The 275,093-nt window shown below is 42.8% G+C and overlaps 7 protein-coding genes across 19 annotated transcripts; 2 read left to right on the top strand and 5 right to left on the bottom strand.

Moving 5' to 3' along the window:
* Positions 1-4,111: 4,111 nt before the first annotated feature.
* Positions 4,112-42,288, bottom strand: MMP2 (matrix metallopeptidase 2). Its single transcript, XM_072117651.1, has 13 exons — positions 41,986-42,288; positions 37,677-37,900; positions 36,328-36,476; positions 36,121-36,249; positions 35,456-35,629; positions 29,761-29,934; positions 26,290-26,463; positions 26,047-26,202; positions 25,585-25,738; positions 21,839-21,975; positions 7,138-7,297; positions 6,496-6,605; positions 4,112-4,988 (listed from the first exon to the last, which is right to left on the bottom strand). Exons 1-13 carry the CDS (start codon positions 42,124-42,126, stop codon positions 4,885-4,887), a joined length of 1,986 nt encoding a protein of 661 aa, XP_071973752.1. The 5' UTR covers positions 42,127-42,288; the 3' UTR covers positions 4,112-4,884.
* Positions 42,289-59,469: 17,181 nt separating this feature from the next.
* On the bottom strand, positions 59,470-84,166 carry NUTF2 (nuclear transport factor 2). 4 transcript variants are annotated; one of them, XM_072117645.1, is made up of 6 exons: positions 84,020-84,166; positions 79,140-79,262; positions 77,160-77,231; positions 74,714-74,812; positions 64,291-64,424; positions 59,470-59,930 (listed from the first exon to the last, which is right to left on the bottom strand). In XM_072117645.1, exons 2-5 carry the CDS (start codon positions 79,236-79,238, stop codon positions 64,314-64,316), a joined length of 381 nt encoding a protein of 126 aa, XP_071973746.1. In that variant the 5' UTR covers positions 79,239-79,262; positions 84,020-84,166; the 3' UTR covers positions 59,470-59,930; positions 64,291-64,313. The 4 variants fall into 4 exon arrangements, with proteins under 4 accessions (XP_071973746.1, XP_071973744.1, XP_071973742.1 ...); XM_072117643.1 differs by lacking the exon at positions 64,291-64,424 and adding an exon at positions 82,659-82,728 and having other exon boundaries at positions 84,020-84,129; XM_072117641.1 differs by lacking the exon at positions 64,291-64,424 and having other exon boundaries at positions 84,020-84,165.
* Positions 84,167-98,146: 13,980 nt separating this feature from the next.
* Positions 98,147-100,769, bottom strand: THAP11 (THAP domain containing 11). The gene has a single exon (XM_072117637.1). It carries the CDS (start codon positions 100,607-100,609, stop codon positions 99,704-99,706), a length of 906 nt encoding a protein of 301 aa, XP_071973738.1. The 5' UTR covers positions 100,610-100,769; the 3' UTR covers positions 98,147-99,703.
* CENPT (centromere protein T) lies at positions 100,585-142,815 on the top strand. Of its 2 annotated transcripts, none has more exons than XM_072117630.1 (13): positions 100,585-100,846; positions 109,803-109,910; positions 114,219-114,333; positions 114,415-114,559; positions 127,651-127,744; positions 128,277-128,416; positions 128,695-128,761; positions 131,754-131,890; positions 133,444-134,409; positions 135,210-135,294; positions 136,907-137,074; positions 139,869-139,973; positions 142,578-142,815. In XM_072117630.1, exons 2-13 carry the CDS (start codon positions 109,807-109,809, stop codon positions 142,699-142,701), a joined length of 2,250 nt encoding a protein of 749 aa, XP_071973731.1. In that variant the 5' UTR covers positions 100,585-100,846; positions 109,803-109,806; the 3' UTR covers positions 142,702-142,815. The 2 variants fall into 2 exon arrangements, with proteins under 2 accessions (XP_071973731.1, XP_071973730.1); XM_072117629.1 differs by having other exon boundaries at positions 128,692-128,761.
* Positions 142,816-146,555: 3,740 nt separating this feature from the next.
* TSNAXIP1 (translin associated factor X interacting protein 1) lies at positions 146,556-180,581 on the bottom strand. 5 transcript variants are annotated; one of them, XM_072117634.1, is made up of 17 exons: positions 176,787-176,845; positions 174,991-175,060; positions 166,972-167,062; positions 163,500-163,612; positions 161,140-161,260; positions 160,099-160,192; positions 156,612-156,808; positions 154,678-154,813; positions 154,339-154,512; positions 154,086-154,241; positions 152,875-153,005; positions 152,423-152,551; positions 150,869-151,027; positions 148,173-148,282; positions 147,445-147,568; positions 147,202-147,305; positions 146,556-146,921 (listed from the first exon to the last, which is right to left on the bottom strand). In XM_072117634.1, exons 3-17 carry the CDS (start codon positions 166,978-166,980, stop codon positions 146,717-146,719), a joined length of 1,962 nt encoding a protein of 653 aa, XP_071973735.1. In that variant the 5' UTR covers positions 166,981-167,062; positions 174,991-175,060; positions 176,787-176,845; the 3' UTR covers positions 146,556-146,716. The 5 variants fall into 5 exon arrangements, with proteins under 5 accessions (XP_071973735.1, XP_071973734.1, XP_071973736.1 ...); XM_072117633.1 differs by lacking the exons at positions 174,991-175,060; positions 176,787-176,845 and adding an exon at positions 180,425-180,581; XM_072117635.1 differs by lacking the exons at positions 174,991-175,060; positions 176,787-176,845 and adding an exon at positions 179,257-179,276.
* Positions 176,892-231,584, top strand: NRN1L (neuritin 1 like). Of its 3 annotated transcripts, none has more exons than XM_072117638.1 (3): positions 176,892-177,027; positions 204,568-204,733; positions 226,437-231,584. In XM_072117638.1, exons 1-3 carry the CDS (start codon positions 176,907-176,909, stop codon positions 226,714-226,716), a joined length of 567 nt encoding a protein of 188 aa, XP_071973739.1. In that variant the 5' UTR covers positions 176,892-176,906; the 3' UTR covers positions 226,717-231,584. The 3 variants fall into 3 exon arrangements, with proteins under 3 accessions (XP_071973739.1, XP_071973740.1, XP_071973741.1); XM_072117639.1 differs by having other exon boundaries at positions 177,003-177,140; XM_072117640.1 differs by lacking the exon at positions 176,892-177,027 and adding an exon at positions 182,302-182,561.
* A 12,948-nt stretch (positions 231,585-244,532) lies between these two features.
* On the bottom strand, positions 244,533-265,144 carry LOC140070759 (receptor-interacting serine/threonine-protein kinase 2-like). Of its 3 annotated transcripts, none has more exons than XM_072117626.1 (12): positions 265,057-265,144; positions 260,569-260,801; positions 259,953-260,106; positions 258,467-258,622; positions 258,180-258,313; positions 257,565-257,614; positions 257,206-257,376; positions 254,801-254,886; positions 253,009-253,068; positions 251,254-251,359; positions 247,494-247,598; positions 244,533-245,145 (listed from the first exon to the last, which is right to left on the bottom strand). In XM_072117626.1, exons 2-12 carry the CDS (start codon positions 260,712-260,714, stop codon positions 244,841-244,843), a joined length of 1,473 nt encoding a protein of 490 aa, XP_071973727.1. In that variant the 5' UTR covers positions 260,715-260,801; positions 265,057-265,144; the 3' UTR covers positions 244,533-244,840. The 3 variants fall into 3 exon arrangements, with proteins under 3 accessions (XP_071973727.1, XP_071973729.1, XP_071973728.1); XM_072117628.1 differs by having other exon boundaries at positions 260,569-260,803; positions 265,060-265,143; XM_072117627.1 differs by lacking the exon at positions 265,057-265,144 and adding an exon at positions 264,070-264,141.
* Between the last annotated feature and the right edge of the window lie 9,949 nt (positions 265,145-275,093).

Below are 275,093 nucleotides of genomic sequence, written 5' to 3'. Positions count from 1 at the left end.
TAGATTCATTAACTGTAACTCACATAATGTGATTCACATCATTAAATGTACTTCGTGCAATCTCATGTATGTGGAGCAAACACAAGGAAATTCAGAACCCGGTTTGCAGAATACCTTTACGATATCGCACACCCAGAGTGTCGTAATTTGTCTGAAGCGTCCAAACATTTTGTGAGGGAACATGAGGGAAATACGTATTCTCTAAGTTCCTGTATTATTGAGCAAATATCCAAGCCTACCCTAGTAATTGGGAAGTTTTCTGTATTTTAATCTAGAAACTCGCTTCCCTCATTGTCTGAAAATGAGGAAAGAGATGATGTACCATTATTGCAAAAATCTCTGAAATTGTTAGCTATGGTCTCTAACCCGTCTGCAGCAACCCTTAGAGGAGGATATCATTATCCTCATGATTACAATGCTCTGTTCTTTCTACCTCTGTTTATATACATGCATTTTGTTTTTACATGTTTTTCCTTTAATTAACCACATATTTTGTTGTTTGTGTTTGCTGTTTTTAATGCACGTGTTTACATCCAGCCATGAAGGCTTGGGGTCCTTACCGCGAGGTTGTCTTCTTTGTGACAACACTTCACAGACTTTTTATGTTATAATTATTTGAAGTTGTCTTAGTTTAAACATATGTAATGTGATCGAAGACTGATACTTACCCGAGATGACAAAGATCACACCTCCTTATGAATATTCATCAATATACCGGATATTTTGACATTTTTTTTATATTGACATTTTTTTTACTTCTATGGATTATTGATGATGATGTAACCCAAATAAAGATATTCAGTGTGGGGAACCTGGCTGGACCGTTATCCTATTTTGTACAGCAAAAAAGACTTACCTCAAAGTCTCAATTATACACCAAAGAAAAAAAAGATACATGTCCCCCTAAGTGTCTAAAATTGGCATAGTTTAAGACAGTCTAGTCTAACTATACATCTCCTATATGATTGATTACTTTACAGCACAGAATGTTGCCACTTGCATCATTCTTTTCTACAATTAAGCAACACCCCGATTTTCTTCTTTTCCACATTTCTTCTCCACATTTTCTTCTTCTCCACATATGTAAAAGTTATACAAGGGATTACATTTTGTGCATGTGGCACAAGTTTTTCTTCCTTTTTATAAAACATTTTAGGCCTCTTAATACTGCATTAGCCAGTGCATCTTAGCCATTATGAGGCTCATGCCTATGTAGAAACCCATCGGTTTAACTCCTTCCTCTGTTTAACCACTTTATCCACTCTGTTTAACCACTTGGTTGCTATGATTAGAAATTGCATGAACAGACCTGAAGAGCCTATTCCATCACTACAACATAATAATACTGCAAGAAGAGGTTAAACTCTTGATACCATCACTTAAGTGCAACTTAATAAAAACTTCACATATTTTACAACTATTAAAATCAATAAGAAGCAATTAATGGATTATTTCTAGAGATGAGCGAGCACTAAAATGCTCGGGTGCTCGTTACTCGAGCCGAACATTTCCAGATGCTCGAGTGCTCGTTTCGAGTAACGAGCCCCATTGAAGTCAATGGGAGACCCGAGCATTTTTCAAAGGGACCATGGTTCAGGAATAAAATGTGTTATTTAATTGAAAAATAATGTCTTCTGATAATTTGCAAACATCTGCGATCTATTCTTCACTGTTCCGCGCGTATATTATCTCCCGACAAGTTAGCAGATGTAAAGAACAGTGAAGAATAGAATAAAAACAGTGAACACAGTGAACACAGTGAACACAGGATCATTTAAGATAAAAACACAGTGCAGAACACAGTGCAGAATAGATTACAGATGTTCGGCACATCTGCTTACTTGTCGGGAGATACGCGCGGAACGGCGCGAACAAAATAGCATGTGAAGAACAATATATATGTGTGTGAAGAACACATTGCAGATGTTTAAATACATCTGCAATGTGTTCTTCACACATATATATTGTTCTTCACATGCTATTTTGTTCGAGCCGTTCCGCGCGTATCTCCCGACAAGTAAGCAGATGTGCCGAACATCTGTAATCTATTCTGCACTGTGTTCTGCACTGTGTTTTTATCTTAAATGATCCTGTGTTCACTGTTTTTATTCTATTCTTCATTGTTCTTCACTGTGTTTTTTTTAATTAAATGCTCGATCTCGAGCAGGGGAAATACTCGTCCGAGCAACGAGCCGTCTCGAGTACCCTAATGCTCGACCGAGCATCAAGCTCGGACGAGCATGTTCGCTCATCTCTAATTATTTCCATAAGCATTTATGTTATAACCCCAAGATGAAACCTAAATGTACAATTCCCCAAACTCCAATTTGGGGAATGGACTCAATATCAAAAACAAAGAAAACCTTGGTTATGGTGCTGATTGTTGTCATTCAAAACTAGCTTAGTTTACTGATCTATGGTTGATGAAAATATACTATGTATATATATATATATATATATATATATATATATATATATAATTTGTGTGTAGTTTACTAGTAATAACAATGGTACACACCAAGGATGTATCTCCTGTCTCCAAAGGCCTATATGATTTATGATATATGATTATGATAGCTCCTTTTCTTTAACCCCTCACCTGTAATGTCCCCCTGTTAGTAGCCTCTCCCCATGTATGTCAACTCTATTGAAGAAAAAGAAAAAACAAACATATACTAACCTTTTCCCGCACCCTCTGTTCGGCTGCCATACGCAAGGCTGAAGCCGGCAAATGTTATGTTTGCGCCAGTTGGCTTCAGATCCACCCACAGCCAGTGACTCCACAGAAGAGGAGAGAAAAATACTGCTGTTTCTTTGTGAAAGTGGGAAAGATGAATCAGAATACAGCAGGCTAGTGCATCAGGCAGGGAGATGTGCTAGTAACTCAAGGCCACAAGCCTTGTGGGCCCTGTGTTTTACTCCTGTTCATTAATAGAATAAAAGTAAAGTGTGAGGTTTTTAATTTTCTTGGGGTTTTTTTGCGATCCACTTTGATTTTAACTGAGATATAAGCAAAAGATCAATCAAAAGATTAAGACTGCCCACATCTTGGTCCTCTATTGTAAGGGTACGTCGGGAATCAAACCTAATGTGAATGCAGCCTTATAATGCACCAGATGTATCACTGTGTCTGATATTGGATGATAAATTTTGTGTAGTAAAGGATAAATTTGGTGTATATAATATATGTATCTAGTTTACACCAGAAAATGTTCCAAAATTCTGATGTATTTGCATATTTTCTTATGTAAACTTTTCGTGCTAAACAACACCCACTTTTTTCATTACATTAATAAATGTATCTTAAAACTGTCTAAAAACCCCTGTTAAATGTGGCACAAGGCATCACAGACTTTCTTTGCCATAAATTACAACAGAATTCTGTCATAAATTGCTAAAACTTGCCCAATTTGCCAGTATTTCAATACTTTACAACCATATTTTCTACATAGAGCAGACATTATGTGATGACATCATTACATCTGCTGTCTTCAGATCCAAGTACAAACACTTCAAAGAGGTGGACACGAGGACTGCAGCTTTGAGGAAATGAGGACAGGTGAGTATAATTGTTTTTTCTCTCTACTGCTTAAATAAAGATTGAGGCGAACCAGTGGCTACCAACAGGGGCCATTATAAGTGAGGGAACTAATACCCACTCCTTATAATGCTCCCTTTTTTGTGGCTACAGAAAAGTTTGCATAGTAAGTAGTGGGCTTCAGAAAAGTATAATAATAAAATAATACTATATTTGGTTACCATTACCACTCAGCAACTGTTTTGTTTGGATATATATATATATATATATATATATATATATATATATATACCTAGGTATTTATTTTTTCTAAGCAATTATTACATAGTTTTGAGTGAATTAATGGTGAAACGTGGAATGCTCTTTTACAAGTAGGGTCGATGTTAGTGGGGAAATTCCCGATGACCCCATCTCCAGGAAGTAAGAAAAGTATAGAAATTTAAACCCAAGATGAGCTGACATCAAGTGTATGGAAAAGAACAAGTGTATTAATAATCACTTGTCTCTTTCTAAATATGCATAGTATTAGTAAGCTATGCCTATGTTTATATGCATAAAAAACAAGCTACTAAATATCTTTGTTGTGACCTTTATTTTTATATTGCACTTTCTGCATTGGTTGTCCTGCAAATTGTAAATGGAGGAAAGGTTATTTGATACATTTAGAAACATATAGAAATTGTCAAATAGAACAAATATCAAATAATAGGTAAATAATTACACGAAAATAGAACAAATTTTTTTTTTTAAATCTCCACTCCAGTACACAGGTCATGTCTGGTTTTGCAGCACAGCTCCATATACTTAAATGGGGTTGAAATGCAATGCCAAGCACAAAAATTGGAGTGGTGCTGTTCTGGAAAATTTTCTGTTTTCTAATCGTAGACCTCGGTTATTACTGATGATGAATTTCATAATCGATTACTTATATTGGGCTACAGTATAGTGTTACTGTTTCAACATTTACAGGAATCTTCACAAGTTTGTAGGCAACCTGTGCCTCAATGGATATATGGACCTATCATCAATATGTAAATGGCACAGTGATCATTTATGTTGTTTACATGAATTCATTTACCATCATGATGATTGGCTGGTAGAAAAAATAGAAATGATTCTTACAGATGTTAACTAGGATGAAATGTTTTTACTGCCATGTTTCCTATTCATCCTCCACAACACATTAAATATTTGATGATAAAAATGAGGTGCAGTTGCACATACTGTCATGGTACCAGTGCCAGACTGGTCATTCAGTACAATTCTGTAACCAAAAATAAAAACCATATACTGGAGGCTGGAATACATACAAATGACAATATATGGTTAATGCAACATTGTATAACTCAGCAACCAAGCCAGTCACTTTTTATATTTCCAATTTTAACAATCTTCAATATCTTATCTTCCATCTCATGGTAATACTGGTCTTTGAAGAAATAACTGTAGCCTAAAATATGAGAAGAGAAACAATAGAAGGTTATATATGGGCTAAATGATCTTAGAATATAGGGTAGGGTAGGTATACATATTTCTACTTACTTATCCATTAAAACTTCTAATAAAAATAAATCTCTATTTATACAGACCCATCTATTCCACAGTGCTTTACAAATTGTTGGGTACATATATATATATACACAAAATGAGACATAGCACAGTAATATAATAGTCAGCAGAATAATGAGGGTCTGGCTCACAAGAGCTTACAATATATGAGATTGCCACCCTTTCACCTTCTTCGCTACATGTTTTGGGTTTTCAGACATGGTTTTCCTGTTTCCAAGCAATCTGTCAATTTTGAGTAAAGTAAAAAAATTTCTGTCTTCCGCTGTCAGAGCTGTGTCTGCCTTTGTGCTCGTTGCTACCCAGAATCAACTTTTAACATAATTATTGACATCTCCCATAGAAATAAAGTGTAGAAAGAAGAGAATTGGTGCACCAGCAGGCACAAAACCAGTGCTCCATGTTTCTCATGTGCATAAAGATAAAAATGGAACTGTATTAGAAATTACAGATCACTGGGAAATGGGAAAGTTATGCCTGGAAAGCTTAAAAAGTGTTATGCGTCATTCTGGTTTTACGTATAGGGTGATTTTGGAGCTGGAAGACTCTATTTAAAGGGTTTGTACAGGAATAGAATATGTGTTTCAGGCTGAAACACAAATTGTTGTCCCATAAATGGAACACCCGACTGGAGAATTGAAGAGATTTGTCATATGAACATTTAGAGGCACATTTAGTAAGAACACTGGGTCTCATTTACTAAGGGCCCCTCGGACTGCACTTTTGTTGGACATCCTGAAGATTTCCGGCTTTTTGGCGCACACAATCGGATTTTGGGGCAATCGCGCCGGCTTTCATGTGACATAAGTCGGGGGGCGGGTCGCCGGACGATCCGACGGATTCGGACAAACCACGAGATTTAACTTCAAAATTGTGTTGCAAGCCAAGCACTTACATGCACCAGGAAGAAGAAGGTGAATTCCGGCGGACCTGATCAGGGAAGCGACAGATGCAAGATATTGGGCGCACAATCTTCATGAATCGCGGCAGAGTTCATCCTCGTCGGACAGTCCGGATCGGGGATCATGCAGGGACTGGGTAAGTAAATGTGCCCCATTGTGTTCTGCATGAATCTGGCTCCCCCTGCACTGCCCCCGAGTGCACCACTTTTTTTTTTACATAGGGCCATGCAGCACATTTCTCTCTGACTTTGCATGATAAATCTGGTGCACAGTTCAACTGAGCACCGGAAAGTCCCCTTAGTTCAGTATGTGGACACTTCTTAAATACCTTGCAAGCAGTGTGCACTAGAAAGAATGTGCAAAGTCCACCAGAAAATTGGCGCACAGAGATTAGTAAATGTGCCCTATAGTATTGTAATCCAAAACAACAATCTTTACAGTTCAAATGTGAATGACAACAATAGCCACCTAAAGCACAGGTCTTCTTACCATTGCCACTGAGGTCGAATACAGCATCTAGATTGTCATGTACACCATTCCATGAATCTGCAATTAACTTAGGGAAGCCAATATCCATTTTCTTCTTCACTTCATTATACCTGAATGAACAAGAAATATTACAATGATAAAAATAAATCATGTTTTTCCCCATAAATAAAGATGCACTGATCCAATGACCAGAAAATGACCATGCTGGTAGTTTTGCCCCTTTGGACCCTCAGGGTGATAACCATCATGGAAGTTGATCTCTGAAATACAATGTCCAGAGAGCTCATCTGTGACTGGAATTTCATTTCAGATAACAGTGGTTTAATGGTGATTATTACCAAAGGGACATGGTGCTCAGCTGAGGGCTTCTCCCCCTTCATTTCAGCCATAGGTGCACATCTTAGACCTAGATATCTTACAATCAATATTCCATAACTGTACCATGAACTGACTAAAAGCAGCAATTCTGAAAACTTTGTAGAATTTATACAAAACTTGTTCTTGAAAGTTTGGACACCTTCTCTAATAAAGTTGAAGCTAGAATACTGCATATGTATGTGACTGGTATCACTAGTCTTGATAGGACATCTTAAATCTAAGAATCATTTAGTTGTAAACATCAAACAGAAAAATGAACATTACCTCCAAAACTTGTCTCCTGCAAAAATGTAGGTTTTTTTGTTTTTGCTCCAGTTGAATGCAGCATCCACACGCTTAAGATCTGAGGGGAGTCCGAGGCTAGTTAACTTTTTGGGATATCCTCTTTCTAATTCTGATGAAGTATAAACCCAATATTCATCGCCTATTAGAAAGAACATATAAAAGATCACAAGTTTGTTAGTGTGTACAGATTTGATGAGACATACTTACAAATACAGACAACATTAATAGAGTTGTAGGAGAAGGAACAGGCTTGTCAAACCTGCATATAAGCTGTGGAAAACCAACTTACCATCTTCAGAGACTATGGGGTACAAGTATCATAGTTTTTCGCCTGCCACTTTTTCAAGTTTTCTGAAGTTGGCCTATTTATTCATTGCAATGCATCTTACGTTTTTCCCTTTTGTGATACATGTGATGAGCTGCCTGTTTAGTTTCACTTTTGAGACTTTTTGTGGTGTGCGACTTTTTTAGTCTCAAATAGTAGTTTACCAAAAGTATGTCTAGGCCTAGTTTGCTCTGTTTTGCAACTTAATAGGCACAAGAATATCAGGCAGCTAACTTTGGTATGCTGCTCCATTCTGCACCTAAAAAGTCGCAAACTGCAAAAAGTTGCACAAAAAGTTGCACAAAAAAAGAAAAAGGAAGTTAAACAAGTGACACGTGTCCCCCTATGTCCACTAAACATCAACAATCGGAGCTGGATTATTAGACCATATAGAGGACCCAAAAAATAGGTCATGTTGCATCAATTTAAGCATGGTGGGTGTTACAATACCGGTAAACACGTCTAGGACCCAGTGGCCTGATGGAGAAATCCAGGCACAAGGATGGACAGAGGTGTAGTAACAGCAGTACAGGAAGAGCTGTAAACCACAATAGGTATAATAGGTACACTTATTTAGGAACAGTCTGGATAAAACAGTTCAGGGTTCATAATAAAAGTATATCCTACCTCCTTAGCTAGCCAACATGTTAGATTTCAATTGGCTTATCCAGCTATTCTCCGCACACGCACATCTGATGGCATGCAATACTTGTTTCAAGATACACAAGAGTGAGTAGCACTCTCCTCACAAACGATTGAGAAAACTGCGACACCTCAAACATCTGCATGTTGATGCGTTGAAGTGGGGCTTTTGCAAGAAATGCATCTACCAGCTTGTGATTTCAACAGAATGCATAAACTCTGGGTGGGGCGTTCTATGGTTCTCCAGCAGTAGAAAGGAAGGCGTCCTTGTCACTGGCTCACCAGGTGCAACTGGTGGAATGTGACAGGAGGTGGGTGAAGGTAGGTCTACAATTTCCAACAGCAGTCATGAGCATATACTGTGTATATACCCCGTCTGACCAGAAACTGTTTTTGACTCATTGGGGCACATGTATCATAGTTTTTTGGATGCCAATTTTTCAAGTTTACTGAAGTTGCACTACTTAATCATTGGAAGAGTTGAAAAACTAAAGTTTCTTTTCAGCTCACCTCTCTGATGTTCCGCCAGACCGATACATGAAGTATCTGAATCGGAGTGAGTATTTGGTATCACAAAAGAAGAGGGTTGTCCAGCACTCAGCCAAATCCATTCGGTAAGTTGGTGAAGTTAAAATCACAATTTATACCATACTTTTAAAAAACATTTGCCATGACAAATAAAGAAAAACTGACACGTTTCAGATCTAAGCAATCCTTAAAGAGGTATTCCCATCTGGGCATTTACATTTAATTTAATTCATTTGCCATATGTAAACAATTCTTCACTTGGATGTTATTAAAAAAAATGTTCCTGTGTGAAGATGATTTCTCATAAGTGTAGCCATGCTGTCCCTTAGAAACGAGATGGCTTCCTCGCATTTCCAGGGCGTATGGGTGTATTTTCCATATAATGTTAGTATCTCACATGTCTTTGCATCACTACGATTAAGCATCGCTTAGATCTGAAACGCGTCAGTTTTTCATTATTTGTCATGGCAAATGTTTTTTAAAAGTATGGAATAAATGTGATTTTAACTTCACCAAATTACCATATGGATTTGGCTGAGTGCTGGACAACCACTCTTCTTTTGTGATACTTAATCATTGCAATGCATCTTAAGTTTTGTGATACCCCTTTGTGATACATGTGATGAGCTGCCTGTTTAGTCTCACTTCTGCGACTTTTTGTGATCTGCAACTTTTTAGTCCCAAATAGCAGCTGCAAAAGTAAGTCTGGGTCTAGCAGGCTCTGTTTTGGGACTTATTAGGTGCAAGAATGGGACAATTTCAGGGCCCAAAAGTCTCACAATTTGAACAAACATCTGGGCTACAAAGATAAATACGGAACACTGCATTAAATCCTTGAGGCAGCTAACTGGTACGCTGCTTGATTCTACACCTAAAGTCTCAAACAGTGAAAAGTCTCACAAAAAGTTGCACTAAAAAAGAAAAAGATAATAGGTGGGGATTTTAATTCGGTTATGCACACCTTTGAGGACAGAAGTTTCAGAGTGTGGTTCTAAGGACTGGTCACCTCTGTCAGAACTTGTTGACTCACTTAACCTTACAGACATAGGGAACTCACATACCTTCAAGCTAGAGACTATACCCACTACTCACACCCACATTTCGTATGTTTCAGAACTGATTGTATGTTCATACCGGGACTCTGGTTACTTAGGATGAGTTTTTATGCAAATTGGACACAAGTTCATATCAGACCACTCTCCAATCCTCCTAAAGATACAGAAAACCTTTGGAGATTTCTCTTTTATGTTAACTTTAAAATTCTTACTAGAGGGAAATTGCCAGCAACCCCATTACTTATCTTTTTCACTATGATGCTAGTAGTAAAGTTGAAGATGCACCCCCTAGCACCGGCCTTCCCAGATTAATTTTATTGTGCCTTCTCCAAAATTGGTAGGAACAGTGATCCCCAGATATCCAAAGTTACAGAGCGGAGTCATTTTAAGAAGTTGAAAGTGGAGAGATGTAAATATCAAGCGACTTTGCTCATCACTTCTCCCTGTAGTAATGTGTTGCTTTTATTAGTCCCTTTAATTACCGGTAGTACCCTGCATAATGGAACATGAGGGAGAATCTTAAAGATGCGTAGAGGCATTATAAGGTGCTAGGGCATTCCTTGAGGATAGTTAAGTAGTAACTTCAATGTGGGAGTAGAAAAGGCAAAGAGCTGCCCCTTCTTTTTGTTGTATTATATGTCCTTTGGATTATTATCAGTCATGTTTCTCTTCTGAACAGAAAATTGTATAGGCGTTTGTCTCTGTTTGATGGGCCTGTGTGTCCGACTTTTTGGTGAATTTTTTACTATTCAATTTAAAAAAAGAGCAAGTACTTTCAAAATAGTATAGTAGATCACTGTGACTAGGAGGTAAAACTAAAAATAGAGGTGGTTTCAAAAATAGTGATCCATGCTTCTGTCATTTATTGTTTAAGATTTCTCAAATATAACAAGGGGCAGCAGCCAAAAATATCCAACAAGTTCTATCAGGTTTTTGACTTAGCCTTGAACTGGCATCTAACTTTTTTGTGTCAGATTAAAGATGACGACTAACAGCCAATGATCAAAGCCTTTCTTTACAGATTGTGCCTAACTGCATGCAGAAGAGTTGGAGATTATAATATGAATGGAACAGATTTTATTCCCTGAAACCAAACAATAAGGGATCCCATCCCTGAAATTCTCAGAAAACAGATCTAAAAAGCAGTAAAAAAAATTTTGAAAAAAGGCTTTCAAAATAAATGAAATTGGAATATCCTTTTAACTCCTTATTTTAGTGCTGGCTAATGAGTCTTTACTGTACCATTTTATACTGTCTCTTTTATACTGCTGACCTCAGATTATTGAATGAGAGATCAAACAGTAGTAACACGTACATTCCTAAATAGTAATCCTCTGTACACTGTAGCACTTCAGAAGCAAGGATTAACTTGACACAAAATAAAGTGTTAAAATCGTTCCGTCATTTTAACAGTTGTATTTTATCAGTTATGTATACATATAAATTCAGGGAAGGTGGGAGGGCATCCTTGGTTCTGTGACATGACCTCCTGGTCCAATAGAAACAGGTCATTCTGTCTGCCCGATTGTATCCTTTTCTAGATCTCTGTCCTCTATCTGAGTCATAGGTCCTATTCTATCATTCCTACATATTGCCCCCCCTGGTCTAACCTTCACCACCATTTGGCTTTCAGCAACAGCTTTATGTTGATGATATACACTCACCGGCCACTTTATTAGGTACACCTGTCCAACTGCTCGTTAACACTTAATTTCTAATCAGCCAATCACATGGCGGCAACTCAGTGCATTTAGGCATGTAGACATGGTCAAGACAATCTCCTGCAGTTCAAACCGAGCATCAGTATGGGGAAGAAAGGTGATTTGAGTGCCTTTGAACGTGGCATGGTTGTTGGTGCCACAAGGGCTGGTCTGAGTATTTCAGAAACTGCTGATCTACTGGGATTTTCACGCACAACCATCTCTAGGGTTTACAGAGAATGGTCCGAAAAAGAAAAAACATCCAGTGAGCGGCAGTTCTGTGGGCGGAAATGCCTTGTTGATGCCAGAGGTAAGAGGAGAATGGGCAGACTGGTTCGAGCTGATAGAAAGGCGACAGTGACTCAAATCGCCACCCGTTACACCCAAGGTAGGCAGAAGAGCATCTCTGAACGCACAGTACATCGAACTTTGAGGCAGATGGGCTACAGCAGCAGAAGACCACACCGGGTGCCACTTCTTTCAGCTAAGAACAGGAAACTGAGGCTACAATTTGCACAAGCTCATTGAAATTGGACAGTAGAAGATTGGAAAAACGTTGCCTGGTCTGATGAGTCTCGATTTCTGCTGCGACATTCGGATGGTAGGGTCAGAATTTGGCGTCAACAACATGAAAGCATGGATCCATCCTGCCTTGTATCAACGGTTCAGGCTGGTGGTGGTGGTGTCATGGTGTGGGGAATATTTTCTTGGCACTCTTTGGGCCCCTTGGTACCAATTGAGCATCGTTGCAACGCCACAGCCTACCTGAGTATTGTTGCTGACCATGTCCATCCCTTTATGACCACAATATACCCAACATCTGATGGCTACTTTCAGCAGGATAATGCGCCATGTCATAAAGCTGGAATCATCTCAGACTGGTTTCTTGAACATGACAATGAGTTCACTGTACTCAAATGGCTTCCACAGTCACCAGATCTCAATCCAATAGAGCATCTTTGGGATGTGGTGGAATCGAGATTCGCATCATGGATGTGCAGCCGACAAATCTGTGGCAACTGTGTGATGCCATCATGTCAATATGGACCAAAATCTCTGAGGAATGCTTCCAGCACCTTGTTGAATCTATGCCACGAAGAATTGAGGCAGTTCTGAAGGCAAAAGGGGGTCCAACCCGTTACTAGCATGGTGTACCTAATAAAGTGGCCGGTGAGTGTACAACTGTATACTTCTGCATGAAACATCCCCCCTTTTAGGCACACATTTATGTACTCATATATACATTTACAGTATATATGAGTATATTTATATTTATATTCAAATACATTGAGTATATACAAACTCATAGTATATACACATCAAATTTGTACGCGTACTGTATAGTACACACATATAATATACATGTAGTATATATCATATACTTATACATACAGTATACACTCACCATATCTACACATATATGCAGTATAAACCCACCATATACATACACACAATAAACACACATACTGCCTTTACATACAGTATATACAGCATTTACACACATACATTCGGTATCTATAGCATACACACACATATATAGCATATACACACATATACTGCAAATAAACCCATACTCTCACATACATTCAGTACGTACAGTACGCACACATATACACACCATATACAAAAACATACACATACATATGCATAAGTATATATATATAAAATATATATATATATATATACACATATACATAAGCATATATACACACATATACATATGCATATATACACACATATACATATGCATATATACACACATATACATATGCATATATATACATACATATATATATTTGAGATGGGCGAATTTGTCAAATTCGACAAATTTTTTCAAAAAAATTTAATTCGACCCGATTCAAATCATGGCGAATCACATTAACCCCTTAAGGACGCAGCCATTTTACAGCTTAAGGCTCAGTCCCATTTTTTGGATTCTGACATGCGTCGCTTTATATGGTTATAACTTTTGAACACTGTTACTTATCAAAACGATTCTGAGATTGTTTTTTACCCACATGTTGTACTTCATTTTAGTGGTAAATTTTGGCTGATAAGTTTTGCGTTTATTTACAAAAAAAAAGAAAATATGATGAATTTTCTGAAAAATTTGCCATTTTTGAAATTTGAAATCATTGCGTTTTCAGGCAGATAGATGTACCACCTAAATAAATTGCTGAATAACATTTCCCATATGTCTACTTTACATTTTCACCATTTTTGAAATGTCTGGATAATTTATTTTGATGTCACGCGGCTTACAAATCGAATAGCGCTTTTCCGGATTTTCAGAATTGACTATTTTGGGGATAAATACAGTTTTGAATGAAAATTTACATATTTAGCATCAAAACCCCCCATATAACCAACCCAATTTCAAATCTGCACCCCTCAAGCTATCAGAAACAGATTTTACGAAGATTGTTAACCCCTTGAGATCTTCATAGTAATTACATCAAAATGGAGGCGAAATTTAGAATAGTCAAATTGTGCCGGTTATACGTTCATTTAGCCCTAAAATTTACACATTTCCAAAAGATATAAATACAAAACCCACCATACAATTTGTTCTACAATTTCTCCCGAGTGCAGAGACCCCCCACATGTGGCCGTGACTTGTTTTATGGGCACACAGTGAGGCGCAGAAGGGAAGGAGCGCCCTGCAGCTGCCAGGATTTTACTTTCCTCATTGGCCTCTTTTGAAGGCTGTAAAATTTTCGCTTTTGCGCTATTGGGGCCATGTGACGGGATGAGATGCTTTTTCCAATGTTACCATGAGATGCTTTTTCCAATGTTACCATTTTGGGGTTGGTATCACCTATTGTTGAAAATTTAGGAACTTCTTTTTGAGAGCAGGAGTAGAAAAGCATCAATTCTCTACTGGTTTTTTTACTTTTTTTTTTGTGGTGTTCACCGTATAGACTAATAATCATATTATCTTCATTTTATGGGTCGATACGATTACGGGGATACCCTAATGTGGGGAAAAATCTATCATTTTTGTATTGCCATCTTCCAAGTGGCATAACTTTGTTATGTTTTTGGCTACGGAGCTGGTTGATGGCTTGTTTTTTGCGGGACACGTTGTACTTTGCACCAGTAATTTTTGGAGGGTTTATAACAGTTTTCTTTTACGGCGTTCATCGTGCGGGTTCAATAATTATTTATTTTTATTCTACGGGTTGTTACGGACGCGGTGATACTATATATGTGGGGTTTGTGTTATGATTTAGACTTTTTTTTTAGTTATATGTATCTTTATATGTTTTGGGGCTTTTGGGCATTTTTGGTGATTTATTACTTTATTTTTTTATTGAATAATTTTTTTTTTTTTACTTTTTCACTTTTTCCACCATGGGAAATGAACAAGCAATCATCTGATTGCTTGTTCATAATAATACCCTGCAATACTTATGTATTGCAGGGCATTATCAGTGTCAGCCTATGCACTTGCATAGGGTGGCACTCTGCCAGTAAGATGACGTCACAGACGCCATCTTACCGGCAGTTCCTGCAGGTAACCCTGGGGTCCAGATCGGACCCCAGTGATACCGTAGCAATGATCGGTGCCCCCCGAAAATGATTCGGGGGGGCCGATCGTGGGGGAAAGACACCCCAGATGCATGTTAGATGCTGCGGTCGCAATGACCGCGGCATTTAACGGGTTAATCACCCGCGATCAGAGACTACTCCGATCGCGGGTGTTACACTGGGGTGCCGGCTATCAGTCACAGCCGGCACCCCGTGTTTCCCGATGCCGGTTCGGCTCAAATCTTGAGCTGAACCGGCATCGGCTCAGCGTCCGATATATCGGACGCTGAGCGCTAAGTCACTGAGGTTAAAGGTTAAGAGGTTAAAAAACAGGTATTTCCTGGCTGCAGAGAGCCTGTAGGGTGTTGTAGAACATTGTGCCATGCTCAAATATGCAATGGGAGCGTGGTTTGGTCCTAAAACAATGCAGTGTTTTAGTATGACACACACATGACAGCCGCCGTTTTTAGAATCGCTTCACTCATCAATTCCAAGGGCACTTACAGAGGCCAACTTCGCCAAATAAGCGAAGTGGGAACGCAGCCTGACAAGGTAACGTCTGTGCCAGCTCAAAAGGACATCAGTCAGTGTCTGCTTTCAATCAGTCAATAATCCATCATTAGTATTGCTAAAGCCAAAAACAAACAGGAGTGGATCCAAAACAGAAATGACCTCTGTGCATGTCCTCTGTGTTCTATATCCACTCCTGCTTTTGGCTATCAATCCTCAGGCTTTAAATTACATCTGACAGATGAAATGAAGGGGAAAACCAAACATAGTGGCAACGTCATAGAGTGCCGGAGGGTGAAAACAACATTATGGAAATCACACGGTGTTCCAGGGAGACAGCGGTCAGTTGGCAGCAGCATGAGTAGGCCGCAGAGTGACACAATGACAAATTATGGAGGTGGCGGAAACATGGTAGGCCACAGAGTGGCACACTGACAGAGCGTGGAGGTGGCTGTAACCTGGTAGGCCACAGAGTGGCACAACGAGTGTGGATGTGGCGGCAGTAGCATGAGGTTAGAGAGTGGCATGATGACAAATTCTATAGGTGACAGCAACATGGTAGGCCACAGAGTGGCACAATGACAAAGTTTGAAATGAATTTGAAGTTTGAAACGAATTCGAAGTATAAAATGAAATTTGAAGTTGAAATTTTCAATTTAAATTTGAATTTGAAGATTGCAGATGACACATGCATCCTTCATTCCAATATCATGTCTTTGCCAAAAAAGAACTGTAAATTCTTTAGCTGGCAGCAACATGGGAGGCCACATTGTGGCACAATGACAAAGTGTGGAGGTGGCAGCAGCCTGGTAGGCCACAGAGTGGCACAATGACAAAGTGTAGAGATGGCAGCAGCAGCATGAGGTCAGAGAGTGGCACGATGACAAATTCTTTAGGTGGTAGCAACATGGTAAACCACAGAGTGGCCTAATGATAGATTGTAGAGGTGGCGTCAGCAGCAGCAGGAGCCCACAGAGTGTCACAATGATAAATTGTGGAGGTGGCAGCAACCTGGTAGGCCACAGAGTGGCACAATGATAGAGTTTGTTGGTGGCGTCAGCAGCAGCAGGAGCCCACAGAGTGGCACAATGATAAAGTGTGGAGGTGGCAGCAACCTGGTAGGCCACAGAGTGGCACAATGACAGATTGTGGAGGTGGCGGACAATTCCAGTCCAAAGATGGTGGGAGGCAGATGGAGCAACTGGCAGTAGATGTGTGGCATTAAGCGGGTGGCAGCATCAGAATAGAGGCTGAGGCAGGTAGTTAGAATCCAGACTCATTTCTCAGCATTTGGGGGAGGCATCATAGCTGATCTAATCTGATGCATAGACGGGTGAAGGCAGCTGCTCATTATGGACTCCAGACATTTTAGAATGTCTTGCAGATGGGTAGAAGACTTGAGGAACCTGTTGACAACAAGATTGAACATGTGCACCATGCAGGGCGCATGAGCCATTACTCCTCGGTGCAGTGCGGACACCATGTTCCTCCCATTGTCTGTCTCCATGGTTCCGATTTTCAGTTGTCGCAGAAATCACTACATACAGATCCCCCAAAACAGACACCCTGGGATTGAAGCAGAAATCACTACAGAAAGTATGTGGATTTTACACAGATTTCTTCCTATTCACTTCAGCAACAAAAAAGAACTGCTACTTGGGGTATACAGATCCCACAAAACGGACACCCTGGGAAATCACTACAGCACAGTACAGTACAAGCAGCTGGACGCTACAGGCAGCACATGCAGTGTGAAATGCGATTGGAAATGGCTGCCTGTTTTCATAGGGCTGTGACATCACATAAGCCTGCCGGTCGCTGATTGGCTTACAGGTCTGCACATGTGATCGAGGGTTTTCCTTTCTTCTTCCCAGACTTCTCTGCCCCATGTAACACGTTGTACATGCGCCCATTTTGGTAATAAAGGAGGGAAAAAAACTTCGTTCCAACGAATCACCGTAAACTTCAGATTCGTGGCACATCAAATTCCGATTAGTTAGAATCTATTCCCCCATCTCTAATATACATATATATAATAAGCACATATACACACACACATATATATATATATATATATATATATACACACACACATATACATAAGCATATATATATATATATATATATATATATATATATATACACACACACACACATATACATAAGCATATACACACACAGATACATATTTATATATATATATATATGTATATATATATATATATATATATATATATATATGCAACTATATACATATATACACAGATACGTGTAAATAATGGTAGTTGCGGGAGGTTCAGTGTGTGTGGGGAGGAGGGCGGTGCGGAGTCTGGGTTGGCGGTTCGGTGTTTGGGCCGGCGGGCAGATGGTTCGGTGTTTGGGCCGGCGGGTGGACGGATCGGTGTTAGGGGAGGCGGCTTATTGTGAGATTCGGTGTTCGTGCCGGCGGGTTATTGGGAAGTCCGGGCTGGTTATTGGCAAGTTCGGGCCGGCACTCGGTTGGGTTATTGTAAAGTCCGGGCAGGGGATCTGGTTATTGGGAAGTGCGGGAGGGAGGGAGTGAGGGCAAGTGGGCGTTCTACTTTGTCAGTCATGCACTGGGGTGGGGGATGGGAGGCAGTGGGCGGGTCAGGCATATAAGCCTAGGACCGCAGCAGGGACACGGAAGGGGGTGCCCGGGAGCACAGTATCTTTAAATTATGACTCATCCGTGTGTCCCCGCACCCCTTAGCCTCACGGGCCCCATAGCAGTCGTAGCAGAAGTAGTTACCTCACTCATGTATCACCCCTTCCTCCTCATAGATTGTAAGCTCTTGCGAGCAGGGCCCTTTATTATTATTTGTTATTAAGTGCTGTGTCCACTATAAAACAGAAGATTACATTCCAGGATCTCAGGATTTCTCCACATGATTTAAGTGCATGGATGGTTTACCTCATTACAAATCCATATCTAGACACTAGTTGCTTATACACAATGATAGGGCTTTAGGCTTCATTGGTGAAGGTTAAATTGTCATAGAATATTAAGTCTAAGACCATTAAAAGTGTCTAGATAATAAAATAATTCCTAAACTTTAGAAAAAAGTACATAGAGACAAAGCACCTATGGAAGTTAGACAGCAATATCAGCAGAGAGCAATGTACTGTATACTATCTATTTCTGAAAGTGACCACAAGGGGGAGCATGGTGACCATATTTTCTTCTACAACGTTTACAAAGGAGGGCACCGTCAGTATTTGCTCATAAGTTTGCATTACATTGTAGAGGAGGTCCAAGTCACTCCATTATACATTCTCTGTAATTACCACTCCTGGTTTTGGCTAACAAATTAAAACTACTGACCAATCTCTTCTGCGAGAATGTTCCTTAAAGGGGTTGGCCCCATTTACTTTAGATTTTTTTTTTTAACCAATTTTTTTTAATTAACCAATATACATGTATTTCAAGGTCTGCACCGCTTTCTTGAAATGTAAAGTAAAAGCCCCCTGGTTCAAAACTCTATTATACAACATCAGCTGTCATTAAAGGGGTTGGCCCCATTTACACCAAGTTGTTTTGTTATGTGAAGGGGTTGCAGTTTATTAGGTAATTAACCAATATACATCTATTTCAAGCTCTGCGCTGCTTTCTTTCCCGCCCCCATAAATGAATACGCCTGACTGCTTCCAGCACGGTCTGGTGTCTCTATTGTACAGCGTGGCAGTTTTAGCTAGCGTTATAGGAGGGTTCCAATAAAGCTAGCACTACATCTGTGCCTGTTTATGGGTGACAGGTCCTCTTTAAGCTTGTCCAGTCTCTCCTGCAGATTAACTAATCCCCAAAATCCTCAAACTAATACACAAAATGCTTCTGCAGAAGAATTACCAATGTGGATATCCCATATGGATATCCACTGAAAAAAATGCTTGAAATAAGATGCCTTTGCAACACCCCTGCCAATGTATAGGCAAGGGGGTAGATGCGAATAGCACCCTCTCCCTCTCATGACCCATCTGGTAACCCAGGGCTGCAGCTTCCATAGTTTGGACACAGCTCCATCTCAATCATCCCAGCCTGCATCTACTATCAGACTTGTCCACCATTCATGTGGAACACTCACCACGACCACTCCAGTACCAGAATGCGAATCTGCTGTTTGAACGTTTTGGCCCGTTGCCTACTACCTGTTGTTCAATAAAGAACTGTGAGTTGATTTGCTCAATGTTGCCTCCGTCTGATCCCTGGATACGGCTGTTTACCACCATGGGCTCCCCCATCCATTACCCAGTGACTAATCATACAGACACTCAGGGGTTGGCCCAGGGATAAACCAGTACATCAACTTCTCCCTCCATATTTCTTGCACACCACCTATGGGACAGCCCTCCGGTCCCCATCCCAAGCACTGTGACAACAGCGTGACATAGGCCGCAATGACATCCATCATAAATCTGAACAAACACTATTTGATATGTCATCAAAGACATGTATTATAGAACCAAAGATAGAGGTGTCCAAATTCATTCTTCCCTCCAGCCTCTAAAAGTAACTAATCTCAAGCAAATATGGCTCATTTTCACGTGACTTTTTGAGGTAATTTTGTTATAGGTAATCAGGGGAAATTTCACATAGAAGAGGCAAATCTAGAAAGGATATTTCATAACCCTACCTAGTAAGTGTAAACTGGCCCTAACTTTCAGATTCAATGATACAACAATCTGGCCGCACAATGTGCCCCCATAGAGGACAAGCTAGGCGGCTGTGCCACAAAAGATACAGCAGGTGCTATTTTGGACCTGGATTCCTGCATAGCCACTCAGCTTCCTATGGAGAGGTGAAGGTGTGGAGCTTTCACCCCATTTCTTTTCCACCCAGCCACTTAATTTGTTCCAGGCTATGGCCCGGGTAAGGCACACAGTTGTGTGCACCAAGTCTAAGGGTGGACATACATGTCACAATAATGAAAAGCCGGGTTGCAGTTATTATTTGGCCGACCTCATCCAATCAACACATTGTTGATAATTTATTACAAAATTATTAGTGACTTTATTAAACAGTAACTAAATAATATTTTTGTAATGAAATATCAGTAAAATGGTTTCATTGGGACACAACACAACCACAGCTTAATAGCATCACTGCCACTTGATGACCAGACAACGTGTTTGGAGAAGTCTTAGTCTTGTTCACACAGACTCATCCGGTTTTGTTTTGCGGAGAGGACTGACTGTCTGGAAAAAGCTAATGAATCATGCTTGGGTAATTCTGAAATATATCTGATCTCATGGTCCATGTGGAAAACGTTAAAATGTAGCCATCTTGCAGACTTGTGGTTTTGAGATGGCCTAGAAACTGACAAAATGACACTACTCCACCACTACCGCAAGGAACATACAGTACAAATACTCACATAAAATCATTGCAACATAACCAATACTGAAAAAGGCAATGGTTGAAGTAAAAGGGTCAAGCTGATACAACATGGATTATGTCCAGATGTGCCCTGTAAGGTCTCCCTGAATGGCCTAAATTCACATCCAACAGTCACAGACCTCTACTTTGTGAGACATTACACACCTTCAAAGAGGCATACCCACAGGGTGTACCAAAGCCCAGAGCTTTTGTGACATATAGAGGAACTACAGTGTTATAAATAAACCTGATGGCTGTGGGCCACATAGATATTGGGCCAGGGGCATTACTAGGAGAGGCAGGGCCCCATAGCAGATGTTTGAATGGGGGGCCATACACCCTTAGAAAATATACACATTTGTATACTCAAACATTTATAACATTTAAACGCTCTTACACACACTTATGCACTAATAAATATGCTCTACAATGTGCAGCATAACATGTATATAATGGTGCACATCTTCCATTCTTTAATGTGTGAGATCAGATGCCGGGGCCCCCTGACACTGTGAGCCCCATGGCGGCTGCTATGGCTGCTACCGCTGTAGTTACGCCCCTGTATTGGGCCATAGAGGAGATAGTGGGCCATCCCAGAAATATTAGGTCACATTTATCAAAAGTAGTGCAAACTATATGCAGCTTGCCTGTGCAGTGTGCAGAGTGCGCTAGATTAATCATTAATCTAGGACACTGGAGCTAGGGAAGTGTGCATCAACTTTTTTTGGGTGCAACACAATTGTTTTGAGTCGCTATAATAAATGTGGTGCATGGTCCGATTCAGCACCGGAACGCCACTGTAGGTGCAGAATTTCATGGCATAGTGCAGACGCGACCACTTCATGTTAATTTTAAAAATGTTATTTGCAAGGCTACATGCGCATGAACATTGTCTAAAAAACTATCAAATCTCTCAGATAGCATATCACTGTACATACACTTATTCATATGGAGGGGTGAATAACCAAATATGGATGAAAAGTAAATTTATATTTACCTGCAAAGAAAATTGTCTTCTCATCTTGAGGATCTTCATAAACAGCATCAATTTTATCAGGTAACTCTGGCCAGAAAGTAGCAATAAGCAGGGGACCTGATGGCCTGCTCCTTCGGTTTACTGATCGCCATATGAATCTTGAAAAGAGCAGAAATTAAGATTTTTTTTTGAGGGTGTAACTTTATCTTATAGTCTAAGTTGTAGGTTTCCATAATGCATACCTCCCAACATTTGTGAAAGGGAAAGAGGGACAAAATGGCGGCATTATTATAATAATAAAAATCATCTCAATAAAAAAAAAAATTATCCTCATTGAGATTTGAACCCAGAACCTGCAGTGCCCATGTACAATAATGACAGAGCACCTCAACCCACTGAGCTATAATCTCTGTGATTATCTAGTTGTAGAATTTTGGTAACTAAGAACTATGACCTCTGTTACACTGTGACAGATTTACTGCCTTGGTATATAGGGAGGGATCTTCTCAGAAATTATTGTAATTATTGAGACTATTATTATTATTATGGAGATTATTATTATTATTATTATTATTATTATTATTGAGATGATTATTATTATTTTTACCATTATTAATAATCGTCTCCATTATAATAAAAAATAATAAAATTTATAATAATAATAATAATAGTTTCAATAATTAACATAAATAATCTCTGAGAAGATCCCTCTCTATATATCAGCAGTAAGTCTGTGTCACAGTGTAACAGCGGCAGATAACACTTCTTAGTTACCAGAAATTCTCAGCTCTGTATCACTGGGCTTATAGCTCAGTTAGTTAAGGCTCCTGTCTGCAGTGCAGAGGGTCCCAGGTCCGAATCTCAGCCTGAGCAAAACTTTATTTAATTTAATTAAATAAAGAGCTTGTGTCCGGGGAAGCCCTGGAGACCATATAAGGACAGATGCTGATCTGACCTGATGACGTGGTCCCTGCTCTCTCCGGTAAGCCGACACTTCTCTGAAAAGGATTCCCTGCCCGATGTCTGCTCTGGGGAACCCTAGGAGATGCAGTGACCATATATGGATAGAGATCTGAACCTGATGACGTGGTCCCTGCTCTCCGCTAAGCCCGACACTTCTCTGAAAAGGATTCCCTGCCCGATGTCTGCTCTGGGGAACCCTAGGAGATGCAGTGACCATATAAGGACAGATGCTGATCTGAAGCTGATGACGTGGTCCCTGCTCTCTCCGCTAAGCCTGACACTTCTCTGAAAAGGATTCCCTGCCCGATGTCTGCTCTGGGGAACCCTAGGAGATGCAGTGACCATATATGGACAGATGCTGATCTGAAGCTGATGACGTGGTCCCTGCTCTCTCCGCTAAGCCTGACACTTCTCTGAAAAGGATTCCCTTCCCGATGTCTGTAGAAGCCATTCTGTACTGTGAGTTCAGGCTTTCAAAGTATTTACTATGCGGACACAGCACCGGGACCCAGCGGGACCTGGGGGGAAAATCCGTGACAATCTCATAGCTGCCCGTGACGTGGGGCAGAGGTAAGAAAAACTGGATTTTCCCGGCAAAATCGGGACGGTTGGGAGCTATGATAACGACTAGTTTTGTAGCAGATGTATAGTACGTATGTGGTAATGTTTGGTTGTATGTCAATGTATGGTCCCTACAGAAATATCCCTACAGGCAAATAGGCAAATATTTCTATTATTTAGCATGCAGTTATCCATCAGTAGTGTGAACCTGGAAACCCCTTTAAGGGCCATGTATGAATGATGTTATTGGAATTCTGTTACAAATTCTGTAATAGGATTCACAAATATAGAAGAAATATCTTTCTATCTTGTATGACACATTCACACACTAAGCAAGATAAAGGTTCCAGGCAATTTCCACTATTAAAATGAATCCATGGCATAGTGTTAGTATACACCATGACCTTATCATCAGTGGAAACCCACCATTCGTTGTAACAGAATGGTTTTTGCAGTTTTTCCTACACAACTGTGCTCCTGTTCACTTTTACAACCAACTATGGTCCGATCCTGAAGTTTGACCTCCTAGCAATAAAACTGTAATGTAAGAAAGCAGTTTTAAAATCCAGTTGTATCTAAAATTAGATTGCACTAAAGTTAATAGGTTAAGAATAGAGATGAGCGAGCACTAAAATGCTCGGGTGCTCGTTACTCGAGCCGAACATTTCCAGATGCTCGAGTGCTCGTTTCGAGTAACGAGCCCCATTGAAGTCAATGGGAGACCCGAGCATTTTTCAAAGGGACCATGGTTCAGGAATAAAATGTGTTATTTAATTGAAAAATAATGTCTTCTGATAATTTGCAAACATCTGCGATCTATTCTTCACTGTTCCGCGCGTATATTATCTCCCGACAAGTTAGCAGATGTAAAGAACAGTGAAGAATAGAATAAAAACAGTGAACACAGTGAACACAGTGAACACAGGATCATTTAAGATAAAAACACAGTGCAGAACACAGTGCAGAATAGATTACAGATGTTCGGCACATCTGCTTACTTGTCGGGAGATACGCGCGGAACGGCGCGAACAAAATAGCATGTGAAGAACAATATATATGTGTGTGAAGAACACATTGCAGATGTTTAAATACATCTGCAATGTGTTCTTCACACATATATATTGTTCTTCACATGCTATTTTGTTCGCGCCGTTCCGCGCGTATCTCCCGACAAGTAAGCAGATGTGCCGAACATCTGTAATCTATTCTGCACTGTGTTCTGCACTGTGTTTTTATCTTAAATGATCCTGTGTTCACTGTTTTTATTCTATTCTTCATTGTTCTTCACTGTGTTTTTTTTAATTAAATGCTCGATCTAGAGCAGGGGAAATACTCGTCCGAGCAACGAGCCGTCTCGAGTACCCTAATGCTCGACCGAGCATCAAGCTCGGACGAGCATGTTCGCTCATCTCTAGTTAAGAATAAGTTTTATGAGCATCTACACTTTTAACCAATAACATTTATATATATTGGTGCACATTTACTAAGGGTCCTGCAGCCGCGATTCCGTTTTGCGCCAAATCGCCCGGTTTTTGGCGCACGTGATCGGATTGTGGTGCATCGGCCCCGGCTTTCACGCAATAGAAATCAGGGGGCATGGCCATCGGACAACCCGACGGATTTGGAAAACTGCGGAATTTAGGAAACGATTTGTGTCGCAAGACACGCAATCACAGGGCCCGGGAACAAGAAGGTGAACATTAATCCACCCACGGCTCTTTATGGACAAGTGGTTTATTTTCCTGAATCGCCCTTACTAAAAACTACACTCTTTTACTTACCTTGTTCCAGTGCTCCCCTCGCAGTACTACAGCCTGGCTGCACTGTACTTGCACAATGAGGTGTAGGGCTTCAGCTTCATTAAAGAAATGCACAAGTGCAGGGAGCACAAGAGTCGGGTCCGATGCATCTCATCAGACTCATCTCTCTATTTGGGACACAAAACCACCCGTCCATAAGGACCTGTGGGTGGTTTAGTGTTCCAAATCACCCTTAAAAAAATACATTTTGTTTATTAATTGTAAGGCTGTGTTCACATTGATGCCATATATTAGACTTATAAAGGAAGCCATGATGCTGGGGCCGAAAACATTGTAGGATAAATGGTGACTGAGTCCAATCTTTAGTGGATCCTCATGATACATGCTGTGTCAAGTATGATGGAAACTCTAAAAGCATGTCCAAGAGAACATGTGAACATAACTTTACTGAGATGTTAACTCAATATCACTTATTTTCCATACCTGTCTTTAAAGAAAAATATCTCTCCTCTGATTTGTGAAATGCCATCAAATACAATGTCACTTTTGCAGAGCTCTGGAGTAACAGGGCCTAATGTGGGGGAAGGTCCTGGTCCAGGGCCAGGACCAGGTCCAGGTTTACTTTCCGATCCTGCTCCTGGAAAAGACAAGTATGAATAAAAATCCATCAGGTACACACTACAAAATACATTTAGACTTAATACTAATACCAATTTTCAGATGCAGTTTTTGAAGGTGTGGATCACAATAGGTAAGAACATATAATTGAAAGAAGCTGTTTCTCTTCTTTTTTTCCTTCCCTAGTTTGGACATCAAAAACTGCATCTGAAAAACTGAGCATGTGAATGCACCCTCAATGTGATGGCAGGGAAGGACTTTTCAACATATTCAATATGATCATTTGTTTAGGTCCATGCTCAACAGTACATAGTAACAATAACTCACCATAAAGCTCTTGGATCCCATTGACATCATCTTGGGAAAGTCTGAAGTTCTTGACATAAGTGTATATTGGAGCCATAAGGGCACCCGGGTCATCAGAATGCTCGAGTCCAAGAGCATGTCCAAACTCATGGGCAGCAACAAGAAAGAGGCTATAACCTGCAGAAAAATCCATGTAGAATATTGTTGTTGATGGAAGGAAAGATTCATTTCTGCTTCATTATACACTCCCTTCCACTTGTGTACCTTGATCAGGACAGAATCCCCATTTACGGTCATCATCGTAGCTGCTGCTAGTGGCACACCATAGTTTGCCATCACTTCTTCCAGAACTGGTGCATGAGTTATATTTATTGCCAAGGAAAGTAAAAGGGAAGACGCATGGGGAGCCTTCTGCATTTCCTCCAACTGTGGACAGTGCTGTAATTATAAAGATTTATATAAAATCTACAGAATCCCTTGTCACAAGAGTACGGTCTATCGCTATTGAAGCTATAAAAATCAAACATTTTATTCTTGGCTACAGGAAAAAACTCCTCCTATTTCTCTTTTGAATCCCATCTAAACAAAATCTACCATCAGAGCCAAGCATGATAAACCAGGGGCACTTCCTCATAGATCCATACACTGTGACAGTGGTAATCTTCTTATATTTGTTATCCATGGCCTCCCCCTTTCTTCTTTTTGCTAATGAGCCTGAAGGACTCCTGGGAGTGTTACCAAAGCCCCTCCATACAGCAGATTCACAGTCTGTATCAGTTCTCCATGTGCTGAAACTTCCTCTACTTAGGGTGCAGAGGAGGAGCCCTTCAGGCTCATTAACATAATTTTAAAAGTTGATTTGAGAAGGAAGGAGGCCATGGATAACAAATCTAAGAGGATTACCACAGTCACTGTCCCTGGATCTATGAGTTAACTGTCCCTGGTTTATCATACTTGATTTTGATGGTAAATTTTCTTCAAGACTTCTTATAAATCTACCACAATGTGTTTAGTACTGGTAAAAAGAAATAGCATGTAATAGATTGTAAGCTCTTGTGAGCTCTGATATTGCTTTATCTGTCTTATTTTTGTATGTATATGTACCCAATGAATATGGTGGTGCTAGCTCACTGGCCTCACTGACCTCTATTGAGCACAACCGCAAAGCGGTGAAGCACCGTGTATGGAAGCACTGCAAATTATAGGGCAGATCCAATTCAGGGCATTTTTGCTGTATATCGGGCGGGTGAGCAGAGCTACCCTGCCAAGAGGGCAGTGATCATTTACAAAAAGCAAGTTGCTATAGGAGGAAGACAAGGGTCAGCTCCAAGTTTCCATAGACCCCTGGGCAACAGAGCCTCAGTGGGCCCCTTTGAAGGGAATAAGACAGTCTCTTGTTTCCTAGTTTATCATACCAAACAGTCCTCTCATGGTTATTTTATATACCACCCCTCACACCCTATGGATTCATTAGCTACAGCCCCCTTCAGTCCCCTTGTGTACAGCCTTATACCCCCCTCCCAGCAGCTCTGTACCCCGCCTGTTGCCCAGGTATGCCCAGTGCTGGCGCCAGTCCTGAAGACCTTTCAAATGTCAAATTTTAAGGGATATTCCAGTGCATTGGAAAATTGAAGCAGTTGCCCAAAGCAACCATTCAGATTTTAGCTTTTAGTATTGGTGACCCTTCAAATATTAAAGCAGCAACTCAGTTTTATTGAAACCACCACTTTTATATTCACGTTTCCTCCAAAATGAATTTCCCTCAAGATGAATTTTTATTCCAGGATTGTAGCTGTACTTCTCCATCACCTCTGCTGTAATCTTTAACCAGAATACTGCTACTACACTTACACAGAGCATAGAAGAATTGCTGTGCAACAGCAATACAGTAAATAGAGTGAAGAAAACTCAGTAGTGCAGTATATACAGCTCTCCAGGGCTTCTTTCTAATACTCACTCCAGCTTTGTATGATCAGAACAGATTTTCTTCACGCCTGTGTGATCTAGTGGCTATATTTCATGACAGATTTTTGTATTCATAGTTTGGAGATCTGAAAAGAACACTTCAAAAACAAGAAAAGTTTCCCTTCTTATAAAAGCAAGTTATGTTCCTTTAGAAAAAATAAAAGAAAACTAATCTTCCAACCCTTGTCAATAGTCACTGTTGATATAAATTAGGTCAGGAAACATTTCTTTGGCGCGGTACAAAGCAGCAGCCTTATTCCTATTTACTGACACATGAAGTCAGTTGACCTCCCAAGAAATCCTAACAGTGGCTCTCTGTTACGTTCTCAGCCAGCTTAGCCCAACATGCCCTATGTTATTGGCTGTGCACACAGTGCTTTCCGGTAAGTCATACTGAGTCACCCTTCTGCTATTCTCTACTCTCTATGAACAGTATAATGAGTTTACTTATACCTCCAGTTTACAACCCAGCAACAGAAGTTCACAAAAAAAAACCCTTAAGACCCCTAGAGATGATTTGTCACCACTGGACAATATTTGCTTAAAGCAATTCTGCCTAAGATATTCCGTTTTAATACACTACGCAACCTTGAGAAGCAAGCCAACGAAAACATGAGTGTGGATTTTCTTTGGTAAATGGTTGCTACCGTGAAATCCAATGAATCATTTAAATTTTTCTGGTCACATGCTGAAGAAACAACTTGGCTTTCTGTGGTTGTCATATGTGTGTATGTTTATGTGCAATCATTAAATTAGAGAGTCCATTGTTTACAGGTAAATGCATGAACATCACTTCGCCACTGTATAAAAATGTAGTGATGATGAAGTAGCTATGAGACTTACCATTGGTTATGTAATTGTGTCTGTACATAGAGGGGCAAGGCTATGCCAAAGCTCTGGGTAGGAAACGTCAGACAAAGGGATGGCCTCCTATCACGTAATGCAGATGGACATGCACAGGGATAATTGCATGGCTAAATGTGAAATATATCTGAAGGGGTTGCTGTGAAAATGACCGTATATACTCGAGTAGAAGCCGACCCGAGTATAAACCGAGGCCCCTAATTTTACCACAAAAACCTGGGAAAAGCTATTTACTCGAGTATAAGCCAAGGGTGGGGAATGCATTGGTCACAGCCTCCCCATTATATAGCCTGCCAAACCCTTCCCCATAGTATATAGCCACCACCTGCTCCCCAGTATATAGCCTGCCAGCCCATATCCCCCAGTATATAGCCAGCTCCCTGCCCCAGTATATAGCCAGTAGCGGGGGAAGCTGGAAAGGTGAGTTTTGATACATTTTTTTAATCGAGTATAAGCCGAGTTTGGGTTTTCAGCACATTTTATGTGCTGAAAAACTAGGCTTATACTCGAGTATATATGGTAATTACAAAAGCAAAGAAACAAAAATACAAAAGGAGGGGGGAATTTAAAAATAATAAAGAGCATGTACTCGCTTCTCTCCTTACTCCCGTTCACCCGGGGCCTCGCCCGTCACTGCTGGCCTTTGCACAACATACATGCAGAAGTGGTCGGGGCAGCACTGCCAGCTGCTTTATACAAACAGATATCAGCAGTGACAGGCGATGCCGAGGATAGACAGGAATACCCCAGGAGGTAAGTAAATGCTCTTTATTAATATTTTTAAAGCTCCCTCAAGCAATATATATAAAAATGTATTCCTGGACTACCCATTTAAGATGCATACAAAATGAGGGCCATTGGCTATAATATCCATGTTTCACTGCAAGACAAATCTAAATAACACACCTGTTTCTGGGCAGAATCCATAAGATTTATCTTGGTCATAATCTTCTGTTGTCGCACACCACCTGTAGCCATCTGTCCGTCCCTCGGTGGTACAGCTCTCATAGCTTTTGCCTTGAAACTTAAAAGGAAACTTGCAAGGTTTTCCATCTGCGTTTCCAGCTAAAGTGAATAATACTGGAGGATAGAAAAAAGTATATGATCAGGGGGAGATTGTTACGCACTTGGTTTTAATCCTTATTTCAGATAAACTTAGATGCAAATTTGTGAACAGCAGTAAGTGTCCTAAACTAACTCTGTTGCCAAATCTATCACAATTTATATATAACATGCATAACTTGGACCCAAAGAAAATTGCTAAATATTCTTCAAATCATTATGAAAATGAGGATTTCTGTCACTCAAGGCATTGCCACATTTAAATAATCTCCCCATTCACTATGATCAGACACGAATGAGATATACTGAATGAAAGGCGCATGTACAAAATTTGCTTCACAAGCAGGAATGGGGCTGAGCTGGGCAATGAGGAAAGTGGCGCAGGACTTGAAGAGAGTGGCACTAAGATCAGGCACTGCGGAGTGTTGTAGATGGGTTTGACATGACAAGGCACTGGGACACTTCTTTGTTTGCAGACAGTAACTTTTTCACAGATAAAAACTTTTATAAAATAATACTAAAATAAATAATAAGAAGAAATAATCACAATTTGACACGTTAAATGAGTAATTTTTTCTTGACAAGAAGCTTCTCTCTAAGACAGTAGGAACTACTGGAGAGACAATTACCTCTCATCACTTGCGCTCCGTGCACATGAACGAGCATACAGCCAATGCACAAGGAAGAGGAGAGGTGAGCGCTGCACATCCCTCCCCTCTCTAAAGAGAAGCAAGCGGCCATCGCCGTAGTACAGAATAATACCGATGGGTGTTTCCGTTTTGCGCCGCTGGAACAGGGATTTAAAAGGGTTTTTTGGCGCACGCGATCGGATTTTGGAGCAATCGCACCAGCTTTAATGCGGCTCAAATCGGGGTGTGGGCCGTCGATGATCCGACGGATTCGGACAGACCGCAGGATTTAACTTCAAAATTGTGTCGCAAGCCAAGCACTTACATACACCGGGAAGAAGAAGGTAAACTCCGGCGGACCTGAGTGGGTAAGCGACACATGCAGGATATCGGCGCATGATCTTCATGAATCGTGGCAGAGTTCATCCCATACATCGTGTGCGCGATATCCTGCATGTGTCGCTGACCCGCTCAGGTCCGCTGGAGTTCACCATCTTCTTCCTGGTGTATGCGACACAATTTAAATGTTACATCCCGCGCTTAGTCCGAATCAGTCAGATCGTCCGGCCCCTCCCCAACACTCCCCCCCCCCCCCCATTTGTGTTGCATGAAAGCCGGCGCCGATGCTCCAATGTCCGATCGCATGCACCAAAATACCCTGCTAAATACTGCGCAAAATATGGGACGATAGTGCTGTCCGTGGACCTTAGTAAATGAGCCCCAGTGTGTTCACCAAACCAAGGCTGAATGCCAAAGGTGTCAATGAGGGCAGATATCGGTCCCTCACATGTTCGTGTACATGCTCCTGAGATGTAAAGGAAAATTTCTCCATTTAGCAGTGTTGCTGCTGCTTTAGAAGCCAGTAGTCTTGAGCTCAAGTTTCAAACATTATATTACACAAGTGTTTGTATGGCATAAAACTCTTGTTTGTAAATATTTTACAAACTGACAACCAATAAACAGTTAGAATATCAGAAAACAGCATGCGCAGAACGCCGGGGACTCGGACGTAGCTGCGCGCTGAAGATGAAATGGTAGGCAGAGAAAAGAGGCTACTGGGGCGTGGAATAGCCGCGATGTGTAGCCTCATGTCCGGCTACTCCACGCCCCAGTAGCCGCTTAAAAAAATGTATATATCCGTGGATTAAAGTTTTCTAAAAGATAGCCGGGATATGAGGATTAGCCCAAAAAGGGCTATCCTCACGTCCCATTCATCCACCTACAACCAGATCTCCCTTTATAGGGAGAATCGTGGTGGTAGGTTCCCTTTAAGTAGTTCTGCACATGAGTTGTGCACAGAAGTTGTTCATGCTGTGTTCAGCTTTGCAATGAACGTCATGCCCGGTCAGTTAGAAGAGTAGTAAATGTCCCACAGAGAAACTTGAGCTGCTTGTTGGCACCCATAGTCAGATTAGTCCTAATTACACAGAACTGAACGATGTATTCATTTCCATCTGCTGATGAGAACCAGAACGGTTTTCATGAAAAGTCTTAATTTATAGGAAAGTACCCTCTCGATCAAAGCGTACTTCTGATCTGTGTGGCGCAGCTTCTCTTGTCCTGGCAATCGGATATTACTGGCAGAAGAAGGCAAGTCTAGCCAAACATATGGCAAAGTAGCATAAGGCCAGGGATACATTGCTACTCTTTTTGCAGTGTTACTTATAGACGTTTGGTACAGATACAGACTGCTGAGTATACTAATGTGGGCTGCAGCTGTAACCCATCAGTAGCTCTATGAAAAGTCCCTGGTATCAGCCTTACTTCCTGGCAGAGAGTAACATCTAGGGTATGATCTACCCCTTTATAATGTTTATGTTCTTATACATTTTTACATAACATATACATAAAATTATCTTTAGTACATTTAACTGTATGGTGAACTGATGACCTTATGGTAATATCTGTGTCAGCATTATTCTCAGTCAACAAGTGTGACAGAGGATGCACTGATTTACACTGTTCTCTCTGAACACTGGTATGTTCCTTCCTAGCTGCATTGATTAATTATGCACCGAACCCAGAAGTCTTCTTTCTGGTTTACTAACAGCTAACCTGCTCTTTATCCTGTCAGCATTGGAAACAGGATTCTGACATCACATAAATCCAGGGAACTTATCCCCAGTGCTTGTTATAGTTCACCCTTGACTAAACTTGCTTTTATTTTGTCAGCTTTAGTCTGGTTTCTTCGGACCTCTTGGCTTGTCTTCCTGTTTATCCCTTTGTTCATTGATTTGGTACTTTGTTTTCCTCTAGGTTTTTGACTAGGCTCTGATGACCTTTCTTATTTGCTTGTTTGTTTGTCTTGTCCTCCTCTGTTGTTATCACTTAGAATAATACTGGGACTGTCGCTAGATTACTGTCCACTGCCCTGAGTGGTTTCGAGCACATAGGTAGGGAATGTCTGGTGGGATTAGTTTCAGGACTCGCCATTTTTGACTTTCTGTTTCCAGTCTGTCTCTAATACTTATATAATGATACAGCATAATAGAATAAAAGTAGCCTCCGTGGTCTAAGCAAGAGCAACATGGTGACATACAGTCATCAACATAGATTACAATGTTCCACTATTACACTGATATTAAATATGGTCATGAAGCAAACCTCAAGGAACAAAAACCTTGACACAAATGTACCACAAGAGTTCTAATATTTAATTCCAAGAAATTCCTTCAAAGGTGTAAACAGTGTACAGATTAAAAATAAATGGTTGCTTTTAACTAGACACAGTGCTACACCTGTCCCCTGTTTTGTGTGGTACTGCAGCTGAGCCCTGGTGGGCTGCGTTGCAATGCCAGGGACAGGCCACAGGCTGATGTACCCTGGTCTGTGGATGAAAGCATACATGTTCTTCTAATACTTAACAAGCCCTTTAAAAAAAAAAATGTCCCAGTGTCCTTTCACATTCAGGGCTTTTTATCTCCTGAAAGATCTCCATTTGACTGTGTGATTTTAACCAAATGGAATGCTTTTTTTCTGCTGACACCACTTCCAGGCCACTGTGGTCTAAATTGTTCTTGGATAAGTTAGAAAACAAAGAACATTTTTTTAGGGCACTGACTCATGCAGGCTGCCTTGTAACTACATAGGAGTGTAGCAAACCTTGGAAGGAAATGGTCCTTTTAATGAGAAACATATGTCCTAGCTGCCTACAGAAAAATCCCTTGCAAATGTTTGGAAAGATCAAAAACTGCCTGCAAATCAAATATACAATACACTCTTTACAAACCTTTAACCATTCACTGGAGATTCTTTGTAATCGCATTGTTAGTGCACCCTACCGGAGGTTGATGGACCTGGGCAACTTTACAGACTCAGCATTAAGGCCCCTTAACTCATAGTTATTTATTGTTCTGTTCTCCACATATTGGGCAGGAGAACTTATTGGGTTTACAGTATCCAGAGGAAGGTAAAACTAAAACCAATGGTAGCAAAGTTTGGTTCACTGGTAGCTTATGTCAGTGGCACACTAGGCAACTGCCCAGGGCAATTATTTATATAAAACCTTTTTCTCTGTTTTCATTCTCATTTAGGGTTCATTTACACAGCCGTTCATGGGGACATACATGCGGCCACAAATTTGCGGCTGCATATACGTCCCCATAGATGGCAATGTCTCCCCGGTGGTAGGTTGCCACACATGTGGCTCTATCTGCTCTATCTTTTTGAGAGTGTGCGGCCGCATGCCGCTGTTTCCTATGGAGGGAGGAGGGGTCACCTGCACGGCGGGCATACCGCCTGTGAATGTACCCTTACACTGTACGGCAGTATTGTTTAGGTGGTATTATTGAGATACTGGGAGGCAAGAAACCATTCAATAAGGCTCTGTAATAGCCACGCTCTATCATTACTGATTATGGCTCAGTAATACATAAGCATGAGCACTTACATATGTATCATCATTCAAGGTGCAATGGTAAGACCCCTTGGTACTCAGGCTACATAGATTTGAGCATTATAGCAAGAACTAAAGCAAAAAATTGAAGCTATACCAAACACTTGTGTATTATGTGGATTAAATTACAACATGTTAGACAATGGTAGTAACTTTGCTTTTTGTCCCTACAAATGTTCCTTCTTAAGTCACTAAAAATCCTAACAGAGCTACATACTGTATTTTAAAAAGAAATCTACAGGAAGAATGTATTTTCCTTAGCAGTATGGTGTCCTACTCTGGCCTTCTAATGTTTTTTTCAGTACGTATAAAGACTGCTCCGCACAGTTCCTTCCAATGTTTAAATTTGAGAGAGGGAGGTCACGTTTTTGCTGCACATAGATTTTTATGTGTTTTTATTTCTATTACAAGTGTTTTGCTGTGTTACCCTTACATCTGCAATGTATTTTTCATGTCGTACAGTGAGGCCTATAAAATATGCACAAAAATGAAAGTGAGAAACAAACTAATAGCACTTTTTCATTTCACATTTCACTACAACTATATTTTGCAGCAACATGAGCATTAAACACACTTAAAAAACACAATGGCTCACATTTATCAAAACTAATGCAAACTGCTTAAATTACTTCAATTTATAAAAGTAGATGTGAAAAGTAGAATTGGTAATGGGTGAAAATGGCATTTTTTGGGTTCCTTAAAAATAGGTTAACCTTGGTGCCGCCCTAATGCCCAGCTTCATAGGGTTTGGCAAAGCAGAGAGTCTATTGCTTTCTGTTCTGCCAAAGCTGTAAACTGTCCTTGTGTCTTGAGATCAAAGCACATTCAATGGATGCACTCAGTCCTGCATTTCACTAAAATTAGGTGATTGTAATCTCCTAGGCTAACATTGTTGCAGTTCCTATTCTGTTAAGACAAATTATCAACTAAGACATTTAAAAAATCTCACTCTGCTATAGAGGTAGCGTAGAAAATGAAACAATAGCACAGAACAAGTGTCACTGAAGGCACTTACATTCATGAGGACAAAACCCGTATTTCCCATCTTTATCAAAGTTGTAGGTGGTTGAACACCAAAGGAATCCATCACTTCGTCCGGAATCCGTGCAGCTGTTGTATTCCTTGTCATTGAAGAGGAAAGGAAATTTGCAGAACTCACCATCAGCATTTCCATATTTCACCTTCACAACTGTGGAGGGGAATAGAAATATATATATATACATAATAATGTAGCATCTGTGTAATGGGTTTTGTGAAACCAAATTTTACTCAATAGATATGAGCAAGTTTAAACCTGATTAGAAGAAATATGTAGCAGTATCTATCACTCCTCTATTTCTAGGCCTATGCTCAGCCAACAGGACTGGATATTTTGGAGTGTTTAGTGTGAATACATGTATTGTATGCATTGCAATTGCAACAATTCGTTATTTTCTTATTTTAGCTTCAGGAATCCAGATGAAATCTAGAAAACTGCATTAAGAAGTAAACTAAAAAATTAAGTTCCAATTACTAAAAAGATATTTTAATAAAATTATCTGCACAGAATCGTAGACGATATACTATATTCAAATTTTGGGAATTCATTTTAAAAATAACTGTACTGAAAATTTGAATATGCTACCATTGAGTCCTACAGACTATAATATGGAAAAAATGTAAGCCATAGTGCTGCAGTACCTTGTCCTTCTCCTAAAGTCCAAAGCTCATCATCATCAAAATGGGAATCTCCACCGATTCCTGATCCTGGCGCAAAAGCATGAGCCAAAAGTCCATCTTTACCATCAAATGGATAACCATCGCCATGCTCTGCAAATCAGATAAATTATATAGCTACAGGGGTCAAGGATAAAGGATTAGCATATCTAGTGACTAAAAATGAATTACCCCAGCGACCAAAATTGATCATAATATCAGCATCCCCATCCATGAGTCGTGTAAACTTTAAAGGGGTGACATCACTCCAGACTTGAAATGCCCGAGCAAAAGCATCATCCACAGTTTCAGAGTCCAGGTCTGTTGTGTACCCTAAGATCCTAAAGAAGACTATAAAATGTTTAGTGAAAAGTATATCATATGGTTCAATAACAATTTATTGTGGTGCATATATTACAAGATGATAATTACAAAGGATGGAAATGAAGCATTCCGAAATACAGGGCATTATTGAGCATGATGAGTCTATGATTTTACTGAGTTATTAACCCAGAAGTATTAAAAGTATTCTTCACTTTAGGGCTTTCCCCCTTAACAATAAACCGTTTACAAAGATGGCCCCAGATGCTGCCCCCAGCCATGATACATGGCTTTACTTCTACATCATCTCAAGGGACATTAAATTGACTCTCCACCCAGAAGACATCATTAACTATATACTGTGCAGGTAGGTGCACACATTGTGTGGTTCTGCCACCTTTTCAGGTCTGTTCTAATACATGTGATGTTAGTCACAGATATGCTCCATATACTGCTCAGGTCCAACACAGTGGTGACCAAAAAGCAGCTTGCTTGAAGAATTTTAGAATATGCATAATAAGGGAACATAACAATCAGTAAGGTCTGAAGCTAGGTCTGTTGACTATGCATGTCTATAGTCAAACTATGCCTGCTTGGTGGAGGGTCACTTAAGGATGTATTCTCATCTGGGCATTCACATTTAAATGAAGTCATGCTGTCTATTAGAAACAAGATAGTCATCTTTGGATTCGACCACCACTGCAATCTACCAGCAGTGGCCAAACATGCGCTACTGAGGCACTGGACCTCCTGGATTCAGAGATCCTTACCATAGGATGGCTGTGAGACATGCAGTTACTCCCAGAGATTTCATATGAGAAAACAATTTGTTTCTTTGCACAATCTCTCCAACAGCGGTTGTTGTATCCAAGGACACCTATCATATGTTTCTAAGAACCACAAAACTAAAGTTATGGGAAATTATCTTCACATGGGAACATTTCTTCATTTGAAGAAATGTACTGTATATATATGGCAAATGAATTACATTAAATGTGAATGCCCACATGAGAATTGCCATTTACCAATAGTTTCTCAGAGTAATTCAGGGCTGGTCAGGTCATCCAGAGCAAAAATGACTCCATATTGCCATTATTCACAAAGAAAAAAGGATCCTAAGCAGGAACATGCTTCAATAAAATTCCTAATATGGTTTATGACAATGGATGTGCTAAATTAGACAAACAGTAAACACCTTTAAGGACAGATCATGAATTCACCTGTATGTTATATCATTCTTTTCCCATTTTGGCTTCCTGGGGAAGAACTGATAGTTAGACACATCTGGGTTACCACATCGAGGCTTTTTCATTGTTTCAATTGTCTTTTGGTCCATCTCTCCTGTTTCTGGAATATGAAAGAACTTTTGCATTTTCTTCAATGTGTCCTTTAACACCATCAGGCATGTGTCTTTTGGGCAGCCATAGTATTTCAGTAGGTATTGCTGTATGATAACATTAAGATGATATAAGTATTATACTTTGATGTAGTAGAATTTAATATATAACCCTAGAGTACAGTATTACCAGCATACAGGGGCATACTATGAGATTGAATATCTCAATAAACCGCATACTGTACAACATTCTACAATTTTACATATATGGGTTGAGCACAACACATAGGTGTAGTGTGCAGGTTAGGCAATACAAAAATTGCAATACAAAATTCAGATGATCTGAGAACACACATTGGATTAACTCTTAAGAGTAATTGGGGACCCCACCTTTGGAACCCTTAGCACTGGGCCCATTAGCATTTAATAAAGACAAGGCACTGCACAGAGATTCCATCATTTCAATAAAAAAAATGATTTTAGAGTGAAGATGTTTGTGTGAAGATGATCTACTGGCCATAATGGTTCTACATGTCATTTTGTATAATATATTTTGTTTTTCCTTACAGCATATTTAATTCTGGAAATACATCTAGTCCCTGATGTTGATGCAGCGATGGGCATTCTGCCATTGTTTTGCTTGTTTCCGGATGTGTTGTGTAACTAGACTTAAAAGCGATCACATCAACTGCTTGTATGCAATATATATCATGTGACAACATTGTTTCAACACCATTGAATGTCTGATACCTTGTACCCTAGTTCCATAAAAACAAGCAAAAAAAAGAAAAAAAGTTTTCTTAAAAGGATGCTATCCAACGTTGTATTACATGGTGGTACATTTATCTGACTTGGTAAATACTATGACAATACTATGACAACTAGGCAGATCCTTGAAGAATTAGAGAAGCACAGATCTGAGCACTAGGAGTAACCAGCAAATTACACGTTTTATTGTACAAGTTTTTACAAAATACAAGTTTTATTGTACGTCAGATTTACATCAGGAGCTTCCACTGTTGGTTAATAGCAGTAATGTTTATTGTACAATTGTTTATGTGCTTTATTGTAAGCCAATACTAGGAGTGGAGATCTCACAGAACACACAAAAATCTTCCCAATATACCTTATCTCTCAATAGTCTAAACTTATGCAAAAACTGATATAATAACTGAGATGTCACCTGGCTCTGAGATTTTGTGACAAGGTGCCATCATTGGTTCAATGTAATTAATGCAGTTCTACTTAAAAAAACAGGCAGATCCTTCTACTGCTTTCCCTTTTGCAGATCACCTTGTCAGGTGTACAGTGACTTATAGGCCAAGCATGCTCTGTTCGGGATTCTGGGTAAGGAATATGAAAATAAGTTAAATAAGTTAAGAAGTTGCAAAGACAATCTTCATAAGAAATATTAATTTCCACCTATGCCTACAGCCTTTCTGCTACCTGAACAAGTTCTCTCTTTTGATGAGATGTAATGACATCAAAACAGAACTGTCTACAGTGTGTCGACTATTCCTTTAAGGTAGATCCTTCTACTGCTTTTCCTATTGGAGATCACTTTGTCAGGTGTATGGAGACTTATAGGCCAAGAGTGCTTTGTTGGGGATTCTAGGTAAGGACATGAAATTAATTATAAAATTTCAAACACAATGGGGCACATATACTAAAAGTACGCAGACCGCATTTCTGTCTGGTTTCACGGCAGCTTTCATGCAACACAAATTGGGGGGCGGGATGATTCGGACAAATCACGGGATTCAACTTTAAAATTGTGTCGCATATAATGCACTTACATACACCAGGAAGAAGATGGTGAACTCCGACGGACCTGATCGGGAAAGCGGCACATGCAGGAAATGGGGCGCACGCTGTAAGGGAATCTCGGCAGCTGTACATTCTCGTCAGGGAACACACCTCTGGGATCGCACAGGAAGGTGTAAGTAAATGTGCCCCAATGTTCTTAAGAAGTATTCATTTCTACCTGACCTACACCTAAGGACTTTCGCCTCAGAAGTTGCTGATTACAGTGTGGTGACTATTCCTTTTAAAAAAGACTAACTGGTTTCGTTATTATCCAACATCATTAAATTTAGCTTCTTGAAAGTCAGACAATAAAGGGATTGTACCAAGAATTATTGTTAAAGTCTGTCAGAGTCTTGAAAGTTGCCAAGCACAGCACTCGGTTATCTCTGTTGTTTAGGTCCATTAAAATCACTTGAGAAATGAAATTGCCCTTAAAGGAAACCTACCATTTGATTTGCTGCATTATGAAGCAAACATACCTTGAGAATGCTGTAGCTACACTGATGCAGGATAATATCTTGGTTAATCCCTGTGCTGAGTGGTTTTGCTGAAAAAACATATATAACATTATGATAATGAAGCTGTCTCGCTTCTGTGGCTCCTTCAGCGCTTGTCTAGCAAGGAGAGGATGATGTAATCTGGCTTGTGCCTGGAGGCAAATTAATCAATTGTGGCACCATCCCCCAGCTGCTGCGTATGAGTGACCATCCCCCAGTTCAGGTTGATTAGTCATGCTTGACTAACCTCCATTTGTAATTTCAAGCTCCTGTAATGTGTCAGCCAGTCTGTCCCAGCTTTCCCAAGGTCCTGAATGTTATAATTGTTTTATGAGCAAAAGCAATCAGCTCAGGGATTAACCAAGATATGATCCTGCATCAGTGTAGCTACAGCATTCTCAAGGTATGTTTGCTTCATAATGCATCAAATCAAATGGTAAGTTTCCTTTAATAAAATGAATTTCTTACATCCTACAGATACAAACATAAGCCAGGTTCTAATTTGGTGATTGTTATTTATTAAGTAATTTTTATAGTATGACTGTTCAAAAATTATAAGAAATTTAAGAACACATTTTTACAAATTTTAGCTATTTTTTAATTTTTTTCATAAATAAATTCAAAATATATAACTCAAATGTTTCAAGCAACATGAAGTACAATGTGTTACAAAAAACAATCTCAAAATCAACTTGGTATAATAAAGTATTCCAAAGTTATTACAATATAAATTTACATATGTAAGATTTGAAAAATGGGTCTGGGTCCAAAAGGTCAAAATAGGCTATGTCCTTAAGGGGTTAAGGTAGCACTATAGGCAGGGTATTTATTTTTCCAGCCTGGAAAACATATTTAGATTTTCATACAAAGAATCCTGAAAAGGGCATTGTAGACCTTAAAGGTGGCCTACATAAGCAATCTCCATAAGGAGAAAGAACCCCTTCCTGATCTACCTCTATGGCCTCTCACCATGCCAAACCAGTTGCCTGTACTCTGCCGACTAGACGTTATAACATTGAATAGGCACAATGTATAGTTAGTTATCTCTTCTCTTTGGAAGCAACTAACTGATTTGGCTATCATCCCATGTCACTGGGCTTCTTGAAAGTCAGACATTGATGTAAAAGGAGCTGTCTTACTTAAGGTAGCATTGGCGGCGTGGTTTCCCTTTTCTACCCTGGAAAGCTTATTTGCATATTCCTTACTCAAAGTAAGGCCTGCAAAGGAGAATTTCTTTTCTGACCTACCTTTGGTTCATAGTACTATAACAAATGCTTAAAAGGCTCTGCTATTCAATTGCGGAGCCAATTATTGGATTATAAAAGTTGAATTCTGAATTCACTCTTTTTTTGACAGACTTAAGGTTACATATGTGTTGACAATCCCAGTCAGTTTGCTTTGTTGTCAAGTAACATCTAAAGTTTCCAATAGTGTTAAGCCAACCCAACCTTAATTCATACCTGCATTACATGTGTAAGTTTAGTTTATATTATCGTAACTCCTTGGGATTAAATATGTGATGGCCCCCCTTGGCTCACAGATATCCCCCTTGGTGTCACAGTTGTTAATGCGGCCCTGGATTACTGTTGGTTAATAGCAGTATTATAAATCTATGTGAGTTTTGTACCTAAGGAGCACCTCGGATATACATGTTTGGTGTCCACCTTTGGATTACTACGTTATTAAATGTGTTTTTCTTTTTCTGGAAGGACAAACAGAACAATATTTTGCTATCATTTAGGAAAAAATATTTTCCTGTGTAGAGGAGAAAGAAGTTTCAGGATTTCCAATGAGTAAGAACTGTTTCTGAAATATATTCAGGAGTGAAATGCATGCTAGAGTCAGATATATACCTAAAAAAGAACAATGAAAAGTCATTATGCTACTTACAGTGACCATGTCTTTGTCTGACTTGGGCGAGCTGTCCCCTGGAAACTTAATGATGGGAGAAGGTGCAGCTGTATTCTGATCAAACTGAACAAAGAGCTGGTAATAAAAGGCACAAAGCTGAAGTATGTGAAGGGTCTTCATGTTTTCTGGGTCCTGCCACGTCTGTAGATATCTCAGGAGCTTCTGCCCGAAGCTCTGGGCACTGAAGAGGTAACAAATCCCTGTGTGTGGGTGCTGAGGTTTATGGTTAGGCTAAGTTCCTTTGTATGTGAAAGATCCAGATGTACTGTGCATTCTGCAAAGGAAACAGGAGAGGAGGAGGGAGGCCAGATGTGGTGGGTAGGATGTCCTTAGTAACCCTTACACTACCAATTTATGGTTGAACTGAAAAATTCTCTTTGTAGATGACCCGTGTGTGAAATTATATAGGCAGCTGTATAATAAACCTTGACTGATCAGTTTAGCATTACATTTCTAAAGCACATACTGTATGTAAATTTTGATGTACACAATTATCAGACATACCAGCCTATAATAACTTTGGTTTTCTTTGACCTAAAATTATAATTAATATACTAACAAAAACAACCCTGATAATTAAATACAATTATTCTTGACAGTACCAGCCAAATTACAGTGCCCCACTAAAAATAATAGCAGTGATGCCCCTCCACCACAGAGTTCTCATAAATGTTGCAAACGCTGTGCCCCATGATACCATGTTTCTCCAAAAATAAGACTGTGTCTTATATTAATTTTTGCTCCCAAAGAGGGACTAGGTCTTATTTTCAGGGGATGTCTTATTTTTCACATTTGTTGTTGAACAAAAATTCTATTTCTCTAATATCCTTTATGAATCTCTAAACTCTGAAAAGCTGAATTTGTTGTGACTCAATTTCAATTGGAATCATTGGCCCCAATCTCTCATGTTTAGAAATAGCACTTTTCTAAAATGACCCCTTCTTGTCTGTGTAGCTGCTTGTATTGCATTTGCAGCGCAACAGGGATTTTATCCCATGAATTCTTCCCCCATGTCACAAACTTTTGCAGCATCTAAAAGATCTACTAATGCTAACATATGACATGGGGGGAGCTGCTACAATGACTGCTGCTTATTTTCAGAAGAGGCCTTATATTTCTAAGCTTGAACAAAGTTGTCCTAGGTCTTATTTTCGGAGTATGTCCTATTATAGGGGAAACAGGGTATTTCCAGCCATAGTTCCCTTTCAATAGAGCAACCAACAACAGACCTGTAAGTCAGACAGGGCTATATTAGAAGGAGGGTGAAAGGGGAGTACCCCAGACAAAGTGGATACCTCCAATATTCAGTTTTATTCAGACTTTTCCAGCATTACTGATGGAGTTTGCCACATATAATGTCCACAATATTTTATCAAGGACCTGATGTTCAACTGATCAGTCTTCCTCCAGGCCAGTTGCTTGGCCCGCATGTTTTTTTCCAGAAAGAAGATACAGGCAGTCCCCAGGGTACATACAAGATAGGTTCCATAGGTTTGTTCTTAAGTTGAATTTGTATGTAACTCTAAAGTGTATATTTTATAATTGTAGATCTTGACAACTTTTTTTTTTTTGCCCCAGTGACAATTGGATTTTCAAAATTCATTGCTGTAAAGGACCAAGGATTATCAATAAAGCTTCATTACAGCTTATCATTTTACTAAAGTAAAATAGAGGTCACAGTGGGCATACATTTGTAGCCATTTTTTGTATTTCACAAAGGAATTGTATGGGAATAGTAAACTTTGTTTTCTCCCTGCTTTTATCACTGTCTCTAAATAAACTTTTCCCCCCATACTCATAGTCAGCTGATATGTAAGTCTTAGTCTGCATTCACACACATAGGTATGGGGGACGTATATATGGCCGACGTATATACGGCTGATATACGTCCCCCATACACTTCTATGGGCTGACGGCATCGTACCGCTCCGTAGCCAGGGAAAAGATAGGACATGTCCTATCTTTTCCCGTATTATGGTGCCGTGGCCCATATGTTACTATGGAGAGGGGTGGGGGTGAGCGGCGCTGTGTGCATGTAGCCTTAGAGTGACAGTTTACATACTTCTAGAGGGCTTGCAGATACATTGGCCATAACAGGGGTAAAGAGGAGGAAAAACTGTACAAAGAATAAACTTCAATAAAGTTTATTGCACATTTTATGATTATCATGCCCCCACTCTTTAACATTATGACACCATTGTGCCCCAACTTCTCTGTTCACACTCCTATACAGTATGACTTTCCTGTACCCCTACTTCTATACTTTATGAAATTCCTCTACCTTTACTCCTAAAGACCATTAAGCTCTGTGTTCCCTCCCTTACATACTAAACACCATTTTCCATACCATAACTCACTGTGCTCCCTAATTTTTAAAAATGAAAAACCTTTCTACTACTGAAGACAACTCCACCTTAATGGGACGCTCCAGGCACAGGTCCTTAATTGTCTAATGGAAAATGCAGGACAAAGTGCTGTGCCATTTCCATAACTTCAAGAGTTACAGAAACAGCGTGGCTTATGAAGTTATGTTGTATGCATAACACTTATGTTGTTTCCGTAACTATGACTGTCTCAGCATGGTGGTCACAACTTAACTGACCACACGGTGTCATCATATATAAATTACAGTAAATATTATACCCCTTGTATAAATTATATAGGTAAACAGAGGTTCTTCATTAATGGCATTATTGTCGGTTTGGGTTGTAGTTACCAATGGGGTGCCACAGGGGTCAGTATTGGGCCCCTTCTTTTTAATATTTTTATATACAATCTCATAGAGCAGTGATGGCGAACCTTTAAGAGACCGAGTGCCCAAACTGCAAACCAAAGCCGACGTTTCTATCGCAAGGTGCCAGCACAGCAATTTAGCCCAAAAGCGCCACAATACCACTATACAAGAGACAAATAACACTTTGACATCATGAGGCCACCATTATAACCACATAAATAGCATCATTCTGGTTATAAAGACCACTATAGAAAGGCCAACATTACCAATAATAACACTATACTAGAAGCTAATATAGTGATGAATACTGTATTACTGCCTGCGGCTGTAGCTCCGTGTATGGCTGTGTACTGCGGCTGTAGCTCCATGTATGGCTGTGTACTGCGGCTGTAGCTCCATGTATGGCTGTGTACTGCGGCTGTAGCTCCATGTATGGCTGTGTACTGCGGCTGTAGCTCCATGTATGGCTGTGTACTGCTCCTGTAGCTCCATGTATGGCTGTGTACTGCGGCTGTAGCTCCGTGTATGGCTGTGTACTGCGGCTGTAGCTCCGTGTATGGCTGTGTACTGCGGCTGTAGCTCCGTGTATGGCTGTGTACTGTGGCTGTAGCTCCGTGTATGGCTGTGTACTGCGGCTGTAGCTATGTGTATGGCTGTGTACTGCGGCTGTAGCTCCATGTATGGCTGTGTACTGCGGCTGTAGCTCCGTGTATAGCTGTGTACTGCGGCTGTAGCTCCATGTATGGCTGTGTACTGCGGCTGTAGCTCCATGTATGGCTGTGTACTGTGGCTGTAGCTCCGTGTATGGCTGTGTACTGCGGCTGTAGCTCCATGTATGGCTGTGTACTGTGGCTGTAGCTCCGTGTATGGCTGTGTACTGCTGCTGTAGCTCCATGTATGGCTGTGTACTGTGGCTGTAGCTCCGTGTATGGCTGTGTACTGCGGCTGTAGCTCCATGTATGGCTGTGTACTGCGGCTGTAGCTCCGTGTATGGCTGTGTACTGCGGCTGTAGCTCCGTGTATGGCTGTGTACTGCGGCTGTAGCTCCGTGTATGGCTGTGTACTGCGGCTGTAGCTCCATGTATGGCTGTGTACTGCGGCTGTAGCTCCATGTATGGCTGTGTACTGCGGCTGTAGCTCCATGTATGGCTGTGTACTGCGGCTGTAGCTCCGTGTATGGCTGTGTACTGCGGCTGTTGCTCTTTAAGTAAAAGTTTTATTTTCTCTGAAAATATCTTACACAACACAGGAGAAATGCTGCAGCATTGTGAGTTTAGAGGTAATACCCAGTCCCTCCAGTAGCCAGTATAGAGACAGGGCCTCACCCCCACCCCACTATAGAGACAGGGCCCCCCACCTCAGTATAGACACAGGGCCTCACCCCCCACCCCAGGATAGAAATAGGGCCTCATCCCCCACCCCAGGATAGAAATAGGGCCTCATCCCCCACTCCAGGATAGAAATAGGGCCTCATCCCCCACACAAGGATAGAAATAGGGCCTCATCCCCCACACAAGGATAGAAATAGGGCCTCATCCCCCACCCCAGGATAGAAATAGGGTCTCCCCCCCCCACCACCCCAGTATAGACAGACACACACAGAGGGGCTTACCAGGTGCAGCAGCCGAAACGCGCCATCTCAAGTGCAGGCGAGGATGCGGTGACGTCACCGCCGGAGCACAGGAGCCAGGCAGCAGGCATCGGGCGCCGGGACCCTGCGACCCCGCAGGCAGCGGGACGCCGGGGCCGCGCAGACGTCGGCGCGCCGCTAACAAGCAGGAAGCGGAATGCCGGGGCCGCGCATGAATCGGAGCGCCGGGGCCGCGCAGACAGTGGAGTGCCGCGCCGCGCAGGCATTAGAGCGCGCAGGTATCGCCGGGCTGCGCAGGTATCGCAGCGTGTCGGGCCCACTTTCATGAGACTGGGGAGATGGTACGCGTGCCTGCAGAGAGGGCACGCGTGCCATAGGTTCGCCATCACTGTCATAGAGGGTTTACACAGTGCAGATGACACTAAGGTCTGTAAAATAATTAATACAGAGGAGGATAGTATAGTTATTGGAAGAAAACATTTGTTTAATCTTCTAGGTTGGACTTGATGGACCTTCATTATTTTATTAATAGGGCCGCCATATTCCATTATAATATATTACAGTGTCCCCTCCAGAATAAATTATAATACACATCTAGGGCCTGCATACCATAATGTATTTTGCATACCTTTATGTCTTATCTTACTTTTATAAAAGTCTATGTAATACTGTATTTATGATTGTAAAATTATTATTAAAAAAAAATCCCTGGCTCTGTTCTGTATGAATATCTAAGTTTACCAAGAAGCTTGTTTCTTTGTCTGTGGTGAGATATACTGTGAAGTTTGTCTTTTTCTCTTGTATTCACTCACCACTTTCCTGTCTGTTCTCCTTTGTCTGTGTTTATTTTCTAGTGAGTGAATTTGGACCTGCTCTGGTTGTTACCCACTACTCCTGTCCTCCCTATTGCCCTTCTTCATCCATTCATTCTTGGCTGTGTGTTTGTGTGCATGCTGGGATTGCTTGTTTACTGGGGGGGGGGGGCAAAATTTAGTACACCAGAGTACCCTTTAGTCCTTTCCCCAACTATTTGGAAAGGTCTTGGTGGTCAAAGAGAGAGAAGTTGGAGTGTCGAGAAGTAACTGAGTTAAGCTGGCCATTACCCGCTGGCAGGGGCTGGCTTAGTCTTATGGTAAGGGCAGTTTTCACTTCCATGTTTCCTTAGTTCTTGATGCTCTTTTTATATGGTTTCCTGCTTCCTGGTAAACAGTGACACATAGGGAGGTGAACGGCCACATCACAAATATAGGCAGTAATATGCCCTGCCCTATCCTTTGACTTTTTTGTGACTGGCTAACAGTCGCCATTTGCGGAAGTGGGCATGGAGCCTTAGAATGTCAATGTTGCACAGCAAGATGACATTAATGAATTTCCTTTTTAGATCCCTATCAACTTTTCTTAAAGTGCAGCAATTATAGTGTGTCACACAAATAGCAATTTTGGGAAATATCTCAAGGCAGTCTTAAAAAGTAATGTTAATATCTGAGACAAAGAACGTCCATCCAACCTTCCATCCAGAATTATGCCTTCTTGTGGCCATTTCCCCTGTTCCACGTCCCTTGATACCCTTTTTACATAAAGCTGCACCCCTTGCTCATTGAAAATACAGTCTGCGGCTAATGATGCAGCACCTTGGTAACATTAGCCTTGTATTTCTCTTCTTGGTGTCTGTGAGGCCTCCCTTTTTACCAGGCAAGTTTGTATTAGATCCACTGGACATGGGTGTAGTGAGAGATGTCCTTAGATGGATGAGGTGTTGCTCATTGAGGGTTGTGTATTCGTATTCCTCCACACATCTTTACAAGGTGTATACATGAATATAAGTACATTAACAACACACGGGGCAAAAGCATAATCAGAAAGGGAAATCTTTTGTAGAATGTTTTAACTTTTCCATTTTTGTCTTACTAAGATGCAACATAAAAAGGCGCCACTGTGTGGCAGCAGAATCCTAGTCAGGATTCTGTTACTGGTATAAGTTATAGAAGAAGCTATATACATGTACCAATACATGAGGGGTTCATTCAGGTAAACTGTCAACATGATCCTTGTACTCCTTGCCAGGCTTGTATGTCTTATTCATATATGATGTCACTACCTAATGTATTGCTCCTTATTGTGTAGAATGAAATGTCTGCATTGTCCATAGACTGGCCTTCTCCCCTCTTCTATCTACCAGTATATATTTTTCAGCCTCATTTTTGGTCAGGTCAGGTCATGTCATGAGGGATGACTGTTACCCTAGTCTCCCCATGGTTCAGTATATCATTTTAAGTTTTTAACTTTCTTTCTCCCTTTGGGAGGACTGTCCTTTTGCACTTGTTTTCTGGGATATTTTGATATATTTAATAAAGTATTGTTGTTTTTTTCATGATTCAGTAATTGATTAATGTATATTCAATGTTGTGTCTTATAAAACAGACTTGTTGAGCTGGTTCAGTACCTGTTTATCTGTTCACATCATCACGGCATTACTGGGAAATCATTGCGGTGTGTGAGATGAGCATCGTCCTTTTCAAACATTTTAGTCAGTAGCCCCGTCATGAGAGGCAATAAATGAATTGTCAAGATGTCGGATTGTCCTTTGTGTCGCTACTAGGGCTGTACCTGATGGCTCCCCAGGTCATGGCACCTGCAGTTGGGGCACTGTGTCAGTGCTCACCACAAGGCTTCCATCACAGCCAAACATCAGAATCCAAACACAACTGGTTTCCAATCCATTGCTTTCTATCGTGGTATGTTTTAGTGTTTTTTTTTTACGTTCTTTGAAATAACATTTATGTGCATTTTTAGTACTTACAACTACTAACAAGTGGGTATTTCTAGTGGTGCTGTGTTTCTGCCCCTCCCCCTTATCATATTGTCCAATCAGCAATGACAGGCAGACAGACTCCTCCAAGGCGGCCATAACAGAGATAAAATGGACCAAGCATGTTCGTGGGATCTGGGCCTGAAGGTTGTCCGACATGTCAGAGGTTTCTGGAAAGGAAATTTACCACTGGACCAAACTGATGAAGAACCTCTGCAGCATATTTTTCTAGTGGAAAATTCAAGGTGTAAGTCATATTTGTAAGTAAATATTTTATACTTGTTTCCAGTAAGAGTGCTGCAGATATGGCTTCTCTCCTGGCCATTGTACGTTTATCACAAGACTACTTGGATCTAGCAGAGGTTTGGGTTGTGAAATACAGACCATGGGGGTTATTTATCATGCATCTGCGTATGATAGCCCCACCTCTGCCAGATACATCAAGAGGCTCCATGTGTCAGCTACATTTCCCAGACTGAACATTGTGCAGGTAACAGGACACCAGAGTTATTTATAATGTCCCCAGCCCCCCAGAAGACTACACTTCTAGGCAGGTTTATAGAATAGACAGTATCCCCCCTCTAAATGCTTACTGACAAACATAACCATCTGTATGAGGCATTCAGCTTTCCCAGTAGAGAAAATCTCCAACTTCATTCACTTGTACAAGAGTTCTTAAAATAACCAAGACTGCCTGCTGGTCTATTTTCAGATCCCTCACACTAGAGTGGCACGAGCACATCCATATCTACCATCACACCCCCCTGTTCATATATCCTCCACACAATGTTGTATCAGGGAGGGAAGCATTATGAGGAATAATGTAAATTCTTTTTATAATGTCAACAGTTTAACCCAGGAAGAGGTACGGCGCCGCCTCGCAACCACTAAGATAGATAAATCACCTGGGCCAGATGGCATACACCCCCGGGTTCTGCATGAATTATGTACGGTGATAGACAGACCGTTATTTTTAATATTTGAAGATTCCCTGAGGACTGGTTATGTTCCACAGGAATGGCGCATAGCAAATGTGGTACCAATATACAAAAAAGGATCAAATAGCGATCCTGGAAACTACAGACCCGTAAGTCTAACTGCTGTGGTGGGGAAAATATTTGAGGGGTTTATTAGAGATGCTATTGCTAAGGAGGTCGCACTGGTTTCGGACGCCATCTTGACTACTGTCCGCCATCTTAGATACAGCGGCCATGTTCCCTGACCATTGTCAAGTTAATGTCATGATTCAAACTTCATTTTATGTAACCTGTTTGCTCGCCTGTCAGCTAATACCCTTTGACATTTAATGAGAAGCCAGTCTGTCCTCGAAGCTGCATAATAATATGATTCAGGAGCCACTTATCATCTCCTTCTCAGCAAACTAGTATAAACAATATCTGTGTACAAGGTCTCTGAGAACTGAGCACAATTAATTCACTTTTTTTCCCAGAATATGCTGATGTCCAATAGCTTTGCAGTATACTATTCACACCCCTTTGATGACTCTTCTGTCTGATATATATTATGCATTTTGATTATTAAAGGGAGAGAAGATCTTGACTAAGAGATTGACGTATGTCTGGCTTAGTCTTTATGTTCAATCATGAAAGGGTTAATTAGGACTCACCTTACAAAAGTCAAGAGGGCTGTTGGGGCCCTGCATAAAAATCCCTAACAATATTGGCGTCCCTGGGTGGGCTTAGAAGTAAACAACAACAACACCGAGACAGCCTCCGTGAAGTGTCCCCGCCGGCTTGGTGAACAGAACTGACCAGAGCGCTCTCAGGGTAAGATATTAATTTTTCTTGTCTACCTTGATATGTCACTTCTGGTTCACTGGTTGGACGGACCGGGTAAGACTGTCTCTGTGTTATGTATTTGCCACTGTTGTTCACTGTAACCTAAGCTCAGAGTTTTTGGCAAAGAACCACTTTGTAAGGTGATGGACAGAGACTGGACAGAGACGGATGGTCAGACAGTCTGTGATGTTAGCTGAAACTGTGGGACAGGAGGGAGTAGCCCTTAGAGGTCCGCACTGCTAAAGTAGGAGATACTTTGTTGTGATTGTCAGATTATGATAATGTCTATAGTACTGTTTGACTAGTGTCAATAGGGTTACTCATAGAGGTAGAGAGCTCAATTTGTGCACGTGCAGCGGAGACCCACTCTGATCAAGTGTGCGTTTAGCTTCATTTTGGAGTCTGAACGACTTTGTGGATGACTGTAAGAACTAGTAGTGACTTGGTAAAGAGTCAGTAAGAGAGTAGTTCAGTAAAGAGAGTTGATTTGGTTAAGAGTCAATAAGGGAGACTTGGTAAAGAGTCCTCTGTGGAAGTCTGGTATCTAGTTTCTTTGGGGTCGGTCACACAAGGTGTCGGATTCGTTGTATCTGTGGGGGACAGGTTTGGCAGTGTTGCAGTTGTAGACATTTGTGATGGGAAGTAAGCAAAGTAAAGTAAGCCAAGGGTGCGGACCTAGAAAAGCTACTGAGATTGTGTCCCACATAGAGGGGAAAGATGCACAGAGACAGAAGGTTGTTGAGTAAGTAGGACTGATGGAAAAGTGTAAGTTGACATGATCAGACATAAGGGCTGGTAGTTTTGTGTTTGAAGTGAGAAGTAGTATTGAAGGTTTTGGGATGTGTCACATGATCTGATGATTGTACAAGTGAGAAAACTTGATCAGATTTGCAAAACAGACACTTAGAGCCTCTGACTGACGGACGGACCAGGACAGAGTGACAGGAATCCTTCAGAGTGCCCAATGAAGAAAGAGACAGGCGATAAGGGACATTTCAAAGTTTTTGATGTGGAAAGAATTTGAGAAAAAGAGATTTTATTATATTTTCCTTGGAGTGAAAAATGGCCCCTGTAATCCAGACTCCACCCCTGTATCTGGTGGTTAGAGAAGATGACACGCCCTACCATTTTTCAGTGGCGGCCATCTTAAGACAGTTTATTTCTCAGTGGTGGCCATTTTAAGTTATATTCCTTTCAAGTCCCTGAAAGTTGATTGCTGTTGGCAGCCATAAAAGCTGTTGTGGGGCTTTGTAGGAAAACAGCTGACCATGTTTCGGGCGTCTGCTAGGGGTCTTGGGAGTGAGGGATGTTGTTTGTTTGAGTATTATTCAAATTTATTGATCCCGACAATTAGAGAAAAATTACTATGAAAAAGTGTTACAATGTCTCCGGTACCTGCTTTCTGGCATTTAAGGGGTTAACAAAAGGGTGGGGGCTGTTGGAGCTGCGTTTTGTTTTGTGAAGAACTGACATGTAAGTCTAGGGCTTTGCCTGAATGCTGTGTCTTTCTTATCTACGAGAGAGACGATAGTGACCTTGATGTTCACGGAAAACTGAATTTCTCCATATTGAGTTGCTTGGAATCTGTGTTCTGTTATCTCGTGGTTTACAGGCTAGTGAGAACATTTACATTTGGGAGGGGCAGATCGCTGCGTTTAGACTTCTCCCTGACAATCTAAAAAAGACTTGAAGGAATTTATTTGGTTGTGGAACAGGGATACAGTGTGATGTCACCTCCTCCTGTGTACCCCATGAACAGACTAAGCAAGAACGAGCCCCCAACTGTATTACAGAGCCTATGACTGACTTTTGTTCCTTTTTGATTAAAAACCATCTTAAGTGTACCTGGATTTTATTGAGACGTTGGAGTCTGGCCAGAACTTTATAGGTAGCACAGAACACTGGGCTGGAGATGTGGTGGAAGACTCTGACACATTGACGTTCAGAGGGAATAGAGGATGTTTCACAGTCCACGCCAAAGTGAGATTGACAACATCTCCGGAAGTCTCAACCGACCAACCCAAGTGGGCGTTGCGGGGAGGAGACATTACTGTAGTGAGTGGCGGAGACGGCCCCGACAGGGCAAGACAAGGGGGGTGGTTATGGACAAGGATGTCAGCGAGAACAGCCCCCCCAAACAGAGTTATCGCCTTGCATTGTAGAACTCTCCCCTGCTAGTCCGATGATGATTTTAGACCATTCCCGGTCAAGAAAAGACTCAGAAAGAACAGCCGGATACATGTAGCATGGTTCATGACCTCCAAGCTGCCAATGAGTGTACTGAAGCCCAGTGGTCCCTAGCCCAAACTGGCAGCAGTCCCTGAGAGTGACATATTATTCACTGTTATTGATTTGGCAAATGTTTTCCTCTCTGTGCCCCTACATGAGGATTGCCAGTACCTATTTGCCTTTACCAGTTCAGTATTCCAGTACACCTGATGTAGATTCCCACAAGGGGGGGTAAAACTCACCCAGCCAGTACCCCACGGCCCAACAGGGAGTAGACTGGCAGACTAGTCCCTTGCTGGGTGTTCTCCTTTTCAGTATGCGGATGACCTACTGTTTTTGTTTGCCAGGATGCATTTATTGACCTTATGTGTTTTCTGTTCCAGAAGGTTACAAAGTTTCCAGAGATAAACTCCAGTACTGCCAGGAGAAGGTGGTCTTCCTAGGCCACTGCTTCTCAGCCACAGGCAGATACCTGACAGAGGAAAGAAAGCTGGCAGTCCAGAATATGCCCCTGCCCTGAGGCCCTAAGCCTCTTCACCTGTTTCTAGGACTGGCCAGCTCCTGCAGCCTGGGATAAGGTCTGCTGCCTCCAGCCTGATGTTGCCCCTTTCTGACTGCATTGCCTCTTCCCCATTTGCCCTTAGTCAGGAGGCAGTTGATGCATTCCATAGCCTTAAGCTGGCAAATCCTGTCTGCCCCCGGCCCTAGGCACATGCCACTGAACCAGACCTTTTATTTTATTTTGCACTGAGTATGTAGGCCACAGGTGTCTTAGCCCAGGAACGTGGTGGCCTCCCCAGTGGCCCAACTATTAGGCCCGGTTAGACTCAGTCGTGAGGGGAGCCCCTCATGTGTCAGTAGCTGCAGCCAGCAATCTGCTCAGCAAGGCCAGTGAGTTGATCCTAGTTCCTAGATCACTCAGTTACTGTGCAAACCCCATATACCTTGCACAGTGTCCTCACCCAAGTACAGCCCAAGCATGTGAGCCAAGGCCAGACAGCTCAGACTCCAGTGTGCACTCCTGATGCCCCAGGACACACTGATAAGGTGCACAGCTCTGAATCCTTCATTCTATCGCCAGTATTCCAGGATTCAGAGAGGGGGGGAGAGAAGGGTGATTAACCCAGATGTTGAGTTTTTTCTCATAGATGGCTGCAGGTCTGCAGGAGAAGACAGACGGTTCTACACTGGATATACAGTGGTCAGTGGCGCACATGAGGTAGTACAAGCAGAACCATTCCCTCCACACAGGTCAGTGCAGGAGGTGAAGTGACGGCACTCAGGGAAGTGCTACAGCTGGTGGAAGGTAAAAGGGCAAACATCTATACTCAAGGTATAGTTCTGGGGTCTAAACACGACTATGAACCCATATGGAAGGCTAGAGATTTCCTCACCTCTGCAGGGACACCCTCTAAGCATGGCACGCTGGTTAAAGAGCTCATGGATGCTCTCTTACTTCCATAAGAGGTGAGGATAGTAAAAAGTAAAAGCACACACAATTTGGTAACTCCACAAGCCAAGGGCAAGTATGTGGCTGACGGGATGGTGAAGGCAGCTGCACAGATGGAGCCCGGAGACTGTCCTGAAGTCTCAGCGGTGAGTTCTGAGCTAAAAAGTTTGATCCACAGGTGTTCCAGTCCCTGGTGGCCCGAGTGTCATCAGAAGTGAAGGAAGAGTGGAGGAAAGCTGGAGCCCAGATGCCAATGGGACCTGGATGCTGGTAGAGAGAGTGTGCCTGCCCGGAGCCCTGCACCCGACAGTAAGTCAAGTAGCCCACGGACACACACACATATACCAAATGGCCATGCTAGTGCTCATAAACCGCCAGTAGTTTGCCCCTAGTCACTAGACTAGTGAAAGCCTGTATAGTCTGTGCCCACCACAACCCGGGTAAGGTGGTAAAGACCCAACGGAAGGTGACACCTAAGCTGCTGTATCCCTTCCAGAGACTGCAGATGGATTTTATCCAGCTACCAAAAAAATGGTGCGTAGGAATACGTGCCTGTGTGCATTGATCTCTTTGACCAAGGCTACTGCCAGAGCTGAGGCAAAGAAGTTGGTGAGTGAGATTTTTCTGCAGGTTTGGACTTCCAGAGACCATAGAGTCCGGTCACAGAACCCACTTCATTGGACAGGTAAAGACCTGAAGCCTTGTCCCTCCTGGGTGTAGAACAGGCCCTGAACACCCCATAGCATCCCCAAGTTAGTGGTGGGATTGAAAGACTAAACGGCACTCTTAAGTTAGAGATCCGGGAGGCCATGGAAGTAACAGGGAAACCATGGTGTGAGTGCTTTCCTGCTGCCCACCATTCAGTTGGGACCACACCCAACAGAAAGATGGGATTGGTCCCCTTTTGAAGTACTTTTTGGCTGTGCACCCAGACAGGGCCCCTACTTCCCACAGATCCTATAATTGATGGCAGGAACCCAGGTGGAACATGCCACACAGTTGAGCCAGGCCTTGGAAAAGGTCAGCAAAAGTGTTTCTGATTCCTTTTTCAGATGCAGACAGAGACCTCAGGACGCATAACCTGAAGCCTGGAGACTACGTGGTGGTAAAGAGACCAGAGAGGGAGTCTCGAGCCTCGCAACGACGGTCCTTTCCACGTCCTGCTGACCAGTGCCACGTCTGTGCAGCTAGAGGGAAGTCAGCACGCTACCACGCTTTCTATTACAAACCTATTCTTCTTGCTAGCTGGTCTCTTCTGACTGACTGTATGCTCAGGGACACCCCAACCATGACTATCACTGTAACTATAGGATGCCCCCAGGGTAGGAGACTTTACCTACGGTTGGTGCAACACGACAATGACCTTCTTTAACATTGACAGCACAGGTAACCCTGTATTAGCAGTGTCTGATGTGTACTGGATTTGTGGGGATAGGAGAGTCAGGTCAGGCCTAGAGGCAGGGAAGGTGAGTGTACGGTGATAACACTTGTGCATTCCTTCCTCGTGATCCCCAGGGATAAGGTTGATCAGACACATAAGAAAAGGTAGAGAATCCCAAAGGATTCTGGAGGTCTGAGAGAGAAGCACCTAGATGACAACGTTTATATGATTACAGTGGGAGCACCAAGGGGGGTCCCAGATGAGTACAAGGCCCACAATCAGATATGGACAGGTATTCCCCATGACAGATCATTATTCCCCAGAGAGCTATGAGCAAAGATGTTGGTTGGGTAACTGTTTTTTTTATTGTAATCAACAGAGATTTGGGAATTATATCGGAGATGCTTCCCAGAACCGCATGGCTTTGGACATGACCCTTGCTGAGAAGGGAGGAGTCTGTAAGATGGTGGGAGTGGCTTGTCGCATATACATCCCAGATGACATCGCCCCCTATGGATTCATTACCCATGCTCGTGAAAAGATTGAAGGACTGTCCAGGGAACTCGAGAGAAACTCTGGGGTGGACACTTTGCCCTTCATTTTGTGGTTGGGGGATTGGAAGGGTTTCCTTTAAGTGGGGGTAATATTGGGGATTGTGATTTTGCTCTTGTCACGTATGGTGCGTTGTGTGGTCCCCCTCATCAAGTCCACCATGTCCCAGATGTCCGTCCAGGCGGTAGGAACCACGACAGGAGAAGTGCCCGGAGCGGAGGATGATGCTGCCTGTTTACAAACCTATGGACTATGGGGATTCAGTGATGTGATTTGAGTGTGCAGGCCTGTAACCCCTGAGTGACCAGCCTCCAGGGGATCTGGTGAAGATGTAACAAGTCCAGCAGGTACGGGCTTAGCCTACCTGTGGGTACCTGGAGCTTGAGGAGGTTGCTCAGGATGGAGTTACAGGCCAGCAAAGCTCAAAGGGGGGAATTGTTAAGGAGGTCGCACTGGTTTCGGACGCCATCTTGACTACTGTCCGCCATCTTAGATACAGCGGCCATGTTCCCTGACCATTGTCAAGTTAATGTCATGATTCAAACTTCATTTTATGTAACCTGTTTGCTCGCCTGTCAGCTAATACCCTTTGACATTTAATGAGAAGCCAGTCTGTCCTCGAAGCTGCATAATAATATGATTCAGGAGCCACTTATCATCTCCTTCTCAGCAAACTAGTATAAACAATATCTGTGTACAAGGTCTCTGAGAACTGAGCACAATTAATTCACTTTTTTTCCCAGAATATGCTGATGTCCAATAGCTTTGCAGTATACTATTCACACCCCTTTGATGACTCTTCTGTCTGATATATATTATGCATTTTGATTATTAAAGGGAGAGAAGATCTTGACTAAGAGATTGACGTATGTCTGGCTTAGTCTTTATGTTCAATCATGAAAGGGTTAATTAGGACTCACCTTACAAAAGTCAAGAGGGCTGTTGGGGCCCTGCATAAAAATCCCTAACACTATCCTGGAGTATCTCACTGTACATAACCTTATAACCCAGCGTCAGCATGGGTTTATGAGAGATCGGTCCTGTCAGACTAATCTGATTGGTTTCTACGAGGAGGTAAGTTCAAGACTGGATCTGGGGGACGCTGTGGGTGTTGTATATCTGGACTTTTCAAAGGCATTTGACACCGTTCCACATAAAAGGTTGGTATATAAAATGAGACTGCTGGGAATAGGAGAAAATCTGTGTATCTGGTAATTGGCTTAGTGATAGAAAACAGAGGGTGGTCATTAATGGCACATTCTCAGATTAGGTTGATGTTACCAGTGGAGTGCCACAGGGGTCAGTATTGGGGCCACTTCTTTTTAATATTTTTATTAATGACCTTGTAGTGGGTTTACACAGTCAAGTTTCAATATTTGCAGATGATACTAAGCTGTGTAAAGTAATAAATACTGAGGTCGATAGTTTAGCATTACAGAGGGATTTGTGGAAGCTTGAAGGATGGGCAGAGAAATGGTTGATGAGGTTTAATGTAGACAAATGTAAAGTTATGCACTTGGGCCATGGAAACAAAAAGTATAATTAATGTTCTAAACGGTCAATTACTTGGTAAAACTGAAGCTGAAAAGGACTTGGGCGTATTGGTGGATGGTAAACTTAATTTTAGTGACCAGAGCCAGGCGGCTGCTGCTAAAGCAAATAAAATAATGGGATGTATCAAGAGAGGAATAGATTCTCATGATAAAGACATAGTTCTGCCCTTATACAAATCCCTGGTCAGACCACACATGGAATATTGTGTACAGTTTTGGGTACCAGTGTATAAAAAGGATATAGTAGAGCTGGAACGGGTGCAGAGGAGAGCAACCAGGATTATTAGGGGAATGGGGAGACTAGAATACAATGACAGATTACAAAATTTGGGATTATTCAGTTTAGAAAAAAGACGACTGAGGGGAGACCTCATTACAATGTACAAATACCTGAACGGACAGTACAAGGATCTCTCCAAAGATCTTTTTATACCTAGGCCTGTGACCAGGACAAGGGGGCATCCTCTACGCCTAGAGGAGAGGCGATTCTACCATAGCCATAGACAAAGGTTCTTTACTGTAAGAGCAGTGAGACTATGGAACTCTCTGCCGCAGGAGGTTGTTATGGCGGACTCTATGTACATGTTCAAGAGAGGCCTGGATGACTTTCTGGAGAGCAAAAATATCACGGGTTATGGGGATAAAACATTTATTTAATTCTTGAAGGTTGGACTTGGGTCTCCTTCCAGCCTTATATACTATGACTATTATTACTTGCATTCTCAATGTAGCAACACAGTAAACGGCCTTAAAGTGATTTCAAGGAGGTGCGTTGTAGACTTAATAGGGGCTTCTATGCCAGGTGTGACCAGGGCATTTAAAAAGGAGTGCCAGCAGTTCTGGAGAGCTGTGTGACCATACCTCTGTGTGTGGTATTCATAGCAGCAGGCCTGTGAAAAATGGATATTCTAGGATTGGGAATATCTTCACTATGTTGTGTTCTTAAATATCTGCGTTCAAAATCAAGCATGATACAGACTTTTTTTTTTTTAGATCCAGGCATAGGGACTGTGGTATTCCTGTATTTGTTATCCATGGCCTCCATCCTCATAATATCAATTTATAAAATTATGATAATGAGCCTGAAGAACACCTAAGCACAATTATAAAAGTTGATTTTCAAAGGAAGACAGCCATGGATAAGAAATATAAGGTGGTTACCACCGTCACAGTTCTGCAATGGCCATTCCATTACTAGATATTTAGCACCGGTTACAAGAGGAGACCACTGGTAGCAACCCTTTTCTGTTATGCAAGAACTGCAGACACCTAGGACTGAAAGTAAACTTCAAACAGAACATACAAAACAAAAATACTTGGTTTGCAGAGACCAAAGCAACAAAAAAAAAAAAAAAACAAATACAATACAGGCCTTTTTTCTTTTAATTCCAATTTCTTTGGATCACCAGATAAATGAACGTACATAAAAAGCAATCCATTTCAAAAGCCAAATGCTTGGACACTGTTAAATGCAAAAACAACTCCAGAAGTCACACGTATATGGCTAGTATACAACCATTGGCCACTTCAATAACTAGGCTGCGTCAGGCTTAATACTTTCATGCCCAGCTGTTAGCGTTTTCAATTGTTAAACAGTGTAGAGAGTCTGTATTGTTCTGTGGATATGGAAAATCCTTCATAGACGCAAAAGAAAAAGGAAAAAAGAAAGTTGAAGGGCATATTAGTATTTTCCTGACTCCTCTTGAGGCAATTCAACCAAAGTTATGCAGTGCTAGCCGGAACATGTCATTCGTACAGACCCAGCCATCTTGCACATTCTTTAGTAGAAACATTTGATGGAATCCAATAACTGGGTCATCGTCCGCCTGAAAAAAAGAAAGGAGAATAAGCTATGAAATTCTGGAACATACAGATTCTGTAGCAAGTAAGAGCGGAGCAGAGGCATCAGTCTATTAAACACCGAATCATTTTTTTTTCAGTTGAACTGTCTAACCTCAAAATTTACCTGCACAAGAACTTGTGTGATATAGTGGTGTAAATAATGGCCGCTCACATGAGGGTGACGATCTTAAGAGAGCTGCAACTGCTCTATCATTTGGACCTTGGCCAGTCTGCTAATACACGGGGATGTGGAAACCACAGAACTAAACAGGGATGTGTGCTAGCCTTACAAAACTATGTCCCAAAACTACATTCTTGTGCACCTAGCTTTAGATGCAGGACCTTCTTAAAAATCACCTGAATATGTAATGTTTTCTCGTGACACAGTGATTGTTCTTGTTAGTCAAATTTGGGTGATATGTTTTGCAGTTATGAAAAAAAAAAAAAACCCACCTATGGCGACCATTTTGAAGACTATTTAAAAATGTTCTACTTTTCCGAAACAGTAATAAAACCAAAATAACCAAATAAGATTTACCAAATGTCTGCTGTATGTTCATATTGTTCTGTAGGATGTCATGAGGCTTAGAACTTAAGGTGTGATTTTTCACCAAAAAAAAAAAAAAAATCACTGTTGAAAGGCCTGCTCAGCTTTCAAGTCAGAAGAGAGGCCTAAATAGTAAAACCCTATTTTTTTTGTTCTCCACAGGTTGGCATGAACAAACAATCCTCTATTGAAGCTCTTATTCATCTCATACAGTGCAATACTGGGGCACCTATCAGACCACAATGCTGCCGTAGGAGGATAGTGCTTTATAGCAGCCTCTGAGGTGTTAACTCCCGCAATCGGCGATATCTCCGGTCACAGGTGTCAGCCGTAATATTCATCAAATAGGTCATCTCACCACACGTCGAGCCCTGTCCCTGTTTAGTGAAGAAGGAGGGAGGAAATGTATTGAAGCACAAAGGTGGGGGCTGAGAGCTGAGGAGAGAGCAGCACAGACAAGTTTTTTTTGGCAAGCTCTGTGTAGCGTAATCTGTGTGCACTGTATAAAAATAATTATTTTTCATTATTAATTATATTGCTGAACTGGCCTTAAATCTAGATGTAACACAAGCAGTTTTTTTTAAGGTATTGTCCACTTTAAAGAGGACCTTTCACCACCTCATTTATATGAAAAGATTAGCATACAGTTCTGTAGGGACACAGATTCCAGGACACTTTGCAACTTTTGGGACTATAAAGAAAATTCAAAGATATCAGTCACAGTATCTGACCATTGTAATCTATCTACTGTCAGAGGAGGAGCATTTACGTTTACGTGGCGTTTTTGTTGTATCTGCATTAGTAACACGCGGCTCCGATTACTGTCTGATGCTAATGGCTTGTGCACCTGAATGTCCCTCACAAGACGTGGACATAATCTATCCACTGGAAGTACACTTTATAGCAAGACAGCAAGTGGAGATCTAGAAAACTGATGAATTGATACAGAAAGCATATTGGAAAATTGCATAACTTTTCATTACACAAACTATATAAATTTGCTGAAAGTGATGTATAAACCAAAGAGGACAGCTAGAGGATCACTTGAACACAGCACATACGTTATTGTAAATGTTCTTTATGCAGATTCATACTTCCTGCATCCACAAAAGATTTCTGGAATCACGAAAATAACTACACGCATTTTGTATAGGTTTCCACAGGTCAATAGTTTGGGAAGCAATGTACAGGCAGTCCCCGGGTTACATACAAGATAGGGTCCAGAGGTTTGTTCTTAAGTTGAAATTGTATGTAAGTCGAAACTGTATATTTTATAATTGTAGATCCAGACAAAAAAAAAAAATTTGGCCCCAGTGATAATTGGAGTTTAAACATTTTTTTGCAGTAATGGGACCAAGGATCATCAATAAATCTTCATTACAGACACCTTACAGCCGATTATTGCAATCTGGGACTATAGTAAAGAAAGCTTCACCAGAGGTCAGAGGGGTCTGTCTAACTATGGGTTGTCTGTAAGTCGGGTATCCTTAAGTAGGGGACCGCCTGTATATAAGCAGTTACTGCCTCCACAACACACACTATAATATGCATACACAGAAACCCTTCTCATCTCATTCATACAAATAAACTACACTGTAAATGTCTGAAGGATCCACCCACTATGTATTATCAACCAGTAATTTATGTAGATTTCTACTAGTGGATAGAAGACTTTCATTTTAACAGATACATGTTGAAGGCTCATATTAACCTCTTAAAAGGGGTTTGCTGATGAAAGTTCTCAAATTTGTATCCCCCTGTAACGTTTACACAATAAAATTGCAAAGTAAAGTGTTAAAAATGATATTTAGTCAGTTTTAGCCCCTATCACTCCCTAGGCTGCTCAGTATAAACTTTGAGTGTGGGTGGGGCCTCTATAACCCATTCACTTCTATTTTTTTTTTAAAAATTGTCCATTCCTACCTATATTATGTAGAAAATTGGGTGGAGGAGGGAAACCCAACTTTAAAATATTCGCTTGCACAGTGCAACATCCTATGAAGTTGTAGGACGGAGGGGCTCTGAGAACAGTGCCTAGATTTATCCGGTTTATTCATGCTTGATTTTGTTGGCAAATGTCCTTTAACTCCCTTCTCAACTGCCATACAGCTATACAAGTCTTATTTGCACATGCCTGGTGCAACTTCAAATGCCTATAGCAGTGATGGCGAACCTTTTACAAACCGAGTGCCCAAACTACAACCAAAATCCACTTACTGCTTGAAATGCCATGTTGGCACTTCATGGTAAATAACTTATTGCTACCTGTTCTTCAACATTATTCAGTTGTATTGGCTCTCCTAAGGCCACCAATACAGTTGAAAGAAGGAGAGCAAATTCAGACCATCATTGTAGCTTCTCTCCAGGAGGAATGGTGGGTCCAGCAGGATGACCTCCAAAGACAATGCAGTTCAGTCGACACCTTCTCACTTCTCCTGCAGTTTCAAACAGCCAGTAAAGTGTCGCTTTAAAATAGCTCTGAGAGCAGCATCACTTAAGTTGCTTGGGACTGCAGGAAGATTTGATGGGATGTGGTCCTGTTTGGTGAAATTGTGGCAATGGCCTGAGTGCCCACAGAAAGGGCTCCGAGTGCCACCTCTGGCACCTGTGCCATAAGTGCGCCACCACTGGCCTATAGCTTCTGAAACTTGACACCTAGAAACACAGGTGGTATTAAACAGAAGAGTCTCCCAATTTATATGATATATGGATTGTGTATGGAAGCTTCACAGAACCAGAGACTTTGTACTAAGAAGCAATAGCTTCGGTTCTGTTAAGTATTCAAACACAATCCTTTAGCATATTAAAGCGGAGATACAATTCTGATGTTATATGAAACAAGATAGTCTGTTTCTAGGTGCAAGGGTTCAGGAGATAAAGACGTTTAAAGTGCCCCCTCCAGTAATTAATAAAACTATCCCATCAAGTTCGTTTTTTTAATGACATGTGAGAAGTAAAAATTGTAACATCTAAAGCCTTTCCATTTAGGTGGCTATTTCAAGAAGCGCACATCAGAACGTCAAACCTGGACATATGCAAATTACCTGCAGAAACTACTGGGGCACGTTAATGCCTGGCCGAGTGGCAGAAGCCAAGACTACTCCATGCCCCTGTAACCTTTGTAGTGGCGCCTCCGTGCACATGCTCAGCTCGCTCCTCTTCATGCTCACACCTGCATACTCTAAGATCCACAGAAGCCAGCGGCATGTCTGTCACCTGTGCGCAGGGGCGAGCATGAATAGGTGCAGGCCGAGGATGCACTTGGAGTGTGAGGATGTCCAGGCTGCAGTCCTTTGCGGTATTGCAAAGGTTATTGGGGCATGGAGTAGCCGTGGCCAGGCTAGTACACGCCCCAGTCACATCTGCAGATATTCACTACAGATTAGGGCTAAGGATGGGAGGAGGAATCCATCTAATTGGATGGTAGGTTTCCTCCAAAGCCAGAAATAAACAAGATGGGTAGGAGGAAAATCTGGGCCCTCAAAAAAGGGACAGTCTACCTATACATCTCTGCCTCTTTGGTAAAAGGCAACAAACCCCATTCTGTTGAAATTCTGTGAAATCTCTTACTTTATGCCAATTTGATATCTTAAGCAAGTAGGGGACACAAGGACATCAGGAACCAGCAGGGTTTGCTTTTGATCAGTTACAAAATATACTATTTTTTCTGTGGTTGACATGAAGGCCTATATATTGCTAAATTATATAAAATAATATGAGTTGCAACGGTGGTCAAACCTCTGAAGAGCAAAATGTTATAGCCACGTTAAGGAATGTCCCATGAATCAAGCACACACCTCTCATCCGGAACAGGCTTCAGTCATATGTTGTGCAGGGCTAGCCTGAAGACCTCATTGGTACACACCCAAGCACCATTAAAACATTTCAATAAAAAGATTTGCTGAAATCCCAGGATTTGGTCATCATCTGCCTGAGCAGAAGGTATACATGGAGGGGAATAAAAGTTGAGAAATGAGAGAAGCAACAGAAAAGAAGAATGAAAACTAAAATGTAAAGTTAGTGACTTCAACCAGCAGCTCACAAGTAGCCAAGACAGAATCAACCGCAGACATTAGATGTAATTCAGAGACATGCAGATATATCCACACTAGAGACAACTGCACACATGCTGTGTCATGACGGGAGCCTAGAGCGAGGTGTCATACAGGTAACAACATTTGGAATACAAAGTGTCCCATGAAGTTATGCTAAAACTCTTCCCATTATACACCAACCTATAGAGAGATTTCATAAAAAGGCCCCATCACTTTTAAATTAACACTAAAGCATTAAATTTCAGTCAGTTGTGCGTCCCCACAGTATAGCAAAACACTACTAGTGGTATAATAGTGGTTTCTCTGCATCACTGGAGATATGGGCACATATAGGGGTCATCGTGCTGCCAGCTATGGAAATCACAAATAGTTTCATAGTTTATACGGTTGAAAAAAGACACTTGTCCATCAAGTTCAACCAAGGAAGGGTAGGGATTGGATGAGGAAGGGATTTAGGGGAAACAATCCTATATAGCATAGCAATCAATGTTATTTAGGTGTAAAAAGGCATCTAGACCCTTCTTGAAGCTCTCTGCTGTCCCTGCTGTGACCAGCGCCTGAGGCAGGCTATTCCACAGATTGACTGTTCTCATAGTAAAGAAGCCCTGTCGCCTCCGGTGATTAAACCTTGATTTCTCTAAACGGAGACAGTGCCCCCCCCTCGTCTTTTGATTTGATTTAATCTGGAACAACTTACCACCATATTTTTTGTATGGACCATTCATATATTTATATAAATTAATCATGTCCCCTCGTAGTCGTCTCTTTTCCAGACTAAATAAATTTAGTTGTTTTAATCTTTCCTCATAACTAAGACTCTCCATACCCCTTATCAGTTTTGTGGCTCTAGGTTGAACCCTCTCCAGCTCCAGGGCATCCTTTTTATGGACCGGTGCCCAGAACTGAACAGCATATTCCAGGTGTGGCCGAACCAATGCCTTGTATAGTGGTTATATTACATCCCTATCACGAGAGTCCATTCCACTTTTGATACATGACATGATCCTACTAGCTTTAGAGGCAGCTGATTGACATTGCATGCTGTTATTCAATTTATGATCTACTAGTACCCCCAGGTCCTTCTCAACAAGGGACTCCCCAAGGACATATTTTGCCTTTGGATTATTGGCCCCCAGGTGCATAACATTACATTTATCCACATTAAACCTCATTTGCCAAGTGGATGACCAAACATTCAGTTTGTCCAAGTCACCCTGCAGCCTATGAACATCCTCCATAGACTGTATTACACTACAAAGTTTGGTGTCATCTGCAAAAATAGACACAGTGCTATTAATTCCTACCTCTATATCATTAATAAATATATTAAATAGTAGAGGGCCAAGCACAGAACCCTGAGGTACACCACTCATAACTGGTGACCATTCCGAGTAGGAATCATTGACCACAACTCTCTGGATACGATCCTTCAGCCAGTTTTCAATCCAATTGCAAATGATTTCTGCCAAACCAGTAGCCCTAATTTTACCCATCAGGCGTCTATGAGGGACAGTGCCAAATGCCTTTGCAAAGTCCAAGAACACAATATCCACAGCTGCTCCTCCATCCAGGCATCTGCTCACCTCTTCATAGAAGCAGATAAGGTTAGTTTGACAACTTCTATTCTTAGTAAACCCATGCTGGCTGTCACTTATTATTCTATTTGATGTCACATACTCCAGTATGTAGTCTTTTACTAACCCTTCCAACACTTTCCCCACAATGGAAGTTAAGCTTACAGGCCTGTAATTGCCTGGCGAAGTTCTAGAGCCCTTTTTATATATTGGCACCACATTTGCCTTGCGCCAGTCACTTGGCACCACACCAGACATTACGGAATCCCTGAAGATTTTAGACAGTGGTACAGCAATAACAGAACTGAGTTCTTTAAGAACTCTGGGGTGTAACCCATCTGGTCCAGGAGCTTTGTATACATCGATTTTATTTAGCTTAGATTGGATAATGCCTACATTCAGCCAGTCTAGTATATTACAGGGTGCATGACTCGCACTGGCACCACCCAAGTCAGAAGTTCTCTCTTCTATTGTATAAACGGAGCTAAAAAACCTATTAAGTATCTCCGCCTTCTCCTGGTCTCCAGTCACCGATGCCCCATTTTCAGAATAAAGGGGTCCAACCTGTTGTGACCCATTTTTTTTTGCATTGATATACCTAAAAAATTTCTTGGGATTTGTTTTGCTATCTTTAGCCACCTGTCTTTCATTTTGTATTTTGGCTGATTTGATTTCCTTTTTACAGATTTTGGTAAGTTTTTTGTAAGTATTGAAAGCCTCAGGTGACCCGTCAGATTTATATTTTTTAAATGCCCTCTTTTTCTCATTAATTGCCCTTTTAACTGTAGCTGTAAGCCACGAGGGGTGTAATCTAGCCCGTCTATACTTGTTACCTATTGGAATAAATTTAGAAGTATAAAAACCCAGGATAGATTTGAATTTCTCCCATTTAACATTAGTATCACCATGTGACAGTATCTGATCCCAGTCTATATCCTGTATTGCAGCCCTGAATTTTTGGAAATTAGCCCTCTTAAAATTCTAAGTTTTCGATTTTCCCACCTGTTTCTGCTTTTTACAGTTTAAGAGGAAAATAATTATATTATGATCGCTGTTCCCAAGGGGTTCCCGGATACTGACATTTTGGACAATCTCCGCATTGTTAGAAATCACAAGGTCCAACAATGCGTCACCTCTTGTGGGATCTTCTACAAGCTGCACCATAAAATTATCCTGAAGAATGTTCATAAAATGTCTCCCCTTCACAGATGAAGACGAACCCTGACCCCAATTTATATTTGGAAAGTTAAAGTCTCCCATTATCACTACGGTCCCCTCCTGTGTAGCCCGCTCCATCTGTTTATATAGGTGACCCTCTATTTCCTCAGAGATGTTAGGGGGTCTATAAATTACACCAAAAATAATTTTCTCAAAGCTCTCTTGGCTTTGAATTTCAACCCACAAAGTTTCAGCCTCCTCACACTCTTCTGAGACCACTGACTCATTCACAATCGCTTTTAAGTCTCTTCTGACATACAGACATACACCACCTCCCCTCCTATTTGCCCTGTCTTTCCGAAAGAGTGTAAAACCTTGAATATTAACACCCCAATCAAGCGATGCATCAAGCCATGTCTCTGCTGCACCAACAACATCTAACTGTTCCTCTAATATCAGAGCCTCAAGCTCACCCATTTTGCCTGTAATACTTCTGGCATTTGTGAACATAAATACATGTGGAAAATTAAATTGTATCTGATTTAAAGTAATTTTACTGGCACATATATCCTCACCACCGTTCTGTAACTTGTGGATCTCCTTATCCACTGCCTTAGGCCCCCATACACCAACATAACCTGCCCCCTCTTTGACCTGTCTACCCCTTTAGTGTCTTCCTTTTCCTCCTCCCCCGATCCTAGTTTAAATACTCCGCCACCCCTGCTAGGATCCTCTCCCCCAGCACAGCAGCCTCCCTTCCATTTAGGTGCAAGTTATCTGCGGAAAACAGGTTGCACCCCAGTGAAAAGTCAGCCCAATGCTCTAGGAACCCAAATCCCTCTGCTCTACACCAGGATCTGAGCCATGCATTTAACTCCCTGAGCTCCCGCTGTCTGCTCTGTGTAGCGCATGGCACAGGTAGAATTCCGGAGAATACTACCTTGGAGGTCCTTCCCTTAAGCTTTGAACCTAATTCTTTAAATACCATACTGAATAAATATAAACCTCATTTCACTTTCTCTACATAGTCTAATGCTGCTCCTCGATGACGTCATGGGGAGCGACGATCGTCACTAAGATGGCAGAGCCCCAATGCCGCAATCTTTTTAACATCTTGCCGACCGAGGACGAACTATATCGTCCTCGTGCGGCAAGGGGTGTATGGAGAGAGCTCACGAGCTAAGCTCTCTCCATACACAGTGGGTAACGGCTGCATAATACAGCCAACACCCGCCTGTCACTGCCGCGGTCAGTGCTGGCACCGATCGCGGCAGTTAACCTGTTAATTGCCGTGGTCGAACCTGACCTCGGCACCTAACTTACCTTTACATGGGCGCCGCCATCTTGGATGCCCGATCACCGTCCCCTGGAACGGGCGGTCGGTTGTTATGGCAGCCTAGAGTCCCATTGAGACTCGTAGGCTTGCCAGGTGAAATGATTTCTAATTGCCACCAGAGGGCAGGCTATTAAAAATCATTGTAAAATAGCTATACACTGCAATACAGTAGTATTGCAGTATATAGTATTAGCAATCGGACCCTTCAGGGTTAAATTACCCTGGAAGATCTAAAATAATGGTAAAAAAAAATATTACATTTTTTTTTTTAAAAAAATATGAAAAAAATTGTAAAAAAAGTAAAAGTTTAAATCACCCACCTTGGCTTAGAACTGATATAAATAAACAGTAAAAATCATAAACACATCAGGTATCACCGTGTCCCAAAATGTCCGATCTATCAAAATATATTAGCGATTTTTCCCAGCGTTTAACCCAGTAATGGAAATTGGCGAAAATGCCACTTTGCCATTTTGAAAAATATTTAAAAAATTCTATAAAGTGATCAAAAGCCCATACAGTCCTAAAAATGAAAGCATTAACCCCTTAAGGACCAGGCCCTTTTTCGTTTTTGCGTTTTTAATTTTTAAATCCCCACCTTCAAAAATCTATAACTTTTTTATTTTTCCATGTACAGAGCTCTGTGATGGCTTATTTTCTGCGTAACAAATTGCACTTCGTAGTGATGGTATTAAATATTCCATGCCGTGTACTGGGAAGCGGGAAAAAAATTCTAAATGCAGTGAAAATGATGAAAAAACACATTTGCGCCATTTCTTGTGGGCTTGGTTTTTACAGCTTTCACTGTGCACCCCAAATGACATGTCTATTTCATTCATTGGGTCAATACGATCACGGGGATACCAAATTTGTATAGGTTTTATAATGTTTTCATACATTTACAAAAATTAAAACCTCCTGTACAGAAAAAATATTCTTCATTTTGCCGTGTTCTTGCGCTAATAACTTTTTCATACTTTAGTGTATGGAGCTGTGGGTGGTGTAATTTTTTGCGACTTCTGCTGACGTTTTCAATGCTTCTATTTTTAGGACTGTTCGACATTTTGATCACTTTTTATAGAATTTTTTCTGTTTTTCAAAATGGCAAAAAAATGCCATTTGCGACTTCTGGCGCTATTTTCCGCTACGGGGTTTAACGCAGTGAAAAACGGTTATTATATTTTGATAGATCAGGCATTTTCGGACACGGCGATACCTATTGTGTTTATGATTTTTACTGTTTATTTATATTTATATCAGTTCTAGGGAAAGGGGGGTGATTTGAATTTTTATGTTTTTTTAATATAATTTTTTTTTTACTTTTTTGTATTTATTTTTTTTACTATTTTACAGACTCCCTAGGGTACTTTAACCCTAGGTTGTCTGATTGATCCTACCATATACTGCCATACTACAGTATGGCAGTATATGGGGATTTTGCATACCATCTATTACAATGTGCAGATCGCACATTGTAATAGATAGCCTCGATCATGACAGCCTGGGATCTTTGTGTGATCCCAGGCTGTCATGGCAACGGATCGCCGCTCCCCGGTGACGTCACGGGGAGTGACGATCGGAGCCAAGATGGCGGCGCCCACGCGCCGCCGGCTCTCTAATGCCGCCGGCAGCTTTACCGGCGGCAATCAAAGGGTTAACACCCGCGATCGGTGCAAGCACCGATCGCGGGTGTTAGCTTCATTATGAAGCAAATGCCCGGTGAGTATGAAGAGGGCTCAGCCTGTGAGCCCTCTTCATACTCCCCCATGCGCAGTAAGACGTAGGGGTACGTCTTATTGCGCTATGGGGTTAAAAACGTTATCAAAAGTCGCAAAAAATGACATCACCCACAGCTCCGTAAACTGAAGTATGGAAAAGTTATTAGTGCCAGAACATGGCAAAATGATGAAATTTTTTTTTGTACAGGAGGTTTTAATTCTTTTAAAATGTATGAAAATATTATAAAACCCGTACAAATCTGGTATCCTCGTGATCGTACCGAACCAAAGAATAAAATAGACGAGAGCTTGGATTTCACAGCTTTCACTGAGCGCCCCAAATCACATAAGAAAACGACGCAAATACGTTTTTTCATTATTTTCACTGCATTCTGAATTTTTTTTCCCGCTTCCCAGTATACGGCATGGAATAATAAATACCATCACTATGAAGTTCAATTTGTTACGCAGAAAACAAGCCCAAACAGCTCTTTACATGGAAAAATAAAAAAAAGTTTCAGAGTTTTGAAGGTCGGGAGTGAAACATGAAAACGCGAAAACGAAAAAGAGCCACATCCCTAAGGGGTTAAAGCAGTCGCCGCATATCGACAGAATGACACCCGCTAGCGCTGATCGCATTACGGTGCGTCGGGAAGGGGTGTTTAACAGACAGTCCACTGAGGATAGCTGAGGGCCATAACTTTTTGTGCAATACCTTAAAAACATTTGAAATTTTTTTCACGACACGTAGGGATAGTTAAAATTTCATATTTTGTTATTTTGGGGGTTAAAGTTACAAAAATAAATAAATTAAAAAAAAAAAAATATGGAGATTCTTGTTGCAGTGTATAGTATACAGTCAAAATCAATTCCCTAGTGTGTGATGGTCAATTGCGGCATGTTTATGGTGTAGAGAAGGATTATTTTTATTGTATTGTGAAATATTGAAGTTAATTTCTAAATATTTATTAATATGTTGCCTGTGTGTATTTACTTTATATGTCCACCAAGAGGTCATAGAAATCCCTGGGGGATATTTTCACAGTTCTCATCCTTACAAGGTTTCCTTACAACTGCAAATGTCTTGGGCAGAGCTGTACTGGGTCTCAGCAGACCCTGTTTAACCCTTGCAGACCCGGTGATCACAACTATTTTGACAAAAAACACTTTCAGATAAGATCAAAAATGGAGGCATGCATCATGCACTCAACTGACCCAGGCACCGCATCACAACCTGAAAACAAAGTTTTAAGCTACCTTCACACAGAAGCAGCCCATGATGGTCCGATCCTATGGACTGCACATATTGCACAAACAGCAGTTCTTACGTAAACAAATACGATACAAAGAACCCCTGTCTGTAGAGGCGGAACTGTAACACTTAATACAGTACCAGTAATAAAATATATATATATATTATACACATATACATACATACATACACCATATAATTCTGCAGCGCTTTACAAATCAATGCAATCCCGTGCAATAGACGGCATCTGACCATCATTTGGACCAGTTTCTAGTGCATGGGGCCATAATATCTACCGAGAACAAACAACCCAATTATGCCAGACACAGGAGTAGTGCTGTTGCCCAATACATCCAGTAATTTTAGCAGCCAAAGTGGGTAGCGCCCTCCGTATTACAGTCAGATGGATGATACCCGGTATACCCCGGATGTTGGGAGTCCATACGTGTAGCTATTTTTAGGTATATCCGGTGTACAGAAGGGTTGTAGTCAATGTAGTGTTTGATTAATTATAAGCATAATTCAGACATATGTGGATGGAAAACTGAGGAGATCAGAGATGGGCATGTCTGAGGTTTTCCCCCTCCAGTCTTGTGGCTCGAATATGGTTTCTGCCAGAGGTTGAACAAAGCTTTTAAAGGAGGGTAAAAATATTCCTCTTAGCATTGATAAGGAGGAGAATGTAAATTTTTAGTAATACAAATACTCCATGTAGGAGGCCCCCAGACAAAGCAATGGCAGAACATGTAAGCCCCCGTATCAGGGAGCACATTATATACGTTTTTCCTGCCATTTTTATATACATGTAACAGTAATGGTAACATCCTAAAGGATCACTTCGACCATTGAACTGAACACACAGACATGCAGAGAGCACACACATGGTATCTTTCCGGCATGCCTGTTAACCCCCTCTTCTCCAGAAATCCTTTTGACATCACTGGATGCCCCATATCAGCCCTGTCACAGTAGAGGATGGTACTGCGTGTCGGATTTCATGTCCTTCCTGTAGCAGCCATCATGTGACTGGAGCTATAAAGAATTACTGTTTTATCCGCATAGGGCTTTTCTGAAGGAGTAAAATTGCATGTTCAAGCATCTATGTCTTCTGTCCAGGCATTAATGCAACTTCTGTAACATTTTAGATTTGCTTAGTAAGCATAGGTCAGGAACCAATTATCTCTTCATCACAAAGCGCTGTTCACTTCTGCTCTAAGGATTTAATTTTTCTGTCTTTGTTGTCCACAGCAACCAAGTGTCACATAGCATTGATTTTGAAGCAGTGTTGCAGCAGATCACTTTGAGCATAGGGACGGTCAGAAAATTTATGGAAATTATGAAGGGTTTCCTCAGTCTGGTCAGCCCACAAAGTATTTAGAAAGTAAAGTTTAAGGCCAGTTTCACAGACTGATCACTCTGCTGACGCTGTACTGTCGGGTCGGCTACACATCGGGGAAACATTTACTCTGTGGATCATATGTAAATATATATCACAACGTTCAGTCCCTAGAGTAGTGATCAGTCCTTGGCAAAGCACTTCTCACGTCCATGATCACAGACTGATCATTGACCAATGTAAAATTGGCCTAAGGCTGCATGTACCCCGACGTAAGCTGGGCGAGCACGGCTCACCCCTCCCCTATCCATAATAACTAGTTATGTTCACCGCACCAAGCCCAGACCCCTTGACGAAGGCAGCGTGCCGAAACGCACGTCGGGGTGTCTATCCATCTAGGAGGTTTTGTATTCCTGGTGCCAAGGTAACTGTTGTATTGGACTTATTATATGGATTTTCTTGCCATACATGACTTGACGACATGTTACTGCCCTTATTTCATCACCTCTTGGCACAACTGATTGAGATTATATATTCACTCATCAAATACTTTCTCATTTTCACACCTCCTTGTTGTTTTTAAGACCATCTCTCCAGCACTAGCTGATCTCCTCTCAGTGTTAAAACGTCTGTATCAAGTATTTTATTCCCATTGTATGTCTTTTATTGTAAATGTTTGAATAAAGTTTTGTCATTTGAGTTATAACAAACTTCTGTGCAAATCTGGTGTTTTTTCTTAAGTAGTTTTTGTATTTCTATTACCAGTTACAGATACTACTAATTCCATACAGAGGACTACTGAGTATCACTTCATACCTCTACCTCAATTGTTTTTTGAGATTGTCACCAAGCCCAGGCGCCATATACGTATTCTCACCTCTTCTACAGTGGTGTACAAGCAGGAAGTGGTCATGAATCTTCCACAGTAAAACACAGCAAGAGGATAGACTGCGGTCACCGGGTTAGAAATGTCTTAATGGCCTAAACGTTTAGTGTGCAGAATAGACTTACATACATTCAATATTTATGCAAGAAAATTTGTTGCAAAAGTAAAAGTCTTCCCACATAAATAGCTTAATGATTTTGTTATGCAAAACATTACTGTAGACAAACTAAAATAAAAGATGCCATAAGGAGCATTGCTAGTGTAACCCATGACCACACGCAGTGAAGGTGGCTGAGTACACAGGGCAGCACTTTACAATAAGACAATAGAGCAGCTTTGTATTCTAGCCCCACACAGAATCTACATGTAGTGATGACAATCACAATACCATCCTTAACAGGGTTTTCCCATGAAACAAGTTAGGCCCTTTCCACAGGATAGGGCCCAACTTGCTGATCGGTGGGGGTCTCAGTAATGGGGGTCTCCGAGTCTGTCTGTCTGGGAGAGTTTTAATGATCTGTGGGGTACCATCACCGAGATCCCAACCAATCAGCAAGTTAGGCCATATCCACAGGATAGGGCCTAACTTGTTTCATGGGAAAAGAACTTTAACATGTAAAAATTAAACTACAGGATTAAAGGGCTTGCCCCATAGCATAGCAGGCCATGTTATGATTGGTGGGATTTCATTGGCTGGGGCACAGACAACAAGGGTCCTATTCTCCATTGCTGGAGTGGTATGTCAGGCATGCATCCTGCAGATCCATGTATAGGGGATACCAATGAAAACTTGTGACAGCCTCTGAGATGCAATGACAATCACAACGCATTCTCAAAAATACACAACAAAAGAAGTGCAAACAAGCAGAATATAGGCCATGGGGTGATGAAGTAAAAGGGATTACCTTTAGCTGACCTACAACCATACTGATAATACAGTTGTCAGGTGTTGGCTGATGATCTTGTGAAGTTATACTATGTGCAATCTTCTGGAAAGGAAGCGCCTGTAAGACAATAGAATAGAAATCATAAAGAATGAAAATAAAGGAATAGAGGGAGCAAACATAACTACCGTATTTTTCGGCCTATAAGGCGCACCTCTAATAAATGCCTGCCAAGACATCTAGGTTCATATATAAGGCGCACTGGAGTATAAGGCGCAGGATCAAATGCAGTACCTAAAAATGACCAGCAGGGGGCAGACCTGTGCACAGTTCAAGCCAGCTACACTTCCCGGGAAACTTGTCTTCAGCTGTCAGAGAGCTCCGATCTCAGAGGTATGGCTGCTGGGGGTTAATGCAGGGTGATGCAGCAGGGGTTAAGCGGTCTCCCTCTGCCCCTTCTCCTTCCCTCCTCAGCCAGGGTGTTATTCCTGTGGGGTTCCCTGTGGCTCCTTCTCTTTCCCCTGTTACAGGGCTGGCAGGTATGGGGGATTGTTTACTGATGATGATTGCCTCGTGGTCAGCACTATGGCAGCTCCGGTCTCTCCATGCTAGAGGAGGGCAGGATGGGGGCACTTCAGGAGCTAGGGACCCTGTATACTGTGTGGGAAGGTGCAGGAAATTTCTGGGGATGGAGCTATTAAACACTGGTAAATGTACAGTAAATCTTGTCTGTAGTACATTTCTATATAAGTTCATATATAAGGCGCACCGGCCTATAAGGCGCACCTTTGATTTGAGAAAATTAAAGGATTTTTGGTGCGCCTTATAGGCCGAAAAATACGGTAACGTAAATGAAAACAGCATTTCATCTCAAAGACAGGATGGCACAGTCTCATCCAGTATGGTAGCCTCCATTCTATTACAAAACCTGACGTTAGGGGGAAGGAGGGGGGGTAAACAAAGTTTGCCTCCAACTGCTTCAGAAGCAGGACAGTTTTCGTTCCTGCCCACATACCAAGGGGAAATGTTTTATTATTTTTTTTGCCTATAACATTTCATTACATAAGTCCTGATACACACAAACATATGCAGCTCCTGTATTTGTGCCATATGGTGGCACGATCCCACAGGCTACACAGTGAAATATAATGCAGGTACTCCCACCCACTGCACTGTGTGCAGCCAGCATAAGGGTACATCCACACACGTATGCCCACCCGGCAGCGTGCTGGAGAGGAGAGGAAAACAGCATCACACTCAGACACACAGGGAAAGATGGAGCATGCTCTAACTTTTCCCAGCATTTGGCGCGGGACATGCCGCCATTGCCGTCCCCCCAAAAGGTCGTGTGAATGAAGCTCAAGTCTGCTGAAAGAGTCAAAGTAATAAAAGTCTTGATTAACCCTTTCAGTACTCGTATTTGGGTTTGTTTACTTCCTCATTGCCCACTGTCTGCAGGCCAACCCTCTCCTGTGCAAAAAGGTTGCACACACACACAAATACATACATATATATATACATATACATATACTGTGTGCAGATCTGATAGCAATTTATTAGAACTGATGGGGAGTCTGACTTCTCTTTATTTGTGCATTCAAAAGTTTAGTAAATACACATTTCTACTACATTTACATTTTCAAAACACAAACAGCTCTGCTACATATAATTCCTGGTATGTAATTGGAAGACTGGAAGCATCCCTCAAGGTCCAACGTATTTTTATATGATTCTCCTGCACCCAGCAGCTGCTGATGAGAAGTGTGCACATCTCCTATTAACCGCTCTTAATAACATCCACCCACCCTCCTCTCCACTTGGATAGGGATTCCCATGGCAAGCAGGCAGATCGCTAATGATATTAAATTAGAGAATTGCTTATTCAACTGTAAAGAAGAAAGTTCTGAACTGGGCTATTTAAACGTCAAAAAAACAGGTTTTAAAAATGAATTAAATAGTTTTTGGGTTTTTTTTTACTATTATTTCAGCCTTCCTAGGGCACTTTAACCCTTGGGTGTCTGATCATACAATACATATTAGAGACTATGGGTGTCAAAGATACAGGACAGGAAAGAACTATTCTCCTTGGGGTGCGGTCAAACGCACCGCTTTGACTCAATTCAGAAATGGAATCAAAGTGCACGTGGGTGTGCCACAGCCCAAATGCATGCTATCGGTAACCATCACCCAGTGTCTTGTACGTCTGATGTTACGGTGGCAGCCTTCAAAACAGTTTTCCTTATTTCACCCTGGGAAACATACGAATATTTACTTCCCGATGTCACCCATACATTGTGCACCTCCCATAGACAGAACACTAAATCTGAAGCTGCCAATTCTACTCCCTGTCAGTTCTTCCAGATGGAGCATCATAGGATATCAAGGGTGCACATTTATAAGCTATCCAGATATGCAATTGACAGAAATAAATTAAAAGTATTATCTGTTTCTAATAAAGAGTACTCACTGACAGCTTCTCAATAATTGCATCTTTGCCTTGATATTGCTGGCCTTCCCAAGTTAGACATGAAGCATCAGTCTAAAAGAACAGAAAAACAGGAAAATAAGAAAATATTAATGCAAAACAGTGCAGTATAGATATAAGGGGCGTAAATGCTTTTATAACTAATAAAATAATTTGAAGTAATCTTAATCGTTTAAAGTGGTTTTCTGATCTCTTCTGTGTTGGAAGCAATACTAGGGATGGAACTGGAAGATGGTTGATCCACTAAGTGACAAGGAACTGTAACTCTTCTTCTATTTGTGTAAATTATAAAAGAGCTTCTGCACTACCACACCACCTCTATGCAGTGGACGGCGCCTTCTGCATCCATCACTTCCCCCTGTATAGATCCCAGCAACAGGAAGCAGTTGGAAAAGCGGATCAGCAAAGTCTTGCGTTTTACTTCCACCAAACTGAGGAAAGGACATTGCTGGGGGCCCAGAAAACCTATTTAGAAATTAGAACATTAAAGGGGTTGTCCACTTTCAGCAAATAAGTGAAATTGTTTTTGTAACGAAAAGTTATTCAATTTTCTAATACACTTTCTGTATCAATTCGTCCTGGTTTTCAAGATCTCTGCTTGCTGTCATTCTATAGAAATCTTCTTTGTTTACTTCCAGTGGTCCTGTCCATGGTCATGTGATGTCACAAGTGCACGGCTCTTTATAACACAGCTGATTACTGTGATACTAACAGCTTGTGCACTTGTGTGACATCACATGACCATGGACAGATTTGTATCTAAGCAGAGATCTAGAATAAGAGTGTTGAATTGATACAGAAATATACATAACTTTTAATCACAAACTATCAATTTTCTGAAAGTGGACATAAGTGGTTATAGCTTTAGAACGCTTTAACATATCCAGGGTTTTTTTTCTTTTAACACATTGTACTTCAAAGTGCTTAAAAAAATTTGGATGAAAGCTGAGAAATTCAAAATGTTTGCCAAATTTCCAAGTTCTAAATTCTCTACTTTTGAAAAATATAGCCAAAGCACCCAAACTAATTCATAACTTACCGTATATACTTGAGTATGCTGAAAAACCCTCACTTGGCTTATACTCGTGTCTATGGGGAAAAAAACTCTGTACTCACCTTTCCGAAGCCCCCCCGCAAGTCCTCTTCTGTCTTCTGAAGCTCAGTCTTCAGGTACCTGCTGTGTCGCACAGTATGTGTATATGTGACGGCAGTGCGCGGGGACCTGGAGACTGAGTCTGAACTTCAGAAGAGGACCTGCGGGGGCATTGGAAAGGTGAACATATGTGGCTGCTGGATACACACTAAGGGGAATGTGCTGGCAGTCTATACACTACAGGCTAGATACTGGGTGTAGGCTGTGATCAATGCATTTACTACCCTAGGCTTATACTCAAGTCAAAAGGTTTTCCCAGTTTGTGTTAATATTGGGTACCTCGGGTTATACTCGGGTCGGCTTATACAGTACATTTCCAAAATGTCTGCTTTATTTTGGCATGGTTTTGTAAGAATCCACATATTTTACCAGAATGTTATGAGGCTTAAAATTTGGGTGCCATTTTGCACATTTTTTGGAAAAACGCAAAAACCTGTATTTCAAGGGACCTGCTCAACTTTCAATTGACTGCGAGAGGCCTAAATAATTGCAAGACTCATAAATAACCCCATTATCGAAAATACACCCCTCAACATATGAAAAAAGTTGTCAGCGTTGTGTCGGACATTGCAGCCACCACAGGCTACGCATGTAATACAACTTGGGGCGCACAACACTCACTAATGTGTAAATGTCTAAGGCCATAAAACTACAGAAGGTGAAAGTTGTGCATGCAAAACTTGGGATTCATAATTTGGGCTCTGAAACGGTAAAGCCAACACTGATGTGATCCTAACATTAGTGATATATCAGTTTCTAGCATCCAAATAAAAGGAAAGGGAATATGGTCTATTTTCTCAGATACTCACATATATTGCTTTTAATTGTGTCCTATCAGTGTCAAACAGCTGATAATAATGTTGTACAAAGCTACAGCCAATTTGTTCCCAAATCTGCTTGTCATCCATTCTGAAGGCTTACACAACTGAAACCTGAATGAGAAATGCAAGAATAAGAGAGAATAAGCAAATTGATAACACTAAGTGTACATTGACAATAGCATGAGCAAACATACAGCCTCTACAGCAACCAGCAGGCACCAGACTTCTCTGCAGTCCCATTCACCCTGGACCTTGTATATAAGATGACAGCTGATGACTTGGTCAAGCGACAGCAATTCCATTTATTATATTTTGTTCTATTCCCTTAAGAAGAATGGCTTGACCATTATATATTCTTTTACCTCTTGTGTCTCCCCACTCCTCCTCATAAACTGTAAGCTCTTGCGAGCAGGGACCTCACTCCTCTTGTTCCATACGAATGTTTGTGCTCTGTCATGTTTTATTATATTTGTCCCCTATGATTTGTAAAGCGCTACTGAATATGATGGCGCTATATAAATAAAGATTATTATTATTATACAGCTGGCACATTAACAAGGTGGAATATATAGGACACGTCCTATAGTTCTCTGTTTACTGTGCTGTGAGACAACTGGTGCTAACTGCATATAGCAGTCAATGGGGCCCAATATCTGGCCACAAATGGTGCGGACAGATATCGGTCCCCATTACAGCCATGTTAATGAGCCCTAAGTAAGCCAAAGCTGAGTCGTCACCGTGAAGATCTCGCAACCCAGGAAATGTACAGCACAGGCCATAGCGGGATTATCAGCCTGTTGCCAAAAATATTCATTTAACAAAAAGTTATTAGACTTGCATAAAGCCATGGGCCAACCATTTAACCCCTGAGCGAACAGCCTGGGCCAAGAAGTCAAAGCACTTTTTGTCAATTTTCTACATTTTAAAAGCTATAACTTTTTAATATTCATCATAGTTGTTGACATTTTTTACACCTTGACTTTAGCTATTGTCTACAACTGGAGACAAGGAACTAGATTTATTTAAAAAGTGTTTAACTTGTATTAAGAAAACACACATAACGGCAGTTTCTGGCACCACATGTGGGCATGAAGGGGCGCAGCTGCCCGTGGCGTGGATGGGTACGGGGCTGTCCTGCTCCGTGTCTGAGCTTTTTTAAAAACCTGTGAACTTTTGTTAGGTTAACACAAAACTACAACAGGCGTAGTTTTGTCCAGCGTACGCGCCACCCGACGGATAGATCAAGAGGATTATGCCTTTCGATGTATCTGCTGGGACATGAGGGAAAACTCTGTTACAAAATTTTTTTATCTTACCATTTCACTCAGCCCCAATGTACATCCAGTCATTCGATTGCTTGTATAGTGTACAACTTGTGTAGTACAGTACATTATACACCATCAGCCTATCAAATGAGAAGGACAGACCTAAGGACCTTTCTCCACAGATCGTAACCCCAAGGCACACTGCAGGGTGTCAGCTGAAGGACGTACTTCTGCATTGTAATTCATCGGGATGCCAAGATCTCTAGAACCACAACATCTAGAGTTGATCATCTTCTCATCCTGTGAGCTCTTTCCATACAGCTGTAAAGACCTTCCCATGTTGTTAAAAGGGCCAAATTACCTTTCACCACCCAAACCCTCTTGTATCATTTAACAGGTGTTGCTCCACTGATACGGGTACAGTAAAATTCTCTAGTCTCCATCAATCCAAAACATAAATGGTAGGTTGAGCCCCATGGGGACAGGGACCAATTTGGAAAGCTCTGTGCATTGCTGAGTAATCTGTGTGTGCTATATAAATAAAGGAATTATTCCCAAGTGTTAATACACAGTCTAGTTAGCATTTTTCTAGCACTGTCACACGACAGTCACAGGCTCTGCTCCACACCAGACTTGGCAATCTGACAATAAGCATATTGCTTGAAGGAGGGCTACAAGAGGAATAATAATCCACCGAACCCCCATAACAATGGCACATGGGGTTTGTTTTTTTTACATATTACATTGACACTATTGTCATGAGATTACCGTGATCGAAATTTACATCCATGTGAACGTTTCTAAGGTTTTCCATTGATTGCATTTTATTCTCATCTATATTCTGAGCTCTAGTAACAATGGCCTCATGGCCATCGGCAGCAACATACGGAGCAAACTCATTGACCTCTGTGGAGAGTTTCTAGGCACACTGTGCAGATGGGTTATAGAAGCTGTAAACCACAACCAGTGTCAGAGGTTGCATTAACACCTGTACAGGGGTCAATGACTCTTGTGCAGGCAGTTTTACTCCTCTAAAAAAAATCCAGATTTTCCATGTATATGCAGGACAATGAGGAGAGCAACACTCTGCAATACAGTGTTTGCGGCTCCTACTGACATCTTCTCAAAGAGACATTGAAGAGTAGACAGAGGCTGTGGTGTGGAGGCTGCTGCTGCTGATCCCAGCTGTAAGTTCCCTGTATACCCAGGACACAGCTGCTCCCTCATCTCTCTCATGCATCATGTGGTCGGGTCATGGTGGGAGGTCCTATCATATGCCACACCCTCTCTGCATGCCAATGCCTCAGAATTACAGCTAAAAGGTTGTGGCAGTCCCTGTGGAAAGTCTGGTCACACAATCACCTGCATTCACTGGGGGCTGAACACTGCAGGGATGATATGGAGATAGCTCACAGGCTGAACTCTCTCCGTACATGGCGGCTGTCACTACCGTGGTCGGTGATCGCGGCAGTTAACCTATTAACTGCTGCAATCAAAGCCAACCGCAGCACCCAACTTACTTTCCGATTGACAGCGCCATATTGGATGGCCAATTGCTGATGTGACGTCATTGGAGGGTGGCAAGTTTCAGAGACTTGTAGACTTGCCGTGTATAATGATATCTAATAGCCTGCAGTTGGCAAGCTATTAGAGATCACCAAAATCTGTATATACTTTAATATAGTAGTATATAAAACGAGCAATTAGACCCTGCAGGGTTAAAGTACCCTAGACGATCTGAAAAAATAGTAAATATAAAAAAATTTAAACAGTAAAAAAGTGTAACAACCCTTTCCCTAGATCAGCGATTCTCAACCTGTGGGTTGTGACCCCAGCGGGGGTCGAATAACCAAAACTGGGGGTCGCCTAAAGCCATCGGAGCCGCAATCGGCTATATCCTGGGGGATATGGGCTGGCAGGCTATATACTGGGGAGGCTGTGACCAATGCATTTAACACCCTCGGCTTATACTCGAGTCAATAGGTTTTCCCAGGTTTTTGTGGTAAAATTGGGGGCCTCGGCTTATACTAGAGTATATATATGGTAATATACGAAATATTAAATGGCGCCACTAAAAGTACAATTTGTAAAAAAATAAAACAAACGAAAAAGGGCTGACTCCTCTAAAGGTTAAATGTATGATGAATAGGCAGATATGAATTTTTAATGTTAATTTGGTGAAAAGTTACACTGTGTCCAGGTACATCTTCAGCCTCATGCACATTAACCCTTTGTCATTCACCTGCCTGCAGCCCACAGAGGAGCCAAGGGCTTGACTTCAGTGCTGAGCTCTCTGCAACCAATTTACATTGCTGGAAATAAGGAAAAAAAACTTAGAACTTGCAATAGTTTTACCTGTAATGAAATTTAGGAGCTGATAGTCCCCCTTTAAATCTAGCCAACCCCTTTAACGTATGAGCTCTTTTATAAATCAGATTTATCATGGCAGCTCTCACTAAAGCTCAATCAATGTGGCACATGAGGTGTTCAAGTCTGCAGTGGATATGTGACTTTTTTGTTAAAAACTGCAAATTTGTCTGAATTTTTTCCCCTACACCAGGAAAGGATTGGTGTGGGTTTGAATGTAAATTTCTCACTCTGAAAATGTGCACCCCATAAACCTGTCTCCTACACCTGGAGCCACATGAGGAATCTGGGCAAGTTGACTGAAGCGAAAGATAGAGTGGGTTTGAAAAAGTTGCAGGTCAGCAGAGGTGACATTTGTGAGACATTTTAAAGGCAAAAAAACTGATGTAACTAATGACACATCCCACCCTGCCCCACATAGCACTATCCTCCTGGCACGTAAGCAGCCCCCCATTCCCTGGTGGCAGAGATCACGTGGCTTGTGGTGCTTGGTATCATCCAGCAGTGGCCTCCCCACACTGCGGCGCTATTCTAACTTTCCCTTTGTTGCTCCTAGCAGTCATTTATGTTTCACATCTAATATTCTAGCGGGCCCTATTCTTCCTGATATTGGGCAAGTGATTTGTTTATATAGCCAGTCCCAAAGTTTTCTGTTCAGGCACAGAAGCGCCCATGTCACATTAGCACATTGCCTGCCAAAACTGTCAGCACCAATTTCAGTGAGGACAGAAATAAAATCCAATAGTACCAGGACCAGTGAGATATATATATATATATATATACAGAGCCTGGGGTTGGTGAAAGGTCCTTTGTGTTAGATACCTCTGGCAATGTGAACAGTGTCTGATCTGTGCTGCCCGGGATAACTTTCTCCCTGGAGTGCCCGCCCCCCATAGACACTGCTATGAAGCGGGGATTGTACTGGAGCGCCCCCATGACAGCATGGCCAGGCCCAGAAACTTCCATTCATTGTCTGCACTATCGCTCACAAACCTGGAAGATGTGATAATCCTGCAGCACATTACCCCGCCTGGCCCGGCTCACCACCCCAGTGATAGCCCGGCTCCCACCCTCACCCGGCGCAGGCCACAGCTCCGCCATGCTCCTTATAAGAAGACTAGAGAAACATGACGGGACGCGGGCGGGGTCCACAGCAGCCACAATTGCGCGCACCGGGCCCGTTCCACTGCATGGAGAGCTGAGGCCTGAGGCCGGGAGCTGCCACTTCCCGCTTACCCCTCACGAGGTCCTGCTCTGCAAGCTCCAGCCGAGCGCGCAGCTCCCGCCACCGCCCTCCTCCTCCTGCTCCTCACAGAGCGGCTCCGCCCCGCACACAGGCCGCCGGGACTTGTAGTCTCTGCCAGGCAGCAGGATATGAGGATTCCTGAACTCATTTCATATTTAAGGAAAAAAATTATGTAATTACTTTAAGAGTCAGTCTACACTGGACAAGGAAACATGCGTTTTAATATGCAAGTTATGGCAAGGCTATACACATGTGTAACTAATGCAGCCCCAAGGCGACACACACTGAGGAATTAGAAACCTAAGACCATCATCTAAAGAAAGAAGGGGGCCACTAGGAATTTCGGGGCCCCTGATTGGCAAATTTTGTGGGTACGCACCTGCGCACATCATCAGATTAATAGATGTCTGGGGACTTTAAATAGGTTTTTGGATAAAGTGTCTGAACTTTGTGTTTTCTCCCTTGCGTTTTTTGTGCCTTCCGTGTTTGAGGTGCGTTTTCATTGCACATGTATTTGTAGTCTGCGTTTGTAAACGCATGTGATCACATACACAAACAGCAGGGAGAAGATCACTGCATTTTTACAAATTCCTAGACACATCTGCATGCAATTACCACACATCAAGCATTGCGTTTTTTAAAAACGTATACGCAGGGAAACATTTGAAAAACGCATGTGTAAAAACATTGAAATCTCAACAAAAACGCCATGTGTGTCACTGACCTTACACACTGAAACTCAAGCTGTAGTAGGCGTGTAAACAAACAGTGACCTGGCAGTGACAAAGGGTGCAGCGGGACCACCGGAGTAGGTGAGTATATAGTATTTATTGTTTTATAGCCCCTCAGCCATATATTAATATTTTTACACTCTCATGGCCACACACTCGCCGAAGGATAGAGCATGCTCTATCTTTTTGCGGTGTACGGCCCGGATCGGTGCCACACATGTATCCCCGCAGTGCCGCTATTGCCGTCTATGGGGACGTACATGTCCATGGCCATGTGACTGAACCCTTACTTTGTAGAAACAGGATTGGAACTAAGATAAATACATAAGGGACCAGAACCAAGTTTACTACCAGGGCTGTGAATTCGGAGTCAGTGACCATTTTGGTGAAGTCGGAGTCATGGCAAAATGGATTGTCGCCAAGTCCACAATTATATAATAAATTGGTACAGTTTGATTAATGCAATAGGTACTGAATATTTTATCAAAAGAATTTGGGAAAATGTGGAAATTTCCTTAAATGTCTGTTCTATTCCTGATCTGAGGTTTTAGGCCAGGAGAGAGCTTCTATTGGTACAGGGGCCATATTGTAATAGTGCTTAACTTTGAAGGACACCTACCACCACATTTAGGGGTGGTAGACCGTCACCAAATGCATGCTCCTTACCTTAGGGGTGGGAGTCCTCCAGCCACACATTCTGGCACGTTTGGTGACAGTCTACCACCCCAAAATGAGGTGGTAGATGTCCTTTAACCCCTTAACACTCAAGCCACTTGTCAAGGGTGGTCCCGCGACCCATATCGCGGGTCGCGGGCTCACCCGTGCTCCCCGGGGCTCGCAGGCGTGGTGCCGGCGCGACTCACCTCTCCCCGCTCCGGAATCGCTGCCAGGTTTCGGCCTAGGAGGCGGGGACGCGCGCGGCATCTTCAGGAAATTTAAAGGGCCAGTGCACCGCTAATTGGTGCACTGGCTGATCACTTCCCCTTTAAAAACCCTGCACCTTCCTCACACTCTTGCCGGATCTTGCCTGAGAGAAAGCTATTCTGCGATTTGCCTGCGATTCCTGCGTTCCTGTGTCTTCTGCGTTCCTGTGTCTTCTGCGTTCCTGTGTCTCCTGTGTACCTGACCTCCGTGTTCCAGTGTTACCTGACCTCCTCCGTGTTCCCGTGTACCAGTGTTCCTCCGTGCTGCTGTCGTGTGTGCTGTGTTCCCGTACCCATCTGCTTGGACCTCCTGTTGCTGACTCTGGACCGGACTCTGATGTTGCACCTCTGCCGCCTGCCCTGACCTTGTGCCTGGACTTCGACCACAAGATTGTCAGCCGTCTCTGTACTTCTACCTTGGCCGCCACTGCAGACAAGTCACGCCTGAGGAACGACCTGGTGGTACCACGCCGCAGCTTGTCTAACCCGCCTTGCGGTGGGCTCTGGTGAAAACCGGGTACCACTTAGACTCCGGTCCCAGGTAGTGGCTTGTGTCATCGTCTGCAGTGGTCCAGGGGATCCACACCTGCAAGCCTGACACCACTTTTCACCTTCCTGACACGGCCCATTTATTCAAAACTGCCCTGTGCCACTATAAGTGGTTATAACTTTGGAACACTAAGTGATTTTGAAATAGTTTTCTTGTGACACTTTGTACATGTTAGTTGAAACATTTTGGTGGTATGTTTTGCATTTATTTTTGAAAAAAATTGATATTTGGTGAAAATTTTGAAAAATTCTCGATTTTCGAAATTCAAATTGTTCTACTTTTTCCATACATAGTCATAACAGCAAAAAAGCTTGATGACTAACATTAACCAAGTGTCTTCTTTACGTGGACATGTTTTTTTACGCATCCTCTCATTTTTATAAGATGTTCTGGGACTTTGAACCTTAAGGTGCGATTTTTTAAATTTTCATAAAAACCGCAAAATCATTAGAAACTACACCCCTTAATGTATGTAAAACAACTTTCATGAAGTTTGTTAACCCTTTAATTGTTTTACAGTGGATAAAACAAAATTGTGTAAAATTTTGACATTTTCATTTTTTTGGCTGAATGAATGTGTTTTTCAAAAAATGTACACATTCTTAGTGGAAAAAATACCAAAACACTCCACAAAGTTTGATACCCAATTTCTCCTGAGTATGTAAATATCCCACATATGAGGTAACCTGCTGTATGGGCACACGCCAGGGCATCGAAGGGAAGCTGTGCCATGCAGAGCATATTATGCATTGTCTCTTTTTATTGGTTATACAATCTTTATTTTTTTGGCAATTTGGACATGTAAGGGCTTATTTTCAGCGATATGAGATGCACTTTACAAATACTTCATTTTATTGGTTATTGGCTTATTGATGAGATTTTATTAACTCTTAAATGTATGTAGGGAAAGAAAATCATAAATTCTGGTTTCCTTTCTTCTTGTAATTTTTGGGGGGCCTACAACGTACCATAAAAATAACATAATGGGGGTCATTTAATAAGGGCCCGATTCGCGTTTTGCCGTCGTGTTACCCGAATATTTCCGATTTGCGCAGATTTCCCCTGAATTGCCCCGGGATTGTGGCGCATCGGCGCTGGCATGCACCCGACGGAAATCGAGGGGCGTGGCCGAACGAAAACCCGACAGATTCGGAAAAACCGCCGCATTTTTTAAAAAAAAGTGTTGCGGAGCTTGCACTTACCTTCACTAGGAATAGGCCGGTGAACTTGAGTGCGTTCCAATGCTCTTCAGCGCAGCAGCGCCACCTGGTGGACGTCGGAGGAACTGCCTTAATGAATCCCGGCCGGACCCGAATCCACCGCAGAGAACGCGCCGCTGGATCGCGAATGGACCGGGTAAGTAAATCTGCCCCATTATCTTTATTCTATAGATCACTATGATTATGGCAATGCCCAGGGCCGGATTAAGGTGGTGGGGGCCCCTGGGCGCAAAACATGGTGGGGTCCCACATTGAATATAGTCCATACAAGGAACAGCAATCGCTATATACCACTCCCCAGCAATAACTTTATACAGCCTCCCCAGTAATCACTATATACAGCTCCCCCCTGGCAATCACTATATACAGCTCCCCTAGCAATCACTATATACAGCTCCCCCAGCAATCACTATATACAGCTCCCCAGCACTCACTGTATACAGCCCCCCAGCAATCACTGTATACACCCCCACATTAATCACTGTATACAGCTCCCCCCAGGAATCACTATATACAGCTCCCCCAGCAATCACTATATACAGCTCCCCCAGCAATCACTATATACAGCTCCCCCAGCAATCACTGTATACAGCTCCTCCAGCAATCACTGTATACAACCCCCCAGCAATCACTGTATACAGCCCTCCAGTAATCACTATATATAGCCCCCAAGTATTCACTATATACAGCCCCCAACAACCACTATATACAGCTTCCCCAGCAATCACTATATACAGCTCCCAGCAATCACTATATACAGCTCCCCCAGCAATCACTGTATACAGCTCCCCCAGCAATCACTGTATACAGCTCCCCCAGCAACCACAATATACAGCTCCCCCAGCAATCACCATATACTGCTCCCACAGCAATCACCATATACTGCTCCCACAGCAATCACCGTATACAACTCCCAGTAATCACTGTATACAGCTCCCACAGTAATCACTATATACAGCCCACAGTAATAAATATATATGGCTCCCCAGCAATAACCATATACAGCCCCCAACATTACCTATATACAGTCCCACAGCATAAACTATATACAGCCCCTATAATAAATATATAACTATATACTGCCTCCCTATAATAACTATATACGGTCCCCCCATAATAACTATATACAGCCCCCTATAACTATATACTGCCCCCTATAACTATTTACTGCCTCCCTATAATAACTATATACAGTCCCACTATAATAACTATATACAGCCCCCTTATAACTATATACTGCCTCCCTATAACTATATACTGCCTCCCTATAATAACTATATCCAGTTCCCCTATAATAACTATATACTGCCCTTTATATTTATATACTGGCTCCCTTTAACTATATACAGTCAGTCCCCCTATAATAACTATATACAGCCCCCTATAACTATATACTACCTCCCTATAGCTATATACAGTCCCCCTATAATCACTATATACAGTCCCCCTATAATCACTATATACACACCCCCTATAATAACTATATACAGTCCACCTATAATAACTATATACACCCCCTATAATAACAATATACAGCCTCCCTATAAAAACTAACTACATACAGTCCACCTATAACAACTTTATACAGCCAATAACTATATGCAGGCTCCTCCTGCGTTTGGTGATGAGTTATGCCTTGTGTGTTTGCTCTACATTTTAAAACACACACATATATATTTATAGAGAGAGATAGAGAGAGAGAGAGAGCAGCACTGCAAACATAGCTTGATATACTTAATCCTGGATGCAAGCCTTTTTAGGTGCGCTGTGTGAGAGATGTGCAGCCAGGAGTTGAAAACATTGGTGACGGCTAGGAGAAGTTGTAATGAAGTCCATACAGCGTCAGCCTGTATAGTGTCAGACATTAGTAATGTAGTCATCTTTTTTTGATCAGTGCGGTCGCTTTTTTTTAAGATTTGTCTGTAAATTAAGTGGAGTTTATATAGCAGGGGATTGAGGTAGGCTGCTGCAAGCATTTACGTTTTCACCTCGGGCAGCAAAAAGGCTAGAATCGGCCCTGTGCCTATGGCACCAATATGCGCTGTCACTGTTTTGGAATATTTGTTCCTTTTCTCTACATAGCCAGAGCCTTTCTAACGCTTAGTGATGCTGCCACCTGCTGGTTGCATTAGTTATGTCTCAGTCAAGAAAACAGTGGAGAAGGGCATAATAAGTACCATAATTACTTTATTTATATAGCACACACAGATTACACAGCGCTACACAGAGCTTGCTAAATCGGTCCCTGTCCCCATTGGGGCTCACAATCTAATCAACCTACCAGTTTGTTTTTGGAGTGTGGGAGGAAACCGGAGGAAACCCACGCAGACATGGAGAGAACATACAAACTCTTTGCAGATATTGACCTTGGGACATGAACCTAGGTCTCCAGCGCTGCAAGGCTGTAGTGCTAACCACTTAGGCACTGTGCTGCCCTACCAAAAGAGCATCACAATACAATTATAAATGTATTACCAACAAATACACGCAATTTAATAAAGTACAAATTGCAAAATTTACAGAGCGTACAGTGCATGTATTTATAGATTGTACCAAGGAACCAAAATGGTGGCCCCATCCCTGCTATGACATTATGGGCAGGGGTGAACCAAGCCTTCTGCTGCCCGAGGCAAGCCATAGAGAGACGCCCCCCCCCCTAATATATAAAATAGGGTGCCGCCATGTGGTATAAAATGCATACAGCGTGCTGCCATGTAGTATAAAATGTATACAGTGTGCCGCCATGTAATATAAGATGCATACAGAGTACCGCCATGTAGTATAAAATAGATACAGAGTACCCCCATGTAGTATAAAATAGATAGAGAATACCACCATGTAGTATAAAATGCATACAGCGTACAGAGTACCGCCATGAAGTATAAAATAGATACAGCATACCACCATGTAGTATCAAATGCATATAGCGTGCAGCCATGTAGTATAAAATGCATACAGTGTATCGCCTTATAGTATAAAATGCATACAGCGTACCGCCATGTAGTATAAAATGCATACAGCGTGCCACGATGTAGTATAAAATGCATACAGAGTACCGCCATGTAGTATGAAATGCATACAGAGAACTGCTATGTAGTAGAAAATAGATACAGAGTACCGCCATGTAGTAGAAAATGCATACGGCCCCCGCCATGTAGTATAAAACGCATACAGCCCCCCGCCATGTAGTAAAAGGGGTGGGGGCACGGGGCGGACAGGAGGGGCGGCACTTAGGGCTGGGGGGATGTGCTGACCGGCATGCAGGGGGATGTGCAAGCCGGTGGGAATGGGGATGTGCCGGCTTGCAGGGGGTGTGCCGGCCTGGAATGGGGATGTGCTGGCCGACAGGAATGGGGATGTGACGGCCGGCAGGCAGGGGGATAGCACGATGCCGCCCCCTTGTCCAGTAGGTGGCGCCTCATGGCAGGTGCGCCACTGGTTATGGGAAATTTAAATCATTCTAAGATATTATAAGCACAGGGTCAAGACTTTGGGGGGAATTTATTATGCGCCACAATTCTGGTGGTTTTGTGCCAAGAAAAAACTGTAGAATGCCTTGCACCACATTTATCAAGGTTTCTAGACCTTTTTTTGGCACTTTTCCGACTTTTCCAACTAAGGGGGTGTGACCTTCGAAAAGGGGAATGACCTCAAGAGAAAGGGGCGTGGATTTTAAGAAATCATTCCTGCAGCCAATATTCTGGCGCACAATTTAGACCAACTAAAACTAGGTCTAAAGTTGGAACCAACAGTCTTATAATGCACCAGAATTTATCATCACAGTAGTAAATCTGGCACAGCAAAAGACTAGACATTGTTAAATCCTCTTACTGTGTGTGACACTTCACATGATGAGAATTGTCTCACACAATAGATGGTTAATCACTAACTACAGAACTGATCAGACATTGGCAGAACGTTAACATAGTATACAGCAACTCATAATCAATATGCAACACCCCCTCTCATACCTCCCAACATTAGCAGCGCAGAGAGGGACAAAACATGCGCTGCAGAATATTTCTATGTCCTAAATCCCTGGCTATTGCCAGTGTAAGTCAGAAGGCCTGGACGGGCAGCAAGGGATCAGCACAAGGCATAAGACAAAGCTTTCTCTAAGACACAAGGCATGAAGATCCGTCAGGGTGTGCAGGGAGAGGCAGGTTTATATACAATTCTGGGAAATGGTCAGTACCTATTAACGATGCACTGGCCCTTTAAATTTTCTGAAGCCGGGGCATGCACGTCCTAGGAGATGGGGACAATCGCGCATGGCCCGGAAGACCAGGAACAGGAGCGGGGACAGGTAAGAACCGCGAGCGCAATACAAGAATATAACTACTATAATACAGCTTCTGGGGTAGTGAACCCCCTGAACCATCAAAGGACGATGACACAAGCCGACACCTGGGACCGAAATCTAAGTGGCACCTGGTTTTCACCAGGGTTGGTCTTGCTGCGGAGTGGTGCCACCTGGTCGTTCCACAGTCGCGATTTGTCCGCCATGGCAGCCAAGGTCGAGTTACAGTATAAGCAGGCAATCTCATAGTCGGGGACAGGCAGGTGGTCAAGGCAGGCAGCAATGGTTCAAGGTCAAAGACGGAACAGGAGGTCAGGGCTGGCAGCGAAGGAGCAGAGTCGCGCACGGTTTCTGGGATCACAACAGGAGATCAATACACAGGTCTCAGAATACAGCTTTCTCGATGACATGTAGCACAAAGATCAAGCAAGGAAGACAGGAAGAGGCTGAGACTTTATCAGAATTGGCAGTCAGCCAGCGCCAAGTCGTCATGCATGCACTGGCCTAGCGGAGCCATCACTGGATCGAGGAGAGGTGAGAGCTGTGACATGGGCCCGGGGGCAGACGGAGGAGCATAGGTGCACCCGAGTCTTGGTTCGCGGGAGCACCCGTGATAGGACCCCCACTCCCTTCAACCTCCCGCTCTTCTTGGACCGGATGAATTTATGAAGAAGACCATGCCCCAAGAGTTTATCCTCTGGCTCCCAGAATCTCTCCTCTCGCCCGAACCCCTTCCAGTCGACAAGATAGAATTGCTTCCCTCTGACCATCTTCATATCAAGGATTTCTGTTACCTCGAAGATGTCAGTAGCATCTCCAAGGAATTATAGAAGAATTCCGCCCACGGCAACAGAGCGGACCAGTCCTCTTGACGGGGAGAAACAAAATGACGGAGGTAACGTCTCAGAGTCTGGTTAACCCTCTCTACTTGTCCATTGGACTGGACGCTGAGGAGAAATCCAACTTTACTTGTAATTGACTGCAGAGAGAATGCGAGAAGTGGGAAACAAACTGGACCCCCCAATCAGAGACGATGTGCTCAGGAAGTCAATGTAGCCGGAAGATGTGCGTTAGGAGCAGGCTGGCAAGACAAGGAGCTGATGGTAGACCTGGCAGAGGCACAAAATGGAACATCTTGGAGAAGCAGTCTGTTACCACCCAGATGACGGTATTCCTAGAGGAAGAAGGAAGATCCGTGATGAAGTCCATGGCCATGTGAGACCATGGGCAGCTGGGTATCGGTAACAACAGTAGTAGACCTGCTGGTTTGAGGCGAGATGGCTTATTACGAGCACAGGAAGTGCAGGAACCCACAAAATCTCGAACATCTTTGACCAGGTCAGGCCACCAGTGGAAACAGGAGATGAGTGCAACCGAGCGTTGCACCCGAGGGTGCCCAGCCGGATGCAATCAATGTCCCAAAGTCAATATCCTCTTTCGCAGTGCCAGTCGGACATATGTCGGGAAGCTGCAGAAGATCCACCGGTGCGGCGGGTTACCACCAGGTTGCCAGGTTGTTCCACAGACGCCACTTTGTCTGCGGTGGCGGCCAAGACGTAGTACAAAATCATCAGGTAATCTCATGGTCGGGGATAGGCAGGAGGTCGAGACCAGCAGCACGGAATCGGAGTCAGGACTGGAATCGAGGTCACAACGGGAAATCAGGATGATCGCAGTGGGCATGGAACAAAGCTTTCTCTTAGGCATAGAAGAACAAAGATCTGTCAGGAGACCCAGGAAGGGGCTCGGAATTTATCAGGTAAGGCTGCAGACCAGTGCCAATTATCGGGTTGCAGGGGTACCTGTGACATTGCCATTCTTCCAGGGCAAGTTTGATGGCCAGAAGTTCTATCTCTATTGGAGTAATTCCTGTCTTTGGAAGAAAAAATCTTAGTGAAAAAGTTGCAACTTCGAGAAGGCTTCTTTGGCCGTCAAAGACCATAGGCGGGGATTGGCGCCCTTCTTTGTAAAAGCGCCACGATGGGGGATACAAGAGTGGAGAAATGCGGCATAAACTGCCGGTAATAGTTTGCAAAGCCCAGGAACCTCTGAATGGCTTGTAGACCTTCTGGATGCGGCCACTGTAGAACTGCAGACAGTTTGGTAGGATCTGGAGGCCTCTGTCAGAGATTAAATAGCCGAGGAAAGGAAGGCTCTGTTGGTGAAACAAACATTTCGCGATCTTAGTGTAGAGACGATTGGCCCGAAGGCCACCAAGAACTTGCAGTATGTGGGACTGGTGGGACTCAAGGTCCGAGGAGAACACCAAAATGTCGTCCAGGTAGACTACGACACACGTATACAGCAGATGATGTCATTGACTAATTCGTGAAAGACAGCTGGCGCATTGCACAGTCCGAATGGCATCACAAGGTTTTCTAAATGAGAAGACCTTGCAACTGCACAGGCACTCAAAGAGCTCCGTGATCTTGTCGTGGAAAGTTTTACAGTGAAAGCTGTAAAATTCTTTTTCTCTGAAATCAAAACATTCCTGTACTTCACTTTTATAGATTCGTCTTCCCCATTATGTATGTGATTGCGGATCAAAACCACTGTATAGTAGTGGTTGATTTCCTTTAACCCCCAAGGCCTTAAACCACGACGTTATATTACGTCCCCGGGTCTACATGCTGAGCGCACGGGACGTAGTATATCATCCTGCTTCTGGTAACGGCTGACAAACGGAGCCGGCACCAGAAGCAGCGGCTGTCAGCTGTCTATTACAGCTGACAGCCTGCGCTAACAGCCGGCTCCGATCGCGGGTGTTAACCCCTTACACGCCGCGGTCATGCTGTCAGGGTGTTTGCGCTATGGATCGGATCCCCTGCGGGGGGATCCGATCCACCTCTGGGCAGCTCCGAGGACTGGCATGTGCCCCGGAGCAGCCCGGTCTCCCTGGCCTTCCAGATCTGACTGCAAACTGTCTGAGCATGTGTGAGCATGACAGACAGATTACACTGCTCTACAATAAAATAGTATTGTAGAGCAGTGTATTGGACATGAACAAGTGATCAGAGCATCACTGGTTCAAGTTCAAGTATGTATAAGTAAAAAAAAGTGAAAAACACTGAACACTACACATTAGAATAAATAAAAAATAAATATATTAAAATATAAGCCCCTAAAATGTCACTTTCCCATAAAAACACTTAATAAAGTATAAAAAACACAAAAAACACCCACATATTGGGTATTGCCGCGTCCGTAACAATCTGTATAATAAAACAGAATCGATGCTAAAATGAACAAGATTTTTGCCAAATTACTATTTATTCAGTAAAAATGGGAAAAAATAGAAAATCTATATAAATGAGGTATTTTCGTAATCGTGGCGACCCATAGATTCAAAAAATAATATACTATTTTTATTGTATGGTTAACGACCCAAAAAAAAAACAATTAGCTATAGATGCCCTAAAATTACCTACCAGAAAAGTGCATCTCATGTGGCAAAAGAAATAAGCCCCTATAGGTGCACATTAAAAAAAGAAAAAAATTATAGCCTGTACAATGTGACATAGCAAATCTGCTCTGGATGGCGCCTTCTTCCCTTCTATGCCCGGCCGTGCGCCCATACAGCAGGTTACCACCACATATGGGGTATCGGTGTACTCGGGAGGAATTGGGTATCAAACTTTGTGGAGCCTTTTTTCATTTAATCCATTGTAAATGTTTAATTTTCCACCCAAAATGAGTGTATTGTGAAAAAATATTACAATTTGCAGACTGCACCTCCATTTTGTTTTAACCCCTATAAAACACCTAAAGGGTTAACAAACTTCTTAAAAGTGGTTTTTCATACATTGAGGGGTGTAGTTTCCATAATGGGATAATTTATGAGTCTTGCTATTATTTAGGCCTCTCAGTGTCAATTAGAAGTTGAGCAGGTCCATCTAAATACGGGTTCTGGTGATTTTACAAAAAATGTGAAAAATGATACCTAAATTCTGAGCCTCATAACATTCTAGTAAAATATGTGGAATCTTAAAAAACCATCCAACATAAAGCAGACATTTGGGAAATGTAAGTTATGAATTTATTTGGGTGCTATGACTATCTGCATCAAAAGTAGAGAATTTAGAACGTTGAAAATAAAGAATTTTGCCAAATTTCGTTTTTTTCATAACTAAATGCAAAAGATATCATCCAAATTTTTAAACTAATTTGTAGTACAATGTGTCACGAGAAAACAATCTCAAAATCCCCTGGATATCTTTTAGCGTCCCAAAGCTATAACCACTTATAGTGACACAGGGCAGATTTGAAATCTGGGGATAGGGGGGACCCTTTTTTAACACATTTTCTTAATGAAATAATGACTTTGTAACACAGCCAGAGGCGCAGGAGGAGGCTTGCAGCTGGGGTATGCATAAATTAAAAGCCGGGGAAGCCGAGAGGGGCTAGGCCCTGTCAGTCTGAGCACCTCCGGCTGTTTTACAAAGTTATTATTTCATTAATAAAGATGCAAGAAAACGTGTTAAAATGGTCCCCTATCTTGTAGACTGAACGAGCGGTCTAATTAGGACACTTTACCACCAGTACACTGGTGGTTGATAGATGCCCTTTAACCCCTTAACGACGCGCGCAGTTATAGTACGGGATGCGTCAGGTGTGGGTACATGGAGAGGGCATATTGCAGCAAAGACTTACCGGTAACACCCGCGATCAGTGACAGCACCGAGCACGGGTGTTATTCCTGTAATCACTGCCGGGAAAGCTGCCGGTGGCTTAAAAAAGATAGATCGACGCTCTCCGTAATGTCATCAGGGAGCAGCGATCCGTTGCTATGACAGCCTTGGATCTTCCGAAGACCCGAGACTGTCTCTTTTTAACCCATTCATTACAATGTGCTAATTGTTGGTTGCTTATGGTACTCTATAGTTGGAGAATTGTACTATGTAGGGGGTGTTTATTGCTTATAGCTAAAGAGTCAAACTTTTTTGGGCATGAGTTCTGCCAGACCTCTTCAAATGGACACAATAGGGCACATTTACTTACCCGGTCCCTGCGCAAGCCCTGATCCGGAATGTCCGACAAGGATGAACTCTGCCGCGATTCACTGAGGTCATATGCCCGATATGCTGCATGTGTCGCTTCTTGGTGCATGTAACTGTATGTCTTGAGACACAATTTAAATGTTAAACCCCGTGCTCAGTCCGAATCCATCGGATCATCTGACAGACGTCCCCCAATTTGTGTTGCATGAGACCCAGCGCGATTGCGGCAAAATCCGATTGCAAGCGCCACAATACCCTTTTAAATGCACAAGTTATCGTCAGAATATCCGACGTTTGTGCCTTCCACTGACCCTTAGTAAATGAGCCCCAATGTAACCCCCATTATGCCCTGGCCTCTCCTAATGATTTGTCTATGGGTGTCCATCTGTGGATGTTCATCTAATGTTTCTTTAGTGACTACTGCCTACTTCTATGGGCAAAGCATACTACTACTCCACCTATCCTATATATAAACACAACTACTACACCTCAAAGCCAGTTATCACTTCTCATCTCCTGCCCTGATCGTGTAATAATAATAATAATAATAATAATAATTCCTTTATTTTGCAAATTGTGTATCCACATGATAGGCTGGAAGCATTGTATCTGCAAAGATGGTAGATAACTGCAGCTTTGGATTTGCATCAAAGGTGTATGAATAAAACATGAATGTAAAGTTATGTAGATATTTACAAATGAGCATATCTATTTTATTGCATGATCCTACTGTTTTATCATTAAGTTTTATGCTTGATGTAATAAAATATTTACTTTTTTAATGTTTTCTAGGCTATACATTGAACACATGGGTCATGTGGCAAAGCTGATTTTGGAATTGAAATTATGAAATGTGACATAATGAATATGTTAGTGAATAAATATATATGGATAGATTCATAGCAATCTTTTCCCCATTGAGGAAAAGGTGGGCTGTTTCTGCAAAGGAACACATGGGGATCAGTACAAATTGACACCTAAAGGAGTTTTTTTCCTTGTCTAGTGAACCTGTGGAGAACAGGCTAGCATAAAAAAGTAATATATTCTAAGATCATATGGACGTCATAACTCTCTCCCCCATCTGTGGACTTGCAGGATTTTCTGGAATTAACCTAGAATCATTGAACGGACATTTACATTCAGTTCTGTGATTTTAGGTGCAGACCAGTGAGCACACGCATGAGCAAAGACTTAAAGGACTTCTACCACCAGGATAACGGTTTGTAAAACAAGCACACTGACATACAGGTGTATACCCCCTTTAGCAGGATCTGCTCTTTTTTTCACTTTCTTATTCCCTGTTTTTTTTTTTAAAGGGTTTACAAGTTATGCAAATGAACCTGAGGGGCTCCAGGCTCAATAAATACCTATGGATCTTGGGGCCCCTCAGGCTCATTTGCATAATTTTAATGCATTTTAATCGTAAAAACAAGGGCATATGAAGCTTAAATAAAAGTGGATCCTTCCAGATGGGGCTCAAACCAGTATGTTTTACAATCCTTCATCCTGGAGGTAGATTTCCTTTAAGAGAGTCAAAGCTGATAGAGAACATCTTTTGCTAGTCCTATATTGCTCGTCTTTTATTCAGGGAGATTGTGTCAGCAGTTATAAACCATACAAAACTGCAGAGAGTGTCCCGAAGATCTGTGTTATACCATTTTGTCTGGTATCAGTAGGTCTCTGTAGCTGGACCAAGAGAACTGAAGAAGTGTTCTCACACTGCTGTGGTTTGATATCTGCCCACCCTAAACACAATCATGCTGGGTCCAATGACGGAGCACATTACATTGGAACGGGAATCCTTGAATTATGATGATATAATATGCAAGTATCCCCTGTATGGAAGCACAGCAGCAGGCCTGATGCTGTGAAAGTTGTTGCAATGTCTGCTTTTGCTGTTTGGCTGGAAGACAAGGAGTCCATGCCACCCCATTTCACTATGATGCAAGGCCTCCCATCCTATGCACTCCGTTTGGTCCTTGGGATCTGGCCAGCACACGAGTCATGTTCCTGTGCAGGGGCCTGACGGTTGCCGTATTTAACAAGCTTTAATAGGTTTTAGTAATAGCAGAGGTTAGAAGCTATGGAGTGTTTCAATGCAGCGTGGACAGGCCACCAGTCCAGCTGCAATCCTGGGATAAAGATTGCACCATATTCCCTCTGCAGTGTCAACAGCAGTAGTGAGATATGCTTATCCATTGCAGCTGGGAAGCTAGGGAACACACATCTGTTCTTCCATCCAGCTAAGACTCTCATGATTGCATCAAAATAAAGTTTTATTAAAAAAAAAAAAAAACATTATTGATTTTCAGACCAATTTGCCAAAGTCTCTTTATGTCATGATACACTATATGTGTCCATAGTCCCTTTCCATAGGATAGAAACCATTTTAAGAGATGGCAGCTGCATCGCTAGTCATGAGCGATCCATTGATGAGCCAGTTTGACCTTTTATCTCTTTAGTGGATGTGACAATCCTGCCTATTCATGGATCTCCTGAAAAAAACTAGTTATGTTTTACAGCTTTAAGGAAAAGCAACACATCTTTGCAAAACAATATTTGTTTTCAGAGTCATAGTAAGTGCATAAAAAGGTGTTCAGTGGATGTTCAAACGTGTCCAAAGAAGTCTCCTCTCTCTACAGGTGCTGAACCCAACATCTACAGAAAACTGAACATAAAATTCCCATTGTTTTCGTGTTTGTAGACAACAATACACATGCAAAATTTAAAATGTAACAACTAAACACATCTGACTTATCATTTGTACCATGACAGGGAGTTCTGCACAGTTGTCATAAACATCTAATGAAAGGAACCATCTACAACAGCTCGGAGACACCTCAGACAAAGTTACATTCCCATAGGGTCCATTCCTGTGGTGCCACAGGTTGATGGCAGCTTCTGTTTCGGAAAGTTTCAGCTAGAGGCAAGGGGCAGCTGCCAGTCAGTCATCTTAGGAGTTGCCTTCAAGTTTTTTCTTGGCAGCGTTCATTGACAAGACTTTATCTTTCTGGCGGATCTCCTCTCTCAGTTTAACCTCTGTGAGTCTTAAATGCCTAATGCTGGACTTCATCTCCTTCATTTTGACCTCCATTAGAGCTATAATATCCCTCTGCTCATTGAGCTTCCTCAGCAGTTCCTCTGTGGTGGTTCCTGAAGACATAGAGTAAGAGTGGTCTGAGAACTGGGGGCATGGGTAGTACTCTGGGATGGGGTAGTTGTCTTCTCCCACTACCACTACTTGGAGCTGCTGGTGGGAGGTGGCTGCAGAGTAGTGTGTGCCCAGACCAGAGCCCCCTCCTCCTCCATGGTCCAGCTTCACCGTAAGGTTCATTGGGTTTGGTTCTGAAGGGTCTCCTGCCCCCAGTGCCCTGCCCATAGCTGCAGCGGAAGCCTCCACACTGCCCATGTCTGCCCCCATGCCAGGTGCAGCACCCAGCAGCATCATCTCTGCCCCTCCTGCTGTCAGCTCCAGCACCTCCTGCTCCTGCCCTGGCAGCGCCGTCACCAGCACAGTGGTGGAGCCCGGAGCGTAGCCGCCCGCCTGGTGATGCCTCTTCTTGGACCTGTCCCCAGCATTGCCCCTGCGGGTTTTCCGCTCGTTCACCCCCCTGAGCGGGAATATGGTGGGCACTTTGATGCTGTAAGACTTGCGCCCTCCATGGAAGTGCAGGCTGCACACCCGGTGCCCGTTAGTGGGCTGAAAAGTATTGAAGCAGCCAGTGACTCCAGCCCGCGACACGTTCTTCAGCCACAAGTGTCTCAGCTCGGCATCTTTCGGGAACGTGTAAAAGTGCAGCCCTTTGTCCCTGTGAGAATTGCTGTAGCAGCCCGGGACGCAGCAGGTGAAGCCTGGCATCACTGGAACTAACAGTAACTCGCAAACATCAGAGATGCTGGGCACCGAAAGCGGCGGCGGAAACTACATATCCCATGAAACCCCTGACTTCCGGAACACGGAGAGGCCTACGCCGAGATGACTACGTTTCCCACAATGCATTGCTCGTGCTTCCTGTGTGAGATGTCGCGGGATTAGAGTGGTAGAGCGGGAGAGTTTGTGTTTGTATACCGGACCGGAGCTGTGACTGGAAACCAGGTAACGTAGGGACGAAATAGTGTGAAACACTTCCGCTATGTAGGAGGATCTTATTCCAGAGAATTCCACAGCAACTTCTCTTCTCACAACTAGGACAGCAGCTGTAACCTCCTAGTGACAGCCACAACTCCTGACCCCTTGACAAGTGACCACTACAACCCTTGACAAGTGACAGCCACAACTCCTGACCCCCTGAAAAATGGCCACCACAGCCCTGACTAGTAACAGCCACAACTCCTGACCCTCCGACTAGTGACAGCCACGACTCCTGACCCCCCGACTAGTGACAGCCACGACTCCTGACCCCCCGACTAGTGACAGCGACGACTCCTGACCCCCCGACTAGTGACAGCCACGACTCCTGACCCCCCGACTAGTGACAGCCACGACTCCTGACCCCCCGACTAGTGACAGCCACGACTCCTGACCCCCCGACTAGTGACAGCCACGACTCCTGACCCCCCGACTAGTGACAGCCACGACTCCTGACCCCCCCGACTAGTGGCAGCCACGACTCCTGACCCCCCGACTAGTGACGGCCACGACTCCTGACCCCCCGACTAGTGACGGCCACGACTCCTGACCCCGCGACTAGTGACGGCCACGACTCCTGACCCCGCGACTAGTGACGGCCACGACTCCTGACCCCGCGACTAGTGACGGCCACGACTCCTGACCCCGCGACTAGTGACGGCCACGACTCCTGACCCCCCCGACTAGTGACGGCCACGACTCCTGACCCCCCCGACTAGTGACGGCCACGACTCCTGACCCCCCCGACTAGTGACGGCCACGACTCCTGACCCCCCCGACTAGTGACGGCCACGACTCCTGACCCCCCCGACTAGTGACGGCCACGACTCCTGACCCCCCCGACTAGTGACGGCCACGACTCCTGACCCCCCCGACTAGTGACGGCCACGACTCCTGACCCCCCCGACTAGTGACGGCCACGACTCCTGACCCCCCCGACTAGTGACGGCCACGACTCCTGACCCCCCCGACTAGTGACGGCCACGACTCCTGACCCCCCCCCCCCCGACTAGTGACGGCCACGACTCCTGACCCCCCCCCCCCGACTAGTGACGGCCACGACTCCTGACCCCCCCCCCGACTAGTGACGGCCACGACTCCTGACCCCCCCCCCCCGACTAGTGACGGCCACGACTCCTGACCCCCCCCCCGCGACTAGTGACGGCCACGACTCCTGACCCCGCGACTAGTGACGGCCACGACTCCTGACCCCGCGACTAGTGACGGCCACGACTCATAACACCCCCCCCCCGACTAACTCGTAACCCCCCCCCCCCCCGACTAGTGACGGCCACGACTCGTAAACCCCCCCCCCCCGACTAGTGACGTCCACGACTCGTAACCCCCCCCCCCGACTAGTGACGGCCACGACTCCTGACCCCCCCCCGACTAGTGACGGTCACGACTCCTGAACCCCCCCGACTAGTGACGGCCACGACTCCTGACCCCCCCCCCCCCCCGACTAGTGACGGACACAACTCCTGACCCCCCCCACCCCCAACTAGTGACGGCCACGACTCCTGACCCCTCCACCCCCCGACTAGTGACGGCCACGACTCCTGACCCCCCGACTAGTGACAGCCAACTCCTGAACCCCCCCCCCCCCCCCCGACTAGTGACAGCCACAACTCCTGACCCCCCCCCGACTAGTGATGGCCACGACTCGTAACCCCCCCCCCCCGACTAGTGATGGCCACGACTCGTAACCCCCCCCCCCGACTAGTGACGGCCACGACTCGTAACCACCCCCCCGACTAGTGATGGCCACGACTCCTGACCCCCCCGACTAGTGACGGCCACGACTCCTGACCCCCCCCCGACTAGTGACGGCCACGACTCCTGACCCCCCCCCGACTAGTGACGGCCACGACTCCTGACCCCCCCGACTAGTGACGGCGACGACTCCTGACCCCGCGACTAGTGACGGCCACGACTCCTGACCCCGCGACTAGTGACGGCCACGACTCCTGACCCCGCGACTAGTGACGGCGACGACTCCTGACCCCGCGACTAGTGACGGCGACGACTCCTGACCCCGCGACTAGTGACGGCCACGACTCCTGACCCCGCGACTAGTGACGGCCACGACTCCTGACCCCGCGACTAGTGACGGCCACGACTCCTGACCCCGCGACTAGTGACGGCCACGACTCATAACACCCCCCCCCCGACTAACTCGTAACCCCCCCCCCCCGACTAGTGACGGCCACGACTCGTAAACACCCCCCCCCCCCGACTAGTGACGTCCACGACTCGTAACCCCCCCCCCCCGACTAGTGACGGCCACGACTCCTGACCCCCCCCCCCGACTAGTGACGGTCACGACTCCTGAACCCCCCCGACTAGTGACGGACGGCCACGACTCCTGACCCCCCCCCCCCGACTAGTGACGGCCACGACTCCTGACCCCCCCCCCCGACTAGTGACGGACACAACTCCTGACCCCCCCCCCCCCAACTAGTGACGGACACAACTCCTGACCCCTCCACCCCCCGACTAGTGACGGCCACGACTCCTGACCCCCCGACTAGTGACAGCCAACTCCTGAACCCCCCCCCCCCCGACTAGTGACAGCCACAACTCCTGACCCCCCCCCCCGACTAGTGATGGCCACGACTCGTAACCACCCCCCCGACTAGTGATGGCCACGACTCCTGACCCTCCCACTAGTGATGGCCACGACTCCTGACCCCTCGACTAGTGACAGCCAACTCCTGAACCTGCCCCGACTAGTGACAGCCACGACTCGTAACCCCCCCCCCCGATTAGTGACAGCCATGACTCGTCCCCCCCCCCCCCCCGACTAGTGACGGCCGCGACTCGTAAACCCCCCCCCCCCCCCGACTAGTGACGGCTACGACTCCTAACCCCTCCCCCCCCCCGACTAGTGACAGCCACAACTCCTGACCCCCCCCCCCGACTAGTGGCAGCCACAACTCCTGACCCCCCCCCCCGACTAGTGATGGCCACGACTCGTAAACACCCCCCCCGACTAGTGATGGCCACGACTCGTAACCCCCCCCCGACTAGTGACGGCCACGATTCGTAACCACCCCCCCGACTAGTAATGGCCACGACTCCTGACCCTCCCACTAGTGACGGCCACGACTCCTGACCCCCCGACTTGTGACAGCCAACTCCTGAAACCCCCCCCCCCCCCCGGACAAGTGATGGCCACGACTCGTAAACACCCCCCCCCCGACTAGTGATGGCCACGACTCGAACCCCCCCCGACTAGTGACGGCCGCGACTCATAACCACCCCCCCTCCGACTAGTGACGGCCGCGACTCATAACCACCCCCCCCCCCGACTAGTGATGGCCACGACTCCTAACCACTCCCCCCCCGACTAGTGACAGCCACAACTCCTGACCCCCCCCCCTGACTAGTGGCAGCCACAACTCCTGACCCCCCACCCCCGACTAGTGATGGCCACGACTCGTAAACACCCCCCCCCCGACTAGTGATGGCCACGACTCGTAACCCCCCCCCCGACTAGTGACGGCCACGATTCGTAACCACCCCCCGACTAGTAATGGCCACGACTCCTGACCCCCCGACTAGTGACGGCCACGACTCCTGATCCCCCCGACTAGTGACGGCCACGACTCCTGACCCCCCGACTAGTGACGGCCACGACTCCTGACCCCCCCGACTAGTGACGGCCACGACTCCTGACCCCCCCGACTAGTGACGGCCACGACTCCTGACCCCCCCGACTAGTGACGGCCACGACTCCTGACCCCCCCGACTAGTGACGGCCACGACTCCTGACCCCCCCGACTAGTGACGGCCACGACTCCTGACCCCCCCCCGACTAGTGACGGCCACGACTCCTGACCCCCCCCCCGACTAGTGACGGCCACGACTCCTGACCCCCCGACTAGTGACGGCCACGACTCCTGACTCCCCCCCCCCCCCCCTCCCCGACTAGTGACGGCCACGACTCCTGACCCCCGACTAGTGACGGCCACGACTCATAACACCCCCCCCCGACTAACTCGTAACCACCACCCCCCCCCCGACTAGTGACGGCCACGACTCCTGACCCCCCCCGACTAGTGACGGTCACGACTCCTGAACCCCCCCCCCGACTAGTGACGGTCACGACTCCTGAACCCCCCCGACTAGTGACGGACGGCCACGACTCCTGACCCCCCCCCCCCCCCGACTAGTGACGGCCACGACTCCTGACCCCCCCCCCCCCCGACTAGTGACGGACACAACTCCTGACCCCCCCCCCCACCCCCAACTAGTGACGGCCACGACTCCTGACCCCTCCACCCCCCGACTAGTGACGGCCACGACTCCTGACCCCCCGACTAGTGACAGCCAACTCCTGAACCCCCCCCCCCCCGACTGGTGACAGCCACAACTCCTGACCCCCCCCCCCCGACTAGTGATGGCCACGACTCGTAACCCCCCCCCCCGACTAGTGATGGCCACGACTCGTAACACCCCCCCCCCGACTAGTGACGGCCACGACTCGTAACCACCCCCCGACTAGTGATGGCCACGACTCCTGACCCTCCCACTAGTGATGGCCACGACTCCTGACCCCTCGACTAGTGACAGCCAACTCCTGAACCTGCCCCCGACTAGTGACAGCCACGACTCGTAACCCCCCCCCCCCCCGATTAGTGACAGCCATGACTCGTCCCCCCCCCCCCCGACTAGTGACGGCCGCGACTCGTAAACCCCCCCCCCCCGACTAGTGACGGCTACGACTCCTAACCCCTCCCCCCCCCCCGACTAGTGACAGCCACAACTCCTGACCCCCCCCCCGACTAGTGGCAGCCACAACTCCTGACCCCCCCCCCCCCCGACTAGTGATGGCCACGACTCGTAACCCCCCCCCCCGACTAGTGACGGCCACGATTCGTAACCACCCCCCCGACTAGTAATGGCCACGACTCCTGACCCTCCCACTAGTGACGGCCACGACTCCTGACCCCCCGACTTATGACAGCCAACTCCTGAAACCCCCCCCCCCCCCGGACAAGTGATGGCCACGACTCGTAAACACACCCCCCCCCCCCGACTAGTGATGGCCACGACTCGACCCCCCCCCCCGACTAGTGACGGCCGCGACTCATAACCACCCCCCCCCGACTAGTGATGGCCACGACTCCTAACCCCTCCCCCCCGACTAGTGACAGCCACAACTCCTGACCCCCCCCCCCCCCGACTAGTGGCAGCCACAACTCCTGAACCCCCCCCCCCCGACTAGTGATGGCCACGACTCGTAAACACCCCCCCCCCGACTAGTGATGGCCACGACTCGTAACCCCCCCCCCCGACTAGTGACGGCCACGATTCGTAACCACCCCCCCGACTAGTAATGGCCACGACTCCTGACCCTCCCACTAGTGACGGCCACGACTCCTGACCCCCCGACTTGTGACAGCCAACTCCTGAAACCCCCCCCCCGACTAGTGATGGCCACGACTCGAACCCCCCCCCGACTAGTGACGGCCGCGACTCATAACCACCACCCCCGACTAGTGATGGCCACGACTCCTGACCCTCCCACTAGTGACGGCCACGACTCCTGACCCCCCGACTAGTGATAGCCAACTCCTGAACCCCCCCCCCCCGACTAGTGACAGCCACAACTCCTGACCCCCCCCCCGACTAGTGATGGCCACGACTCGTAAACACCCCCCCCCCCGACTAGTGATGGCCACGACTCGTAAAACCCCCCCTCGACTAGTGACGGCCACGACTCGTAAACAACCCCCCCGACTAGTAATGGCCACGACTCTTGACCCTCCCACTAGTGACGGCCACGACTCCTGACCCCCCGACTTGTGACAGCCAACTCCTGAACCCCCCCCCCCCCCCGACTAGTGATGGCCACGACTCGTAAACACCCCCCCCCCCGACTAGTGATGGCCACGACTCGTAACACCCCCCCCCGACTAGTGACGGCCGCGACTCGTAACCCCCCCCCCCCGACTAGTGACGGCCACAACTCGTAAAGCCCCCACCCCCCCTGACTAGTGACGGCCACGACTTGTAAAGCCCCCCCCTCCCGACTAGTGACGGCCACGACTCGTAAAGCCCCCCCCCCCCGACTAGTGACGGCCACGACTCCTGACCGCCCCGACTGGTGACGGCCATGACTCCTGACCCTCCCCCCCCCCGACTGGTGACGGCCACGACTCCAGAACAGACGCCCTCCCCCCGACTGGTGACGGCCACGAATCCCCCTCTCCCCCGCCCCCCCCCCCCCCGACTGGTGACGGCCACGACTCCTGAGATTAACAAACCCCAACCCCCCCGACTGGTGACGGCCACGACTCCTGTCCCCCCCCCCCCCCGACTAGTGACGGCCACGACTCCTGACCCCCCCCCCCCCGACTAGTGACGGACACAACTCCTGACCCCCCCCCCACCCCCAACTAGTGACGGCCACGACTCCTGACCCCTCCACCCCCCGACTAGTGACGGCCACGACTCCTGACCCCCCGACTAGTGACAGCCAACTCCTGAACCCCCCTCCCCCCCGACTAGTGACAGCCACAACTCCTGACCCCCCCCCCCGACTAGTGATGGCCACGACTCGTAACCCCCCCCCCCGACTAGTGATGGCTATGACTCGTAACCCCCCCCCCCCGACTAGTGACGGCCACGACTCGTAACCACCCCCCGACTAGTGATGGCCACGACTCCTGACCCTCCCACTAGTGATGGCCACGACTCCTGACCCCTCGACTAGTGACAGCCAACTCCTGAACCTGCCCCCGACTAGTGACAGCCACGACTCGTAACCCCCCCCCCCCCCCCCGATTAGTGACAGCCATGACTCGTCCCCCCCCCCCCCCCCGACTAGTGACGGCCGCGACTCGTAAACCCCCCCCCCCGACTAGTGACGGCTACGACTCCTAACCCCTCCCCCCCCCCCCGACTAGTGACAGCCACAACTCCTGACCCCCCCCCCCCCCGACTAGTGGCAGCCACAACTCCTGACCCCCCCCCCCCCCGACTAGTGATGGCCACGACTCGTAAACACCCCCCCCCCGACTAGTGATGGCCACGACTCGTAACCCACCCCCCCGACTAGTGACGGCCACGATTCGTAACCACCCCCCCGACTAGTAATGGCCACGACTCCTGACCCTCCCACTAGTGACGGCCACGACTCCTGACCCCCCGACTTATGACAGCCAACTCCTGAAACCCCCCCCCCCCCCGGACAAGTGATGGCCACGACTCGTAAACACCCCCCCCCCCGACTAGTGATGGCCACAACTCGAACCCCCCCCCCCCGACTAGTGACGGCCGCGACTCATAACCACCCCCCCCCCCGACTAGTGATGGCCACGACTCCTAACCCCTCCCCCCCGACTAGTGACAGCCACAACTCCTGACCCCCCCCCCCCGACTAGTGGCAGCCACAACTCCTGAACACCCCCCCCCGACTAGTGATGGCCACGACTCGTAAACACCCCCCCCCGACTAGTGATGGCCACGACTCGTAACCCCCCCCCCCCCGACTAGTGACGGCCACGATTCGTAACCACCCCCCCGACTAGTAATGGCCACGACTCCTGACCCTCCCACTAGTGACGGCCACGACTCCTGACCCCCCGACTTGTGACAGCCAACTCCTGAAACCCCCCCCCCCCCCCGACTAGTGATGGCCACGACTCGAACCCCCCCCCCCCCGACTAGTGACGGCCGCGACTCATAACCACCACCCCCGACTAGTGATGGCCACGACTCCTGACCCTCCCACTAGTGACGGCCACGACTCCTGACCCCCCGACTAGTGATAGCCAACTCCTGAACCCCCCCCCCCCCCGACTAGTGACAGCCACAACTCCTGACCCCCCCCCCCCCGACTAGTGATGGCCACGACTCGTAAACACCCCCCCCCCGACTAGTGATGGCCACGACTCGTAAACCCCCCCCTCGACTAGTGACGGCCACGACTCGTAACCACCCCCCCCCCCGACTAGTAATGGCCACGACTCTTGACCCTCCCACTAGTGACGGCCACGACTCCTGACCCCCCGACTTGTGACAGCCAACTCCTGAACCCCCCCCCCCCCGACTAGTGATGGCCACGACTCGTAAACACCCCCCCCCCCGACTAGTGATGGCCACGACTCGTAACACCCCCCCCCCCCCCCCGACTAGTGACGGCCGCGACTCGTAACCCCCCCCCCGACTAGTGACGGCCACAACTCGTAAAGCCCCCACCCCCCCTGACTAGTGACGGCCACGACTTGTAAAGCCCCCCCCCCCCCGACTAGTGACGGCCACGACTCGTAAAGCCCCCCCCCCCCCCCAACTAGTGACGGCCACGACTCCTGACCCCCCCGACTGGTGACGGCCATGACTCCTGACCCTCCCACCCACCCCCCCCCCCCGACTGGTGACGGCCACGACTCCAGAACAGACGCCCTCCCCCCCGACTGGTGACGGCCACGAATCCCCCTCTCCCCCGCCCCCCCCCCCCCCGACTGGTGACGGCCACGACTCCTGAGATTAACAAACCCCAACCCCCCCGACTGGTGACGGCCACGACTCCTGTCCCCCCCCCCCCCCCGACTAGTGACGGCCACGACTCCTGACGGCCACGACTCCTGACATCCCCCCCCCCCCCGACTAATGATGGCCACGACTCCTGACCCCAAACCCCCCACCCCACCCCCGGCTGGTAACAGCCACGACTCCTGACCCTCCCTGACTAGTGACAGCCACAACTACTGACCCCCCCCCCCCACTAGTGACCACCACAGCCCCAGGCCAGTGAGGGCCACGACTCGTGACAAACAAACACAATCCCCCCCCCCAGCCAGTGAGGGTCACAGCCTTGCGCAACCCCCCCAATCTCGGCAGGTGAGGGCTATTATTTTTAAACCCTGCTACAAGGTATTCATTAGTTTTGTCAATTAACATATGTTATTTTAAGGCAAATGGAAGACTCCCTGGAAGATAACATTACCACCCGGTCTCTGCTGAAGGGGATACTGGCAACGGAGCCGGTACGGACAGAAGTAAGGCATCAGTCTAAAAGAAGGTAAATGATACCCACATGCTCAGGATTTTTTTATATCCGGGTGAGCATGCTTCCGCCTCTTGATGTATCGGGGCAGCCGGCTGTGCAGCGTTTATACTACGTCAGTCACGGCGACTATTCACATATGAAACTGGCGTGAAGGTGGCGGATTGGGGCAAGTAATCACAAAAGCTAGCAATAATCTAGCATTTGCAATTATTTCAGGGCCTCTGCGCCACGCCAGGTCCTGATAAATATGCCCCATTGTGTATGATCTCCTCTTAAATTATGTGCTAGTTTACCCAAAAGGTATTAAAATCTTTCTAGCTTTTTTCCCCTTCATTTATTTTCTTTTTTGATGTGGAAGCTATTATTTGATGTTTTGTGTATAGCAACCAGACAAAATGGGGAGACTCTTCAAAAGCCATATGGTATAAAGGTATCATTGTGAGAGTTTTGGGGGCGATTTTTATCCTGTTATCCTGTATTTAAAGGGGTATTCCAGGAATCAGCATTATTCATATAAAATGGGTCCTTAAAATAAAAGCTAATATGTAATTAGTTGTTATTTAAAATGTAGCTCCCCTTAGCAGAAAAATGCTGGTGACATAGACTGTAATGAAGAATTAAACTGGCCCTTTAATCAGTCCGTTAATTTCCTCCGCACGGAGCAGACACAGGACAGAAGATGCCGCTGGTCACATGCCCACATCACACGTCTGGGCAGGGTCATGTGATCACCACTAGGTTTGGCTGTTGTCGGTTGGTTGCAGTGCATCCAGTATGGCCAGAGTTGTGGTGATGGCAGTTACACATCATTACTATGGTAACAGAGCAAGAAAGTCTGTTAGATCATCACTGGTAGCAGAGCATAAGAGGGAGGAGGATTTACTGAGAACTCCACCTACTTTAGAGAGACCATAAAATTTTGTGAATCATAAAATCAAACTATGTAAGCTCCATTTTGTGACTAATGACATTGAGTTTTGTTACATTAATTTATTTATAGCATTATGAGTTTTTGTATCAAACGTTCATATTCCCGGCATACCCCTTTAAAGGGTTAAACAGGTTAGGTACAAAGTGGGGTTTGCCCTAGTATTCCCGCAAATCCTGAGAATGGTCCTGTTCTCCCCAGTTGATGGTACTGGCAGCTGGAGAGTGCATCATGCTGCTCTATTTATACTTTACAAGGGTGCCATAGGTAGTGGAAATCTCCTGTTGACATTAGATGCATCATAAGGGCACATACTTCATACCTGCTGCTCCATCAGTGAGGGAGAATAGGACCTCTGTTTTCATGATCCGTTAGTCAGAATGCTAAAGGGGTATTCTCGTCTGGGCATTCATATCCAGATTCATTAACCCCTTAAGGACCAGGCCCTTTTTCGTTTTTGCATTTTTATTTTTCACTCCCCACCTGCAAAAATCTATAACTTTTTTATTTTTCCATGTACAGAGCTGTGTGATGTCTTATTTTCTGCGTAACAAATTGCACTTCGTAGTGATGGTATTAAATATTCCATGCCATGTACTGGGAAGCGGGAAAAAAATTCCAAATGCAGTGAAAATGATGAAAAAACACATTTGCGCCATTTCTTGTGGGCTTGGTTTTTACAGCTTTCACTGTGCGCCCCAAATGACAGGTCTATTTCATTCATTGGGTCAATACGATCACGGGGATACCAAATTTGTATAGGTTTTATAATGTTTTCATACATTTACAAAAATTAAAACCTCCTGTACAGAAAAAAAATTCTTCATTTTACAGTGTTCTTGCGCTAATAACTTTTTCATACTTTAGTTTACAGAGCTGTGGGTGTCATTTTTTGCGACTTCTGATGACGTTTTCAACGCTTTTATTTTTAGGACTGTGCGACTTTTTGATCACCTTTTATAGAATCTTTTCTATTTTTCAAAATGGCAAAAAAATGCAATTTGCAACTTCGGGCGCTATTTTCCGCTACGGGGTAAAACGCAGTGAAAAACGGTTATTATATTTTGATAGATCGGGCAGCATTTTCGAACGCGGAGATACCTAATGTGTTTAGGATTTTTACTGTTTATTTATATTTTTTACTATTTTTCAGACTCCCTAGGGTACTTTAACCCTAGGTTGTCTGATTGATCCTACCATATACTGCCATACTACAGTATGGCAGTATATGGGGATTTTGCATACCATCTATTACAATGTGCAGATCGCACATTGTAATAGCCTAGATTAGTGGTGGCTAACCCATGGCACGGGTGCCAGAGGCGGCACTCAGAACCCTTTCTGTGGGCACACGGGCCATCGCCCAAGCACACCAGCCAGGACTCAAAGAATCTTCCTGCAGTTGCAAGCAACATAAAAGATGCGGCTTTCAGTCATTTATTTAAGTGATACTTCGCTACTTGGGACTGTAGGAAGAGGGAGAATGAGTAGACAGGGCTGAAGTATCTTTGGAGGACCTCCTGCTGGCCCCACGATTCTCTGTCTACCGAGGGACACTGGAAAAACAGCTAAAATGATGCAGATTTTCCATCTTGTCCTCCGGAGGCCAATATGATTGAATGTTGTTGTGGAACAGGGAGCAATAAGTTACTGCTTTAATTTTTGGTTGGCACCTCACAATAAATAAGGGGGGTTTGGGTTGCAGTTTGGGCACTCGGCCGCTAAAAGGTTCGCCATCACTGGCCTAGATCATGATAGCCTCGGATCTTTATGTGATCCGAGGCTGTCATGACAACGGATCGCCGCTCCCCGGTGACGTCACGGGGAGTGAAGATCGGAGCCAAGATGGCGGCGCCCACGCGCAGCTTTGCCGGCGGCAATCAAAGGGTTAACACCCGCGATCGTTGCAAGCACCGATCGCAGGTGTTAGCGACGGGCGTTTGCTTCATTATGAAGCAAATGCCCGGTGAGTATGAAGAGGGCTCAGCCCGTGAGCCCTCTTCATACTCCCCCATGCGCAGCAAGACGTAAGATGTTATTAAAAATGTTTTACCTGTGTGAAGATAATTTCTCATAAATGTAGTGATATGGTCCCTTAGAAACAAGACTGTGTCCTTGGATACAGCCACCTCTGCTGGAGGGATTGCACAAAGAAACAAAAAGCTTTTGTATATGAAGTGTCCTGGAGTTACTGGATGTCCTGCAGCCGTCCTGTGGCAATGATTGCTGAATCCAGGTGGTCAGGCAGGGATCAATAGCGCATGTCTGGCCAACGCTGCCAGAGTGTGAGGTGGTCGTATCCGAGGAAGCCATCTCGTTTCTAAGGGACATTTTCACACAGGAATATTTTTTTTAATAGCATCCAATTTTGAGAAATGTTTACATATAGCAAATGAATTAAATTAAATTTAATACCCCTTTAACTTTAATCCTGTGGGAAGGGAATAACAAACATGGACCATCACAGGATTGTGTAATGCAGGACAGCACGGGTCCTCCAGGGAATGTTATCTCTATGCTCTGATCACTAGATGAGGATCTTGAACATAAGGATCCCTCTCTAATAACTCACAATTCCCTAATGGAGTGGATATAAATACACTTTCAGATTCTCATCCTCTTTAATTTTGTTATATTTCTTTACCTCCAATATGAAAATAATGTAGCAAGGCAAAGATTTTACACTTTCTCTCACTGTTTCGTCACCTTGCAACATTCCTACGGAGAACATTGCAGGTTTTGCCTTCACCAGAGGCCTAGGGGATCTATGAAATGCAAGGTAGAAGGGGCTCAACTTGTGCACATCAGATTGTTCTCAGATACAACATCTTAAAGACTGGGTACCAACCCCAACAAGGGGTAGGAGAATCAGTGTTATTTTAGGTGGGTGCTTTCCATGGGATAAAACAAATGAATGAATCTATGTTTATTAAAGTGATGATCTTATAATTACAATCTCAGTTTTACTCGTGGTGCCCAGGGTTTCGAGAAGCCCTCTGCAGAGGTAATCGACCTGGCTGTCAAAAATAGGACTTCATTCAAGGACTAGCCACCATCACCTTGAATGTAGAGCAGATACAGGCTGAGTAGAGTTTATCTATAGACCAGTGAATTGGTATGTTGGTGCAGAAGAATCTATATTTATGTTGCTTCTATAGCACTCCCTTCTGTGAGCAGGGTGTGTTCATATACACAGGCTATAAAACAAATCCAGTGTTAAAAGATTGACCCTACAAAGACTGATACACAGACCAGCCACAGTCATCTAAGAGGATATCGTTGTGTAAAATGAACTAACTAAACCAAAAGCCTGATGCAAACAACATAATAAACATACCCAGTTCTTACAATTTTTTGATGTCAATGATAATTATTCTAAATTCTATCTGTAGGGTGAGTCAGCGACCGTCTTCCTCTTATGCTCATCAGGACGAGAACTCATCATCCCCATCTATGAATTTACGCAGTAAAATGAAGGACAGAGTGAGACATTCTCTTGGAAGATCGGTATTGATAGTTTTCTTTCAAGTATTTGGAAACTTACTTCCCAGGACACCTTTATAACATATACCTTTTTGTGTGTCTCAGGCACTTGAAGTTTCAGTTCTTAAAAGAAAGGTGGAAACTAATACCAAAAGGAAAACAAGGTCTGCGAAGAAAGGATCTTATCCCATTTTAGAAGATTTAGATAAAATCACTCCGAGGACATTGTTAAAAAAAATAATTCAAAACGGTATGTGTGATGCAGGTCTGTTAGTGACCAGATTCCTTTTATTATTAATGAGAGGTTATCAATTCCTGCCTCCCTTGCAGGTAAAACCAGCCTCGTGTAAGGCACTGTATAGTAAAGACATACCTTCCCTGGTTTCCTATCGTGTGTCATTTTACGCAAAATTCAATTTTCAACTTTCTGCAAATGAGCTTCTGAGTGCATCAGGTGCAGGACAGCAGCGTCTCATTACACTCATTTGCATCAAATGAACCACAGAATTTTCTCTAAAATGACAGATGGCTTGGAAACAAGAAATCTATGTCTGGTAGTGTCGTATACAATGCTGTTTTCATCTGTTTGGTGATCTGGGAAGTTGCAGACTCCCTTTAACCATTAGATGCTGCTACTTGTATAAAGAATTACCTTATATACTCGTGTAAAAGCTGAGTTTTTCAGCACAAAAAAATTGCTGAAAAACGTCCCCTCGGCTTATACACAAGTCAATACACAAATGGCAGTGCACTTAATAAATAATAATAATAATAAACATATATACTCGCCCTCCGGTGGCCCTGCTGCTCATCGCGGCTCCCCCGATGTCTCTATATTGCTGGGGGCAGGCTGCGGTGGCTGTATACCACTGGGGGCAGGCTGCGGTGGCTGTATACCACTGGGGGCAGGCTGCGGTGGCTGTGTACTACTGGTGACAGGCTGCGGTGGCTGTGTACTACTGGGGGCTGGCTGGGGTGGCTGTATACTGCTGGGGGCAGGCTGGGGTGGCTGTATACTGCTGGGGGCAGGCTGGGGTGGCTGTATACTGCTGGGGGCAGGCTGGGGTGGCTGTATACTACTGGGGGCAGGCTGGGGTGGCTGTATACTACTGGGGGCAGGCTGGGATGGCTGTATACTGCTGGGGCAGGCTGGGGTGGCTGTATACTGCTGGGGGCAGGCTGGGGTGGCTGTATACTACTGGGGGCAGGCTGTATACTACTGGGGGCAGGCTGTATACTACTGGGGGCAGGCTGTATACTACAGGGGGCAGGCTGTATACTACAGGGGGCAGGCTGTATACTACAGGGGGCTGGCTGGCTATATACTGGGGGGTCTGTGACCAATGCATTTCCCACCCTCAGCTTATGCTCGAGTCAATAGGTTTTCCCAGTTTTTGGTGGTAAAATTAGGGGTCTCGGCTTATACTGGAGTATATACGGTATATGGGTGACAGCAGAGGTCGCATTAACGCCTCAGCACGCGTCTATGACGCGTGATGAGGCACGATTACCCCCCAAAATAATCGCCATGCGTAAAAGTACGCATGGCGATTATCATGTGTAGCGCGCGGGTCGACGCGCTCATTTGCAGGATCGCGATTCGCGATCATAATGAGAATCGCCGCGCACCACTCTGCGCACAAGGCCAATAACCAAGCTCCTTTCACACTGCTGATATTAAGCAGCGTGTATGGGGCTTTGTTATTGGCTGCATGCCTGCCCCTCAACCTTGTATATTACTCAAGCCCCTCCTGACTGTGCACTTGCTGTGGGCGGAGCTTGGAGACGGCGGGAGCTGTGGCAGTCGGGACTAAGCAGTGTGGTTCCTGGGTCCCGGTGAGCGGTTTCAGAATTTTGTGAGTGTGTAATTAAAATATTTACATTGCCTATTTCACAGCCACAGTGAAGACTGTGGCGTTTCACCTATAGTGGTTGTGCACTTTTGCAAGGAATAAGTGATTGCATACACAGTAGTTACATAGAACAGTACAGACATGAGGCATTCACACTGCACATGCAGTGTAAGACAGGTGGATTACCAGGTGCAGGCAAACATTTATATTTGTCCTCTGTCAGGTAAATAGAGGACCTTATATTTGGGCAGAAAAGCTCCCTGTATTGGCCCTGATGTTTATGGTACATCAGATCAATTTAACCCCTTAAGGACGCAGGGTTTTTCAGCTCATTTCTCGCTCTCCAACTTCAAAAATCCATAACTTTTTCATTTTTATGTGTACAGACCTGTTTGAGGGCTTATTTTGTGCGTAACAAATTTTACTTTCCCGTAATGTTATTTATTTTAACATGCCGTGTACTGCGAAGCTGAAAAAAAATTCCAAATGTGGAAAAATTTTTAAAAAACCGCACGTGCGTCACGTTCTTGTGGGCTCAGTTTTTACGACTTTCACTCTTCGCTCCAAATAACATGCCTACTTTATTCTTTGGTTCGGTACGATCGCGGTGATACCAAATTTGTATAGGTTTTATTGTGTTTTAATACATTTTCAAAAATTAAACGAATGTGTACAAAAAAGAAAAAAAAATTTTTTGCCATCTTCTGACGCTAATAACTTTTTCATACTTTGGTGCACGGAGATGTGTGGGGGGTCATTTTTTGCAAAATGAGGCAACGTTTTCATTGCTACCATTTTGAGGTCTGTGTGACATTTTGATAATTTTTTATTTCATTTTTTATGTTATGTAAAAAGGTGTAAAAGTCGCATTTCGGACATTTGGGCGCCATTTCCCGCCTCGGAGGTCACCGTTGCCCGTAACCGTTTTTATATTTTGATCGGGCATTTTGGGATGCGGCGATACCTAATATGTTTGTGATTTTTACTGTTTATTATGTATTATATCCGTTCTAGGGAAAGGGGGGTGATTTGAACTTTTAATATTTTATTAATTTTTTAAACTTTTTTTTTTTTCACTTTTTTAGACCATCTAGGGTACATTAACCCTAGATGGTCAGATCGCTCCTACCATATACTGCAATACTACAGTATTGCAATATATGGCATTTTTGCAGGTCATACGTTACAATGAGCCACTGGCTCATTGTAACGAACCTGCATAAGCCATGTAGCCTCGTGTCAAAAGAAGACCCGAGGCTACCATGGTAACCGATCGCCACCCCCCGATGACGTTCGGGGGCGCAGCGATCGGAAAAAAGATGGCGCCGCCCGCGCGCCGCCCGCGCGCCGCCGTCTTTTAAACGCCTCCGGCGACTTTTCTGCAAGAACCCCCACCTTTGTATGAAGAGGACTCAGCCCGTGAGCACTCTTCATACATCCCTTATACCTCTGCGCCGTAGAGCTACGGCGCAGAGCGTTAAGGGGTTAAGGGCCTCATTTTTTTTTATCAGATCATGTGTAACCAAAGTCTTCACATGCTGCCCATTGAAGAAGGTGAAAGGCTGCAAACTGCTGGATTATATGTATATATTATATGTTCCCACCCATTCTCATCCACACCAGTTTTTGGCCCCAAAAACTGCATCTGAAAAACATAACATTTGAACCACACAATGCGTTGTTTCACATTTTTTGATACGTTTTTGGCTACAGGCTTGATCACATGCTGAGGTTACATTTAGTTTTAGAATGCAGTGGAAATGCAATGTAACCCAAGTATGTGATGAAGGCTGAAGCCTTTGCAATGCGTCAAAAACGCAACGCATCGTGTGAAAGCGCCCTCAGGCTTCTAGAGTGTAACCCTTTGCTGCCTGTTTGTGACTTTGAAACATCTCCTTCCAGCTTCCAGAGTGCCATCCACTGCTACCACACTCATTTTCATCTTCCAGGGCCCCTCCACTGCTTCCTGGCTGTGACCCTGCCTTCATTTTTAGTCAGAGACTTAGATCTGTGAAGCTACCTCAGCTGGTAAGGGTTGATTTTTCGCTCAGTCACCCCTGACATTATTTGCTGTCGGACATTGAGGACGGTTTTCCTCGTGGCATTTGTGTAGCGTTTTTAAACTGATCCCAAACGCAAGTGGGAGGAGGTTTGGCCAAAGTGCATATACGCATGCATTTAAAAACTTGACACAATCGTCATGTGGGAAACCACCCTGAGGATGCTGCTTTGACTTTCGAAAGTGTAACCCTTTGCTGCCTGTGACTTTGAAACCTCTCCTTCCAGCCTCCAGAGTGCCATCTACTGCCACCCACTGCTGCTACCACACTCATTTTCATCTTCCAGGGCCCCTCCACTGCTTCCTGGCTGTGACCCTGCCTTCATTTCATTTTTAGTCAGAGACTTAGATCTGTGAAGTTACCTCAGTTGGTAAGGGTTTATTTTTTCGCTCACACCTGACATTTATTTGTTGTGGGTCTTGGAGAGCACTTCAGCACCAATTTTGCTTTGGCTTCTAGAGTGTAAGGCAACGGTTACATGTGCCACTAGCATTGCCGTTTCATAGCGCACGGGGGATGGGCCTTGTTTCCATTGCATATGCATTTCCAGGGAAAAGCATGCAATTGGAAACCAAATTCCAGTGCTTTGTATTGCTTAAAGGAAGTCTACCAGTTAAAAATAGTAAAGAAAAAAAACAAATACTCACTTATTCTCCTCTTCATCCTGATCCAGGCTGTGTTCTTCTTTAACCTTGATCACCTAAAAAAGGAACTTACAATTAGCAGCCCGGAGTGCAGGTACATAAGGTCACAAAAATTGATGTCCCTGCACTCCGGGCTGCTAATTATAAGTTTCTTTTTTGGGTGATCCCGGGCTGTCAAGGTTAAAGAAGAACACAGCCCGGATCAGGATATGCTTTTCCATTGCATATGCATTTCCAGGGAAACAAAGCCCATGAAAAGCAACATTTGTGGCACGTGTGAACATGGCTTAACCTTTTGCTGTATGCCAGCCTGTGACTTTGATGCATCTCCTTCCAGCTTCCTGCCATCCGCTGCTACCACACTCATTTTCTTCTTCCAGAGCACCTCCACTGCTTCCCTGCTGTGACCCTGCCTTCATTTTTAGTCAGAGACTCAGATCTGTGAAGCTACCTCAGCTGGTAAGGGTTGATTTTCTCCCCCCCTGGCTGAAACTATTTGTTGGTCATTAAGGGTGTGTTCACTCACAGCGTTTGTGTACAGTTTTGAAACTCAAAAGCTGTGGGCTAAAGGCTTGCCCGATCGCATATGTGTTTCCGCTGAAACACTTGCAATCGGAAATGAGGACAATATTGTCTATAAGGAGTAACTTTGTCCTGGTAAAGTACTTGGCTTGAATATCTAAATGCATTCAAGCATAGCCTGTGTGAACACAACCTCAGTTACGTTAGCTAGAAGCCATGTTTGAAAGCAATTTTTGTGTTTTCTTTTTTTTTCCAGATTAGTAATGGAGTCAGTTAAAAAACAAGTGAGCTTGTTAAAATATTTCAATAAGAACACCAACACCAGCAGATCTGACCTTCGTGAAAATACTGAAAAGGCCCTAGAACAGGACACAGATAATTCTACTAATGTCTCACATTTAGCGGCAAATATTGTAATGGATGAATCCGTTCCTATTGCAATGGATGAATCCGTTCCTATTGCAATGGATGAATCCGTTCCTATTGCAATGGATGAATCCGTTCCTATTGCCTGCAGTAGTAATAGTGACTGCTGTGATAAAGTAAGTCCTCGAGAGCCTTCAAGTGATAACATTGCTGACTCTGAGCAACCCTTGTCTAAAAAAAAGTAAGACACACAACAAATTCTTATCTAAGTGGCTACGTGAATTCGCATGGCTGGAATTCAATGAAAAAAGTGGGCAGGCTTTTTGTTGCGAATGGCGGCGAGCAAAAATGAAAGTGGTAATGGCGACAAGTGGTGCCGTTAACTTGCAGCGATCTACATTTTTACGTCACGAAGAGACAGTGGAGCATAAGGCATCTTTATTATCTGTAGCACATCAAAATACTGTGCCCAAAACATTCATGGTAGCATCCTTGGAAGCAACTTCTGGAGAAATGGCCATATTTAGGACATTGTATACTATGGGAAAAGAAGAAATGCCCCAGTCTAAATTTAAGCCCATTATGACCTTAATAAAATCATTAGGAAATAATGCTATTAAAGAAAAGCACATTAACCTTCATCACTGTACGCTTACAGAGATAGAGTCTGCATTGTCTGAAACAATAGCATCAGACATAGAGAATGAAATAAAAAGAAGTCCATGTATTTCTTTATTAATTGATGAATCCACTGACATTGCTGTGCATCATAAAATGATACTTTATGTCAGAACAGTTAATGGCAGTGTGCCACAGACACACTTTTGGGCAAATTTAGAGCTGCATGGAGAGTGTTCTGCAGATGCCATTGTTAACGTTTTAAAAATATTTTTGGAGAAAAGGGGTGTCTCCTTTACTAAAATTTTAGGCCTTGCTACCGATGGTGCAGCTGTAATGATAGGCAGACACAATGGAGTAGGAAAAAAACTGCAGGCAAGGTTTCCTTTAATGTTGCATTTTCATTGCATTGCTCATCGTATGGCACTTGCCATATCGCAAGCATCTGAAGGAATCTCCCAGTTAGGAAATGAGCAAAATCTCATTGGTATGCTCTATAGCTATTTTAACAGCTCTACTATAAGGCATGAAAAACTAGTGAAAATGCAGGAAGCAGAGTCAAATTTCGCTTAAAGAAATTCATTCTGTTAGATGGCTTTCACTCGGAAGGGCTGTGGATGCTTTACATGATAGCTTTGATGCCGTTATTTTAGTGCTCACAGACTTGGTGGCTACAAAAAAACGTAGTTTATGTGACCGAGCTCCTGGATTACTTAAAGGATGCTCAGAATACATTTTCATTGCAACTCTTTGCTTACTAAGAGACGTGCTTGAAGTAATCAATAGAGTTAGTAGGGTGTTCCAAACAGAAGATATAAACTTTTCTGTTCTACTAAGTGAATTGAGAGCAGTAACTTTAGTGTTAGAAACAATGAGAGAGGCACCAGGAAAGTATCTTGCAGCATTCCTGTCCCAAATGTCTGCAAGTGGAGGGTACTTTAGAGATATTAAAATAAGTTATCGCAGTACATCAGAAGCTGAGTTTAAAAATGTGAAGGAAAAATTTCTTAACAATCTGTTAAACAATTTAAGTGAACGCTTCAGTTTAACAGATTTATCTATTCTTTGTGACCTTGATCAGGTATTAAATCCAATGTCTCTCCCCCACAATATCTCAAAAGATGATTCTTTGAACAATGTTATTCAAAAGTTTTGTGTACCAGAAGCTATAGCCTCCACCTATCAGTGCAAACTTCCAAGTGAGGAGGGTTTACGAAAGGAATGGCTGGAAGTGTCCGACCTTCTCAAAAGGTACAAAGGCATGAAAATGACAGACTTCTGCCAACTTCTTTTTTCTTACAAGATTGGTGATGTGCTTATTTATCCAGACTTCTGTGCTCTGGCATCTGTAGCCTTAATTCTACCATTATCTACAGCCTGCTGTGAACGTGGATTTTCTACGCAAAATAGGATAAAGTCCAGCAATTTCCGAGGAGGGACCTTCAGTTTCCTTAACAAATGATACAGTTGAATGCAACTTTGATTTTCAGGCAGCAGTGGCACTCTGGAAGCAAAAAACACGCAGGTCACACCTGTAATTTTTGGCTAAAGCTAAGACTTTACCGAGTTCAAACTTGAGTTCCAGTTTCACCTTTTCAAGTTTATTTCAAATTCAGCGGTTATTGAAGAGTTTGTTTTCGCATGCTCTACTGTTCTGGATTGGCAGATTTTCGGCTTCAGTAAAGGTAGGGATTCCATCTTCATGCTTATGTTTAGTGTATGATGCAGAAAAATTTGTTATTTCCAGCTTATGCATGGAGAACTTCTTTAGTTATGATTTTCCTGCATAAATAGCTCCTTTTTAACAATGTATATGCTTAAATATTATTTATTTGCAGTATTACAATTTTTGTACTCCTTATCGGCTAAAATTACTCCTCCAAAATGCTAAGAGGAGTATTTTTACTCTGCCTTGAAAAAGTTAGTGCGACCTCTGGGTGACAGGATTTGATGCTTGGGATTTGTTTATTCTCCCTGTATTTCTGTAGATGTTTTATGGTTACCCCGAATATTGAGCTTTCTGCTCCTTACAGGAAACTCTCCTACTTTTGGTGTATTTAAGACAGGGGCTGGAATAGAGGCAAGGGAGCACCCCCTTCCTTCTAAGTGCCTGCATCTATGAGCAGGTGTCCTCGTGTATCCAAGTTGTCCAGGCTGTTTTTTTGTGTGTCCTGATATCCCACAGATAATATAATTAAGCTTAGCTTATTTCCCTGCAGGCAATCCAGTGCTGCACCGCTCTATTGTTTGTTAGGAGTAAGGAGGCACATGAGCCCTCCAGTCAATAAGATGTCCATGGTGTAGCAGGGCCCCCCCCCCCCCCTCCTCCTCTGAACAGGGACCAGGCACAGTCCTGTATAAACTGCAGGGATATTAGCTAGGGGATTTATCAGGATGCAGCCTCCTTGTGACAGTATTGAGATGTGACTGCCAGTCAGATGTACAATAGTCGTTCAGACTGCTTGATTCAATTGGTTTATGACGTGTTAATTGTTGCACTGGGTGTGCGGCTTTTAAAGAGTAACTGTGAAGCTATAGTGATTTTACCAAATTATTATATGTGATTCTCCCTTTGAAAACAAACAGAACGATGCCTCCTTTGTGCTGCTTGTACTTTTCTTTCCAAAGTTATGACATTATCTGTGTTTGACAAAAATCTTTCTCCCAAGAGGTGAAGTAAACGGAGACTAATGTTTGTCAGTCTATGCCCACAGGCTGATGCCAGCTAGCTTACCCACTGATCCCATGATGCCTTAATGCATTTAATGGTAAATTACTTTTAGTTTCCCACAGAACACTGCACAGTGCACATACAGGATGTATATGGTGACCAGCCTGGTAGCTTCCATCACATGGAGGAGAAGGGTACATGTAATAAGTGGTAGAAATCATTAGTACACCAGTTACAGGCAGTCTATAGCCTGTGCTGTGTGAGCACTAAGGGTTAATAGCTCTTCTGGACAGAGCTGACACTGCCGATGACATGGTGGGGAAGTGAACAGTGAGAAGAGCAGAGACAGACAAAGTTCTGTATAATCACAGATTGGGATGGAGGGAGTGATGGGGAAGAGGGAGATCTTGTACCTCCCTATTCTGTGTAGGAGACATCTGCATGCACTTCCAGCTCTGCTGCTTTCACTGTTACATGACCTCTTCTATGAGCAGGGAGCAGCAGCTCCTCCTCTCCCATGAATTCGTAGTTTGTTTACACTTTGTTTCTCTAACGAATTCCAGGGCTTATCAGCACATGGAGAGGAGGCAGCCATTGCAGCACTAAGGTAATCTGAGGGCTATAGCAAGGAAACTACTGATTATAGGTAATAAAGATAATGGGCAAAGTTGTTTTACATCCCAAGAGCTATTGATTTGTGAAAAATAAATAACCTTTACAGTTACCTTTTAACCCCTACAGGACTCGGCCTCTTTTGGCATTAAGGACGCAGTCCCATTTTTCAAATCTGCCCTGTGTCTCTATAAGTGGTTATAGCTTTGGAACGATATAAGATTGTTTTCTCGTGACACATTGTACTTCAAATTAGTTTAAAAATTTGGATGAAATCTTTTGTGTTTAGTTATGAAAAATAACTAAATTTGGAAAAATTCTTTATTTTCAAAGTTCTAAATTCTCTACTTTAGATGCAGATAGTCATGGCACCCAAATAAATTCATAACTTACATTTCCCAAATGTCTGCTTTATGTTGGAAGTTTTTTTTAAGATTCCACATATTTTACTAGAATGTTATGAGGCTCAGAATTTGGGTGCCATTTTTCAAACTTTTGGGAAAATAACCAAAACTAATATTTAGATGGACCTGCTCAACTTCTAATTGACTGTGAGAGGCCTAAATAATAGCTAGACTCATAAATTACCCCATTATGGAAACTACACACCTCAACGTATGAAAAACCACTTTTGAGAAGTTTGTTAACCTTTTAGGTGTTTTATAGGGGTTACAACAAAAAGGAGGTGTGGTCTACAAATTGTAATATTTTTTGACAATACATTCATTTTGGGTGGAAAATTAAACATTTGTAATGGATTAAATGAAAAAAGGCTCCCCAAAGTTTGATACCCAATCTCTCCCGAGTACACGGATACCCTATATGTAGTGGTAACCTGCTGTATGGGCCCTCGGCTGGGCATAGAAGGGAAGGAGACGCCATGCAGAGCAGATTTGCTATGTCACATTGTACAGGCTATAATTTTTTTTTTTTTTTATTGTGGACCTATAGGGGCTTATTTTTTTGCCACATGAGATGCACTTTTATGGTACATAATTTTGGGGCATCTATAGCTAATTGGTGAGATTTTATTAACTCTTTGTTGGTGGAGGAAATGAAAATCATCAATTTTTAGGAACTTTTTTTGTGTTTTTTTTTTTTTTTTGGCCATTTACCATACCATAAAAATGGTATATTATTTTTATTCTATGGGTCACCATGATTACGAAAAGACCTCATTTACCGTATACAGGCGGTCCCCTACTTAAGAACACCTGACTTACATACGACCCCTAGTTACAAACGGACCTCTGGATGTTGGCAATTTACTGTACTTTAGCCTTAGGCTACAAAAAACAGCTATAACAGTTATCACTGGTGTCTACAATGAAGCTTTATTGTTAATCCTGGTTCTTATGACAACCCAACATTTTTAAAATCCGATTGTCACAGAGACCAAAAAAATATTTGGCTGGGGTTACAATGATAAAGTATACAGTTCCGACTTACATACAAACTCAACTTAAGAACAAACCTACAGTCCCTATCTTGTATGTAACCTGGGGACTGCCTGTATAGACGAGTATAAGCCAACCCGAGTATAAGCCGAGACCCCTAATTTTACCATCAAAAACTGGGAAAACCTATTGACTCGAGTATAAGCCGAGGGTCGGAAATGCATTGGTCACAGACCCCCCTAGTATGTAGCCAGCCTGCCCCCAGTAGTATACAGCCTGCCCCCAGTAGTATACATTGTTCTCCCCCAGACAGCGGGCGCATTGTATGACGCGCCACTACTGACGTCATACTAGGCGCCGCCTGGGAGAAAAACATGGCGGCGCCCAGCACAAAGTTAGAGAAGAAAGAAGACTGGCGCGGAAGCCAGAAGAGGACCCGCACGGACATCGGGGGAGCAGCGCTGCACATTGGGCCACCGGAGGGTGAGTATATAAGTTTATTATTTTTTAAATATTTTTTAAGATCTATATATATATACGTGTGTGTGTATTGACTCGTGTATAAGCCGAGGGGACGTTTTTCAGCACAAGTTTTTAAATTTTTTTTCCCCATTTTTACTGAATAGAAAGTAATTTGGCGAAAATGTTTATTTAAGCATCACTGACTTTCAAATGCATAACTTTTTTATTTTTTGGCTCACAAGGGCTTGTTTTTTGCGAGAAGGACTGTTCTTTTTAGTGGTCTTATTTTAGAGTGTGTAACTTTTTTAAATCTCCTTTAGAGCATTTTAGGTATTAATTCAAAATTATCTTTTTTCGGAAAGTTTTTTTGCGTTTTTTTTCCCCCCTGCCGTTTACCGTGCAGGTCCAGTAACGATTCTATTTTATTATATAGATTGTTACGGACGCGGCAATACCAAATATGTAGTGGTTTTTTTGTGTGTTTGTGTTTTTTATAGTTTATTAAGTGTTTTTATGGGAAAGTGACATTTTAGGGGCTTATATTTTAATGTATTTATTTTTTATTTATTCTAATGTGTTAACTTTAGTGTTTTTCACTTTTTTTTTTTTTACTTATACAAACTTGAACTTGAACCAGCGATGCTCTGATCGCTGGTTCAAGTCCAATACACTGCTCTACAATACTTTTTCATTGTAGAGCAGTGTAAACTGTCTGAGCATGCAGGCGCCTGCTCAGAAAGTTTACAGTCAGACCCGGAAGGGATCTGACTGCTAAGGACATCGGGCAGCTCTGGAGCACTAGGCAGACTTCGGGGCTGCCGAGAAGAGGATTGGATCCCCCGGTAAGTGGTACCGGGGATCCAATCCATAGCAGAATCGCCCTTGCACGCCGCGGTCAACCTTTCGGCTTGAACAAGCATTCATCCGATCGCTTGTTCAAGCCTTTACACTGCAATACACTGCGGAACCCGGCGGGGAGAGGAGCCGGCAGCCTCGGGGCACTCGCCGGACCCCGGGGCTGCGGCGGGAGGGATTGGCACATGGTGGGGGGTCCATGCTTGACCCGCGATCGGAGCCGGTTCCAATCGCTGCTTCTGGTACCGGCTTCGTTCGTGAGCCGGTGCCAGAAGCAGGACGTTATAGTGCGTACTGGTGCGCTTAGTATCTAGCCACCGGGATGTACTATAACGTCCAGGTGCACCTAGGGGTTAAGGCTCAAATGTTTAAAGTCGCTACTTGAAGTTATCATTTCCTACCTCCATTGCAGGTAAAACCAGCCTCATATAAGGCACTGTATAAGCATTCCTGACATACCTTCCCTGTTTTTGTTTTGTATCTTTTTACACAAAACTAAATGTTCAACTTTATGCAAATTAGCTTCTCAGTGCATCAGGTGCAGGACAGCAGCTCCTTTCAGGAATCCAATTCCTGGATTTGCGCATCCAATCCTAATGTCTTTCCAATGCTTGGTAGGGACTGGAGTACATTTGTGCAATTGGTACACAGCGAACTCCAAGCACTGCTTGGAAAAATCGCACAAAACGCTGTTTTAAAATCTCAATGCGCATAAATAGTCACAAAATACAACAGAAAAAAACTGCATTCCATTTACAAAACTTCCTAGGTGAGTAAAAGTAAAACACAAAATAACTTGGAATGCCCCTTTGCAACTTAGTGACTTTTATCTGCTGAATAATAATTATAGCCATTGACGACCACATCTTATAAGTTAGAGAACCTGTCATGCAAAGTCTTGCATAGTAAATTTTACTTGCAGTGCCCACCCTTCTTGTTCCTGATTGACGGGCTATGATATTCTGCTGTGGAGCTGAAGTTCTCTGTTACATCATTGGACACTTCATGTCATGTGACCAGGATGACATAATCTAAGTTCCTGTTACATTTGCAACCTCTATCCTGTGTATGTATCTGATCACGTGTAATCACAGCAGCCTCCATAATAATAATAATAATAATTCCTTATTTATATAGCGCACACAGATTACGCACTCCATGGAGGCGTGGCAAGGAGTAGAAGTCCATGGAGGCAGCTGTGATTTCAAGTGATAATTTTTTCATTTCTCAAAATGGTTAATGCTTGCATGTATAACTCCTTTATCCTTTTTCGGTCCTCAGAGGATGAAGTATCAATAATTGTGTCTCAGAGGTCAAAGTCTGCTATTGATGATGACAGAAGAACAGAGAACACTCCTACAGCAAAGCTAAGCAGGTTAGTCATGTTATACACACATATATTACCTTACCTCTTTTAATTCCATTTTCCCTTTGAGCTTTGTTTCAAAATGCTAATGTCTCATGGCACCCTTAGGCTATCTGCACATTGTCATGTGGAAAATCTGCATGAAAATCTGTGTGTATATTATGTGCTTTTTTATGCATATCTGTCTATTTAGTGTTGTGTTTTTTAAGCAGATTTTCCACATGCGGTTTCCCCTTTAGGCTGGGGGAATGCATGAAAACTGTACGTAGATGCCGAATATTACTCTCTCTTAGACTCCAATGTGAAAAAAAATGCATACAACAATCGCTTTAATGCTAAAGCAGTACGTTACATTTTTTTCACGCCAAACTCTGCAATGTTTGCAGATGGGCTTTAGCTTGGTCAAATCCGCTTGAAATCCACATTTCAATGCATATAAAAACCGTGTGTAATGGCTGTGGATTTTCATGCAGAATTTTGGCAGGACATTCCGCAACTTGTGCAGATAGCCTTATGTTTGATTCTGCTTCTTCATTTGTAGTTTGGGTAATATAAATCTAAGTCTGCCAGATTTGCAAGAGCCAGAACACAAAACTGTGTTCAAAAAGTCCAGAAATAAGAGAAAAATGAGAGTTTCTGAATTTGAGAGAGAAGTTGATGAAAGACTTCCTAAGAACAGAGGTATGAACACACCTTTTATATCTTCCTTCTGCATTGACCATAAATCGTTCTTTTTTTTTTTTTTTAAACTAGTCTTTTTCCTAACATGCACGCATGCCAATGCTTGCAAAAAAAGTTCTAAAACATTTAGTTAATTTCCATCTGTCCTTCAAGAAGGCCTGGCAAGAGACTGCAGTATTTTAGCCACTTTTTGCTTCCAATAGTCCTCTTATAAAGACAAATGTTTGTAACTTGCTTTTTGATCTCTTTATACATGGTGTTTTTTTCCCTCCCAGAAGACTACCACACGTCACAAGATAAATCTGATATTCCATCTGTATTTGTGGACTCCTACTCAATTTCGAGGTATGATGCATCATTATCTATTAGCTTTAGGAACACATAGAAAGCTATAAATTAATAACTTCTTTGTAAAACCAGAAATACATGCTGTCAGTAGAGGGACTTGTGATGGCTCTTTCACACTAAGAAAATAAGGTTAGTGGTGTTAACAAGGCACAGCCAACAAAACCATTATGTGCAGTGCAGCTATTCACATGTCCAAGGATGTTCACCCACGGGCTGAGTCCTCTTCATACAAAGGTGGGGGTCGTTGCATATTGCAGCAAACCCCCACCGCTAATAACTTTGGTCGGTGCTTGCACCGATCGCGGCTATTAACCCTTTGATTGCCGCCGGCAAAGTCGCCGGCGGCATTTAAAAGACGGCATCTTTATTACAATCGCCGCGCCCCCGAACGTCATCAGGGGGCGGCGATCGGTTGCCATGGTAGCCTCGGTTCTTCGTTTGACCTGAGGCTATCTGGCTTCTGCAGATTCGTTACAATGAGCCAGTGGCTCATTGTAATGAATGAGCTGCAAAAAAATGCCAAATTGCAATACAGAAGTATTGCAGTATATGGTGGGAACGATCTGACCATCTAGGGTTAATGTACCCTAAATGGTCTAAGAATTAGTGAAAAAAAAAAAAAGAAAAAAAAAATGCGACTTTTACACTTTTTTACATCACATAAAAAATGGAATAAAAAATGTCGCACAGACCTCAAAATGGTAGCAATGCAAACGTCGGCTCATTTCGCAAAAAGTTACACCTCACACAGCTCCGTGCGCCAAAGTATGAAAAAGTTATTTTTTCTTTTTTGTACACATTCGTTTAATTTTTGAAAACTTTCATTTTTGAAAAGAATAAAGTAGGCGTTTTATTTGGAGCGAAGAGTGAAAATCGTAAAAACTGAGCCCACAATTGGAATGTTTCCACATTTGGAATTTTTTTCAGCTTCGCAGTACACGGCATGTTTAAATAACATTACGGGAAATTAAAATAAGTCCTCACACAGGGCTGTACACGTAAAAATGAAAAAGTTATGGATTTTTGAAGGTGGAGAGCGAGTAATAAGCGAAAAAACCCTGCGTCCTTAATGGGTTAAAATTGTCCACACAACTTCTGGAAATGGCACAACAATAAATCACAGCCCTGAATGGCTATAAGATCCCTCTCACTAGCCTTGGTGAGACAGAATCTTTTCAACCCTGAGCTGCCACAGTTCTCTTTTAATATAAGCCCAGTCCGTAACAGGATCATATAGGGTGAGGAACCAACCCGGTAGCGGGGATTCGTGGATCGAGATAAAAGAGCAACACAGATTAGATTTTATATTTAATTGCCTTAAGGCTACACTAGACAAAACGATATATAAAGTAGAGATATATACAGTTACAGAGTACAACATACAAGGTAGAACTACAAGTAACCGCAGTTCAGTAAGTTTGTTACCTTGTGTGTGGCCTAATGGAACCTGATAGTCCACACCTTAAGATCCTTCAATGCTCTTGGTGTTAAAATGGTTCCCAGACAAAAGACAATGCGGCCTTAGGCCGGCGGCACACGTTGAATGCGGTTTTGGGCCGTTTTTAGGCAGGCCTTAATAAAACACATGCGTTTGAAAAAAAGAATGCGTTTTTGACCGTTTTTGACTGATAACTGGAAAAAACAGTAATGGCCCAAAAACGGGTTCAAAATGCCACGTGTGCCGCCGGCTTTAGAGGTGCCTGATTATATCAGTTGCAGTCACACCTCTGCCCACCCAACAGGAGGGGTCATGGGTCCCTACTACCTGGTATTGCAACCAGAGCCCTGGAAAAGCCATAGCTTCTCAAGTGGAAGTCGTAGGGTCATGGTTCTGCTATGATTGGATCGAGGTAAATTCCTGGATCACATTGATACCAAACCTGAACCATTTGCTATGGTCCTATCCAGAGATATTGATTTCTCTGGACCCAAGGGTGCTAGAGCCCAGGAAATAGGACCACTGTGATTTCCTGAAGATAACAGTCCAAAAATGTATTGGTCCTTGGTATGAGATGGACCATAACTCCATAACTGTCCCTATTCAACCTATTGGTTTGAGTTTTTATGGATCTTTGTTTGTTTGAAAATTAGTGGGCGGGAGGGGGGAATGCATGGAGACGATTCAGCTGCAGAGGTCCTTTGAAGCTACAACTCCTGGAGTGATCTTAAAAACCTGGACCAATTAGGCCAATTAAGCTGAGGCTGGGGGAAAGTGGGGAATTTGTGTAGTATAAGGTCTCCACTCCCCCTGGTCACATTTATAACACCCCCCAACCCCTAGAGCCCTCCTCTGAAGTGCAGCCCCCAGCTGCCCTTACGCTGAAAAGAGAGCCTTCAGGGTCCTGTCTGGCACATGGGAGATGAGCACAGGTTCCCCTGTCTGCCAGCAGTTTTGCATACAGTCTATAGTAGTAAAGCGCTATTATTATTATAGTACCAGTCCCAGCACTCCAGGTCCTAGAGAAGCAGGGCATCAGGCAGCATGTGGCATCCAAAAGCAATATACAGGTAAACAGGTCAGCGTCAACACATTTCTAGCACTATTACGAGTTATTCATGAGTAAGAGCATGTTACTGTGCTAGAAACACGCTGACCTGTATATTGCTTTTGGATGCCACATGATTTCCTTTGTCAAAAGCTGGATCTGGTGATTTTTCCTTTCTGAGCATGTGTTTTGTACCTGTCATATCACACTTCCTTAACCCCTTCAGGATCAGCACCACCGTGTTTTTTTTTTTTTTTTCCCCAACCTTAAATCCAAGAGAGATTAAGAGAACAGTTCATAGCAAGGATTGGCATCACACAGATAAGCCCTTATAGTCTCTGTCTGCATAGGCTGACAGTGATAACACCCTGCAATACTCGTATATTATAATGAACGAGCAACCATAGTGTAGCAACTGTGCTGGAGTACTGCAATTCAGCTCATAGTCTAATGAGAATCCTATCATCAGAAAAACTAATCCCTATATATTTTATTCATTTCAGGTCAGAGAATAAGTTGGATATTTCAGCTCCAGAATCAACTTTCAAGAGAGGCTTATTGCGCAGACCCAACAAAATGTGCCTAGTGTCATTGGGCGACTTTGAGCAAGGAGTAGAAGACAAATACCAGCAATTGAAAGGTGGTTTTCTGTAGATAGTGTTGGTATTATATAATATGGATCCACCAGAGAACAGGTTTCTGAAAGCTCACCCTCCTTTATATAGAACATGCACATGTTTATTCTTAGTCATATAAAGAATCTTTTTCATGGGTTTCTTGTAAAATAACCTATAAGTAGGACCTGGTGTAACTTATTTTACCAAATCACGTATTATAAACTGATCACAAATTATTGAGGTGGCAGCTTTACTTAATGTATTTTGTAACGTATGTGAAGCAGTTTATAAGGTAATTTTCCAATATTCATCTATTTCACGTTCTGCATAACTTTTTTTGCATAAGCTAAATCCTCTTGTCCAGAAATGTCTATTACCTCATCGGCAGCCATATTTTTACATAAAATGGCCTGAGATCGAGTGGTCATGTGATCTCTAACTGTGCATGACAACCTACCTTTCAGGACCTTAAAGGAAACCTACCATTTCAAATAGTAGGCGTAAGCTGTAAATACCGAGCACCAGCTCAGGGTGAGCTGGTGCCGTTGCTTACTTTCGTTAGTGTTATTAACCGCTGTATCGCGGTTTTAACACTTTTTAAGGTTTATAGCTGTAGCTGCATCGGCGCTGGCGCGCGCGCCTATATGGGAGGTGCCGGAGACGCTGCCTTGGCGTCTCCGGCACTTCCTATGTAGGCGCGCGCGCCAGCGCCGAAGCAGCTACAGCTATAAACCTTAAAAAGTGTTAAAACCGCGATACAGCGGTTAATAACACTAACGAAAGTAAGCAACGGCACCAGCTCACCCTGAGCTGGTGCTCGGTAAAAGTTTACAATCCCTTTAAAGTAAATCCATCAAAATTCAGCATGGATAAACCAGGGACACCTACTTATAGGTCCAGGCACTGTGACTGTGGTAATCTTCTTATATTTGTTATCCATGGCCTGCTTGCTTCCTTTTTAAATCAACTTTTAAAATTATGTTAATGAGTCGTTCCAATAACCCCTCCAGTTTCACAGACTGTTAGACTTGGTGTGCAAGGAGCAATTCCCCCTCAAACTGTGTGCTGGAGATCCCTGTGCTGCTGCGAGATTACAGCAGGGGAAAGGGTGAGACAGTGTAAACGGCCTATGAAGCTACATCACAGAGGAGCTTGGTAACACCCCACTAAGCCCTTCTGGCTTTAGTGTGATGATAGATTTACTTTAACCAGATCTTTGGGATTGTTTGAAGTCTACACAGCAGACGTATAAGGACAAGGGGTTGAAGCCTAACTCCTTACACTCTCGTATAATATTTCACTGATAATTCAGTTCTGTAAGCAGAGAAGCCACTATGAATTCTAACAACTTCTCCTTATCTATCTAAGAAATTAGATTACAATGCTCTATTACTTTATGCAATGGTGTAGAGCCTGGTAGGAATAGCTGCAGAAATGGCTTCTATTGAAATAAATGAGACACCCCAACAATTTGAGATGGTCATCTATATATACTGACCATTCCATTTAATATCAGAAACACTTGTATTTGTATATGTATTCTTTGTATATCCTACTAACATTACTGTTCCTTTAGGATCTCAAGAATGCTTCATTGAACCTGCTGAAGGGAGCAAATCGGATAGTTTATCAAATGAAATGGCTGAAATGGAGACAGAGTTGTATGCCCAGTCTTTACGTAGGGAAGGAAACGCATCTAAATCGGACAGAAAACAAAGGGGAACCAGTAAACTCTTTGTTTCAACCTATGATGCAATAAAAGAAGCCAACAATGAGTTTACTGAAGCAGAAACTAAAAAAGCAAAGAGTCCAAAACAAAATACAAGGAGAGACATTGAAGGAGACCACATGGAAGTTGGTTATGGCAGCAATGAAGTGGAAATTAATAAAATCCGTGAAGAAGCTGGTTTTGAAAATGGTGAAGGGAAAGCAGATTCTAGTAGTAAATATAGAGAGCCTGATGACATTGAAAATACAGCTGTCGATGACATTGGTGAAGAGGTTGCTGCCGATGACAGTAGTGGTGATGGAGCTGCAGATGACAGTGGTGAAGATGGAGCTGCAGATGACAGTGGTGAAGATGGAGCTGCTGATGACATTGGTGAAGATGGAGCTGCAGATGACATTGGTGAAGATGGAGGTGCAAATGACAGTGGTGAAGATGGAGGTGCAAATGACAGTGGTGAAGATGGAGGTGCAGTTGATGGGAATGTTGAGGCTGCAGATGAGAGTGGTGGTGAACATAGAGCTGCTGATGAAGTAGTAGATGATGACCGTGGAGAAGATGAAGTTGGTGAGGTCCATTTTCTGAGTAACATACAACAAAATAAATCTAGTCTTCATAAGAGCAGTAGAAAGTCAACAGCCATTAGTGACTATTTTCACACCCTGCGTCGGACACGGCTAAGTAACGCAAATGGTTCGCAGGCAGAAGAATCTCGCCATGCAGTATCTGTGACAAGACCAGAGGGAAGTTCTGTCTCTACAAATGAAAGTAGTGATGATGAAAATCTGGTTCTTGCCCAAAGGGCCATAGACTTTGGTAAGATGTGGTTATGTTCTCCTTATATTACTGTACTAAATTGTAAAGATGTAAGCTCTATTGAGGCTATAGGACATTATGGAGAGCATGACTCTTATTCTGTACTTGGATTATATGGACTGATATGGAATACGATATCTCCAATGAAGCAGCTGCTATGTGGCTGCAACTTCCACAGGTTTGCCAGGAATTAGTCCCATGCCCATCAATGAATGGAGTGGATCCTTGTCTATTAAATATCCATTACAGTGGGGATGTCAATGAATGATTGGCTTCTCCAGTGTTTTTCTTTCTGCAGCTCTGTGTAGATATATTAAACTTTTTCCTGCAGAAGACCCCTATTTTGGCCCCATATACATGCACATCTGTACTCATTATATGCTGGGCTGACCTCTAGTCCGCTTGGGCACAGTGTAAGTCACTTTCTCCATTTGTTGGTTCATGCATAAAACTATAGGGAGAGATTTAACAAAGTATGAGTGAATAGACCAGTGCAGAGTACGGCTCCACAGTCTTATTCTGCACAAAATAAATCATGCTGGGTTTTTTATCTGGAGAATTTAAGAACCGATGAGTCATATTTTAGAACAGTTATTAGTTGGTCTAGTTTATGTCAGTATTTTTTAGAGACTTTGCTTGGCTACGCCCCCCTTTCTGGACAAGTCGGAAAACTGCTTGAAAATGGTCTAAAAGCCTCAATAAATGTGTCAGAAATTATTCTAGAATTGTAGCATAGAAGAATTGATAAATCTCCCCTTTGTAATATTTAACTTCAGGCTTTTATTTGTATTTTTTTTCAGGAATGTCCAAGAAGAAAGAAAACAACCAGCTGATGCTTTCACCATTGCCTGAGACTCCCGCCTATATGAAATCTGTTCGCTTTATGTAAGTGTGTTCATTCACTACTTCAGTATTATCCAGTATCTTTAGATTTTCAAAGAGCATTTCCCAGAGGTTCACGAGAAAGATTAATGAACCACTTATAAAGCACTCAATGCAGACCATTCTAGGTCTACTTTACCCTCTACGGGTTGTAGGATCATCAAGTATATGATGGAGGAACAGTCATGGAATTCTTCCCTGCTGATGTTTTCCTTGCACTTATATTCTTAATGATTATAGGGAGGGTTTAATAGGGTTTGTGAAGGGTGGATTGACAGGTTTGCAGCAAACTGCGGCGGGAAACTGATTCCTATTCTTGAGGGTCACTGAGTCTAGTTCGTCAGGTCTGTGGAATCGGACGGAGTTTGTGACCATTTTTTTTTGTCACAGTCATGATAAAAGGGACCCGACTCGAACTCCACAAATACTGTATATAACAAATTATTAAAATGATGACATTTTCTTTAAATGTCTGTTCTATTCCTGATCGAATGATTTAGGCCATGGAGGAACACAATTTATTGGCCCACGTGCTGCATTGTCATGCTGCTCAACTTCAAAGGGGCCGCATCAGTTACCAGCACCCTAGATGCACCAAAAGCTACAGTACAATGCAAATTGCCATCCCAGAAATTATAAATGCCACCCAAGCAACCAAATACTGCATTCAGAGCAGACCCTGATAGTGGGTACCCCAGAGCAGATAATAATACTGGAGATGCCCTCCCCATAGCAGACTATCAACACTGGAGACCCCCCTTCCCCATAGCAGGCTAATAACACTGGAAGACACCCCCAACATAGAAGACTAACACCACTGGAAACCACCCTTTCCTGGCTCCTATTCTCTTCCCTACACCACACTTCTTTTTATCCCCACTGGGTGTATGTGCCGGCATCAGTACCCAGAGAAGAACTGCGCCAGAAGAAGGATAGGAACCGGGAGCAGTACAGTACAGCTCACAAGTACTTACAGCACTACTCCTGGGTCCTCTCTTCCTCTGGATCCTGACACCGGTGCATTCAACCAGCATCGGGAGTCTGAACACAGATCAGCAGGAAAGAATATGGAGCAGCCGTACTCACTGCTGTCCAGGCTCATGCGCCAATAAACGATTACGTTAATTATGAAATCGATCATTTTGACTCTGACTATAACCAAGTACTGGACGCAACTCGAGGCTTGGGCCGCGGGTTGAGCAGCCATGTTCCAGGCTTTTATCTGAGATGAATTAATTTGGCTGCACTTTACATGCTGAGTAGTGAAGCTTCTATGCTACAGATCAGAAGAAATAAAGTACTTGGAAGCAATTGGTGCATTTATCTCAGCACCGCTAGAGTGACCAGGAAAAAAGGAAGTTTGGCTTACTGACTCCATAGCCCTGGGTTGTGTGTGTGATGCTGGGGTATCTGGCTTTATAAGGTTTTCTACATATGCCTGTTTTCTACTGCACAGGCCAAACAGTTTATTGGAAAGCATCAATGCTCGTGTCCTGGTGTAAACTCTGCAGTACATACTGTATTCTCAACTCTTTGGTAGTTCTGTGAAGGCTGATCTAGTTTGAGAAATAACTTTTCTTTGCTTTGAGACATATTTATTTGTAATGTTTTTTAGAAGCACAGATAAACTTGCTATAAATAAGAAGATCCAGAGGACAAAAAGCACAAAACCCAAACCTAAGAAACCAGCATCTGTGTTTACCAGCAGCCAAGTAAAGCAGATATTCAACCATCATGCTAAAGTGCGAGTTGCAAAGGAAGCCCTGGCAGATGTAGAAAAATGGTAAGCTGCATGTGTTTTATTCAGAAAGTACCACGGCTACTTACACAGGCCGCTGATGTCCCACTGTGGTCCTGACATCACCTCTAGCCTCTCCATACAACGGAGCGCGGCGGGTATGGGAGAATCCATGGATGTAAAGAGATGAGTATGTGCTGTTTTTTTTTATACAGCCCCCCTCCCCAACCAAGTTTAGACATTCTTTATTCCCGGGAAGCCCTTTGGAGGCAGGTTTCGCTGTGTTTTAAAAGAAATCTACCATCAGGAAACTATATCGCTCAAAAAATAAAGGGAACACTCATGACACATCCTACATCTGAATGAATGAAATATTCTGATTGAATACTTTGTTCTGTACATTGATGATTTTTTGTGATTCAAATTTATTAACCAATGGAGGGCCTGGATTTGGGGTTACCCCCAAAATTAAAGTGGGAAAACACACTACAGGCTAATTCAACTTTTGATGTATTGTCCGTAAAACAAGACAAAATGAGGCCGAGTATTGTGTTTGGCCACCACGTTCCTTTATGATCTCCATACAATGCCTCAGCAACCTACACAAGTGGCTCAGGCAGTACAGCTCATCCAGGATGGCACAGCAATGCGAGCTGTGGCCAGAAGGTTTGCTGTGTCTGTCAGCGCTTCCAGCCTCTGGACACTACACTCAGGAGACAGGCCAGGACACCGGGAGATGTGGAGCGGGCCGTAGGAGGGCAAGGAGGAACAGGAGAGAAGCACTGCAAGCATATTGCAGCAAACACCCGCTATCGGTGCTAGCGGGTGTTGACCCATCATTGATCACCACTGGCAAAGCCACCATTTTTTAACTTCACCCCTCAAAATATTTAAAACAGCCTTTGGGAAGTTTAACCCTATGAGTGTTTCATGAGGGTGAAAAATAAATGGAAGTAAAATTACAGAAATGTAATTTTATTTAACAATATATTCATTCAATTTTCCCATAAAAATCACTTTTACCCCTAATGTTTCTAAGCCACAAGGAATAAGAAATGAAATAACCCCCAAAAATGTGACTCAACATGTGATCCAAAACACTAGCCAGAAAATACAGCAGGACTCCGCAGTGATAAAGCACCATGTGTATTTCAGGCTGAACTTGGAGAATTACAAAGGATGTGCTAACAAATCCAGAGGCTAGGAGGGGAAATAGATTTCTTAAAACCAACAAGTGCCCCTAGTTTGCAAACTACACCCATCAAGAAATAATCAAGGGGAATAGGGAGCAATTTGACCTAACAGTTGTTACAGTAATTCCTTTTACCAAAATGTACTCACAACAAAGGTTGGACGTGAATTGTGAATGTGTTGCGTATAAGGAAGTGTATATACCAGGGGACCAAAATTTTGTCACTCTGGAGATCTCACAGGTCTCGTAGTAGTATATAGTGTCCTTCCTAACCTCCCTTTTGGAACAGATTCTCTTCTGAGTTGAAAGCCTATACAATATTTATTTATTTATTTTGGCAATTTGGACAAATAAGGGTTTAATGTTTTGTGAGACAAGATGCACTTTAAAAATCACTTCATTTTAGTGGGCCTTTAGCTTATTGATAAGATTTTATTAACTCTTTAATGTGAGTAGAAATTTAGCTGAAGAAAAACTAGAATAAAAAAGAATTCGCTTTTGTTTTAGTAACACCATTTTTTCAGGGGCATAGCTTTGGTATTGGCCTTATTTTTTGCCTGACAAGTTCTTTTTAGTGGTACTATTTTAATGCTTGTAGTTTTTTTGGATCTCTTTTTAGAACATTTTTTTGGGGGACTTTCACTTTATTTCATTATTTTTTTTTAATTTTTTTTTTTAAACAGTTTTAAAACTTTTTTTTTTTAAGTGATAGGTCGCTTTGATCCACTTCAGAAGCCCCTTACAAACCACGGTCATGCTTGACCACAGCGTGTAAGGGGTTAACACCCACGATCGGAAGAATCACTGGTCGCAGGTGTTACAGCAGGGTGTCAGCTGCAATATGCAGCTCACACCCATTCTTTATAGTGCTGGTTACATACATGATCTGACAACTACCGTGCGCCGTACTACTATGGCGCGCATTGGGAAGGGGTTAATTACTGTCACACTGAAGTGCAATTTGTTACGCAGAAAACAAACCCTCACACAGCTCTTTACATGGAAACATAAAAAAGTTATAGATTTTTGGAAGGTGGGGAGTGAAAAATGAAAACTAACAAAAGGACTTTTGGGTCATTTAGGGGTTCAACCCTCGGCTTATTCTTATATACCAGTGGTGGCGAACCTATGGCACAGGTGCCAGAGGTGGCACTCAGAGCCCTTTCTGTGGGGACTCAGGCCATCACCCCAGGACAGAGTTCACCAAACAGGACCAAATCCACTGAATCTTCCTGCAGTCCCAGGCAACTGCTCTCAGTACTATTTTAAAGCGACCACTTCATTGACTGTTTGGAACTGCGGGAAAAATGAAAAGGTTTTGACAGAAGATCTTTGGAGGTCATCCTGTTGGACCCATCATTCTTCCTGTACAGAGAGACCCTGGAGAGAAGCTACAATTATAGTCAGAATTTTCCCTCCTTCTTTCAACTGTATTGGTGGCCTCAGGCAGCCGATTCAATTAAAAGATGGGTTGGCACTTCACGGATTTTGGTTGTTGTTTGGGCACTCGGTCTCTAAAAGGTTCGCCATCACTGTTATATACAGTAACTTTTTTTATGATGTAAAATCTCCTACATATAATTTATTTCACAAAACTGTTATACTTATTAAGTTTTCCATGTTGTGTTCTATTTTTCTTCCCTACAGTTTAGATAGATATGTGGACCAGCTGGCAGAGGATCTGTCTTCATACACTGCTCATGCCAAAAGGAAAACCATAACCCGAGCTGACATGGAGCTTCTTATGAGAAGGTGAATTACCCCTGAATAAGATTGGTCATGTTGGGCTTTAAAAATGAGATCTTACAGGAGGGGGGGAATACATTTCTAGTTAAGCTGAAATCCCAAAGGGGTTAAAGGACATGTACACCTGTGTCAACTTATTCTTTTCTGCCTATTGTATTTACCGAGAGACTCAAATAATTTGTCCAGTAGGTTTAGTTTGTATGTATGGCTATAGACAGCACAGCTGCCTTGTTACTTTATCACTGAGATTTGTTTTGTACAAAAGGGTAACACAAAATTCATTGGTAGAAAATATGAAACCCAAATACTGCTATGGTGATGGGGTTGGCCACTTTTACCTCATGATTTTTGTAGTGTGTGTAAGTACGGGGGGCAGGATATTAGGTAATTTACCATTATAAATTTATTAAAAGCTTTCTTGATATGTAAAATGAAACCTTGTGTCGTTTACCTTATCAGCCAGAGATTCCTGTCCATAAAATGGCTGCAGATAGAGGGTCATGTGATCTCTATTTGTCCATGAACAATCGCCAGTTAGAGATCACATGACCCTCCATCTGCAGCCATTTTATGGACAGGAATGTTTGGTTGATGAGGTAAAAGACGGGAGGCTTCACTTTACGTATCAAGAAAGTGGAGCAAAGGTTTTAATAGATGCATGTTGGTTAATTACCTAATATCATGCTCCCCGAACTCTCACACACATTACAAAAAACATGAGGTAAAGTGGCCAACCCCTTTTAAGGCGGAAAACAGATGGAATACTAAGGGGTTAAAAAGAATCTGTCCTGTTTAGGAGTGAATCCGCTGCCTCTTCACTATTTTTGTACTCCTGTGTACTATATCTGATCATTTACCTGTTTGGGTCCAGCCCCTTAGATGGCATTGCCATGGCAGCCCCATTAGCAAATTTGAGGTCAATGAGACTTTTAGGTCCTTCTTCCATCGCTTTCATTGTTCTATTTTTATAATGAAGAAGAACAAAGGTAGTGTAAAGCAAGCCTAGCACAATCCTTACCATGCTGGGCAGGATATCATTTATGGAGGGGGTCCTAACCGTAGGAGAGAGGCGGCTACTGTTTGTAGCTGTCAGTCCTTGGTGGATGGGTGAGGTTCTTACTCTCAGCCCTCCCATAGCTATTCAGGACTTCCATTTTCCACATGATAATGGCTAATATTACTACTGCAGCCGCTATAGTTTTTTCTTTTTTATTTGTATGCTTATGTGTAAAATTTGAAAAAGATTAAAGAAATATCTGATTAAAAAAAAATCATATTCACCTCCCCCCGGTGTGCTGTGCCGTGGACCATCAAAGCCTTGCCTGTTTGTTTACAGGGCACGGAAGCTCTGCTCCGTCAATTCTGGGCGGCCTGGCGCGCCCACTCAACAGTGCAGGTACAGGGAATGGGTGGGCATGCTAGGCCGCTGGGAAGGTGCAGCACACCGAGGGGAAGTGAATACGAGTTTATTTTTTTCCCCAGCCCAGCAGGTACATTTTTATAACAGTCGTACAACTCCTTAAAGTGCTCACATCTGGTAACATTAAACAGCCTTTAGAAAATATTGCATACATCTATTTTTGGATCTGATGTGTATTTATCGAAATATCCCCTTTTTCAAATTTTTGCCACACATTTCTGAAATAAAAAAATGGGGGTTCCCATTTAAGATTTTTAAGTTGTCCCCCTCCAGGATAGATTTTTGACATGTTTATTTTTAGGTTTTTGATCTGATATGTATTTCCCAACCTTTTTCTCATATCCTGTAGATAGCCTTATATATGATCTGTCCAGATTACCTGACAATAGGATCCATTGCTTTATTTCAGCCTATGGTCTCTTTCACATGAACGTAGGAAAATAGCCGTATGCTAGTTAATAATTCCTTTATTTATATAGTGCACACAGATTACGCAGCACTGCACAGAATTTGCCAAATTGGTCCCTGCCCCCAATGGGGCTCACAATCTGATCAACCTGCCAGTATGTTTTTGGAGTGTGGGAGGAAACCGGAGGTCTTGGAGGAAACCCATGCAAACCCGGAGAGAACATACAAACTCTTTGCAGTCGTTGTCCCTGGGACTTGAACCCAGGTCCCCGGGAGCTGCTAAGCTGAGGTGCTAACCACTAAGCCACCGTGCTGCCAATACCCATACCATACCGTTTTATATGGCTAGCATATAGCCACATTCATTTCAATGGGCAATGCGGGCATCCATGTAAAGGGCTGAATTGTCGACCATACTGTGAGCGAAAAATAGAGCATGTCCTATTTTCTCCAGTATTTCCATTCCGTACGCCCCATAGACGTCAATTGGACTGTTTAAAATATGTGATGCATACAGTTCTGCTGCCGTACATATGTACAATATCCAGGGAGACCAGACCAGGTGCATTCTGTCAGCCAGCCATCATTTGTCAGCCCACCGTAATTTTTACGGATATGGTAGAGATAGATTTTGCATCTGTATATACTGTAACATATATACGGATTTATACGGCACAGAAATCATGTTTGTTTGAAAGGGGCCTATGTTAGTAATGAAGGTTTTATGACCTATATAATGTGTATGGTTAACATACTGACTGCCGGTTGTTTTCTACTTGCAGGCAACGTTTGGTGACGGATACAACTTCTCTTAATGTTCTCATAGAAAAGCATTTACCATTGGAATATAGAAAACTTCTTATTCCATGTGCAAGGAGTGGAAACCAGGTAGTCCCAAAAATGTGACCTCATGCCTGTGTCTCATTACATTGTAAATAGTCCAGTGTAAAGTGTTAAAGATTTATTTAATGTAATATTTCCAATTGTGTCCCTTCTATTAAAAGTGCAAATATTTGAGAATCTTGTATTGTTTTTATTATAAGAAAATCATTTTATACTTTGGATTCCAATCCATTTTTGTGAGGTGGGTTCTGCAGAGTAAGGGCAGAACACTTCTCATGTTCCAAGTATCATAGTGATTAAGCCACATGGCTGTATGATGAGACTTTGTATGGAAGAGTACAGAGCATGCCATGCCATTCACACGTCTACCTGCTATATGTGACGGGAAGTGTGTACGTGCCTTCCCATGTGATGCTCTGTCCCCCTTCCAAAAAAAGTAATTTTTCTTCTACTCTTCTCAAATCCCATAAAAGAATTGTTGTGGTAAATCTTTAACCCCTTACCGACATGTGACGTAATAGTACGTCACATGTCGGGTCCCGGTACATGGAGAGGGCTCGCGGGCCGAGCCCTCTCCATGGCCGGTAAGTCTTTGCTGCATATTGCAGCAAAGGCTTACCGGTAACACCCGCGATCGGTGCCGGCACCGATCGCGGGTGTTTTACCGCTGATCGCCGCCGGCAAAGGTGCTGGCGGCTGCAAAAAGATGGATCGACGCTCCCCGTGACGTCATCGGGAGCGGCGATCCGTCACCATGGTAACTTCGGGTCTCACGAAGACCCGAAGCTACTTCGGGTTAACCCATTCATTACCATGTGCTGTCAGCACATGGTAATGTATGAGTAGTAAAATCCCCATATACTGCCATACTGTAGTATGGCAGTATATGATAGGATCGATCAGACAACCTAGGGGTAAAGTACCCTAGGGAGTCTGAAAAATAGTAAAAATAAAAATAAAAAAATTATAATAAAAAAAAAATTCAAATCACCCCCCTTTCCCTAGAATTGATATAAATATAAATAAACAGTAAAAATCATAAACACATTAGGTATTGCCGCGTCCGAAAATGCCCGATCTATCAAAATATGATAACGGTTTTTCACTGCGTTTAACCCCGTAATGGAAAATTGCGCCCAAAGTAGAAAATGGCACTTTTTTGCCATTTAAAATTTTTTTTTAAATTATCTAAAAAGTGATCAAAAGGTCGTACAGTCCTAAAAATAACATTGTAAACGTCATCAAAATCCACAAAAAACTACACCACCCACAGCTCCATACACCAAAGTATGAAAAAGTTATTAGCCCCAGAAGATGGCAAAATCCCCCAAAAAAATTTTGTACAGGAGGTTTTAATTTTTTTAAATATATGAAAACATTATAAAACCTATACATATTTGGTGTCCCCGTAATCGTACTGACCCAAAGAATAAAGTAGACATGTCATTTGGGGTGCACAGTGAAATCCGTAAAATCCAAGCCCACAAGAATACGGCACAAATGCGTTTTTTTACCAATTTCACTGCATTTGGAATTTTTTTCCCGGTACACGGCATGAAATATTAAATACCACCATTTTGAAGTGTAATTTGTTACGCAGAAAATAAGCCATCACACAGCTCTGTACATGGAAAAACAATAAAGTTACAGATTTTTGAATGTGGGGAGTGAAAAATGAAAACGCAAAATCGAAAAAAGGGCCGCGACGGGAAGGGGTTAAAACCTCCATATCGCCTTTGTACATTGCACCATCACAAGAAGTTACCACAGCCAAGTTCCGGCACTGAAGCCCCAGATTGAGAAAAACTTCAAGTGTCAAACATAGACCACGTTGCCTATGGAGCTGCAGAGATAGTGAGCTCCCTCTTCACCCATCAGTCCGATCCCGCCCCACCCCAGAAGCCGCGTTCACTTGTTGCCAATGGTGTAGCATCGCAGCTTGGGGTCGACTCAAGTATCCCAAGGCTGCTTCTGTTAACTCTTCTCTATTAGGCCACTACATAGGTAGTGCATTATATAAGATCAAACAATCACATGTGATAAAGAAAAGTAGAAAAAAAAATCTATATGTAAAGTTTGGTAATACAGTACAGTCATGGCCAAAAGTTTTGAGAATGATAAAAATGTTAATTTTTACAAAGTCTACTGCATCAGGTTTTATAATGGCAATTTTTATAACATTCTGGAGTATATGCAGAGTGATCAGCTTAACAGCAACTATTTGCAAAGTCAATATTTGATTAGAAAATGAACACATTTCAACGTCATTGCAGGCCTGCCTTAAAAGGAGCAGCTAACACCGTTTCAGTGATTGCTCCAGTAACACAGGTGTCAATCTGTCATGATTAAGTAAGAATCACACCACTGGACACTTTAAAAGGAGGCTGGTGCTTGGCATCATTGTTTCTCTTCTGTTAACCATGGTTATCTCTAAAGAAACATGTGCAGTCATCAAACAGGGAAGAATATTGCAGCTAGAAAGATTGCACCTCAGTCAACTATCTATCACATCATCAAGGAATTCAAGGAGAGAGGTTCCATTGTTGCCAAAAAGGTTCCAGGGTGCCCAAGAAGGACCAGCAAGTGCCAGGACCGTCTCTTAAGTGTTTCAGCTTGGGATCGGGCTACCAGTAGTGCAGAGCTTGCTCAGGAGTGGTAGAAGACAGGTGTGAGTGCATCTGCACGAACTGTGAGGCGGAGACTCTTGGAGCAAGGCCTGGTGTCAAGGAGGGGAGCAAAGAAGCCACTTCTCTCCAGAAAAAACATCAGGAACAGACTGATATTCTGCAAAAGGTACAGGGAGTGGACTGCTGAGGACTGGGGTAAAGTCATTTTCTCTGATGAATCCCCTTTACGATTGTTTGGAATATCTGGAAAACAGCTTGTTCGGAGAAGACAAGGTGAGTGATACCACCAGTCTTGTCTCATGCCAACTGTGAAGCATCCTGCAACCATTCATGTGTGGGGTTGCTTCTCAACCAAGGGAATCGTCATCTCTCACAGTCTTACCTAAAAACACATCCATGAATAAAGAATGGGACCAGGATGTCCTCCAAGAGCAACTTCTCCCAACCGTCCAAGAGCAGTTTGGTGATCAACAATGCATTTTCCAGCATGATGGAGCACCTTGCCATAAAGCAAAGGTGAGAACTAAATGGCTCAGGGAACAAAACATAGAGATTTTGTGTCCATGGCCTGGAAACTCCCCAGATCTTAATCCTATTGAGAACTTGTGGTCAATTATCAAAAGACGGGTGAACAAACAAAAACCAACAAATTGTGACAAAATGCAAGCATTGATTGTGCAGGAATGGACTGCTATCAATCAGGATTTGGTCCAGAAGTTGACTGAGAGCTGCCAGGGAGAATTGCAGAGGTCCTGAAGAAGAAGGGGCAACACTGCAAATATTGACTTGCTGCAGTAACTCATTCTAACTGTTAATAAAAGCTGTTATGTTACTCATAATATGATTGCACTTGTATTTCTGTATGTGATAAAAACATCTGACAAACACATATAAAAACCTGAGGGCAACAGATCGTGTGAAAATATAATATTTGTGTCATTCTCAAAACTTATGGCCATGACTGTATACCAAATATAAATTTCGTATTTCTGAGTGCGAATTGACCCAGAGAAAAATAGTATCTTATTTAAGTTTAACAATAAAGCCAGTATATTTTCATAAGAAAAACGTAATAGCTTTTTTTTTTTTTTTTTTTAAACTGCACAAAAAGATTTAATAAAAGTTGCCCAGTACGATATATGAAACCCAACATTGTGCAGAACACTACTGGATTGGCAAGCTCTGTGCAGCGCTGCGTAATCTGTAGGCACTATATAAATAAAGAAATATTATTATCAGTAGTTTATACAAGTTATTTATGAAAAAAAAAGCCATGGTGATTAACGTGAATAACAGGTGCGGAGATAAGGGGTTACATTTCTTTTAATGTATGATGTACTGGGGTCTCCTGGAGCCATGCTCCAGCTGCAGTGTGCAGGTAGAAGACCCCAGTCTGGGGTATATATGTGTATATATATATAATATATTATTGGTTTGTTTCAACATGATTTTTACATTTGGGCTGCAGGTCCAGTTTTCCTTATGTTAACTGCATCCAAATTGTGAAATATCTGCTTAAGAGTCAATGGCTTTGCCACATCAAGTTGTTCCTTGGTGACCTGAAAGGCTCGAGATAGATATCTGTCCAGTGTCTTGTCATCAATGACCGGATCCACAGACAAAAATGCAGCTTTCAGTTCTTCAGGTTTAACATAACTGAAAGAAAGCAGATATACTTAAATGGCAAATAACCATGTACATGGCTTTTCAATGAAGCAAAACTACAACTCTCAGCATCCACAGATGGTTATATGTAGTGTTCTTGTATTGTTTCATATGCACCGCATCTCCACTGTGTCATGTACAGTTTTTCTACAATATTTGTTAAATTGTAAGAAATCAAAATGTTTACCAGGAGACGTGTCATGAGTGATGGTCTGCCCTGTGTAATATTCCAGCACACGTCGTGTAATCTTTATGATATATAATCACTCACTTGTCTCCAAGTTTGTCTTTCAGCTGCTTCAGATATTGCTTCCTCTCTGCAGAGAACTGATTTCTTAGAATCACAATGAAAGGACTTGCATTTCCCTCTTCATCCTATTTATAAAACATGAACAAGCAGTGTCATAATGTATGTGATTTAAATGAATAGTATATACTGTTACATGCATTGACAGCATAGAATGTAGATGTAGAAAACCAGTGTAAGACGGGCATAGTGAAAACTAAGATTTACCTCTTGGAACAAGGATTTGTAATGAATATTGTCATCCTCTGGCTTCAGCTGAGAGTCTGCTGTGACCAAAAGTTCCTGAATTTCATCTGAACTTTTTGATGGATAGACTTTTTGGAGAAGAAGCCTGTGGAAAAGTAAAAGGAGAACGAGGCTAAGCTGAAAACAATGTGAACACTGCCGAGCAGTTACTACAGTGTGGGTGTAGGACTTCTTCACACAATACATTTTCATTGCTGAGGAGGGACCTACCTCTATGATTGTGTTGTGGGTTTGGAGAGCTAACCTAACAAAAAGACTTCCTCTAGGCACTAGGATAAATGTAGAGACAAAATCCCTGTAAATGGAATGATGCCTTGATTTTCCAGAGCTGGCCATACACAATATTGGCTGACCATCTAATGTGTAAGGGGTATATGTGGTTACTATTACCTATGCACAGGGTGGGAACATCAGTTAGAGGTTTCTTATTTTAAAATGTATTGGTGTATGATTAGAGCCTACTATCTGGTTTAGAATCAGTAGGGATCCTACAGGCAGTAAAGCAATTGCACCCTAGGCAGGACAGTGGGTGGATGGCAAATTTACTATAGCCTGTTCCTGGTACAGGTTATAACGAAATTCTATGCTAGCAAGGACCTGTCATAAAATTCATGCGGGTGCATGCTGTAGCCTCTTGGTATACCATGTTGTAGGGAGACTGGCACACAGTGCACTTAGAAGTACCATACCGGAACTGCTCCTGTGTCAACGAACCAACATTTGCGCTGTCAGCGGTGGTAAGCTCCTTCAGGAATTGTTTATGTCCATGAAACCAAGCATAATATAAGTCTTCATCAATCTGTAAAATTACATAATTCTACTAATACATAAATAAGATGGAAAGTCTTGGAAGTAAAGAGCCCATCTATACACAAGTTTGAGGAGAACGCTTGCTGATAACGGAATGGCGTTTCTGGCCTTCCAATCTGATTGGCGTCAGAGAAAGGCAACTACAGACTACTTTAATGAGCTAGAAAACCCCTTAAAAGTGTAGTTTATAACAAATAAATAAAAAGTTTTGGCTTGATTCTTAGCTGTTTTGGTTGCATTGGGTGGCATGTACCTCTCCTATCTCTCTTGCTGAAAATGCTTATTCAGTGCAGGTACCTGGATTCATACTGCTGTCTATAGCATTAAACGTGCAAGAACTGTGGGCAATGCAGCAACGCTCAGGAAAGTAGTGGCTGTAAGTAAATGAAAGGGATTATAGTAGAGGTGATAGTGCACTATAAAGGGGTGCTGGTGATTATAGAAGCTGAGCCGCCGCTTCCTATAATCTGATTTAAAGAGGACCTTTCACCACATCACACATGTAGTAGATTATCATACCAGGGGCTGTTATACAGATTCAGGGGCACTTGGAATTTTCCTCCTAGCCCCCACGGTTGCGGAGATATCATTCCCAGTTTCTGACCATTGTAATCTTTGTTTGGTCAGAGAGTTGAGGAGCCGGGGCTGGAGCTGAAGGCATGTGTTATGCTAATCTCTCATACTGTCCAATCAGTGGCAGGCAATGTCACTGAATATTGAGCTGTGAGGTTTTTTCTTTGTTCATCTAAAGTCTATCACACTCATTCTGCTAATATTCTGTGTTCTCGTTTAAACGGCCCATGTTTTTGCTACACTTTTTCGCTTACATGCCATTGCGTTTCTGGTTATGTGGCATTTGCGTCACGCTTCCACCTACATGATGTTTGCCTCACATTAACATTGGCGTTGCATTTATGCGTACGCCCCATTTGTGGCACCTTTACACTTATGCAGATTTTGAGGTGCATTTATGCATACGCAGATTTTCCGTTTATGTTGAGTTTGCTTCATGTTTAAACTTTTGTTTTTGTGTATTTGCCTTTGTGTCACTTACGCTTACGTGGCATTTGCGTTAATATCGAGTTTGGCTCGTTTTTATGTTTATGTAAACGGCGCTTGCACACTTCCGTGCCATCACGGTTGCATTTACACTTGCATGCCATTTGCATTTATATCTTGTTTGCATTGCATTTACGCTTCTGTGTTGTATGTGTTGATGTCTCAATTGCACTAACATTTACAAAGTGTTTCCATAGCATTTACATTGCATGCATGTTTACAATGTGTGTAAAATAGCATTTTGTAAACACTATGTAAATGCAATGTCAACAGAATATTAGAATGTGTGTGAACATATTCACACAGCCGTTGCGCGTAGTACGGTGGGCAAACGGCAGAGCCGGGGAGAGGAGGAGGGGGGTAAGCGCCGCTCACTCCCACCCCCTCTCCATAGGAATATATGGCGCACGGCACCGTATTCCGGAGAAGGATAGGACATAACGGTAGGGTGCTGTGAGGCCATTGCGATGTATGAGGGATGTATATACGTCCCCCTTATGTTCGTGTGAATATAGCCTTAGATGCACATAGGGGAATTACATTAGCATAACACACGCCCCCAGCCCCACCTCTCTAACCAAACACAGATTATAATGGTCAGATCTCAGAACTAATAATTCCACAGCCGCGGGAGCTAGAAGGAAAATTCTAAGTATCCCTGAATGCGGGTAGCAGCCCCTAGAGCAGTGATGGCGAACCTTTTAGAGACTGAGTGCCCAAACTACAACCAGAATCCACTTATTTACCATGAAGTTCCAACATGGCATTTCAAGCAGTAACTTATTGCTACCTGTTCTTCAACATCATTCAATTGTATTGGCTCTCTTAAGGCCACCAATAGAGTTGAAAGAAGGAGAGCAAATTCAGACCATCATTGTAGCTTCTCTCCAGGAAGAATGGTGGGTCCAGCAGGAGAACCTCCAAAGACAATGCAGCACTGTCCACACCTTCAAACAGCCAATGAAATGTCGCTTTAAAATAGCTCTGAGAGCAGTATCTTTTAAGTTGCTTGAGGCTGCAGGAAGATTTGGGGGATTTGATGAAATTTGGACAATGGCCTGAGTGCCCACAGAAAGGGCTCCGAGTGCCACCTCTAGCACTCGTGCGATAGGTTTGCCACCACTGCCCTAGAGTATGATAATCTCCATATAAGTAAGGTAGTGAAAGGTCCTCTTTAATGCCTCCGCTACTACCTACAGCTAGCAGACTGAAGAAAGAGGTAAGGGAGACACCTAGTGGTGGAGCACAATAAATACAGTGATTTGCACTTCTAGTGGGGATTAGAAAATATCTTTTATCTTGACTTATTATTATTATTATTATTAGATGTCCTAAGGACGTTTACTAAGCAAATTGTGCCAAAAGTTAAACCAGACAGTCCAATAATGACCCTGGTACCTCAGGTGCAGTACAAGATGGATCTAGTCTCACTATTAAACACATACCCTCTTCTGCCAAGTAACCAGAATGGAACTGGTGTCTAAGCTGAAAAAAGTGTTAGTAAGATGCCACTCACCTCAGCCATAAGGACTTTATAAAAGGAATGAATTTGCTCATTCATCAATTGAATCCGGCATGTCTCATGCAAAGTGTATGACCATTCAACTGAAGCCTCTCCAAACTTCTTTTGTAGATAGGTTATCAAAAACTCGGACAGAGATAATTGTCTCCCCTTCTACAATAAATATATGAATCTTAGGTTTACACATTGCAATAGGGTGTCTGTTCAGTACAAAATATTACAGCTTCTAAGAGTTTAACATGGCTTTAAAGTGATAAAAATTACATAAAATCATTCATAGGTTGTTCCTTGTGAGGTAAATACACTCACCGGCCACTTTATTAGGTACACCTTGTCCAACTGCTCGTTAACACTTAATTTCTAATCAGCCAATCACATGGCGGCAACTACATGCATTTAGGCATGTAGACATGGTCAAGACAATCTCCTGCAGTTCAAACCGAGCATCAGTATGGGGAAGAAAGGTGATTTGAGTGCCTTTGAACGTGGCATGGTTGTTGGTGCCAGAAGGGCTGGTCTGAGTATTTCAGAAACTGCTGATCTACTGGGATTTTCACACACAACCATCTCTAGGGTTTACAGAGAATGGTCCGAAAAAGAAAAAAACATCCAGTGAGCGGCAGTTCTGTGGGCGGAAATGTCTTGTTGATACCAGAGGTCAGAGGAGAAAGGGCAGACTGGTTCGAGCTGATAGAAAGGCAACCGTGACTCAAATCACCACCCGTTACAACCAAGGTAGGCAGAAGAGCATCTCTGAACGCACAGTACGTCAAACTTTGAGGCAGATGGGCTACAGCAGCAGAAGACCACACTGGGTGCCACTCCTTTCAGCTAAGAACAGGAAACAGGCTACAATTTGCACAAGCTCATCGAAATTGGACAGTAGAAGATTGGAAAAACGTTGCCTGGTCTGACGAGTCTCGATTTCTGCTGCGACATTCGGATGGTAGGGTCAAAATTTGGCGTCAACAACATGAAAGAATGGATCCATCCTGCCTTGTATCAACGGTTCAGGCTGGTGGTGGTGGTGTCATGGTGTGGGGAATATTTTCTTGGCACTCTTTGGGCCAATTGAGCATCGTTGCAACGCCACAGCCTACCTGAGTATTGTTGCTGACCATGTCCATCCCTTTATGACCACAATGTACACAACATCTGATGGCTACTTTCAGCAGGATAATGCGCCATGTAATAAAGCTGGAATCATCTCAGACTGGTTTCTTGAGCATGACAATGAGTTCACTGTACTCAAATGGCCTCCACAGTCACCAGATCTCAATCCAATAGAGCATCTTTGGGATGTGGTGGAACGGGAGATTGGAATCATGGATGTGCAGCCGACAAATCTGCGGCAACTGTGTGATGCCATCATGTCAATATGGACCAAAATCTCTGAGGAATGCTTCCAGCACCTTGTTGAATCTATGCCACGAAGAATTGAGGTAGTTCTGAAGGCAAAAGGGGGTCCAACCCGTTACTAGCATGGTGTACCTAATAAAGTGGCCGGTGAGTGTACATCACTGGCAATAGCATCTATACTTATTTTACCTGCTGATCAGCTGCAAATTTCTCTTTCCAAATGTTCTTTATTATACTGTACATTTCTCTTAGGCTTAATTTTAGATTTTTCACTGGTCCTTCATGGCGCAGATGGATGGGGACATTATCCCCAGTTCCCTAGAAATAACAATCAGTATCAAAGTGTAAAAGAAATGCAGTATGTAAAAATATTGTTGTAATCGCAATAAAAACAGGGATTAATAGGTATAAACCCCATTGTGATCCATCATCCAGTGTGATCTAAAAACATTATAAATATATAAAGGTCTTATGCTCAACTGTGCCTGTGCTCCTCAGCTGTGTCAAGTGACCTACAGATACAGTGTGAACAGGAAGCCGTTCATGTTCATTCCTAGGACAGTCTCCATGTTATTGTGGTCAGATGACACGGCTAAGGACCAAATAACAGATTTTTAAATCTGTCACAGGAAAAGTCCTACCATGCCTGGAAAGAAATCCTTGTCTTTGAGAATTCTTTTCCCCAGTTCTGTCAGTAGCACGTCTACCAGCTGACCACTGGTCTTTCCATCGGATAACTTGGACCATCGTTGAAAAATTTCAGGAAAGATATCTGCAGAAAATTACCACAAGTAAGGTTTCTGATTCAATTTTCCTTTATATAGCGCATACATATTTATATGGATACGTGGAGGCCAACACCCAGAGCATGCAACAATCATCAGCTCTGGGTGCCACAATAAATAGCTATCCCCAGTTTTTATAAAACTTCTGGCATTAATGGTTAAAACAATAACTTAAATATTAAAGGTTACCTGGCTCCTGTGTCCCTGGGGAGTGTTGAGCTTACAGCAGAGTCCCCTTCCTTTTCCCTCAAATGCTCATCTGTGAGTTTAAAAAAAAAAAAACCCTCCTCCTCCTCTCAGTCACTAGTTGTCCCCACCTCTGCTTCCCCCTCTTGCAGATACAGAGGAGACATGCTGCCAGGTGACTAGGAGGAGAAGGTTTTTTTTTTTTTTTAAACTCACAGATGAGCATTTTGCAAAAGGGAGGTGAACTGTGCTCTGTGCTGAACACTCCCCAGGGACACAGGGCACAAGCTGGCAGGGAGCCAGGTAAAGTTAGATATAAAGTATTGTTTTAACCACTAATGCCAGAAGTTTTATAAAAACAGTTTGAGAATAAGCTATTTATTGTCTGTGGGACATGGAGGAGGCTCAAAAAGGTGTCTGCTGACAGGTTGCCTTTAAAGGGATATATAAGGACTTATTTTTTCTTATCACCAAGGAGAGGTCATCTATAACAGAATGTCCTACGTCCACTTCAAAGGGCTGTTGTCAGTAGCTCAGTCTCAGTCTAGTGTATGGGGCTGAGCTGCATCACCAGGGAAAGCCCTGTGCTGAAGTAAAAGATTGCAGTGTTTGGAGAGGCTGATCACAGGGGTGACTATTACCACACATGTTATGTTTCTGTTAAGATAAATTTCTCTCTAAAGCTGCAGGGGCCTCCTCCAAGCAATGAGGTGCCTAGTAATGTTTCTTCCCATCCTCATTTACTACAGGGGTCTGACACTGCTTCAAGGAGAGACCACCATCTGTACACCCCTGCTTACTGTTTTAACCAAGATTTGTGAACATTGACATCTAACCGAGAAAGAAATAGGCCTTAAAAGCATGATAGAGGTTATCCTTACCTACACATTTCTCCCAAAGCGGCCCAGGGCTTGTGCTCCTCTGAAGGTCCTCCAAATCCTTGGAGAGATAATCGCGTTCCTGTACAACTTGTTGGTTAATCTGTAGAAGTGACTTGTGTTCTCTCTGTAACTGGGAGAGATCCTTCTGAAGAAGTTCTGTCTGCGCCAATAATGAACAATGGTAAGGGATAACCCAGACAACCATTTTCTTATAAGTAAGACTATGCAGGAGTGCACTGCAATATACATGTACTTGCCTTTTCAACACACACAGCAAGAGTTTTTTCCTGTTTTTCAAAGTCTCTTCTGGGAACCACATCTCCATAGTCCGCTTTTAATGTATTGAGTTCAACTTGAGTCTTGGCAAGATCACTATGGGCCATCCTTAATGCTATGGCTAAAGTCACTGGGTCTTCTCCCTGCTCTTCTACAATGTAGAAGAAACAGACTAATAGTTACATGTTGTAGAGACATAGTGATACTATAGGATAATGGATTGATTTGCAGATTTAAAGGGGTAATTTACAGACATGGTGTTAAATTTGACATGAAACGGCAATGAAGTAATGTTCCAGAGCTTGCTAGAACTTACTATGATCCTGGGATTGCCTTAAGTCTTCTTGTTGATGCTTCAGTTCATTTATGTCGGATATTAGAAGTTTCCGAGCATCACACTCATTCCTGTACTTTAAGTATACGTCTTCCATTTCTTCTTGCAGCTTGGAGACCTGCGGGCAGTAACACGGTCATAAAAGAAATACATAAGTAGAAGTAGATTGCAAAGAATTAATGGCCATGTTATGAACTCCCTCGCCAGGAGATTTGACAGGTCTACTACCAAGTGCTTCCACTCTATTCTCCACTATGGAACAGATAAAGAGAAGCAGTTTAAAGATGACATCCACCAATCAGTGTCATCTATCCATGTAGATCAGAACAAGGGGCACGTCTTATTTTAAGGTGTTTTCCGAGGATAAAAAAAGATTTTCTACACAGGGCTTAAAATACAATGGGGCACATTTACGAAGGGCTTTGCGCCAGTTTTCTGTCCGACTCTGCACGTCCTTTCTACTGCAAACTGCTTGCACAGGTATTTAAGAAATGTCTGCACCACAAATGTGTCACACGCATCCCTTTGGGACACAGACAAACTAGGCATCATGCTAAACAAATTAAGGGGCGTTCAGGTGCTCAGTCGGATCGTGCACCAGATTTAACATGCAAGGGCCAGTTCAGGGAGCGCCATATTCATGAAGAATGGGCACCAGAAATTAATCTGGCACACCCTACATTATACACAGGCAAGCCACAATTAGTGTAGTTTGCACCATTCTTAGAAATGTGCCCCAATAAACTCTTTATACTTGCTTCTTCCAGTGCTCCTGCAGCAGCGCCCAGTAATTGTCTCTGTATGCTAAGGCCAGTGGTGCCACCCGCCCTTTGCTGCCTTCTACTGTTTAAACTCCCGCTGTAGCAGGCACGCAGCAGTGGTCAGGACGGCACCACCGGCCTCTGTGTACAAGCAGGAACCCAGCAGTGGTGAATCGCTTCATGAGTGAACTAGAGCACTGCAGGATGTGAGTAGAAGTGGTTCATTTATTTTTTTTAGGTTTATTGTTTTTTTGTTTTTTTTTTTTTTTATCCCTGGACAACTTCTTTTAAGAATCTTAACCCCTTAGCGCTCTGTGTCCAAAATATCGGATGCAGAGCACTGGGCTTTAACGTTCAGCGTCTGATATATTGGACCCTAAGCTGATGCCGGCCCAGGCCAGGATATGAGCTGGGCCGGCATCAGGATACACAGGGTGCCGGATGTAACTAACAGTTGTCATCCCAGTGTAACACCCACTGTCGGAGTGTGCTCTGATCGCAGGTGTTTAACCCATTTAAACTTCCTTTCTATGATCTCTGCCCCACGATCGCCCCCAGATGATTGCTTGTTCATGGTCTCATGGTGTTACGAGTAAAAAAAAAAAAGTTATTCAATAACAAATAAATTAATAAAATCAATAAAAATGCCCATAAGCCCCATAACTTATAAAAAGACATATAATGTGCTAAAAAGTCTAAATAATAACACAAACCCACCTATATAGTATCACCGCATCCATAACAACCCGTAGAATAACAGTAAATAATTATAGAACCCTCACAATGAATGGCGTAAAAAAACCTTTTAAAAATCCAGCAAAAAATATGATTTTATTACCTATTTAATCCCACAAAAAAATGCAATATAGAGTGATCAAAAAAACATATGTACTCCAGGATGATACTGTTGCATAGCACATCTCCTGCAAAAAAACAAGCCAAAACCAGCTCTGTAGCCAAAAAAGTAAAAAGGTTATACCACTTGGAAGTGAACAAATGATTTTTCCCCACATTGGATATGTTATTCAGCAACTTATTTATGTGGTAAATCTATTTGCCTGAAAACGCAATGATTTCGAATTTCGAAAATGACACATTTTTTCTTTTTTTTTTTTGTGAACACTTATCAGCTGAGCCTTAAGCTATAAAATGTACCTGCGCCTGTAAAGAGATCTTCTCATCTTTCAAGTTATCAATCATTTTCAAGAGATTATCTTTTTCCATTTTTAGGGTTTTTACTTCATATTTTTCTTTCTCATAAATCTCTTGAATTCTCTTGTCACACTGCTCAGATACAGAAACAAGCATGGCCTTCAAGGGCTCCAGTGATCGGATCCTTTCACGTTGGTGAGCTGGAAATACACTGAACATATGAGCCCTTTATAAGGTAAGCAAATCTTCAACAACTGTGACAACATGACACTACATGATCAGGTTAGATGTCTTCTTAGTCCTCATGCACACAACCGTTATGGGGCAGTCATCTGGTTTCATAATTTGTGGCTAGACCACTGCCTCCTTATCGGTCTATGGGACCAGGTCACGGTGCAGTGAGCACACAGTGCCTCCCCAAACTGTGACCGAGGCGCTGGCTGACATGCAATATATCAGACCTGCTCTATGGAGAGGGGAGGGGTGAGGAGCACTGACCCCTCCTCCCATCTCCTCCTGGCTGTGTACCGTAACCCGGGCGAGCACATGGCTGTCTGCATGAGGCGCTGCTTATTTCTTGGAGAGGTTGTGGCAATAATCATATGCTGCACAGTCTTTTCTCTAAGATTGCAATATTACTTACCCTTCTGTGCCTCTTTAAATGTGTTCGTGAGACTTAAGATAAACTGATAGACTGCCAAAAATTTCAGCTTGGTTAGGTTTAGTAGTGAGGCCGAAATTTATGGGTACTGGCAGTCTGCTGGGTCTAGGTCTTTGCCGATGCTGAGCGGTGGCAGCAGAGGCATTGTGATGCCAAACTCATTAGTGTATGGTTCACAGTATAATGGCGCAGATGTATTTTTCTTTTGCAGCTTTTTAATGCGTTTTCCGTAGCCCGTAGCCCGCCATGCACTGGACCACAGTCGCGTGTAATCACCCTCTAAGGTGCTTCAACTGAGTAATGGGTCTGAATATTTATGTCAAAACAATATAACATTGTCTGATTTTTAAAGAATTTATTTGCATGGTGAAAAATGAGTATTTGGTCAATAACATAAGTTCATCTCAATACGTTATTATATATCCTTTGTTGGCAATGACAGAGGTCATATGTTTTCTATAAGTCTTCACAAGGTTGGCACACACTGTTGCTGGTATGTTGGCCCATTGCTCCATGCAGACCTCCGTTAGAGCAGTGATGTTTTGGGGCTATTGCTGGGCAACACGGACTTTCAGCTCCCTCCAAAGGTTTTCTAAGTAGCTGAAATCTGGAGACTGGCTAGGCCACTCCAGGACCTTGAAATGCTTCTTATGAAGCCACTCCTTCATTGCCCTAGTGGTGTGCTGGGATCATTTTTATGCTGAAAGACCAAGCCATGTTTCATCTTCAATGCCCTTGCTGATGGAAGGAGGTTTGCGCTCAAAATATCATGGCCACATTCATTCTTTCATGTACACAGATTAGTTGTATTGGCCCTTTGCAGAGAAACAGACCCTCATTATGATGTTGCCCCCCCCCCCATGCTTCACAGCAGGTAGGGTGTTCTTTGGATGCAACTCGGCATTCATTCTCCTCCAAACATGAAAAGTTGTGTTTCTACCAAACAGTTCTACTCTGGTTTCATCAGACCATAAGACATTCTCCCGATACTCTCCTGGAACATCCAAATGCTCTCTATCAAACTTCAGACAGGCCTGGATATGTACAGGATGCTGCAGGATCTGAGTCCCTGGCACCGTAGTGTGATACTGTAGCCTATTTTACGTTGGTCTCCCAGGTTTCTGTAGGATTTTGTTCACTGTTCTTGTGATCATTTTGACCCCACAGGATGAGGTCTTGCATGGAGCCCCTGATCGAGGGAGATTATCAGTGGTCTTTTATGTCTCCCACTTTCTAATTATTGCGCCCACAGTTGATTCCTTCACAACAAGCTGCTGTATAATGCATATTCAGTCTTCCCAGCCTAATGCAGGTCTACAATTTATTTCTGGTGTCCTTTGACAGCTCTTTGGTCTTCACCATAGTGAAGTTTGGAGTGTGACTGTTTGAGGCTGTCGACAGGTGTCTTTTAATAATGAGTGGAGGACAGAGGAGCCTATTAAAGAAAAAGTTACAGGTCTATGAGAGCCAGAAATCTTGCTTGTTTGTAGGTGACCAACATACTTATTTTCCACCATAATTCGCAAATAAATTCTTTTAAAAAAATCGGGCAATTTTTTTCTGGATTTGTTTTCTCATTTTGTCTCTCATAGTTTAGGCTTACCTGTGATGTCATTTATAGGCCTAACTCCTCTTTTTAACCCCTTAACGCTCTGCGCCGTAGCTCTACGGCGCAGAGGTATAAGGGATGTGTGAAGAGGGCTCACGGGCTGAGTCCCCTTCATACAGAGGTGGGGGTTGTTGCATATTGCAAGCACCGACCGCGGCTATTAACCCTTTGCCGGCGGCGTTTAAAAGACGACGCCGCGCGGGCGCCGCCATCTTTATTACGATCGCCGCGCCCCCGAACGTCATCGGGGGGCGGCGATCGGTTGCCATGGTAGCCTCGAGACTATCTGGCATCTGCAGATTTGTTACAATGAGCCAGTGGCTCATTGTAATGAATGTGCTGCAAACATGCCATATATTGCAATACAGAAGTATTGCAGTATATGGTAGGAGCGATCTGAATATCTAGGGTTAATGTTCCCTAGAACGGATATAAAACATAATAAACAGTAAAAATCACAAACATATTAGGTATCGCCTGGTGTCCCAAAATGCCCGATCTATCAAAATATAAAAACTGTTACGGGCGGCGGTGACCTCCGAGGCGGGAAATGGCGCCCCAAATGTCCGAAATGCGACTTTTACACCTTTTTACATAACATAAAAAATGAAATAAAAAATGATCAAAATGTCGCACAGACCTCAAAATGGTAGCAATGAAAACGTTGCCTCATTTCACAAAAAATGACCCCTCACACATCTCCGTGCACCAAAGTATGAAAAAGTTATTAGCTTCAGAAGATGGCAAAAATTTTTTTTTCTTTTTTGTACACATTCATTTAATTTTTGAAAATGTATTAAAACACAATAAAACCTATATAAATTTGGTATCACCGCGATCGCACCGAACCAAAGAATAAAGTAGGTGTGTTATTTGGAGCGAAGAGTGAAAGTCGTAAAAACTGAGCCCACAAGAACGTGACGCACGTGCGTTTTTTTTTTCAATTTTTCCACATTCATTTTCCACAAAATAAGCCCTCACACAGGTCTGTACACGTAAAAATGAAAAAGTTAGGGATTTTTGAAGTTGGAGAGCGAGAAATGAGCCGAAAAACCCTGCGTCCTTAAGGGGTTAAGTGGGAGGACTTGCACAATTGGTGGCTGACTAAATAACTAAATACTTTTTTCCCAACTGTATCATTTTATCTTGTGATCTCCCAGAAAAATCCCTTTCCCTTGAATCTAGTATTTGGCTTCAGTAAGTCTTTTCACCGTCCTTACCGAGAGTCACTTCATACTCATTTTTAATGGCACAGAGCAATGGTTTGTAGGTCTTAAAGTCCTCCATAAAGAAATCAAAGACATCTCTGTAAGGCTGTAAGAAAACAGAAAATATGGGTCGATTTCTTGTCCATTCACAGAAAGCCCTGATTCAGAGAGAAATACCATGCCTGGGTTTAAGGTGCCAGTTCAGGAGAAATGCACCATTATCATTTGGAAAGCAAGAGATGCATAATAATAATTCTTTAATAATTCTCTATTTATATAGCGCCTACAGATTACGCAGCGCTGCACAAAGCATGACATAATGATATGTTTCACTATACACTCAAGGTTCTCCCGCTCAATTCCATTTGAGATACTTCTCTCTTGGTATGTATAATATTTTTTATTGTGTATGTATTTATAACAAAATTTTGTATTCATTTTGACTATGAGCATACTGTATATATTTGGGTGTGTTCTTTTTCATGTGGTTCCAGTAGTGGCTCAAGTGACATACAAGTCAGCCCCTTTGCCTAGGATAGGGGCTAATTTGCTGATCTCCGTTGTACCCCAAGTTGAAAGGGGAATCCTGTCACGCATGTGATGGCTGCTCCACTAATCTCTATGGCGGTAAGGAAGATAGCCGAGTACGACTCTATCCTGTGCATTCGGGCTTACTTGTATGTAACTGGAGAACCCCTTCATGTTTGTCTATACAGTATGTCTCCTTAGTGACTCCTTTCCTGCTTGTAAAACCAGTATCTACCACTAGTATATGGTATTAATATAAATTTTACAGTGATTTTATTTTATTGATACAGTGGGTTGTACTAAACCATCATGACCTGATTCACACACAGAAACCCAGTACGTTACCCCTGGTGTTGTATCTTATGCAAATTGCTTATCCAGACAAGTCGTCTAATCATACCTATTTTCTGTAATGTTACAAAGGTAAAAAAACACTTCCTTTATTGAAACCCTAAAGCATCAATGGGATTAAATGACATTGTCAATCACAGCTACACCCGCACAGATAATCACTATGTAACTGACCTGTAACCTTAGTTCTTGAGAAATGATTTTGGCTGAATCCAGTGCCTGTAGTTCTCTTCTCAAGTAGGACTCAAGTTTTTCTAGATATCGAGGTTTCGACACAGCGCTGGCATTTTCGGACCTGTTTAAAGGGGCAGTAGAATTAAAAAACAGGACAGACCCAACATAACCAATTTTTGACCTTTTCTGCTCGTAACTGTTTCTACAAAGCAAAGATACCCACTTTGTATGTAAAAGACAAATCCTAATACAGGCAATCCAGTGTGGCATGTTGCACAGGGAGTCATAAAAGAAAAAATCTGGCATAAAAAAAAATGGTAAATGAATACAAAATGGACAGAGTTCCATACTGTTCTCTTGTGAGGGAGGGTGAAATCTACTGGAAAACCACTAAATCTGTCATTGGACACTCTGATCAAGATTATGGTTAAACAATAACTCTCCACTCCTCAATTCCTAGGACTTTTCTGCCCCAGGCATTGCATTAAAATTAAGAGCACAATCTTGACTGGGGTCTAACAATTTTCTTAAATATACTAAGGATAACAAAATAACACATTCTCTAATTGAGTGTCGGCTCCAGGTTTCAGTAGGCCCCTGGGTGATAGAGCCCCAAAAGGCCCCTTTGTAGTGAACTCATGTGACAGCATTAAAAATTCAGAAGCTAAAACAGTCTCCTGTTCCCTAAAATATTCCCTAGTTGATCATACCAAACAGTCCTGTCATAGTTATTATATATATAGCCCTCTCATGGTAATTTTATATAAAGCCTCTGTGGATTCATTAGATACAGGCCCCCTCACCCCCTATGGATTCATTATGTACAGCCTTCTGTGGGCATTCCCAGCTGGCCCTTTTCTAATTCACTGTTATCAACAAAAATACAGCATTTCACTGTTATAGTTCCAAACTGTCTCTATCAATCCTGGCGTTTACAATTTTGGTTGCCCAAGGATACTACCATATATCTTCTGACTATGGTTGGATTGTTCTTATGAATAGCTTCTCTTGTCTGCTCTCTGCCTCCACCCCCTGCATTACAAGACCAGCTGAGACACAGGTACTTCCTGCCAGGAAGCAGCCGTCAGAGACTAATTCTACTAGCTACAGACAGATAAGCTCTTTATAGCAAAGCCGGCTGTGTGTTTTATTGATTAGATGAGCCAACAGAGCTGAGAGTGTCATTGGGATTTATATCCATCTCATGGATTTCATCTTCTCTGATCTGTCTCATTTCTCTTTTTCTATGTGTTAGATCTTGTTAGACTGTCCAGTGTAAATAAACCTGGACCCTGATAATCCAAACACATTATAAGCACACAGCATCTCTCAGCACAGAGGAATCATAATGTGTCTGCTTAGAAATTCCCTGATCACACTTTGGAATGTTACAATGACAATCACTGAGTGATAGAAGCTAAAACAGCAATAAAACTGAGACAAATTGTAAAGCAAGGGGTTAAAATTATCTTTATTGATAAACCAGGGACTCTTACACATAGATCCAGGCACCGTGACTATGGTAATCCTTTTATATGTGTTATCCACTGCCTCCTTCCTTCTAAAATCAACTTTTCTAATTATGTTAATGAATCAGAAGGGCCTCCCCTCCCTTTGCCTGATGTAATCTCACGGCAGCACGAAGATTCGGCACACAGTGGGAGGGGGTAGTGCTCCTGCACTGTGTAATAGACTGTGAAGCTACAGCACATAGGAGTTCTGGTAACTCCCCAAGAGCAGATATGGCTTATTAGCATAATTTTGTTGTTTTTAGAAGGAAGGAGGACATGAATAACACATATAAGAAGATTACCGCAATCAGCCTGGACTCTATGGGTAAGTGTGCCTGGTTGATCATTTATTTCATTTATTTTGTTGGTAGATTTCTTTAAAGTGCCTGGCCCCTATCCAAAGGGACATCACTCTTTGGGGGTCATTTATCTGATCTCTGTTTGTTTTGGCTAGTCTTTTTTCCATCTGCTTCTATGGTAATTTATCAATCTCACTTTTTCCTTGTGTTAAATGAGTTTTTTTTTTTCAGGTCTCTTTTTAAGACATTTGTTACAAATGTCTCAAGTCATTTCTTTCCCTTTTCTTTAAGTATGGTTTGGTCTGGAGTTTTTTGCGCCAAGAAATTTTGCAAATTTTAGACAATTTGAAATGATAAATGTCATTTGCGACATTTAGCACATCTGGAATAGAAGATAAATGTGTCTTACTGACGAAAAAGAAATGTCCCCAAAAAGGCCAAAAAATGTCTCAAAAAAGACAGAAAAAACAGGAAGAAAAATAAAGATAAATGACCCCCCTTTAAGTCCCAAAAAAATTCTTGCCAAAGAATAGTAAATAATTCTACCAACCTGGGGGAGCGTATATTAGATTCTGCACATGGTTTGTGCTTTTGAATGATGCTCTGTCCTGCTCCATATGCTGGCCAGGTAGAAAGGGTACCAATTGCTGAATTTACAAAATTCTAAAAACATAATGCACATTGATATGATACCTTATTAGAATCAAAAATGTTCAAGCAGAAATAATACAAAATATTTAAGCCTGTGAAGTCAATACAGGTGGCCCCTGACCTAAGGACACCAGATTAACAGATGACCGCCAGTTACAGACAGTCCTCTCTATCCACTGTGACCTCCGGTGAAGCTCTCGGAACTTTAGTCCAGGGCTGCAATGATCAGCTGTAAGGTGACTGTAATACATTTTTTTTTCATAATCCTAGTTTCCATTTTGAAAATTGTTTCGGGGATAAAAAATTTTTTTTTGTCTAGAACTACAATTGTAAAATATACAGTTCCAACTTACATACAAATTCAACTTAAGAACACACCTTAAGAACCAATCTTGTACGTAACCCGAGGACTACAAGGTAGTGAATACCAATAGCCATACCCCCTACTCTTGTAACCAATCCCTATACTGATCAAACAATAAATACCAACAAAAGTATACATGACCAAAAACCGTACTCAAAAAACCATATAGTAAATCAATATAATATAAATCTTTATTAATAAACATAAGGGAGATCAAAATGGACATTAAAAACACACACGTTAAAATCCACAAGAGCAAACAGCATGGTGGTAGTCAATCCATAGTATACAGTACCAAGTATCCAATCATATATACATGTAACCATATAAATAAATAAATACAGGATAGGGCTGTGCAAAGTATGCAATTATAATGTCTAACCCAGTAGTACCACAAGTGCCCGAATACCTTGCTTTCAGTAAATAAGCCCCAGACCACCACCACAGCACCCCTTATGTGTACAGGCGGTCCCCTACTTAAGGACACCCGACTTACAGACAACCCATAGTTACAGACAGACCCCTCTGACCTCTGGTGAAGCTCTCTGGATGTTACTATAGTCCCAGACTGCAATGATCAGCTGTAAGGTGTCTGTAATGATGCTTTATTGATAATCCTTGGTCCCATTACAGCAAAAAATGTTTAAACTCCAATGGTCACTGGGACAATTTTTTTTTTTGGTCTGGATCTACAATGATAAAATATACAGTTTCGACTTGCATACAAATTCAACTTATGAACAAACCTCTGGACCCTATCTTGTACGTAACCCGGGGACTGCCTGTATTAATAAAGATTTATATTATATTGATTTACTATATGGTTTTTTGAGTACGGTTTTTGGTCCTGTATACTTTTGTACGTACAAGATAGGTTCTGTAGGTTTGTTCTTCAGTTGAATTTGTATGTAAGTCAGAACTGTATATTTTATAATTGTAACCCCAGACAGAATTTTTTTGGTCTCTGTGACAACTGGATTTTAAAAATGTTGGATTGTCATAAGAACCAGGATTATCACTAAAGCTTCATTGTAGACACCTTTAATAATAACTGTTACAGCTGTTTATTGTAGCCTAAGGCTAAAGTACAGTAAATTGCCAACATCCAGAGGTCTCTTTGTAGGGGACCGTCTGTATTTGGTTCAGCTCTAAGGCCCGTTCCACACTTGCGAGTGTGATGCGATGAACTCGCATCACACTTGCAACGCATGCTGCCGGGAACGCACGGCCCGAACGCTGCACACCGGGACTGAACTAACATGCTGAGTTCACTCCCGCGGTGCAGCGTCCACAGTATGCGTTGCGAGTGTGGAACGGGCCTAAGGATTTGGAGTAGCATGAGTCTGGGTTCTGCTGGTATAATGTGGACAAATAATCATCCCATATAAAAGGGGTTGTCCACTTTCAGAAAATATTTGATATTGTTCGTGTAATGAAAAGTTATACAATTTTCCAGTATACTTTCTCTATCAATTCCTAGACCTCTGCCTGCTGTCATTCTATTGGAAGCATTATTAACTTCCTGTGGATCTAAATCTGTCCCTGATCATGTGAAGTCACACATGACTCTCAATTGTTCCAGATTCGGTGGGACAGTCCTGGTTTTTGTGTACTGCCCTGCCATCCTGGACTGATGGAAGAATGTTGTGGGCTGTCCCTCACTTCCCCATATTGTCCCACCTCCTGGTCTCTACCCTGACACTTTAGAGCTGAAGAACAGGGACCAGGAGGCGGGATCAGCTCCTGCTGCCTCCAAACGTCTCTGCTATACTCTATGCAGTCCACAGTGTACAGCCTGCAGCCCCATATGCCGAATCTAAAAAAAAAAAAAAAAACAAAATGTGTACTCACCTTCCGATGCCTTCCAACGATGCTCTGGCTTTGGCTCCGTGTTTCCGCGCGGTATGTTGCACGCACCATGACGTCAGCCGTTCGCTGACATTATAGTGTGTGCCAATGGCAGTGCACATAGTAGAATGCCAGCGAGCGGCTGACGTCATCAAGTGAGCGATGAACCGCGCGGAAACACAAAGCTGGAGCATCAATGGATAGAAGAGGACCTACTGGGGGACATCGGAAGGTGAGTACATATTTTGGTTTCTTTTTATAGACTTGAGTTTAAGCTGAGTTAGGTTTTTTTCAGCACATTTTTTGCTTATTTTTTGCTTTTGGAATGTAGAAATCATAGGGGAGAACTAATTGAAAATGCGATTTATAGCTGCTACAGCTTACAGCTAGATTAAGGCCCATAACAAAGTGACTGCAAAGGTCAGATTAATCGACTTGTTCCAGAAATGACACTAATGTCCTAACCATAGGACTGGATATCATTTGTGAGATAAGAATTGAGGTCCCTGAGTGATCCGAGTGAATGGAGCAGTGCTGTGCACATGTGAATCTCTTTTTCTTGTGAAAGTTGGGAGTGGTTTTATATCAGGGGGCTTAAAGATTTTATATTATAAACAACTTAAGGGCACAGACGGTACAGAATTTCTTCATTTGGCACTTGTTACATCTTTTATTTTTTTTATATAGGGTCTTCACTTTTGCTACTTTAAAGTCATTGTTAAAAATTAGTATCTGGAAAAGCAATTTAAAGAAAATCTACCATTTGATTTCATGCATTATGAACCTAACATAAATTGATAATGCTGTAGCTACACTGATGCAGAAATAAATCTTGTTTAATTCCTTAACTGAGTGGGTTAGCTGAAGAAACAGCTCCAGCCTTGTCCTGCCCAGCATAAGCCGAGAATATGTCTTCACTGTGTTGTCCCTGATAGGCAGAAGTAATCAATCGCTGCACCATCCTTTAGCTGCTGTGTATGAGTGATTTTTTCAGTAGAACCACTCAGGTCAGGGATTAAACAAGATATGTTTCCGCATCAGTGTAGCTACAGCATTCTCAAGGTATGTTTGGTTCCCAATGCATAAAAACAAATGGTTGATTTCCTCTAAGTAATTTTTTTTATTGAGGTTTCTCCCTGTTGTGTAACATAATACTTACAGAGTTCATCTTGGGTTGGGCAAAAAAATAAACATTCGATAAATCTTCTCCCTGATCGTTTCTTGATGTGGGAATCGCTGGAAGTTGAAGCCTTTAAAAAATGATAGAATGAATTAATGTGTAATAAGTAAACTTGTATAAAGTTCAACGATGACAATCCCTTGCATTACACTTGTTTTTTTTTTTACCTGTGCATGTATGGTTCAGGACGTCTATGGTTACTTACCACTTCCTAAATGTACACAATAGCGATGATGGAGGGTGGCGTTTCCTTCGGTTGCCAATCCCACAACACGATTATGTTATGGAGCCATTAAATATAGAGGTTGTCCACCTCAGCAAATAAATATTATTGTGTGTCTAGTGAAAAGCCCAGTATACTTCCTGTATCAATTATTTGCAGTTCTCTGGATCTATGTTTTTTTTTTCTATGGGAAGATTCAATGTTTACTTCCAGTAGTTACATATGTGATGTCACACATTTAATCTGACCCTGTCCACACCCTCTCTTCCTGCAGTCTCTGGTAGACCCAGATGCTTTACTTTAAAATAATGCTCAGTTATGCAGGAGGATCCCACAACTCCTGTCTGGTGAATTCTGTGCCGGGCAACAGCCCGAGTGCCCACTGCGAGAGCTCAGAGTGCCACCTCTGGCACCTGTGCCACAGGTTCGCCACCACTGCTCTAGAGGGTCTGAAATAATAAAATAAATCATTATAAATAAAAAAAGGAGAAACTTAAATCACCCCCTTTCCCTAGAACACATATAAATAAACAGTAAAAATCATAAAGATGTTAGGTATCGCCGCGTTCCAAAATGCCCCTTCTATAAAAATATTAAAAGATCATTCCCGTCCGTGAACACCTTAATGGAAAATAGCACCCAAGTGTCTGAATAACCACTTTTTCGCCATTTTTCCATCCATGAATATTTGAATTAAAAAATGATCAAGCTGTCATAAAGGTCCCAAATTGGTATAAATTAAAATGGCAGCACATAACTCACATAATGACACCTTAAAAGGGGGCATGGCTACCCACCGCAAGGAGAGGAAGCACAGCACCTGAGCTCCAGTCCTAACCGAGGCTTTAGATCGGTGTTCCCAGGTTTCTAGCTGTCGGTTCTGGTCTCAAGGCACTCACCAACTTGCCGGACCACCACAGCAGCAAATTGAGTAACACCGGTGGCTCCAGGATCCCGCTATCGGGATTGTGGCTGCAACACATGTGTGGCGGGTAGCAGCTACCACTTGGAGACTCAAGCTGGAAGCTTCGTAGAACAGGGCAACAGAGCTAGAGACCTAGCTTAAGCCTTTCTGGACTATGGGCGAGTTGTGAGTTTACCGCTAAACCTCTAATCCCCCCCTCCAGTGCCCCTCGTTTCCTTCTTTCAGGAACCTCCTTTCAGGAACCTCCTCTCCACCACTGTTGACCCGGGTATAGGTCCGATAACGATTTCTGATCACGCACATGTCTTCATCTCTCTTCTATCCCCCCATAATAGGTATAAAATTAGACCTCATTTGTCATCCACAATTAAATTAACCAGTGACTTTACTAAACAACAAACATGTAAGTTTGGACAGTCTACCATCAGTAAATCTGGTAGATGTCCCTTATAGTAAAGGATGCATACACACAATTTGGCCACTAGGTGGCACGTGTGTATAGAAAAGCAGCCAAGCAGAGAGCAGAGAGTCCACTATAAGTAGCATTATAGCTCTCTTATTTTTATTATATGTATTAATGTTTTCTATTTTTTTCACAGGTTTCGGGGACCCTTTGGATTATTTTTCAAGAACATTTTATAACATCTATTAAAATGGTCAATCAGGGGTCTGGGGGAGTTTTTATTTCAATAAAATATTTATTCATTTGTGTGTCAGATTTATTTATTTTTACAACATTGAAGTCTTAGTAATATTCGCTATCTTATAGAAGACAATTACTATGGCTTAGTGTTAGAACCAAGCCCCAAATAATTACCCAGGCTCCCACCGCCACCACGGGTGTGGGAAAGAGGTGGTTACACTGATGGTTTGGCCCTAAGGTGGCATCAGGTTGGTTTTGCTAGGCCAGGAAGGGCCAATAACAGCGGCTTATCGTGCCCTGTTACTGCTAGGCTGCTGGTTGGAGAAGGAAAATGTGTGGACAAGGCGGTATAGGACCCTGGAGTTCTCAAATCAACACAGGTAGGCAATCATGCAAATATCTGGTGGCCATGCGCTGTATTGGTGACCTACTGGAGCCACATAGAGCATAACATAAGAACAGTAACAAGGTTGGATATTTCACTGACCCACTATCGCACCTTGACACCCAATAAGACAAATTTAGTGGCACACCTAATTGCAGCTGCAAATTCCCTGATTCCGCAATTGTGGGGGTCTAAGGAACCCCCAGCCATTGCAAACTGGATAGCAAAGGTAAACGAAATCTGTAGCTTGGAGGAACTCCTCAGTAAAATTTGCTGGAAACATGACACTTTCCACAAAATATGGGCGATGTGGTAACAACACAAGATATGCCAAGAGGGCTCTGTACCAGAGTAGATCACGCTCAGTCATTCATGATACCAACTTTCCGACCCCCTGCCGATATACAATGAAACGAATTCCCCGTACATGTACTCTATTTAGGCTTACCAAAGACGTACTAAGGGAGAGGGGATAGTACTCTATCCCCACGCTCTCTTCTTAGGCTTACTATTGCCATATTATTACATGTGTTAAATGCTGACTCGTTAATGTATGGCGTGAGAGGGGCAGTCCGGGGAAGAAGCAGTGCCTCAGACCACCCCCTCATGAATGCTTACCCCCTCACTCATACACATGAGCTTTCAGCGGTCCGGCATTCTGAGCCCATGGCCCTGCAGTGTTTACTAGCTTTATCGAAGGGTTCTGATAAAGCTAGCAGATTAACACTGCTAAAAATGGGGTAGCGCCAGTTGCTGCTTACTTCGGTAAGCAGCTCCTAGATGGTTTTTTAAGGATGACAGGTCTTCTTTAAGCCAAATCAAGTCGAAAAACAAATTTCCTTATCTAAAGAAAAAAAATCTCCCTGACCTAGAATATGGGGAAAGAAACTACAGTGTTAATTCTTACATGCACCATGGCCAGGCCTGGTGCGAGCACCTGGCTTACCCAGGCAAGTGCCGGGGCCCAAGGGTGCTATATGGGCCCACTTTGGCGCTGAAAAACAAATTTAGGCCCCTGGATCAATTGTATCAGCGTGAGGGGACAATGTGGCTATGGGGGGGCAGTATGGCTTATGGGGGCACAATGTGGCTTATGGGGGGGGGGGAGAGGATAGCTGCACATTGGCATATCAAATATAATAGTTGGCTGATAGCTTCTAAAAAAATCTTAAATTTTTTAACTTTTTAGCAGCAATCAGTTGGCTTGTATCTTTGATAATAGTATGCTGGTGTGCAGCTATTTAACTCTGCGCTACTCTGAACTTTTTTTTCCACAAATCAATACTTCCTGGAATGTAGAATAACTTTGCGATTACCTATGTGCAGCAGTTTATTTGCTATCATTCTCAGTTTAGTCTACTTTTGCACTAGCTTTTCTCCTGTCTGTTCTGATTTCTCTCATGATTTGTAGAGTTTTAAACAAGATACGGACTGGAATAGGGGAGAGGCTGCTGCTTACTAGTCACATAGAAGTCATGTGACTGTGCTCTTTGTACTTCGCAGAGCTGAGTGTGTGCAGTGCTGTGGATGAAGAAGTCTCCTATACAGATTTGTAGAACATCTCTCCTGTTCCCTATCAATCACTCCATCCAATTCCTTAATTCTACAGAAATTTCTCTGTCCCTCTCTGCGCCCTCCCTCCTCCTTCTATTCAGTACTTTCTGCACAGTACAGAAAGCACTCTTAGTGCTTACAAAGCACAGACTATAAACTTTATGTAACTGTTTCACTGCTGGTTTGTATTACTTATCACATGCTGTATATTCATCCATGTGAAGAAAGCTGAAGGCTAGTCAATATATACATCCTCTATCCAGTGTTCAGTGGATTTATGTATAGGAATCTCATAGGATTTGCTGCTAAATTACTGCATTAGAGAACATAAGGTATCATGGGAAGTGAGGGCAGCCACAATTTGACTAGTGGCATAAACAGGAAGAGGTTAGTCTATGCCCATTTCACTGCTGCCGAATAAGATTTTTGATAAATATCTTCAGAACGGAAAATGTCATAACTCTGGTAAGAAAAGGCATTGTACTGTTCGTTTTTAAAAGGGTAATCACATATGACAATATGGTAAAAAATCATTATAACATTGGAGTTAAACTTTAAAGAGAAAATTATGTATAAAAAAACTCAGGCTGAGTTAAAACTTCGCGTTTCAATTGCGCTTTGAAATGCAATTGAAAGATTCCTCCCCCAATCACACATTGAGTCAACATTTTGTCCCCTGAGCATTTAGTAAACGTGCAGGAAATAAAATGGTGACTCAACGGGGCACATATATCATAAGTCTTCTTTGTCCGTCTGTTTTTTGGGACTTTTCTTTGCTTTTCTGCTGGTCAGGTGTATCTTACATTTTTTTTTCCTTATTGATACATGTGGTGTTTGATCTTTAGTGAATTTGTGACCTTTAAAGCAAAAGTTACAATCAGTCTTCAAAAGTCGCAATTAGTTTCAAGCTATTTTCTAAACCTGGTCAGGAGCAGTCGCAAATTTGTGCCAGAATTTGCAACTTTTTTTGCAACTTTCACATCTGGATTAAGGTGATAACTCAGGGAACACTGCAGAAAACTAGACAATGGCGACTTTGAAAGGAGACTGTTTTAGGTGCAAAAAAGTTGCAAATGAGCACAAGCACCATGAAAAGTCCCAAAAATGAAAGAAAAAGGCAAGCCAAAAGTTTGATGCATGTACATCAATGTGTGACCAGGGTGGCAATTTTATTGCAATCAAAATGTAAAAAAATGTACCGTATATACTCGAGTATGAGCCAAGATTTTCAGCACAAAAAATGTGCTGCAAAAACTTCACCTCGGCTTATACTCGAGTCATGAGAAAAAGCAAACACTGTACTCACCTTCCGACGCCAGCCCTCCCCACCCCCCGGCAGGCCCTTTTCTATACTGCAATGCTCCGGCATCAGCTCCATGTCCCCACGCTGTCCGTTGCAGGGATCGTGATGTCAGGCGCTCGGCACATACTATGTCAGCGAGCGACTAACATTACAATCCCTGTGACGGACCGCGCAGGGACACGGAGCCGATGCCGGAGCATCGCGGTATAGAAGAGTAGCTGTTGGGGGGGGGGGGGGGGTGTCGGAAGGTGAGTACAGTGTTTGTTTTTTTCCTACAGGAATTATATTTCAGGCTGGGCTGGGCAGGCTGTAGACTACAGGGGGCTGGGCAGGCTGTAGACTACAGGGGGCTGGGCAGGCTGTAGACTACAGGGGGCTGGGCAGGCTATACACTACAGGGAGCTGACAGGCTATACACTACAGGGGGCTGGCAGGCTATATACTACAGGGGCAGGCTATATGCTGGGAGGCTGTGACCAATGCAGTTTTAAAATTAGGGGTCTTGGCTTATACTCGGGTCGGCTTATACACAAGTATATATGGTACTAGAAGGTAATATTATTGACTGAAACCACTGCCTTGAAAATCAACAGGAAAAGATTTAGTAATATTAAAAAAAAACTATTTTCTACTTTATTACAATAAGAAATCCTTTAAGTAAATCCAGCAAAAAAACAATTTTCAAATGCTGCATTCCAGAACCAAGGCCTAGCATTTTTTCATCCATGGTTAATTCTGTTAACATGTGCTTTCTGGTTAGAAATTTGGGCCATGTAATACCCCTAACATAGGATTAGCCGTTCCATGCTTGTGGTTTTCTTTCTCTCCATCAGCGAATAGTAACACTCTTGTCGTTATTCCGCTGTATTCCCTAAACCAGGCAGCTTTTTCCCCATGTCTCCTTTCTACCGACAGATGGATTGTAGGTCACTGACGGATTATTCAAGATTATATCTACATAGAATAGGTCAGGCTTAAGTACTTCCAATGCATTACACATTTTAGTGAAACTAAAGATAATGTCTTGATTAATGAAATATCTGTAATGTTCGGGGCTGAAAATGTATTTTTATATCATAGCGTGAAAGTGACAAATTATTATGGTAATGAGGAAAACGCTGGAATCATTTCTACATCTATTTATACACTAGACGGGATAATAAGCTGCTAGTACATGCCAGCATTTTGCGGCCTTGACACTTGGCATCACTGGCCTGCATCTCCTCATACATCTCCTCCTGCACCTCAGTCACATACCACCTTTCATCCTACATCCCTCTGTTGGTGCCCCACATTGTCCTAGAACAGTTCTGAAAGAAACACTCCAGTCAAAGCTAATTCATTGAATAATGCACGGTGCAGGGTCTGAAGGGAGGAGCATGACTCATTTTCATTGTATTGCTAGAGTCATGCTCCTCCCCTGCACAAGGTATAATGCACTGAATCCGCTGTGACTGGGGTGTTCCATGGCTTTTAGCACCACTAGTATCCTGATGACACCGGTGGACCTGCTATGAGAGTTCTGAGTGGGAATTGCCATAAAACTCTAGGTACAAAGGTAGGAGATGCACTAGATGATTGGTTTTCAACCCGTGATGCCTGCATTCCAGAGGGGGCATGCCCATGATTTTCAGGGGTACACCCTGTACATGGGACAACTGTGGCTTAAAATCGACCAGGTCTGACCAGTGGGAGACTTCAGTCTCTGCAGCATTTCCTCACCTAGTAAGAGGCCGGAGCCTCTTAGTATATCCGCCTGCAGTGCCACAGGAGGGAATTAAGGCTGGCGTTCAAAATACCCATCTTAATATTGTACCCAAAATGTGCTCCTTTTTCTCCCTGTGGTGTGAATTTAAAGGAAATCTACCATTTGATTTGATGCATTATGAAGTAAACAAACCTTGAGAATGCTGTAGCTACACTGATGCAGGATCAGATCTTGTTTAATCCCTGACCTGAGAGGTTTTGCTGAAAAAACAAATATAGCTCCTGCGCTTCTCCACTCACATTAAGGCTACATTTACAATGCCACATGGGGGACATATGTACGGCCGACGAATATACGGCCGATATACGTCCCCCATAGACGGCAATGGGCGCACGGCGCCCTATGGGGGTGGTACAGTGCAGCCCTATATTTTCACGGTATACAGCGCTGCGCGCCATATATCCCTATGGAGAGAGGGTGGGATGAGCAGCGCTCACCTCCACCTCTCCTCGGGCGCTGCCGTGTGCCCGTCGTGCTACGGTACGGCAGGTAACAGCAGTGTGAATTCAGCCTAAGTATGCGCTTCTCCGGAGAATGATGTAATCACTGTGTTGTGCCAGACAGGCAGAAGTAATCAATTGCTGCACCATCCCCCAGCTGCTGTGTATGAGTGATCCAGCTCATGTTGAATATTCCTATCTAGACAGTTCAGGAAGTTCAGTGTAAGGTGCAGGCTGAATCCTACCCAGCTTTCCCAAGGTCCTGAATGTTATATTTGTTTTTTCAGCAAACCCATTAAACAAGATATGTGCCTGCATCCGCGTAACTACAGAATTCTCAAGGTTTGTTTGGTTCATAATGCATCAAATCAAATGGTAGATTTCCTTTAATTCTACATGTTGGAAAATCTGCATCATATCCATTACAGCAGCACCAAACATTTTTTCATGTATATTCCAACATGGAAAATAAGCTGAAATAAATGTTCCAAAAAAAAAAATCTACCAGTAGGTGCAACATGCCCAGCAGTGGTGACAGCAAACAGAGGTAGGAACCCAGAGTGTAGGACAGCTAGTCTAAAGCTGTCACGGATGCCTGGTATCCGTTGTGGGCCTAATCCACACCCGTCTGGGCCGGCAGGTCAGAAGTAAGGAGACCATGTTGGTAACAAGGTATACCCTGAAGCACTACCGGTGTAGGTGACACACCTACATCTCAGGACACACTAAGAGATGCAGAGATTCCTAAACAACTCACGGTTCCCTTATCAACGGCTTAGAACAGAAGCAAACAGCAGGCTGGAAACATCTCCTTCCTTTTGGAGGACCTGCATATAACAGTAGGAATAGTCCTGGTTAGCATGAACCTCATGCCAGTGGTGATCTGGGCTGTCAAGTATCTCCAGTGAGCAATGTCGGCTCAGCTACTTTAGCAGAACACAATGAAGTTCTTAGCACAAATCTCAAGCTCCCACAGCTCCAGGCAGAGCCTTAAGTGTCTGTCTAGGCAGAGCTATAGGGGCACATTTACAAAGGTCCTTCCACCAGTTTTCTGTGCAAAATGTGCAAACTGCTTGTAAAGGTATTTAAGAAGGTACCGCGCCACATACAGTATGCAAATTTTGTCACTAAAATGGGCGTTCTGGTGCACAGTCGGACCCTGTGTCACATTCAACATGCAAGTCTGACAGGATTGTGTCACAAGCTGTATGTTAAAGGGCACCTACCACCACAAATCTACCTATAAAGGTAGATCGGGTGGTAGGTGAATCAATGGGACGTGAGGATAGCCCTTTTAAGGGCTAATCCTCACGTCCCCGCACTTTTTTGAAAACTTTTATTACCCTAATATGTTAATTTTGTTATGCGGCTACTTGGGCGTGGAGTAGCCGCCTCTGAGATTACACGAGGCGGCTACTCCACGCCCCGGTAGCCACTTTACCCCTCCTACTCACCATGTTCGGCGCGCAGCTGCTCGTAGCTGCGCGCCCTCGGCCGCCGATCCTGCCGTCTGCGCATGCGCAGAACAGCAGGCCCGCGCCTGTGCAGCCCCGGCTTCGGAGCAGGTAAATAAAATCCATTTAACCCTTAATAACCGCACAGCAAAATATACTTATCTAAACACTCTCTGGTCAGTATATGGGAGTAAAGTATTGACAAAGCATAGCTGAGCAGGTAATACATTAGGGGAAATGGCTTTAATAGAGGGTGACCCAGCCTCAAAGGTGCTATAAGCTTGAAGGTGGCATGGGTGGGGTCTGAAGCCTTCTCCAGCCAGCCCCAGGATGCTAACTAGGCATAAATTTCAGTAAAGGCCTGTCCAGCGGGACATTCCATAGGGAGGTTCTGTTGTTTCTATAACTCCCTTTGGCTAGAGATGCACTGGATCAGTGGACTGCCCTTGGATGGCACCATATGCAAGTGCTGTACCATGGTATACAAGCTGGAAAAAGACAACCTTTAAGAATTAAACAAAATGTTTTTTTCCCCATAACCTGTGATACTTTTGCACAACCTTACACTGCCAAAACCTGTGTAAATAGTGTCACTAAAAATGGTTGGTGTTTACTGCAATAAAATGTGTGAAAAAGCCATATTTCCTCGCACTGCAACGTACAGCAAGTGAAAGGGTTTGCAAAACACTGATCAGAGCTGGAATATTTGTGACCTTAAGGTCACAATTAAACCTTAGGGTCACAATTAATCCTTTGGGTTCACTGACACTGTCCCGCGTGTCACAGGGTGTTAATCTGTTATTGCACTTGTTATTCTGATAGAAGGGACCCCCATCCTGTGTTCCCTCCAGAAGCTGTCTATTTCGATCCAGGACCCTCCAGCCAGAGATAAGTGACTATAAGTGGTGGCGCCTGGGGAACACGTATTATCCGCCCCATTCACTGTTGTTACTGTCAGTTATTACAGACACATACTGGATTGGACACGTATAAGACAAGCACAGTTCCTCCTGTCCTGCCAAATAGTGCAAGACCCTAATGACCCCCGAGCCATCAGGCGGCACCCGATCCTCCACGTCTGTTCACACGCATGCGGTACCTGGAGCGCGGTATCACGTTCCCCACTCCGGGCTCCATGGCTGCAGCTAGCGACAGCTGCCGTGAGTTTACGCAGTGTTACCCTGGCAACCAAGGACGCACTAAGGGGGCGGGGCTCCGGATGACGTCACGGTTGATCCCGGTAGCTCCTCCCTCCAGCGGCTCCATTCTAGACAATGCGCTACTTAGGAGGAAACAATGGAGGTTCTGCCTGGAACAACCGCATCCCGGTCCGGTCTATGGTGAGGCGGTTGGATGGAGGCGCAGCTCAGGATGGAGCGGCTTACAGGAGGTTCCGCCTCACTACATAGCTGCAGGACTGTGGGGACGGTCCTGCAGCTGCTGCAGAACATCTGTAAAGAAAGCAATCTTTTTTTTATTGTTGATTATTTTTAAGTATTGGTCAAATGAAAAAAGCTTGCAAAAATAGTTTTTATCTTTTCATTGCATTTAATCAAGTGAAATAGTTAGTATAACCTAGACTTTTTTTCTAAGGCTATTGCACCTGAAAGTAAGAAAAGTTTTTTTCTACATTTTTTTTTTTTGCGACATCTAGTGGTGCAGAATAGAAAAATAGCCTTTGACCTGTGCCCTCACACACATGCCCAACAGTGTGCCAGCCTCCTCCCACCTGTGCCCTCACACACCTGCCTGACACTGTGCTAGCAGCCTCCCACCTCTGCCCTCACACATATGCCCGACACTGTGCCAGCATCCTCCCACATGTGCCCTCACACACCTGCCCGACACTGTGCCAGCATCCTCCCACTTCTGCCCTCACACACCTGCCCGACACTGTGCCAGCATCCTCCCACCTGTGCCCTCACACACCTGCCCGACACTGTGCCAGCAGCCTCCGCCTCTGCCCTCACACACCTGCCCGACACTGTGCCAGCAGCCTCCACCCTGTGCCCTCACACACCTGCCTGACACTGTGCTAGCAGCCTCCCACCTCTGCCCTCACACATATGCCCGACACTGTGCCAGCATCCTCCCACATGTGCCCTCACACACCTGCCCGACACTGTGCCAGCATCCTCCCACTTCTGCCCTCACACACCTGCCCGACACTGTGCCAGCATCCTCCCACCTGTGCCCTCACACACCTGCCCGACACTGTGCCAGCAGCCTCCGCCTTGTGCCCTCTCACGCCTGCCCGACAGTGTGCCAGCATCCTCCCAACTGTGCCCTCACACACCTGCCCGACACCTGCCGTCACACACACACGTTCGACACTGTGCCAGCATCCTCCCACCTGTGCCCTCACACACCTGCCCAACACTGTGCCAGCAGCCTCTGGCCTGTGCCGTCACACACCTGCGCAACATCGGCCAGAATCTTCCCACCTGTGCCCTCACACACCTGCCCGACACTGTGCCAGCAGCCTCCGCCCTGTGCCCTCACACGCCTGCCCGACAGTGTGCCAGCATCCTCCCACCTGTGCCCTCACACACCTGCCCGACACCTGCTGTCACACACACGCGCCCGACACTGTGCCAGCATCCTCCCACCTGTGCCCTCACACACATGCCCGACACTATGCCAGCATTCTCCAGCCGGTGCCCTCACACACCTGCCCAACACTGTGCCAGCAGCCTCCCACCTGTGCCCTCACACACATGCCCGACACTGTGCCAGCATCCCCCGACATGTGCCCTCACACACATGCCCAACAGTGTCCCAGCATTCTACGTCATTTGCCCTCACACGCATGCCCGACAGTGTGCCAGCATCCTCCCACCTGTGCCCTCACACACCTGCCCGACACTGTGCCAGCAGCCTCTGACCTGTGCTGTCACACACCTGCCCGGCACTGTGCCAGCATTCTCCCACCTGTGCCCTCACACACCTGCCCTAAACTGTGCCTACACACACATGCCAGACACTGTGCCAGCATTCTCTGACCGGTGCTCTCACACATCTGCCCCGACACTGTGCCAGCTGCCTCCCACCTGTGCCCTCACATACATGCCCGACACTGTGCCAGCATCCCCCAACATGTGCCCTCACACACATGCCAGACACTGTGCCAGCATTCTCTGACCTGTGCCGTCACACACCTGCCCGACAGTGTGCCAGCAGCCTCTGACCTGTTCCCTCACACGTATGCCGACAGTGTGCCAGCATCCTCCGACCGGTGCCGTCACACACCTGCCCAAAAATGTGCCAGCAGCCTCTGACCTGTGCCCTCACACACATTCCCGACACTGTGCCAGCATCTTTCGACCTGTGCCATCACACACTTTCCCAACAGTGTGCGAGCAGCCTCCGAACTGTGCTGTCACACACCTGCCTAACATTGCCAGCAGCCTCCGACATGTGCTGTAACTCACGTGCCCTACACTTTGCCCTTACACACATGCCCGACACTGTGCCAGCAGCCTCCGACCTGTGCCGTCACACACCTGCATGAAAGGACATCAATCATTAGTTTATCGGTGGTAAACTGTCCTGTAATGTATACTTGTTACCTCTAGGGGATGATGAGTCTGTTTTCAGCATGATCCCATATGATGCAGAAAAGAAGGTTTTAAAAATATGAAAATTAGCCTGAGGCGCTCAGGCTTACGTCACCTCAGCGTCTCATGTCTCCTCCGGTACTTAATTTATGCACCTCCACCCCCCAGTTCATTAATATTTACCCCTCCCATCGCTCTGGCAAGACTGCCGGTGATGTCATCCGGCTGTCTGGAAATCTAGCGCATACACAAGATCTTCTACCTTGCGTAGACTGAAGGTTTCAAGTGCGGCTGCGCAAGGAAACCATGTGCAAATTTCCAGCCAAACCTTTTAAAACCTTCTTTTATGTATCATACAGACCCTCAGAATGTAGCTTAAAACAGGCTCATCATCCCCTAGAGCAGTGATGGCGAACCTTTTAGAGACCGAGTGCCCAAAATGCAACTCAAACCCAACTTACTTATAGCAAAGTGCCAACACAAAAATAAAAAATAAAAAAACGCATTATAGATAGAATTGCCCCATTTTAATATTGATGTATTTTATTTATAGCTATGTCATATGTCACATATAGGGGTCTGCTGACCTTTATACGTGACCCCAATCCCAGTGGCGTAACAAGACACCAGTGGGCCCTGATAGATAGATAGATAGATAGGAGATCGATAGATAGATAGATAGATAGATATGAGATACATAGATAGATAGATAGATAGATATGAGATACATAGATAGATAGATATGAGATAGATACATAGATAGATACATAGATAGATACACAGATAGATAGATACATAGATATGAGATGATAGATAGATATGAGATACATAGATAGATAGATACATACATACATAGATATGAGATGATAGATAGATACATAGATAGATAGATAGATGATATATAGATAGATATGAGATGATAGATAGATATGAGATAGATAGATAGATAGATAGATGATATATAGATAGATATGAGATGATAGATAGATAGAAAGAAAGGAGATAGACAGAGAGAGAGAGAGATAGATATGAGGGTGCTGGAAAGATATGAAATAGCTGCATGATGTAGTTTATCGATCTGTCTTGTTTACAGGCAGCTTTGTCAGAGGGATATTTACAGGATAGCAGGGGAGAAGGGGAGAATGAGCTGATGCTATACTTTGTGTATGTCATTTATTACCTTTCTATACTGCAGATGCTACATGCAGCCCGGGCTCTGGTGATTCCTCCTCCCTCCTCTCCTCTCCTGTTGGCTGGTCGGGTCAGGTGACCAGCCCTCTGTGTGAGTCCCGGCTTTAGCAGGGGGGAAGGCAGAGCAATGACTGTGCCTTCCTGCCGACATTACTGTGCTCAGGGGTCCCAAAAGAGCACATGAACAATGACAGCCCACTGTATCTTAGGGCCAGATCCTTATGCCCCTGCCCACTTCTATTATGTGGGAGCAGCTGTATCATGCTGCTCTCTTCTCCTCGCAGTGGTTTCTATGGGAACCACAATAACATTCAGTGCTCCCGACAGCCGGAGGTTCAATGGTGACAGCGTGCGTGCCCACAGGAACAGCTCAGCGTGCCGCATGTGGCACGCGTGCCATAGGTTCGCCATCGCTGCCGTAGAGGTAGAAAGGTTACACTATGGGACAGTCTACCACTGATAAACTGGTGTTAGATGTCCTTTAAGCGTTTTGGTCAGCACTGCTTGAATTCTCAATGTGTCTCAATAAAGTAATCTTGGTGGGTTGTGTGGTAGTGGCTTTAGTGAATGAATGTGGTGGATAAATGTGTGGGATGTTTGTTAGGTGTCTTCTTGCGGATTGGAACTATACAGTCCACTACCTTGTCTTCTGCTCTTTGTAATTTTGTCCTGTTGGTCATAGGGCACCATACTTGTATTGTATATATTGTAACCTTTGGCTATAATGGTTCATTCCGCAACACTGTTGTATTATGTTATTATGTTTATTCCTCTTGTATTGTCATCTCCTTGTTGAAAAGCAAAACACTCAATACTTAACACTTCCTATAGAGCTCTATTAACAAACTGAAACCACTCTTTTAGCTAAAAATTATTTCCCTTACATCCCCATAAATCTACTTTATTTTATATTTCCTGGCATCAGAGAAGGCTTGTCCTGGCCGGCTGGCCCCTCACATCTACTCCACCCCATGGCCATACCTATTCTCAGCATGGTTATGTGACCAGGGTGACATCATCAAAGGTTTTTTAGCCTCCTAACATTAGCAAACTGTACCCCATGTATATATCTGATCACACAAAATCCAAGCAGTCTCCATGGGGGCATGCAGTGATTTCATGTGATCAGATACATATATGGGATAGAAGTTGCAGATGTAACAGGATCTTAGCATACATCACTTTGGTCACATGACTTTAAGTTCCTGATGATGTAATAGGCCTCTTTCTCAATGTTTGATACAGCAGACTATAATAGCAGTGAGAACTCTCAATCATAAAAAGTATGACTCAATTAGAGAACCATTAAAGGGCAATGCTTTTTAATCATAAATTTTAATGTCTTTATTTTGGGTGGGTTAATTTGCATAACAAGTTCTCTTAAACATCGAGTACTGGCCCAATATATACCTTGATGAATGTTGGAGTTAGAGGTCTTTACTCCGTACAGTGGTTCTTTCTAGGTCCTGCCAATGTCTTTAGTCTACACAGATGTGTGAATGTAATTAATAAACCCTGGTAGAAATCACATGCTCTTCCTTCTTTTATTTGTGACCTGTTATAATGGGGTGTATTTAGAGAAAACTAGAAACTTTTTAAATGAATAAAAGTCCATACTAGTCATGAAGCTATTATAGAAAATGGGAGCATCTTTATCCCCCTGGCTAGTACTGTATGACTTCTCACTCCATCACCAAGATTTAATAATTTGCACATGTTTTAATTCATGTTCCAGTAGTTCATGTTTCAGGTTTACACACTTGCCATGTTGTGCCTAGGGATGTGTTGCTATGTCATCATGCATGAATGGGTTAATCGGCTTTAGGTTGTGTTGCTTATTAAAGCTGGAGGGCAACGGCAGGAGAGAATGGTTTATTCCATTGAGATTTAGCAGCTGTTGTGTTGTTTTCCCCTATTACGTTCATCTAGCTTTATGCTGAATCGTCGAATAGATAAGCAGTCGTGAATACTGCCAAGTTTTTGGAGAAGACACCTCAAAATCTCAAATTATCCTGCTTCCTACAGGAGGATAAAAATACATTTTATATAGTAAATTAATTTTTTTAACATGATCTGTTTATCGTGGATAGTTAAATTAATCGTTCTACCCTTGGCTCTCCAACTAGGTAAGAGCAATATCTATCTGTATTTTGTTGTATTTGCTGTGTAATTTTCCTTATACTTTTTACAACTTGTTGTTTGTACAGTTATTGTACATATTTTTAGCTTTGTGCTTGATATTTCTGGCTTCTACAGTATTAGCTATTCCTTTTACCGTAGTAAATTTGTATGGAGTTTCATTTGAATAATAAAAAAGTTAAGGTTGATGATAAGTAAACAATAACATTTTTTAAAAATGTAATTTTTTTTTAAAATGTTAAATACTGTTGTATTTCACTCACTGTCTTTTACAATATTTACCTATTTAACAGTACAGTTGAATGTACTTGGGTTTTTACAGTTTATGGCCACTCCAATTGTACGTTGTCTATAATACATTGTTATAGATCTCACAATGACCCAATGGGAAATATACTGAAATATATTTATATACTAGACCATTGAAATAATAATTTAAATTAAAATTTGCTATCAGGGCCTAAATGTATTATAATTCCCTGGGAAATAAGCTCCCAAATGCAGTGTCCCAGTTTTAGCACCGGCTTAGCAGAGCCATAGGCACGCTTAGGTTAAAATGTCAGAATAAGTTTTTATTTTTGCTGTTTACTATGTCACAGCTGCACTAAGGCCTCATTGCAATGCAGTTGCACTATGTGATATTTTATAGTGTGTATTATGTTACATTTGTGTAAATGTATTAGAAACAATTTATTTTACTTCTATTACATATATTTTACAATTCAATGCTTGTGGATTTCTCTTTTTTAATTTGGGTCAAATGGTTATTATTTTTGCTTCTATTCATCTCATTCCGATTTTATAATAGCCAGAGCTTTAGGGATGATTCCAAGTCATATACAGTATTTACGTTGGTTGTTTATTCACTGCGTTATGCTAGAATTACATGACAAACTAACGGTATATCCCTACATCCGATACTAGTTGTAAAAATCTGGAAAGTATATTACCTACTGAATTTGTGGCAAGTAATGGAGGCTTCCCAATTCATTGGGATATAATGATGATAGGACCCATTCAAAAGGGGTTAAAAAATCCCCCCTGTGTATTCATTGAGGTTCTCAGGCTGAAACTGCAGCAGGACACATAAGAGTAGTGACAATTACTACAAGGCTATTGCAATGTGTTTTCTGCATGAGAATTTACATAAAAGATGTTATGTGAACATAGCCTAAAAGTAGTGTACAGCTAAATGGGGGCAGCCACACCAGGACAGTGCAAAACAATGGCAGATGTCTTTGGCATTCTGTCAGATTCAGAGTCACTTGAGAATTGATGCTCTTGTTAAATGAACTTCTTTCAGAACCCTGAAATGTGTCTTTCCTGTAACAAATTCTCTCTATAGATTAAAGCTTCCAACGTAGTCTTTTTGAGGCCCACTCATCGATAATTTCCTTATGTGAAATTTAGTGTTTTGCCTTTTTTTTGGCTGAAAAAATATTAGAAAGCACAATACTTAATGACAGCAGTTTTCAAAATTACTCACAGTTGTCTTACTGTATTTGCTGGTCTGCGCCTAATTTGCCAAGTCTTCTATTTTGTGACTTTTTAAAACCCACTACAAATTTCCCTTCAGCTGGCTTACTCTGGATTTATCATATAAAAGCAAATGTTGCAGAGAGAAGTGTGACTTTTCAAAAAGTCACAAATTTGGGCTCAAATCCACTCTAGTTCCCTCCTCCTGTAGGAAGTACTTAGGGACTAGTTCCAACAAATTTGCAACTTTTGTGCAAACTTTTAACTAAAACAAGTCATGTGCTACTATTATAAATATGACATGCAAAAGTCATCTAAAAAGCTCCTAAGACACTCTAAAACCTGCAGTAAGATCCTGCCTAATAATTTATCATTTCCAGTGTGAACTAATTTCAGTCTAAACGGGAGATATTTTTTACAAATGATTCACATTTATGCACCCAAAAAGTCACATCTGTATTTGCATCATTTTCCACCAAACTTGGTGCAGAAATGTCACAATTGTGAACATGAACCAATTTTAACATGCACAACCTGTTGTTAAACTGCACAATTACTGACATGCAACTTTCTGGGTGCAAAAAACGTAGATCAGTTGTAATAAATTCCCCCCTACATACTAGTAAAAGCAAACCTTAAATCAGTGGTGGCGAACCTATGGCACGGGTGCCAGAGGCGGCACTCAGAGCCCTTTCTGTGGGCACTTGGGCCATCGCCCCAGCACACCAGACAGACCTCAAAGAATCTTCCTGCAGTTCCAAGCCACTTAAAAGATGCTGCTTTCAGGCATATTTTGATACTTGCTTCTCTTCTTAGAACTGTAGGAAGAGGGAGAATGAGTAGACAGGGCCAAATTATCATTGGCGGACCTACAGAGGGACACTGGAAAGAAGCTAAAATGATGCAAATTTTCCCTCCTTTCTACTGTGTTGCTGTCCTCAGGAGGCCAAACTGATTGAAAGTTGTTGAAGAACAGGGAGCAATAACTTACTGCTTTAATTTTTGGTTGGCACCTCGCTATAAATAAGGGGGATTTTGGTTGCAGTTTGGGAACTCAGTCGCTAAAAGGTTTGCCATCACTGCCTTAAGTGGACCCAAATCTGGTTCCCTGTAGAATAAGATATGTGTTAGAACCGACCTAACCATGACTTCTCGTTCTCAGTCTGTGGGATCACTCTGATCACTCTGCATCTCTGAGACATCTCCAGATTCCGCCCATTTTTGACAATTAAAACCTCTAAAATGCTAATTGTTGCGCTTATTCACTCTCGACTAGGTTCCTGTAAATCCCTACTAAATGGTCTTCCACTCGCTAAGCTCTCTCCTCTACAATCTATTCTTAATGCAGCAGCCAGGTTCGTCTTTCACACCAAACGCTACACGGATGCCTCCAGTTTGTGCACTGGTTGCCTGTCTCCTTCCGAATTCAGTTTAAAATAATAACCCTAATCCACAAAGCTGTGCATATTTCTGCACCTCCCTATCTCTCCTCCCATCTCAATTAATCTATACCTTAATTAGAACCTCGCACGCATGTCCTATCTTTTTAGGCAAGTCTATCACACTCACTAGCTGCATGAAATTTCAACTCTCTCTTTACTAATCCATCATATGTCCTATCTCCCGTCTGTTATCCGGCAAACTCCAGATATACATAGAGCTCCAGGCTTCTCTGCAGTCACTTTTACTTTGGACTTTGTGTATAAGATGGCGGTGGATGGCTTCGTCAAGCAGCAGAATTTTTATTTATTAAATTATTTTATACCGTTCCCTTATAAAGAATAGCTGGACCATTATACAAGCTCTTATACCTCTTGTGTCACCCCCACAAAGACAGTAAGCTCTTGTGAGCAGGGCCCTCACTCCTATTGTTCCATACGACAGTTTGTACTCTGTAATGTAATATTATATTTGTATATGTCTCCTATGATTTGTAAAGCACTGATGGCGCTATACAAATAATGATTATTATTATTCTTTATAATATCAAATAATTCTAAAATACTTGAAATGTTCCCTAATGATGTTTCATACAGAAGGCAATACAGTTTTGAATATCTCTCTTAATATATATTCAGTGGCTTATAGATCCCCCACTCAGGTTTTGGCTTCATGTAAACAGTTGTAATTTTTAGCTTTGTGCAGTCTCTGGTTCTCAAAAAATAGGTGTATGCATGATTGTTTTGGGGATCGTAATATGAAACCATTTCTATGGACCGATTAACCCACTTTATTCTCCTTTGTTTTTATAGTCCAAAATTTACCAAGGGCAGATTCTCAGCGTGAACGAAAATTAGCTATGTACGTGTACTTGTAGCCTTAGGTCAGTAGTAGATCATGGCTCTGGGGAGTCCCATGGCCACTCAAAAAACCATGTCATAATCAGCCAGGTGGCAACAAACAGTGGCGTAACAACAGCCGTAGCAGCTGTTGTGGCTGCCCCAGCTCCCCTGCTCCATCCACGGCCGCTCCGTCCGCAGCCGCCCGGTTCCGTCCATGGCCGCCATGATCCTTCCGCAGCTGCCCCAGCCGCCCTGCTCCATCTGTGGTTGCCCAGCTCCAACTGCAGCCATCTAGCTGCCATGCTCCGTCCACGGTTGTCCTGGCTCCTTCCTTCTGCTCCTTCCGCGACCGCTCAATCCGCCCTGCTCTATCTGCGGCCGACCTGCTCTGTCCTCGGGCACCCAGCTGCCCTGCTCCGTCCGCGGCCGCCCCGGCCGGCCTGCTCCATCCTCGGCCTCTCCATCTCTGGCCGCCCAGCTCCGCCCGCGCCCGCCCTGCTCTGTCCACGGCCACCCAGCTGCCATTCTACTTCCGCTGCACGCCCTGGCCGTCCTGTACCATCCACAGCCTATCCGTACGCAGCCGGCCTGCTCTGTGCACGGCCATCTTGCTGCTTCCGCGGCTTCCCGGTCGCATGATGCCCCAACCTCCTACCAGCCCAGAGACACAACCACCCACTGGCATGATGCCACAGCCAGCTGTATATACCGCATATGTATGTACTGCATGTATTCGCTGTGTATATGCTGTATATACTGTATGTGTGGTTATATGCAGTATGTAGAAACATGCATATAAATTTATATGTATATGCATATGGTGTATGTGTGTATCTGCTGTATATACTTTATGTATGTGTGTATGCTGTATGTATATGTGTTATGTGTCTATACAATGTATATACTGTATGTATGTGTGTTTGCTGTATGTATATGCGTTATGTGTGTATACTCTGTATGTATGTGTGTATATGCTGTATATAGATTCAGTATGTGTGTATATGGTGTTTATATACTGCATTTACTATATACAGTATAGTTTGTATACACTGTATGTATGTATTTGTGTATATATTAGTACATAAATGTGTGCCTATGAGTGTATATGTATATGTATGTGTGTATGAGTATAGAAAAGTTATGTGTGTGTATTTAAGTGTATAACTGTGTGTGATTGTATAAACGTGTGTGTATGTATGAATAGTTTTAAGTGGAAGGGAGCCCCATGCAGAAACCTGCTATGGGGCACTGCCTCTCCTAGTTATGCCACTGACAACACATACATTTCATAAGACATTAATTGATTAGCTGTAATATTCTCTTTAATCTGTATGACAGCATACTCCGATGTAGATTCGTACCGTGTTAGCCATGGAGAGCAAAAGAAGAGTGAAGAAATCAGGCGATACCTTTTTGAGGCTAACTGAGTATATCTGATGGTGAGCTTTCAAGAATGCTTGTTCTCTTCATCAGACCTGATGTTATGCATGAAACAGAAAATTCACAGCATTTTATACACACTAGACAGTGATCATCAAAAGATATTTAAAAAATGTTTAACACAACAGATTGATGAACCACAAAACCCATGATCTATCTCCGTTATATTGATGACATTCTGATCATCTGGACTGCAGGTGATGAGAACCTGCTTCAATAGCATGAGAGTTACAACAACTTTCACCACATCATCAATCTAAAACTAAGCTATTCAGATAAGGAGATACACTTTATGGATACCACAATACACATTAAAAACAGCCTCATAACCCCAACAATATACCATAAACCAACAGACAGAACGCCTACCTGAGAACAGCTTCCAAACATACCAGACAATCTATCATATACAGCCAGGCTATATGCTACAACCGTATCTGTTCAGACAAGAAAGATCTGGAAAAACACCTCCTGGATCTCAGGTCTGAATTTCTCTGGTTGGTCTATTGACCAAAAGTGACTGACAACCAAATAAAAGAAATATTCCCAGTCCCTCCTTTCCTGTCCTTCTGGCAACCACCAAGCCTAAAACAACTTGTTGTCCGGAGTGCCATGAAACCCCCATCAGAAAATGGTACCTCACCCTACCTGTAAAACAGGTGTAAACCGTGCCAGCACATTCACACAGGTGACCATATAACTGTATCTCAATTACAGCAGGTACATCAGATCAAGGGAACATTTTCCTGCAGGACCTCTAATGTGGTCTACCTTATTATGTGTGACCAGTGTCCAATCACAGGACTTTATGTTAGGGAAACAGGTCAGAGACTCCATCAGTGAACTCTCACCATTTTGATATTAAAAATGAAAGGAAAGATCTCCCAGTAGCTGTACATTTTTCCAGAAAGGACCACATTACCATTTTAATGGGACATTTCAAGCCACAGAAGTAAAAGAAAGATTAGGATTATAAAATAATTCAGAGATTCAACATCTTACAGAGTGGTCATAAAATTTAAGCCAACTTCATGACCACCTATCACTGCCCTGGAGGCCACTAGCACATAAGAACCAGGGCTCTCTTGTTACGCCTCACAGGTTTTTAGTCTGTTTATTGCCATCCTGTTGTAAATAAAATGTCCATGTATTTATCAATCTGTTGTGTTAAAGTTTTTTTTATTAATATCCTTTGATGATCACTGTTTAGTATGTATAAAATGCTGTGAATTTTCTGTTTCATGCATAAAATCATGTCTGACCAAGAGAACTAGTATTCTCGAAAGCTCACAATCAAATAAGTTAGCCTCAAAAAGGTATTGCCTGATTTCTACACTCTTCTTATACTCCAATGAACATTTTATTGAGAAAGGGTAGAATATGGACAGCACAGGGCCATTGATACACTTTTCCCACCACTACCCTAGAGAAAGGACACTTATTTATATCTCTGGCCTAGACATCTCCTCTCTGTTAGCCATAGGTTCATAGTTTATATCTGCCATATCTTTCTTGAAGAACATAATCTTTCATCCACTTAACACATCCCTCCTACGAGCCGTATTAATCACAATAAGTCCTAAAAGTCCTCTAATTTGGATACAGCCCTGTTATTTACGCCTCAAATCCAAGTCCTTACTACGAACTGCTGCCTCCACCTCAAGACTATCTTTTGCATCCTACCTCAACCCAAGCATATGCAATTGCATATTAAAAGTTTTCCAGGATGGGATAAGGAAAACCATGCCACTTTTAGCTACCTTCTAAGGCAGCTCCCTTGACATGAAGCATAACCTGGCTGGGTGAGAGGCTTGTGACTTGGGTCAGAAGTAAGAGTCCTCCTTACGGAGACGCAGAAGCCTCTCAGCAAGCCAAATCAGTTCCATATGCTGTACTGAGGAGACCCAATCAGGTGGAAACAGAGCTGTTTACAGATGGGAGTCTGTTCAAATTGCACTTCATAGTGATGGTATTGAATATTCCATGCCATGTACTGGGAAGTGGGAAAAAAATTCTTGGATTTTACGACTTTCACTGTGCGCCCCAAATGACATGTCTACTTTATTCTTTGGGTTGGTGTGATCATGGGGATAACATATTTGTATATGTTTTATAATGTTTTCATACATATACAAAAATTAAAACCTCCTGTACAAATTGTTTTTTTTTTATTTTGCCATCTTCTGGCGATAATAACATTTTCATACTTTGTTGTACAGAGCTGTGGGTGGTGTCATTTTATGCGACTTTTAGATGTCGTTTTCATTGCTACCATTTTTAGGACTGTACGACCTTCTGATCAATTTTTATTTAATTTTCTATGTTTTTCAAAATGACAAAACAAACTGCTATTTTCCGTTAAACGCAGTGAAAAAACGTTATTATATTTTGATAGATTGGGCATTTTCAGACGCATTGATACCTAATTTGTTTATGATTTATGGATTTTTATTTTTTTTTATTATAATTTTTTTTAAAAGCTTTTTTTATTTTTAATTTTACTATTTTTCAGACTCCCCATGGTACTTTAACCCTAGGTTGTCTGATCAATCCTACTATACACTGCTATACTACAGTATTGGTGAATTTTCCTCTTCATTCATTACAATGTGCTGATAGAAGACCGGAGGCTTTCATGGCAACGGATCACCACGGGGAGCGACGATCCGATGGCGGTGCCCATTCTTTGTGTCTATGCTAGCACCAATCCCGGGTGTCACCGGTATCTGTTACGAGATATGGTGAGGGAACAGCCCGTGAGCCCTCTCCATGTACCCGCACCTGATGCGCACTGTACTATTATGGTGCGCCTCTGTTAGGGTTTTATCCCCCATCATGTCATAAGAGCTCTTGTAGGTCATGCTTAATGTCAAGGAAGCTGCCTTATAAGGTAGCTTAAAGAGGCATGGTTTCCCTTATCCCATCCTGGAAAACTTTGCATAATTTACATTGCTTAAAGCAGCAGTGTGATTTTTAGTTGGATATAGGTTGCAATAAACTGTGCCATGCTGATTTTAAAAATGGTGCTGCGGGGGAGGTATGGAGAGAGCTCATTGGTTGAGTTCTCTTCAAACACAGTGGGGCAGGTTTACTTACCCACTCCTGACATGATCCCCGAGGTGGGTTGTCCGACGAGGATGAAGTCCGACGTGATTCTTCAAGATTGTGCATCCATTTTCCTGCATCTGTCGCTTCCCCGGCGAGGTCGCCGGAGTTCGCCTTCTTCTTCCGGTGTATGTGAGTGCATTGTCTTGCGACAGAATTTGAATTGTAAATCAGATAGGTTATGATATAGTCTTTCCAAACTTTCCTCTTTTTATCAGCTCTGAAGTCATATGCAAATGTGAGAAAATAGTTATTTTCTGCCTCAGGGGATCATAATTTCATAATGACGTATCTTGGGCTCTATAGCACCATGCTTTTGGTATCATAGGAAAGATAAGAATGTCATCTTTAACATTCCATTATTGTGGTTTTGTGAGCTACAGAACCAGAGATTCCAGCAGTTAAAAAATAAAGATTCTTACTTTGGCTCTAGGTACTATAGACCCCAAGATATAGGCATTTGAAGATAACCTTCCTTTCAGCCTCTCAATGTGACCCATCTAAGGCTCTCTTTACGATTTTTTTAACTAAGTTGTTTGTCCTTGGAACTAATTTCTTATAAATAAAGGGGTGAGATTTAACAAAAAAGAGGCAATGCTTGAAAGGATATTTCATAACATCTGAGGGGGCTGTTAGTTTAATGAGGTAAAACCTGGTGACACAACAGTGACTGATGAACTGATGCACCCCCTTGTGTCTTTGGGGTTGATTTTTTGAACAGGTAAACAGGCATTTCATTCTAGAAATGATAGCTCATACTATACCTTTTAGGGGGCTTTTAGTTTGGTAGTACCCTATGAATGCAGGTAGTGGTACACTGAGCAACTGTCCGCAATTTAGGGGTAAAATGCTAAAGACATTAAAGGAAACCTACCATAAGGAATCCACTATCAAAAGTGCATCTGATAGTAGATTTCTTCTGTCTTCCCTAATCAGTAATTTAATAATAATTCTTTATTTATATTCCATATTCTGTAATGACTAAAGATTACAAAGCATTGCACAGAGCTTCCCAAATCTGTCCCTGTCCCCATCACAATCTAATCAACCTACCAGTATCTTTTGGAGTGTGGGAGAAAAACAAACAAACACTGAGAGAACATACAAACTCTTTGAACCCAGGACTCCAGCGCCACAAGGCTGTAGTGCTATCCACTGATCCACCGTGCTGCCCATCTAATCCTGGAACCTAACCTTATTTGTTAAAAACTTTAGTCATATGTAAATTAACTACAGAGGCTACTGGGGTGTGGCCTTAGCTCCCATTGCCCGGCCAGGCTAGTACATGCCCCAGTAGCCTCTGCAGTTAATAAACATATTTCTAAAATAAAGTGTTTAAGAAATTAGGTTAGGTGCCAGGATTATTAAATTACAGATTAGGGCAGAGGCAGGCAGGAGGAATCTACCATCAGACACACTTATGATGGTAGATTCCTTATGGTAGGTTTCCAGAGCAGTTTAGAGAATTCATAACAAGCTGGTATCCCTACTTTTTAGAGGGTGGCAGGCCCATTTTCAACCCTCTTACAAGCTTACCATGTACTATAGCTGTCTGTTTGGATTACTATTTAATCAAATCAAATTAAAATGTGTATTGGGGAAAAAGGACAAGCCCTTGAGAAAAATAAGAATTGGATGTGTTGAAGTCCAACAGCTGGTCCATATTTGGCTGACCTCTGCCACTGGGGGAAATTCAGGACACCACATGCAGATTAAATTGTTGGCTAGTGTGGCAGAAATCGGCTTTATAATTTGCATAAGGAATATATACCATTGTGAGCTTCACCGCCTCAGATCAAATTTTTCAGCCATTGGAACTAAGCAGTTATGATCAGTAGCAGATTATTATATGGGTGGTTAAGACAGTAGTCTAAGGCCCAAGGTCTCTAAGGGGCCCATGACCACCCAAACCATCTACCAAGTATGAAACTTAAAGGGGTATTCCTGTCTTAGCATTCACATTCAGTTTCATTAATCTGCAATATATAAACATTTCTTCAGTTAGATGTTCACTTCAGAGGTGACCAGGAGGATCAGTTGTGGTAACAAAAATAAAGTTCCCTATAATTGAAAGAACCCCTGGACTCTAACCTCATTGCACCGCAGTGCTTCTACCTAGTCCATCATAAAGGATAGTTTATCCAGGAAAAGCCAGTGGTTGGATTCCTGCCAGCCACTGCTGTCACATGCCTTATCCCTCCTGTAACCATGGCTATCCCTGTCTGTCCACCCCAGTACTGACCAGATAGCACCAAAAGGGAATTGAGATACTATTTGCGTACAAACAAAATTTTTAATCAGTTTCCAAAGGCCAGAGATTTTTGGGCAGCGCCACAAACAGGATGGCCTTTAGTTCCCTATTCTAAAAAGATGCATTGGACTAATTTATACCCATTATGTGTCCCCTCAAAGGGGTCAGGTATACCCTGTGTATAAGCTTCAGCAACATCTCACTAAATTTTGCAGAGGGTAGATAGTTGTTATGGGGGACTGGGACTCCCAAAACTGACACCTGCCTATTGCCTCTGCATGTTCTAGAACAGAGGTCCCCAACTACCGGCCGTTGGAGTTTATCAGCCAGTCCGCGGCACCGCTGACAGCTAGCTCCGCGGCCCTGCGCCTGGTCAGAGCTCGCTCTATGTGTATTTATAATGTTTTCTGCCTTAGCCGTGACAGCTCGCAGCTCCCGGCAGAGAACATTATGCAGGACGGGGTGGGGCGTCGGGCGGGTCTTAGTGACGCAGCCCTCCTGCACAGCATGGTACCTGTTGTACGTCACGGGGCGGGTCTTAGTGACGCGGTCCTCCTGCACAGCATGGTGTGTTCCTGACGGGGTGAGGCGGCAGGCTCTCCTTACTGACACGCCCCCGGCAGAACATGTTATGTGGGGCGTGCTGGGGCAGCAGACTGGCTTCAGTGACGCGGCTCCCGGTACCGGTCAGCGCTGTATACACTGACGCTCCATGTACAATGCTGCTACTTAGCAGTGCTGTACACAGAGGTCCCGCCAGTATCCTCCCCATACAGTGCTGTCTGGTGCATATAGCAGTGCTAGTAGCAGTGCTGTACACTGAAACTGGGTTTTCTGCCATGACAACAGCAAAAACGAGATTACGGAGTAGACTGGACATAAGGAACACACTTCGGGTTTCACTGTCTCCCATCACCTCTAGATGGGACCGTCTTGTTGCAGGTAAACATGCCCAGTGCTCCCACTGATTCAGGGAAACAAGCCTGGTGCTCCCACTCATTCTGAACCTATGGTAAGTTGAATCACATTCTCATTATAAATGTCATAATTATATGATAAGTATGCACTAAGCTCCACCCCTCCATAACCCCACCCCATATGACCAAAGCCCCGCCCCCACCGGACCATGGAAAACTGGTCTAGCTTAAAGCCGGTCCCTGGTGCAAAAAAGGTTGGGGACCTCTGTTCTAGAAGACCTTAAAGGACTTCTGCCATGAGTTTAAATGATGGTAGATGTCCAGCATTACGTAACTCTTTCTTTATGCACAAAGTGGAACTGTTTTTAGTGCATAAAGAAATGGTATAGTTTTAAAGAAAATGACTTTTAACCCCTTAAGGACCAGGCCCTTTTTAGTTTTTCTTTTCACTCCCCACCTTCAAAAATCTATAACTTTTTAAATTTTTTCCATGTAAAATTGCAGTTTATAGTAGTATTCAATATTCTATGCTGTGTACTGGGAAGCGGGAAAAATTCTAAATGCAGTGAAAATGATGAAAAAACACATTTGCACCATTTCTTGTCGGCTTGGTTTTTACAGCTTTCACTGTGTGACAGGTCTACTTCATTGGGTCAATACGATTGCTTGAATACCAAATTTGTATAGGTTTTATAATGTTTTCATACATTTACAAAAATTAAAACCTCCTGTAGAAAAAAAAAAATCTTCATTTTGCCGTCTTCTTGCGCTAATAACTTTTTCATACTTCAGTGCACGGAGCTTAGGGTGGTGTAATTTCTTGCGACTTTTGATGACGTTTTCAATGCTTCTATTTTTAGGACTGTACGACCTTTTGATCACTTATTATAAAATTTTTCAAAATGGCAAAAAAAATGCCATTTGCGACTGTGAAAACGCAGTGAAAAAACGTTATTATATATATATGTTATTGCGCTATGGGGTTAAAATATATCTAAATTAACCAGAGGGGCTGAGGCTGACGTCACTTGAGCACCTCTCGGCATTGGCGGATTTATTCCGCCCTCCACTGTAATTGTGCCTCCTGCTCCCAGCCAAGCAGCTCAGAGAGCTTGGAGAGAATGGTTAGCATCTTTTTTCAGTAACTTCATTAAACCTTTCACGAGTGGCCAACATAAATATATGTCAGCTGGTCATGATGGGGTGTATGAAGAGTGTTCACTGACACTCTCTCTCAGCTCTCTCCAGACAAAAGCGGGTGTCAGCTCTATTACACATGATGTCATTGTGGCGTCATCAGAAGACGAGGATCGGTTGCAATGACAGTTGGGAGCTTGTTGGAGGCTCCCATAGCTGTCCATTAGGCATATTACAGCATGCCTGAGGAAGTTAGACAAAAGGCATGGGTGTCAAAACAAGGAGCAGGGCAATAGACCTCATAGTTATACCTATGGATGGTTGAATATGTTCATCTGCATAAAACATGTGACTTGGCAACTGATAGGCGTACTTTAATTTACCATCTCTTTTCAGATTTATTTTTATCAAATTTTGAAACATCAAATATTAAATATTTAAATGCCATGAAGAAGTTCAAAGAGATGTATATCAATAAAGTATAAGGCAATTCATAAGACAAGTATAAGGCAATTTCGGTTCTTTACTGTAAGAGCAGTGAGACTATGGAACTCTCTGCCGCAGGAGGCTGTTATGGCGGACTCTATGTACATGTTCAAGAGAGGCCTGGATGACTTTCTGGAGAGAAAAAATATCACGGGTTATGGGGATAAAACATTTATTTAATTCTTAAAGGTTGGACTTGATGGACTTGCGTCTCCATCCAGCCTTATATACTATGATACTATGATACTATGAAGACATCACTTTTTATTGCCTTGACTTCTCACCAGCTACCCTAAATCACGATTATCTTATTTGCTTGAAGCACGGATAGGACATTTTGGTGCCCTAGGTATGCAAGCAAAATTGGCACCTACCACCCACCCCCCACAAAAAATTGTAGCAAATACACAGCAGAATCAGGGCAGATCCGAAGGGAAAAAAATAAAATGTTCCTCCAATTAAAAATCATAAGAATGAAATCTATGAGGCCAACTGCTATGGGATTATCTACAATAAGGTCTACCAGCAGTAAATATGACGAGAATAAAAAAATATGTCCCTCCGATAAAAATATTTGAAATGTAAATACCCAAAATATAGATATATACCTGCAATGAATGTAGCAAACACTATATTTAGCAAAAATAAATATACTGCACACTTAAGTATATATCAGGAGTAAATAAACAGATATAAATATATACCAACATTAAATGTACTGCACATCTGGGCTGCGCTCGGGCCGTGGTACCTTCTATGCCTGTGTTGGCCCTGTCCATTCCAGTCTTCCTATAGTCTCCTCATTGTTGGCAATCCTTCTCCATCAGGTAGAGAACATCATGAAAACGTCTCCCGGCAATGACTTATCACTGCAGATTTTGCCACCCTGGTGACTGTGGCCTCTAAAAAAAATCACAGTCAATATAATATCCCCTAAATATCAGCTGTGTGCTCCTCAAAATTACCACAATGTGCCGTCTGCATATACAGATAATACACTGTGATCTTTCTATATATCATAATATATACAATCATATAGTTTCCCTGCATTTATTCATATTCAACACCAGCTACCTCTAATTATGTTAGATAGCAGAGCACCCCCAGAATATAAGTAGTCCCCACATGTGCCTCCAGTATATATGTAGTCTCCACACAAGCCCCAACAGTATATATGTAGTCCCAACACATGTCCCCCCAATACTGTATATATGTAGTCCACACAAATGCCTACCCCAGTTTATTTGTAGTCCCCACATGTGCCCTATCTGTGTATATGTAGACCCCACATATATCCTATCATTATATATATGTAGTCACCACACATGCTCCCTGTATATATGTAGTCCCTAAATAGTACCCACTCATGCCCAGAGTATATATGTAGTCCCCACACATGCCCCAAGTATTTATTTCTAGTCTCCACACATGCCCCCATATATATGTAGTCCCCCTACATGCTCCCCAGTATATATGTAGTCCCCATATATGCTCCCAGTATATATGTAGTCCCCAGAAATGCCCCCCTAGTATATATGTAGTCCCCACACATTCTCCCCCAGTATATCTGCAGCACATCAAAATAGTAAAACTCTATACTCATCTACTTGCGATTCCACATTCATCTTAACTTCCATAGAGAGAAGAGAACTTGCGTCTACTCCTCTCTATGACCCATGCGCCGACGACAGGGTCAGCGGTAGCAACTGGGTCTCACAAAGGATGCAGGCAGAGGTAACTTCACTGCCGGCGTCCAGCGATCAGTGCTGTGTGCATCTTAGACGCACACAGCGCTGATTACCATTGAGGGTCGAGAGACTGGACGGCACCTCCAGGGTGAGTGGCGAGGGTAGCGCCCTAGTGATACACTGTATATACCGTATGCCACATCCCTTTACACCTCAGTTCTAGGTATTTTTGTGCACTCAATAGACAAGGTCATATTTGACTACATAACAGTAATTATATGTAGTTGTAATTGTATGTTATGGCTTCCAAATCAGATAAGTAGAATTCTAAACTCCCTATCGGCTCCCCAGTAAATGTAAACACAGTATGGGAGCCAGATGGTCATTTCAAGATCATGCAGCATTTTTAACTTTGCGGTTCAGGATTCAGCAGGATCATGACATAACCCTTAATCCATGACTTGAACCTTTCTGTACTAAGCAGAAGATTAATTTATTTATCCTTGGAGCCACAGCGAGGAAGCATATTATGTTTCTTCTGTATGAAGCGGCAAATTAAATGTGTAACTCCCTTTCCTTTCCCCCATAAAGACAAACTTAAAGGGGACATTTCATAGATATAAGACCAACCTGTCTTTATCAGTCCTGATGTATACAAATTTGGTTATCCGACCGTAAATCTTCTATCTTCTATGGCCTATCAGGGCAGATTCTTCTCATAAATAGCTTCTTCTGTCTGCTGTCTCCCCCTCGCCCACCATTCCAAGACCAGCTGACACACTCACAGACACTTCCTGAAGGCAACCAGCAGCATGCATATACTTAGTATACATGCTACAGGCAAGATAAGATCTTTATAGCAGGGGAAGAAGGCATATAGCAGAGCTGACTCTGTGTGTTATAGCTGAATTACCAGAGTATCATTGTGTGTTATATCCATCTCATGGTTCACAGCATCTTTCATCTTTGATCTGTCTCATCTCTCTTTTTCGATGTGTCAGGTACTAGTACAGTGTTCAAAAGCTAAATGAAAGTGTATATAAACCTTGTACCCTGGTAATCCAACCACATTGTCAGCAGGAATCATGAAGTTTCTGGAATTTTACACCGACCATCACTGGAGCTAAACTCCAGTGGAGCTAAAACAGCAATAAAACTGAGTAAAATTGTAAAGTGAGGTTAAGAATTATCTTTATTGTGTAAACATCACTAGAAGGTTATAATTTGAGAACTTTCATGGGCAAACCCCTTTACAGGTAGTCTGCCTGCAACCAAATATTTCCTGATTACATTGTGTATAGCTCTTTATGATTGTTCCAGACATATATTATCTGTTTTATAGCAATTTGTCATTTGAGAGAAAATTTACAATGCATCTGGCCATGCCTGCTGGTGCCACTGTCTTCTTGCGACATCATTCAGCACTGTAGATACCTCCAAACAAATAAGACTTGTAAAGCAGTCAGAAGGCCAGCAACTTTTTAAAAAGTGATTTAAGCTAGATCTGAGCTATGGATTTTTATACAAAAAAAGCATTGGGCACAGTATGAAAACTGTCTGTCATTAGGTGTAATGGTAAAAACCTAGTGACGTTTTCCCTTTATCAATCCATCTATTATACATAGACTGGTGGCCAGATTGAAAATTCCAGTATATAGTACTATAGTATGTAGTATAGTATGCCTGATGACGTATGTATATTTGTGACATACAATCCCCCCAAACATGGGGAAACTGGCTTAGACCTAGAATGGGTAGTATAGATGGGAGGTGAGAAAAGAGAGAATAGAAGAGATATGGCACATAAGGTGAAAAGACTTGGGTAATGTATACTTCACCTGTTGGAAAGTTCTGAAAACTCTAACCTTGCAGATATTCCACATGTAGAATACACCTATGATCCACCAACTAACTGTATAGGGTACCAAAGAATCACAATGTAAGGAGGTAGAAGAGGGCATTGGAGGCCCAGGGTGATACACAGCAGTGGAGGGTGCATAAAATCTAGGCAAAGGTGCAGAGAATATTGTTAACAAAAGTAACCAATCGTCTATAGTATCCACCCAATCCTGTAAAAAACGGACAGGGCCGGTGGTCAAACAATTTGTGGGGGCCGACCAGTGCCTGTAAATAATAAACACAATCAAAACACAGAATGAAAACTGCAGATGAACATGAACAGCTCCACCGGATTGAGGGGATCACCAACCCATCTCTCTGTCATGGTTAAAAGGATATGCAAATGTCTAAGACACATCAAGTTGGGAAGACGCAGCAGCATGGCAGTCTAGCTAATAGAAGAAAAGTCAGTCTCTCGGAGGAGGAGAGCAGTGAGGAGAGTGAACCAGGGTGTCATGACAAGACTTCTTCCGGGGTGTCAAAGAAACCGGCTCAATAACACATATTCTGGAGTGGTAAAGCATGGAATACTTACAATTAGCTTCCTGGCATGCACGCACATACTAAGCTCTTTTCTTCTGAACTTCAATATAAATATCTGGGAAGATCATAATCTCCACATTCACCAACTTCTTGAGAGGCAAAGGATTGCATCACAATTATTATGATTATTGCTCAGCAAATGCTCTTCAATCTGCTTTTGATATGAGATCATTTACTTCTTTAATTTGAACGTCCCACCTGTGTCTCCAGGACTTCCCCTGAGCTGCACATATTCTCAGGATTGCCCTACCTTGTACTATCAGGCTTATATCCAACTACCAAAGTATTCAAACATGCCCAAAAACCCATTTCTTCGGGCAGGCCTATTACATTCTCTAACCTCTGCTGGTTTCTCCTCCTGTCTATGTATTCCCTCATCAATTGATAACCTAGTCGGCCACTATCGATAGTGGCCGGGAACTGGTTCATTCAACTTTACTTATTTATTTATTTAATTATTCTATCTTTGTAACTAGATGCCTGTTTGATTACCTAAACACAACCCAATTTAAGTTATACGCTTTTTCCCATATGGTATGTGTTTTTCACAGGACCTTTTTAGAATATTTTTGAAAATGTCCCTTTTTTGAGTGCTTCTGTTTTTCAGAGCATTGTCCCTGTTTATGCCATTAAGGTACTCCTTTAGCTGCTAAAAGTTTGCCCTTATGAAATTTAGAGTGTTTGTTGCTCCTCTACTATCCATTTTAGCAAAGCATAATACAGAATCAATGATATTGTGGTCACTATTACCCAGATCCCCCCAATCGGTAATTTTGATATTCTGTCAGCTCTAACTTCATTTGGCCTTAACTTCATATGGCCTCTCCATTCTGGAAATACACACACAGTACTTGACACTAAATTGAAAAGGCCAATTATTTAAAATTTCTAGCTGACCCTAACTGCCATTCCAACTGCCTCCTCTGCCACGAACAGTGCTTGTCTGGTCCACTCATCTCTACCCATGCAGTCTTCTAGTTCAGTGATATTATCAGCATTGTATTATTATTATTTTGATCATTTCTTTGTTTAGTTATTATTTTAAGTATTTTTGTAGCCCATTGTGGGCAGAGCAACTGCCCTGTTACTCCCTCCAGATTTCAGCCCTCTAGCCCCATTTTACAGACATTTTTGGGTGTTAAACTTCATGTCCTCATTGACTTAAATTGGGTTGTGTTTAGGTACTCAAACAGGCATCTAGTTACAAAGATAGAATAATTAAATAAATAAGTAGTAAGTAGTAGTAGTAATAAGTAAGTTGAATTAACCAGTTCCCAGCCACTATCGATATTTACAGAATCCATGGTGCTTGAGCCTTCAGAGTATCCTGTTAAATGCAGCAGGGCCACCATCTAAGAAGTGGTACTGGAGTGGAAGGCAGAGCGTTGCCTGGTATGGATGGCAGAGCGTGGCCTAGCGCTCGTCTGCAGTCACGGTGTTGGGTACCAAGGGACAGAGGCCTTGTCAGCCTGGCAGTTCTCTGCCAAGTGGAAGCACCAGAAAGAAGGGAGAGGCTGAAGGAATCAGATTTTTCTTCCTGGGGCAACACTTTTGTAGATGTAGGGATTCCTGGTGAATGTGAAATGGATGTCCTTGGTGGTATCAGCCTTACACATGGATCATTCGGAGACAGAGAAGGTCAAGCATTCAACTTACAGTTTGTTTATTCAAAACAGGTCGAGATGGCTGGTTGGATAGTGTTCCATAGGAGATGCTCACAGCCTGGTATAGGTAGCTTCAGGCTGGAGATTGATAGATGGCTGCTTCAGCAGCAGGATGATGCTGTAAAGGGAAGTGTCTATTCATGTACATAGGTATTTGTATGTATGTGTGTATATATATATGTCCCTCTGCCATATTGCATTCCCCTGGGAAATGACTAAATACACATGGGTGACTAAATACACATCCTGCATTGGATAATAAGGATAGGAAGGGTTATACATCTGTTGTCCACCATCTTGGGGGAAGGGACAGTGGAGCGACTTATAAGGGGATGGTAGTTGAGGATAAACAGAAGAAATCTTTCCTGGACACCAGCTAGGAAGGGAGAAGGAATCTGCCATCACTACCAGCTAAGAGGCTCACCACAGAGAAGACACCATAGCACCTTCCCAGAGTTGGCTGAGTACATGTATCCCTTCCCATCTCCCTGTTAACCTGTAAATCTGTCCCCCTATTAATCCATGTTCCTGTTAAACTCCCCTAACCCATCTCTGTTCCCCTATTTCTCCTGTGAATCTATCTCTAAATCTCCCTGTTCCCCCTCCAATCTCTGTAATAGTAGGGCTAGTTAGGTGTAAGGATTATTATATGTGTGTGGGTGTGTGTTTGCGTGCATTGTTGTGAGTTGGATTCTGTGGGTTTTGTGGGTACTGTGTTTAACATTCCATACTATTATTGTGTTAATAAATATTTCTAGTATTAACCCTGAGTGTGGTAAATGATAGTGACTAGAAACAGAAGATATAGAATATTGTAAACAGTACATAGAAAGTAGTGATATTAATTACTATATTGCATAATAATTTATAGAACTACAGTGTCCTTTTACAGATGCAGACTCCTGAAGGTGGATGTCCGCTTGGGGCCTGATACCTGCATGCTATGTGCTAACCAGTGCTGTGCATCAGCACTCTCTGGGGAAAGAGACCAGAACCTTCCACACCAAAGGTTTTTATAACCTATGGGAGTGTCCAGCTCAGGTGTATCATCCAACCAGCACCTTTGTATATTCCTTCTCAGGCAGGTAATAAACAGCTGCATTACCATTTCCAAACACTTGAGGACTCCCTAGATATATGAAGCCTAGAAAAGCACTACTATATGAAGGGACTTTTTGATTTTGCAGCACTGCATTGGCAGGGGTGTTGTACATGGCCACATTGTAGAACTTTGTGTTTAATTCTCCCCAACAGCCACCATTGGATATGGCATGTAGTCTCCTTGTAATAGGTGTCCTAACCATTCAGTTTATTCAGTTTGTAAACTGGACACATGGCCAGAGTTTTCCCTCTATGCCTCAGAGGTGCTAACCTAACCTATGATAAGTGTCCTATCAGAACGTGTGTTCAACACTGCCGGGGATTTCATTACTTGAGGACCGCCTATACACAACCAAAGTGGATATTCTTACATTCATTAAGATAAACCAGGCATGGATAGTATGGAACTTGGCTGTTCAAAATGCTACCTCCTCTTGTGCCTCTTCAACTTACCATATGACATCCACCTCCAACTCCTCCTCCTCCCCCTGGACCTCTGATGCTTGTATAAAATTATTTGATTTGATTTGTTTTTAATTTTTCTGATTTCTTTATTTTATTTTTTATTGTTTTAAGTACTTTACACTATCGATTTTTTTCAGGGCAATTGCCCTGTGTAGTGATGGGTGGACCAGATATGCCTCTGGATACCAATTTCATCTTTTTGGTAGTGAGAAGAAGGGCCAGGTCTTTTCAATAGCTTTCAGTGCTGATTAATGGGTGGCTATCCAGTGTAGAATTAATAAGATCTCAATGGAGGATGACAACTATTCAAGGACCAGATATGATTTACTGAAGATGTAGAAACATACAATTTGTGCCATTGATTTTCTAGCTCAGGGGTTGTTGCAGGCCTTAGAAAAAAGAAGCAGGATGGATAGCTTTGCTAGGATGTTAAAACCTTAGGATACTGCAACAAAGACATTTATGTTTGTCCTCATCGGCATTATATTAACCCTTCATGGAACCTTCATAGTGGAGTAGCCGCCACACCAGAGGGAAATGAGTATATAATCTTTTCCCTCTCTGTATTCCCTCTCGATTGTTTTGACTTATAGTAACTAAAAGCGACCCATATGATAAACATATTACAGAACTTAAAGAATATTATTGGTCACTGAAAAATAAAATTCAGGCGCAGAAAATGCCATACAATCATTTGATTTAGGTATTAATGCAGGATATTCACTCACAGCAGCAGTTTTACAATTTAGATCACCTTTATGATCTAGTTATTACTGCACCCTATTGACTGACAGTTGCACTTTTACAATTTAGGTATTACTGCATGTTGAACAATGATAGCAGCACCTTTATGATCTAGGTATTACTGCACAGTATTCTGGTGCTGAAAAGTACACAGAGATAGTACTTTCAAGATCTTACTGGATTATGCAGTAAATGCTAATATTCCTGTCGGTCTTTCCAAGTATTGTTGTATAATCATCTATAAGCAGTAATAATATTCTTTCACTATAGACGCCTATTAGTAACCTAATGCAGTTCTTCAGAGTGTCCTAAAAAGGGCAATCATTTCAGACTTACACCTGTACCTAATGACAGCAACCTTCTCCATACACCAAAGTGCCATGAAAATAGTAATTGCTTGTTTTTGAGAAGTCCCTGCATATCTGACCCTATGAACAGCAGCAACCTATCCCTAGCGCTGTCTTCTATGTGTAATGGCATGTGGACATGTGATCCTGCTCTTATACTGTAAAGTCATATGTGCAGCCTGGCCAAACACAGGCATGCCTACAGAGAATATGTCCATGTTTGCTAAGTGGCTGCTCAGAAGTCAATCAAGCAGCTTAGCGCTTTTCCCTGAACTGGTACCTGGATCCTGAACAGCAGAGCAGTCTGCAAGTCTGATGGTGCTGAACCCGCCAAATTGGCTACTGACCCAAACTTTACTTATCACTGTTCTATAATGTCTTATCTTATCAAGCAACACTTTATGCTTAAAATATTTAATATACACACATTATCTGTTTTTTGGTTTAGCTCTTCTACATATTCCGGTGAGAGCGACAAGCAGAAAGTGTGACACAATATATAAAGGATTTGCTGACTGTCTTATCAACCTGGGGGATAGCATGTCTCAAAATGTCCAACAGTCTAAAGTAAATGAAGAAATTGATGATGCTGGGGAGCTTGACTCTATATGCAAGTAAGTAATGGAAAGGAAAAAAATGCATAAAAATGTGTAATGTTTATAGGATTTGTCAGCTCACCAACCTACGGCTGGTTTTATGGGTATACAAATTGCATAATTCTCCACAAGTCAGTTGTAAGGCAGGTTACTAATAAACACAAGACCATCAGGGATTTTGATATTTTTACTATCCCTGACTATCAGGGACTTCACCAACAACTACTATTTAACTAACCTAAAACATAAAGGATTGAGCTAGATTTTAAGGGGTTGTCCATTTTCAGAAAATAATTGATATGGTTTGTGTAAGTAAAAGTTATACAATTTTCCAATATGCTTTACGCATCCATTCCTCAAGGTTTTCATCTCTGCTTGATGTCCTTTTATAGAAAGCTCATATGTAGTATACATATACATGTAAAGGATAGAAATATGTACATGGTAATGTGATGTCACACAGGTGCACACCTCATGAGAAAAAATGCTCATTTACCTATGTGATATCACAAGACCATGGACAGATTTCTATGCAGTGGAAGTAAACATAGAAGCTTTCTATAACAGGACAGCAAGCAGAGATCTAGAAAACCATGAGGAATTGATATAGAAAGCAAATTGGAAAATGTTAAAACTTTTCATTTCACAAACAATGTTAATTATTTACTGAAAGTGGACAACCCCTTTAACCTTTAGCAATGTCATCAAAAAGCTTCCCTGTCCCTTTAGCAACCCACTTCAATGCCATACAAGGATATAGCCATTAAACTCTTAATTACTTTAGACATCCAGAGATTTTACCATTAACCCCTTAACACTCTGCGCCGTAGCTCTACGGCGCAGAGGTACAGGGAATGTATGAAGAGGGTTCACGGGCTGAGTCCTCTTCATACAAGGGTGGGGGTTGTTGCATCGGGGGGCGGTGATCGGTTGCCATGGTAGCCTCGGGCTTCTGCAGATTCGTTACCATGAGCCAGTGGCTCACTGTAATGAATGAGCTGCAAAAATGCCATATATTGCAATACAGAAGTATTGCAATATATGGTAGGAATGATCTGACCATCTAGGGTTAATGTACCCTAGATGGTCTAAGAAATAGTGAAAAAAAAAAGAAAAAAAAAAGTTTAAAAAATAAAAAAAATTAATAAAATATTAAAAATTCAAATCACCCCCCTTTTCCTAGAACTGATATAATAAACAGTAAAAATCACAGACACATTAGGTATCGCCGCGTCCCAAAATGCCTGATATATCAAAATATAAAAACGGTTACAGCCGGCGGTGACCTCCGAGGCGGGAAATGGCGCCCAAATGTCCGAAATGCGACTTTTACACTTTTTTACATCACATAAAAAATGGAATAAAAAATGATCAAAATGTCGCACAGACATGAAAACTTTGGCTCATTTCACAAAAAATGACACCTCACACATCTCCGTGCACCAAAGTATGAAAAAGTTATTAGCGTCAGAAGATGGTAAAAAATTTTTTCTTTTTTGTACACATTCGTTTAATTTTTGAAAATGTATTAAAACACAATAAAACCTATATAAATTTGGTATCACCGCGATCATACCAAACCAAAGAATAAAGCTGAGATGTTATTTTGAGTGCACAGTCAAAGTCGAAAAAACAGCCCACAAGAACGTGCAGTTTTTATTCAATTTTTCCACATTTGGAATTTTTTTTCAGCTTCGCACTACATGGCATGGAATAATAAATAACATCACGGGAAAGTAAAATTTGTTAAGCACAAAATAAGCCCTCACACAGGTCTGTACACATAAAAATGAAAAAGTTATGGATTTTTGAAGGTGGAGAGCGAGAAATGAGCGAAAAATCCCTGCGTCCTTAAGGGGTTAATCAGTTTCCTAGACCCCCAGATATTGACCCTGTTAACTCTTTTATACATTATCTTGAAGAGGTTGTCTCGGTTAAAAAATACTGTATCTATATAGTGATCTGAAAATGTCATATACAACCTTTGAAGTAGTGTATACATACTTATATTTATACTTATCTCATCTATAATATGGGTCTCATTTGATATTTCATTAGTGTCTATATGTGGTTTCTATTTTTTCAATTAATTTAGTCCAGTAGTCTTGTGTGCAGGGGCGTAACTACAGTGCTAGCAGTCATAGCAGCCGTTATGGGGTCCGCAGTGTCAGGGGGCCCCATCATCCGACCTGACACTAAAGATGGGAGGATGTTCATCATTATATACATATTATGCTGCGCATTGTACTGCATAATATGTATATAACATATATGTGATGTATATATGTTGTAAATGTATGTGTACCTGTACGTCTGTTTATGGCACTGTTTGTGTGCATGTGATGTATATATGGTCTTTGACCATGGTGGCGAATCTATGGCACGGGTCCCAGAGATGGCACCACTCAGCACAAAGGCCACCATTCAGGACTCAAGACCTGAATCAAGGAGGTGTAGACAGAGCTTCATTATCACTGTAGTCCCTTCTCCAGACCCGTGTTTCATCCTGTTAAGGGGACTTTAAAGGGAATCTACAATAATAATCTGAATCTCTCCTTCTTTCTCCTGTATTGGTGTCCTCAGTGAGCCAATACGTTTGAAAACTGTGAGTTACTTTTAGTTGGCATTTGGTACCTTGTGAAAAACATGTGGCTTTTGCTTGTAGTTTCGGCACTCAGTTCCTAAAAGGTTTGTCATCACTGGTATATAATGTCTATATACTGTATGTGTGTATATGCACTATATGTGTGCGTATCGGTGTAAACCTACATTCACACTACAGTATGGGGGACGTATATACGGCTGACGTATTTGCGACCGATATACGTCCCCCATACACTTCTATGGGCTCGCGGCACCCTACTGGAGCGGTACGGTGCAGCACACGTGCGGCACTGTACCGCTCCGTAGCCCGGGAAAAGATAGGACATGTCCTATCTTTTCCCGTATTACGGCGCCGCGGCCACACATCGCTATGGAGAGGGGCGGGGGTGAGCTGCGCTCACCTCCTCCTCCTCTCTGCGCACTGCCATGTGCCCGCCGTGCTACGGTGCGGCGGGCTCACGGCAGTGTGCATGCACCCTAAAAGTGTATAAATATAAGAGTGTATAAATCTGTGTGTATGAGCGAAGAACTGTATGTTTATTTATATAGGTATATAAATGTGTTTGTATATATGAGTGTCATATGTATACTTTTAAGCAAAAATGGAGCAATATTCAGAAGTCTGCTATGGGGGCCTGCCTCTCCTAGTTACGCCCTTGCCTGTGTGTTTTGTTCAGTCCCTGTTAGTGACAAGGCTTTTCTAATTTAAAAACTGTGAAGCTGGAGATGATTTCAAAGGGGGGGGGTAACATTATTTATTAATGCAAAATTACATAATTACGATTGAACAGGGTCAGGATGGGTTGCTGGAAGGATCAAAAGCTGCAGTTGTTATTAATGCAGTATTAATGGTTCCTAATTAAAGGTTCTTAAAAACCAAAAGTTAAGGGGTCTTCAACCTAATAGTTGTTACCTTCCCCCCTCCCTCCCCTCCTCTTTCCCCTTTCATACCTATTTCCCCGCACCCTACTCCTATCCCCCTCCCAAATCCTGATAAAATAACACATGCAATAAAGAAAAAGATTTAAATACCCAGGAGAGTAAGAGACTCCCCCCTACTTCCTATAATTCCAATTGAATTAGATATGTAATAAATAAAATGTAACACAACAGATGTTTTACCTATGTTAATCACAAGATATTTTGCATACTATAATGTAATCTGTTTATTTCTCAAATAAAGCTTTTTTGAAAACTAAAAAAAAAAAAAAAAAAAAAGCTGCAGTTGGTCGACATCAAACCAATGATGTGACCTCATTTCACCTTAAATAATATCATTATTATTGCAAACCCTACAAATATTTTGCTGTGCATAGTGCCCATCGAATGGATGCCATATGGGATGTTATAAAGAAATAAATGACTGCTGCAAAAATGGTAAAATAAAGAACTATTTCTCATCCATCTATATTTCTGGGGATCCAAAACCCTTGGGGCTATTTCACATTGTTTTTTTTTTTCATATGATCGATTTTTTTACTGAACCCATTTTGGCTTATGGACACATACATATTGGTTTTCTCTTCTCACTGAACCATTCTTTCCAGTGGGATTTTTTAAAAAGACAGGTTTTAAAATTCCCAGGGAAAAGAATGGTTCAGTAAGACATCTGTGAAAATTCACTAAAACCATGAAGAGGAAACCAATATGTGTGTGTACATAAGTCAAAATGGTTTCAGTAAAAAATCACTGATGTGAAAAAAACGCCAATGTGATCCCACCTTAATACATCAGTTCTCCAGCTCTCTTTTTACATGCATGTGGAATTTATCCTCTGTAGCCAACTAGTAGTTACACTAGTCACATGCTGTAGTATAGCTGATGGAGAGGAAGCATTATATTCCCAGGTGGGACATATACCGGAGATTAAAATTAGAGAACACGCAATTTCCTAAATGTCAAGGTCATTGTTTAGTCCTATGTAAATATATCACATGCGTAAAACTGTTTTTTTTTTTTTAAAACCAATAAAGATTTACATACATTTACATACATATATTTTTGTGGCAAGGGATCCAAAATATCTGCGATGGACAATGTACAGATTAGTGGAATAAGGTGACATAGTAGTTCTGCTATTTTACTGTATTGTTAGAGCTCATTTCCATACATATTCAGATGAGTAAATGTAAATCCAGTAAATAAGGAACTAAAATATGACCTAGGGGTACTTCCCTAGGTGTGACAGTTTAGAGCAAACAAAACATCTAGAAACAAAGAAAAAGATAACAAAGATAACAAGGTATTTATTGGGAGAAGTATGTGCTTTGTGACCATATGTCCCAGATTGAGCAGAAGGAGCTGTATTTGTTGTTTTGTATAGAAATTGCCTTTTCATAGGCTTATGTTCTGATGATGTGTGCTATCACTTCCCCAAGACTGGGGCTTCTAGTGTCCTTCCAGACTCTTGTGATTGCTAATTTCGTAGCCATTAAAATGTGGGAGGTTATGTTTCGGGCCCTAAGAGGGAGTCCATTAAGATCTATCAGGAGTAAGGCTGTGGTTGTGGTGAAAGGAACATTTGCATTGCTCACATTTTTGATTAGGTTATAAGCTTCATTTAACATTAACATTACATTTTGGGACAGGACTATAAGATGTGTACTAATGTTCCTTTTTGACCACATAACCTCCAGCACCTAGGAGGCGTTGTAGTGTTTATTTCATATAATCGGGATGGTGTGAAGTACCATCTCATATGAGATTTGATTATAGCCACCAATTCTGTGCTGGTGTGGAAAACTGAGAGGGCTAGTTTTATGGTGTTTTCCCATTGTTTAACAGAGAGGGACAGATCCAACTCCTTTTCCCAGGCCAACATATGTGGGAGTTTAGTCAATTCCTCCTTGTTGTTTATTTGTGTGTAAAAAAAGGAGGTTCCATTTTTGCGGGGGGCTCATCTTGTATGAAGTGTAGCACATGTTTGTTTATTGATGGTAGTGTAGTTTTGTGTGTAGTCAAAAATTTGCAGATTTTTAGGTAGTTAAAAATTTAACTTTGGGGATCTTAAATTTGTCTGTTACGGAAGTAAAGGAAGTGCCATCCCTGTTTGTTATTAAGTTGTCTAACTTCAATATTTTTCGGGAGTGCCAGCTCCGTAAGTTTATATTTTGTATGTTGTGTTCTAGGAATGAAATTGGGGTCTTTGTTAACGATAATTGAATTTCTTCTTTGGAGTTAGATGGCATTAAACCCTTCCCGACATTTGACGTACTATTACTGCATGGCGGGAGGTGTGTTCCCGCAATATGCAGTAATAGTACGTCAAACTTCTGGCCCCGGCTCCTGAATGGAGCCAGGGCCAGAAGCTGCGGTGTCGGCTATACATTATAGCCGACACCCTCCTCTAACACCCACGATCGGAGATTTCTCCGATCGCGGGTGTTAACCCCTAACACACCGCGGCCGCGCTGACCGCGGCGTGCTAGGGGCATTTAACTGGATTCGGACCCCCCCGTGGCCCTTACCGGGGGGGTCCCGCTGCTCCGATCTCCTTCCGGGTGCCGGGTCCGTGCCTTCTGGCAGGACCCAGCTGTGACACACTACGCATGCGCAGTGTGCAGGTGGATGTGGTGAACATTTTTTTAATATACTTCATGAACAAATTCTGTGAAAAAATCAAGACTCCCTCCCATAGAGATCCTTATTCCAGCCTGTACAGTGTGTGTCTATGGAGGCTGTAGGAGCTCACATTTAATCTCCCTGTGTTTTGGTTAAACAGAGATATGAGGATTAACCCTTTCCCTTACAGCTAGATCTTTGAAAATAAAGCTCAAAGCATAATACAGCCAGGGAGAGAGCAGAAAAGAAGAGCATTAGAAATTACAAGAACACTGTACCGGAGGGACATAGGCACTGTAAGAAAAATAGGGTTGTAGGCTGCAGTCATGAGGTAGAAAATGCACAGGATTGCAACTAATATACATGCAAAAGATAACAGTATTATATACCGTATATACTCAAGTATAAGCCAAGTTTTTCAGCACAAAAAATGTGCTGAAAAACCCTAACTCAGTCAATGAAAAACAAAACCCCTGTACTCACCTTTCCAATGCCCCCCGCAGGTCCTCTTCTGTCTTCAGCTCTGGCTCCGGCTCCATCTTCGGGTCCCGCCATCAGCACACACTATGATGTCAGCAGGCGGCTGCCCTCATTGTGTATGCGACTGAACTGCGCGGGCAGCTGGAACTGGAGCTGAAGACAGAAGAGGACCTGTGGGGGGAGTTGGAAAGGTGAGTACAGAGTTTTTGGTTTTTTTTAAGGCTGGGCAAGGGGCTGCTGGCTATATATTGGGGGGCAGGCACTGGCTATATACTGGGCGGCAGGCACTGGCTATATACTAGGGGGCACTGGCTGGTTATATACAAGGAGGCTGCTGGCTATATACCAAGTGTAGGGGACTGATGGCTATATACAATGAGGCAGGCACTGGCTATATACAATGAGGCAGGCACTGGCTATATACAAGGGAGCTGCTGACTATATACTACGGGGCGGCTGGCTATACACTAGGGGGCTGGCTATATATTAGGGGGCTGCTGGCTATATACTGGGGGCAGGGAGCTACTGGCTAAATACTAGGAGGCAGGGGCTGGCTATATACTGGGGGGCTGCTGGCTATGTACTGGGGGGATGTGACCTATGCATTTCCCACCCTCAGCTTATACTCAAGTCAATAGGTTTTCCCAGTTTTTTGTGTTAAAATTAGGAACCTCTGTTTATACTCGAGTCGGCTTATACTCAAGTATATACTAGAGTATATCCATCCAGTCACTATCACCTATGCTATGTAAATGGACATTAAAGTACCAAGTGCATATACCTAGAATAATGGAAGCCCACATCCACTTGCAACCAGACCCACAGGCCATAAACTGCTATAGAACACTTTGATCTCCTTTGACAGCTAGCTATCAAACCATCTTTCAACCTTACTCTGTACACATAGATGTATGATTAAAAGCTGTGAGAGATGTTAGTGTTAGCAGTAGCAGTAGGATAGTGTATAGTAAATAAGTCTATAACAAAATATTCATCTGCAACCGTTACAGTATTCTCCTTTTACTCCATTCACAAAACATTCAACTATACTACAAGACGCCACAGGATGTAACTGGAGCGTCATCACTTCTCACTGTTTACTGCTGGTATCTGTACAATGTTATCGAGTTGTCTCGGAACAACAGAGCTAAGCTGCGATATCTAAGTTGCAATATATAGAGATCCACCTTACCGAGAGCTGAGCTGCAGTATTTAATCTGCATAGTTAGAAATTATGTCTTATCGATATGCTAGTTTCCCAAATATATGTTGATTTTAGGAAATGTTGAGGTGAGAATAACATATATTTGGGCCTGTACTCCTAATTTTAAGAACCCTGGCAATGAACCTGGCTGCTAGTGCAGTGGGTCATGTGAACTGCTGAAACTGCTTGGGGCCCAAGCTATGCCCTGGCACAATTGAGTCTTTAGTTACACCTCTGGCACTATACCCAAGTGCCATACTACGAACCACCCTGAAGTTCAGTTCAGAACTTGATAACCCATTGAGGAGCTGAGAAAGGTAGAAACCTAACTGGATAGGAAGGGAATGATGGGCCTCATACCTAGCCATCATATAAAAATCCAAACTGGATTTACAAACCCTAACAAACCACTCCTCACTATAGATACCCTGACCTTCGGTTTCTTTCATCTAATTAAGCTTTCCCTGGATGAGAAACAGGCTTTACGAACCCTAAAATGACTACTTTTCCTTTGTGTTTCACACTTAATTGAGACAAATCTGGTCTTCCAAAGGTCTTGAAAATTTGGTAATATATCCCCGTAGCTGGGCGCTGAAGATGCAGTGGTAGGCGGAACACAAGAGGCTACTGGAGCGTGGAGTAGCTGCGCTGTGTAGCCTCAGCCCCGCCTACTCCAACGCCCCAGTAGCCTCTTTAGAAAATTTGCATATCAGGGAAATTAAAATGTATGAAACTTCTGGGCCACGAACGAATTAGCCCTAAATTGGCCTACTTACACACAACGATGTATACCTTTTAAAGAATGAAGAATAAAGTGTTTTTATCCCGTTGGATGTGCTACGATCCCCCCTCTTTCTATAGCCCTAAAAAGGGCTATACTACTCTACATTAGAGGAACCTGTGAGATTCTATTACAGTCATCAGAAGTTTATACATTATGATGGAATCCATAATGTCAGTGTAAACTTATACTTCACTATATTTTAAATTTAGTAGAAAAAATACTTATAACTGTCAGAAATTTTAATGAGGCAAACCATATGCATGCTTTTGCTATGAATTCTCCAAATATTTCAGTTAATGAGCTTGCCACCTCATTCACAGATTAAATTAATATAATCTGAAATGAACTATATTCCGCTAAATCAGGCTCCATCTGACCAGCCCATCTGGACAGACATTTGCACCGTAAATTAATTTCCTCCTGTGACTGTTGAAGTTCACTCAAACACTGACACATACTAATTAGCAAAGAACACATGTACATTAAGCACACACAAGACAAGACCTTAAATAAAAACATTATTTAATAAAGAAGTGCAATTAATATTTTATAATATACCATCCTGATATACCATAATAAAATTACATATACCGTATTTTCCGGACTATAAGGCGCACTTAAAAGCCTTGGATTTCCTTGGAAATCCAAAGTGCGCCTTATAGTCCGGTGCGCCCTATGTATGGCACAGGGCAGCGGACCATACTTACATAGGTCCCCGCTACCGGAGACAGCAGATCTCCAGCAAAAACTGCAGACCACGCGGCACGAACAACTTCTGCCGCGTGGTCTGCAGTTCCCGCTGGAGATCTGCTGTCTCCGGTAGCGGGGACCTATGTAAGTATGGTCCGCTGCCCTCCTCCACCTCCCCCTCACCTTCCCCGCGTTCCCCGTCGCGTCTCGGCGTCGCGTCGCGTCTCGTCCCGTCGGGTCTCCGCTCCGCCCCCGGACCTCCGCCACGCCCCCGGACCCTGCGCCTTATAGTCCGATGCGCCTTATATATGGAATTATTACATATATAAGGCGCATCGGACTAATGCGCCTTATATTCCGGTGCGCCTAATGGCCCGGAAAATACGGTACAAGCATAGAATCTATTTAGCAGAATTTGTAAAGACTATGGGCCACATTTATCACTTTTGTGCGCCTAAGTGTAGTAGTTGCGCCTAAATTCTGGCGCACTGTTTAGCCAGAATTATCACAAGCTACAACCATCTGATTAATAAGAGGCAGTATATTTTCTGCCTCTTATTAATCACTTTACTTTAACACAGTTTAGGCGCAGTTTAGGCGCAATGTTAGATTCGGGCACTTACATGTCATCCTGCTACAAGCTCCTCTCTGCTTCTCCCGCAGCCCAGAATGAAGATAACACTCACAGCAGCACCCAGGTGTGTGACACCCAGCACCCATTGACCTCCTCAGCAGTGGCTTCTCCTGGAGGGGATCCCCCAGTGCTGGTCTCCTGCTGCACCCCTGTAATTCTGCACAATATCCCCCTCAGACACACTGGTGATACTGTGCAGAATTACATGGGGGACACTTGTTTGCAGTATCTGCAAGCTTCTGCAAACTTGTGCAAACTTCTCTTCTCTCTTGCTTTGAGCTCAGGTTTTGCAGAATGTTTTGTAAATAGAAGGTGATGAACTGTAAATAGAGTCTGCAGCTCCTGTCTGCAATGTATCTAATTGTATCTATTATATGTTCCAGTGTCTGGCTGAGCTCTGCTGCTAGAAATGAGCTCTTCTGCAAAGGGGCTCAGTGCTTTCTTCTCAGATAACGCCACCTTCGGGCTGGAGTGTTTTTGCGCCCGTTTTTGCGCCTAAATGCAAAAGTCGCCCGTGATGAATATCATTAGGCGCAGCAAAACATCTGGAATTGAACGATAGATGAGGGAAAGGTGGTTATTTTTGCTGCGCGGCTAATTTGACGTTTAATCGCAAAAATGGCGCAAAAACGGTGCGCCTAAACGAAAAGGCGCAAAAACAACAGAAAAAACAAGTGATAAATGTGGCCCCATAAGTGCTTTCCTTTTGTATTTAATTATTTATGCACTGTGTACTAGGTAAAGGGTATTTTTATTTTTAAGTTTGGGGCAAAAGTGTACACTGTAGTGAGTCATCAAAATTATTAAAAGGGGCACCATAGACAAAGGGCCTAAGAAAAAACAAGCACAATCAAGGGAAAAGGTAATGAGGGACATATTAAAGCAAACAGGCACAATAAAGAAAAACTTTAAGGGGGCACAAAAAAAAATAAAGACAAGTGGACACAATTAAAAAAAACAATAGGGTCGTTATATGTATAAAAAGGGGGCACAATAAAATAAAAATATAAACGATGAAGCACTTTTCACTATTATTGTGGTGCAAATGAAAAAGACATAAAACTTTAGTAGACTCCAACGGTAAATCTTCTAATGATATTGGAATCACTTACATGATCCATGTAGAACTATTATCTAGATCTTTACATTGATAATATTTGTTCTGATACAGTAGATGTCATTAAAGGGAATCTGTTTACAGCTTTTACCTTACGATATTACTAGCACCCTAAGATTAAGTATTATCTTTCCTTTCCAGCATTGCCTCTTCTATATGCAATTTTAAAGGAAATATACTACCAAAACCAAGCATGATAAAACAGGGATGCTTACTCACAGATCCAGGCATGTGACTTATATTCGTTATTCATGCCCCCCTTCCTTTTAAATCAACTTGTAAAATTATGCTAATGTGTCTGTATGGGTTAAGGGGGTGTTACCAGAGCCCCTTCATGCTGCAGATTCACAGGCTGTTACAATGTGCAGGAGAACTTTCCCCTCCCAAGTGTGCTGAAGCTTCCTCTACTGCAGAGAGATCACATTAGGCAAAGAGAGGGGGAAGTGCTGAGGGATCAGAGGGGAGGGGGAGACAGTCTAACAGCCTGTTAGTCTACAGCAAGGAGGAGCTCTGATAAGAGTCCTTCATGTTCATTAGCATCATTTTAAAAGTTAATTTTAAAAGGAAGGAGGCCTTGATTAAAAAATATAAGAATCTAGCCTGCATCTATGTGTAAGTGTCCCTGGTTTATCATGCTTGATTTTTGATGACATATTTTCTTTTAAGAAAAATGTGGGAATTGCATCTTTCTCTGCAGCTTGCATTCCCAATTTTGACTTCACCTCCTCAAACCTCTTTACTAGTGTTTCCCCCAGACCCGACTTCAAACTACATTAGTAGTTCAGCTCCGGGTTTGGATCACAGGTGTTAGTGTATACACTCACCGGCCACTTTATTAGGTACACCATGCTAGTAACGGGTTGGACCCCCTTTTGCCTTCAGAACTGCCTCAATTCTTCGTGGCATAGATTCAACAAGGTGCTGGAAGCATTCCTCAGAGATTTTGGTCCATATTGACATGATGGCATCACACAGTTGCCGCAGATTTGTCGGCTGCACATCCATGATGCGAATATCCCGTTCCACTACATCCCAAAGATGCTCTATTGGATTGAGATCTGGTGACTGTGGAGGCCATTTGAGTACAGTGAACTCATTGTCATGTTCAAGAAACCAGTCTGAGATGATTCCAGCTTTATGACATGGCGCATTATCCTGCTGAAAGTAGCCATCAGATGTTGGGTACATTGTGGTCATAAAGGGATGGACATGGTCAGCAACAATACTCAGGTAGGCTGTGGCATTGCAACGATGCTCAATTGGTACCAAGAAAATATTCCCCACACCATGACACCACCACCACCAGCCTGAACCATTGATACAAGGCAGGATGGATCCATGCTTTCATGTTGTTGACGCCAAATGCTGACCCTACCATCCGAATGTCGCAGCAGAAATCGAGACTCATCAGACCAGGCAACGTTTTTCCAATCTTCTACTGTCCAATTTCGATGAGCTTGTGCAAATTGTAGCCTCAGTTTCCTGTTCTTAGCTGAAAGGAGTGGCACCCGGTGTGGTCTTCCGCTGCTGTAGCCCATCTGCCTCAAAGTTTGACGTACTGTGCGTTCAGAGATGCTCTTCTGCCTATCTTGGTTGTAACGGGTGGCGATTTGAGTCACTGTTGTCTTTCTATCAGCTGGAACCAGTCTGCCCATTCTCCTCTGACCTCTGGCATCAACAAGGCATTTCCGCCCACAGAACTGCCGCTCACTGGATGTTTTTTCTTTTTCGGACCATTCTCTGTAAACCCTAGAGATGCTTGTGCGTGAAAATCCCAGTAGATCAGCAGTTTCTGAAATACTCAGACCAGCCCTTCTGGCACCAACAACCATGCTACGTTCAAAGGCACTCAAATCACCTTTCTTCCCCATACTGATGCTCGGTTTGAACTGCAGGAGATTGTCTTGACCATGTCTACATGCCTAAATGCACTGAGTTGCCGCCATGTGATTGGCTGATTAGAAATTAAGTGTTAACGAGCAGTTGGACAGGTGTACCTAATAAAGTGGCTGGTGAGTGTATTAAATTAAATGTGAATGCCCAGATGAGAATACCCCTTTAAGCCTAATAACTTCATACAACCTTTCAATGCAGAATTGTTTATAGTGTTTATCTCATTGGGGAAGATTTATCAAGCTGTCTGAAAGTCAGAATATTTCTAGTTGCCCATGACAACCAATCACAGCTCCCCTTTAAAATATTCATGAGCACAGGTAAAATGAAAGCTGAGCTGTGATTGGTTGCCATGGGCAACTAGAAATGTTCTGACTTTCAGACACTTGATAAATCTGCCCCATTGTGTACAATTTAATCAATATTTAATGTATCTAGTTCCCGTTACATGTTATATTTTTTGCTTTCAAGGCAACCATGTCCCTCTTGAACTTGTCTAGTGTCTCATCATGTGGCACATGTGCAGAGAAGGGATAGTGGTTTTCTGGTGGTAGTGGAATTTATGAGCAGCATTACTGAATCTGAATCACAGCTGAGCTTTCTGTGATAATCCAACCTTTGGCCTGTATTACAGGGTCACATACAGTCCAGACAAAGTATACTGTATGTTAGACATATTTCTCAGAGTGAACACTTAATTGGAAACCAGACTCACAACATCACAGTTATCTATGATCCTGTGAGTCATTACCTCCCCACAGAAGTATCGTTCATAATTATAATTGTGGTATGGGAATATAGTCTCACCGGTAGCTAGTGACTCACATCATAAATACCAGGGAATATACATTTAATTTAGTTCAATTGATATTGGTATGAGGAACCTGACCACCTGGATTCAGTGTTCATTACTACAGGACATCTGTGGGACAAACAGTAACTCCCCATGATTTCATATGCCAAAACAATCTGTTTCTTTGCACAATCACCTCAGCAGCAGTGGTCGTATCCAAGGACATCCGTCTTCCTTTTCTAAGGAACAATGTGGCTACTTCATGTGAAAGTAAGACTTTTTAAATAACATCTAAATGAAGAAATCCAGTTTATGGCAAGTGAATTAAATTACATGTGACTGTCCAGTTGGTAATACCCCTTTAATGTTTTTTCTTATTGTATTCTGCTACTTAATTGTTCAAACTTTACATCCTAGTATATATATATATATATATATATATATATATATATATATATACACATATGCACGGGAAGGAGGAAATTTTGCCTCCATATGGGCACCCTCCACTTGCAAGTAGAAGCAGCCATCAAAAACAATTATAAAAACACTGTTTTCATAAGTACAGTTGAATGCTGAAAGTACTATATCTGTCTAAATGTCTACTTAGGAAATTAATTCCCAAGTTATAGGGTATAGAGGAGTAGAGCTCCACCACGTCACAGATAGCTCACCCATATCCACCTCTCCACTTGATGCCCTTAGTTTTTTTTGCAATAAATGTTTAGTGTCCTGTATGAAACTAAGGGAAACCCTAGTTGAGAGTTGTAAATCATGGTCAACCATGACCAGGCAATGGCCGAGTTCGGCACACAGGGAAGGACCCACAATACCCCCCTAGCCTGACCACCACCTAGTTACAAATAAAACACAGACACATTTATTAGTTGGAAAGGTGAATGGTCACAGCTTTTATTGCAAATGGATGTCAATCTGAAAAACAGGAAACATTTGTTAACATAATAATAAAATACATCAACATAAAAAAATTGACGGCAAAGTTCTTGGCAACAACCCTAATTGGCATAGGATAAAAAACGTAACCAAAACCACCGTTTTACCTCATTGTCTCCATAAACCATAAAAATGCACGCTCAGCGCACGAGAACCACACCCCCAGCTCCACTTTGCCGCCAACCTCCTAGCAAAATGGCGAACGAAGATGTGGTCCTAGACCAAACCAACTCGGAGACAATGAAAACCAACATTCCACCTTGATACCGATCCCAAGGGGTAAAACCACTAACCTCACCTTACTGATACTTCGTGGCTATCTTTTTCGTAATCACACTTTAAGTGTACCACTGGCTGTTGCCAAGAACCCGCCACCTTACAAAAACATGCCTCCTCACTCCCTAACCTAAAGACCCTTACAAGAATCTTTTTTCTACTTGTATCTCAACTCCCCAAAAACACACATGTTTTCCCTAAACAAAACAAACTAAAGGGAGGGTGGGTGGGACAATTTTTTCTGGCCAGAATGAGGCCAACTCTTCCTGCCACTGCCTAAATAACCTCTAACTCCACCCCCCATTTTAAATTCCCCCTATCCCTAACACTGTTATTCTCCTCCCCCAATAGAATTCCACCCATGTATTATATGTAGCTCCCTGCCAAGCCTGTCATGCCCGCTCTACGCCCAGCTGCGCAGGCTCCGCTCTCCCATGACCAGGCAATGGCCGAGTTCGGCACACAGGGAAGGACCCACAATACCCCCCTAGCCTGACCACCACCTAGCTACAAATAAAACACAGACACATTTATTAGTTGGAAAGGTGAATGGTCACAGCTTTTATTGCAAATGGATGTCAATCTGAAAAACAGGAAACATTTGTTAACATAATAATAAAATACATCAACATAAAAAAATTGACGGCAAAGTTCTTGGCAACAACCCTAATTGGCATAGGATAAAAAACGTAACCAAAACCACCGTTTTACCTCATTGTCTCCATAAACCATAAAAATGCACGCTCAGCGCACGAGAACCACACCCCCAGCTCCACTTTGCCGCCAACCCCCTAGCAAAATGGCGAACGAAGATGTGGCCCTAGACCAAACCAACTCGGAGACAATGAAAACCAACATTCCACCTTGATACCGATCCCAAGGGGAAAAAACCACCAACCTCACATCAATAACCTCACCTTACTGATACTTTGTGGCTATCTTTTTCGTAACCACACTTTAAGTGTACCACTGGCTGTTGCCAAGAACCCGCCAAGCATGTCGACTTGACCCCTTAAGTCGACATGCCCCCCCACACCCTCACACACAATTCAGCAACTTCCGAGAGACCAAAGTTGAAGACATCCAAACCAACCTCAGTCAAATGCACCCCATCCGGGCCAGTGTAACTTTTTTCTTCGTCCAGCAACGTGTGGCGGACCACCATGCCTCCATTCAGCCTCACAAATTTCGCCACACTCCTGTTCACTTTCACTCTGCACCTGTTCAATGCCGACACGGACACCGCATTCCTCCAGGACTCACGCCTAATGATATCTGACCATACAATCATCATTCCTGGGTGCATGTCCCATAAGCAAAGTAAGTCCCTCTTTATGCTCTTAATAAGGGGGCGCATTGGGAACTTCCCAATATCATTCCCCCCAACATGCAACATCAACACATGCAGTGGGCCCCATCTGCGAAAACATTCCTGAAGCTTAGGCCGCACCCTGCTCCACGTCAGGCCCCGAAAACCCAACCAGTGAACACTCACCTGATCAGGATTCAAGCCCAATGACCTACCGCAAAGCCGAAGCCTAGCCCTTCTCTCTGCCCAGTACACGAAAGAATGGCCAAAAACTCACACAACACATTTTCCTGCCCCTGAGAAATATAAACAGAATTACAACAGTAACTTAACACCCAACAACCGCCCCCTATTACTGCACTTCCCATCTTGCTACTCCAACAGCCCTGGCCTGACATAAGATTTGAACCTCTGCGACTCCCATCTGCCAATCCTCATGATCTCTTCCTCCCTCATGCCCCATCTCGCAGCCTCTGTGGCCGCCCCGATTCTAAAGGAATGCGAGCTATACTCCTCTGGGCACGAACCAATTCTCGCCAAACAACCTCTAAAAACTGCTACAAACTGAAATTTCGACAGGGTCGAACCATCCTCATGCACCAATAGAGATCTACACTCCTGACCCCTAACTCCCAAAAATGCCTCATATACCCCAACCAGGCAAAAATCACAATCCGCCAATCTATGAAGTTTTATCAAGAACCCCTTCCCCTTCTTATCAGTCTTTGACCCAAACAACCAAATATGTATCGCCTCGCCCTCCTTCTTGACATGCCTGAACTGCACACCTCCTTCACTCTTCCTATTACCGCTAACCAACTCCCCAATCCGGAAAGCTCCAAAAAATGCCCACGAAAAGGCTAACCTGAACAGCAATGTTTCATATCCTGATTTGCAAACAGCCCCCAACTCACGCATTATCTTCGCCAACAAATCAAAAGACACCGGCCTTCTGCCATCTTGCCTGACCCCTTGCTTTACAAACCCCTTAGTCGCCTGTCGTATCAAAAAGGCTTGCGTCGAGTCTTCTCCTCCAATCAATTTAAACAAAAAGGACAGTGCTGACAGATTCTTGCGTATAACTGACCCCGACACCCCTCTATCAAACAGCAACGCCATAAAGCAAAACAACTGATCAAACCGCGTCCCTTGCTCCCCCATAACTACCCATCCATCAGTAAAGATAAACCAGCTCTTCCAAACCTTTCTGTACGCCTCCCAGGTGGTCGGGGACAACGACCGCCGAATCCAATGCAGAAACCTTACCAAACTAAATCCCACAGGCGCTCTGGACACTGCAATGGTTCTTTCGCTGCCTCTGGCGCCAGGCTCCGAAATCTGTCTAACTGTAGACGAGACAATGCATCAGCAATGTTATTGTCTACGCCTGAGACATGCACAGCCCTAAACATTATGTTCCATTTTAAGCATAACAATACCAAATGCTGAAGCAACTTTATCACCGGGGACGATGAAGCTGACTGTTTGTTAATCACGTCTACTACTGCCATATTGTCACAATGGAACACTACACACCTGTTACCCAGTCGTGCCCCCCACAATTCCACTGACACTATGATAGGAAACAGCTCCAGCAGGCATAGGTTCTTTGTGAATCCTGCCTCTATCCATCTCCCTGGCCAACCGCCCACGCTCCATTCCCCTTGAAAAAATGCCCCGAATCCCACTGAACCCGCAGCATCAGTGAACAAGTCTAGGGCTACGCTAGACACCTGCTCCTCCATCCACAACGTCTTGCCATTGTAACTTGCAAGAAATTCATCCCACACACGCAGATCGTTCCTCTGCTCCTGTTTCAATCTAATTAAGAATTCTGGGCGTCTGACCCCTGCCGTTGCCTGCGCTAATCTCCTACAAAAAACCCTCTACATTGGCATGATCCGACATGCAAAGTTCAATTTCCCCAACAAGGACTGTAACTGTTTAAAAGACACCTTTGTCTTCACAATCGCTTCCTGCACTCTCATTCGCAAATCCTCCAATTTGGCCTCCGGCAAGCGGCATTCCATCTTAATGGAATCTATTTCAATCCCCAAGAAACACAAGCAAGTCACTGGGCCCTCCGTTTTGTCCCTTGCTAGAGGAACCCCAAACTTGCTGAACACGTCTTCCAAAGTCTGCAACAACACCCGGCACCCCCATCCCTTACTTGGGCCCACACACAGGGAATCGTCTAGATAGTGAATTACCCTCCGCGACCCAGACTCTTGCCTGATAACCCATTCCAGAAAAGTGCTAAAAGCCTCGAAGTATGCGCATGAAATGGAACAGCCCATAGGCAAGCATCCATCTACATAGTATCCGCCTTCGAAATAGCAACCCAGCAGATGCATGGATTCGGGATGCACTGGCAGAAGTTGGAAGATAGAGTCAGCCTTAGCCATCAGTGCCCCATGCCCGACATCCCGAACCAATGCCACCGCTGCGTCGAACGAAGTATAGGACACTGCCGTCAGCGAGCCGTCAATGTCATCATTGACAGACGCCCCTGACGGGTATGACAGGTGATGAATCAGCCTATACTTTCCTGTCTCTTTCTTTGGGACAACCCCCAGGGGGGAAATTCTCAAATTCCCCACCGGAGGGCTGTCGAATGGACCCAGCATCCTGCCCAAGCTCACCTCCTTCTGCAGCTGCTTCTCCCTCACCACCTCTGGATGATCTTTAACTGACCTTAAGTTCTTAACAAAACCAACCCCACCCCCTTCTTTAAACGGGATCTTAAAACCAAACTGAAAACCAGCCAACAATAACTCTGCTTTATCCCTATTTGGATACCTCTCTAGCCACCGCATCATTTCTCCTACCTTCACCGGAGTCACCCCCTTTGTGAGCCCCATCCCCAGCTCGCTGCTGGCCTGGCTTTGCCCTCTTGAAGCACTTAGTAAGCGGATGGTTGGCTCCCCTACATCCTGAACACTCATGTCTATAGGAGCAAGACGCTCCCCAGGAGCATGCCCCCTCATTGTATTTCCAGCACACTCCCTTCTTGAAACCGCCCGACGAGTTTCCACTCTTACCCCCGTCGGGCCCCCCTTGAAACGACCCTGAACCCGCATTAGCAAATGGGTTCCTCGGCGCCGTCTTAGGGGCCGTCATAATCCTCATCCACAGTGCAATGTCCCTGTGATCCCATTGAAGAGTCGGCTGTACAGCCATTCTCTGCCTGAACTGTTCGTCGTACTTGAGCCACGCAATGCCCCCATACGTCTTATAGGCTTCCCAGATCGTGTCCAAGTGCCCGAACAGCCCAGAGCAGCACTCCGGATGCTTCTCCCCAATAACACTACCCAAAATGGCAAAGGCATGAAGCCAATTCCCAAAATTCCTCGGAATTAACCTATATCGTCTTCTTTCCTCATCCTCTTCCTTCCTGTGTTCCTTCCCTTTCTCCCATTTCTCCATACTAAAGCGCTCTAAAGGTAACAAAGTAAATATGTCTATGTTCTCCCTCTTCCAAATTTTCTCCTTTACTTCCTGCTTCAAATGACCCCCCAATGGCCCATCAAAACAAATGTATAGACTGCTCTTGGCCGCATCTGAGACTTGCAGCCCCTTGGAACCCTCCTTCTCAGTCTGAACCCCCGTTTCCGTAGACCCACTAGGCCCTTCACTAACCGGGGTGGCCCCCCCAACCACCTGAGGTCCCCCACTACCTTGTCCAGACGTCCTGTCCTGCTCGCCCCTCCAGGCCCCTACCGGGCCCCCCAACTGTGACCCCAAAGATGATTCAACCGACACCAGTAACTGACGAAACCCATTAAACAACTGTCCTACCGCTCCCAGGTATAGATTGCCCCCTAGGGGCAGCCCCGACTGACCTGCCCCACCTGTAGTACTTGCCCCTTGACCCAATGGTGTGGTGATGTCTGGAGTGTGTGTAGCTGAAGACCCACCTGGTAGATGCAAGCCACCGCTAAGCGGCGCCGGTGCAGATCCCGCCTCCAACGCCGATGTCCTCTGTCCAGCGGAACCGTCCAGTCCTGGCAGTACACCTGGCGCACCACCGTTTCCTGGCGGAGCCACTCCACTGGCCCGCCGCATCATGTCCAGAATGGCGCCGTCCGAACCACCCCTCTCCTGCAGTGGAATAAGGACAGACGAAACACCCTGGAAGTATTCAGTTTCCCTACCCAAACCCCTGCTGTACAGTTCCCCTGAGCCACGAGCGGCCCCCAGCGCAGCCCTATGTCCGCCCTCCACTACCCCCCCAGCTAACTGCCCATTCCTGGAGGGGAGCCCTCTGGCAAGCTCCACCCCCGCAGGCGCCTCCAGACCCAAGTCCGTGGCCATAGACCCGGGCCTGCCCCCTCTCCACTCCTCCAGCCGCTGGTCCTGCACCTCTGGTGGTGCGCCAAACATCTCCTCTCTCTCCCGTTCTAACTCTTGCAGCTCCCAGGGGGTGGCCGCCTCTCCTGGCCTACCCCCCCTAACAGCCTGCTCCCATGCTGCGGCCCTGGGAGGACGGGGGCTTCCACCCCACCCCCCCGCTCCTTGGCAGGCAGCCGCTCCCTGCTCCCTGGCTGCCCGCCTGTCACTCACCGCGATCCTGGTGGTGACCGATGTCTGCCTCGGCTCCCCCGGCTCCGGGCTGCGCTGCCGTCCCCGACTTCCGGTTTCCTCCGCTAGGCCACACCTCCTCTTCCGGCCGCCTTCCCGCCGCGGAATCTTCCCTCCGGCCGCCATCTTTTCTGCTCCGCGTGCCATCACCGCCCTGGAACCAGCTCCCGCGCCACTTCTGCCTTCACGGCGCCCGGATGGCGCCGACTTCGCCCGCGCCCTCTTTGCAGGTGGGTCCGCTCCTCTTTCGCTGCCGCCTCTGCCCTCCGGCACCGCCCGGTCTGCTCCTCGCTGCGGTGAGGTGGAGGGGCTCCACCTCACCGGCGGCCTCCTGGCCCGCGCTGGCCTCTCCGCTCCCCCCTCGATGGATCCTGCAGGGCCCCACACCGCCATCTGCTCCGCCATCCAGCCGGGCCCCCGCGTGGCCGCTTCCTCCCTCATCCTCGCCAGGAACTCCTCCAGGTCAGCCATCCCTACCTTGCCCTCAAACTCTAGTCCCCTACCTAACTCAGGCCTAGACAGTCTTAAAATACACCAGATTTACCATTCAGCATCAGACTCTTATAAGAATCTTGTGCAGCCTAAGTCTGTCGGGTCTAGATCTGCACTGTCTTACCTTACTTTTTATAAAACTGCCCCAATGTCTCAATACATACTTCTGGGCAGACAGTAAGGCTGAAGGTCAACCAGAGCCTATCTTCAAACACTTATGGAAAGGAAAGGAACACATTTCTTTAAAAATATGTATTGAAGTCTTGTAAAATATGAAAATAATGGTAACATTACGTAGCATTATACTCATTGTATAATATATGGCTTATTTTGTCATTTATCTATGAAGGTCCTGGGACGAATTTCACAAGTGTGCAAGTAGTGTCCTGATCAACTGTCCTGAAGATACAGCTGCCATCTGGGAATCTCTAAGGCAGGAGTCAAGGAAAATCCAGTATCAGGGCAATCTACATGACCTGTGCACTTCCAGGAATCATAGAATGGGGGCCATGGATACAGGAGAAACAAACAAAGAAACCCTGAGAGGCTTAGGGTGCATGATACAACACAACCTCTTAACAGTTATTACTCCAGTTCTGGTTTGGATTACAATTGAAAAAGCATTATAAAGTTTAATGTTCTTGAAAATAAATGGAAAATGTCCACACAAAGATATTTTATTAGATGATTTGCAGCTGATGATATTTGCAAAAAATGTAATTATATTTTTCTATGCCTTTATACTTTAAATGAACTTTGCTCCATTCAACTCTATAGAACAGTGATGGCGAACCTTTTAGAGCCCGAGTGCCCAAACTTCAACCAAAAGCCACTTATTTATTGCAAAGTGCCAGCACAGCAATTTAAGCAGTAATTTATTTCTCCTTGTTCTTTGACAACTTTCAATCGTTCAGTCTCCTAAAGACACCAACACAGTTGAAAGGAAGAGGGCAAATTCACCCATCATTGTAGGAAGGTTCTGCAGGAAGATTCTTTGAGTGCTTTCTGGTGAACTTCATGCTGGGGCAATGGCCCGGGTGCCCACAGAGAGGGCCCCGAGTGCCGCCTCTGGCACCAGTGCCATAGGTTCGCCACCACTGCTATAGAACATGGGTAGGGAATGTCTGGCTTGTGGGCCTGTATAAGCCCCTTGGAAGCATTTGTTATGGCCGTCTTGAGATGTCCTGATTGTGCAGCCCTCGGAAACCATAGAAAACCGGTCTCAATAGAACACCCAAGCTCCTCTCCTGCCTGTTTACCATGAGTGCAGTGAATATTAGGACTGAGCAGGTTGGCAGCATCATGTGATTTTTCTCCAATCGGTTCATTCCTGGTCCCAATGTCCCTTGTTTGTCTGCCAGCCTGTCGTTGGGTGTAGGCTTCATAAGTACATTTCTGCTTTGTATGAATGTTGGCTCTACCTTGATCTGTGCCCTTTAGCGCCATTATGCTCTGTGAGCCTCAGCCTTACTTGTCTGTCCCTGAGAAGGAGCACTTTAAAAAGTTTCATATATTCCAACTAATATATACATTATTTATATAGATATAATTTATTGAATTATATTTATTTTACACTACATTTGCCTCGGACTTTTTGTGCAAGGAGTATATAGTCAATTTTAATCCCATTCTATTATCACCGTTGTAATATTCTATCTCTCCGCAGCTGTGGTTACATGTTAAAAATATTGTATGGATTTAATTAAGCAATTAATTAACAAAATTAATAAACTATGAATTTTCAATCCAGGTCAAACTAATCCCACGTCATGGAATTATGCCAAGTCTTTGAGTTTATAAATCAGAAGATTATGGCAGCATTAGTATTTGCTGTTTTAGCATACATAACCTTGTCTGTATTTATGACATGCAAGTAAATCAGGAATAAATAGAATACATTTATTTTCCTTTACATTTAACTACTTTGTTATTTCTGCCAGATAAATCAGGGAGAATGCATGGATGTAGCTGGGCATGCATGCTAAATATAACATTAGTGTATAAACTGCCCAAAGCAGCACTAATAACTTGTCGGTGCCCTCTCTTACACCCTATCTTTAGACTCAGTCATACCTAAATGTATGATTCCATTTAAGCGAATGATTTGTTAGTATTTCATAAGCTCATGCAATACCTGCTTTAATGTCCTTATAACTTTGAAGAAATGTACTCATATCTGTATTTGATTCTAATGAATTTGCATATAGTTCAGCAGTCTTACGCTGCATTCAGACAAACGTGTGCCCACCGTACCGTGGTACATGGGCAAACGTCAGCGCCCAGGAGAGGTGGAGGGGGTGAGCGCTGCTAACCCCCGCCCCTCTCTATAGAGAAACATGGAGCATGGTGCCGTATACCGGGGAAAGATAGGACATGTCCTATCTTTCTCCCAGCTACGGAACAGTGCGGTGCCGTGTGCCCATTACCGACCTATAGGTGACGTATAGCTGGCGTATATAGGTCTGCTGTTATTATGTCCCTCTACAGCCGTCTCAATGCAGCCATAGGGGGATATTTATCAGGACCTCTGTGCACCGCCAGTGGCGCAGAGGCCCTGAAATAATCGCAAATGCTAGCTTATTGCTAGCTTTTGCGATTATTTTCCCCAATCCGCCACCTTTACGCCAGTGGGGCGTGAAGGGGGGGGCGTGGCCGGCCGAGCGGGGGGCGCGGCCGGACGGGAGTGGGCCGGCGCGGGGCGTGACTGTCCCCGCGCCTGCGCACTCGCTGCTGCCGGCGACTTTTCAAACTGCCTGGCGTAGGATAAACGCTGCGCAACTGGCAGCCCGATACATCAAGAGGCAGAAGCCTCTTCATGTATCGGGCTGCGAATTTGTAGCGGCGGGGCTATCAGCGTATGCACGAGCGTATGCATCAGCGTATGCACCTTAGAGTGGTTTTACATTGGCGGGTGTAATGTGCATCCTGTGTAATGTTGCCTTTTGTCTCTGAGACTCTTCCATTTTGCCTCCACATCTGCAAAATAAAACCTGGAGGTTTAACATTGGTTTGAAAACATAACAGCTGGTTTATCAGCATCATCAGTGAAAAAAACTGACTATAGACTTCTATTGCCTTCTGTGATCCAAATAAGTGAAAATCAACAGACAGGTTTAAAAATTTTCTCCAAAATAAAAGCCAATGTGAAAACACCCAAAGAAAACAATGGGTCAGTAAGGCATCCTTGCAAAACACTGAACCACGGATGTAAAAACCAACGCCAAAGTGAAAGAGCCCTTAGCATTGCTCATTCTCACTCACTGATAGTGTAATTTAATCCCTGTTATTGAGATTTCAGAGTTTCTCAACAAGCAGCATAAAAAAGGTACATTATTGGGGAAAAAGTGGCATATGATAAGTGAAGAAAAAATATTAATTAATATTAATTAATCTCAAAAGATTAAAGATATTAATGAGTTTCCTTGACTAATGGAAGAAAAATATTTTAATATTTTAATATTTACCATGAAGGGCAGGCAGATTTTATGATTTTATTGTTGAATTCAGGTTCCTTCTCTAAGAAAACCGCCCATAAAAGGGGTTGGCCAATTATAGGAAACTTTAACAGGGTAAGTATAAGACTCCCACACCCACATTATACTTAAAGCTTCTCGTTCACCGAAAGGAGCTGCAGTTCACCTGACCCCAGGGAAGGAGGACTTAAGACTTACTCTTCCAGCAGATGGAAACATTAATGTCTGCGTATATCTTCTGTCATAACCACTTCCATAACCGGTGCTGTGGAGGTCATGTGACCTATGGCGACCGGGGCAAGCACAAAACCTTATCAATGTAAGTATAATATAAGTGACCCTTTTATGGTGTTGTACTTACCATTTTAAAGTTTCCTATAAGTGGCCAACCCATAACTGTTCCTATGAATAAAGCAAGCAAGCGTTATAGGGTTTTAAAAGGCACTTACTATACTGTGGAAGACACATACAAAAATGGCATTATACTTTGGGAAAATTGGTCAGAGTCAGGTAGAAGAGCAAATTTGCCCCCAACCTGTGCACTTGCCCTGATCGGTGTCTACTTACTACTGAATAAGGTTTTTCCTAACTACAGATACTTGCTGTGTGCATAGCGAATCTCAAGGGTTATTCTCCTACAACAGGAACCTGATCTGTAATAATAATAATTATAAAGTCACTTGTGGTCAGTGTTCTGCAATGGTATTCGGAAGCCAAAATCAGAAATGGACCATAGAAGATTCAAAACTCAAATCCCGATGATCTGAAGGTGAAAGAAAATTCCTTGAATAATTCTATTTACAATAGAATAGGGTAATAGAATTATTTAAACAGAAGATGTACAATGCTTTTCTATATACCGTATTTTTCGGCCTATAAGGCGCATCGGACTATAAGGAGCAGCTCTAATAAATGCCTGCTAAGACATCTAGGTTCATATATAAGGCGCACTGGAGTATAAGGCGCAGGATCAAATGCAGTACCTAAAAATGACCAGCAGGTGGCAGACCTGTGCACAGTTCAAGCCAGCTACACTTCCCGGGAAACTTGTCTTCAGCGTGTCAGAGAGCTCCGATCTCAGAGGTATGGGCTGCTGGGGGTTAATGCAGGGTGTTGCAGCAGGGGTTAAGCGGTTTCCCTCTGCCCCTTCTCCTTCCCTCCTCAGCCTTGGTGTTATTCCTGTGGGGTTCCCTATGGCTCCTTCTCTTTCCCCTGTTACAGGGCTGGCAGGTATGGGGGATTGTGTACTGATGATGATGATTGCCTTGTGGTCGGCACTATGGCAGCTCCGGTCTCTCCATGCTAGGGGAGGGCAGGATGGGGGCACTTCAGGAGCTAGGGATCCTGTATACTGTGTGGGAAGGTGCAGGAAATTTCTGGGGATGGAGCTATTAAACACTGGTAAATGTACAGTACATCTTGTCTGTAGTACATTTCTGTATAAGTTCATATATAAGGCGCACTGGCCTATAAGACGCACCTTTGATTTCTGAGAAAATTAAAGGATTTTTGGTGCGCCTTATAGGCCGAAAAATACGGTACACGTTTTGTTTATAGGGTCTGTTCTTGGTTTAAGCTTTCAATTACTGATGCATGATATCGACTTTTGTCACGTGGAAAATACCTAACTGAGATGTGTAAATGAAGTATTAATATATGTGAATATCTGTGGATCATGTAACTGTAATGTGTGGGGATGTGTTGGTATGAAGCTGGCGCTCAGGTGACATCCAGCTGCTGGAGCCCTCCCTGTTATAGGCTGAACCTGCCAGACTAGGAGTTGTTCATCTTTTACAGCTCTCTACTTTATCCAGCTTTATGATATCAATATGCTCCATTATGTACATCTTCCTTAATGTACATTTTCCTGTTATTACACTAATAACTACACCTCTGTGATTCAGTGTTGTTATGCATTAAACCATTATAACTTCTTACTATATTGTATGCTTTAATATATGGTCTTATTACTAAATAAAATGTTAAAGCATTGCATAAAAACTGTAAATAAAGTATTACAATAACATGCACCTTGCTTCATAATATGTTATACTTGATGTTATACTTTCACAATGACTATATATATCCATTTGAATAATCATGTAATATTTTAGTTCCTAACGGAACCTTTGTCATACACTGTGAAATATATATATAGACAGACACTAATATACATAAATTGATGATAAGGTAATTCATTGTCTGTGATATCACAAAATTTCATAGCAGTACATCATAACCATAATTAATGTTACTGTTCATCTTTAGCCTATAAATGACTTAACATTGCTAGTATGAAGACATCATACATGTGGTGCCAGCACTGGGCAAGTGCCGGGGCCCAGAGGTGCTGGGAGGCCCACATAAGGCTGTACATAAGGAATCCATGAGAGTGAAGGGGGCTTTATCTAATGAATCTGCAACATCCCCCACAGCCTAGCCTTTTCTTTGGGGCCTGGAGGCAGCCAGGGCCCAGAATACTGGAGTGGCTGGTGGTTGCGGCCTAGGGCTGTGGTCATGGTGCTTGGTATGGGGTCCGGAGGGCTGTCCTGGCAGATCTCCAGCAGGTGGTGTGTGTAAGAAATATGGAGGGAGAAGCCGATGTACTGGTTTCTCCCTGGGGCAACCCCTTGGTGTCTGTAAGACATGTCCCTGGGTAATGGATGGGGAACCAGTGGTGGTAACAGCCGTATCCAGGGATCAGACGGAGGCAACAGGTAGCAGGCCGCAGGCCTAAATGGTCTAACAGCAGATTCGGATTACTGGAGTGGTCATGGAGAGTGGTCCCAGTTTTATTCTTCTGGTCAGGTGGTAGCACCTCTCCAATCACACTCCAGTTTACAATATAGCCAAACTCATTGGTCAATAACTTACAAGCATTTAACCATTGCCTGTCCAGGAGTGTTTGGTAGAATAAACTAAGGAACAGGAGACTGTTTTAGTTTCTGAATTTTCAATGCCGCCACGTTAGTTCCCTGCAAAGGACCTACTCAGGCTTTGTTGCCCAGGGACCTACTGAAACCTGGGGCTGACCCTGAGTTGCCATACCACTTCAATAAATACAATAGGAATACACTAAGGCATGCAATGAAATATTGACAGATGAATCTACCACCAAGTTTAATATATAAGAAACAAGTCACTTCCATATATCCAGATATCTGTCAGAGTCTGACAGAAGAAGGTCGTCAAAAATATATGGGTGACCTGAAATAGAATAAAGAGTGCCTCAGAACCCTGATCTATAACATACAGCCGCAGTAAATGCAAGCAAGTGTTAGTAGCAGCACAACCTTGAAAAATGCTTTTATATTGCTAGGTTGTAGCTGGAAGCACTGGCAGGAGCGTATTCTTGAGGAATTGAGGATGAGTCCCTTTTGTCTGCGGTTTAAGGACCGTTGGAGGCCCTTCAAAAGTTCTAAAATGACTAATATAAATATGCATTTAGAGCAGGAACAGATGTATGAGGATTTCATGGAGAAAATCCTTATGAGTATAAAATAGCCCAAACCACCTATATTATAGTTAGAGATGGGTGAATCAATTCAAACAAAGAGGAATTTGGTCCAAATTTCTGAGAAAATTTGATTTGTCATGAATTTAAAGTTTACGGTGATTCGTGGGAACAAAGCTTTTTTTTTCTCCTTTATTACCAAAATGGACGTGAGCACAACATGTTATATGGGGCAGAGAACTCTGGGAAGGAGAAAGGAACACCCCATTCAGCGACCGGCAGGCTTATGTGGTGTCACACAGCCCTATAAAAACAGGCAGCCATTTCCAATCGCAGCCTTTCACACTCCAGCGTCTAGCTGTTTGTACTTTACTGTGCTGTAGTGATTTCTGCTCCTATCCCAGAGTGTCCGTTTTGGGGGATATGTATACCCCAAATAGCAGTTTTTTTGTTGTTGCTGAAGTGAATAGGAAGAAATCTGTGTAAAATCCACACAGTTTCTGAAGCGATTTTTGCTCCTATTTCAGGGTGTCAGTTTTGGGGGATCTGTATACCCCAAATTGCTGGTCTTTTTTGTTGCTGAAGTTAATAGCAAGAAATCAGAGTAAAACCCACATAGTTGCAGCAGTGATTTTTGTTCCAATTCCAGGGTGTCCATTTTGAGGGATCTATATACCCCAAATAGCATTTTCTTTTTTGTTGCTGAAATTAATAGCAAGAAATCTGTGTAAAATCCTATTCCAGGGTGTCAGTTCTTGTGCTTTTGTATACCCCAAATTTCAAGTTTTTTTGGTAGATAAAGTAATTCTGTGTCAAATCAACATAGTTGATTAACCAATATGTCAGGCAGAAAGGTGGCAGGTGGAGCAGGCAGAGGTTGCAGCACAGTAAGGGGATGTCGCGGCAGGGGTGACTCTGTGAGGCCAGAACTGCCGGTGTCATCTAGCCACAGTGTGTTGATAAAAAACCCAAAGGTTGTCGAATTGGTTGACTAGGTCATCCACTTCCAAAGCCAGGAGTCCGTGGGTTCTTCAGATACAACCCTTAGTTGGCATGGTCCAGGAGCAGGTCAGCGGCCCTCACCTGTCCTCAACCAGCCTCTGTCCTGTTTATTTCCCTCAGCCAGAGATCTACTAGGTGGTCTGGGCTCAGCGCCACTATGCAGCGAGGATGAATTTTTTGAGGACAGTCAGCAGCTGCTTGGCAGTGAAGAGGTGGGGCAGACATCCGCTGCTTTGTGCAGTAGGCGGGAAAGTAAAGATGTGGAGAGTGGCACGGGAGGTTATGTTGCACTTGCAAGTAGTCGAGCTGTGCATACTGAGACTGTTGAGGAGAGTAGCAGTGACATGGAAACACAAATCAATGATGATGTAGCCAATCACACTTGGGAGCCGGGTGAAGCCAGGGATTCATCATCACCGTCAGGAGAAGAGGGTGTCAGCTTGCGCGTCAGGCAGCGAAGCAGGCAGCAAATCGCTACTGTGGCTGTGAGTCAGCAGGGTGGCAGCAGAGCGAGGACAGGAGCCAAACGGCTACGGGGTACAAACCCTGCTTCACAGGTCCAAGTAAACAGTGGCACAGGGGCGCAGCGAGGCAACGGCGTTAGTAGTCACTGAGTGCAGGGTGTTGGCAGTAAAATCACCACCTCGGCGGTGTGGCAGATTTTTGGTAAGAAACCAGAGAAGCAAAGCTTGTGTATGTGTAGAATCTGCGGGCAGAAAGTGCAGCGTGGCCAGGGAGCTAATGTTGGCACCACGGCCCTGCATCAACACATGCAGCGTCACCATTCAATGGCCTGGGAGAAACGTGTCTCAGATGTGGATGTCCATCCTGCTGCCGCAGCAACAGCAGCACCTAGTGGCACACATGCCATTTCAGCCAGTCAAGACTCCAGCACCTCTTCCGAAGGGACCTGTTTGTCTCTGACATCATCTCCCGGTCCAGATGCTCCTGCTCCTCGCTACGCATGGCGCCAGCAGTCGTTGAAAGAGGCGATTACAAAGAGACAACTGTATGTGTCCAGTCATCCTAAGGTGCAGAAGCTGACCATGCTCCTGTCCAAGTACTGCACTCCCTCCCTTTCCAAGTCGTGGACTCTGCACCCTTCAGAGAACTAATGGCTTGTGCCGAACCAAGGTGGAGAGTTCCAGGCCACAATTTTTTTCCAAAAAAGACAGTGTCAGCCCTTCACAAATATGTAGAACAGAAGGTGGGCCAGTCCTTGAGCTTATCAGTTTCTTCCAAGGTGCAGGGTACCATGGACGTGTGGAGCTGTTACTACGGTCAGGGCCAGTATATGTCCTTTACGGCCCACTGGGTGAATGTGCTTCCTGCCCATCCACACCATCAACTTGAACAGGAGACGCCGCTTTCTCCTCCGTGTTGTCAAACTACTGCTCCTGACCCAGTGTCCGCCTCCTCCTCCTCCACCACCACCTCAGCCTCCCCAAGTGCTGCTCCATCATACCACATGTTTAGGGCACAGCGGTGTCACGCAGTTCTACACCTGGTTTGCCTAGGCGAACGAAGTCACACAGGGGAGGAACTGCTCTGCATCATGCAAGAAGAAATCAATCTGTGGCTTTCTCTGTGACAACTGCTAATCGGAACCACGGTGACAGACAATGGGAGGTACATGGCATCCGCTCTGGAGGGAGAGGAGGGATGGTCCATGCGCCCTGCATGGCGCACATGTTCAATCTGGTTGTCAACAGGTTCCTCAAGTCTTCTACCCATTTGCAAGACATTCTAAAAATGGCCAGGAAACTGTGCATGCACTTCAGCCATTCTTACAAAGTCAAGCATACCCTCCCCCAACATATTCTGATATGCAATGTTTCCACCCGTTGGAATTCCAGCCTCCATATGTTAGACCGTCTGTATGAACAGAGAAAAGCCATTAATGATTTTTTGATGATGCAAGCGGACCGGAGTACTCCCCTGTGTAACTTTGATGTCAGCCACTGGCAGCTCATGTGTGACACCTGCCATTTGCTCAGGCCCTTTAAAGAGGCCACGTTATTTGTCAGTCGCCAAGACTGCGGGATGAATAACGTCATTCCACTGCTTCATGTCCTGGAACTCATGCTACTAAATCTGTCTGGTCAGGGCACTGGAGAAGTGGCGACTACATCTCATGGCCACATGAGTCCGGTGGTGGCTGAACTGGAGGAGGAGGACATTGGAATACAAGCTGAGTCTGGTGACCTCAGTGGTTTTTCCACTCAGGTGATAAGAGAGGAGGAGCAGGAGCAACCGGAAGAGGTTGAAGATGAGGCAGATGACCCACAAGCAACGTGGCAGTATACAGTGGAGATGGAGGCCGGAAGTCCCTCAGAGTCACTTACGCAGATGGCCCGCAGAATGCTGTTTTGCCTAACTAGTGACAGCTGAATAATCAACATCCGGCATAGGGATGACTTTTGGCTCTCCACCCTCTTGGACCCTCACTAACAACTGGCGTACTATAGAGAATTAGTGAGGAGGGTAGCTGCCACCAGCAGCAGCAGGACATGGAGCAGACCCTGCACCAGCAGGTGGTGGCCTACTTGGACAGCACTCTACCACCCCAGGTAGAGGATCCCCTGGACTACTAGGCAGCCAAACTTGATGTGTGGCCACAACTTGCGTACTTTACAGTAGAGAAGCTTTCCTGCTCGGCCATCGTTACCCCAAAGAGAACCCGCTTGTCCACCCGTAATGTGGAGAGACTGACCTTTGTCAAGATGAATCAGGCGTGGATCGGCCAGGATTTCAACACATCTGATGCCTTATGCATCAGATTAGCTTAACCATGACGCCTCTCCCAAACGTTGAGAAATGAGTCTGGATTCTAACTACATGCCTCAGCCACTATTCTGATGATGCCACACATCTGCTGCCAGTTGCTCCATCTGCCTCCCACCATCTTTACCAGGGACTGGAATTGTCACCCACCTCCACACTCTGTCATTGTGCCACTTTCTGACCTCCTGCTACTGCTGCTGGCACCTCCACATTTTGTCATTGTGCCACGATGTGGCCTCATGCTGCTGCTGCCATCTCCAGAAATTGTCATTGTGCCACTCTGTGGCCTACCAGGTTGCTGCCACCTCCACACTCTGTCATTGTGCCACTCTGTGGCCTACCAGGTTGCTGCCACCTTCACACTTTGTCATTGCACCACTCTAGCCTCCTGCTGCTGCTGCCACCACCTCCACACTGTCATTGTGCCAGTCTGTAGCTTACTATGTTGCTGCGACCTCCACACTCTGTCATTGTGCCACTCTGTGGCCTACCAGGTTGCTGCCACCTCTACACTTTGTCATTGCACCACTCTAGCCTCCTGCTGCAGCTGCTGCCACCACCTCTGCACTCTGTCATTGTGCCAGTCTGTAGCTTACCATGTTGCTCCCACCTCCAAACCCTGTCATTGTGCCACTCTGTGGCCTACCATGTTTCCACCACCTCCATAATTTGTCATTTGGCACTACTAATGCTGCTGCCAACTGACCGCTGTCTCCCTGGAACACCCTGTGATTTCCATAATGCTGTTTTCACCCTCCACCACTCTATGATGTTGCCACTATGTTTGGTTTTCCCCTTCATTTCATCTGTCAGAAGGAATGAAACGCCTCAGGATTGATAGCCAAAAGCAGGAGGGGATACAGAACACAGAGGATATGCAAATATCCCATTTACTCTTCATCTATTTTTTGGATCAACTCCTGTTTGTTTTTGGCTTTGGCAATACTGATGAATTATTGAAAGCAGACACTGACCGATGAAAAGAAGGTCAAAATGATCAGTGACGTCAATGTAAAATTACTGCCGACACCCTCTCCACTATTTTGGGGGGTTTCTACATGTATTCGCGTTTAAAAGAACAGGTTCTGTCGTATTCTATGGAATCATCTGATGTCAGTGTAAAAAGAGTGCACTCTTTGATGTTATAGTGCGATACTAGTCCTCAGCTCAGTCCTTTCTAGCTGGCATAGACATTACTTTGTCAGGCTGCGTTACCGCTTCACTTATTTGGTCAAGTTGGCCTCTGTAAGTGCCCATGGAATTGAAGAGTGAAGTGGTTCTAAGAGTCATGTGCATGTCAAACTAAAACACAGCATTGTTTGAAGACCAAACCACGCTCCTTATGCATATTTGAGCATGGCACAACATTCTACAACACCCTACAGGCTCTCTGCGGCCAGGAAATACCTTTTTTAAAAGTGATTCATCCAGATTCGATTCAGGTCGAATCAAATTTTTTCAAAAAATTTCAACAAATTCGTCCATCTCTAATTAGAATCCTAAATCATAATATACGGAGCGCTGGGGGGATCAAATATCTCCTCAGTTCCTTGCCTCTGCTGTAATATCTATCCAAAATCCTGTTACTGCTTTTACTCAGAGCAGTGGTGAGGTGGCTGTACTGTGAGAAGTTTGGCTTCTGTTGTTACAAAATGGTCAATTATATCTGAGAGTGACCATAAGTGACCACATCCTGACCACACAGTAGGGACAGGATTCATTGAATCTATGACATTCTCCCCCTGATGGAGAAGGATTGGCACTAAGGAGGAGACTACGGGAAGAAGAGATAGAGCGGACCAACACGGACATAGAAATAGACTAACAGTAAGTGAAGTCTGTGCCCGAATGAAGCCCAGATGTGCAGGACATGTAATGCTGCTATATATTAATGATTGTAGTATATTAATTTGGTCTATATTTATTAGTGCAGCATATTATCATGTGCTGTTTATTCTTTGATGGTAAATATTTATATGTGTGGCACAGTCATTACTATCTGTGTGTTTGGTATATTCATTGCTGGAATATATTTATGTGTTTGTTACATTCTTTTTGGTATAAGCATCGCAGGTATTTTCACTGGAGGGCCTTATTAATAATAGTTAATAATAATAATAATAATACCTTTATTTATATAGCACACACAGTTTATGCAGCACTACACAGAGCTTCCCAAATCGGTAGATGTTTCCATAGCAGTTGGCCTTTCCTGTTATTATTAATTGAGGGGGGGCATTTCATTTTACCTGACAGGATCGGCCCTAATTCGGCTGCATTGGGGAGGGGGGGGAGGCGCAATTTTGCTTGTCTGCCTAGGGCACCAAAATGCTTCATCCCAGCCCCAATGATCAGCTAACTTTGGAAAGTTAGGGCATAGTGATCAAAAGACTCTGATCAGTGATGGGTTGAGTGTTGGGAGTTAGAGAAGCTAGTCCCAAGTAACGTAGTCAACTGACGATGGGGAAGTAGTGTAGCTATGTCCTGATGATCAGCTGAGTATAGGGGGTTAGATAAGTAAGGTCCCAGTGATCAGCTGACTGTGGGCAGTTAGATAAGCTAGTCCCCAATGATCAGCTGACTGTGCGGAGTTAGAGAAGCTATGCCCTGGTGATCAGTTGAATGTGTGCAGCTAGAGAAGCTGGGTCCTGGCGATCAACTGACCATGGGATGTTAGAGAAGCTAGGTTCTGGTGAACATCACGCTGTCTAGCTTATATTTAAAAAGGGGTCCTCATAACAGGAATATACATTCAATGTTTTTGAAGGAAATCCATCACTTGTATGGAAGCCACTTAAACATATTTACCTGTCGGCGTCCTCATGTAGATCCTGACACATATCTACATTAAATCTACATGAAGAAACCAACAGGTGTACAGGCGGTCCCCATGTTACGTACAAGATAGGTTCTATAGGTTTGTTCTTAAGTTGAATTTGTATGTAAGTCTGAACTGTATATTTTATAATTGAAACCGCAGCCACATTTTTTTTTGGTGTATGTGACAATTGGATTTTAAATATGTTGGATTGCCTTAAAGGGGTTATGCCACGAAACTAATTACTTCAAAAAGCTCCCAAAGAGGTTAAAATATTTCAAAAATCTATTCATAATGGTTACCTGGAATTATAAATACTTTTTTATTTGTTATTTTGATGCTTGTGCAGCATCTATTCTGTGTCACAGAAAAGCAGATGTGGGAGGGGCCTAGCCAGGCACATGCACGGCACTGACAGCGGCAGTTCAACCACAAGTCCCATAATGCTTTACAGATGTCTCTCTCTCATAGGGTATGCTTCCACCTGATGTGTTAAAGTAGTCCCTAGACTTACTACAGCTGATTCTGCTAAAGAAACGCCATGTCTCCTCCACCAAAGCCATGACACTGTTTCGTTCACCTTTCATCACTGTATATGTGAGATACATATAACAGCCAATAACAGCTAAGATATACGTTTTTCAAACATATATAAAAAAAATTAAATATGAGCTAGAATTGGCCGCGAGGGGCAATATAGACAGCTTTTATAAATATTTTTTCTCATAAAATATAACATATACATACTATACTGAGGACTACCTTGTGATATATATACACACACACTATGGGGGGGGGGGGGGGAATAAAGCAGAGGTGTTATTTGGAGCGCACAGTGAAAGTCGTAAAAACTGACCCCTCACAAAAGTGAGGCAAATGCAAAAGTGGTGCATTTTTTTTTGCTAATTTCACCACATTTGGAATTCTGGCAGTACACAGAAAAATAAGCCCTTACACAGATCTGTACATGGAAAAATTAAAAAGTTATGGATTTTTGAAGGTGGAGAGTGCCTGTGTCTGTATAGTGATACCAAACGTGTGTGAATAGGAAATCAGAATAGGTAATGATAGGAGATTCCACTACCAACTACCATCTTAATCCATCCTGATAAACCATAGACATTACTCATAGATCCAGGCACCGGGACTGTGGTCATCTTCTTATATTTGTTATCCATGGCCTCCTTCCTTCTAATATCAACTTTTAAAATGATGTTAATGAGCCTGAAGGGTTCTATGGGGTGTTACCACGATTCCCCCGTGCCTCAGATTCATAGGTTAGATAAATGCATAGATAGATAGATATGGGATAGATAGATAGATAGATAATTCCAAGAAAACGAGCAGCACTCTATATAAAGTGAAAAAAGTGTTATTTGTTCTTTATTCCATCATTGGTAACAACAGTAGCAACGTTTCAGCTCAACTGAGTCTTTCTCAAGAGAAAGGCTCAGTTGAGCTGAAACGTTGCTACTGTTGTTACCAATGATGGAATAAAGAAGAAATAACACTTTTTTCACTTTATATAGAGTGCTGCTCGTTTTCTTGGAATTAATTACAAGGGATCCACAGCCCTGTCCTGTGATGCCTGCACCCATCCGCTAATTTGTTTGCTTGTGTGCTGCTTGAACTTTCTACCTGTAGATAGATAGATAGGTAGATAGGTAGATAGATAGGTAGATAGATAGATAGATAGATAGATAGATATAGGAGATAGATATGGGATAGATAGATAGATAGATATAGGAGATAGACAGACAGATAGATATAGGAGATAGATAGATAGATAGATAGATAGACAGATGGATAGATATAGGAGATAGATAGAAGATAGACAGATAGATAGATATAGTATATTTGTTTGCTTGTGTGCTGCTTGAACTTTCTACCTGTAGATAGATAGGTAGGTAGATAGATAGATAGATAGATAGATAGATAGATAGATAGATAGATATAGGAGATGGATAGATAGATATAGGCGATAGACAGACAGATAGACAGATAGACAGGCAGATAGTTAGATATAGGAGATGGATGGATAGATAGAAGATAGACAGATGGATAGATATAGGAGATAGATAGAAGATAGACAGATAGATAGATAGACAGATGGATAGATATAGGAGATAGATAGAAGATAGACAGATAGATAGATATAGTATATTTGTTTGCTTGTGTGCTGCTTGAACTTTCTACCTGTAGATAGATAGGTAGGTAGATAGATAGATAGATAGATAGATATAGGAGATGGATAGATAGATATAGGCGATAGACAGACAGATAGACAGACAGATAGACAGGCAGATAGTTAGATATAGGAGATGGATGGATAGATAGATAGAAGATAGACAGATGGATAGATATAGGAGATAGATAGAAGATAGACAGATAGATAGATAGATAGATAGATATAGGAGATAGACAGACAGATAGATAGATAGATGAGATAGACAGACAGATAGATAGATAGATAGATAGATAGATATAGGAGATAGACAGACAGATAGATAGATAGATGAGATAGACAGATAGATAGATAGATAGATAGATAGATAGATAGATGAGATAGACAGACAGATAGATAGATAGATAGATAGATAGATAGATAGATAGACAGATGGATAGATATAGGAGATAGATAGAAGATAGACAGATAGATAGATATAGGAGATAGATAGAAGATAGACAGATAGATAGATATAGGAGATAGATAGAAGATAGATAGATAGATAGATAGGATATAGGACAGTGATGGCTAACCTATGGCACTGGTGCCAGAGGTGGCACTCGGAGCCCTTTCTGTGGGCACTCAGGCCATCACCAGAGATGGCTCCAGGTATCTTCCTGCAGTCCCAGACAGCCCAGGACTTGCTGTGCACAGAGGTATTTTAAAGTGACAGCTCTACCTGGGACTATTTCCTGCTTTATTGGTGTCCTCAGGTGCTGGTATAGATAGATAGATAGATAGATAGATAGATAGATAGATAGATACTCACATGTTGCTGACCTCTGGATGGTCTCCTGCTAGTCAGGGACAGGGGTTCTTTGTAGGACAGCAGGGTAGTAGAGAGGGATGCTCAGTAGTCAGGACTTACAGGAGGAGGGCTGCAGGACATGTGTGAGATGAAGTGAGATGAAGTGAGGTCAGGGCTGTGATCTGCATGGACCCTCTGTATTCCTGGATGTATTACCTTTAATGTGTCCCTGTTTGCACTGGTGGAGCCTGGTGTTATCACTGAGACATTCTGTACAGACCACACTGCACTCGGCTGCACAGCTCATTCGGCCCCTCCCCCTCACTCCCATTGGCTGCTCCCTGTCAGCTGGTCTCCTTCAGTCTGAGGCAGTGGAGGAATCTGCAGTCAGAGATGTAAACAGACAAGCAGAAGGTGATTCCTTCTGCGCAGACTCGGCCAGGGGAGAAGGCAGGCAGGACGGGACACAGCTACCAGCAGGGGGAACCAGCAGTCACCTTACAGCAGAATAGCTCAGTAAGACTGCATATTTTCTAATAACAGTAAATGGTGAAAGTATAGCTTACAGTGCACTGAGCTAGAGTATGTCTTTCTGCTATGGTGACAAAACCCCTTTAACCCCTTAACGCTCTGCGCCGTAGCTCTACGGCGCAGAGGTATAAGGGATGTATGAAGAGGGCTCACGGGCTGAGTCCTCTTCATACAGAGGTGGGGGTTTTTGCATTTTGCACAAAACCCCCACCGCTAATAACCGCGGTCGGTGCTAGCACCGATCGCGGCTATTAACCCTCTAAACGCCGCCGGCAAAGTCGCCGGCGGCGTTTAAAAGACGGCGGCGCGTGGGCGCCGCCATCTTTTTTTCGATCGCCACGCCCCCGAACGTCATCGGGGGGCGGCGATCGGTTACCATGGTAGCCTCGGGTCTCCTTTTGACACGAGGCTACATGGTTTATGCAGGTTCGTTACAATGAGCCAGTGGCTCATTGTAATGTATGACCTGCAAAAATGCCATATATTGCAATACTGTAGTATTGCAGTATATGGTAGGAGCGATCTGACCATCTAGGGTTAATGTACCCTAGATGGTCTAAAAGATAGTGAAAAAAAAAAGAAAAAAAAAAGTTTAAAAAATAAAAAAAATTAATAAAATATTAAAAGTTCAAATCACCCCCCTTTCCCTAGAACGGATATAAAACATAACAAACAGTAAAAATCACAGACATATTAGGTATCGCCGCGTCCCAAAATGCCCGATCTATCAAAATATAAAAACGGTTACGGCCGGCGGTGACCTCCGAGGCGGGAAATGGCGCCCAAATGTCCGAAATGCGACTTTTACACCTTTTTACATAACATAAAAAATGAAATAAAAAATGATCAAAATGTCGCACAGACCTCAAAATGGTAGCAATGAAAACGTCGCCTCATTTCGCAAAAAATGACCCCTCACACATCTCCGTGCGCCAAAGTATGAAAAAGTTATTAGCGTCAGAAGATGGCAAAAAAAATGTTTTCTTTTTTGTACACATTCGTTTAATTTTTGAAAATGTATTAAAACACAATAAAACCTATATAAATTTGGTATCACCGCGATCGCACCGAACCAAAGAATAAAGTAGGCGTGTTATTTGGAGCGAAGAGTGAAAGTCGTAAAAACTGAGCCCACAAGAACGTGACGCACGTGCGGTTTTTTTTCAATTTTTCCACATTTGGAATTTTTTTTCAGCTTCGCAGTACACGGCATGTTAAAATAAATAACATTACGGGAAAGTAAAATTTGTTACGCACAAAATAAGCCCTCACACAGGTCTGTACACGGAAAAATGAAAAAGTTATGGATTTTTGAAGTTGGAGAGCGAGAAATTAGCCGAAAAACCCTCCGTCCTTAAGGGGTTAAGAACCAGAATGAACAATTAAGCTTAATTACAGGCACCTGTGATAACGGTTATAGCTGTTTATTGTAGCCTAGGGCAAAAGTACAGTAAATTACCAATTACCAGAGGTCTGTCTGTAAGTTGTGGGTTCTTAAGTAGGGGTCTGCCTGTATATTTAGTTTAAATGGCTACCATGCAAGTGGACAAGTGGTAGATTTCCTCTAAGCTGTATAAATACATTACTAGTTTTTTGGGGGGCTTGAGATTTTTGAGCAGTCCTTTCATAAATTAGATCATTGCATTTGTCTTTCCAATATGTCCACCACATCAGAAACTAGTCAATCCTGTAGTGTCTCGTCAGCTTTGCAGGTTGTTATGCTGGATTTCTTGGGTGCATATAAATTACATTTCGTGAGCAAAGGCTTTCTATAAACATTCTGGATGTTTCTTCCCCCTTTTCAGAGCAAGTCTCTAAGCATTTCCTTGTTCTGTCCTTTAACGTCCTCTCTGCATTGATCATTTCAGAATCTTCTCGGGAAAGCAAACAATGAGATCTCAAGGTATCGATGAGGTGGTTGAGATGTCCTATTGTCACTCTGTTTAGAATAGTTTCCCTGTTCCTTTTTAGGGTATCTACATAGTTTACACTCCAGACCAGATATGGACAGGAAACATAATCTAAAGAACAGAAAGTATTAAAAAAATTACATAAAGTTCAATCTTTTTTGGTAAGGGCTAAACATACCTCTTGTACAATCATGATCAACTCATGGCAGAAAAAAAAAACATTTTCTTTTTATGTTCCTAACCCCATCATCTTATTATTTTATAATCATTAGACTAGCACAATAATATAGCTAAGCTGGTATGAACACTGCTGTATCTAGGTAGATCATCTTAGAGATATCTTGACCATTAACCCTTAAAGGAAATCTTTCATGTAAAATAACTAAAAAAACACCTACTTACCTACACTCTTTTTCATCTAGGATCACCTAGAAAATAAATTTATAATTGGCAGGCCGGAGCACGGAACAAGATGTCCAGCGCACCGGGCTGCTAATTATGCATGCCCCCTTTGTGACGGCACCTTCCTCTCCAACATGGGAAAGGAAAGCATCTATCAGGCTGGAGGGGGTAATTCATGCCTCTTGTGTGACGTGGAGGTGGAGAGGGTGTGCATAATAAGCGGACATATCATTTCTAAACTCTGGGCTGCTAATTATAAGTTTCTTTTCTAGGTGATCCGGGCATGTCAAGCTAAGCGAAGAACACCGCCAGGATCAAGATGAAGAGGAGCGTATGCAAGTATGTGTTTTTTAGTTGTTTTTTTTAATGCTAGATTTCCTTTAATGCTGCTGGGCAGATCCCAGCAGTGTGACTTAGACTTCATTTATTTATTAGGTGTTGTTCTGCTGTACTTAAAGGGGTATTCCCAAGACAAGATTCTTAAAGATGACCTGTCACCAGATTTTGACCCCCCTGACTAACAATGCCTGCTGATAAAGGGTTACATGTCCTCCCCTTATCACCTAAAATTAGCTTTTCTGACTCATCTCTGGCAGCCTGAGAGACAAGAAGAGTCAGAGATACCAGTGAACCACGCCCCATTATTGTGACTGACAGCTTTGAGTCTTTTCAAATCCCTGCTGTGCCTCCTTGTACTTATGGACTGTCTGCTAACAGCAGACATATAAAGCTCTTTGTACGGATGGGAAATATTGTGTAAAATTTTTTACACAGTGTCTTGTGTTACATTCTTGACATGTGACCAGTGATACCATTGCACGTCTCTCAGCCTTCTAAGAATAGCAAACTGTACACAATGTATGTGATGACATGAACTCACAGCAGCCTCCATGGAGGTTGGAGAGGAGTAGAACTCCATGGAGGCTGCTGTGATTTCATGTGGTCAGATACATACATGTGGTACAGTCAGCTATTGTTAAGACGCTAAAGAACCTGAGATGATGTCACACTGGTCACATTACATAAACTGTGACCAGTAAGGAGGCATAAGGCATGGGGAGAATAAGATGGGAGGGGCCGGCCGAGCAGGACATGCCCCCTCTGATGCCAGGTAATATAAGATAAAAGGTGATTTATGTGGATGTAAGCGATACAATTTTTAGCTAAAAGGGTGTCAGTCAGTTAATAGAGCTCTAAAGGAACCTGTCTCTGGCTGTATATGTGCCTATGTGGTGACAGGTTACCTTTAAATATACTCAGGATAACAAAATAACACATTCTCTACTGTAATTCAATTTTATTAACAAAAATACAGCATTTCACAGATATAATTCCAACCTGGTGTTTTCCATTTTTGGTTGCCCCAGGATACAACCGTAAATCTTCTGACTATGGTCAGGCAGGGCAGATTCTTCTCATAAATAGCTTCTCCTATCTCACACTGCAGTGCTCCCTGCCTCCAGCCCCTCTCCCCTTCATTACATTACCAGCACAGACACAGACACTTCCTGCCAGCAAGAAGCAGCATGCAGAATTTACTCTACAAGCTATAGATAAGATAAGGTCTTTATACAGTGGTGGGAGGCACTCTGTGTGTGTTATAGCTGAGATGTAGCAGTACTGAAGTGTGTCATTGTGTGTTTTATCCATCTAATGGTTCTCTTCTCTCTTATATGTATCATCTCTCTTTTTCAGATACTAGTAGACTGTTCAGAAGCTAAATAATGTGTAGATAAACCCTGGACCCTGATAATCTAAGCACCATGTCAGCAGAACCTGATAAATGTACACCATAGAATGAATCTCATGGTCGGAAATTGTGAAAGGGTGAATGGGTATTGCATTATGATATTTCCATTGCACACAATGTTAGCCATGTATGTCAGCTGCTATAACTACATTAGATTTCATTGACCTACAACTATTCATAAAATTAACAATACGTTTGTTTTGTTGTTCCCTAGAGTGACAATTATTGGAGCAGTTATGCTTTATATTTTGCCTTAACCACAATGAGGTGCCAAATTGTAGTCTGTTTCATAAAAACACATTCTCACCTGCTTCATTCCTTTGAATAGGCCTAACCCCATAATTCCCACCTGCCCTCTGTTTAGGATTTGTAATAGGGAGATTGGTCTTTATATTTGGCACAGGCAGGCTGTCTGGAGAGACAAAAATGAACAGAATATTTGTTTAAACATTGGACACAAGTGTAGAGTAACATTTTCTTCCAAAATGGGTATTACTTTAAATTACTGTATATACTTGACCAGGCGCTCTACCAACGCACACACCAATACAAAGTGGTTTTACCGCTGCTGATGAGTGTGCATGGGCATAGATTTTTTAATAAACTTGAGTATAATAATAATTCCTTTATCTATATAGCGCACACCAAATCGGTCCCTGTCTCCAATGGGGCTCATAATCTAATCAACTTACCACTATGTTTTGGAGTGTGGGAGGAAACCCACGTAAACACGGAGAGAACATACAAACTCTTTGCAGATGTTGACCCTGGGACTTGAATCCAGATCCCCAGCCCTGCAAGGCTGTAATGCTAACCACTATGCCACGACTATGCAGCACAATCTGTGGACAGCTTAGCTCTACATACGTAAGGGCAGTTTCCACTAGCATGGTTGGTCCATTAATCATGGACCATGCAGTGTCTTGTTTCATGGACTGACCACACTGCTCTAGTTTTTTTCATTATAAAGAAAACGCTAAATAAAAGATATTCATATACATACCTTTACTCTGTCATACATTGAACATACCACCCAATTTTTGGGCTAAAGAAAGAGGGATAAAAGGCCCCTCCCTTTTTCTAAAACATGGATTTTGTCCCATCCCTTGTCCCACCCCCAAACATATTATATTATCATCCTCAATGGCCCCCACATTGAATAATGGCCCTTCCTGTCCTCCATCATATTGTGACCTCCTGTCTTCCATGATCCATTATATTGTGGCCTCCTGTCCACCATCCTCCTCATATAGTGGCCTCCTTTCCTCCTTCATCCTTCCTCATATTGTGACCTCCCTCATCCCTTATATTGTGGCCTCCTGTTATCTATCCTCCCTCATATTGTGGCCTCCTGTACTCCATCCTCCTGCATATTGTGGGTCCCTGTCCTCTATCCTCCACTCCCCTCATAAAGTGGCTTCCCATCCTCCTCCATCCTCCCTCATATTGTGTTCTCCCTTATATTATGACCTCCTCTCTTCCATCCTCCCTCATATTGTGGTATCTGCCCTCCAGCCTCTTTATAGTGTGGCCTCCCTTCTCCCTCATATTATGATATCCCTCCTCCATCATATTGTGGCCTCATGGGCCCACATGGCATACACTCCCGAGATCTGCATGAACTATGCTCCATGATATACAGACCATTATTTTCTACAGGACTAGCACATAGTAAATGTGTTACCAATATACAAAAAAGGATCAAAAAGCGATCCTGGAGAATATAGACCTGTAAGTCTAACTTCTGTTGTGGGGAAAATATTTGAGGAGATGTTATCCTGGAGTATCTCACTGCACATAACCTTACAACCTAGCAACTCAGCATGGATTTATGAGGGATCAGTTCTGTCTGACATCTATGAGGGAGTAAGTTCCATACTGGACTGTGGATGTTGTATATCTGGACCTTTTCCAGGCATTTGACACAGTACAGCATAAAATGTTGGTACATAAAATGAGACTGCTGGAACTGGGGTAAAATCTGTGTATTTGGGTAATTGGCTAAGTGATAGAAAACAGAGGGTCGTCAATAATGGCACATTCTCAGATTGGGTTGAAGTTACCAGTGGAAAGCCACAGGGGTCAGTATTGGGCCACTTCTTTATAATATTTTTATTAATGATCTTGTAGTAAGTTTACACAGTCAAGTTTCAATATTTGTAGATGATACTAAGCTGTGTAAAGTAATTAATACTGATGCTGATAGTATAGAATTACAGAGGGATTTGTGGAATATGGAGGAATGGGCGGGGAAATGGTTGAAGAGGTTTAATGCAGATAAATGTATGCACTTGAAACAAAAAGTACAATTATGTTCTAAATAGTCAATTAAGTGGTAAAACTGAAGCTGAAAAAGACGTGTGGGTATTGGTGGATGGGAAACTTAATTTCAGCAACCAGAGCCAGGCGGCTGCTGCTAAAGCAAATAAAATTATGGGATGCATTAAAGGGGTATTCCGGGAATATGATCTACTGACACAAAAACCCATGATGATATAAATAAATGAATACAACAATACTTATGTTATTGGTCATAAAATGGAGCTTAAATAGTTTGATTTTATGATTTACAAAATATATGGCCTCTCTAAAGTAGGTGGAGTTATCACTGGGGGTTCGAAGGCTCATTCCGAGCCGAAACGTACGTCGGGGACGCGGTCTCTCCCGGACAGTGGAACACCTATTGTTGACTAGGATTTGGTAAGAGCCCACATTTAATTTTGGATAGCTATGGGTCCTACAGCCCACATATAGGAACGGGCACTATAGAGGTTCGTTGTGGCCACTACCTAGTTATGTTAGGCCCCACAAAAACATGATCTAACAATAGCTGTATGCTTTTATTTGTCTAGTCTTGTTTAACCATTTTCTGTAGTTACTTGTTACTCCATTTTGTCCGGGTTGGTCTGCCTCTTTCTTTCTGTGTTCCACAACTCGATATTTTACTGCATTTTATTGATTCATACAGAACGGCGCCATCGTTTGTGGGCACCGTTCATGTTACTATGTTTATGTGTCATTAATAAAGATTTATTCTTCATATGCACCTTTCTAGTCTTTCCTTCTTTTCCCCTTTGTTTTAGGGGTACATTTTGCTTTCTATTTGCCAGGCACTAAGGTGGACAGTATATAATGTGGAATCCATTAATATACTTTGTGGGCACTTAAGGGCTGCGGTTAGGGGTGGTTCAATGACCGGGCTAATGAAATGGATCTGTATGTGTGTATGTATAAATATAGGAATTCCCTTTTACAGCGCCTTCAAGTGACAAAGCTTTGCTTTCATACGTTAACTAGTCTTTAACATAGAGCTTAGAGCTCTAACAGCAAATATTTGCCAATGGTTGGGATGTTTGATATGGAATTCCAATGTAATATATTATGTTTGGCCATATATTAAACTAATCTCAGGTGATTATTGAAATCTAGCAGCATCAGAACCCACTTTGGTGAGATGTGCAGAAGTGAAGATGACCTAAGGGCAAAGATCAGAAAGTTTTGGATATACATTTGCTCTGAAGTCTGTTCAATTTGTTTATTAAAGCTCTGGTCTGAGATCTATGGTTCCCTCTGGTCAAGTCTTAAATAAAATTATAGGGAATTTTAAAGAAAATTGGGTAGAAGGTGGAAATAAAAGTGTTTAATTGTATCCACCTGGGGAATACATTATGTATTATAAAATATGTATATAATGAATTATAAATTATATTTTATAATCTTGCACAATTGATATGTCTATATCCTGTGTATGTCCTAAAAAACTTTTTTCAATAAAGATATTTAAAAAAAACATATTGATTGTTGTGGCGGGAATTGGTATCCGTAATCATCATAAATAGGAGGATGCTTTGCTGTGAAAACACATACAGTACTGTAGCTGCTCCATTTATTTTTTCTGGGACTTCCAGTGATAACTGAGTATATTGTCATTCCAGTAGGATTAACAGTTGACCAGTTTATCCTTTTATGGGGAACAAATAGATAGTGTGGATTTGACCCCAACAGTCATAAAGTCACCACCAACCCATAGGTTTCTTTCATGAAATGACTAGAATAAAAGGTCTCACCGCTTCTCTTTTCCTTCTTTGTCCCCAGACATAGTGAGTGTTTTTCAATGCTCCCTTCAGGGACACTCTGTGCTCTGCTTATATGGCTTCTGGTCAACCAACTCTCCTGCAAATTGCAGAAAATATGTAAGTGTGAAAAATAAACCAAAATTTCAATTATAGTTAAGAGTAAGATTCAGTCTAAGCTACAAGCTCCAACAAGTCCTGTCACGCATTTACGCCAGTCCCATCTCACTGCAGACAGCCTAGCTTCTTCCTGCTCTCAGCCGTACCCCCATGTGCCTCACCTTCTTTGTGTAACAGTCACTCACTGCTCAGTCTCTCCTATCAGGGGGGTAATTACATTGGTAGCAACTAGAGATGAGCGAGTATACTTGTCCGAGTATACTGCTCGGTCGAGTATTAGCATACTCGGACCGGCTCGTTACTCGGACGAGTATCTCGCCGGCTCGAGATCGAGCAGTAAATTAATAAAATAAATTGAATAAAAGTATTTTTATTGTAAAAAAAAAATATTACACATGTTTGCAGATGTTTTACTTGTAAGAACACATTGAAATAACACTATTCTTCACTTTGCAGGTGTTCGCGCGTGTCTCCCGCTAAGTTAGGAGATGTGCACGAACATCTGGAATGTGAAGAATATTGTTCTTTCAATGTGTTCTGCACTTAAATGGTCCTGTATTCACTGTTTTTAATGTTTTAATTCTATTCTTCACTTTGCAGCTGTGCGCGCGTATCTCCGAACCTATCGGGAGACACGCGCGCACACCTGCAATGTGAAGAATAGAATTAAAACATTAAAAACAGTGAACACAGGAGCATTTAAGTGCAGAACACATTGAAAGAACACTATTCTTCACATTCCAGATGTTCGTGCACATCTCCTAACTTAGCGGGAGACACGCGCGAACACCTGCAAAGTGAAGAATAGTGTTATTTCAATGTGTTCTTACAAGTAAAACATCTGCAAACATCTGGAATTTTTTTTTTTTTACTGTTCTTTTACTGTTCAGTTTTATTAAAAAATGCTCGGGTCTCCCATTGACTTCAATGGGGCTCGTTATTCGAGACGAGCACTCGAGCATCTGGAAAAGTTCGTCTCGAATAACGAGCACCCGAGCATTTTAGTGCTCGCTCATCTCTAGTAGCAACCATAGCAGCTGCTTTGAGGCACACCATGTCAGGGGGCCCCATCAACAGACCTTTTTTTTACCTTTGTATATGTCACTGTATGTATGTGAGTGTACACATATATTTATGACTGTAACTCTCATGTGTGAGAATACAAATATTTATATTTTTATAAGTGGGAAGGGGGCCCCATTTAGAAGTCTGCTATGGGCCCTTCCTCTCCCCTGTTTCCTATCTAAAATTTAAGAGCGTATGTAGATGAAGGACGAGATCTTGTGATAAATTTAATATTATATACAGAGACAGAGAGAGATTTAACACAGGGAATAGGGGAAAGAGATTTGGGCATTTTCTATTGACATAGTAGCTATGCAGTGTAAATGGAGAAGGGAGGAGCAGAGCAGGAGCCTGTTTGTGTGCTCCCCCTCTGCAATTAGGAAATAATGATTTATAAATACATGACAAGTAAAGCTCAATTCATGAAAAGAAAAAACAGCTAAATGTATCTTATTTTACTACAGGAACTTAGAACTTTATGTATATATGGGTTTGATGCTTCTCTTTGGCTTATAATAATAATATAGATACCTATATATACAAATATTTTATACACATACTTACATCCAAATATCTGATGTCAAATTCTCTTCTGTTCTCTGTAGACTGCTGCATTGTCCTCGCCTGGAAAAATGAAAATGAAAAAGTGCAGCAGTAGAATGCAGAACCTGGGTTCTCTTAAAGGGATTCTCCAACACTTACAATAATTGACCTATACAATAATAGGTCATTAATTTGTTGTTGCCGTTGGTGCAACACCTGGGTTCTAAAATAATAAGCTGAGTCAAGTGTCTTTATTGGAGTTGAGCTGCCACACATGCACAGCTAGGCTCTATGCCGTGTACTCAGCTATGTGCTTCTGACTCCATAGAATGGTTTTGTTAGAAGCTTAAGGTGAGCTCTTTTCCTTGAAAATAACATTCAGTTTGTAGGCAGCATATTACAGAGCAGGAGAAGCCGAGCAGATTGATACAGTGTTAGGGCTAATTCACACAAAAGGCGCACGGGAGAGGAGGAGGGGGTGAGCGCTGCTGTAGATCGTAAATTCCCTTCATTGTTGGATAGATACAAAAGTAACTGTATAAATGATAGTTATAATAACATCATGTTAACAATCCCACTGATCCCAGTGATGATGTAACATCATCATGCTCTCTTTCCATAGTAAAAGCAGCTAACACTGCACATTGCCTCACTGAGATGGGTCTTGCCATAACGCTACCGCCAAATATAGTGATGATCATATGACCTGCTCAAGGCTGATGCTGTGGACATGTGATCAGCAGTCATCTTCTGTCCTGTGTCTCCTCCATAGGGACAAAATTAATGGACTAATTAACCCCTTCGTGTCGCAGCCTTTTTCCATTCATTTTTTGCTCCCCGCCTTCAAAAATCTATAATCATTTTTCAGTGTTCACAGCTGTGTGAGGGCTTATTTTCTGTGTAACAAATTGTACTTCTCAGTGACGATTTATTATTCCATGCCGTGCACTGGGAGTTTTTACTACTATCAATGTGCGCTCCAAATTATACTTTTTATTGATCTACTTTATTGTTTGGTTTGGTACCATCACGGTAACACCAAATTTATATAGGTTTTATTGTGTTTTAATAAATTTTAAAAAATGAAAACATTTTGCACGAAAAAAAAAAATTGTTACACCATCTTCTGTCGCTAATAAATTTTTCATACCTTGGTGTATAAAGCTGTGTGGGATGTCATTTTTTGTGAGATAAGCTGACGTTTTCATTGCTACCATATTGAGGACTGCAACCTTTTAATCACTTTTAATTAAATTAATTATATGATGTAAAATGGCATTTCCAACATTTGGGTGTGTTTTTCCATTATGCTAGCACCGATCACGGTTGTTAGCGGTGGGTGTTTGCTGCAATATGCGGCAAACCCCATGTTTGTATGACGAGGGCTTAGCCCCTGCGCCCTCTTTATACAGCAATTACAGCTCTGTGCCGTACTATTACAGCACGGAGCGTTAAGAGGTTAAAGGGCCAGTAGCATGTTAATTCTTCATTATAGTGTATGTCCACAGAATTTTTCTGCTAAGGGTAGCAAAACTTTGAATAACAACTAATTACATATTAGCTTATATTTTATATGGTCCATTTGAATATAAATTTTATTTATTCCCGGAAAACCCCTTAAATATTAAGATTTTTCAATGTAAATACTGTATTGAAATGGAAAATTTAAATAAACTACAAGTTAGTTGAACTTGATGGACAAGTGTCTTTTTTCAACCATATAAACTATCCAAAAAATTCAACAAAACCTTGCCGTATTTTTTAAATAGTTAGAAGCCATTGATTATGAGATATAATGAAACAAATTCCTTACCTTTCCAGTATTCAGGGTATAAATTTCATGTTGAATCTCTTCTTTTGAAAAGCTTTGCAGGATGTTATTTAGACGAGATAAACACTCTGCATAAAAAATATACAGAAATTATGGATTATTTCGCAAGAAGAGTTAGTGACCCCTTCTGAGGTTTTGTGTTTCACTTGGGTACTACCCTGTTTCCCCTAAAATAAGACATCCCCGAAAATAAGACCTTGTACAATATTGTTCAGGCTTAGAAATATAAGGCCTCCCCTGAAAATAAGACTTAGCGGACGTCATTTCCATAGAAGTGGAGTCACAAGAAATACAGTATGAAATTCAGAGTTTGGAGAGTCATAAGGATGTTTAAGAAGTAGATTTTTTGTTCAACGATAAATGTCAATTCTTGTTCATGGAAAAATAAGACATCCCCTGAAAAAAAGACCTAGTGTCTCTTAACCCCTTTCCTCCGCAGCCCTTTTTAGTTTTTGTGTTTTCATTTTTCACTCCCCACATTCAAAAATCTGTAACCTTTTTATTTTTCCATGTACAGAGATGTGTGATAGCTTATTTTCTGCGTAACAAATGACACTTCAAAATGGTGGTATTTAATATTCCATGCTGTGTACTGGGAAGTGGGAAAAAAATTCCAAATACAGTGAAATTGGTAAAAAACGCATTTGTGCCGTATTCTTGTGGGCTTGAATTTTACGGATTTCACTGTGCGCCCCAAATGACATGTCTACTTTATTCTTTGGGTCGGTACGATTACGGGGATACCAAATTTGTATAGGTTTTAAAATGTTTTCATACATTTAAAAAAAATTAAAACCTGTTGTACAAACATTATTTGGGGGATTTTGCCATCTTTTGGCGCTAATAACTTTTTCATACTTTGGTGTACAGAGCTGTGGGTGGTGCAGTTTTTTGCGGATTTTGATGAAATTTACAATGTTATCATTTTTAGGACTGTACGACCTTTTGATCACTTTTTATAAAAAATGTAATTTTTTTTTAAAATGGCAAAAAAGTGCCATTTCGACTTTGGGCACGATTTTTCGTTACGGGGTTAAACGCAGTGAAAAAACGTTATCATATTTTGATAGATCGGGCATTTTCAGACGCGGCGATACCTAATGTGTTTATGATTTTTACTGTTTATTTATATTTATATCAGTTCTAGGGAAAGGGGGGTGATTTGAATTTTTAGGTTTTTTTATTATAATTTTTTTTTAAACTTTTTTTTTATTTTTACTTTAACCCTATTTACTATAACCCTAGGGTGTCTGTACGATCCTTTCATATACTGCCATACTACAGTATGGCAGTATATGTGTATTTTACTACTCATACATTACAATGTAGCACATTGTAATGAATGGGTTAACCCGAAGTAGCTTCAGGTTTTTGTGAGACCCGAAGCTAATATGGCGATGGATCGCCGCTCCCCGATGAAGTCACGTACTATTACGTCACATGTCGGTAAGGGGTTAAGGAGCAAAAATTAATATAAGACATTGTCTTATTTTCGGGGAAACAGGGTAGTAGATCATAAATTGAATAACAGCATGCAATGTAAATCAGCTCCTCTAAAGCCAGTAAGATCTTGTCATGTATCAAAAGTGGTATGAACTCTCATGATAGGGATGTAATATTACCACTATACAAGGCATTGGTTCGCCCTCACCTGGAATATGCTGTCCAGTTCTGGGCAACGGTCCATAAAAAGGATGCCCTGGAGCTGGAGAGGGTTCAACATAGAGCCACAAAAATGATAAGGGGTATGGAGGGTCTCAGTTATGAGGAAAGATTAAAACAACTAGATTTATTTAGTCTGGAAAAGAGACGACTACGAGGGGACATGATTAATTTATATAAATATATGAATGGTCCATACAAAAAATACGGTGGTAAGTTGTTCCAGATTAAATCAAATCAATAGACGAGGGGGCACTGTCTCTGTCTGAAGAAATCAAGGTTTAATCATCGGAGGAGAAAAGGCTTTTTTACTATGAGAACTGTCAATCTGTGGAATAGCCTGCCTCAGGCGCTGGTCACAGCAGGGACAGCAGAGAGTTTCAAGAAGGGTCTAGATGCCTTTTTACACCTAAATAGCATTGATGGTTATATTATATAGAATTCTTTCCCCTAAATCCCTTCCTAATATAATCCCTTCCCTTCCTTGGTTGAACTTGTTGGACAAGTGTGATTTTTCAACCCTATAAACTATGATACTATGAAACTTCTTTCCAATCTATCAGAAGACTGAGAGTCCCTATTGAATGGGGAAGGATGTGAGTTAGGTCCCATTCAGTATTAAGTCCCATTGGAAAGCCAAAACCATGAGTGTAATGTAAAGTTGTCTACTATTGCAGGATCAGAAGAACATGATTTAAAGAATGAAGAGTGAATATAGAACTTACCAGCTGCTGTAGGCCTCATATTGGGATTCTCATGCCAGCACAAGTTTATGAGTTGACTTAGGTTTACACGCTGAATGTGTTGAAGACTGGTCGCTTTTAGGATATCATCTATGTCTGGTTGTGGTCTGATCCCTCTAGTAATTTCAGTAATCAGCTTCAAAGGATTTTTTTCTGTGATAAAAGTATTGATGGTACAATAAAAACAGCTTTCCCTATATGAGAAGTCGATTAATGGCAGGATTTTCCCATTTACCAGATCAGAAAGGATCCCCTTGGTCTCCATGCCATGCCATCAATTATGTTTAGTGGGAATTCCTTGTGCAATAGATGTTGTAAGACCATTTGGATCAAGAACTTACCTTGGAATGGTTGTTTCCGGCTAAGGGTCTCATACAAAATCATTCCAAAACTATAAAGAATAAACAACACCAACAAATTTCAGTGAATGGGTATTGAAAGTATAGAAATTTGGAAGAATTCAGAGGCCATGTGTGGTCTGTGCAATACAGTTCATCTGCTAAGTGTATTTTCTGGGCCTACTGCAGCTCAGCTGAACTGACAAACTACATCCTAGTGAGCTATGGTGCTGTGAACTCCAACCTGACCACAGCACAACATATGATTCATGTACAGCATACTATCAGAGGTCATCACAGGGAATGTACTACAATGGCCACTCCCTAATTACTCCCAAAATGGGAAAAAATTGTAATAAGTCACAGCTTTCAACTGAAAATATCTTCAATCCATTTCATAGGTCAATAAAAATGAATGCCACACTTTGCGGGTCAGAGGGTACAATTACTACCAGGACATGTGGGAAATGCAAGTGAGAGGTGGCTCTAAGATAGAGATGAGGTACTGCTATAAACTTCAAGGAGCATACATTTTTATAGAGAGCGTTTGATATAAATAACCAATCATACATTATAGTGATACAACTTCATCCACCGTTTAATTCTTTGTTTACCAACCTGTATATATCATCTTCTAAGGTTGGTGGATGTTTTTTCAGCCTTTGTGGGGAAAGATATATCACAGAAGTATCTTCCTGCTGGTCCTTGGAAAAGTTTACTTTCTTGTGGTCGGATAGCCAGAAATCTGAGAGCTGGAGAACAGAGTGATAATATCATCTATCCACTCTAAATAAAGCATAAGGCATTGCTACTGATTTGTAGTATGATAGAATCTATGATCATAAATACTGTATTATACTTTATTACTGTGTATACTGTATACTTTATTTGTTTTTTTTTTTTACCTTTGCCTGGTATTGAGCATCCAGTAATACATTGCAGGGTTTCAACCTTTGTATCATTATGGGGGGATTTTGGCTGTGCAAGAAAGACAATCCCACAGCAACATCTGTAAGGATTTTAATGCTTATACTCAGTGGAAGTGCGGGGTACATATCACGCTACATAAAGGAAGAAAGGTAAAAAAAATATATTCATATCAAAAACGATTAAATATTAAACACACTGACATATCATATACTGTCATAAAGCTTTTGTAATCACTAGTGGATGATGTAATCTGATTTTTATCACATTCTGGCATTTTAAAATTGTTATAGCAGACACCCACTATTTTTTTATATAGGGTGAATGTGAGCTGTATTATACAACAGCCACAGTGGGTCTTTATACCAATTGCAGATGTTGACTTGTTGGATACCAAAATAGCACAAGTGTTTATAGGTTGTGCTGCTCAAGGCCTCTCAGGGGCTCCCAAGCCTATCATCCCTTTTACACTGGGAAGCAGTATATAAAGGCTATATTGCGATACAATACACTGTTATATGAACATATTAGATATTCTCTTTAAAGAGATCTACCACATGGGTCTAGTGCTAAACCAAGCACACTTATATGTTGGGGTGTGCCTCCTGAAACAGGATCCATTCTTCTTTTATTTCTAATAACTTAATTTTTGAGAAAAACATCTTTTAAAATTATGCAAATGAGCCTCCTGGGCAGACTTAGCTAACTACAGAGTCAGAAGGGGCTTCTGTGAAAAAGCCATGTGTATAAGAGTTCTTGGTTTTCATAAAAACTAAGCTATTATAACCAAAATGAAGAACAGATCCTGTTTTAGGAGGCACACACCAGCATGTACATGTGCTTGGTTTAGAAGCACTGTCTCTGTGTGGTAGATTTCCTTTAAATGACTATTCTTTTAAAATAGAAAATTAATTCTTTAATACAGTAAATTGTGTCCATGAAAATTTCATCTTAACCCACAGAAAAACAACACTATGTACTGCTCCATACACAGAAATGTGAAAACATTATGGGTGTCAGAATATGGAAATACAAAGACAATTTGTATATACAAATTTTATTAATGCTATTAACCTATATAAATGTGGTATCATCATGATTGCATTGGGGAGATTTATTACATGCTAGTGCAGGGATTCCCCCCCCCCCCCCCCTCCCGGGCACACTGGGTATATCAAGAGGCTGTACTGTAGTCTTCTGATAAATCCAGCGGAAGGCTGCGCTGGTGGACAATGCTTCGCCTGGCATAGAATGGACACCTGGCATCCCCATCAATCAGCTGCTTGATGCAGCAGCAAGAAACCACTTCTGCTTCCCCGGATTATGACAATCTAACCACAATCACATATCCCAACGACAGCTCGGTTCTGTTCATATGAAAAGACCACAGCACACTATTCTAATGACTAGTTATAATTAATGTCCTAGAAAAAACACTTTAAGACACTGAGATACTTATCCAACCTGGTAAAGCAGAGAGTGCAGTGACTCATTCGGCATCCATTCTGTCACAATTCCTATTGTATTTGGGGTTTGAAATATCCCAACAATTCTTATAAGATGTTCAGATCTTGTTCTGTTAACATATTCCACAGTCCTGAGAATTGCTTGATGGTCCCTTTAAATACAAAACATTTTCTAAGCAATTATAAATTTGGCTTATGTTATATCTGGAGGTAACCATGATATCATATGGCAAATTTTATGATAGGTCCCCCTTTTAATGGGAAGTTAATGATAATAAATTCCATGATAGTCAGGGATCGTATAGTATAAAGGCCAATGATAAATTACAGACTGATAAAAACTGCCTTTCTCCGCTTTTATGTATCTTCTGTCAACTGGACCTGTAGATGCCCCTGTATCTGCCTGCTTCAGTACTGTACAAAGGGAAGAGATTACTTAAACAAAATCAATCTGTCCATCATGCCTCTAAACAATCTCATGCTTTAAGAAAGTTTAGAAACTTTGTTTTTAAGGTATGCCTTTTTCATTGAAAGCACAACTTTTCACAAGCATCTACTTGTGTTACATTCAGATAGAACATATATAATCAATGTTCTCCTGCTGCCCAGCTTACCTATTGTTCCGCTCAGCCAAAGCCAAAAGTTTGATGAAGACAGAGGAGCCAGTGGGTGCGTATGTAGATTTATAGACATATCCTGTGCTTGTCTTCACTATTTGGTAGGTCTTGAGGTCCCTCTGACTTATTATAGGCAGTGACATTTCAGATGTATATCCTAGTGTTAGGACATATTATTCCAGAGTACAAAGGATTCTACATGTTTCTTGAGGGAAGTAGCAAGGTTATTGCTGAAATCAATAAAAAATATGGTCAATTATGTATCTTTGGCCATGATCACAAGTTTCTCATACACAGCTTGCATTATATAAAAGGATAGCAGATATAAAGGACAAATGCATCACAGAAGGAATGCAGGAAGTTCATTATAAATATATTGACACAGCGTTCACGTTCATTAAACAAACACATAGACGTCCCTTCAAAGTTCCAATCTTTGTTCATAATCTTTACATGGTCGAGTAGTTGGCACTGCTCTATCCAGGACCTATTTTGACTCTTGTTTCTTTTCTGTTCTCTCCCTAAGTATGTCAACACACAGAACACAAAAATTTTAACTATATCACCCAGTGATCCCCAACCATTGTTTGCAAAGGGATCTGTAGAATACTGGGACAGGGTTGATTAGGGGAATGAGGATGAAACAGTGGAGTTTGAAGGAATGGTTGAGGTACCTCGCTGCACCTCCTGACACCTTCTACTCCTCAACTGGTGCTGAGGCTTCAATCTCGTCCTCCCCCAATATCAAATGAACTGGAACAGGCATTGGGCCACATCCTGTTGGCTGGGGAACATTGCTGTAATCCCATGGTACAAAGCTTTCCTCCATGGGGGTATGGACTCTCAAAACAGAAGGATATATGTATAGTACCAGAAAGCATAGGAAATCTATTGTAAACTATTTCTACTTTAGGAATAGTTGAATTGACCTTACATATACAGAGCACTGACCTTAGTATAGACTTCATATTTACCAAGCAATGACACATCAAATGGGCCTTTGCCTTCAGCGAGCAAGTGCAATACACAGCGGTCTGCAAATGCTGTCCAGCTATAAGCAAAGCTACTTTACCTTATCCCTCCATTCCAGCACCAGTCAACTCTCATTTGACTATTGCTATATGACATGCCCTTTGGGCTACTACAAACAATCACTGGTAAGGTAGGTCAGCAGCCTAAGGGCGTGTTCCCACATGACGCTTTTGTCACGTATTTAAACACATCCAAAACACAAGTGTAAGGGGTGTTGGCCAAAACGCATGTACGTTTCTAATGAAATCCATGCATTTCATTGGAAAATCATGCGCTCACACGCCCTAAGGCAAGTTGTACATGAGCAAGTTTGTTCTGACAAACTTACTGCATGAGTTTACCAGATTTACCTGCCCAAAAGCTGAACTGAATTCATCAGGGAACATTTATCATAGCTGGCACTCCGTGTACTTGGATTATGATAAACGTCCCACCGACCATGATGGATATGCAACACCACTGCCAATGCATAGGCTGGCTGGTAGTTGCGAAAAGCGCCCTCCTCAGGGTAGGAGCTGTTAGGGGGAGTTTTGAACCCTATAGGAAGTTTATAGAGCTGAATATAGCGTAATTGCAGCTGTAGATACTAACTGGCAAGGCAACAGTTAACTGGTGTATGTAGTTATCAAATGATCTGTCTGTTATGAAAGCTGGAGTGTGATTGGAGGGGTGCTACCACCTCACCAGGGGGGGTTATAAAAACCCCTGCTGGGTAAGAGCACGCGGTCTTTAGGTCTTAGCAGTCAGACAGACATGGGCTTTATTCCTTCAGTGCTGCCACAGCCATTAATCCCAGGAACTACTAGTGCCTCAGGCCTACTGCCTCACACATAGCCCCCCAAATAGAGACTCAATCCCAGAACTGCAGCTTCCACAACTTGGACACAGTTCTCCCTGAACCAGCCCAGCCTATATCTACTATCAGGCTTAGTGCACCTTTCCTGCGGACCAACTCTCCATGAGCATCCCAGCATCCAAGAATCTGCTCTGTTATCGTGTTTGGCCATTGCCTGCTGTTCAATAAAGAACTGTTAGTTGATTTGCACAACGTTGTCCACGTCTGATCCCTGGATACGGCTGCTTATCACCACAGGCTTCCCCATCCATAACCCAGGGACTCATACCAAGCACCGTGACATCAGCGCGCCCTAGGCCGCAATAGCCAGCCACTACGGTATTCTTGACCCCGGCTGCCTCCAGGCCCACAAGAAAAGGCTAGGCCCCGGTGGGGGATTTTGCAGATTTATATTATGCCTTTAATGCTAGGAGAGGCCGTGTAAGTTAGCTCTGCCTCACTTAAAAATATCCCTATAACTACTATACCCAGATATAGATTGGACGTGACAAAGGTTGATATAACTGAAATGTTGCACGTTTTCTGATCTTTTATATTTATTCACAAATGAATATTACTCATTACAGTGATGGCTAATATTTAAATTTAACTCTTCATACATGAAATTAAAATTGAAAGTAACTTTGGTGTGTGCCTTGTTCCCAACCAACGACATTTGACTTATTTTAAATTAGGTAAAATAGATTTCAGTGCTTCTTTGCTGTCATAGACACTGGTATGTGATACCTTTAGGCACCACTTTGTATTTCTACAAATACTACATATAAAGGCATTTCTAAAATGCATACCCTATGGAAGCAATACAGGTATGTGTGCTTATATTTAACGTCTAAAGTGCAGAGCATTGTTATATTCCTTATTCCTGACAACTGTACCTCTTCTTTTATTAGTGGTAAAAGTGTCTTAATTCTTAACATCTAACATCCTTGATAAATCATACATTTTAGAGATTTTCCTGTGGAAATAGATATCTGTTGTAAACAGATTGTTTATTGAACAATGATTATATTTGATTGATACTGCTGTCAACAAAGTGGAAGTAACTGTTTACTGTACTTAGGATGTTCCGCAATTTATGCTCTTCAGAAGTGAAGTGGAGATACTAATGTTGTTCCACAGTTACAATGCCTCCGCAATGCCCTACCCCAGTCTATCAGATTTTTCATACGAAATGTATTTTACTCCTGTTTATTTTGGAGTGTGTTTGGAGCTCTAGGTCAGATTTATTACAGAGGTTTAGACAGTTTGATAAAAGTGGTGACATAAAAAGTATCCCTTTTGTAGCCGGTTGTTTTACTTTAAAATAAATCGCAACTGTGGTCCAACAGACAGACATTTTAAAGAAAAAAAGATGTGACAGCAATGAATGCATCTCCTGCAAAATATTTGGGATTTGGCAAAACTTGTACTGGTGTATTGGCCAGGAATAGGGAATGTCACTGTATGAGCTATATCCTGCACTAATTCCTGGTTATAGCAGGGCCTGACATACAATTCTCTGGCTCACGATTGCTCGCTGAATATACTAATAGACCAGAGCCTTACAGGGCAGGGTTAACATCAAGCACTCACGCACTTTGATAAGCCCCCCCCCCCCCATGAACACAGACCCATATAAGTATAATGTCCATGAACTATATGGAGGCACTTCAGCTGTGAAGATTCATTCCATGCCGTATTCTATAAAAAATAGAGAACTGTTGTTTAGGGTCGATACACATATATTCACACGTTTCTCTTAATTGTTGCTGTCACACTGTTTGGAGCCATCCTAGGTGTCCAGTAAACGTAAAGGGGTTGTCCACTTTCAGCAAATATTTGATATGGTTTGTGTAAGGAAAAGTTATCCAATTTGCCAATTCAATTTCTGTATCAATTCCTCACAGTTTCTTGCTGTCTTTCTATAGGAAGCTTCTATGTTTACTCCAATGGATAGAAATCTGTCCATGGTGATGTGATGGACATGCAGGTGCTTGAGCTGTTATTATCACAGAGAAATAGGAACTGTGTGATATAATGGCTTGTGCACCCGTATGTCCATCACATCACATGACCATAGACATATTTCTACAGTATACAGTGGAGTAAACATAGAAGCTTACTATAGCAGGACAGCAAACAGAGATCTAGATAAACGTGAGAAATTGACCGGAAAATATACTGGCAAATTGGATAACTCTTCCTTACACAAACAATATCAATTATTTGCTGAAAATGGACAACGCCTTTAATATGCTTGTGGAAGGCAACCTCTCCAAGAACCCCATTTAGATAAGGGGTCATTTTCAAAGCAGGAGCTGATACCTGTTAGGGAAAGCTATACTAAATGTTCAAGCGTATTCTTATAGACTGTGCCAAAAAGTCCAGTTATTATCTAGGTATGTGTAAAAGGTCATGCTGAGGGCATCTATAAACAAAGCAGCCCAAACCCAGAACATATACCCCTTAAGTAGAAGTGGGTTTTAAATTGTAACAAACACTTTATTACTGATTTAGTACTCTGAGCTTCAGAGTGTTATCTTGTCAAAAATAACTGCTATACTAGTTTACTGTTAAGTCTATGAATGATCTTTATATTTTATATTGTTAGGACATACCTTTTTCAATGTGTAGTTCTGGATGTAACTGTCACCAACAGTACAAAAGAAGTGAGAAAGCAAACTGCTGCTCAGCAGTGTGCAAACCACAGGCGCACCCACCCCCTAGAAATTCCCCTTTTTTATTTTCTCTTTCAGTTAAAGAGGCAGTGAGAATTGTAGTGTCAGGAAGGAAAGTAACCCCTCCCTACTCCCAGCCCTTCACCATAACGCTGGCTCCTGGACGAGAACAATCTGTAGTATACATTGACAATTCAGTATTAAGAAACCTTGCATTCAGCACACAAGGCTAAAGGAGCCGCAATGAGACAGCGATAAAGGAATCTTGGTGAACAAATGGTCATACTTAGCACTTGAGGTAATTTGGCACAAAGTTATAGTTCATTCCATGGAATAACTTCAAATCTATTCCATAATATTTTATATTGCAGAAACTAATTATAATAATTCCTTTATTTAGATAGCACACAGATCATGCAGCGCTGCACAGAGCTTGCCAAATCAATTCCAATTCACAATCTAATCAACCTACCAGCATGCATGCTCATGGGCCAAGATGCATTTCATGGGAGCTCAGTACCACAAATATACCAAAATACCAAATTGCTAAAGTGAACACACATATGGGTGTGGGATAGGTATATACAATATTTAAAATGTAACTTACTAAGACAATTATAAAAGTGTAACTCACCAGAAGAAGAATGAAGAAATCATTTTTGGGGCTGAATATATTTGATGGTGACCTTTTGAGAATAATAGATCTCTTCATCAGACATGATGTTATGCGTGAAAAAGAAAATTCACAGAATTTTATACACACTAGGAAGTGATCATCAAATGATATTAAAAAGACTTTAAAACAACAGAATGATATATACACAGACCACTTTGCAAGGTGTTAAATCTCTGAATTAATTTTTACACCCATTCTTCCCGTCTTCAAATGTCACCTTGAAATAGTAATCCGCAAATCTTCCATAGTTTGGTTCTCACTAGAAAAATGTTCACTCTTCTTCTGCTCTCTATGGCTGAGGCTGCATTCACACTAACGTATGGGGGACGTATATACGGCCGACGTATATACGGCCGATATACGTCCCCCATAGGCAGCATTGTGCGGCACCGTACCGTTCCGTACCCGGGAAAAAGATAGAACCTTTGGTATCTTTTCCCATAATACGGCGTAATACGGCGCCATAGGTTGCTATGGAGAGGGGCGTGGGTGAGCTGCGCTCACCTCCTCCTCCTCTCCCCGTGCACTGCCGTTGCCCACTACGGTACGGTACGGGCGGGCAACGGCAGTGTGAATATAGCCTAACACTGTACAAACAAGGACGCACCACCCATGGTGCGACTTAAGAAACTCGACTCAGGGCAGCATTGCTGCTTGATCGAGGGGCCGACATCTTGAGGCAGCGCTGCCCCCCCGCCTCTCCGTAAAATACTATCTGGCCGCACCCAGGAACACCCGGTCCCTGGCCGCGCCCAGTGAATTTGCACGTTAAAAAAAAAACAAATTATATCCTGACCTTCGGCTTCTTCTCCCCCGCGGCTCAGTCTTCTTTCCAGCCTTGTCGCAAAAATCATGACGTCACTGGGTGTCACGGCCAGGTGTCGTCATAGTTGCACGCTCGCGGCCGGGTAGAAGACGGAGCAGCAGGGAGAATAAGCCGAAGATGAGAATATTCCGTTTTTTAATAGGGGCACTGCTATAGACATTACATTAAAGGGGGTGGGGGCACTGCAGGGGACATTCCATTACAGCGGGACTCTGCAGGGGACATTCCATTACAGGGGGACTCTGCAGGGGACATTCCATTACAAGGGGCTCTGCAGGGAACATAACATTAAAGGGGAGCTCTGCAGGGGACATTACATTAAAGGGGGTTCTGCAAGGGATGTTACATTCAAGGGGGTCTCTGCTGTGGACATTACGTTCAAGGGGGTATCTGCTGTGGACATTTCATTAAAGGGAGGCTCTGCTGTGGACATCACATTGAGGGGGTCTCTGCCGTGGACATAACATTAAAGGGGGGCTCTGCAGTGGACATTTCAGTAAAGGGGGGTTCTGCAGTGGAGATTTCATTAAAGGGGGGTACTGCAACGGACATTATATTCAACGGGGTCTCCGCTGTGGACATTTCATTGAAGGGGGAACTCTGCATTGGACATTACATTAAGGAAGGGGCTCTGCTGTGGACATTACATTACAGGGGAACTCTGCAGCGCTGAAGTCACGGTGCTTGGTATGGGGACGGGAGGGCTGTCAAGGCAGGTCTCCAGCAGGTGGTGTGTGCAAGAAATATGGAGGGTGATGCTGATGTACTGGTTCTCCCTGGGTGTCTGTAAGATAGGTCCCTGGGTAATGGATGGGGGAGCTCGTGGTGGTTGACAGCCGTATCCAGGGATCAGAAAGAGGCAACATTGTGCAAATTAACTCATGGTTCTTTATTGAACAGGTAGCAGGCAATGGCAGGCCTAAACAGCAGATTCTGGTACTGGAGTGGTCATGGAGAGGGTCCTCAGGAATACTGCACCAGCCTGGTAGTAGATGCAGGCTGGGATGGAGCTGTGTCCAAACTGTGGAAGCTGCAGCTCTGAGTCTCCTGACTCTGGTCCTGGGATTAGGTTAAGTGTCTGTACTGAAGGTGTACTAAACACTGTCTCTCTCTTCACTCAGACCATGTGGTCTGGACTGCTGGTAAAAGAACATGTGCTCTCCAAGAGAGCTGGTGGTAAAGAGCCTTTCTGGAAAGAGTCCTGATGGTAAGAGGCAGTGCTCCCCTGGCTCAGGGGTCTTATGCTAGTCAGGTGGTAGCACCTCTCCAATCACACTCCAGTTTAAAATGCAGCAACATCATTGTTCAATGACTTACATCCACTTAACTATTGCCTGTTCAGGCAGGATCTACAGCTGCTTTTACATAATGGCAAGGTTCTAGAACCTTCCTAGGTTCATGCGTCAGCTCCTAATCTGTTCGCAACTATTAGCCTTCCTATATATTGGCAGGGGTGTTGCATCTGTATATACAGTTGGTATAGTAGTATGTATATACAGTATGTATAGCAGTATTTATATACAGTATGTATAATAGTAGGTATACACAATATGTATTGTAGTAGGTATATACAGTATGTATATTAGTAGGTATATACAGTACAGTATATGTATAGTTTTTTTCTCATAGTGAAAAGGCCAAAAACCGGGGGACATTATAGATGTGTGGGGCTATAGAAATAGGGCTATTATAGTGTCCCCTTTTCTGTAGACCATTCTTTTTAGACAAACAACAGAAAAAGGAACACTATCATGAGGGGCTGCAGGAAAGGGGGGTTTTTGGACTGAGAGCTGAGAGCTGGCACATTATATGGCAGGAAGCATGTGTCACTGGCTTCTCTATGAATTCTGTAATCCGTGGGTTCCCCAACTCATTATTACCACTAAGCATAGTATATAACTCTTTTACCGTTTGGGGGGGGGGGTGTTTTTATAATTCGCCTCAGGTAGCAGAGCGGCTGGGTACACCACTGTGTACAAATGTACACTAATTCACCAGGGCAGTTTAAAATTGTGAATATACATAGAACCTATTTGAGGCAAGATTGTCTCCACATATCAAGGATTAATAATGGGAACAGTTTCAGGTATCAGATCATCAGATCTGCTGTAGGTTGCCAGGAATGGTCCTTGGGCAAAAACACTTAACCTTGTTTTAAACTAACCCTCGCAGATCCATGATGACTCCGTCCTGCGAAGGACAGTTCCAAAGATATCTGTAGAAGTTGTACTACTCTTTACCCTAGCAAAGAACATTTGCTCCCTGACCCTTCCCTACATGATTCACCACCAGTTATGGATTTCTCAGGGGAATAAGCAGGACTATGCTTAGGGAATAGTATCCAGAGGCATTACAACAGTGATGGTTATGATTGCCCAGGGTCTAACCCATGGAACCCTGGAGAAAGTCCTTCCCCTAGTGGGGGTTTCATTGGCTGCGAGAACATATTTATTAGTCAAGTGCCCGCATCCATCGGGTGGCACCTTGGAGTCCAGGAGAGTAAGTCTTACTGCACACGACAACCCTGTCTATGTGATATATGTCTCAGTATTTATGGAGACACAATAGTTGTGATGCTCACTTAATCCTACCCAGAATGTTAACTGGATGATAGGTTCCTTCTGGTGACTCCATTGAATTGAAACACCAGATTAATATCATATATAACAACCAGGGGACATTAATTTAAACCATTGTTATATTAGGTCAATTCTAGTGTTTGTAGTAAACCCCTAAATAAAGCTCCACATTGTTTTCCCCTCAACCAAAATCTGCAATGGGTTGGGGGCAAGTTATTATGTAAGTCTTTTGATAGCTAGTTTCCCCTAGTAGGTAGAAAATAGTTCCATTCACAATACATACTCAGTTGACAATCCGTCCTTCATCACCTAGCATATAAGTACAAATGTATAAAATTTTTGAACATCTTCAGATGCTTTTGTATTTTTTATATAAACACAATTTACTTTGAATACATGTAGCCTGAAACAGAGAATAGAGCTCATGTTAGAGTAAGGTGTCTCCAGTATGGATTTTTGACCATACAAGCAGGGAAAGATAGAATTAAAAAAAAGGAAGAAATATGATGGGTTTCTAAACATGCATTAAACAAAACAATGGTAGTTTGGCTGTTAATGAAGTTTCTTTTGGCTAGTTGTACCAAGAGCAATGATCATCTCTTTGAAGGGTGGTCCACTATTAATTGCCCCTCCCTCACCCCCGAATGGTCTAGCGTTTATAAATAATTTGACCAAAACCAATCTTATATCCTATAGCATAGTGGAACCAAGTGGTACATATAAAATATATAATCTTTATTAAGTTATTTTATTAAAAACTTTAACCATATGTGCACACAATAAACTGGGGGAGAGAGAGAAACGGGTGTTGTTGGACCCTTAAAAAAAACTGTAATCTACCACTAGTTAAGCCCCAAGACAGAACCAAGCTGTCTCTTTGAAAGGTGCCCATCAACACTTCCCTTACGGGTTTTTCCAAGACTCCTCAGAGGGATATAATGAAGCACCAACACTGTAAATAAAGCAGACGGCACATAGAAGGCACACGGTAAGTATTTTCTACCTTATGGCAAGGTCTTTAAGGAAACATTCACAGTGATGACGTGTGTCTCCTGTGAAAAGCTGAGCCTGGACGCCTTGTTGTGCATCTGGCTCTGCTACATTTCCCGGAACAAAAGCAGTCCTCCGATACGCCTCCCTACTGTTTCATAGGGGAACCTCTCCTTTGGCCGCGTTATCTCCGTTGGCTCAACCAATCTTACTACATAGATTCATCTCTAGAACCAAGCTTACTAAAAAGTAGTAAGGTAAATACCAAGACTACAACATAAATACGTTACCAGAAGCAAGATAAGTACATAGATATAGATGTAGAAACAGAACCAAGATTACTACATAGAAAAAGGACCACAACCAAGAGTACTGCATAGATATAAGACTATGTAGTCAGTATAACCAATATAGTGACTGGGGCCCCACAGTAGCCTTCATAGGAACATTGCTTCAGCAGCCCATAGTCACATTGCCTCTAGCAGCCCCTAGACACAGTTCCCCCAGTACCCCATAGTCACAGTGTCCCTCAGTAGCCCTAGTCACAGTTCCTCACAGTAGCCCATAATTACAGTGGCCCCAGGAGCCCAGAGTCAAACAGCCCCTAGTAGTTCATAGTCACAGGGCTAACCCGTCCGCTAATGGTCAATTTCTTGCTATTCCTCACCTCAATGACAGATCACCAATAACAACATCTTATCTGCCTGAACAGTCACATGTATCACAAGGCTAAAAATCTTTTCAGGTCTATGGCCTCTGAATCCAGTGACCCTGCTCGGGTAGACCTAATAATAAGATTGGTTGCCTACCCAGGCTCTTCATATCTTAGGCTGTATACTTTTTAGGCTTTTGAGGTCATAAAAACAATGCACATGCACCAGTAAATGGCAGTCAGCACAGGGGAAGCACCTGAATGTGGTGCCATGAAAAACAAAAGTTCCCGTATCTTAAAAGTACCAGTACTATTGATGATGGGGGCATAGTACTATGACTCCTAGTCACAGGCCCCCCTTTCTGTCCAAGTCCATGGAAAGAATCTTTCCCCTAAAGGCTTTCTTTCTTTTAGCCTACCATATAGTCTCATTTTCACCATGGCACACTCATGTCACCAGTATATCCACAACCGGTAACATCTTTAATTCCTACAATCTATAATTCCAACATGGACAATACTATTCTAGCTATCACCATCAACTCCCTGAGGTAACATGCGATTGTCTCATCCATATAATGTGTGAAGTGTTTTGTTATGAAACCAACTAGTTCTACAGCATTTTATTGCATGCTTGTATGTCTGTCTATTTTTGGATTGAGCTATTTAAGTACACAAAGAATTTACTAATTTACTATCCAACACAGAAACCTTTAAGAAAAAGAATAAGAACCATTAACATCCATTTAAACATACCTTTCATCCTACCATGAACAGGGATCTTAACGTAATCAATAGCCATTGGAATATTTTGTCCAAAGCATTTCCCAAACCGGTACTCCCCTGCTCCAGACACCCTAAAAACTCAAGTGACTCCCTAGTTCAAGCCAATGTTGGCTCCTCCATCTGATTACAATGGCAGCAATTTTCTCTTTATTTTTTTGCATCCTTCCTTAATGTTATGCCTGCTATGTTAGGTACCCCAGTTATTCCAGACTCACATCAATTGAATTTAGCAGCATATTCATTATGCCAACAGCTCTATGGTTTATTTCTGCAGTGCATGTGTTACTATTACCTATGTGACAATTATATTTTTTATATTGTCATCTTCTTATACCTAAGCAATGTTTTGCAATTATCATGCTACCATGTCTAGTGTTAACATTTTATTATATAGTACTTCGTGACAATGGCTCATTTCACTCAGTTTCTATTTGACTAATTCCTTTACTGAGGTGTGTATGAAGTTCTGTAGCATCTGGCAGCGTATGTTCTGAAGCAGCTGAGGTGTGTATTGTGATATTCTACAGGAGCTAAGGTGTGTATTGTGATATTCTACAGCAGCTAAGGTGTGTATTGTGATACTCTACAGCAGCTAAGGTATGTATTGTGATATTCTACTGCAGCTAAGGTGTGTATTGTGATATTCTACAGCAGCTAAGGTGTGTATTGTGATACTCTACAGCAGCTAAGGTGTGTATTGTGATAGTCTACAGCAGCTAAGGTGTGTATTGTTATGTTCTGCAGCAGCTTTTGCGTGTGTTATTAGCTTCTGCGGCAGCACATGTGTGTATTATAAGGTTCTTCAGCAGATGAGGTGTGTATTATGAGGTCCTTCAGAAGATAAGGTGTCTATTATGAGATTCTTTAGCAGATGAGGTATATATTATGAGGTTTTGTAGCAGATGAGAATGTGTAATGAGGTTCTGCAGTTGTTGAGGGGTGTACTATTGCAGCATCTGAAGCGTATATAAGAGGTTCTGCAGCCAACAAGGTGTGTACATTGAGGTTCTGCAGCATCTGAGGTGCGTATTGTTAGGTTCTGTGGCAGCTGTCAAAATAACTTTGGAGGGGGGAGTTGTGCAAATTTTGAGGTTGAGAATGGGAAACTAATGTACCGGGTGAAGAGGAGAACCACAAAAGTTTACAGAAATAGCGGCGTCTGGCCCTGGTCATAATTTATTATGTCAATTGCTGCTGACATGTTCCTTGTAAGCAATTAGAAACCAGTGATCTCCCTGTTACCCTTGTGACATGTTTCTGTGTTTTCCTTTTTCCTTTATTGTAACATTAAAAGGTTTATACAAAATTGAGATATGTATCTTTCAAAGCCAATATAAACATTGAAGCAATTAAACACTAGGAATGTCCTGTTGAATCCATCATAGTTTGTAAAATGTAATATTGTTGTCTAACCTAGCCTTTCAATGTAATCCTATTTTGCAAACTGTAGAAAGTTTTGTCATTTTGTAAAATGGGATCTAAGAAACCCCTAATAAAACTATTAATAGGCTGTGAAATGTGAAAACTTCTTCTATTTCCACCTACAGGGGTTATAAAGAAAGAAAAACCCATACTGCTGGGAGATTTCTGAGCTATACAGCCTTGCGTAACAAGCATGATATTGTGAGGAAGTAGCACAGACACACAAGGGAAAGTTCCAAGGTCCGTTAGTGGCTTCATTTGCAAGCTGAAAGTCTACGTTAAATTAAGAACCCCCCCCCCCCCACACACACACCTGTTGTGTCATTTTTTTCTGTCACGTGTCCAATAGTCACATGCTCCAACTGCCACAGGAAGTCAGATTTTCCTTTTTTTAAGAAACTGACTCCCTTTTCACACATGTGATTATGTGTCATTTGGAAAGTCTGGAAGTGACATTAACAAGAATTCAACAGTTGAGGGTGATTCTTTAACCCCTCCCTGCCAATGCCCTTTTTGTTTTTGTGTTTCCTTTTTGCCTTTTCTTTAAAAACAAAATTTAATGTATGAAGATTTATAGGAACTTGCTTTCTACAGAACAAATTGTATTTCCTAGTGGAAGTATTTATTTTTCCATGCCGAATAGTAGTAGGATAATTCCCAAACGCAGTGACCTTGATAAAAAAAAATCACTTTTGCACCATTTTCTTGTAGGTTTTAATGGCTTTCAGTGTGCTCCAAATGACATCTTCTCTTTATTCTTTGGGTCAGTGCGTTGGTGGGGGGTACAAAATTTGTATGGGTTTCATTATAGTTTAATAGGTTTTAAAGAATTAAAACCTTTAGTATGGAAAAAAGTATTTTATGTTTTTGCAGGATGCAATGAAGTTAACATTGACCCATGTGTTTCAAAAAGACAAAAGATTTGCATTTAGGCTTTATTATCTGTTAACAACCATCTATATATATTGATAGACCTAGACTTTTGGGAAATGGTGATACTTAAGATGTTTATGATTTTTACTGTTTATTTTTATCAGCTCTTAAGAAAGGGGATTTGAATATATAGTCCTTTTAAAAAAATATTTTTTACATTTTAAAAATAGTTTTTTGCTATTTTTTAGACCCTAGGGTACTTTAGCTCTAGATGGTATGATCTAACCTACCATATAATGCAATGCCACAGTATATCTACTGTATCTCATATCTATATGACAAGACAATACCTTGGATTAAAGTGGCTTAAAGTTGTCTAAAATTATGTTCTAGGCTAAATTATATGTGGGGGTATATTTTGGCCTAGGTTAGTTGTGTCCAACCTATGGCACTGGTGCCTAAGACGGCAATCAGAGCCATCTCTGTGGGCATCCAGGCCATCACCCCAGCACAAAGTTTGCTAGACAGGTTTAATAACTGAAAGCAGGAACCTGGGGTCCTGGGTAGCCCAGGATTTGTCACGTTCAGTGCCTTTTTAAAAACAAAAATTCCCGGGTTGGATTATCATTGGACCACAATACTTCCTGTTCAAGGGAACCCTGGTTGGGAGCTGTAATGATAGTCCAAATTTCTGCTCCTCTTAACCGTATAGATGTCCTCAAGATGCCAATACGATTGAAAGTTGTGAGAGTAAGTTGCTGATTAAACTGCTGTGTTTGTACTTTGTGTTAAAAGGTGTGTTTTTATGTATTCAATTGATGTAAAGTTCATATATTATATAGAGGCACAGAGTGAACTTTTTCAAGAGTGTATTAATATTAATGTTGATGATAATGGCTTAAGCCAAGAAAAACACAATTATTTGGGGAGATTTATCAGAAAAGTCTGAGAGCAGGACTGTTCTAGTTGCCCATGGCAACTAATCAGAGCTTGGCTTTCACTTTCCATTAGCTGTTAATAATATTAAATATGAGCTCTGATTGGTTTGCCATGGGTAACTAGAATAGTTTTTCTCTCTGACAGTACTGATACATTTTCCCCATTATCTAAGAAAATTAGAATAATTAATCCAAAACACCTGCAAAGCCTTCCTACGCATTTTAAAAGTTCCAT

This window comes from Engystomops pustulosus, chromosome 7 (genome assembly GCF_040894005.1).
Source record: "Engystomops pustulosus chromosome 7, aEngPut4.maternal, whole genome shotgun sequence".
Taxonomy (NCBI): Eukaryota; Metazoa; Chordata; class Amphibia; order Anura; family Leptodactylidae; genus Engystomops; species Engystomops pustulosus.
This window is presented reverse-complemented; position numbering and strand designations above follow the sequence as displayed.

What these genes read in the sequence shown, in the direction of transcription:
- THAP11 (XM_072117637.1), bottom strand. Translation starts at nt 100,609, where the DNA reads ATGCCAGGCTTCACCTGCTGCGTCCCGGGCTGCTACAGCAATTCTCAC.
- MMP2 (XM_072117651.1), bottom strand. Translation starts at nt 42,126, where the DNA reads ATGAAGACCCTTCACATACTTCAGCTTTGTGCCTTTTATTACCAGCTC. An exon ending in AAGAATGATATAACATACAG is followed by an intron (nt 36,477 to 37,676) that starts GTGAATTCATGA and finishes AGTCTTCTTTAG; the next exon opens with GATCTTAGGGTACACAACAG. An exon ending in ATTCGACCTCAGTGGCAATG is followed by an intron (nt 4,989 to 6,495) that starts GTAAGAAGACCT and finishes CTCATATTTTAG; the next exon opens with GCTACAGTTATTTCTTCAAA.
- LOC140070759 (XM_072117626.1), bottom strand. Translation starts at nt 260,714, where the DNA reads ATGTCACTGCCTATAATAAGTCAGAGGGACCTCAAGACCTACCAAATA. An exon ending in TTAGAAGATGATATATACAG is followed by an intron (nt 257,615 to 258,179) that starts GTTGGTAAACAA and finishes TATTCTTTATAG; the next exon opens with TTTTGGAATGATTTTGTATG. An exon ending in CCGGAAACAACCATTCCAAG is followed by an intron (nt 257,377 to 257,564) that starts GTAAGTTCTTGA and finishes CTTTTATCACAG; the next exon opens with AAAAAAATCCTTTGAAGCTG.
- NUTF2 (XM_072117641.1), bottom strand. Translation starts at nt 79,238, where the DNA reads ATGGATGACAAGCAGATTTGGGAACAAATTGGCTGTAGCTTTGTACAA. An exon ending in CAATTATTGAGAAGCTGTCA is followed by an intron (nt 74,813 to 77,159) that starts GTGAGTACTCTT and finishes ATTGTCTTACAG; the next exon opens with GCGCTTCCTTTCCAGAAGAT. An exon ending in TGGTTGTAGGTCAGCTAAAG is followed by an intron (nt 59,931 to 74,713) that starts GTAATCCCTTTT and finishes TCTTTTTTTCAG; the next exon opens with GCGGACGATGACCCAGTTAT.
- CENPT (XM_072117629.1), top strand. Translation starts at nt 109,807, where the DNA reads ATGGAAGACTCCCTGGAAGATAACATTACCACCCGGTCTCTGCTGAAG. An exon ending in CCTACAGCAAAGCTAAGCAG is followed by an intron (nt 127,745 to 128,276) that starts GTTAGTCATGTT and finishes CTTCATTTGTAG; the next exon opens with TTTGGGTAATATAAATCTAA. An exon ending in GACTCCTACTCAATTTCGAG is followed by an intron (nt 128,762 to 131,753) that starts GTATGATGCATC and finishes TATTCATTTCAG; the next exon opens with GTCAGAGAATAAGTTGGATA.
- NRN1L (XM_072117638.1), top strand. Translation starts at nt 176,907, where the DNA reads ATGACGTCACGGTTGATCCCGGTAGCTCCTCCCTCCAGCGGCTCCATT. An exon ending in GCATCCCGGTCCGGTCTATG is followed by an intron (nt 177,028 to 204,567) that starts GTGAGGCGGTTG and finishes TTTTTGGTTTAG; the next exon opens with CTCTTCTACATATTCCGGTG. An exon ending in GAGCTTGACTCTATATGCAA is followed by an intron (nt 204,734 to 226,436) that starts GTAAGTAATGGA and finishes TTATCTATGAAG; the next exon opens with GTCCTGGGACGAATTTCACA.
- TSNAXIP1 (XM_072117631.1), bottom strand. Translation starts at nt 176,824, where the DNA reads ATGGAGCCCGGAGTGGGGAACGTGATACCGCGCTCCAG. An exon ending in CCCAACCCAAGATGAACTCT is followed by an intron (nt 163,613 to 166,971) that starts GTAAGTATTATG and finishes TTATGTTTTTAG; the next exon opens with AATTTTGTAAATTCAGCAAT. An exon ending in TGAGTATGAAGTGACTCTCG is followed by an intron (nt 156,809 to 160,098) that starts GTAAGGACGGTG and finishes GTGTATTTCCAG; the next exon opens with CTCACCAACGTGAAAGGATC.